Here is a 288,358-nt window from a genome sequence, read left to right on the forward strand (position 1 = left end):
CGGGTCGACCGCCGGGACGGCTGTCCTCGAGAGGGGGTACTGTAGCAATCGCCAATGCCGGCGTAGCAGGGAGAAAAAGACTCCGTGTTGAGCGTCCTTTAAGGAAATACTACATGTCCCAGAAGGCCATGCGGCTCTGGAGATCGGGAAAATGGGAGGACTCTATTTAAGCTCCTCCCAGAGAACGGTACGGTGCTTGTCAATTCATTTCCGGGTACTCCATCAAGTCAGATGGTGTGTCCCCGCCGGAGTTAGTGCATCTATGCTCATCGCCGACGAAGAGCCTGCGCGGTCAGAGTTCCTGTGTCCTAGCTTCGCCGACGAAGAGCCAGCGTGGTCAGAGTTCCTGTGTCCTAGCTTCGCCAATGAAGAGCCCGCGTGGTCAGAGTTCCTGTGGGTCCGTTCATACAAGCCGTATCCTGCACCGGTCCAGTTGTTTGACTATCGCAAGTATACCTGTGGAGTGCGGGCCCGCCTCCTACGTTTTCTTTTGTTTCTCTGGTAACCTTTTTGTCTCATATGTGTGGAGTGCACATCCTTTTGGTTTTCATGTACTCTGGGGTTAAGTGGTCTAACTATTAGCAGTTCTAATTGGATTAGAACTTCTCATTTACTTGGAACTATTCTTTTCCACAAGAAGCATTGTGGTCACTACGAGACGTGTACATATAACGCCTCGTACGAGAAGCCCCACAGAACCAACTATTGGCAAACTGAGGTGTGCGGAGAAAGAGAAGTGGAGATAACTTCTCAGAACTTTTGGCAAGACCCCCACAACCTTGTAACGTACATTATCTTGATTCATTCACGGAGCCAGGTGTGGAGAAGTCGGTGAGTCTAGTGGCAGAGGGGAAGGGAGTTCAGGCAATCGCAGCTTGTGGTACTTATCTTCTGCTCTCTGTCTTCTCCTCCCCCTGCAGTATATCAATACCGGTGACTTCGTGGGTAAATCTCGACCAGAGATTAAAGGGAGCATCAAACACCCCATTGCCATTCCACTTCACAGCGCCCTTCGGTACGTGCTCAAATAGTGGTGATAGTTCCATTGTTGGGTATTGTGCTGCAGGGAGTTGAGAGGACTATTGTCTTATCGTCTCTGCTGGCCATCGGAATCAGGTTAGTGGCGCGTGCGTGTTCTTGCGCTGCTTCCAATCCCGACATGCAGGTCCCATTGTGTCGCCCAACTGTTAAGCGCTTTCATAGCTCCGCATGTCGGTGCACCGGCCCGGGGTGGGGAGGAACGGTCCAGTGTTGCGTCACGTATGCAGTTATAATCGCCCCCTAGTATCTGTTATCCTCTCCGTCCTCAGGATCAGCTTGTGGTACAAGTAGGCCACCTCCAGATCTATCCAAGCCCCGAATGCTATAATAGCCGTGGGCTAGAGAAGGATCAGGTGAGGGCAAAAATAATAAACAGGAAGGAAAGGAAGGGGGCTGCTGGGAGGGAGAGCTGTGAAGACAGAAACAAACAAGAAGTTGGTATCTGGGTTCATCAAAGTCTTTTCTAACCACGTTACCCCCACAGTTTACCGTCTTATACCTGTATATAAAAAGCTGACCGCCTGACCTCAGAAGATGCCTCTCTATACTGAAGTGACTTGAATCAGCCCGTAACTGCCTTCCCCTGTAGGAACAAAACTTAACTGTAAATCACACCCCACTACCCTGATAAACAGCAATCTAGAAGAGGGAAGAATGACACTACGTACCCTAATCTTTATCCTTCAGAGCCCTGAAGAGAACGTAGACTAGGTTCCAAGGAAGGCGCCTAAGGAATACAATAACTCCCAGAAAGTAATCAGGAATAGGGTTACGTCACCCCATAACAAAGGAAACAAAGGTTACCTGAATTTCAAGAAGTTTCAGGTGAATTACTCTCTTCGTTGAAGCCAGTAATTTAATGCAGACCCTCTGCAATAGCCGATGCAAGAAGGTTGTCCAACAGAGGGTCTAGGAACTCGAAATAAAGTAGATAATCAACAACTGTTTCCTCCGCAATAGCCGTTGCAAAAAGGCTCGCCAACGGAGGAAACGGGAAGCAGCAATAGCGTGTTACTGCAAGAGCCAGGGCGCAGGTGAACACATCAGCGGAGCCCCGCAGACCAACACCTGAAAGCGCCCTTACTGTCCTCCGCAATAGCCGATGGCCAGGCTCTCCAACGGAGGACAGAACCACAACTCTGAATTGACCCCAAGACCGTCCTCCGCAATAGCCGTTGGCCAGGCTCTCCAACGGAGGACGAGACGATCTACAGAGCGCCGGAATCAACAGCACAGGAAGAACCTCATCGCAATGGTCGACAGGAACGCCAGGAAACACGAACCGGAATATCCGACGCCGACTCCAGGAAGTAGCGTCTATTTATGCTCCGCCTCTCTGCCGCTAAGCCCTCTGGGTAATGTAGTTTCTTCCACTGCGGAGCTCGTTGTTCTTGGAGGCGCGACGAAACCTGACAGTATCCAAGGGACTCCATGCCAGGGTGCCAGTTTCGTCGATAGTTGTGTGAAAAAAAAAACCCTGTTCTGTGTTGGGGGAGTATAAGGAGACCAGAACCACAGGCTGCCCATCCAGTTGGCCATGTACGATTACAAATCTACCCTCCGGGTCAATGTGGGAATGTAATATTGCAAAAGGAGTCCCGGGCCTCACCCACAGCAGTAACCCACGGGCATAGGAGGAGTATTTCGTGACGTAGAGTTGTCCATGCCATCTACCGGGTAGTGTTAGCACTTCCGCATTGTTTAAATGTGTCTCCTGTAAAAGTGCGATGTGGACCTGGTGGCGTTTAAGGTAGGAGTATATTTGATATCTGCGTGATGGCGTGTGCATTTGACCCATGGGACATGATAGGAAAACTGAGTTTAGTATGCCTGAGCTCAGAATATTAGAGTGCATCTTGTGGTGAAGAATTTTTTTGTGTTCTATGTTTGAAAGTGCCACTTTTGAAAGGTGGGTTTTTTCCTGCCTAAGCCTTCCAATGGGCTCTGCTGTTATATGTATTGGCTGACTGGTTTTGGGGGGACAGGGCAGGCTGAGCCCGACCTAGTTTGATCAGAGAGATCTGCAGTTGGAGTATAAGGAGGGGCAACCCTTTGATCTGAGCAGGGCTGTGCCTGGCAAGGTGAATGATGGCTCCGCTTCCCACTGTGTGTCTGGTAGCAGTCCCCCTCTTCCTGAAAGGAAGGATGCAGCCTTGTAAACAAAGTGCTCCAGGACGACACCAAACTGGTTCTGGCTGGGTTCAGGGGTTTCTGACTTTTGAGAGCAAAGACTTATTGGGGTATAAGTATCTGTGTAAAAACCCCTACCCGGTGTGTTACTTCTGGATGTCAAGACGAACCTCTGTCCGTGTAACTAGAGGGAAAGGACTTTGAAACTTTCATCCATCTTGCTGAAGCAACTACCCAAGGGCCTGATTTGAGCTTGCCTCCAGCTGAAGTTTCAGGGACATTAAACTTTACCCATCAGCCGCCTGAATTCCAATTTGAGGGGGATTCTACTCGCAGGTGAGGCCTCTGTTGAGAATTCCAGACCCTCTGGTTCTATTGCGGGGAACGTGGGCTGAAAGTCTTCATTATCACTATTGTGGGCTGCCGCAGCTGAGGAGCTGTTGCCCCTGAGAGCCCACATTTGCCTGTGTAACCAAAGTAATCGTCATCGCTATTGTGGGCCACCGCAGCTGAGGAGCTGTTGCCGCTGAGTGCCTGCATTTGCCGTACGATGAGAATCATCTCTATCGCTATTGTGGGCTGCTGCAGCTGAGGAGCTGTACCACTGAGTGCCCGCATTTGCAGTCAAAGGAGAATCCTCGCTATCGCTATTGTGGGCCGCTGCAGCTGAGGAGCTGTGACGCTGAGTGCCCGCACTAGTCACCACTTCGAGGATCTCGTTATCACCTGCGTGTTCTGCTGGGTGCCCGCCTTTAAGCCCATCCCAGAATTATTGTGAGTCACCCCTCTGACTGCAATAGCTGGGAGCTGTGGCCGCTGTAAGTCTGCCTGTCATCACTGCGGCTTCCTTGTGAGGCTGCAAGCTGTGCCCCTTTAACTTTCAGGTACATTGTGCATCATCTGGTCGCGTGGAGCCCGGTCTCAAACTAAGTTCATTCCACACCCTTTTTTAATGCCTTTATTGCTTTTGCAGTGTATCTGTAATTATGTGCATGGTGGCTCCTAGAGCGCTTTTAGCCTCATGTTCAGTCTATACAAAGATAACTATTTTTCTATAACTACTTGTGATGTTCGTTTGTAGCGTCTTTCCTGCGTTATTGTGTATGGTCATAGATGCTTCACACACTGCCTCTGAGATAGGCCTGTCTGCTCGTGCTACATCACCACAGGGTTGAGCAGGGGTTATCAAAGGGTGTAGCCCCCTTACTCTGACTTAGGAAGAAGGATCTCTATTTGGACCTCGGCGTCAGCCACTGCCAACTAGAGATCCCCATTTTTAAATTTGGCGGTCAGCAGTGAGGATCAGGACTTGCATTTGTGATCCACATACAATAACTAGAGATGCTACTAGTGAGTGAAGGCCTAGGCGCAACCACATACAGTTTGATTTTGTTCTATTGTTGATTGTAATTGCTAGTTATGTCTACAATGGGTAGGCCAATGTCCAATGCTTTGGAGGATCTCATCTTTGAGAAAGAGAGATTAGAAACCTACACTGTATAAACAACGAGATAGGAAGGGAATAACTGGCTACTCTCCTACCCCTGGAATACAATTATTAACAACAACAGAGCGCCTACTATTGTGAGTTTCTAAACGACAATATGCCTTAGTGAGGAAAAACACAGTGATTAAACTAAATTGTGTGGTCAAAAAACAGAAAATGGGAGGAGAAAAAACTATTTTCTAAAAGAACCCTCACTCACCCTAGTGGTGACATGCTTCATCATGGGGTTCATTCACAGGAGGGGCCGACTATCCCCTCCTGTGTGCTTCGACGCCTGCAAGTGCAGCAGAGCGGGTATGTGTAAAAAGACGTGATGTGTGTGATCTGTGACAAAAGGATCGTGTAATAAAAGATCACAGCTGTACCCCAACAAACTTTATTAAAGGGCCAGTTGTTCACATTAAAAACGGTGAAGTCACTTAAGGATTTATATTAGAACCCCAGTGACCTAGTGTGGGTGGTCAACATGTTTCTGCTGTTTATCGCCATCTAGGCTCAGCTTTCATCAGGATCCTAAATATCATGCAAAAAAAACGTCCTATGGGGGTCCACGCACGCTAAGGCGTGCCCACACCTTTAGAACAGAAGAGAAAAGACCTAGAATTAGTACTCTCCTCGCCGCCCCGAAACTTAGGGGTTCGTTTCACTGTGAAACGAACCCCTAGGTTTCGGGCGGTGAGTCGTCCTGCACGAAACGGAGAGGGACGTGAAGAAATGGCCACACTGTAAGTCCATGAAGCTTGCCGAATTCTCGAGCACCAGTGTATCCCGATGAATAGGAGGAACACTGACGGCTGGTAAAACCGTGAGTGTATTGAGGAGAGTACTAATTCTAGGTCTTTTCTCTTCTGTTCTAACGGTGTGGGCACGCCTTAGCGTGCGTGGACCCCCGTAGGACGTTTTTTTTGCATGATATTTATGGTCCTGATGAAAGCTGAGCCTAGATGGCGATAAACAGCAGAAACATGTTGACCACCCACACTAGGTCACTGGGGTTCTAATATAAATCCTTAAGTGACTTCACCATTTTTTTTTCCACAACTGTGTTTATTGACTGATTAGGCATAGCATAGATAAAGTTCTCCACAATCAGGAAGACACTGTCAAATGGCAAACATATATCAAGGTGTACACAAAACCTAATCGCTCAAAACGCCCCCCCTCCCCCTCCCCCTCACCCCTCCTACCACCCAGCGCCCCGACTACCCACCCTTTATCCCACCCTAACCCAATGCACGTGATCACCTTCAACCGCAACACACGAATAGAGTACAGCAATTATCGAGTGCCTTCCTAGGCCCGGAGGTCCCCATCTGCAGGCAGTCCATCATCCAAGTCAATTGGGGGCTCCAAGGTTAACCCCCTATAGTCTGCCCACCGCTTCCAGATCTTGTAATGTTTCCGGGGGCATCCCCTGGCTTCAAACACTGGTAACTCTAACCCCATGAGATAATCCAGGCCCGCTTTCCAGGCGCCCAGTGGAGGAGCACGTTCACTCTTCCACGCCCTCGCCAGATCCTGTTTGGCCACTACCAGACCCAATAACAGAAGGTGGCGCTTGTAGATGTTCCCACCCACATTCTCCAGGACATGCAGCAGACCCAGTCTGGGCGTACGGGGAAGGTCCCACCACAGCACTTCCGACAGACAATTCCACACACCATTCCAGAATCGGGTCAGACCCACACAGGACCACACTGTATGTAATGGTGTACCTCTCTCAGTCCCACGGCGCAGACACTCCGGATTCGCAATGAGGCCAGCCTTCCACAGTCTCTCTCTGGCGTAATAGGCCCTATGTAGGTATTTGAATTGTATGAACCGGAGTCGTACGGCTATGGCAGCCCCACGGGGGGATTCCAGGGCCTCCCTCCAGTCATCCTCATACAATGGACCAATGTCTGTTTCCCAGGAGTCTTTCAGCGGTAGTAGGGAAGAGGAGCAATGGGTGACCAGTGTTTGGTATATTTTGGATACTTTTTTATCCCCCAGATCTCCCATGAAGAGCTTGGCTTCCACTGGGCTAAATTCGGGAAGCTGATCCAAACCAAGCAGACTAGGTGCAAGCGCATGACGGAATTGTAGATATTTAAAGAATTGGGTCTTGGGCATATTAAATTCAGTGCTAAGGTCTTGGAAGGACTTGAGTGTAACCCCGGTAAGAACCTGACCGAGTGATGAAATTCCGATAGAGTCCCAGCCACCAAACCCCGTCAGCGAAGCCAGTGCGGGGAGCTGTCCATTATTCCATAGTGGGGTTTCCGCCGTCAGTCTACCCCACCAGCCCATACGGCGCAATACTTGTCTCCAAATCATGAAGACCACCTGTGTGACCTGCGGCAGTCTCCTCCGTTGCCCAGCCGAGTACAACAGCGTATGTAGCGTGGCGTCTCCCATCAACACGCGTTCTAGTACATATGCAGGGTCACTTCTATCGCCGTACCACCACTCATTCAGAACCAATAGGTGGGAGGCCTGATAGTAGGACAGGAGGTCTGATGTGGCCAGACCACCACAATACGTGGATAAGAAGCAAGTCAGCAGCGCCACCCTGGAGGCACCCCCCGCCCACAGAAAGTCGGCCCAGTACCAAATTCACCTGACGGAACCACTGTGGGTCGATCTTATGCGGATGGCTCTGTAGTTGATACAAGAAGCGCGGGAGGGCGACCATCTTGAAAATCGCAGACCTACCGTAGATATTGAGAGGCATGCGAGACCATGTTTTGATGTCCGATTGGACTCTATCCCACACAGGCAGCACGTTGCGCTCCCATGCGAGAACGGCGGACTCTGACAGGAAGACTCCTAGGTATTTCAGACCCCCGACCGCCACCCGCAAGTCCGATGCCCAGGGGTACACACCTGTCTCCCCGCCCAGCACCCATAGGGTTGACTTGCGCGGGTTGAGAAAGAGTCCTGACACCTCTCCAAATATGCGCATTATTTCCAGTACTCGAGGGCCAGATCGGTTAAGATCAGTCAAAAAGAACAGGACATCGTCCGCATACAGCGCGATTCTATCCGAGAGTCCTGCCCCCCACACAAAGCCACGAAGTTGTGCGTCGATGCGCACCCAAGCGGCCAATGGTTCCATGGCCAGCGCAAAGAGGTAGGGGGACAGGGGGCATCCCTGTCGGGTCCCCCTAGCCACCGAGAATTTCTCTGAAATCGCCCCAGACACACGTACCGATGCGGTGATGTCCGTGTACAACAGCTTGATATAGGAAATAAACACTGGGCCCAAGTTGAGGCGCGGCAAAAGGGCGAACAGGTACGTCCAGCTGAACGAGTCGAACGCCCTGTCGATGTCTGCTAGTAGTAATGCCGCCCGTTCCCGAGTGGCCCCCATAGCGTCTACCGCCGCCTGTGCACGTCTGATGTTGTGTCGTGTCGCCCTATGCGGCATGAAGCCCGCCTGATACGGATGGACCAAGTCTGCGACATATGGGAGAAGGCGGTTTGCCAACGCTTTGGCCAGTAGCTTAGCTTCAAAGTTGAGAAGTGATATGGGGCGATAAGACTCATGTCGGTCAGGGGGCCTACCCGGCTTCTGAAAAACTACAATTTCAGCACGGTGCCAGTCCGCCGGCAAGCTACCCTATTCCCGCGCCGCCTCCAATGCCCGCCTGTAGTGCGGTCACAACTGCAGGTGGAACTTCTTATAAAATTCACAGGGGAATCCACTCGGCCCGGGCGCCTTACCCGTGTTGAGTTGCCCTAGCGCATCCCCTAGCTCCTGCGCTGTCAAGGGGAGGTCCAGGGATTTCCTGGCATCGTCTGAGACTGCACGGGGGGCAGGTCAGCAATGAACTTGTTTATCGCGTCCGGCGGGAGACTGTCTCGGTGAGCATATTGCTCCGCATAGTAGTGGGCGAAGCTCGCCGCCAACGTTGCCGGGTCCGTTATGGCAATTCCCTCACCGTCGGTGAGGCCCGGCAGTGTGATTGGCTGTAAAGTGTTGACATAGCCTATGCAGCATGGTGCAGGACTTATCGCCCCACTGGTATATCCTGCTCCGCGTGGCTAGCCACGCCTGCCTAACCTCGTCCATTAAGACCGAGGCGTAGGATTGCTGTGCTTGCAGGAGCCGTCGTACCGTTACTTCGTCCCCCCCCCCTGACACCGTTGTTCTAGCACCTCCACCTGCACCGCAGCCGCGACGATGACCTCTCGACGGCGGCGACGGGCAGCAGTACACCATGCTATGTCTACGCCCCTCAATGTGGGCTTCATGGCTTCCCAGACCGTCACCCCGTCCGCCCCTTCGACCAGATTCTCCTGCCAGTAGTGGGCAACTGCGCTGCGCATATGTTGTGTATAGTCCACCTGTTGGAGATGCCACGAGGATATCCGCCACCGGAATGGCTGACGTTTCTTGTGCAACTCGATCCGCACCACAACAGGGGAGTGGTCGGACAGTCCCCTAGGCTGAATCGTGACCTGTCTGACCCTATCAAGGAAAGCTCCCGGTACGAACACGCAGTCCAACCGTGAGAAGGAACCATGCACAGCAGACACATATGTATATTCACGCGCCGTGGCATGCAGGTGTCTCCAGGCATCCACCCAGCACAATCCGTCCACCATCGCTCTCAGCCGTCTAGGGGAGGCAGCTGCTACAGTCCCTTGTAGCCTCCTACGTTCTAGGCTCACATCTACAACATCATTCCAGTCACCACCTATCACGGCCAAGGATTCCGGGATCTCAGCCCACAGTTCAAACAGTCTTTCCGCCAGGGACCATTGTAAAGGGGGGGGGGCATACACACTCCCAAACACCACCGGTTCAGTACCAATCATGCCCTTAACAAACACATAACGACCCTGCGGGTCAATCCATTGACGCTCGTGAGTGTAGGACAACCTCCGATGAATCAGAACAGCCACTCCCCTCGAACCCCTGGAGAACCCAGCATGAAATACTTGTTGGTAACCAAATCTCTGCAGGCTAAGCACCTTTGTCTCCATCATGTGCGTCTCTTGCAATAGCATCACATCAGCTGAGTCCCTTTTACCCCATCGCAGGACTGCCCCACGCTTAATTTTGTCCAACATCCCCCTGACATTCCAGCTTAAGACACGTATAGAGTCCCCAGTGAGTTCCTGCCTTGACATATCAGCCATAGTCCAGAGGGAAAAATCTTCGAGGACTCCAGCACCCAGCCCAGGCACTCAACACTATAGACATCAATGCGGTAGAGATCACGTGCACCCCCCTCAAAGCACCCCCCACCCCCCGTCACTCCCTTCCAACACTGCCCCCCCAACTCCCCAACACCCGTTCCCCCCCCCCCCCTCCCCTATACCTCATGGAACACTGAAGTACCTGTCGCGGCATGGGGAGCTTCGGGCCCAAAACAGAGCGCCCAAAGCCAACCATGCCAATGGATCCCAACTATACCCACCAACCAAAAAGACCCTCCCCTCAGGGCCACCCCCTTCCGTGGGGGGAATAGGCAGCCCTACAAGTCAGTACCCCGAACCCCATTTCACCACAGCTTTCTGAGCTCAAGTAGAGTGAGGCACCCAGACACCACCAATACTGTTCCCCATGATCCAAGCCAAAGTCCATGTCGCACAGCACCAGATGCTCGCTGTTCGGCTGATGAAGCAGTCACGTAGGGCCCTCTAGGGAATCCATCAATGGACGAGCGCTAATTGAGGAGAGCTGGACTCCTACAGGGCTTAGTTCTCTTTCCCTGATTGATCGGTGTTGAGTTGCGTCTCATCCGGTAGGCCACTGTGGGATAGGGAGCGTTCTGTGACCGAGATTTCCTGTGTCGTTTACCCCTGGCAGCGGAGTCACCCCTCTCCTGCGACGATCCACGCGACGGTCCAGAGCCCAGGCCCGGTTGGGCGTTCGGCCGGAGTCTGATCGTCTCATCCGTCCACCTGAACACAGCCTCCGGGGTATCAAAGAAGTGGGTTTTCGACTGAAAAATTACTCGAAGGCGGGCTGGATACAGCAATGAATATTGAATCTTCAGTCCACGCAGTTTGGCCTTCGCCGCCAGGAAGGAATGGCGTTGCTGCTGTACCTGTTTGGTATAGTCTGGGAAAATCATAATCTTGTGATTATCGAACAGCAGAGTCTCCTTGGCCCTCGCCTCCCGCAGTATTGCGTCTCTGTCGTGGAAGTTCAGTATTTTGGCTATGACCGGCCGAGGCCGTTCTCCCACGGGAGGCTTCTGCGTCAGGGCCCTGTGCGCTCGCTCCACCACAAAGCAATGCGACAGAGCGTCTGGGGAAGCCAGCTCTCCAGCCACCGTGTCAAGAATCTATCCATGGGCCCCTTCTCACAATCCTCCGGAAAACCCACGAAACGGAGGTTATTTCTGCGCGCCCGCCCTTCGGCATCCTCAACTTGGAGCGCCAGCCCCTTCTGAATCCTGTCCATCTCAGCCACTTTCTGTTTCAATGTGCTCACATCACCCTCCACCCCCGTGATCCTGGTCTCGGCCTCCGTGATGCGAGCAACTGCGTTGCGTAGATCCTGTCGCAGAAATGTCACATCAGCCCCCACCACACCTATTTTGGCGTCTAACATGTCTCTTGACTGGGTGATGGCCGCCATCAAAGCCGCGTTGTCAGGCCCCGTGCCCTGGCCACCTCCGGAGGCACCGGGTCCCCCACTGGGTCCAGTAAATTTGTCGATGGGCCCCTGCTTGGCGGGGCCACTTCCACCCCCGCCTCTGGTCATGACTGGGATGTTTAGGTGGGCGGCTCCGTGCCAGGGGCTCACCACAGTCCAAATCCGATGCCCACTAGAATGGTCTTGGCCTACTGAATCCGAGGCCGGGGGGACCCAAGGGGCACGCTGCCGCGCCACGACCGCCACCACAAAGCTCCTCCAGGATCCAGGCACCCAACCAGCAGAGGCCACAGTCTTCACCCGGGCCGGGACCACGGCAAGGCGCCCAAGACAAGTCCCGAGGCCGCAGGCAGGTCGCCCCAGCACCTCCGAGGGCAGTAGCTCTAGATCCGGTCCCCCGCCCCCAGGGATCGCAAAACTCCAGGCCCCGGTTACCAGGCCCCAAACCGGTCACCACCGTCCTCACTGCCCCGGCCGCCTGCACACAGATCTGGAGGGCAAGGGGGGCACATCAGAGCATCCAAATGTTATGCGCCCAGTTGACACTATTTCGCTGGGCAACTCCGGGGGACAGCCCTAGGGACGCCCGCCCCGGTTTCACAGAAATTTAGGTCCCAGCTCAGTATGGCCGGAGCAGGCCCCGGGGTCCGCCAGTCGTCCCGCCAGCACAGCCAACACCGGAGCACCACTCGGCGGGTCAGAGGCACCGCTCCTCGCCTCAGGACTCAGATCGCCTTTCGCTGGGGGCTGCACTGCGGGGAGGGCCACTCACCCAGGCGGTCGGGCAGATCACGTCTCTCCCGAGGCAGTGCGTGTGCCGATAGTCACACCGGTAGGGCTCTCACCTCCGTCCGCCCAGCCGCCGTCCGCTCCCAGCCTCGATGTGTCTATTCTCCTGGCAACGTGGGGGATCCCACTTGAATCTCCGGCCGGCTGGGCCCGCTGCTGGCCACCGACTCACCGCAGTCCCCTCCGGCACCGGCACTCTCACTGCCGCCGCGAGGCTCCGCCACTCTCCCTCCGGCCGCGCTGCCTGCCACACAGCCACCGAAGCACAGGCCCCGCCGGCGAGCCAGCCGGCCGTTGTTCGGAGCTTCCGGCTTGGGTCTGCCAAAATCGAGGCCCCGGCTCACCACGTTGCATGTAGGCCCGAAGGCGCCTCCGCCGTCAACCCCACCGGCCCGGGACCAGGGAGCCAGATTTTAACTCCGGAGGGTGCACCCTGTCGTCCGCTACCACAGCTGTTGTTGTGTGGCGAATTTCAGGTCCAGGGGTCAGGATAAATGTGCGGATGAATGTCGGGCCGGCGGGAGCTCTAGTAAACCACGTCCGCCATTGTCGCCCTCGTAGCCACGCCCCCCGACTTCACCGTTTTTAATGTGAACAACTGGCCCTTTAATAAAGTTTGTTGGGGTACAGCTGTGATCTTTTATTACACGATCCTTTTGTCACAGATCACACACATCACGTCTTTTTACACATACCCGCTCCGCTGCACTTGCAGGCGTCGAAGCACACAGGAGGGGATAGTCGGCCCCTCCTGTGAATGAACCCCATGATGAAGCATGTCACCACTAGGGTGAGTGAGGGTTCTTTTAGAAAATAGTTTTTTCTCCTCCCATTTTCTGTTTTTTGACCACACAATTTAGTTTAATCACTGTGTTTTTCCTCACTAAGGCATATTGTCATTTAGAAACTCACAATAGTAGGCGCGCTTTTGTTGTTAATAATAGAAACCTACACTGCCAAACAGCTAAAGTTTTTTGTAAGCGATTCACAGCCCCTGTGGCAGGTCTCTCTAGGAAGGAGGAGTATCAGAAGGTCCTTAAGGCCTGGTTAGAAGCGAGAGAGTCCACTAGGAAGGAGGGAGAGAATGCTGGAGGGCAGCAAGATGACAAAGTGGATTTAGTGGTAGGTAAAGCACTTTCCAATCCAGGTACTAGCGTGTCCACAAAGAGTCTGTCTCCAGAAGAGATGGAGGACAGGGAGAGAGATAGGAGGCATAGTTTGGACATGGCCAAATTAGAAGGTCAGAAGGACCTAGAGAGTAAAAAAATGGATATTGAGAATAACAGGTTGGCATTTGAGCTTGAGAAAATTAAACATGAGCATCGTAGAGAATTGAGGGAGTTGGAGGTCATGGCTAAGAGTTTACAAATCTCTCCCTCTGGTGGCAGCATACCTTTAGTACCTACCAAGAGTAGAAAGTTCATACACAAGGATGTCATCAAGGATTTCAATGAGAGTGAGGATACTGGGCAATGGTTTTCCACATATGAGATAGCCATGGTGTCCCACCAGGCCCCTGAGAAGGATTGGGGAGCGGGGTTGTGGGGATGCTTTGTGAGTGATGGAAGGGATACCCTGTTGGATCTGCCTGAAGAGAGCAGGATGGTATATGCCCACATAAAGATGCCTTGGTGACCAGATATGATTTGACCACACAAATGTACAGGCTGAGGTTTAGAACCTACAAGAGATTAGAGGGCACCACTTGGGTCGAATATGTGTCTTTTTTTGGCAGAGCAATGGATCGCTGGGTAAAGGGTAGCAAAGTGGAAACTTTTGAGCAATTGTATGATTTGTTTGCATGGGAGCATTTATCTAGTAACTGCTTTCCAGAGCTACGCCAGCACTTTATTGATAGCAAGCTAACTAACCCTAGGAAGCTTGCTGAGGAGGCGGACCGCTGGGTGAGCACCCTGGTTTGCAAGGGTCCTGTGGGAGACTTCACCAAAGGTCAGAGGGAGTTCCAGAGAGGGTCCCCAAGTAATTCCCAAGGGAACAAAGGAGTGGTGTCCCAGACTCCCCCTGAGATGATGCCAGTGCCCACGACAGGTAGGCCTGTTCAGAGGGGGCCTCTTACTTGTTTTAAGTGTGGTCAAGTGGGTCACCGGTGTGAAAAGTTAGCCTGGCATATGATATCCACTATTCTAGTGGGCACCTTGCACCAGTCTAAACAACCCTTATTGATGGTGGTTGTAAAGTCAACCTTATAAACAAGCTATCCTAGGGGTAGCATGGACCAGCAGTCATAGGCTAAGACTTTAGAGAGCATGTGAAGCAAGCTGTTTTACTAATTATAATTATAATCTCTTGAATACCAAATGAAAGGACACCACACAAGGTATATATCAAATATATATGTATTTATTTCTAACACAACCCATCTACACTCTTTATGAGATCAGAGACTGAAGTACATCACAAGTTACTCAATTAGCATACGGTAAGTTGCACAAATACAGTTATGCCCTAGGGGCATCACAAACCATATACTAAGTAAGTGGTATAAGAACCCCTTCAGAAATAGTGAGTAGGCCTAGGGCCTAGGGAATCGCTGGGGCTACATTAAACAACCAAAGGTTAGGAAGTAGGAGACCCACGGGAGACGCGTGCAGTGTCTAAACACAGTCGTGAGTTACCATTGACTTATAATGGAGAACGAAGAAATTACAAAGTTACTGTTTAAGGACACTTCCAGATGGACTACGGTAAAACCCCTTTAGACTAGGACACTTCGAGAGTCAAGACCCACGGGAGCACCGGAGTACTCGTGTTATCTCACCCAGGGAAGCCGGGTGCATAGGTGTCTTTTCGTGTCGGGTTTCGTCGTCGTTTTCTACGGAGATCTGCAAAGAAGTGTCCGGGTGGATCCAAGGGTGGATCGAAGAAGTGAAGAACCTGAAAGCAGAGGAGACAGAGTCTGGGTCACTAGCTAGTGACCAGGAAGGAACCCGGAAGGAACCAGGCGATGTCGCGATGATCTAGGTGAAGAGGTGAAGCTTGTCTCTGCAGCCACGAGGATCAGGAGGCGTCGGCGACAAACCAGGAGCTGGATTCGAGCTGTCCCATTGAGGGTCTAGTTGACTGCGGTGTCGGTATCTGGACTGGACCCATCAAGCCTTGGCAAATGCAATCCACGCAGGAAGTGAAGATTGGCTTTGAGTCAGACCAGCAAGGTCTGGGGAGCTTCTCCTTTGCAGGGAAGCTGGAGCAAGCCAGGAGCAATCAGGAAAGCAGTTTGGTTTCAAAAGAAAGTCTTCGGAGGGCTAACTAGCCAGTGGGCTAGCAACCAGGAAGATACGTCAAGCTGAAATGTAAGAGCATGCCTCACGCGGTACTCGTAGAGTGTGGAGGGCTAAGCTTTAATGTAAATGGTGCTCCGGTCTAGGGCTTCTCATATCCCAATGCACAACTGTAAGGGTACCTCAGGAGTCGAGCAATTAGAAAAATGCAGGATGTCCAGGGTGTTCAGTCCCACGTCTCTCATGTCTGCCACAGGTCTCAGCTTTGCTGGGGATGTGGGGGGGAGACAGAGAAGTCTGAGAGTCTAGTTCCTGTGTCACTGAGTCTTCGGGTTCCGGCGGGAGTGTCGACAAAGCAGACCGGCAAGTTACTGGTGGTGCCTGTTTGCACAGGGTGGTCATTTCTTGACCACAAGGGAGATGTCTTCAGTCTTCTAGTCAGAACAGAACTTCGAAGGTCCAAGAGTTTCATATCAGAGTTTCGTTCCAGGATAATCTAAAGTATGTGGACCCAGCTCCTATCTTTATACTGATTTCAGGGGCTGGATTACCTGCTAGGTCCCTCCTATGGGTGGACCTGGGAAGGGGGTGGTTACACCCCTTTCCCTTTGTCCAGTTTTGTACCAGAACGGGACTGGAGTGCCCCAGCAACTGGCTTGAACCGGGCTACGCACGGAGCACCTTGTGTGCCCCAGGCAGTGTCTGGAAAAGCATCTTACCATTCAACCCACCCTGCCCCAATACACTACAGGCTGTCTGGGGAGGTGTAGCACCTCCCTCGACAGGAAACCTATTGTCCAGGCCTCCCTTGCTGGAGCTTCCCCCAGCAGCAGGAGGTCAGACTCGTGTCTGTGGCAGCAGCATCCATTTTGTGATGCTGGGGCTCTGTTTAACTTTAACCAGGTAAAGCAGGAACATACATGTCTTTTCCCTCTATAAGGGTGGAACGCTACCCCCGCCACCAGAATTGGTGGGGGGGGGGTAGTATTCCAAAGTGTTTGACAGCTTACACAACATGTTTTGATAAAGCCAAACCAAGGTTAGCATTAACCACGAGGATTATAATGCACTTAAGAGTATATGATATGGCTATATCATAGAACAGCTATAAGGAGATGGTTCCGAAAGCTGCAGAGGGGCTCAGCTCTTGCTAGGACACCCTCTCACATACAATCAAGCACTCTGCCTCCAGGGTTGTCGAGGCCTACCATAGGAGTGACCTATAGGTGCATATGTATCTATATATAAGGTAGATATAGATATACTATATTTAAGTAAGGGGTGATTACACCACCTTGCCCAAGCTGAGTGATAAGCCTGTGGTTTCAGTTTGGATGGCCAGCCAGGGGTGGCATAATACATAGTGCAGCCCCTGGTAGGCCTTGGATGCACCTATGCCCTGGGTACCTATGGTACACTATACAGGGGTTCACAAAGGTGACCCAATACCCAATCAGGTATGTACCTAAAGTACATGGAATCAATTTATAGAGAGAACAGCTGGGCTGCGGGTCTGATTAGCAGGCCCACAGCCACACTAAAGTCGAAAAACCAGAGAATCACAGCAAAAAGTGGGGGTGACCATAGGAAGCAGACCCTACTCTCCTACAACCCCCCCCCCCCCCCAATGCAGGGACATTTCTATTTCTATTTCTATTTAGGGGGTTTTGTAAAGCGCTTGGTGACGCACAACGGCGTGTCCCCGCGCTAAGGAGCAACTCTTATTGGAACCTATAGATGCGGCATACCTTACTGGGCAAATAGTGCAGTTTTAAGTTTGGCTCTGAAAATTGATTCAGATGGCTCTAATCTCAGTGCCAGGGGAAGTTTGTTCCATCTTGAGGCTGCGAGGTACCTAAAAGATCTTCCGCCCATTCGAGCTCTAGACACCTTGGGAACGACCAGGAGTCCAGAGCCAGAGGATCTCAACGAACGGGACGGCTCATAAGTAGTCAGTAGTCCCTGCAGTGGAAGAGGAGATCTCCCATTGATGATCCGATGGCACGTACATAGAGCTTTAAATTCTACCCTGCTTCTGACCGGAAGCCAATGCAAAGATCGGAGGGCCGCGGCCGATGCAGCTCTCCTGGGTAGTTTAAGCACTAAGCGGGCAGCGGCATTCTGTAGGCGGTTGAAGTTCTTCTCCAAAGTCCCTAAATAGAGAAGATTGCCATAGTCCATCTTTGATGTGACTAGTGCATGCACCAGGGTTTGACGGGCTTTCACGGGTAAAAACTTCAAGGTCTTCCTGAGGCTTTTAAGGGTCCCAAAACATGATCCAACCACCTGATTGATCTGGGGGCCAAAGGTGAGGTCAGTGTCAAACCAGATGCCCAGATTCTTTGCTTTCTGGCACGGAGAGGGTGTTGGACCTAGGCAGGATGGCCACCATGCCGACGTCCACGCTGATTGGCAGCCCCCCACGACCAGCACCTCAGTCTTGCCTCCGTTGAGCTTGAGGCAGTTGGCGGACATCCAGGCAGCTAGATCTTGCATGCAAGCTCTGAAGATGTCCGCCGAAAGACTGGGTGCACGCGACAGGGAGATCACCAACTGCGTGTCGTCGGCGTAAGACACCAAGCGGAGGCCGTGACTCTCTACTAGGGTGGCGATAGGAGCGACATAAAGATTGAAGAGTGTTGGACTCAGGGACGAGCCCTGCGGCACCCCCTGGTCCAAAGAAATTCGCTCAGAGTAGTGGTCTCCCTGCCTCACTTGGAAGCCTCGGCCAGTGAGAAATGAATAAATCCATTTCAACGCTGCTCCTCTCACCCCTCCTTTGTTCAGACACTGTAGCAAGATGGAATGTGCTACAGTGTCGAATGCAGCGCTGACATTAAACTAACCTTGACCAGTTGAGTCTTCATGTTCTAGGTGGAAATATCTGGAGAGTCCTTCTGCATTGGCATGGTCAGTCTCAGGTCTATGTTCCACTGTAAAGTCCATCCCCTGTAGGGAAATGGACCACCTAAGCAGTTTGGGATTTACACCCTTCATCTGATTTAGCCACAAGAGGGGTTATGGTCTGTCTGAATCTTGAAGTGAGTACCAAACAAGTATGGCCTCAGCTTCTTCAGTGCCCAAACCACAGCAAAGGCCTCCCTCTCAATAGCTGACCACCGTTTCTCTCTAGTGGTCAGCCTTCTGCTAATAAAAGCTATTGGCTGGTCTTGACCATCTTTATTCAGTTGTGAAAGAACAGCACCCACACCCAATTCAGAAGCATCTGTTTGAACAATGAATTCCTTGGAGTAGTCTGGATTTTGCAGAATAGGTGCAGTGCAAATGGCCTGCTTCAGGTCATCAAATGCCTTCTGACAGCTTACTGTCCACTGAACTTTCTTTGGCATTTTCTTTGAAGTTAAGTCATTGAGAGGTGTCACAATGGACCCATAACTTTTGACAAACTTCCTGTAGTACCCAGTCAGGCCCAAGAAAGCTCTGACCTGTGTCTGGGTGGTGTGAGCAGTCCAGTCCTTTATGGTCTGGATCTAGCTCTCCAATGGTTGAATCAATCAATCAATCAATCAATCATGACACTTGTATAGCGCGCTACTCACCCGGAAGGGCCTCAAGGCGCTTGGGGAAGGGGTCCGCTACTGCTCGAACAGCCAGGTCTTCAGTTGCTTCCTGATGGAGAGGTGGTCCTGGGTCAGCCGGAGGTGGATGGGGAGGGAGTTCCATGTCTTGGCCGCCAGGTGGAAGAAGGATCTGCCTCCGGCGGTGGCTCTTCGGATGCGTGGTACGGAGGCGAGGGCGAGGCTAGCAGACCGTAGCTGGCGGGTGGGTGTGTGGAAGGTCAGGCAGTCGTTGAGGTACTTGGGGCCCAGGTCGTGGAGAGACTTGTGTGCGTGGGTGAGGAGCCTGAACGTGATCCTCTTGTTGACGGGGAGCCAGTGCAGGTCCCTCAGGTGGCCGGAGATGTGGTTGCGTCGGGGGATGTCCAGGATGAGTCGGGCGGAGGCGTTCTGGATGCGTTGGAGTCTTTTCTGTAGCTTGGCTGTGGTTCCGGCGTAGAGGGTGTTTCCGTAGTTCAGTCGGCTGGTGCCGAGGGCCTGGGTGACCGCGTTCCTGGTTTCGGTCGGGATCCATCGGAAGATCTTGCAGAGCATGCGGAGGGTGTGAAAGCATGAAGAGGAGACGGCATTGACGTGTCTGGTCATCGAGAGGGAGGAGTCCAGGATGAATCCCAGGTTGCGTGCGTGGTCTGTAGGCTTGGGGGAGGTGCCCAGGGCTGGGGGCCACTAGGAGTCGTCCCAGACGGAGGGTGATGGTCCCAGGATGAGGACTTCCGTCTTGTCTGAGTTCAGTTTCAGGCGGCTGTTCTTCATCCACTCGGCGACGTCTTTCATCCCTTCGTGGAGGCTGGTTCTGGCGGTGTCGGGGTCTCTGGTGAGGGAGAGGATCAGCTGGGTGTTGTCGGCGTAGGAGATGATATTGACGTTGTGTTGGCGTGCGATGGTGGCGAGAGGTCTAATGTAGACGTTGAAGAGGGTGGCAGACAGTGTCGAACGCTGCGGAGAGGTCCAGGAGGATGAGTGCCGCTGTTTCCCCGTTGTCGAGCAGGGCTCGGATGTCATCGGTGGCTGCGATGAGGGCTGTCTCGGTGCTGTGGTTGGCTCTGAAACCGGACCGCGAGGGGTCGAGGGATCCATTCGTCTCGAGGAAGGCGGCAAGTTTTCTGTTGGCGATCTTGTCTATGACTTTGGCAGGAAAAGTGAGGAGTGAGATGGGGCGGAAGTTTTTGAGGTTGGTGGGGTCCGCTGTTGGTTTCTTCAGTAGGGGGCTGAGCTCGTGATGCTTCCAGCTCTCCGGGAAGGTGGCGGTGTCGAAGGAGGTATTGATGACGTCTCGGAGTTGGGGTGCGATGGTGGAGTCGGCCTTGTTGAAGACGTGGTGGGGGCAGGGGTCAGTCGGGGATCCGGAGTGGATGGTGTTTATCGCGTGGGCTGTGTCTTCGGTGGTCACCGTGGTCCAGGTGCGGAGGGTGGCGGTGGGGTGCGTTGGTTCGACGGTTGGGTGCGTGGATGGTGCGCCGAAGCTGTTGTGGATGTCGGCAATCTTGCGGTGGAAGAATGAGGCGAGGGAGTCGCAGAGATCTTGTGAATGGGTGATGTCGATGTTGTCGGTGCTGGGGTTGGAGAACTCCTTGACGATGCTGAAGAGTTCCTTGCTGTCGTGGGCGTTGTTGTCCAGTCGATCCTTTAGTGATTTCTTCTTGGTGGTGCGGATGAGCTAGTGGTGCTTGCGGGTCACGTGTTTGAGGGCGGTCATGTTGTCAGTGGTCCGGTCGCGGAGCCAGGCTTTCTCGAGGGTGCGTCAGGTCATCTTGGAGTCCTTGAGTTCGTCGGTGAACCAGGGGGCCTTCTTGCTTCTGGGTTTGCTGGGAGAATTCTTCAGTGACCTCCACCTACCAGGTGGCCCAGGTATACAACCTTACTCTGCCCTATCTGGCACTTGGTAGCCTTGATAGTTAGGCCTGCCTTCTGCAGGGCCTCCAAATCCTTCTTCAGGTGGATCAGGTGATCTTCCCAAGTGGAGCTAAAGACAGCAATATAATCTAGATAAGCTGCACAGTAGTCTTCCAGACCTGAGAGGACTTGGTTCACCAACCTCTGGAATGTGGCAGGTGCATTTTTCAGACCAAAGGGCATTACCACAAATTGATAATGACCTCCTGGGTTTGAAAATGCTATTTTGGCTTTTGCATCATCAGCTAGTCTGATCTGCCAGTAGCCAGCTGTCAAGTCAAATGTACTCAAAAACTTGGCAGAAGCCAATCTGTCAATGCGCTCATCTGCTCTTGGTATTGGGTGGGCATCTGTCCTAGTGACCGCATTGAGGCCTCTGTAATCCATAGAAAACCTCATCTCTCTCTTACCATATTGGGTGTGAGGTTTAGGCACCAGGACTACTGGACTGGCCCAAGGACTCTCTGAGGGCTCAATGACCCCCTACTCCAACATCTTTTGGACCTTTGTCCTGATACAGTCCCTGGCATGATCAGGTTGCCTGTAGATTTTACTCTTGTCATGCAGACTGTCCCCAGTGTCCACTTCATAAGTGCACCAGGGAGTCTGACTTGGAGTCAGAGAAAACATATGTCTGTAGGACTGTTGAACTTGTCTGCAGTCCTTCTGCTGCTGATCAGTGAGGCTGCCTGCCAAGGCTACATCATCAACTGAACCATCATCAGGGTTCTGAGAAAGCAGGTCTGGGAGAGGGTCACTCTACTCCTCTTGTCCCTCATCCATAGCCATGAGCAAGCCCATGTCTGCCCTGTCAACATATGGTTTCAATCTGTTGACATGAAGCACCATGTGGGGGCTCCTGGGAGTTCCAAGATCAACCAAATAGGTTACCTCGCCCTTCTGTTCAACAATAGTGTGGGGTCCGGACCATTTGTCTTGGAATGAAGCTGGGGCCACTTGCTCCAACACCCACACTTTCTGCCCTGGCTGGTAAACAGTCAGCACAGCCTTTTGGTCATGCCAGGTCTTTTGCAATTCCTGGCTAGCCTCAAGGTTTTTGGATGCCTTTTTCATGTACTCAGCCATCTTGGAGCGGAGACCAAGTACATAGTCCGCAATATCTTGTTTTGGAGCTTTGAGAGGTAACTCCCATCCTTCCTTCACCTCTTACAGGGTGCCCAAACAGAAGTTCAAAAGGGCTGTAGCCAACCTCCTTCTGTGGGACCTCTCTGTAAGCAAATAAAAGGCAGGGCAGTAGGATGTCCCATCTTCGCCTAAGCTTTTCAGGTAAACCCTTAATCATGCCCTTCAAGGTCTTGTTGAATCTCTCCACCAGACCATTGCATTGTGGATGATAGGGTGTGGTGAACTTGTAGTTCACTCCACACTCCTTCCACATAGCAGTCAAATATCCAGACATAAAGTTTGCACCTCTGTCTAAGACAACCTCCTTCGGAAAAACCCACTCTTGAGAAAACTCCCAGGAGGGCTCTTGCCATAAAAAGGTGCTGTTGTGGTCCTTAGGGGAATAGCTTCTGGGTATCTGGTGGCATGATCCACTACCACCAGAATAAACCTGTGCACAGAGGCTGTTTGGGGATCCATTGGACCAAGAATGTCAATCCCAACTCTTTCAAAGGGAACCCCCGCCACAGGTAGTGGTATTAGGGGGCCTTTATGGTCCCACCTGATTTGCCACTGGCTTGCCAGGTGACACAAGAGTGACAAAACTCCTTGGTGTCTTCTGACATGTGGGGCCAGTGAAAGTGAGGAACAAGCCTGTCCCAAGTCTTGTTCTGGCCAAGATGTCCTGCAAGGGGAATATCATGGGCTAATGTAAGAAGGAAGCCCCTGAATGCCATAGGTATGACCAACCTCCTGGAAGCACCAGGCTTGGAGTCTCTAGCCTCTTAATACAGGAGCCCTTCAATACAATACACTCTATGGGTTCCATTAGCATTCCCAGCAGCCTCAGCAGCAGCTTGCTATCTGAGGGGGTTCAAGAGAAGGGCAGTCCAACTGCGCCTGCCTCAGATCTGCCCTTGGAGGTCCCCCTGTCCAGAGAAACTCAACCTGATCAGGCTCAAGCTCTTCTGGGACAGTTCCTTCTTGGGTCTCACAATCAGCTTCCTTGGAAGGCTGATCCTCATTCTGAGGCAAGGGGAAAGGCACTGCCTTAACTCTACTGCTTCTCCTCCTGGTAGGCAACTGGTCCATTATTTCAGGATCCAGGGCCTGTTCAGTGTCGCACTTTTTGGCCTGTGACCTGGTCAGAGCAAGGACATGTGCTGATATACCTAACATCTCTGCATGAGTCCTATACTCCACTTCAGACCAGACTGAAGATTCTAGGTCATTGCCAAGAAAACATTGTACAGGGAGGTCTGATATAACAACAACTCTTTTGAGGCCAGTTACCCCACCCCAGGAGAAATTAACAATTGCCATACTATGGGTGGTAGTGACATTACTTGCATTGGTCACTAGGGAATTGTCACCTAGTATGATCTGTCCAGGGTCCACAAAGTTGGGTGTCACCATTGTGACACTGGCACGTGTGTCCCTGTAGGCCTGAGCCACTTTGTTATTAATTAAAGGAGTCTGTATGTACTTGCCCAAGTTACTGGGGCTCACAGTAGAGGACATAGCCATGTCCACATCACAGACAAGAACAGCTTGAGTTGGTATTCTGACTAGGCCAGAATCCACCTCAGTTCTCAGGGTCAACCCTACTACACCCTTCTGTTGAGAACCACCACTATTAGCTGTACTAGGGGGAACAGTTGCCTTAGGGGCAATGGTGGCTTGAGCTACCTCTTTTTTGGTGCAATCACTGAACCAGCGAGTATTAACCTTACAAAAGTTGCACCGTGGTTTCTTTTGACCTTCTTTCTTTTTGGATTTCTTAGAACCCCCCTCATTAGAAGCTTTTTGGGGACCTGGCGAAGACTTCTGGTCTTTTGCTTTCCCCCCACCCTTTTGGTCTTGCTTCTTCTGATCACCACCTTGGTTCTGTACCTTCTGCTTCACCCTGTTTCTGACCCATTTGTCTGCCTTCTTTCCCAATTCTTGGGGAGAGGTCAGATCAGAGTCAATCAGGTGTTGATGCAATAACTGGTTCTGACAATTATTAAGAATTTTTTCTCTCATAATCAAAATATACAATCCTGTATAGTCATTGACCTTACTGCCCAGTAACCAGCCCTCCAGAGCCTTAGTAGCACAATCTAAAAAGTCAGTCTGGTCCTGAGTCTGTGTCTTCTGGGTGTCTCTGAACAGCAACCTATACTGCTCAGTGGTTAAGCCAAACCCATCTATCAGAGCACTCTTCAGGACAGTGTAGTTGTTAGCATCCTCATCACTAACTGTGAGGAGCTTGTCTCTTCCTTTATCTGAAAAGGAGAGCCATAAGATTGCTGCCCACTGACTCTGGGGTACCTGCTGTACCTTGCAGGCCCTCTCCAAAGCAGTTATCCACTTTTGGATGTCATCCCCATTCTTGTAGGGAGGGACAATCTTATTTAGGTTTTTATGGTAAAAAGACCTTTCCCTATCTCTATGAATATTGCTGCCACCAGTGGGTTCTAACCCACTTAACTTTTTCTCTCTTTCAAGAGCCAGGGTCTCTTTTGCAAGGGCAACTTCTTGCCTCTTGATCCTAAGATTTGCTTCCTTCATCCTAGCTTTGTGCTCTCTCCTCTGAAAGGAAGTCATCCTCCTAGCAGAGGCACTGGACCCTACTGAGGAATCAGAATGACCAGAACCACTGGACAGTGATCTGTTCCTTCTGTTTCCATGGTTAGGACTACTTGGAAGGTTAGAGGGGTGCCTACCATGGCCCTCTCCAGCTCCAGATAGTCCTGTGTTACCCAGGTCAGTTTCATCTACTGCATCCTGGTCATCATCCTCATCAGAGACCACTGGATCTTCTCCAGTTGGAATTTCCTCTGTTGATGGATGGCCCCCCTCTCCACTACCTTGGTTCCCTGGGTGTGATGCATTCTCTACATCATGAGCCACTAAGAGATCTATCAGGTGGTTAAAGGTTGGACTCTGTCCTTGTTTTAACTTTCTGACTGCACACAGGCTTCTAAGGTCATTAAAAGTGAATGAGTCATACTTAGAGGGCACCTTCTGGGTGTCTTCTTGAAGAGGTCCACTAGGGCCTGCTTCCAAGGACATTTTCTAGTGAGGTGTGGTGTGCGCACCTACCTACACTAAATGTTGTCCTACTAGAACCTCTCTAGGAGTTGTAGTCAGGGTGTGCTAAGCCCTTTCCTCTAAAACTGCTAAGTTCAGTAGAACTTAAAGTATTATAAGAACTTGATTTCTATGTACCTACAGGTACCTTAATGTGATCTTTCAAATGATATCTTAAGATTATATGGCAAACCAACAGCAAGCTCTTATCCCATCCGCTGCACACCAATGTGAGAAGTTAGCCTGGCATATGATGTCCACTATTCTAGTGGGCACCTTTCACCAATCTAAACGACCCTTATTGATGGTGGTTGTAAAGTCAACCTTATAGACAAGCTATCCTAGGGGTAGCCTGGACCAGCAGTCATAAGCTAAGACTTCACAGAGCATGTGAAGCAAGCTGTTTTACCAATTATAATCTATTGAATACCAAATGAAAGGACACCACACAAGGTATATATCAAATATATATGTATTTATTTCTAACACAACCCCTCTGCACTCTTTATGAGGTCAGAGATTGAAGTACATCACAAGTTACTCAATTAGCATACGATAAGTTGCACAAATACAGGTATGCCCTAGGGGCCTCACAAACCATATACTAAGTAAGTGAACCCCTTCAGAAATAGTGAATAGGCCTAGGGCCTAGGGAATCGCTGGGGCTACACTAAACATCCAAAGGTTTGGAAGTAGGAGACCCACGGGAGACGCGTGCAGTGTCTAAAAACAGTCATGAGTTACCATTGACTTATAATAGAGAACGAAGAAGTTACAAAGTTACTGTTTAAAGACACTTCCGGATGGACTACGGTAAAACCTCTTTAGACTCGGACACTTCGAGAGTCAAGACCCACGGGAGCACCAGAGTACTCGTGTTACCTCACCCAGGGAAGCCAGGTGCGTAGGTGTCTTTTCGTGTCGGGTTTTGTCGTAGTTTTCTATGTAGGTCTGCAAAGAAGTGCTGCAGGCGACCAGAGGAAAAGTGTCCGGGTGGATCCAAGGGTGAATCTAAGAAGTGACGAACCTGAAAGCAGTGGGGACAGAGTCTGGGTCACTAGCCAGTGACCAGGAAGGAACCAGGCGATGTCGCAATGATCTCAGGTGAAGAGGTGAAGCTTGTCTCTGCAGCCACGAGGACCAGGAGGCGTCAACAATGACCACAAGCCGGATTCAAGCTGTCCCACGGAGGATCTAGTTGACTGCGGTATCGGTATCTGGACTGGACCCAACAAGCTTTGGCAAACGCAATCCACACAGGAAGTAAAGATTGGCTTTGAGTCAGACCAGCAAGGTCTGGGGAGCTTCTCTTTTGCAGGTAAGCAGTAGCAAGCCTGGAGCAACCAGGAAAGCAGTTTGGTTTCAAAAGAAAGTCTTCAGACGGCTAACTAGCCAGTAGGCTAGCAACTGGGAAGATGCATCAAGCTGAAATGCAAGAGCAAGCCCCACGTGGCACTCATGGAGTGTGGAGGGCTGAGCTTCAGTGCAAATGGTGCTCGGTTCTGGGGCTTCTCATACCCCAATGCACAACTGAGAGAGTACCTCGGGAGTTGAGCAGTTAGCAAAATGCAGGTTGTCCAGGGTGTCCAGCTTTGCTGAGGATGTGGGGCAGAGTCAGGGAAGTCTGAGAGTCCAGTTCCTGTATCGCTGAGTCTCTGGGTTCCAGCAGGAGCGTTGACAAAGCAGACCGGCAAGTTACTGGTGATGCCTGTTTGAACAGGGTGGTCACTCTAGACCACAAGGGAGATGTCTTCAGTCTTCTAGTCAGAATAGAACGTCGAAGGTCCAAGAGTTTTGTTTCAGAGTTTCGTTCCAGGATAATCTAAAGTCTGTGGACACAGCTCCTGTCTTAATACCGATTTTAGGGGCTGGATTACCTGCTAGGACCCTCCTATGGGTGGACCTGGGAAGGGGGTGGTTACACCCCCTTCCCTTTGTCCAGTTTCACGCCAGAGTGGGCTGAAGTGCCCCAGAAACTGGTTTGAACCGGGCTATGCATGGAGCACCTTGTGTGCCCTCGGCAGTGTCTGGAAAAGCATCTTTCCATTCAACCCACCCTGCCCCAATACACTACAGGCTGTCTGGGGAGGTGCTAGCACCTCCCTCGACAGGAAACCTATTGTCCAAGGCCTCCCTTGCTGAAGTTTCCCCCAGCAGCAGGAGGTCATACTCGTGTCGGTAGCAGCAGCATTCATTTTGTGATGCTGGGGCCCTATTTAACTTTAACCGGGTAAAGCAGGAACATACATGTCTTTTCCCTCTAGAAGGGTGGAATGCTACCCCCGCCGCCAGAATTGGCGGGGGTAGTATTCCAAAGTGTTTGACACCTTACACAACATGTTTTGATAAAGCCAAACCAAAGTTAGCATTAACCGTGAGGATTATAATGCACTTAAGAGTATATGGTATGGCTATATCATAGAACAGCTATAAGGAGATGGTTCCGAAAGCTGCAGAGGGGCTCAGCTCATGCTAGGGCACCCTCTCACATAAAACCAAGCCCTCTGCCTCCAGAATTGTCGAGGCCTACCATAGGAGTGACTTATAGGTGCATATGTGTCTATATATAAGGTAGATATAGGTATACTATATCTAAGTAAGGGGTGATTACACCACCTTGCCCAAGCTGAGTGATCAGCCTGTGGTGTCAGTTTGGATGGCCAGCTAGGGGTGGCATAATACATGCTGCAGCCCCTGGTAGGCCTTGGATGCACCTATGGCCTGGGTACCTATGGTACACTATACAGGGGCTCACAAAGGTGACCCAATACCCAATTAGGTATGTACCTAAAGTACATGGTATCAATTTATAGAGAGAACAGCTGGGCTGTGAGTCTGATTAGCAGGCCCACAGCCACACTAAAGTCGAAAAACCAGAGAATCACAGCAAAAAGTTGGGGTGACCATAGGAAGAAGACCCTACTCTCCGACAACCGGTATTACAATCCACAGTGTCCCCAGAGGGACTCCAATGCATTACCCTGCGTGCCCCCAGCCACATTGCTAGTGTAGCCCTGGGAAGGGAGGGGAGGAGATGGTGCCCAAGGTGGGTGGGATCCCATAGAATTGACCTTTGTCTCACTAGGAGACTTTGGGAAGGTCCCTAACCCCATGCTGCCTCAGAACACTAAGAAGTACAGGCAGTGGGTGACCATCAATGGCCATAGGGTGGAGGCTCTGAGGGACACAGGAGCTTGTGTGACTACTGTCAGCTCCCGGTTGGTGTCCAAAGGGCAGGTTGTCCCCCATGCATTCTGCCCAGTAGTGTCAGCAGACAACTCTGAGAGCCAGTGTAAGGTAGCTCAAGTTCCCTTTGAGTGGGGGGATCTCAGGAACTCTTCAAGTAGCTGTGAGGCCAGCCATCCCAGTAGACTGTCTGTCTGGGCAATGATTTAGAGAACTCCCCGTGGCCTACGGTGGAGAAGAAATCTCACTTGGAAATGTTGGGTCTGCCTGAGTGGGCGTGCGCAACCACTAGGTCCATGGCAGCCAGTAGGGATGTTCAGGAGGACCTGGAGCCTGAAAGTATGGCCCAGGCTCCTGCCTTAAAGAAAAGGGGCAAGGGGCACGGGAACCCGGCTCCATGGTTCCCATGGTCCAGGAGGGAGCAGACCTTGAGGGGGATGCCCTGGGGCCTACAGGATAACAAGTAGCCAAAGTGGGGGACCTGCCTGAGCTGACCCATTGGCAGCAGGAAAGAGGGCCCACCAGGGAGGCATTTTGTGAACAGCAGAGAACGTGCCCTTCTCTTGAGAGGCTGCGGCGGGTGATCAGTCAGAATCACATCTGATCTATTGGGAGAATGGCCTCCTTTACAGCGAGCCAAAGGTTGCTGAGCCTGGGTCAACCCGTGTGCTGGTGGTGCCCCAGTGCTTAGGAGCCTCCCTACTGGGATTGGCTCATGATCGGCCATTGGCCAGACATCTGGGGCAGACCAAGACCTTCGAGAGGTTGGTCACCCGCTTTCATTGGCCCAGATGCGCAGGAGCTCATATGCTCACTGCATGACATGTGAATCTTGCCAGGCAAGTGGGAAGAGTGGGGGGAAGATCAAGGCCCCACTCCAGCCCTTTCCGGTTGTCAGTACCCCATTCGAGCGAGTGGACATTGACATTGTGGGGTGCCTGGACCCCAAGACAGCCATGGGCAACAGGTTCCTCCTGGTCTTGGTGGACCATGCCACCCAGTACCCTGAAGCCATCCCGCTCAGGATGGTGACGGCCCCCGTGGTGGGACGGGACAGGGGAACCAACTTCATTTCCAAATACATGAAGTCTCTGTGGGAGGAGTGTGGGGTAACTTACAAGTATATGACTCCGTACCACCCCGAGGTAATGGGCTGGTTGAGAGATTCAACCGGACTCTTAAGGGCATGATTATGTGCCTAGAGGAGACCATGAGGCGTAAGTGAGACGTCCTCCTGCCATGCCTCCTGTTTGCTTACCGTGAGGTGCCACAGAAGTCCTTAGGGTTCAATCCCTTTGGACTGCTCTATGGTCACCTGGTAAGAGGCCCTCTGAGTCTGGTCAAGGAAAGCTGGGAGCAATCTCCCAGGAAACCTCCCCAGGATGTGTTTAGTAACATGCTGGCCTTCAGGAACCAGACTCGGCGTTTCAGAAAACTTGCTGAGGCAAATCTGGAAGCCAGCCAGGTAGAGATGAAACGCTGGCACGATCAGAATGCCACCCTGATTGAGTTTCAGCCTGGTCAAAAGGTTTGGGTCATGGCCCCAGTGGAGCCCTGTGCGCTCCAGGATAAGTGGACCAGCCCCTTAGAGGAGGTGGAGCGCAAGAGTCCTGTTACCTACATGGTGGACTTGCGATCTCCCTGGAACCCCTTGCGGGTCCTACATGTTACCGCCTGGAGCCCCACTTTGAGAGGTGGACATGCTTCTGGCCACAGATGCTAGAATGGAAGAGGAGAGTGAGCCTCTTCCTGACCTCCTGGGTGCAGAGGAACAGGTTGGGTCAGTGGAGGATGTGGTCCTCTCCACCACACGGACCCCTGAGCAGCAGAGCGACTGTTGCCAACTATTGGGGCAATTCAGTTGTCTGTTCTCCCTAGTGCATGGTGTCACTGATTGGTGCATCCATGACGTAGACACTGGGGACAGTCCTCGTGTTAATCACAAGGCTTACCGAGTGACTGACCGGGTCAGCACATATATTATGGAGGAGGTCTTCATATATTCAATTTAGGGGTGATTGAGTCCTCTAGCAGCCCTTGGTCCAGCCCTGTGGTCCTGGTAGCAAAGGCTGCAGCGCCTGGTGCCACTCCTGAACTTTGGTTCTGCGTGGACTACCGAGGCGTCAATTCAGCCACGAAGACTGACGTGCACCCCATCCCCAGAGCTGATGAGCTCATAGATTGGCTAGGGGCTGCACTGTACCTCAGCACGTTTGATTTAACGTCTGGGTATTGGCAGATCACCTGGACTGATGCAGCAAAAAGGAGATCAACCTTTTTTTTACACCAGATGGGCACTACCAGTTCAGTTCATGCCCTTTGGGATAAAGAATGCCCCTGCCACCTTTCAGAGGCTGGTCAACAGGGTGTTTGTTGGGATGGAAGATTTCAGTGCCGCCTACCTGGATGACATTGCAGTGTTTAGTTCCTCATGGTAGGACGACCTGCGCCACCTCTGGGAAATCTGATGGCACTGCAAAGGGCAGGCCTCACAATCAAGGCAAGTAAATGGCAGATTGGGCAGGATTCTGTGGTGTACTTGGGGCACCAGGTGGGGAGCGGCTAGGTGGCGCCCCTACAGCCCAAGATTTAAACCATCCTGGCTTGGGAGCCCTTGAAGACACAGACACATATGAGAGCCTTTTTAGGTTATTACAGGAGGTTTGTCAATGGGTATGGCCACATTGTTGCTCCCTTGACTTAGCTGACTCCTAGTAGCAGCCAAAGATTGTGAACTGGACTGACACCTGTCAGAAAGCTTTTGATGCCCTGAAGACGGCCATGTGCATAGCCACCTGTACTTCAGGCGCCCAACTTTTCAAAATATTTTGTTGTCCAGACAGACGCTTTCGAGCATGAGGTCAGGGGTGATCTGTCACACATCAATGAGGAGGGCCTAGACCAACCTGTAGCCTTCATTAGTAGGAGGTTACTTCTAGGGGAACAGAGGTGGAGTACAATTGAGCGTGAGGCATTTGCTGTGGTCTGGGCACTGAAGAAGCTGAGACCATACTTGTTTGGGACTCACTTTCGGGTTCAGACGGACCACAGGCACCTCAGATGGTTGATGCAGATGAGGGGAGAGAATCCAAAAATGTTGAGGTGGTCCATTTCCCTACAGGGTATGGACTTTACGGTGGAACACCGCCCTGGTACAGAACACCCCAATGCTGAGGGTCTGTCCATATTTTTCCGCCTTAGCAATGAGAACTCCCAAGTGGGTGGGTAAGCTTAAGTTTATATGATTATTTATCATAGAGACATCAATTACATATGATTCGGTACGCAATATGGACAATTCTTTTTCAATTTTCTTTAAAATGAGCGTGGAGCAATTTCCGGTTGTTCAATATTTTCCAGATAGATACTGGAAGTATAATGCATTTTAATTTTATGTGATTTTGTTATTGAATAACTTAGCATGATGGTACATTCCTATTTTTGTGTTCTTTATGATTTAATCCAGTGAATAAGTGAACAGATAGTCTATGTTATTAGAGATGTATCTATGCATAACATGAACGTCGCAATAGAATTTTTGATAACTGCATTGTTAGACCCCACAGTTTTAAAATCTATGTATTGTAAATATGAATGGTTTTGACATGCGTTTAGTAATTTGAATTCTTTAATTTACAGAACACAGCCCCTGAGGAAGGAACCCCGGTTCCGAAATGCATTGGGCCAGAAACTAACCGTGGTTCAGTAGCAAAATGATGATGTTAGATATTCAATGAGGGAATTTGTATGAGTATAAATAATATGGACAATCATTGGAACACAGTAATTGTATGTTGAAGTATCAGCGTGAATACAAGTTATATGATTATGTTCTGAAAAATAGAAAATTAAGTAAACAGTACAAACAAAATGACGTTGTGGTATAGTTAGATTAAGTATGATTTGAAATTGGAATTGATTTTTGTGTTTGAAACTGTGAACAGTTAGTTCATTATGAACAGTGCACACTTGAGCAGGTTTTTCCTGTTCCGGGTCGTACTGGGTAGTTCTCACCACATTTCAGCTGGAGGGGACGTGTGTTAGACCTGGCACCATTGGCGTGGGTCTCCCTTCCATTTTTCGCTTTTGTCTCCTCTGTGTTTGCTGGTGTTAGATGCTCTGGGTGCTGTGCCACTGCCATTCAGTGCTACAGAGCAAATGCACCCTATTGTAAATTGACCTGAGGGACATGATAGGAATACCGAGTTTAGTATGCCTGAGCTCAGAATATTAGAGTGCATCTTGTGGTGAAGATTATTTTTGTGTACTATGTTTGAAAGTGCCACTTTTGAAAGGTGGGTGTTTTCCTGCCTAAGCCTTCCAGTGGGCTCTGCTGTTGTATGTATTGGCTGACTGGTTTTGGGGGGGACAGGGCAGGCTGAGCCTGACCTAGTTTGAACAGAGAGATCTGCAGTTGGAGTATGGGGGGCGACCCTTTGGTCTGAGCAGGGCTGTGCCTGGCAAGGTGAATGATGGCTCCACTTCCCACTGTGTGTCTGGTAGCAGTCCCCCTCTTCCTGAAAAGAAGGATGCAGCCCTGTAAACAAAGTGCTCCAGGACGACACCAAACTGGTTCTGGCTGGGTTCAGAGGTTTCTGACTTTTGAGAGCAAAGACTTATTGGGGTATAAGTATCTGTGCACAAACCCCTACCCGGGGTGTTACTTCTGGATGTCAAGACGAACCTCAGTCCGGGTAACTAGAGGGAAAGGACTTTGAAACTTTCATCCATCTTGCTGAAGCAACTACCCAAGGGCCTGATTTGAGATTGCCTCCTGCTGAAGTTTCAGGGACATTAGACTTTACCCATCAGCCACCTGGATTCCTATTGTGGGCCGCTGCAGCTGAGGAGCTGGCCGCTGTGTGCCCCTATTTGCCGTCCTATGAGAATCATTGCTATCGCTATTGTGGGCCGCTGCAGCTGAGAAGCTGTGCCGCTGACTGCCCGCATTTGCTGTCCAACGAGAATCATCGCTATCGCGGGTCGCTGCAGCTGAGGAGCTGTGCCGCTGAGTGCCCGCATTTGCCGTCCTACGAGAATCATCGCTATCGCTATTGTGGGCCGCTGCAGCTAAGAAGCTGTGCCGCTGAGGGGCCACACTAGTCACCACTTTGAGGATCTTGTTAACATCTTTGTGTGCCGCTGGGTGCCCGCCTTTACGCCATGTCCCAGGATTATCATGAGTGCACGCCGCGGACTGCTATAGCTGGGAGCTGTGGCGAGTCCAACTGTCATTATTGCGGCTTCCTTGTGAGGCTGCATGCCGTACCCCTTTAACTCTCAGGTATATTGTGCATCATTGTGTCGTGTGGACCCCAGCCTCGAACTAAGTTCGTTCCACACCCTTTTTGAGCACCTTTATTGCTCTTTAAGTGAATCTGTAATTATGGGCAATGTGGCTCTTTGAGTGCTTTTAGCCTCTTGTTCAGTCTATATGAAGGTAACTATTTTTCTATAACTACTTGTGGTGTCCGTTTGTAGCTTCTTTCCTGCGTTATTGTGTATGGTGTCATAAATGCTCCACACACTACCTCTGAGATAGGCCTGTCTGCTAGTGCTACGTTACCACAGGGTTGAGATGGTTGAGCAGGGGTTATCAAAGGGTGTAGCCCCCTTACTCTGACTTAGGAAGAAGGATCCCTATTTGGACCTCTGCGCCAGCCGCTGCCAACTAGAGATCTCCATTCCTAACAAGGCCCAAGTACCCATGACAGGCAAGAGCCCAGCCCGGTGCTCGGGGGCCAGCAAAGGAAACCTACCAAACCCACACATTTCCGAAAACTAGACACCCGGGAGATTCCAGGGAAGTATGGTTTGCATGGATCCCTCAACGTTTTCGTACCCAGAATCCCCTGCAAACCACAAATTTAGCTGAAAAAAAATCACTTTTTCCACACTTTCTTGTGTGGGAAAGTTGTGGCATCACTGGGCTGACACACATTTCCTACCACCCAGCGTTCCCCCAGGTCTCCAAATAAAAATGGTGCCTCACTCGTGTGGGAGGCCCAAGTACCCGTGACAGGCAAGGGCTCAAAACGTATTGAGGCAACATCAAAATTGCCTATCAGGAATTTCAGAGATTCCAGCTACAAGAGACTAGATAGGAAACTCTTTTTGACCATTCAGTCGATTGAGTACCCTTTGGGACAGATTTATTTGCAGAAGAGTGAACAGTCAACTACCCAAATGTTTCAGCTGGAGTTCGGACCCTCAGGCCTTGGGGGTTGATCCCTTTCTTCAGAGTTGGCGAGGACTAACACCCAATGCCTTCCCTTATTTTGCCATACGCCCATGACTTATATTACAAGTTTACAGGAACAGGGAGGTAACAGTGATAATAACGCCCCTCTGGAGGTCCCAGGCATGGTTTCAAATCCTGATGGAAATGAGTATAGACCAGGGGTCTCCAACCTTTTGTGTAGTGTGAGCTACTTCTGGTCAGTGAAAATCGTCGTGAGCTACTAAACCCCAAGCAACTCGCGCATTTTTCGAGCGACCTCCCCCGCCCAGATTTATTGACGTTAAGCCTATTTCTTCAGAGCCCATGGGCCCAATACTGTGGCTTCAACACAATAACACTAAAAGAAACAACTTTTTTTCCCTTTTTACCCGTGCACTGCCTTCTGCAGCACAGTGAGACAAAAAGCTAAAGCACAAGCCACAACAGTGACACAACAAAAGCACAAGCGGAGGATGATGCTTGTCGGAATGGGACAGAAAAGAGGCTCTGGCACCAAATTAAAAGCAGCCCCATAAGCCGTGTCTGATGGCTCACTGCACTAAAGCAGCCACTGCAGGGGCCTGTGCTTGACCTCATGGTCACAGGTTTAAATCCCAGCAGGTCCACTCATCCTTTCATCCATTTGAGGTCGATATAATGAATAGCCTTGAGTTGGGTAACAATAAACATCTGTTATTCAGCCCCAGGACACCTTCTGGTAATTGTGTGCTTTGCAACTAGACCTGTTATGGTATTAAATATAGGGCAGGCAAATGAAATAGCTAAAGAAATGTGGCCCACATTTGCAAAATAAGTAAAACTTAGACATGTTGTAGGACGGTGTTTTTCAAAGTATGGAAGACTACTTGGCTATTTGTGCTTGCAGCAGGCAATGTTTGATACTATCAGAAACATTTACAATAAAAAGCAGCCCACCAGCCAATAAAATCGGCACACAAATAGCCAAAAACCCACAGACCAGCATTGGCACAGACTACCAACCAATAAAATTGTCACACAAACAGACCACAAAACAACCATACAAAACATCCTGAGTGGCCACATGACACCATGAAACTGTCAAGGCCCCACTGTGGAGAGGCCAGAGCTGGGAAGCCAGAGCTGCTTGTGTCCCTGAAGAGCACACAGAGGCCAGTGAAAAGGCACATTGTGGTCCAGCCCACCTCTGGTTCAGTCAGCACAGGCTCAGAATGGACCAGCTTGAGAGGTGCTTCCGGTGCCCTCTTCCTGCCCCCTGTCCCCTGTTTCTGCTCTATGTCCTCCCCTGCTCTCACTCCGTGCTTCCAGTACCCCCTGTCTTTCCAGTTCTGTGCCACAGGACCCTGCCTCTGTCCCACTCCCTACTCACTGCATATCCATGGCTAAGGTCCCTGCACCTGTACCTGCCCTGCTTACCACTGTCCTCTATTGCTGCACTCCCCCCTGTCCCTTGTTCTGCCGAACATGTCTGCCATTCTGCCTCTGCTCCCTGTCCCAACCCCTGCACTCTGTCCTGGCTCCCGGACACGCTCTCTGTTACTGCACCTGGCCCATGCTCCCTGCCCCTTCTCTAACCCTACACTGCCCTTACCCTGCCCTTGCTCCTGTCCTGAGCCCTGTTCACCATCTCTGGCTCTCCCTCTCTCTTTCCTTGCCCCCCTCTCTCCCGGTCTACGCCCTAAGTCTGTCTGTGACATCTCGACAATCTTCTCGTCGAATCCTCGGTCTCTCTCCATCCCCACTGTCTCTGCCCAGCCCCTCTCTCTCCTCCTACCCCTACTGTCTCCACCAGGCCCCCTCTCTGTCCTGCCTCTCATAGTATCTCTGCGCCTCCACTGTCTCTCCCGAGCCCCTCTCTTGTCTGCCCCTCACTGTCTCTCTCCACCCCAACTGTCTCTCCCCAGCCCCTCTCTCCCCAGCCCCTCTCTCTCTTGCTCCTCGCGGTCTCTTTCAGTACAGCTGCGCCTCTCTCTCTCTCTCACTCTCTTTCCAGCGTCTCACTGTCTCCTCCTGCCCCTGTCTGTCCTGCCCCTCACCGTATCTCTCCAGCAGGGTCCAACTACGAGGGGTCCGTCCTCCTCTCAGCTGGAGGGTTGGACACTGGGAAGGTTGCCTTTAAGCATGTTGCGATGTAGCGGATAGCACTCATCTCCCAAGCCTGATCGGGGTTCCAGGTTCACCCCTCCCCCTTTGTGTTGGCGGGGGCCTCCACTTATGAGCCCCTCTCCCCCTCATCACACCTCCCGGTATATTTTGACTTCCAGCAGAGCTGGCTCTGGTCCACTGCGGGTAGACAGTCTCTGAGAGGCTCAGCCCCGCACTGACCGCGAGATATCTTCGCGGCCGCCGGGTTTTACTTGGGGGGGTGGGGATAGGCTTGCAAAAGCCCGCGCCGCAGCCCATAGCCGGGGGAGGGGGGGGGAACAATGCCGGTGGAGCACTGGGGGCTGCCCAGGGTCTCTGGGCCTCCGGGTTTGTGCCAAAGCGGCCGCCTGTGCCTCTAGGTCTGATGCATCGCGTCGGTTGGTAGATTTTTTGGCGGCGAGTCCGTGCCCTTTCAGGCATTTTCCCTCGACTTGCACATTGCTTCGGCCCTCGTCACCATTCCCCTAATCCTCCCTCTCGCGAGATTGCAGAAAGGAACGTCATCCTCTTCGGCCCGCCCCACCCCCATTTAAGCGCAAGCCAATTGGACACGGAAATAAGCCTGAACAGCCCAAAATAAAACGAATGGGCTAATAAATTGAGCAGCACTCGGGGAGCTACTCACAGGGTCTCGGCGAGCTACCGGTAGCTCGCGATCGACCGGTTGGAGACCCCTGGTATAGACCTACCTATCCTTATACCAACATTCGAGGAAGTAATCGCAGGTCCTCAGGGAGAATGCCACCCCGTTATACAGCAGGGCCTTCTGACATTGATGGCCTGGAGGATTCCAGGAGACAGTGCAGCTGCCAGGACTTTCGGAGAGTGCTTTTAGACTCATATCAGAGTCATGGGCGCCTGGCACAAGGAAAGCATATAGACTGGTGTAGTGCCTTTGTTTCTTTCTGTATCTTTACTTAGCTTCCTACTTAGCCAGTAGAATGTTTCCATTCTCATGATGTAATGGAATGCTGCTTTACTTTCTTGGTCAGTTAAGAGTCAGGGCTGAGCTGGGGAGATCCTGCTCCTGGTGGGGTTCTTATTACTGACCTACTGAGCTCAATATCTACTCTACTTCTTAACTCCTGTACCATCTACTTTATTAAATTACTTCTACAAGCAACTTCTTAGACTTTGATCATCCTTTCATCACTACACAATTTATGGCGACAATTTGGACGAACTTCAGCCGCCTTCTGAAACTGACCTTTAATTAACAGTCTTCAACAAGATAATGAGCTTTTATTTCTTCATTCAACTGACTTTTGGCAGAAATGGGTTTGTTGGTGCCTTCCACGGAACTACAATCCCCAGTAAGCCATACCAACCAGAAGGGGTGTGCTTTTCACTAAAGAGACGAAGCAACACAATGTCAACCTCAGTTTTATATCCCTTCTTTCCACAGAATGAAAGATTGTGTGTAGAGAAGTGTCTGTTGGAGTATGAAAGAAGAACCATAAGATTAAGAGGAAATGCTGAACAACTGCTAATATCCCATAGGACTCCCCATAGAACAGTTTCTTCTCCCACCTTAGCAAGATGGGTAAAGGATGTTATGAAAGAAGCAGGAATTGATATTTCCATTTTTTATGCACACTCTCTTAGAGGGGCCTCAGCTCAAAAGCTTTTATTCTGGCTGGTGGCCTTCAAGACATCCTTAGAGCTGCAGATTGGTCCAATGAATGCATCTTCAAAAGCTATTTTAAACTGGTAACAAATGCTATTGATAATGTGTTGAACACACTTTAAACTTGCATAATGTTAGCCTCTGTGTCATGACATAAAATGTAGATTTTTCACAGCCTGGTGAGCAGAAAATCTGGATTTTATTAAAGACACGGAGGCTATGATTATCCCTCCACTAAGTACCCAGCCTGGGCAAACAACTAAAGTGGATATTTTTTGTCTTGCAGATTAGATATTTCAAAGAAGTAATGGATGACTACATTAAAGTTTCACAAAAGAATGTTGAAGTTATCTTGTTTGCTGCACAAAGAAGGGAGAAGACTACGTGTGCATGGATTATATGCTTTGTTGGAATGTTTTGAAGGTCTAGAATAGATCACTTCAATTGTTGCTGCTGTGAGCTGCGCAATAAAGGAGATTTGCATAATCTTAGCCTCTGTGTCTTTAATAAAATTCAGATTATCTGCCCATCAGGCTGTAAAAAATCGAAATTGTCCTTAACCTTCCAGTTAGAGAGCACATAGAACTAATTCAATGCTTTAACCGCATCGCTGCAGGCGATATTTTCCTCCTGTGCTGGGCCCCTATGAAAATGGGTGTGGTCGTGACGGAACCATTCCGTCATCAGCACAGCCCAACCGACTGATGACGGAATGGTTCCGTCACAAGCATCGAAGGGGTTAAAAAACCATCACTTGCATATAAATATAAAATATTCTTGATTCACAATTAATAATAAAATGTGCTATATAAACCGAGAACATGACGAACTGACACATTTTGTGTAACTCATGGCAGAATCATCCAGGTGTGAGGTATTCCTACACTTATCCAAAATACCATATTCATGTTTTCATTTTTATGTCTCGCTGAGCCAGCGCATGCGCTACTCGGAGAGACTTTTAGTAGGTGAGTTTTCAAAGTGCTACAGACTAGCCTAGCGTTGCGTTCCCGTGAACATGAACGCGCGCAGCCGCCATCTGTCTCCTCAGTCATGGGTCATTCACACACAACCACAACCACACACATAACCACAACCACACACACAACCATGCACACAACCACACACACAACCACACACACAACCACACACACACAACCACACACACACAACCACACACACAACCACACACACAACCACACCCACAATGATACACACAACCACACACGCAACCAAACACACAACCTCAACCACACACACAAATACAACCACACAAACAAAACCACACACACAACCACACATGCACAACCACACACACACGCATAACCACGCACCCACACAACCACACATCAACACAACCACACACACACAACCACACACACACACCACATACACAACCACACAAAACCAGGCACACACACACAACCACACACACACACAACCACACACACAACCACAAACACACATACAACCACACCCACAACCACACCCACAACCAGAGGCGGATCCTCCATATGGGCGTTTGGGCGCCGCCCCACTGCTTTCTCGCCGTGCGAGAAGGCAGAAACAAATAGTAGAGAACTACCATTTGTTTCTGCCTTCTCGCACGGCGAGAAACCAGAAGTTCGTGCTTTTTTTCAGTGGGAGGGGTTACTCGAGGGCAAGGGGGAGTGGTTTTCCCCACTGTTGTAAATACAGTCTCTTTGGCAGCCTGAGAGGCTGTCCAAACAGACTGTATTAACTATATTCATAACAGCGGGGAAAGCCGCTCCCCCCTGCCCTCGGGTAACCCCTCCCACTCTCCCTGTTCTCTGTATGCTGCAGCATACAGAGAAATCACGTGGTGTTGGGGCAGCCGGCCGAACGAATCACAGCGCCGCTGTGCTGTGGTGGAGCCGGAGGGGAGGGAGGCTGCCTGGCTTCCTGCATGACGAGTCCGATGACGAATTCAAGAACAGGACGGCGGCGGGGGTCGGAGCTAACTTGTAGGCGGGAAGCCGGAAGGTAAGGTAAGTAGTTAAGTTTATTAATTCACTTTGCTGTTAGAGGAAATATGTCTTCCTTTCCATGCTCCCTTTCCCACCGTGTCCCTTTGAGTCAGACCGACATTATCTGTGCCGATACGTTCTTTTCACCGTGTACTTGTCTAGGGAACTGAGATCATCCGTTCACATAATGCGAAATACAACTTTAAGAAATATCGATTTGTATTCTTTATGGTCGTTGTATGAAACATGTGAAGTGAGTCACTTTTCAATCACGACCTAACTAGCCAAGGTTTGGTTTGAGAGCGTCTGCTCAGTAGTACAGAGTCCCTTTGAGCGGGTAATCAGCCATTAAAATGCACACAGCTCAGCTGTTTCACGAGCTTTTACTCTGAGAAGTCCAACCATGTTCTCTCAACGGTAATTACGTTAACAAAACACATCAGCGACTTCTTGTTTGGAGCATTTTAGGATCAAAAGGTCAAGGTGTTTAGACTAATTTGCATTTACGGTTCACCTAAGGGAAGTGGAAGGCTGATGAAAATGTGATGCGAATTTGAAGATACAAAGGCAAAAAGAGACTACAAGATACAAAGGCAGGAGACTGGTGAAAGACAGCATGCAACAACACTGCTTTCTATAAGTTTAATGCTAATGGACGAACACGGAAAGTGTATTTTTACAGAGCTGAAATGTAACTAGATATGAGCATGCAGGCAATGAAGAAGGCAGGCATGGTTAAATAGCCTCAAGGCTAGTATGTTAGTAATGCAGCGCAAAATACATTCTTCAATTAGAATTCGTTCTACCTGATGTTAAAAGTCAGTATTAAATGCATGTTGCACTGGCTGTAATAGCTCCTGTAGCAATGGTAATTTAGTTCAAGCAATAGCCCAAAGTGGAGTTAAATTAACAAGGCGATTTTACAACTTAAATGTTGTATGCCTTTGTGTTTGTGCTGCACTCTACAGTTCCTGTGTTTGCGGCACTCCTATCTCTTTTTCCGGCCGCGGTCCTCAGGGATGACCAGTGGGAACAGATACTGTCATCACGCCCCGCCACTTTCAAATGCCACCAGCCGCCACTGCCCACAACCATACACACAACCATGACCACACACACACAACCACACACACAACCACACATACAACCACACACACAACCACACACACACAACCACACACACACAACCACACACACAACCACACACAGAACCACACACACACAACCACACACACAACTACCCCAAGCACACACAACCACACACACATTCAAACACACACAACCACACACAGAACCTCACACACTATCACAACCACAACCACACCCACCACGATACACACAACCACACACACAACCTCAACCACACACACAAATACAACCGCACAAACAAAACCACACACACAACCACACACGCACAACCACACACACACACACACATAACCACACACCCACACAACCAAACACCCACACACACACACAACCACACACACACAACCACATACACAACCACACGCAACCACACACACACACACAACCACACACACAACCCCAAACACACACACAACCACACACACAACCACACCCACAACCATACACACAACCATGACCACACACACACAACCACACACAACCACAACCACACATACAACCACACACACAACAACACACACACAACCACACACGCACAACCACACACCCACACAACCACACACACACACACAACCACACACACAACCACACACACACACAACCACCCCCAACCACACACAACCACAGCCACACCCACATTCAACCACACACAACCACACACAGAACCACACAGACAACCACACACAGAACCACAACCACACACAAGCACACACACACACAACCACAAGCACACACACACACAACCACAGCCACACGTAACCACCCAACCACACCATCAAACACATACACACCCACAACTACACCCCACCACACCCACAACCACACCCAACCACACACACACAACCAACCACACACAACCACAACCAGACACACAACCACAACCACACGCACACACACCACACAAACACACACACACGCCCCCTGCCACTCTTTGCCTATCAGCCTCCTCTCAGCCTGGTAGCGCGATAACGATCAGTTTCACTTTCACACGATTACTTTCACTTTCACAGTCGCGTTCGCCCGTGAAAATGTTTGCATTTCTAGTTTTATTCAGCATTCACTCTTGTTTCCTAGTGCTTGACAATCCAATCTCTACAATATTTAAGCAGCCTACACGTCTCCTGTCAACCATACCACTTCATGCATTTCCTCCAATCCACATAGATATCAGTGGTACAGACAAAGGTAACCAGGTTTCTTATTCTTCCTTCAAGCAATAACCAGAATGCTAAACTGCATTCGTGCCCCGTTTCGTTTTAACCCCTTCCCCCTTAGCGGAATAGCCGCCGCAGCGCTAAGGGGGTGGGGCGGCCGCGCGGCGGTTCCGTGCTTGTGACGGAACCGCTCCGTCACGGCTCGCGGGTGAGCTGTGCTTGTGACGGAACGGTTCCGACACGAACCCGCCCGCCCAATAAATCATCAGCGCAGGCGCAGAATTCGCGCCGCGCAGGCGCGGGGAGCGGGCAGTGACGGAACCGTTCCATCACAAGCACAGCTCACCCGAGGCTTGTGACGGAACGGTTCCGTCACAAGCGTACAAGGGGTTAAACAGCAAACAGTTATTCTAATCGGTTTGTTTCACAGATGTTGTTTCTTAGGAGAAGGGCAGTGGCACTTGCATAGCACTATACGCTAGTGTGTCCAAAAGAGTTGTTTAAAAAAAATTATGAAAAATTGACTCTTTTAAAAATTCTGATTCCACCAGAATCTGAGTCTTTCACAACACCCTATTTTTTTGGCTGTCAGCTGTGAAAAGGAGACCAATATTGCCCCCATTTTTATTATTCTGTATCCTCGGTACAATACTGGGATGCTTTTTTAACTTGTCTCTAGTTCATTGCGAATCTTACCGTTACTAATTCAAATTGTGTTAGCTTTGGCTTATTTGCAATGCAAACTTTGTCTCAATAAGTTGCTGTAACAAGCTGCAAGTCTGCTACGGAAGCCCATTCCTTTGCTAATTATTTTCCACATAAGTTTGCAAAACCATAACGTGGAGTTTTCAGGATTTTGAATAGTTTCTTGTTTGAAGATGTTACTCTCTCCTGTGCACCCCACTCCTGTACTAAGGTTACGAGTGCCCTGGCATCAGAGGTTCTTGCATCCACCCAAGTCTGGCCTGGCACTGGTGCGTCCCAGCCTGGCACACATCGGGTGATGATCTCCGCACCTCCTTCTAGACCCCAGCTCACTACTGCTTGCAGTCTGTCACTCACCTCCCTGGCACTCACTCTTCACACCTCAGGCCTGGCAGTCTCTCCTCGCACCTGGCACTCACCCTTCTCTCTCTCTGGCACTCAGCATTGACTCTCTGTGACACTCAACTGTCACCTCCCTGACACTCACCCTCGAACCTCCTGGTACTCATACTTGCCCTCCCTGGCACATATCCTTCACCTCCTGACACTCACCCATGTCCCTCCTGGCATTCACTACTCGCCCAATTGGCACTCACCCTTCACCTCCATGGCACTAGCCATTCATCCCCCTGGCCTGGCAGCTAGCCTTCACCCCTTGCACTCACCCTTCCCTCCCTGGCGCTCACCCTTGACCCTCCTGACTCTTACGTCTCACCTCCATGACACTCAACCTTCATCTCCCTGGCACTCACCCTTCATCCCCCTGACCTGGCACTCAACCTTCACCTCCGCGGCACTAGCCCTTCACCACTCTGGCCTGGCAGCTACCCCTCACCCCTGGCACTCATACTTCCCCTTCTCAGCACTCACCCTTTCCCTCTCTGGCACTCACCCTTGACCCTCCTGACTCTTACGTCTCATCTCCCTGGCACTCACTCCTCACCTCTCTGGCTCTCACCCTTCACCCCCATGGCCTGACAGTCACCCTTGTCCCTCCTTGCATTCACTCCTCACCTCCCTGCCACTCACCCTTGACCCTCCTGGCACTAGCCCGGTTTCCACCAAGAACAAAAAATAACAAGCATTGGCATAGCCAATAGGTCCAGCCTTTGGGACATTATAAGTGTTTAGCCACGTTACAGTTGATGTTGTTGCACCAATGATATTGTGATGCATAACAAAATACTTAGAAGGTTCCAAAAGCGAGACCTATTGGCTATACCAATGCTTGTTTTTAAATATTACTAATAATAAATGTCACTTAATTCAGTGATGCACGTTTAAATGTACTTGATGTACTGATAAATTTCGAAAACTATTTTGTTTTAATTTTAAAGTCTTTATATTTTTTCATTACATTTTTGTTGTGTGATTGACTTCTTTTGATGGCTCTGCTCTTGGAGCTACGTGAACCAGAGAGACCCATGGCACAGCTTTCCCCAAAGCTGTCAGATGAGATCCCAAACCAAAATGTGACAGCACAGGAGAGTCGCCAACTCTGACTGACTGTGACGGCATGGTAGTAAAGGCGGAAATGAGGTTGGTAGGCGGAGCCCTGTACCAGACATCGCTGCCCGCGCTGCGGAGCTGCTGGTTCACGTCGTGTTGACGTCACGTGCGTGCGCTCAATCACCGGCGCGGCTCTTGTTCTGGACAAGATGGCCGTCAGTGCAGGTGGGTGTGGGGTCTCTGCGGGGGAAGGGGTGCAGCGCGTACCTGATGGCTTGTGACAAACATTGTGGGGGATGCTAGGGAAGGGTTCCAATAATTGGTGCACCCGTCTTCCCTGAGGCAGCTTATCTGAGATATCCTTACAGGCCGGTGTGGCGGGACCCTCCCTAGAGAAGGCCCTGTACGTTGGAGAGGGGGTGACGTGCGACAAAGGGGTTGTAATCCGCAGCTGGACGCACATGGCAGGTGCTTGTCATTGTCCCCAAGCCCATTGGCCGTTGTTGCCCTTGCCTTTGAAGTGAACGAATGCAATGACTGTTTCTGATATATATATATATATATTTATACGTGTTTGTATTGTTGTCCAGTGCAAGTGCACAGTGCCTTATTCATGTCCTAACCCTTGTCACAGACCACAGTACCTGTTATCGTGGCAGCTGCAGCCATGGCCACTTTAGCAGTGCTCTATCCGTCGACGGTGTTCTGTCAGTGCACCTTGGTGAGCCTCGTTACAGTCGTAATGCATACTTAAAAGTCTCCTTTTGCTTTCTGGACGCGATTGTGACCCATAGTTGCCTCTCTGTCACAAATCATCCTTGTTGCAGCTCCTTGAACTGGCATAGTTTCACATCTGTGCTGTCACGGCTCACTAACGGTGTCATTTTCCTTTCTGCATCAATTTCGCTGCTGGTTCAAGAAGTACCACGACAGAGTTGGCCCCTGTTACCACATTTTAGTAATGCCATTCATTGTCTATATTGAACCTGCTTTCCAATATTCGTCTTTCCGCGTTTCCGTTCTCTGTTGAAGTGTTTACACTTGGTTATGATTAAATAACTCACGACTACACGGTAGATCCATGGGCAGTGTTCCCTCTTATTCTTTTCCTTTTTTTTAAATAAAAAAAACTGCATGTCACTGTGCGGCAGCATAATATTTGAGAGAGCTCTTTTCTCAGCTATGTGCAGAACCAGACCAGTAGTCGGGAGTGTATTTATAAAAAAGGATATACACCCATCCCCCTATTTTTAACAACATTAAAAGAGTTGGTAGATATGGGTCCTTACCAGTTACGTGGTATAACATGAACCAATTTTTAAAGTACACGTATATTTTTTGTTGCTGACTTTTTGTTCTGGTGTTAGACACGTCCTTTTCATTTTAATCAAAATATGTGCAAGTGTATATATAATTTACAAGGACTTTTAGTCATCCCTCTTCATTCATTGGGGTGTTTTACTACCATTCGCATTTTTTTCTCCACCTCACTAAAGCATACAGCAGGGGGCAATTAGTTCATTGGCTCCTTTCTCTGTGGGTGGCAGCATTCTGCAAGAGCAAAATGTTGCCACACATTCAGAACATAGTCCTCTGCAGTTAGGGCTTGGCACTTGTGTGTATTATTTTTTTTATTTATTTTAAAGGTTTTATATAGCGCTGGCTAGACCCGGAGGAATCAGAGCGCTTTACATGAGCATCAGATCATAGTTACAGGTTACATCGTCTCAAAGGTTACACAGTTTTTAGAGCATGGCAACATAGTTACTTGAGAGGTCAAGATAAACAATAAGCACCAATACGTATGGGGAAAAGCAGGCAGGGGGAAAAGAGCTGGGGAGGTGGACAGGTAATGAAGGCGGGAAAGAGGATCATCCTGTGGCTTTTTATAAAAAATTATTAATGATTTTTTTATGGCATCCTCTTGTGCACACATAGCCAGCCATTTTTAATGGCTGTGTAATAACGTTTTATAAAAAATATGAATAAGCAAGCGTTGTCAATGCCAAACAGTATAAAGCTAACATCAGACCTACTAACTTTGCTAGTGCTTGTTTATTATAAATATCACCCCACTGAGTATTTTGGAAGATAGTACATTACACAGAATAGCAGACAGGAATATTTGTTGACAGTAGGTAGAATTTTACAGAGAGTATTGTTCTCTTTGAAATCTCAGATGAAGCATAAAATGTAAAGCCCATTGGAATACTCGTCTCTGGCCAAATAATGTCATTTAAAGACCACTTTACTATGCACTTTCTGGGCTCTTTGAACAGGATGATTTGGGAAACAATATAATTTTACAGTTGGTTTGAGCATTGTCGCATAGTATGTTTGAAAGGAAAGTAACATTTAGCAGGAAACATTGATCATACATTATTAGTATACAAATTTAGCTTAAAAGAGGGTTTGATTGATATACCCTAGGGTAAAAACTTGAAAAAAACGTGTCAGGTTTTGTATTTAAAACTGCATTTAACTGGCTTTTTGAGGTAGTCCTAAACACATGCGTAGTCAGAAATGTGTGCAGGGTCATGATTTCCTTATTCTCTCAACGGTTAGTGCAGCAAAAAGCTGTCTAAGATTAAGCCTAGATCAGACAATAACCCCCATGCAAGTTGGCAGGGTACTAGGTCAACCTATGGGTGTGTGAGAACAGTGCCCAGGAGTTGTTCTGGGTGGGAGCATTGGTTCATTCTCCATTCTTAGAAACGGAAGTTAGCCCGTTGGCAATCCCATACTGATCTGGAAATGATTTTTAGTACAATAGGTAGGTTTGTGATTTCCTCTTCATGCTGGTGTTTTTCTTCCTTGCCCTCTATCCCACCGAACAGTAGATCCCATTTGGCTGAGCAGGCACAGTCATAGCAACTGGCATGGCGAAGAGGCCCCAGCAACATTTGGAAAGGAGAACCACATCTTTTCCCCACATTCATGTGACCAACCCCACATGATTAACTAACAACAAGGGCGACCCTAGACGAAGAACCAGGGGTAACAACACATGATGGTACATCTAGCCAGCTACATATTCCTGTTTGGACGTACTGGCAGACATTCTTCTTCACCACCTTCTCTCTCTTACCTATGTTCCTGCTCTTTCCCCATCTTGCTCCCTCTCTCACTTTCTCTGTGCAAACCTTTCTAACTTGCATGTTGTATGCGTTTTCACAACCCCTTCTCTAATCTTTTCCCATACTCCATACTGAGAGGTTGGAAATTTAGTCTTGACTAGGGCAGAAGTAAAACTTCTTTCAGGCCAGGGGAAAAAGTGGTTGGAGTGAAAGTGAACCTGTAAATTCTCAACAGGTTTACGCATGAGCTTATCTACACATGCATATTTTGCTCGTGCTAAAATACAGCTCTCAAATATTTTCTAAGAATACGATTTCTTGGCATATTTCTGTAAATGATTGTGAATTCATGAAAGCTGTAAATCTGCACCAATGCAAGGACTCATACCATATCTGCACTTTTGTGATTTTCTGCAAGAGTTGGGCCCCTATTAAGTCTGGTGTTAACCAAGACCTTTTGTTTTTATTAAAATTCCATCTCCACCTATTGGCTGACTTCACTCTGAGTGGCAGAATTCTCCTCTTTCCACAATGAGCATATCAGCACATAAAATACTTTCATTCAGTGCCAGGAGATACTGTAGCAATGTGTGCTTTTTGAGACCAAAAATATTTTTACCTATGTTCGTAATAATGGTGCAGACTCACCAGCAACTCTCAGAACAATAACACTTTACAAAAACCATGTCAAGAGAAAATGTGCATTGAAGAAACCAAAAGGCCTGCCTCCCATGTCAGGCTATTGTCTTTGCCAATTCCGGTTTATTTTCATATTTTGTACGTAATCATGTTGAAACTGGTTACACTGCTTTTCCATTAAGAATATTTTTGGGAAATACTAGCATGCATCAACACATTTTACTAAATGATGCTTGTTACGAAATGGTGCAATTTCACAGTAGTTTAGCAAAATGTTTTTTTATCCTAGTTGCATTTTTTGTGTTAATATTTTATTTTGACCGCAAAGAATCCTCACTCTTGCTTTCAAGCTTCTAATATTTGCATCTAATCAGAGAGCCTTCTGGGAGTATTATACGTAGCCTCATATTGTTAAACGTTGCAAACGTGTACAAATATTTGTACCGAAACCACTGTCAGTAAGTAGTGCAGTCCGAGCTTACAACTTTTTCTTAAGGCTCACCCTAATTATAAAGTCTGTGCATTAATGAACAATAAATACAGATTCAGACAGCATTAACCTATGGAAACAAATATTAACCTATCTGCAGACCGTTTCCTTTCTTGATTCATAATGTGGTACAGTAAACTGACAGCCAAAGGGCCTATTTGTCCAAAGGAAAAAAGAAACATGACAACTTGTTTTCCTTGACCCCATACCATATCTACTGGGTGTTGGGATGTAGACATTTAACACCTCAGATTTATTTATGGATTCTTTGTCTAACAAGCGTATTATTTTTCAGGACAAGACTGCACAAGCTGTGAGTTACACACGATGACCCCTCACAAGTCTGTGAAAACACTAAGAAATCCAGAATACTTCCCCCATTTTCCACATATTTTCACATGTTTACTTGGGCAGCCTCCGGCTCTAAATCTGGTTCTCCATCTTCACACACCAGTCCATGGCCGACCTTTTAGTCCTACAATTTGGGCAGGAGACTGTTCTTCCAACATCAGACGATTTCTCTTTTCACCAGGAGCATGGCCAAGACCACCAGTGTTCGCTCACCCCATTTGCTGCCCACATCCTCCATAATCCCCTAGAGCGCAATCCTGGGGGTCAGCATGAGGGCGGTTGGGGAACGCAGAACAGTTACAGTTCAATGGAGTTGCCAGTATGTTGTCACTACGGGACAGGCCCAGACTACGTATAAGTCAGCATCTATTGTGTTGCACTGGAAACAAGTGGGTGAAGGTATGCTACAAGCTTGCCAGAGACTAAGGAGTATGTACTATGTAAGTAGTTTAATTGGAGCAAACACAGCTGTGATGAGATGGTGAGGGTCTGGGGAGCCATTCAGGCGTCTCTCTAGTCGGCCTCGTTCAATATGACCATCCACTCCTCCTATTTGGGTTTACGGGGTGTAAACTTGTCAGGAGCATTAAGGATTAATGACTTGTAAATCTGGGAGGTTTCCCCCCTACCTCAATGGGCCCATCAGAAATTTGGCTACAAGAGTGTTCAATTCTGGAGGGTTATGCAGGTCTGTGGAATGAGCTGTGCGTATGTGCCGGAGATGCAGGTATTTCCGAAAGTGTGTAGTGGAAAGGGAAAAAATGGACTGTAGAGCCTCAAAATACTTCATGTTGTTTCCTGCCAGATGCCCCTAAGATTGATCCCAATCTCATCCCATTTGGTGAACCATTCCAGTTGTGTGGCGAGTTGGAGCCAAGTGCTCCTCTAGAGAGGTGCGAGCTATGTGGTTTTTTTGTCCCAGCCAATCAGTTGTCACCCGTCTCCAGATCTGAAGGAGCACTCGGGTAAGCGCTGGGAGGGTATGAGTTATGGACCCACCGTATAACAGGTGGAGAATTCTGTCTAGTCCCAGAACCGACGGACAGTTCAGCCTCGTATGCCTAGTCTCCTCAGCCCCTGTTCAGCCAGTCATTGATCACTAATAAATGTGATGCTCAGTAATAGTTGGACATCAGCCAGGCCGAGCCTACCATCCTACATCGACTGGCAACATTTATCTAGAGCAGTCAAACAAAACAGAGCGCCCATGCACACTCAAATGATAAAGATAAACATCGTAGTTGTGGTTAACAGTTTCTATGGAGACGAAGGTTAGTGGCAGAGCATCCATAACAAGTATGTAACACAAGTAGTCCAGCGCAGATGTGATGTCTTTTACTGTTCAGGCACGAGAAGGACCAGCCGACACGTGTTTCGTCGTCTATGGCACAATCTGCCTACGACTCTTCAGGGCTGTACCGAACAGGTACAAAACGAAAGGTCGCCTTATCGGTGATACTTCCGACCCGATAGGGCCCAGGACCGGTGACAAAGGACGTCACGTCTGTGTGTAAAGGCTCTTAAGCAGAATCTGAGTAACAATCTGGATCCAAATATCCAAACAAGGCAAAATTGCAAGGCAATCCGATTTTAACTGGTTACAAATTATTATTTCCGTATGGAAGGAGTTGATAAACTGACCGGTGTGTCTGAAGAAGTATCAGTTGCGAGCTGGATAAGCACATCGCCTCGTCCCATTGCAGCTCGCATAACTAGAGCTCTTACCCATAATTTTAGCGTTACTTTAAGCTGTGCGCCACCTTCCGAAAACCCTTGCTCTGTCCCACATCATTTATCGAGAGCAGTACTAGGAGGGTGCCCAGCCCATAGCAAAGATGGAATTATTCGGTCAGATCTCAAAACTACGAGGAGGGGGCCATCAGAGAAAAACTCTGCTGGGCGCAGAGAAAATGAGGACAGGATCTTCATTATAAAGAGGGTGATTCCGCCGAGGATTTGGAGTAGGAGGGCCAACGGTTACTGAAAGATTCCTTTCATGTGCATTACCCAAGACCTCCAGTTAAGGTTCCATGTCAGGCCTGGTTCCAGACATATATAGACTCCCAGACATTTAAAACTAAGCAGTCTCATTGGGATAGATTCTCACCAGGAGTTTACCTCTGCATCTCCGCAAAGGTAACATTAACATCTTGATTCATAGCGCTCTAGGAAGGACTTTGTGCTCACAGCATATTACTGCAACTCTGCTCTGTTTAATTCTTTTTTAATCGTCCCGTTTTTGCCTATTTTGTTTTGGTTCTTAGTTTACCTTTTTCCCCTGCTTTTACCTGAGGCCATCCGCAGACTTGCACGGCTGTCACGCTTACCCCCACTCTAATTGTGAGAACACCGCGTTATCGCGGGTGTCTTGCCCACTGTCTCGTTTGTGGTGGCCATTTTGGGAGGGGGTACACTGCCGGCGGCGCGGTAAGCGCTCTAGTTTGACGCTGGGCGAGCATAAAGACAGGCTCTTCCCAGGTGAGCGCCCTTAACATCTTGATTCATAGCGCTCTAGGAAGGACTTTGTGCGCACAGCATATTACTGCAACTCTGCTCTGTTTAATTCTTTTTTAATCGTCCCGTTTTTGCCTATTTTGTTTTGGTTCTTAGTTTACCTTTTTCCCCTGCTTTTACCTGAGGCCATCCGCAGACTTGCACGGCTGTCACTCTTACCCCCACCCTAATTGTGAGAACACCGCGTTATCGCGGGTCCCTTGCCCACTGTCTCGTTTGTGGTGGCCATTTTGGGAGCGGGTACACTGCCGGCGGCGTGGTCAGCGCTCTAGTTTATTGACGCTGGGCAAACATAAAGCAAGCCATGCTGACGCGCAGCGTCATCGCCGGAACGTCGCCGGAGTCTCGCCAGAGTTAAGCCAGTCTGTGCCCGTCCGGGCCCAGACGGGCATAGGGCGCATTACTCTGCCCAGCTCGACCGGGCTCACGGATCCTACTCGCAGGTACTCCAGTAACACTTTACTTTCGCTACGCGTTCCTAGAGACCCTAGTTGCGGCTACCAATGGGCAGAAGGTGTCCCCTTTAAGAACTGCCCCTTATGTTGTTCCGGTAGTTCGTCAAAAGATCGCATTCAAATTTCTATGGCTCTGCTTAATTGCAGGTCATTGCCCTGTCACGCCACAGAAATTAATTCGTTGATTCTGGACCACAGCTTAGATGCCTTGCTTCTTACTGAAACTTGGCTGACCCCTTGCTCAGGACCTGATATTGTCCAAGCCCTTCCTCCTGGATATCTTATGTTTCATTTAGATAGGCCGGTCGGGAGAGGGGGAGGAGTGGCTATTTTGTACAGAGATAAATGAAAAATTGTCTAGCAGACGCGACAAAGAATTTTCAATTCTATTAAGGACACGGAGGCGAGGATTATGCTTCTCTTCACTTTACTGACATAAACAGCAGCCAATAAAAACTTTAAACTGGCATGACCCCGGAAGGACAACCCCCTCCAACAGTATGCACCAATCACTATCAAGTCCACTGTATAACTGTCCATGTTTATCAATACGACCTCCTCTTTCTTTGCGACACATCATCAGTCCAACAAGACCGGAGGCCAACGTGGCAACCATCGCATCCATCGTCGAGGAAGGCACCTCCCGCACCACGGCACAGAGTTCCAGAGCATAGACTGTTCACCTCATGTCTGCTTGTGCTGATCTCCTGAAACAAGAACATAAGTCGTAATGGCCATTCCAAACTTGGAAATACAACAAGCCAATAACAATCATTCGGGTGGGTACAATAATTCATAAACCATACAACATTGCATGAAAATACAGATCTGCAAGCCCGGGTGGGATAATCCTCGCCTCCGTGTCCTTAATAGAATTGAAAATTCTTTGTCGCGTCTGCTAGACAATTTTTCATTCTATGTCAGTCCACGGAGGCTCAGATTATGCTAGTTTAAAGTTTATCCACCACCACCGAGGCCACATCCACAATAGGCTTATGATAAAACACTTTAAAGGTGGAATCAGAAGACCAATCTGCCGCAGTCATGATATCTTGAAGCCGAGAGCCGGCACCAAAGGATTTCGAGGCCATAGCCCCTCTCACAGAATGAGCCCCAAATTTAGAGGTATCAATACCCGCCAGGCCCAACAACCAGGTAACCCACCTGGCCAGAGTTGCACTGGTGACTGGGCGGAAAGGTTTCTGTAATGAAATCAACAGTTGACCAAAACCAGTTCTAAATTCCCTAGTACAATCCTCATATACCTTCAAACATTTGACCACACATAATTTACTGTGATGAGGAAATGCAGGATATGCAATACATTTTGTATGCGTTTTTGTACGCCTAGAGATCGTAAAAGAAACTCCCGTGGGAGTGAATACTCTACCTGATAAATCCAAGGCCCGAATATCTGACACTCGCCTGCATGAGACCAGGCAGAGGAGAAGTGTAAGTTTAGCTGAGAGCTGTTTGCGAGACAGACCCTCATTAGCCGGCCAGGCCGCCAAAAAACGTAGGACCACTGACACGTCCCAGAGTTCAGTATACCTGGGTTGAGGGGGCTTCACTAAGCGGACTCCCCTGACCACTCTGCACACCAAAGGGTGTTCCCCAACGGGCTTACCGTCAACATGCGGGTGCCCCGCGGAGATCGCCGATCGGAAGTTATTCACCGTTCGATAAGCCAGACCAGACCGCGCCAGTTCCGATAAGAAATTCGCTATGACAGTAATATCGGATCCCATCGGATCCCCCTGCCGTTCGTTACACCAACCAACCCATCGTCTCCAAGCTGACTCATATCGCTTGTGGGTGGAAGGTGCCCATGCCTGAGATAGGAAAAAGAGAGTGTCCTCTGAAACTCCCGGCATTTGCCAACGTCGCCGGAAAGTCTCCACGCCATGAGGGACAACTGATTCTGAAGGACCAGCGGGTGGGGAAGACCCACCGGGTCTGTGAGAAGATCCGGGAACGTCGAAATTTGCACTGGCGCTGCACAGGTGAGGCTCATTGCCACCGGGAACCACGCTTGTGCTTTCCAGCACGGTGAGACCAAGACCAATTCCGCATTCTGCCTCCGAACCTGAGCCAGAACTCTCGGGATCATGATAAAAGGAGGAAACGCATACAGAATGCCCGTCGTCCACGATTGAAGGAAGGCGTCCGAGCTGATCGCCAAGGGATCCGGGCGCCAGCTGTAAAACTGGGGAAGTTGCCTGTTGAGCCGAGAGGCAAAAAGGTCCACCACACACGGACCCCATTTGTGGTTCAATGCCCCGAAGATTCGAGGGTGCAATCTCCAATCGCTCGCATCTCTCAAGTATCGAGAGTTCCAATCCGCCGTCACATTGGCAGACCCCGGAATATATTCCGCCGTCACCGAAATTTGATGGGCCAGGCAATAATGCCAAAAGTCCTTGGCTATCTCCGCTAGGAGACGCGACCTGGTGCCTCCCAGGCGATTTATGTAGCGTACCGCGGACACATTGTCCATGCGGAGGAGAATACAACACGAAACTCCCTGAGGGGACAGAGTGCGGATCGCAAAAGAACCCGCCAGGAGTTCCAGACAGTTGATGTGGAGACTCAACTCCTCGCGGGACCACCGGCCCCCGGTCTCCACCGAGCCGCAACGGGCTCCCCAGCCCCACCGGCTGGCATCCGACTCTATCACCACTTCCGGGGTGGCCGCGAAAATGGCTCTGCCGTTCCACGCATCCATATGCTCTAACCACCAGTGTATCTCCGTACGTGCCTCCGCAGAAAGAGAAATCTGTTGGGCATAGGTCAGTCCCTTGCGCAAATGCAAGGCCTTCAAACGCTGCAGGGCCCTGTAATGCAAAGGACCCGGAAAGATCGCCTGGATCGAAGAAGCCAGAAGCCCTACCAGGCGTGCCAACGTCCTCAAGGAGATTGTCGGAGAGACAAGCGCTCTCCTCAACTCCTTCCTCACCGCCACCCTCTTCTTGAGGGGCAAGAGTAATTGAGCTTTCACCGAGTCCACCTGGAAACCCAGGAACTCCATCACCTGAGAAGGCTGCAAGATCGACTTCTGTATGTTCAGGAGAAAGCCCAAGTCCTGAAGGAGGTGGATCGTCCACGACAGATGGAGCGACACCACCTCCGGTGACTGACCTAAGATCAAGATGTCGTCGAGGTAAATAATGAGGCGAACACCCCGTTCCCTCAACGTCTGCACGATGGGTTTCATCAGCTTGGTGAAACACCATGGGGCGGACGACAGTCCAAAGGGCATGGCGGAAAATTCGAACCACCGATCGCGCCATTGAAACTGCAGGAACCGCCTGTGTGGAGGATAGATGGCCACTGCTAAATAGGCGTCCTTTAAATCCAGACGCACCATCCAATCCTGTTCCAATAGTATATCTCTCAGGAGGTGTATCCCCTCCATTTTGAAGTGTCGATAAACGACCCAGCCATTGAACTCCTTGAGATTCAACACTAGTCGATACCCTTGGTCCTTCTTCGGGACCACAAAGACGGTGCTGACGAAGCCGAGCTCGTGTGGGGAGGATTCCACAATCGCCCCCTTCTGGATCAAGGAGCATATCTCTGCATCGATGAAACTCTGTTCTGCTTGGGAAAAACACAGTGGACCTGGTCTCCGCCGCTGCATCGGGGAGGCATAAAATTCTATGTGGAAACCCTGTACCGTTTGTAACACCCAAGGGTCGTTCGTGAGTTGGCACCACCTGTGGAGAAAAAGTGACAGCCTGCCCCCCACCATATGTTCTGATGGGCATAGAAGTCGTACCTGAGTAGGAGTAGTCTCCTGAGTTCGCCTGTTGTCCACGATAGTCTCCTCTTTGCCCCTTGCCACGACCTCCTCTATCACGGGAGGGGTAGAAGTTGGGACGTCGATTACCTCTGCCTCTCTGCTCTGCTCCACGAGAGGTCTGTGCATAACCTCGGCCGGACCCTCGACCTCTTGGGCGTCCGGCCCTATCAAAAACACCGCCATGGAGAACCCTCTTGATGTTGGACTGGGCCCTGTCTAATGCGGAGAAGGTGGCAACATATTTGCCCATCTCCCTGACAAATTTGTCTCCGAATAGCATACCATTAGCTAGGACACCAGGTTCGGAAGGGGCCATCTCCGCCAGCTGGGAGTCAAGTCTCATAAGAAAAGAGCGCCTCCGCTCTGTAGACACGGCCACATTTGCATTACCTAAAAAGCACATGGCACGCTGTGGCCATTCCAGAACCTCCGACACATTCAGCGGCACATTCCTATCCTTGGCTATCACCGCCGCGTCCAGAATCTTCGTTAGGGGACCGACGACATCCAACATTTTGTCCTGGACACCTCTCCATGCTCTATCCAGCCCCTTCTTTGGATCCTTCGCAAACTTGCGCATAAACGCCGCCATTGTGGGATCTAAATCCGGTGTGTCAGCCACCTTCCCTGTCAAGGATGGCCTGGGGCATTCGGAGCGCAACGTGGCCCTCACTCCATTATCGAAACCCTGACGCAGGTTGTTGCTCACATATTGTGCCACCTCAGGGCACGGTATCCACTCAGTGGACCGAGGGTGCACAATATTGTTTGGATTAAAAAGAAGATTCCTGGGTACCTGACCATCGTCCGCCTTTTGGGTGTGCTTCACCTTCCTAGATCTCTTTCTGGGGGCCACTGATCCCACCTCCGAATCAGATGAATCCGGCGGAGTCGGGGAAGAATCCCCAGACGTGTCATTCGCCATCGAGCCATGGTCCTTCAGGACATTCCTGGCCATTCGGGCCAACACCTGGGCCGAGGACTGAGAAGAGGTACCGCCCATCCCGGCAGACTTGAACTTTCTCTTTCCATAATTTTTAAGGGGCTTAGCAAAAGGCTTAAGAGCCTGGACTAGTGCAGTCTTCACTGACCCTTGGACGTGGGAATCCAGGGCCTCTACCAAATTCTCCTCCAAAAGCTCTTCTTGTGGCTCATAGTCTACATATTCATCATAATCTGCCCACTGGTTATCCTCCTCGGCGTAGTACGCCATAGCTCTGAAGCAGGGAGGTGTGGAGGAGCTTCAAGGGGGGGGAGTAGCCCAGGGGAGCCTCCAACACACACACAAACCCAAACAATCAAAAGCACTACAGGCAATGAGGCTGAATATTAGGTGGAAGGAGACCCCTATTTTGCACACTGTAAGCTCCCCTCGAGCAGAGCTCTAATGCGGATGCGCTCCGTTAAGCGTTCTACTGAGGCCAGGATTGATGCAGTCTGAAAGCGCGATGCGTGAGGAGCCGGTAAAGTGAAAAACGAAAGTCGGCTCCTCGCGCATGCGCAGTGCGTGTGGGGCCGGGCTCGACTGCCTCCTGCGCGCGAGCGTCTCGCGTCTGCCTCCTCCTGCTCCACCGCCCCCTACCGGTACACTGCCGGTCGCGCTACGCGCGGAAAACAGAAAACGCCCGCGCGGGCCGATAAACAATAAAACTCGAAAAAAAGGCAATAAACACAAAGTCACCAAAACACCTCGACCACGAGCGGAGGTCCGCTCAGCACATATCATCACTGACGCGCGCGCCGTCTACAACCACCGCCCTTACACACATTACTCCCAAGAAAGAAGAAAAATAGAAGGGCACTTAACTCGCTGCTGCAGCAGCAAAGAAAGAGGAGGTCGTATTGATAAACATGGACAGTTATACAGTGGACTTGATAGTGATTGGTGCATACTGTTGGAGGGGGTTGTCCTTCCGGGGTCATGCCAGTTTAAAGTTTTTATTGGCTGCTGTTTATGTCAGTAAAGTGAAGAGAAGCATAATCTGAGCCTCCGTGGACTGACATAGAATTTACGTGTAAAGCCTTAGATAGCGGTATTTATAACTGTGAAGGCTGTCAATTCTCGCTACTTATCTCTCCCACCATTTCTATTGCGGGCCTTCTCGTCTATCGGCCTCCTGCAGGGATAGGGAATTTCACTGATTCTTTTCTTGAGTCAGTTATACAATTTAGCCGCCGCGTCTTCCAACTTTATAGTCCTTGGGGACCTCAACCTGCATTTTGAAGATCCGAGCGATGCAGTGGCGAGAAACCTACGAGGCATGTTGGGAGCTCTTGATCTGCAGCTCGTTAACATCGGAGCTACCCACAACAAGGGTCACCAGTTGGATGTGGCTTTCTCTAATTCAGAGAACCTACAGGCCTTGCCGCCCCTGGTGCTTCCTTGGACAGACCATTGCCTAGTCCCCCTTAGGTGGCAGTTGGAGAAGGGGAGAGATCCTGTACCCAGACGGTATACAGTTGAGCGGCTATGGTCTAGGCTGCCAGTGGACAGCTGGGCGGTTGAGTTGGAGAGAACCTGTCCCCCCCCCCCCTGTCTCTGACCCAATTACAGCTGACCAGCACGTGGAAAATTGGCTGACTAGTTCCCTTGATCTAAAAATACCGAAAAAGAAAAGGCCCACCAGGGAAAGAAGAACTGGTTCCGCTCCCTGGTACACTCTGAACTTAGGTGTCTGAGAACAATCTGTAAAAGATTGGAACGGGCATGGAGGAGAGAGTGGAATGAAGAGAGCCGGCAAGATTATAAGGTAGCCATGAGGAAATACAAAGTCGCTTTGAAGGACGCTAAAATTAGCTACTTCAGTGACAGGATTGATAGGGCGAGTAACTCCTCAGGGGAATCCTTTAAAATCTTTAAGGATCTTCTGAAGGCTCCGGTCCCTCCAGTCGTGCATGGTAACCCTAAGGAAAAATGTGAGGAGTTGGCAGACTTCTTTCACTCTAAAATAGAGAAGATCTTGTCCTCTTTGCCGGTGACGTCACAGAATTTGGAGGTGGGTTTTGGCCCAGTAACATGCCCTTTTGAGCTGTCCTCCTTTGGCCCTTTTACGGAGGAAGAGGTTGTAAAAGTCCTGAAAGTGATAAAGAGTGGGTCGCCTAGTGACCCGGTGCCTATGAAATGGCTCAAACAAGTGGCCAACATTCTTTCCATCCCGCTTACGGACCATATCAATCTTTCCCTCTCTCAGGGTACGGTGCCCCAGAGTTGGAAAAAAGCAGTTGTTAAAGCACTGCTGAAAAAACCGGGCTTTGCCCGGGTTCTCCAAATTTGCAGAAAAATTGGTCAATCGCCAGCTCTCGCACCATCTTGAATTCCATCGTTTGTTGGGAGACTCCCAGACTGGCTTTCGCCCTGGTCAGGGGAAGGACACTGCCTTATTGGCAGTGGTGGAGGAAGCAAGGAGCATTCTTGATTCAGGGGGGTCTGTGGCAGTGATCCTCCTGGACTTGAGTGCTGCCTTCGACACCGTTAGTCATCAGGTGCTCCTCCAACGTCTGTCAGAGGTGGGCATTACGGGAATGGCCCTGAAGTGGCTTGAGTCCTTCCTCTCAGACCGTTTTTATCAAGTCTGGGAAGGGGCAGAGCAGTCGACCTCGTTCCCTCTTCAATGTGGAGTCCCCCAGGGCTCATTTTTGAGCCCTACTTTATTTAATGTTTATATGACTCCACTTGAAAGAGTGGTCTCCCCTTCAGGTCTGAAGATCATCAGCTACGCTGATGATACTCAGCTGGTAGTAGGTTTGACCCAGCTGGCGGAACGACCTGATGTTCTTCACGACTGTCTTGCCAATGTACATCGGTGGATGTCCCACTCTGCTTTGAAGCTCAATGGAGAAAAAACTGAGCTGATGTTGCTTGGCAAATCCAGGCCTTCACTCATAGCTAGTTGTTGGCCCCGGTCCTTGGGCGTTCCACCATCTCCTAAGAAGGAGATCAAGAGCTTAGGAGTATGGTTGAAAGAAGATCTGTCCTTCAGGACACACGCCAGGAAGACAGCGGGGATTTGTTTTGGCCTGCTGCGGTCAGCTCGCAAGGTGTTACCGTTGCTCCCTGATTCATCAAGGAAACTTCTGATCCGTGGTCTTATTTTGTCTAGACTCGATTATGGGAACGTGTTGTTCCTCGGTGCCCCGGAGTCGACTTTTAAGACCCTCCAACAGGTTCAGAATGCAGCCGCTAGACTGCTGATGATGGTCCCTAGGAGACAATCAGCTGCTCCGGCCCTGAAAACTCTTCACTGGCTCCCTGTTAAGGAGCGGGTGAAATTCAAATCCTTATGCACTGCACACAAAATCCTGCATGGGAGGGGCCCCTCCATTTTGATTAATATGGAACGTCCATATAAGTCCACACGGGCTCTTCGCTCTGACCAAAAACACCTGCTTCAGTCAGCCAGAGTTAAAAGAGCTCGTTCGGGTGGCCGGCGTTTCTCGGTGCAAGTGGCAGCACTGTGGAACTCCCCTGCCCCTTAAGATACGCTCAGAGCCTAACATCCTGCACTTTAGGAAACTCCTCAAGACCCATCTGTTTCCGGTGTAGTGGCTGAGTTGGAGTCTTTTTCCTTCGCTGTGTCCAGCGCCAGGATGCCCCTGGGTAACTGAGCGCGTTATAAATTTCACAATAATAATAATAATAATAATAATAAAGGTGAATCAATAAAGACTTAGACCAGTTGGTCCGGACCCCCCGAGGCTTACCTATATTCCTTGTATAGGGAAACCTCGGGTGTCTTGGAATGTGGAGTGCGCGGCCCAGAGTCCCAGGGACAGATGAGGCACAATAGAACATCTTCTGCATATAAGGCTATTCTATCTTTCCCTCCACCAGCCCAATGCAATCCCAGAATTTGGCATCACATCTAACTATTCTGGCCATGGGCTTAATCATCAGGGCGAAAAGAAGGGGAGGCAGCAGTCATCCTGGCTTTGTTCTCTCCGGAAAAGAAAGTGGCCTTGATAGTGCTCCGTTATTTAAGAATTCTATTTAAAGAACGGGTTAAAAATGAATCTAAAAATTTTAATTCAAAAGCAGGCTGGTGCAGTTACAATAGGCAAAAATGTATAGTGTTCACATAACTCTTAAAACTTTCCTGCTTCCTGTCTCTACCTATCTTTCTTTCTCTTCTTTTTGGGATCGCCATATCGCTCTTCATTCGTTTTGCGTTCACTTTCCTCAATTTCCTATCTTACCCTTTGGCTCAACATTCTGGCTGGCTCACTTTTTCTCCCTTATTGTTTGCATTTCACTCTTCAGTTGTCTATATCTCTATCCTAATTTTAGTTTTGTCTTCCTGTCTGGCTTTTCCCTTTCCTATAAAGTATTCACTATTTAGACTATCTACTATTTGAGCCAGCTTTGCAGAAAAGGGACATAAACCCAGTGCAAAGTGTTGGACTTTGTTTGTATCACAAAAGTGATGGAGCCTTCACGTAAAGTGTAGTGTTGGGATTTATGTTGCATCTTCTTTGGAAACTTGCTTAATGTAACGCAAAGTGGAGCTGTGCATTACCTTTCTTTAAAGTTGCCTTTCATGGCTGGTACATTGCTTTCCCATGCAGCAACCCACGTTTTTTCCTGTAAATTACTGTCTGGTAATGTATGTCGATTTGGATTTGCACCAGAGCATTATGCCTCCTCGAGGCTGGCGTAACTGTGGAGCAACCTTAAGAAGTCTCCACATTTTTCCAACTTTGCATGGGTGGTGCATTGTACACCGCACTAGAAAGTGGGACGTGTAGTAAGGCACAGTTTTTGAACTAAGTTTTCACTTCCAGTCCAAAACCCAGCTAGACTTGACAGAATGCATCAACCCTTGCACTTTGGTGCAAGGGTGTGTGAGTTTGCGCAAAATGCACCAGCATTGGCTAAGAAAAAAAGCGTTACATATCTTAGTAGATATGGTGCTGTTTTTCTCTTATCCTTTGATGCAACACAGAAATAAACTTTGGTTGTTGCACTGCATTGGTCCCAAACTTTGTAAATCTGCCCATTTGGGTTCATCTCCATCTCAGGCCTTGCCATTTTGTATAGAGTGCCAGGGGTGAAATGCATGTGTGCAGTCATTACAGCAGGTGGATCCTTAATGTTGTGAGATCCTGCTTTCTTTTTTTACTACTGCCTCGTTTCCTACTGCCTTCAAAATGTATGTGTGTGTGTATGTATGTATTTATGTGTATGTCTGTGTGTGTGTATATATCTATCTATCTATCTATCTATCTAGCAGCCCGTCCCGACGTTGTCCGGGTATGAATTGCTGCCGGCCAGTAGTATATTGTTTTGTAGGATTTCGTTTTGATAACATTTCTTTCTTATCTGTGACAGGCCTGTGAAACGCTCCGATTCACAGTGCACTGCTGATGCACTTAAGAGTGCGCGTTCAGTAGTGTGTGAACTCGAGTTTCCCTACTATTTTTTTTTTTTCCATGCAATATTATATAGCGCTAACTCGACAACATGGCATGAGCACAATTTACATTACAGAAGAACACATTCATTTGTGGTAGGCACAGGGAGACAAAGCGATTTGCCTGGAATCACAGGATGTTGAGCTGATGCTGAGATTCGAACGTAGCTCCCCAGCTCTGAAGTTCGCAATTCTAGAACTTGTGGCGGGAGGTGTGTCTAAAAGTGTATGTCGGTGCTGGCCATCAATGAGAGAGACCTGTGCATTTTTCAAATGGGTGGTGAAAAAAAATGAGTATGTTGCTGGAGATGTGGGCCGCCGTGCCATCAATGTACTTACCAGGGAAGGGTAAACACCTATTATTCCGCAACTTTCTTTCCGCATACCATCACTCCGCATACTTTCATTACGAAAGTACCATGACTCCGCAATGCCATTATAACGCATGGCATTACATTTTTATATGATTTTACCTCGCATACATTTACAACGAAATTCGTTGTAAATGCATGAATGGTAAAAGCATTTTTTAAAAAAGATGTTTGGATAAGGTAAGTATGGGTATAGGGGTATATGTTTTGGGGTACTGAGGTATATGTTTTGGGGTGTTTGGGTATTTTAAGGGTTCAGATATAGTTTTGGGTTATGGGGTACAGGGGTAGTTTTAGGGTTTAGGGATAGGTATGGGTTTTGGGGTATAGGGGTATTTTAAGGGTTCAGGGCTAGTTTTGGGGTATAGGGGTATTTTAAGGGTTCAGGGCTAGGTTTGGGGGTTCAGGGGTATTTTTAGGGTTCAGGGCTAGGTTTGGGGTACAGGAAAATTTTAGGGTTCAGGGGTAGGTTTGGGTTTTGGGGTCCAGGGTTATTTGTAGGGTTCAGGGGTAGGTTTGGGTTTTGGGGTACAGTGGTGTTTTTAGGGTTCAGGGGTAAGTTTGGGTTTTGGGGTACAGGGGTATTTTAAGGGTTCAGGGCTAGGTTTGGGTGTGTTTTAGGGTTCAGGGGTAGGTTTGAGTTTTGGGCTACAGTGGTATTTTTAGGGTTCAGGGATAGGTTTGGGTTTTGGAGTACAGGGGTAGGTTTGGGTTTTGGGGTACAGTGGTATTTTTAGGGTTCAGGCTAGGTTTGGGTTTTGGGGTAAAGGGGTATTTTTAGGGTTTAGGGATAGGTTTGGGTTTTGGGGTACAGGGTATATTTATAGGGTTAAGATCGGTTAGTGTTTAGGGGGGTTGGGGTATTTTAAGGAGTAAGGGTGGGTTATGATTATGGGGTGCAGGGGTATTTAAAGGGAGCAGGGTGCGATTAGCACACAATATGAGACATGGCATGAAGGGTGGAACGTACCACACGCCCCCAGCGTTTGTCACGCCCACAGCACAACGCAGACACGCCCACAAGGGACTACTTTGCTGGCACGGTTCTTTTACCTTTTAAATGTATATGGTGGGCGTCTGCATAGCCTATGTCCTTCTGCTGCAACTGCCCTTTCCAACGCTGTATTGGGTTTTGTGATTGGTGCTGTGGTTCCTGAGATTACCCGCCTCAAAGGTTTGGGCTCTCTCTTTATTATATTAGTACGGATAGATATATATTTTCAGCTGCACATATTGCTGACAAACATGTAAAGCAGAAGTAGTCTGACCCAGGCAGCAGCACAGATTTAATCTGCAAAGACATCCATAGACACCTAAATGCCAAAGAAGCTGACGCACGTCATTTATTTTATTTCTGTCATTCATAAAGTGCCACCTAGCTCAAAGACAACGGGTGCTATTCAGTCAGTTGGAGAAATAATAAAAAAAAAAATAAGAGAAAAACACACAAAATAAAAATCCAAGGGTAATGCCAACAATTGAAGACTCATTCTCGCTTCCCCTTTTGTCTGCACGTGATGTTTTCCAATTGATTTGTGCTATTTTAAGTTGGATAGAAATCTCACCTTCACCACATTCACATTCAAATAATGCTCTGAGTGTGTATCCAGGTGAGAGCAGGTAAAAGGCAGTGTACAGTTTCTGAATGAAAAAGCTGCATTTGATATTCATCACCGGTAGTGTCAATGGTGGCAAGTTGTTATCCACCTCATAAAAACTATGTGGAACATGCACATATTACTGCTATATCACAAATTAAGCACTGGGTGCAATCAACACACAGTAGCCAATTCCCCGACCTCTTTTGATGTGGCTAGGTGGAAAACATCTCCTGTCCCTCAAAACACCACTGTCTCTTCAGCATATTTTGAGAAGGTGTAAAATTATTTTATTTAAAAACATAAAAAGTATGCAGAAGAAGAATATGCTTTTTGAAAGACAAACCGCCCAAAAATGCATCTTTTTTTTCTTTTTCGAAAGAAACTGCTTTCTGGTCAAACTCTTTCTTTCCAAAGCAGCCAGGAACACATACTGTTAATTTTAGAAATTAAAACCGATTTTACCTTGCTAGGCTTTTGAAACTAGCTATGCTACCTTCTGTTCCTGTACTTTATTTCAGTCCTTCTTTTATCACAGTTGAAATATGCGTAAGCTGAGGAAAGATTTACAAGTTTGAACAAACAAAAGCAATTTTAATTTTGTAGATGAGGTGCGCACTCTACAAATTTCTCTGAGCGGCATCAAGAGGAAAGATGGGTGGCAGCCCAAGCATGCAGTCTACAGGGAACTGTGCTCATGGTACCCTCAGTTGTGCCTGCTCACATTCAATATTTGACTATGTAGTTGGACTTGGCAATCGGATCAGTAGGATCAGGCAAGGCTCAATGAAGAAAATGGCAACACAAATAAGCACACAAACCTAGCACTAAGTAGTGAAACAAGTGTTTCCTAGCTCTGTATAGATGTAATAAAAACGTACAGGTACGTAAACATATTAACGTGGTGGTTAGTCACAGTTTGAGAATGACTTGTAGCTTAATGGCGAAGAATTGTAACACTGACGGATGGTAAGAACCGTCAAGGCTTTGGGACATATGGTACATGAAAACCAAACGCCTGTAGATCCCCTTTCACTTTCACTCAGTGGATTTAAGAACACAAGGCGTATCGGAATACCATTCAGTTCTTACTTGTGGCCGTGTTCTACTGCGGTTTGGATCTTTAGAAAACGTAGTTATGCATTTGAGCGCAAAGCTATATTGGCTGTCAAATTATAAGTAGGCTGTAATTTGTTCCTTTTGTTTGACCAGGAGCACAAACCTTTTATCACAACCCTTTTATCTGATTATCTGAACATCAACTGTAGAGTAACTTAGAATCTGATCATCTCAAGGCTAGACTCTGGCAATGCGTTGTATGCTCCAATTTCTTCAGCTACTGGAAAAACCAACAGGTTCCCACGAGAAAGTTGTCAAAAGCTATTTTCTGTAGAATGAGAGGTGAGCATATTCGGTCAGTCCCAAGAAGGTTGTATTTGGCAGGCTGGAGTGAATTTAAATTTCTGTCTGTATTACTTTGTCTGCCTTCACAGGGGACTTAGATTTTCATCCCCAGGTCAATTGCTGCCGCCCTCTCAGAGCACTTTGGTCTCCAAAACTGTAAACTTGTTGATCACCCTTTGGTTAAAGAAAATGCTTTAAGGCATGTTGCTTTTGCAGGTCTTCTGTTTTGCTGAGCCATCCAGAAACATTTTGAAGAAAAGTAGTAGTGCAACATCCATCTCCTCTGGGGTGAAAATCTATAGCATGAACCTCTGTGAGCAAATGTGTTTTTTCTTCCTTGTTTCCCAAGTTAGTTTTCCTGCCCTTTGGAAGGACTCATTCTCTGTGGACTCATCAGTACCGGTGCAGTAGAGAACCTTTGGCCTTATGGCATTTTTTATTGTACTTATTGGTAGCGTTTCCCATTGCAGTGTGCTATATTGGGCAAAGTATAATGTTATTATTACAAAATACTGCATCCCTATATAGATTCTTGGATCTATAGGTGCGTTGCTGCTAGTGAGACTGGATGGCTATTACAAACCTTGCCACATAATTCAGAGTGTTAAATCAATTAAGCCACGTGTGAGATTAACAGCCCGATCTTTTCTTGTGAGTCCACTTCATTCTTAAAGTAAAGAGTTTACAGCGATAGCAATATCTGAAAACCTTCTAGAGCAGCAACCATATCTGTAAAGAGAACTATTTAAGAGGAATGAAAATCTATCATGAACCACTAATATTATTAGTGTTGTAATAGTGACGACATCAGGTAGAATTCTTAGTACAGATTCTGCATCATCAAATACCTTTATCTTGTATTTTTGGCACCGTTCGATTGTTACTAAAGGATAGGTGCAAAAAGGTTATATATATATATATATATATATATATATATATAGGTCTCCAGTTTAGACCATAGTCTCCATTTCCACCTTGTTAAAGGCTACCCTGAATACCACAAAGCTGTAGTATAAGGCAGATTTGCTAGTTCTATTGGACGTAAGAGTAAAGTGACACTGGGAAATGCAATGAGCAGCAAACAAGTGTCCTGGTCTGGAACCTTCTTGATCGTTAGGTATAAGATTGTGTTCATTGACTTGTATTTAAAATCTCTAAAATAATTTTTGGCAATTTTTAACAGAAAAAAAATCCAATAAGGAGATCAAGTGATAAGCCGATTACTTGCTTCCTGTGCTCTTTTTTGGTCTAAACCTACCAGACAGCACAGCTACCTTCTTTGCTCAAGGCAACTTGGGGACATTCAGGTAGATTCCCTTCTGAATGTATTCCTTCCACTGCTTACCATTGGTTTTATGGTTTGTAACTCATTTTCTAGCTTTCTATCTGCTGGCTTTTTGTTTTAACCTGTCCAGCCTTTTCACACTACCTCTCCTTGTATTAGTCCACAAGTGCCCCATTTTGTGAACATTCCTGTAAATCTTGTTCTTATCGTGTCATATTTGCTGTTTATTCAAAGACAGGTCAAATGTCGGGCTCTGTCTTCTGAGGGTTTCTCGGTGTTTCATTTCTTTCTGTGACTTAAAAGTGAGAGGATTTATGGGACAATGTTGCTGGATACTGGGAATAGGAAAGGGCGTTTTTTTCTAGTGCACAGCTTTCAAATCTTTCAGAATATATTCTAAATAGTAAAGCACAAATGAACCAATTTTTTTGTTAATTCTGAAGTATTGGAAATAAATACTTTAACATGATCAAAACAAGTCAACACTCTAGGTGATTCAATTTCCACACATTGTTTGTGCTCTGTATAGTTTTATTGGTGAAACTGTATGTGTACATGTAATGGTCATTTCAATTGAAAATGTGGTGTTTGTAATAAGTGTGCTACATCACCATGCATACCCCACCTCACTCTACTCTGCACCGCTCCACTCTACTTTGCACCACTTCACTCTATGCCACTGCTCTGTGCCACGTCACTCCATGCCACTCTACTCTTCGCCACTGCACTCCTCACTTCTGCCCTCCACACCACGCCACTCTGCAACACTGACCCATGTCTATCCATGCCAATACACTACGCCAATGCACTCTACTCTGTACCACTCCATGCCCCTGCACTCTATGCCAATCCATTGTATGCCACTCTGATCTAACCTGCATTACTGCGCTGATACTGTACTCTACACCACTTTACTCTATGCCATTACATTCTGCGCCAATCTACTCTGTGCCAATGCACTTTATCATGCATCACTCCACGCCAATCCAGTGTATGCCACCATAATCTAATCTGCTTCACTGTACTCTGCCACTGCCCTCTAAACCACTTTATTCTAAGCCATTACATTCTATGCCAGTGTTCTGTATCTTGCATCACTCCACTGCACTTCACTTTACTCTGAAACAATCTACTCTGTGCTGCTGCACTCCACGCCACTGCACTCAACTGTACTCAGCACCACTCTGTGCCACTGCACCTGGTGCCACTATGCGCCACTGCACTCTACTATGCACCACTCTAATCCACACCAGTGCATTCTTTGATGCTGCTAACCTCTATGCTGCTGCGCCATGCAGCACTATGCCAGTGCACTCTAGCCTGCACCACTTTACACCACTGCACTCGACGCCACTGTATTATGCGCCACACCACTCCACTCTTCACCACTCCCCTCTCCACTCGACTATGCAACAATCTAATCTACAATTCTATGCAGCTGCACTGTATGCCACAGCACACTACGCCACTATACTTTGCAACACTATGCCAGACCACACCATACCACGCCACTCTGAGTCACTGCACCCTACTCTACAACACTGCACTCTATGCCACTGCACTCTCCAGCACTTCAATCTATGCCACTGCACTCTACTGCACTAAACTCTTCTCTGCACCATTTGGGGCCACTCTCCTCTGCACCACTCAATGCTGCTGCACTCTACTATGCTAAACTCTAATCTGGGCCACTGCATTCTACAATGCTGTATTGTATGCTGCTGCACTCTACGCCAATATGCTCTGCAGCACTCTACTTCAATGCACTCAGTACTAGTTGACTCTATTCTATGCCACTCCACAATATGTGACTCCATTCTGCCACTTCAATACACAAAACTCTGTGCCACTCCGTTCTACAACACTCTACTCTTCATCATTCCACTCTGACACTCCACTCTCCTCTACGCCACTAACTTTTAGCAATGCTGAACAGCAACCACTCTGATCTACAACATGGCGAAAACACTCTGGCAAAGCCAATAACTCTTGCATAGCAGAGACCTATTTTCTTTACAGGCCTCAAAATCATAAATATTTTACCAGACCTGCAGGTCTAGTGACTCAATATACTCGACCAAATTGTAATGCTCTTGACCCAGTAACTGGTTTCAGATTGTTATTTATTTTATTTTAAAGGTTTTATATAGCGCTGGCTAGACCCGGAGGTATCAGAGCGCTTTACATGAGTATCAGATCATAGTTACAGGTTACATTGTTACAAAGGTTACACAGTTATTAGATCATGGCAACATAGTTACTTTTAAGGTCGAGATAAACAATAAGCACAAATATGTAAGGGGAAAGTTTCAGGGGAGGGGGTAGGAGCTGAGGAAGTAGACAGGTAATGAAGATGGGAAAAAGGAGGGGAGGGTTAAGGACACCGCATGCAAAGAGGAGAGGAAGGGCGACGGGGACACAAACCAGTAGACGAGTCAAAGCAACGTCCAAAGTCCAGTAAGCTGTGATCCCAGGGGAAGTGGTATCACTTACCTATCTCTGTTGCAGGAGGCTCCCTTTACACAGTGGACTCTCAGAGGGGTCTCAGAGACTCCAAGGCCTACATACTGGATCCTTCCCCAAAAAGGGGAGAGGGAGTGCTTTGGCAAGGGGTGCCATACCATACCTCAGCTGTGAGTGGCTACCTTGGCGCATTGGACTCGCTCAGCGGTTCGCTGAGACTCGAGTATAAATATTGGATCTTTTCCCAACAAGCGGAGAAGGAGTGCTTAGTCGAAGGGCACAAAGGGCTAGGCAGACTAGCAGGCAAGGTGAGAGATTCAGGGGAGAGGGGATAGGAGCTAGGGAAAGAGCCAAAGAGAGAAAGAGTACTAAATGGTAACATGTTTAATTAATGAGTCATTATATAGCGCTGGCTAGACTCCAAGGAATCAGAGTGCTTTACATGAGGAACAATAATGTTGTATTTTACATCAGTTAAAAGTTACATAAGTATCAAGAAAAACATTTAGAGAAAATAGGTGACAAGGTGACTGGAACAAAGAAGAGTAAGGGGATAGGGTAAAGGGGTAGGAGGAAGATAGGACATAGAGACGAGGAGAAAATCTGCCCAAGGTCAGGCTGGGTAGGAGACGGGGGGGGGGGGAGGAGGGAGTCCACAACCCAACTCCTCTTTAGCTATATGGTAGCTCCACCAGGCATCAGCCAAATTGCTTGGTCTCCACAGTCTGGGGGAAGTTCCGCAGTTTCCAAGGTTAGGAGATAGATTCAAGGTCTGGTCAATGTCCAATTGTCCCAGGGAAGTGTAACAACGTGGAGGGGACCACTATGGAAGCCATCTTGGTTCAGGCAGGGGACTGTACTGTACACAGGTGGCCATCCTAAGGTCAGGCATCTGGCAGTTAGTCTCAATATCCAGGACAGCGGCCGCCTGAGAATAACAAATCCAGCGTGGGAACAGGCCTCCCAAGGCCCTGTCGGGACAGCAACTCGCCCCCACAAAAGTGCTCCTATCTTGGGGAACTGCTTTGGTTCACCACTGCATGGCCTGGCTTGCGCAGCACTGGGCAGGTCGGACGCTCTCAACGTGTATGCCGGTTCCCATGCTCTCGCTGTTATAGGCTGGATATCTCGCCGCGAAGGCCTCACAATTCGAGCGGACCCAGGTGCGGGAGCCGAGCAGAATCACATCCTTGCGGCCATGATGCTACGTCTGAATGCACTTGCACACACCATCACATGCCCATGTGCGGACAGACGCACACAGACCAGCACACATACAATCACATGCTCCAGAACAAAAGCACCCAAGTCCATGCACACCCTCACAAGCACACACACATAAGCACACATACAGAAACATCAGCGAGCACAAACACAAGCACACATAGAATCACATGTTCTAGTACAAAAACACCCAAGTACATGCACACACCATCACAAGTACAGATGTTCACAAGCACACACAAATGTGAGCACACTCTCATATGCGCACAGACGCACACACACAAGCACATATAAAGAAACATCCAAAAACACAAGCACACAAAATCCCATGCTCTAGTACAAAAACACCCCAGTACATGCACACACAAACACCATCACATGCACAAGCACACACAAATGCGATCACACTCACACATACAGAAACTACCAAAAACACAAGCACACATACAATCACATGCTCCAAAACTAAAATTCCCCAAGGACGTACACACAAGTACATGCCCACACACCCCATCACGCATAGACATGTACAAGCACACACAAATGTTCTCACTCTCATACACGAACAGACGCACACATACAGACCCTACCAAAACCACAAGCACACATACAATCACATGCTCCAGAACAAAAATACCCAAGGACGTACACACAAGTACATGAACACACACACACCATCACTCGTACAGACATGCACAAGAACACACAAATGTGCGCACACACTCATACGCGAACAGAGGGCGCACACAAGCACGCAAACAAACCTCCACAAGCACACATACAATCCCAAAAACACTCCAGTACATTTACACACCATCACACGCACAGACATAAGCACACATACAGAAACATATCCGCACACAAGCACACATAGAATCACATGCTCTAGTGCAAAAACACCCAAGTACATGCCACACCATCACAGGCACAGACATGCACAAGCACACATAAATGTGAATAGTCTTTCATACACGAACAGGCGCGCACACACACACACACACGTGCGTCCGCGCACACCCCCAAATACATGCTCAGACGCACACACAAAAGCACTCACATGACACATTTCTCCAGGACTGCTACAGCATTGATGGCATGCAATGGCAGGTTTGGACAGACTAATGAAAGAAGACTAGTTGTACATGCACTTACTGCGACTGCTGCATCCTCCGCTCCATTATGCAAAGTGATGTCTTTATGGGCGAGCCGTGTCCACATCTGTTATTGCTGGACCCCATGCATCATAGCTGTGGGGCACTGAAGTGGGCTCCGAGGTCTTTGCCCTGCCTTGCACATAAATGTGCCCGCCTGCCACTTTGTTAGGAGCCTACTTGTGCGAGCCAGGCCCTCAAGCACCCTTTGAAAAGTTCCCTCTTTATGGAAACTCCATCGCCGCCTACAGCTTCAGGCAGAAGGGGGTTCCACGTCGTAGGTAGCTTCGGCAATCAGCCGCCGATCCGATGAGCGATCCTTCCTCCCGCAGGACGTTTCTGCTGTGTGACGGTGACAAGTCCTCCGCAGGACTGGTCCTATCAGTGCTCCTCGGGCAGCAGAGCTCTACGCTGGGACATAAATGTTTTTTTTTTAACTTGCCAGTCGCCGTGTAGGGCCGCTTCAGGGCAACTAAGCTCGGCGGCACGGCTACGTCGTCACTTTTGCTGAATACGGGCTCTTCGCGCTCCGGGCGCCTTCTTAGCACTAGGCCACCTGGAACTACTATGGCTCATTTCTCGGCTCAGCAGCTGTTTTGGAGGGCGGTACTCAGTTCTTTAACCGCTCCGGGTGTTCCGATACCAGGATCGCCGCATTTGGTGAGCATTTTGTGTGGCTAAACTCCGCTTCAGATTAGTGTGCGTGGGGCCCACAACAGACTGCTGTCTGCGCTTAGATACTGTACAGAAATGGGCAACCCAATCTACCCTTGAGGGCTCGGGCCAAAGGGAAACGATAGCCGCCATTTTCTTCATTATCACATATGAGAGCACCTTCAAATAGGCGAGTTCAACATGTATGTTGCATAAAAATCTTTTTTTGATTTAATAAACTAACCTTTTGCTCAATATATAGTCACATATAGGATATACATGACCCCTGACTTGCCTCTTAGTTCATTAACAGCATTGTCATCAGAATGGGGGCGGGAATTTTCCTCAAATTATGTTTAAAAACTATTGCTTACAAAAAATACATAACTAAAGCATGAAGTGGTAGCACAGTGCCATTTGCAATCAACACACAAGATTCCTATGGACTTGCAGTTTTACTGATAAAACTATACAGTATACAAGCAATAACGTTTGGAAATAGTTTCTGCAATTATTTGTTTTTTGCACATCACCCAGTAAAGTGTTCGTATTTATTTTGGCCCTATTTAAATTTTTCTTTGCTTCACACATCTGAATTACAAAAACAAATGTGCTTTCGTCATTCCCAATATATTCTGAAATATATATATACTATACATTTACCAGCTATCTAAATGTTGTAAATTAGGGGAAACAACTGACCTCCAACAGCCTTTTTTTCCTCGCAATAATTGCCAGATAGCTCACTTGACAAAATCCTCTCACTGTAGTAAGTGAAAGAGAAGTAAATACATTTTCAGGGATAATATAAGCAGTGATTAGTAAAAAGACAAACTGACGTTTTACCTCTCCTTGGGCAGCAAATGTGTCAATTTAAAAACCAGATTTAAAGGCATCTTTATTGCTCTTTCACTTTCTGAATGAACAGACCACCTGTTACTTTCCAGCTCCAGTTCACTTGCCAAAACGGACCTGAAGGTCTTAAAAATAGCTCGACCTGATAAAATCTGACTCTCCATACTGAGTGGGTGCGTACATTTATTTTTATCCTGTCTTTGTTAATGCTTGTTATACATTAGAACCGAGTGGCTCCTTTGTAAAGAATATAGGTTGCCTACATTAGTAGACAATGATTATTTAATGACCTAACTCGCTACATCTACTGGGTAGTATTTATTTTCAGCCGTAAAGTTGAGACCCTCTCAGAGCTAGTATCCTGACCACTTCAGCCCTTAGCCGCACATTTCCAGAAGGAACAACATCTCCCTCAACGTTGAACTCACTTTGGAGATTTTCATAATGGTCAGAAATAAAATTGCTAAACCACTGTGGAGGGTTGGCATTTGAAGATTCTGTCCGCGCTAGCAACCATTGTCGAGAAACAGCTGCTAAGTTTCTATTGCAGTTAACATTTGTTTTCAAAGAAGTTGTCGGTAGGAAGGACCACTGGAATTTTGTGAACAGCAAGACGAAATTATGCAGCACAGTTATACAAATTGCGAGGCACAGCAAGGCAAATAATGTGGCATGTTATTTGATCAAAGGTAAACTATGCATCCTGTACCATGGCATCATCATTTAGCTGTTATAACGTTTTGCACACTGTAACAAAAATGACGTTGTTCCTGCAAAAGTACTATCATTTTTTTATAACAGTTTTTATTGAACTATAATTTCTTAAAGAAAATAAACATTCAGAACATTATGCTATAAATAGTCATCGCCAACAGTGAAAATGTTGTTTTACTTGGAAGCACAAGAATAAAAGATAATAGATGTGTCCTTTCTACTTCCCAGAGCAAATTTGATTGTGTAACATGTTCTATCTTGTACTCCGCAACAAGGCTTCATGTAGACATGTCTTGTAATTAAAGGTGTGGGGATTTATGTATTTGGGGAATCCTGTTAATGTTCCTAAACTTGTGTTCAGTTTTCGGTTTACTCTGTGCTCACACCATTGAGCCTCTGAGAGTCCCTCTTTTGTTAAATAACAGAATGCAGAACAGTATAATCCATATCTCATCAGAACTCAGTTTAATTTCCCTCAGCAGGCATCATGTTAGAGCTTTACCTAAATGCTTGGTGCCCTCTGGAAGCAACACTGCATTATGATATTCTGATGTAAGCTTGAATGTGTGTGTGAATAGAGAAACAGAACATGTTATTTATAAAGGATGAATTGATCTCTGCAGCCAGCAAATCCAGGTTCACCATGAATGCTTTTATTTCCTGCACCCAGACCAAAGTAAGCAGCCATTATTACATCTCTAGGAGATTTGTGCTGTCTCTGGGCAAATTTGCACCTCCTTACATTTCTAAATTCAATTATGAGAATCTAAAAGATGACAGTTTACAAATCATTTGTAGTGTTTCAGGTGTTGGTTTCAAATTTTATGACCTCACACAGTCCGGATATTGATCTGTAACTGGACACCCTGTGCTCCTGCATATAGGGGTGAGGTATACTTTATGGCTTTCCCGTCAAGAGTCTCAATGTACTTTCTGTGGCTTTCTTAATCCCAAAGTTTGAGTACTCTTGACGTAAGACCAACTGTTATAGCATGTCTACCATAAAAGGGATGTTCCTTATAAGGCAAGGAACTATTGCATTTTTATCACTATTAGCATGCTCACGTGGCCTGAACCCACATACTAGTTCGGATGAATAGCTGCTCACCATTGCATAATCTACTATAACTGAACCGTTCTCATCTCAGTAAAATGTAGACTTCATTGGTTGATCTAGCGTAGAGCAGACATTCAAATATTGCAGAAGGTACTTGTTCAAAACACAAGCTATATCCTACCAGTTTCTGACTTCTGTATGGTTCAGGAACTTTGAGCCTAATTTTGTGGTTAGAAGACCCCTAAATGGATGTAGAAAATGTATATATGCTGTGCAACGACGACTGTCCAGTATTTATATGGTCCGAGAATGAGGCTGCGGACGGCTTGGGTATGTCATATCCGCATGTTATGTTCTAACTTGGAGTCAGCTGGTGATGTGGAATATTGGGAGCACTGACAGGTGGAGCCGGTTGGAGATAAGTCAGGTATGACTTATAGATATGACCTAACATGCTAAATTGCCATTTAATGATGGGTCTCTTATGGCCTTACTTATTTGACATACTTAACAAACTTTTTTATGCCTGCATGCATAAGCTTGTTGTTTTCAGCGTCTAGTTTTTATTCACCCTCACAAAGTTTTGTTCTTTTGAGAATCATCTGACCAAAAATGAGCAGCCATGGCTGCATTTATTAATATTAGCATGACCCCTGATGTGTGCTTTTGGATGATCGCTTTTTGCATAGTGTTTGACATAGAACTATTAATTCCCATCTGCTTGCTTCAGGTTTCTCTCCCAACAGAGATTGTTAAACTGACTAATAAAACCATATGGTCACTATTGTCGTGATGTCTGTCCTGTCGCTCCTGTGTTTCAGGAAAGAAGGCGCCCAATAGTGGATAATAAAAATCCTTATTGTTTGACAAGCTGATGCACCAGGCTTCTCACCTGCTTTTGCTCCTTTGTTTTTTGGGGGGGTAAGCTGCATTTTGAGAAGAAATGTATAAAATGTAATCTGCTAACTGTGTCTATGTGGATCTCCGGTTTGTCAATGTTTGAGTCTGAGGTTCTGTTTTCAATTATGTGGGTCTGGCAAATGAATTTCCACCATTAGGCAATTTTGGGGGTCAGGGAGGTGCTGTTTCTACAGATTTCCAAATAGCTGTTACTTTCTGTAAGGCAATAGCGATCAAGGTATTAAGAAGAAAATACATTCAGAACTGAGATAAGCATTTTAAAAGACATAGGCCTATCTCAGGTCTGAATGTTTTTTTTTTTGATACCTTGATTGCTATTGCCGTACACTTCCTCTGTTAATAGGAAGAGGTACTTTATCAAATCTGTGTGTCTTGGAAATATAAGGAAAAAATTAGACCAGTGAAGAAGGTTTTGGCAGTTGAAGTCCATGGTGCGATTTCCCAGTTGAATATCCAACAGAAACTAGATTCATATTGACCAGCTGGGTGTAGCTTGCCTAGAGACTAAAGTGTACTGGGCATGATGAGGGAAACTATCTGATATATAAACTCAGATTTTTTAGTACTTAGCAGCTCTTTCCAGAATTGTATAACCTGTTGTATTAGGTTCAAATGTTCTGGCTTATTCGGGCCATGATTGGATTACTTTTAAGAATTCTTGTTTGTGGTTTTCTCTCCAACACTGGACGTAATCAGAGTGGTCACCCAAGTAGGAATGTGTTATTTGTGTCATATTGTAGTTGCTGAATACATTAAACTTTGGTGAGTTATCTATTTTGAAGTCGCCCTTAGATTCCAGGCCTCAAAAAATCCTCAAAACGTTATTAGACTTGCAGGTCTAGTGACTTAAATCTACTCGCCCCAATTATACTGCCCTTGACCCATAAACTGGTTTCAAATGATGTGATCCTAGGCAAATATGTACATTCGCTGAGCCGCCGTTTCTTCTTGATCACATATAAGAGCACCGTCAAATGCGTGAGTTCAGCATGCCTGCTGTACAGAAACACTTTTATTTGATTTACTAGATTAAATATTAGCTTCATATATATTACAAATCATATAGGATACACATTACCGCTGACTTGCCTCCTAGTTCATCAACTGCATTGTCGTCAGGGCGGAAATGTTTCTTACATAATGTTTAAAAACTATCACTTTAATAAATACATACCTGAAGCATGAAGTGGTAGCGCACTTATTTGAAATCAGCAGATTTCCCATTCAAATGGCAACAACATTGCCCACTAACGTGGTTTTACTGATAAAACTATAGAGTCCTATGTTTGGAAATTTCTATAAATAATTGCCATTTGCAAATCACCAAGTAAAGTGTCTGAATTGTTTTGCTCCTATTTAAATCTTTGTTTGCATCACACTTCTGAATTACAAAAAAAAGTTATTTTGTAATTCCCGATATTGTTTAAAAGTTGTGCTAGACATTTTAAAGCCTTTTGTTTCACAGTGATTGTCAGACATCTCACTTGACAAAATCCTCAAACTGCAGAATGAGAAAGAAAAGTAAACACAATTTTCCAGGAACAGATGAGCAACAATTAGTAAAAAGACAAACTGACATTTGACCTTTGTCCTTGAACAGACCACAAATGCGTCAAGATAAAAACAAGATTTAAAGGCGTCTTTATTGCTCAGCCACTTTCTGAATGAACAGAACACCTGTTCCTTCCAGCTCAAGCCCACTCACCAGCATTGATGAGAAGTGCTAAAAACAGCTTGACCTGCCATAACAAGTGAATTTTTCTAGGCCTGAGTTATGTTTTGATGATTATTTTAACTAAGGGGACTAATGACATGCTGCATAACTTCTGGAAATTGGACACTGGTGCCCCACTTGAATAGCTGTCTGGATGTTATGCACCGGTGGATGAATTTGTTCCATTGTGCCTTATCAATAGGTCATTGGTATATACATTTGTTGAGCCATTTGCCCTTGAACATTCTGAGTCTGCTATAGGTTTTGATAATTTCATTAGTGGATACCAAAAGGGCACCTTTAGGTTGTTTTCAGATTGTTAGTGGAACTAAATAGAAGTAGTTGCAGTGGTGGTGTCAAAGCTTCAAGTTCGACCCTTGGAGGAAGGAGCTCGACACTTAGTATTGTGCAATGTTGAAAGCCTTATGGCATGTAAGTGGAGTTGAAAGTTGGGTGTTGCCATGCAATGTGTTTATACTTTTCTGGGCAAGCCTCTTGAAGAGGGCTTAGAGTTCACGGAAAGTCGTGAGAGACCGAGGAAGTGGGATATGTTGATTGAATTTGGTGCCTTTTGGTTTTCAATCTCACCCACTAAAACCGATTCAGTGATCTCCATGTTATTTTCTTTCTGACCTCATCTAGTATTTGTGAGGTACTGCTTCCTCCAGAATAATGATGCAATGCCTGATGCTATAAAACAGGGCTCTCTAAAATCATTCCTGGAGGTCCGGATCCATGCCAGATTTTTAAGATAACTACATTTATCTAAATGGGGATATGCAAAAAATCCGACATGGATCTGGCCCTCCTGGGCCGACTTTGGAGAACCCTGCTATAAAAGGTCAAAGTTGCATGATCTCTTGAAACATGGTGATTTATCTTCTTGCTCCTCAAGGTTGGTCTTGTTGATTTCAGTCTCTTTAGTTGATGATCTTCCACATTCTCTTCACTTTAGTTTAACTGACCTGGCGTAATGATGGTTGATTGCAAAGGACCGTTTAGAATGACTATACTTCAGCAAGTGAATAGTTGCCAAAATAGTATCTCACGAATATGGAGCTAAAAGTTAATTAGGTAGCATCGAAGGGGCTGTCTCCCAAGTAATGCACAAGAGGCACTGCTTTAATATCTTTATAGTTAACCTAGCAAAGTTTTCTCTGTCTGGATCAGCATGCAAGTATACACTCATAGTGGTCTTTGATATTCCTTTTCCAAGGATGGAGATGTTTGTGTTGTTGCTGTATAATCCATCCTGATGAAAAGCTATTTCAGAACTTCTAGTGCAAGGTTAAGCTTTGGGCCTCTCTCCTATCTAGATCAGGGAACTTAGTGTCCTATCTCACAGCTATCGAGGCTAATGAAATTTATGGAGCTTCTGCTGCAGGGAGGAGGGAGAGAAGGAGAATTAACCTTCTTCAAGAGTGAAGCTGTTTAAACATGGCATTTATTTCCTGGTGGTGTGCAGGAACTCGGTTTCAAACAAGTATTGGCATAGCCAATAGGTCTGGCTTGCAGATGAGTGCCTGGATTCTTCCATCCTAAACTATTGCTCTTCATTTCCATAATGCACTATCATTTCTCACGCACTTAAACCTGCTTGCCCCTCCACAGTACCATACACAAACTTACAATACATGACAAGTCACCTCTAGTTATGAGATAAACTTATTGCCTTTAATGCTAGCAATGAGGGTTCTGAGTGAATTTGGTTGTGAGCAACTGCTACTTTAAGAGTGGTGTGGGAGTGCTATCAGGGTAAGGAGGCTGCCATCTCTGAGTGGTGTAAAATGCTTCTGGTAGTGTGCATAGTACTGTTGTGAGGGGTGTGAGTATATTTCCAGTAGAGTGACCATTAGTTGGAGAGTGGTGTGTGAATGCTCTGCTTGTGTTTTCATTGAGGCTATGCCTGAAAACATACTGCGTATGTATTTAGCAATAGCAGAATCCTTCCCTTGAAACCATGCTGCAGCAATCATCCCTAAGCAGCATCCTGTTCTCTGCCTGCCCACCTTCACAGTCCGCTTTCCTTAATGAGGCAACACATAGATTAGGGCAGGGGACATTAATGACCCAGGTAGTTCATTTTGAGGATCCTTGCCTAGTTACCACTGCCAAGATGGCCACCTCTATCCACTCTGCCCCAGCAGGTTGTGTACAACTTGTTGTGTTTACCCTTCGCACCAGACACCAGTGTGCAAAGTCCTCCTGTCCCCCATGTACACCTTAGTGCTGGCAGACAGTCCCTCTCAGCTCCACGGCTATTCCTCTAACTTACATGAGCAATTGTGCAACAGTTTCTAGAAGCTGCTCTACCCTGACTGACTGTGGTTCCAGTGCGCAACCCCCCAAATCAGTCCATCTTGCATGTGTGCGCAAACAAAGTGAGCAGGTGCAGCAAAGTGCCCTTCATGTGCAGGGTGTTTATGTGGTACAGGTGCAGCTGGTTCCCCACTACACAGGATCATTGTATTGTACATGTGCTGAAGAACATATACTGGTGCATGCGATGAGGAAAGCCATATGTACACTCTAGCTAAACCAGCAAAGACCCTACCCTCCTCTGCCATCACCTACTACTAATAGCCCAGCAGCACTCAAAACAAATATGATCACTGGTGGAAGAGACATGGAGCACACCAAAGTGTCTAAGCTGTTTTTTTACTGCCACATGCACCACCCACCATTCCACTTTATATGTGACTGAATCCTTGCATTTGGACCCAGTGGCTATCTTGGTAGTAGTGCATCCACACTGTGTCGGGCCGCATTGTTTTGGCACTGCAGCAGTTGGTGCTTGCAGTAGCATAGCTGGGGGCACTGGGAGTTGGACAGTTGGAGGGCTAATTTTTTTGGGGATGTTGCCATTAGCAGAACCTCAATAGCATCTGATCATGACATGACTTTGGCAGCCAGGGAGCCGCTGCTTTTCAGGGTTAGTTTCCATCTTACCAGAGTACCGAATGTTATAACTATGCAGCTTAACTGATCATTTTCTTGGTCAGTCAAAGCAAGACCTTTCTTCATAAGGTTATTTCAGTGTCTCTAATAATTTTATTGGAGTAGTTCTTCTCATCGTTTATGGGAGGGAGCCCCACCAAGAGTCTGTGCAATCTGCATTCTGAAATTCTTTGTAATTTAATTGCCACTCCATGTCTTGAAGGTCTGTCTTAGATTGTCCCTCCTCATTACCCACATACAAAATTCTGAATTTGCCTGCCTTGATCTGGAATCCAGATGGTGCCTCAAATATTTGTAGGACAAGCAACAAACAGTTGTGGCTATCGAAGGTTCCACATGTGTGGTGCTCCCAATCATGAACACCCCATTCCTTCCGATCTTCCGGAAGTAGTGCTTACAAAGGTGCCAAACTGGCATGGGGAAATCCTGTCAATTTTCACTCCGGCCGAGGGTCCCTGTAAAGGAGTTTATAGGCGTTCAATCCAATCTATGAACCTTAGCCCAAAATGAAACCTCCATAGTACAGCTAATAGGTACTCCCATCCTGCTGTGGTATATGCTTTCTCAATAGCCTAGGCTGCAGTTGCATAGTCCTGGGCATTCTTTTTAGATAATCTTGGATGTAGGCCAGCCTTCTTAGTAGTGCTCCTATGTGGAATAAATCCAGGCTAATCGGGATATTAACTAAACCAGGGCTCCAATCAGCCAATTGGCAGTGGCCTTACTTTGTTGTTTTGCATTAACAAATGCCTGTATGATGTACAACTCTGGGGGTTCTTGATCGGTCTTTGGGAGTAGCACTATCAGGGCCTCTGTCATAGATCCTGGGAGTGTGCCTTTTCTAGTGCTTTGATGCTAATCTCCTGGAGCTTGTCTAATATGTTTGTGACTACTTTGTATAATTTTGATGGACTGCTATATAACCCAGGTGTCTTGCATCCGTCGCGGTCCTAAGTGCTCTATCAATCGATCAATCAAGTTGTATTTGTAGAGCGCGACTTGTCACCCGAGAAGTTATCCAGGCGCTAGCTCTAGGTTTCAGTCAAAGTGGCAGGTGTTTAGTCCCTTCCTAAATTCGGTCAGCGAGGGTGCGGTTTGGAGGTAGAGGGTGTTCTAGGCTTTGGCGGCAAGATTGGGGAAGGAGCATCCTCTGGCGCAGCAACATCATATGCGAGGGATCTATGTAAGGGCGAGGTGTACAGAGCCGAGATTCCCGGAGGGTCAGTGAAAATGAAGGCAGTGGTTCATGTAGGTGGGTCCTTGGTCATGAAGGGCTTTGTAGGTGTGGGTCGGGAGCTTGAAATGGCATCTCTTCTGGACCAGGAGCCAGTGGAGGTCTTTCAGGTGTTGGGTGATGTGGGTTCTCTTGGGCAGGTTGAGGATCAGTCTGGGTCCTGCGTTATAGAGTGCCTGGAGTCTTTGCACGAGTTAGGTGGTGGTGCCTGCATAGAGTGCTTTTCCGTTGTCCTGTCAGCTGGTGATAAGGGCCTGTATTAACGTCTTCCGGGTGTTGATGGGGAGCCACTTGAAGATTTTGTTGAACATGTGGAAGCAGGCTGAGGAGACTTCTTTGACTTGAGGTTTCACAGTGTTTGCTGTCAATGATGCTGAGGTTGCGGGCGTAGCCTTAAGTTGTGGCGGTGGGTCTGAGTTGTGACGGCCACCTGGAGTCGTTCCATAGGACATGTGCTTGCTGAAGATCAGGACTTCGGAGTCGAGCTTCAGGCGGGTGCCCTTCATCCAGGCTGAGAAGTTCATCATGAAGTTATGGAAGTTGGTCTTAGGTGATGTGGTGTCGGCTCAGAGCGAGAGGACGAGCTGGATGTCGTCGGTGTAGGAGATGATGTTGATGTTGTGCGATCTAAATGTATCTACAAGTGGAGTCATGTAGATGCAGATGTGGGGTGGGATGAGCCTTCGGGGACGCCACAGAGGTTTGGCTTGTAATATAAGGACGGGAGGCTATCCATCTGAACGCGTAGTCTGTGATACCAATCTGGTATAGGCAATCGATTGAGTGTGTTGTGGAAGACCGTGTCGAAGGTGCGAAGAGGTCATGCAAGATCAGGGTGGCTGATTCTCCTCTGTTGAGTAGGGTGCGGATGTCGTCAGTTGTGGCAATCAGAGCTGTCTTTGTGCTGTGGTTGGCTCTGAAACCTGATTTGGAGGTATAAAGAAGGTTGTTTCTCTCCAGGTGTTCGGTGAGTTGGAGGTTGATGGGCTTCTCTGATGGACATTGGCAGGGAATGGGAGCAGTGAGATAGGAGAGTAGTCCTGGAGTTCGCTGGAGTCTGCCAGTCTGCATAGGTTTTTTTGAGGAGAGGTTTGACTTCTGCATGTTTCCAGGCATCAGGAAAGAAAGGTGGCTTTGATTATTGAGGCGTTGTGAATGGTGGTGAGTTGGCGGCTGATCTTGTCTCTTTCGAGGTTGAAGAGTCTGTAGGGGTAAGGGTCGGTGGGTGTTGACAGTTCCTTTGTCTGTAATGGTGCCTTTAGTTTCTGACCCTCCCTCCAGGAACTGCAGAATTGAGCCCCTCTGTGTGTTTAGTCAATCGAGGCTCATGCATCCTCATCCTCCAAAGCCACATAAACAATTTCAACCGTATGTAAATCATTTTCTCGATGCTTAAAGACCCCTGTGCCTTCTCAGTACTCTTAACTATCAGTGACACGTTGCTGTGCAGGAAAACAAAGAGATTGAACTTAATAAGATTACAGCTGCTGCGTTAAACTGCTGAAGAGAAAAGTTCCCGAAGCCTCCCCTTTGTCTCCTTTAGTGGACCCGCTCCCTTCTTTCCACAAAATTGACATTATTCTGCATTAATATGTTCTTGGATAAATCCAGCAAATCCACTCAGGCCAATCTGATTGAGTATCGTGTGGCAAACATGAGTAATAGAGCAAAATTCAAAACACTGGTAACCAGTAATTTCAATGGGCGCACAGCAAGATCCGGGAAAGTAAAGTATAACAAGTTACAAACAGTGCTCAAAAGGAGTTCAGAAGTTGGTTACCAAACAACCCCACTATTATCCGCCAAAGCAGATAGCCAAAAAAACACAGATGTTCCCGAGCACTTTTACAGTCTCTAAACCCTGATCCTCTGCTTTTTGGCCCCCCATCTTTGGTCCTCCCCCATCTCCCTCTGCCTCCGTTAAAACTCTGGTGGGCATTAAAGTCAGCCAAGACCTCTCTTTGCGCCCCCAAATAAGCTCAACAGTCTCCTCTTGCTTCCTGTCACTGAGAACCATCCGCACAGTCTTGCGTTACTTCTCGGTTGAAGCCCTCAGTCATTGTCCTGGCAATGATTTTATCCTGTCTAGATTACGGCAATGCCCTTTATGTGGGCATCTCTGCTTACGAGCACCGTCGCTTGCAGCTTATCCAGAACCAAGCTGCTCGCCTTATCTACCGACTCCCTAAATCGAGTCACACCACCCCTCTGCTTAAAACTCTCCACTGGCTCCCCATTAGGGAACGCTCGCTCTTCAAAATGGGCTGTCTGATCTTTGTCTCTGGCCGGCATTCATTAGAACTAAGATCAATGCTTATGTTCCAGCTAGAAATCTTCGCTCCTCCTCCCAGTTCCTTCTCCAAGTCCCTCACTTCCGCAAGAAGAAATCTGGTGGTTCCAGGTTCTCGACACTTGCCCCCCTCTTTTGGAATGCACTCCCTCTGGCAATTAGGTCCATTCCCTCCTATCTGGACTTTCGGTCAGCTCTGAAAACCCATCTTTTCTCCTCTGCCTATTCCTCTTAATCCCACACCCCCCTCCTTCCTCAGTTCAGTTCCCTTCTGCAGCGGCAAGAAACCGTTTGGTAGTAGAGCGCTCTACAAAACCCTTCAACTTCCATATACAGTTCCTCTTCCCAAGAATATTGTTCAAGTAGTACAGATCAGTCCATGGTTCCTCCAAACCAATGTTTTATTCCAGAGTTTCATTCGAAAGAAAAAAGCAGCCAACACGTGTTTCGTCGTGCATCAATCTAGCACATTAGACTTCTTCAGGGCTCTTATTTAAATTGTCGGTCACTCAAATTCAACTTAGGCTTTCCAGTCATCAATAGTCTGGATACACCGTTCTCGGGTCCACATATATCTGGTTTCGCTTTTTATAATAATGTTCTCCGTCGGGTAAAATCCCAGTTATTAAATCTCCTTCTAATAGGTACCATATAACCCCAACCAAACGTCCTCCACTGCAGTTTCAAATATCCCTGCTATAGTTCCCTAATACAGCGTAGGTCTTCACGAGTACGTGATCCTCTCTCCTAGCAGTATCGTCGTCTCGATACTGTATCGGCGTTCTACATCGGCGCCTTCTTAGGTTTCTTATTTCAGAGAAAAAGGAAACCTAAGAGAACGGAGAACATTATTATTATGTGTGTTTGTGTGTGTGTGTGTGTGTGTGTGTTACCGCTTCGACAGCGGTCAGGAGTGCTGTTTTGTGTATATATGTGTGTATATATATATATATATATATATATATATATATATATATATATATATATATATATATATATATGTTAATTACCTACTGGCAGTCGCCAGTAGGTATATATAGTTAGGACCAAGTTACCATAGGATATTCCGAACATTCTATTGGGAAGAACTTTGGCGCCGATTGAGGGATCTGCCTGTAATTTTCCTTAAATTTGCCTCGCTGCGCTCCGCTACTTCCCTGAAAGTTTTGGGGGGGATTAGTCAAGCGGGGGCCGAGAAAAAAGGGGGTCCCAAAACGTGTTTTCCCCATGTTGATTTCCATAAGGACATTCTGACAAGGCTACAGCTCGAACGGCTGAACGGAATTACACCAGATGTGGCAAAATGGTAGGGACTGGTATGTAGCAGTGCCTTTTGTATGTTTGGTGTAAATCCCTCCAGTAGTTGTTGAGAAAATTGAATTTGAGCAAATTATATATCTACATGCGCGCACCGTACACCGTACCCTTACGTGCGCGAGCGAGTTTCTGATTGGCTGGCAGTCGACTGTCAACATTCCAAACTGTCCAAACCAGGAAGTGTTGGCCACCATCTTCTTTTTCAGGAGAACTGAGGCACAAGAGAGCCCAAAACAACAGTGGAAAACACGAAAAGGGGGCAGGGTAGAGACCCCCCAACCCTCCAGCCCTTCTCAGGGGGTCCCAAAAGGACCCCCAAGGGCAAAAAAAAAAGCAATTAAAAAAAATCGAGGGGTACGCGCACCATACACGTACCGTGCGCGTACCCCGCGATTGTAACAAAAAGAAAAAACAAAATTGCACTTGGTGGTCCTTCTGGGACCCCCTGAGAAGGGCTAGGGGGTCTCAACCCTGCCCCCTTTTCGCGTTTTCCACTCTTGTTTTGTGCTCTCTTGTGCCTCACTACTCCTGAGAAACGAGATGGCTGCTCAGGTGGTCCCAGAAGGATAATAACCTATATAAACGTTATCCGCTAATAGAATTAGCATTTACAAAACCTTTGAAATTTATTGAAAAAAAATATAGGTTTCACGCCTGATATAGTTAGGAATTAGCATTTAAAAAACCTTGCAAATACTCTAAAAAAAACATAGGTTTCAAGCCTTATATATTTAGGAATTAGCATTTTAAAAACCTTGCAAATTCACTTAAAAAACCATAGGTTTCAGGCCTTATATAGTTGGAATTAGCATTTAAAAAACCATTGAAATTGCTCCTATATAGTTAGTTGTACTGACTATATTTCGCGCACCCGCAATCCACTGCTGATGATGTCACATATTACATCATTCATGACATGGTCAGTGATATCACTGATGACATCACTGATGACATCTCACATGACATCACTGATGACATCTCATTTGACATCACTGATCACATCACTGATGATATCATTCATGTGATAATACGATGCACCTCCTCACACTCTAATATAACCTTTGATACACCCAGTGATAAATAGAGACTACCATTCTTGAAACCATTGACACACCAATACCAGTTACTACATACGCACTCACTGATTCCTAGGTCTACACACACACATTCACTCATTCACCCATAGAATTACTCATACATACAGTCACTCATCAATACAACACTATCATATGCACTCATACACCTATACAGACACTCACACACTGCCACTCATCCATGGAGGAACTCACACACCTAGTCAGTCATGCAAAGAATCAATCACACTTCCATTTCCTCAACTATACAGTTATACACACAACACCTTACTTATTCAAACATATACTAACACATACTTACTCTCTTATATAATTACTGATACAAGTACACAAACCTCCATACAGCCACTCGCACATTCACTGGCTCTCATGTATAGTCATTTATATATGCCAACTCTCACATGCACTGTGTTTTACATATGTACTTACTTGGACATCTAGCACTGAGATATGCATTAACTCACCAACACACCCATGCACACAGTCAATCGCCCATATAGCTGTTTCCACATGCACTCTTGAACTCATACACCTAGTGAATCAACTGCTCACACATCTATGCACAGTCACACAACTCCCAGCCACCCACACACACACACTCAGTCTCCCATTCAAATACTTGGGCAACCAATCATTAACCCATATAACCACTCATCAACAAATGCAGCAGCTTACACAACAACAGACACACTGATGCACACATTCAGACAGTTTAGTCACTAACCCATGCATTTAGTAAGACACATTTAATCACTCACTCATACAGTCAGTCACGCACCTACTAAATCCTTCATCCAGACACTTATACATCCACTCATTCTTCAATATGTAAAACATATTTAAACTTTACAGAAAGACACATGGATGATGTAATCAGTGATGTCATCAGTGATGTCATTTGAGATGTCATCCGTGATGTCACTGACCATGTCATGAATGATGTAATATGTGACATCAGCAGTGGATTGCGGGTGCGCGAAATATAGTTAGTACAACTAACTATATAGGCGCAATTTCAATGGTTTTTTAAATGCTAATTCCTAACTATATAAGGCCTGAAACCTATGGTTTTTTAAGTGAATATATATTACATACTGGCGGTCGCCAGTAGGTAGTTATAGTTCGGATTGGCTACCATAGGAAATTCCGAACAGTCTATTGGGAATAACTTTGGTGCTGATTGAGGGATCTGCCTGTAATTTTCCTTAAAATGGTCTCGCTGCGCTCCGCTCCTTCCCTGAAAGTGTCGGGGGATTCGTGAAGTGGGGGCTGAGAAAAAAGGGGGGTCCCAAAACGTGTTTTCTCCATGTTAATTTGCATAGGACGGTCTGACAAGTCTACAGCCCTAACTGCTGAACGAAATTACGCCAAACTTGGCAAAATTGTAGGGACTGGTACGCAGATGTGCCTTTGCTATGTTTGGTGAAAATTGCTCCAGTGGTTTTTATAAAAAAGGAAGTTCAAAAACACATATATATCTATAGGCGCGCTGCCGGCGCTCTCCGGTGCGCGTACCGGGGAGCGCACCCGGCGCGCTACGGGTGTGCGGAAGCTGATTGGCTGTCGGGTGTCTGTTAACATTCTAAACATTCCGGAGAGTCCGCCAGCTTGTGTCTCGGTAGAATCGAGACACAAGAGGTGAAAAAAGAAAGGGGGATATAATTAAAAGGGGGCAGAGTAGACACCCCCTGACCCCCTAGGTTTTCTGAGGAGGGCCTAGAAGGACCATGAAGGGCTAAAAACCTTTTTTTTTTTTTTTTTTTTTAATTTTCGCATGGTGAGCGCTGGCGGCGCTCCCCGGTACGCTCTCCGGTACGCGGACCCTGAGTGTACCACGGGGAAGGTGCGTCAAAAAAAGTGAAGTACCGGTGGCGTAAAAGTGACGCATGGCCTCATAAATGAGGCCTTCAGTCTTCTACTCATGCGTCATATTAAATATGACGCATTATGTCGCAAGTACTTACAGATACGTCAGTATTTCAGACGTATCTGTAAGCTGGAGTGTGTCACAAAAATGATGCAACTCCAGCAATGCATCCTTTCACATGGGGCCAGGCCCATGTGATAGGGCCTGCATCAGTCTTACGCCTGCTGTGAAACAGGCGCAAGATTTGGACGCAACAGCGTCATAAAAGTGACCCAGTGATATCTCATAGATTTCACTGCGTCACCTCTATGACCCTTTCTTGCGTCATTACGTTCCTTTTGCATACATTACACCTGACGTAGGTATAATGTGGCGCAGGGGTTTACAAAGTGATGCATCTACCTAGATGTGTCACTTTGTAAATATGACTCAATAAGGTGCATTTTTAGCAGCACTGGTGCGTCACAAAAAGTGACGTACCAGTGGCTTAGAAGTGACGCATGGCCTCATAAATGAGGCCTTCAGTCTTCTACTCCTGCGTCATATTAAATATATGACGCATTATGTCGCAAGTACTTACAGATACGTCAGTATTTCAGACGTATCTGTAAGCGCAAAAGTGATGCATTGCTAGAGTGTGTCACAAAAATGATACAACTCCAGCAATGCATCTTTTCTTACCCTTCCACACCCCCGTTCCTTTTCTACATTTTCTTTGAATATCCACATTCCCCATGTTCACTCTCCTTCTCCTTACTTTCCTTCCCCCACATTCACCTTCTTTCAGTCCTCCTACTTCACTTCCTTTCTCCTCTCATAGCTTTCTGTTCTTTCTTACTCATTTTCCTCTCCTTTATCAATGCACTCCACTTCACTTACTCTTTTTCATTTTTTTAAGAATATAGCTCTTTGATGAGAATTGGAGGTAGTTCTAAAAAAGAACTTTTTTTTTTCTTCTTTTTTCTTTTTTTAGAACAAAAACAGGGAATGGAAACTGCTCAACAGGAGCAAAAAAAAATAAAAATTAGGGCTGGGAACGGCAGCGATGGTTCTCCAAAGCTCGAACCATGAGCAGAACACTTTGCTCCCCATAGCAAAGTAGCTGATCACAGTCTATGCATTTAAGGACGCCTTTGTTAAATGCAGGCTGAATGTTCGGAACCAGCTCTTGCGATCTCCCCCTCACCGATGTTGTTGGTCCTCCGGTTGATGTAGAGGCCCCATCACTGGGAACCTCTTGTGCCAGAGCCCTGACACTTTCCCAGGCAAAATTCTGGGGGCGCCTCCTCTCCACATGACGAATCATTGTGGAGTTCCCAAAAGAATATTTTTTAGTGGGGTCACCCCGTGACAGGACTGTGTGACAGATCCTGCACTCCACTTTTGGAGCATTTACTTTCTTCTGGTCCTTCAGAATTGAAAAAAACTTCCAGATGAAATGGTCTTTCACCTTCGGCTGAGGAGGCTCTTCATCGATGAATTCATTGGTGTCATCTTCACTGCTGGATGGTCTGGCAGCCATGATAATCCAAGATATCCAGCAAAGAACCGAGAGCAAAAAGGCAGGTCTTGCAGTCACAAAAGTGAAGGAAATGGGTGGGGATTTCATTCTTTGTAAAAAAAAACTGTTAGCAACCAATGAAAAGTGTTATTTTAAGGTCACATGACTTGACGCGCTTACGCTGCGCGCACCGAAGCGCTTCCGGGGGCATTTACGCGGCGCGAACGTAGGCGCTTCTGGGGGCGCATACGCGGCGTGAACGTATGCGCTTCCGCGGCACGCCTAAGTGACGTTTCGATAGTTTCACGGAAATGCAAATTTTTTTTCATTTCATAAATCAAAAATACTGCTTTTATATGTATGGTACTAAATGTCTTGCGTTATTATTTACTTTTCATTCATTTTTTTTTTTTACACGAACGCAGCAGTAGCGGTCTGGGTGCGCTCTCCGGAGAGCTAACTGGTGCGCGCACCCAGAGAGCCCCAGGAAAAAATTATTAAAATTTTTTTTTTAAATATTATTATACATTTTTTTTTATAATTAATTCTTACACAAAACAGATAATAAAAAAAAATCGTAGGTTACAAACTTGATATAGAAAGGAATTGGCTTTTAAAAAACCTTTGAAATTCAGTGAAAAAACCAGAGGTTTCATAATCGTTATAGTTAGGAATTATCATTTAAAAAAACCATTGAAATTCACTGAAAAAACCATAGGTTTCACACCAGTTATAGTTAGCTGAACAGTTTACTCCTACAAAACCATTGAAATTCCCACGTTCTAGTTAGTTGGACTCACTATAACTCGCGCACCCGCAATCCACTGCTGATGATGTCACATATTACATCATTCATGACATGGTCAGTGACATCACTGATGACATCTCAAATGACATCACTGATGACATCACTGACATCATCCAGTGTCTGTGTGTTTCTGTGAAGTTAAAATACAAGTAAGTTAAAGTTAATAATTTACATATTGAAGAAGGAGTGGATGTATGAGTGTCTGGATGAAGGATTAAGTAGGTGCGTGACTGACTGTATAAGTGAGTGATTAAATGTGCCTTACTGAATGCATTGATTATTGACTAAACTGTTTGAATATGTGCTTCAGTATATCTGTTGCTGTGTAAGCTGCTGCATGTTTTGATCAGTAGCTATATGAGTGGCTATATGGGTTATTGATTTGTTGTTCAAGTATTTGTATGTGAGGGTGAGTGTGTGTGGGGGTGGCTGGGAGGTGTGTGACTCTGTCCATATACGCAACTCCAGCAATGCATCCTTTCACATCCTCATGTGAAAGGGCTTGCGTCAGTCTTACGCCTGCTGTGAGGCAGGCGCAAGATTTTGAAGCAACGGTGTCCTAAAAGTGACGCAGTGAAATCTCATAGATTTCACTGCGTCACTTCTACGACCCTTTCTTGCGTCAATACACCCCCTTTGCATACATTACACCTGGCGCAGGTATAATGTGGCGCAGGGGTTTCCAAAGTGACGCATTTACCTAGATGCATCACTTTGTAAATATGACTCTACAAGGTGCACTTTTTACACCACTGGTGCATCACAAAAACTGACACACCGGTGGCATAAAAGTGACGGATGGCCTCATAAATGATGCCTTCAGTCTTCTACTCCTGCGTAATATTTAATGTATGACGCATTATGTCGCAAGGAGTTACAGATACGTCAGTATTTCTGACATATCTGTAAGCGCAAAAGTGATGCATTGCTGGAGTGTGTCACAAAAGTGTCGCAACTCCAGCAATGCATCCTTTCACATGGGGCTAGCCTTATGTGAAAGAGCTTGCATCAGTCTTGATAACTTAATTGTATTTTAACTTTACAGAAACACACAGACACTGGATGATGTCATCAGTGATGTCATCAGTGATGTCATTTGAGATGTCATTAGTGATGTCACTGACCATGTCATGAATGATGTAATATGTGACATCATCAGCAGTGGATTGCGGGCACGCGAGTTATAGTGAGTCCAACTAACTATAACGTGGGAATTTCAATGGTTTTGTATGAGTAAACTGTTCAGTTAACTAAAACTGGTGTGAAACCTATGGTTTTTTCAGTGAATTTCAATGGTTTTTTAAATGCTTATTCCTAACTATAACGATTGCGAAACCTCTGGTTTTTTCACTGAAATATATATATATATATTATACACACACACACATTTGGAATGATGGAAGAAGGGTGAATAATAATCCGTGCATCACTTGAATTTCTCTGGAGAGAAAACCACATCCTTAAAACCTGTATTGTTAGTAGTCGGTTACCTCTCAAGATTTCTGAGCCGAGTCACAGTAGCCCCCTGTTTCTGATCCACTGCCAGGACTCTGGCTGCCTGGATGTCGTAAAGTGGGAATCTCCCAAGACGATGCAAAACCCATGGTTGACTGAAGGAACATTTTCCAAGCACTACACACAGATCTGAGATCATTAAACCTCATGTTCTTCTTTGTTGGCCCAGCAAGAATTAAGCTCAGATGTGGGTCATGCATTCATCTGTGATGATCCTAGAGACTTGGGAACCTTTGTAAAGAACATGTATGTCTCATTAACCCATTTCCTCTCCAGACTGTCCTTTTACATGTTTCTCACATTATACCCGAAGGCCAATCAATTCCTCCTTCCACAGATAATACTATATGGTCCTTACTGTGTTGTTACGGGTCCTCCTGGTCACAAGCCACATACTTGTAGGTACCTTGTTTTTGCAACACTATGCTCTCTGATAATCTAGATTGGGGTCGTTCTACAGGAGCCCACAAAGTGATACTTTTTGACTTTGTCCTATTTGTATCGTGTGTCTCAGGCTGTTTATACACTACACTTAAGACTTACTAGTTATAATGATTTGTCTTACTGTAATCGTAAGGAGGGGAGATATATTTACCTTTCTTCTTAACCCTTCAGCATTGCTTAGCTTAATTATGGCTATTATGTTTGAAAATGTTTGTAATGGTTGCCCCTCAGATGTCCCCCATATTGTTGGCGGGCATGCTGCTTGTTTCTTAATGTTTAGTGCTCAACTAGTGTTTCAAAATGTTTTGTTACTCGGGCCTTGGTTCTCCTCTTTGGGTTGAATTACTGTTGAGGCCTACATGGATCCCGTTTCTTTATTTTGGGGGTGGTGGTGGTGGGTATAGGGTGGATAAGGGGGATGGGGGGAGGAAGGGGCTTGGGTTTCGTAAACCAGAATTTCTTTGCGTGTAGTATGAAACATGCTTGGATCAACATTAGCGCTTTCCCTCCTGCAATAAACATGAACAGCATATTCAACATGATTACTAAAGTAGCTATTTGCACCCGTGACACTCTTGCACGATGACCATGGTAGATGGCTGATCTCTAAAGTCACTAAAGATGTGTTTTCCTTTTTTTTGTTGCCAACTTATACACCCCAAGGGGAGACGATCCCTCCTTTTGGACCTCTCTGAACAATAAAATCCCTTAACTGCTGAGTGACAGTAATATTATCTTAAAGTAGAGGGGAGGAGGGGGGCTTTAACTTTCCATATGACATTCTACTAGATAATCTCTCGGTGCCTGTAAAGACCCAACCGCTCACAAAGACGTATGGATACACTGTGAGGTCAACGATTTGGTTAATATATGGAGCCTGCACAAACTGAAGGGCAGTGATTTTACCTTTTATTCCCATTCCCACTCACTTTGTTCAGAATTGATTATATACTTGTCAGTAAAAATTTAGTTCATACAGCCTCTCCTCCCACTAGCGCACCAGTCCTCATATCAGGTGCCTTGGGCATTACCCTAACCATCAGCCTCACTATAAAACATACTAAAAGCTGCTCATGGAGAATGAACAATACCCTATTATCGGACCAGGACTCCTGTTCTATATCTCAATTCTTTCACAATGAAACTCTAGATATGGACATTGAGACGATCTGGGATGCGATGAAGGAGACTGTCAGAGGAGAGGTGCTCAGCATTATAGCGACTAAAAATACCATCTAAACACAAGGTTGAACGCTTTAGAGACTCAGATAAAAAATCTGGAGAATGATAGAAAACTAATCCCAGACCCCTCAATTACGGTCAGGATAAAACATTTTAAATATGAGTATAACGAAATCTCGAGTGAACTCGTGTATGGTCCTCTAAAACTAAAACCAAAAACATATTGGAGCACAGCAAGGCTGGTAAACTCCTTGCTTTAACCCTTAAAGATTTTGTTTAAAGAATCCATTAATATCCCAGCCATTAAATATAGGAATGGTGTACTACAGGTTGATGAAATCGTAGGTGCCTTCCAGTCCTTCTATACGGGCCCATATAATCACCCTCTGCAGGACGTAGGGATATTTTAAAGTATTGTAAAGTGTTCCTGGACCCACTTCAGCTTTTCAGGCTAGCGGATAAGGACATAGATTCTCTTATTAAACTGATAAAAGCCAGTTGAAGTTATGAAGGCTGTTAATTCCCTTAAATTAAAAATCAGCATAGGGACAGGATGGGTTTCTTACTTTCTTTTGTCAGTGCTTCCAGTATACTCTGATGCCCCATTAGGCTTATCTGTTTATTACATTCAAATTGTTGGGCGAAATCCATGGGTCAGTTTCAGAAACCCATAGAGTTGTGATACCGAAAGGAGGTAAAGATCCGTTGAGAGATTAAAAACAAACACACATTTAATCCCATATCATTACTCAACGCCGACTAAATTAATTCTAAACTACTAGCTCTTAGTCTGAGGAAAGTACTACCCCCCCCCCCTCTCTTTTATACATCCGTCCGAGACTGGTTTTGGGACGGGAAGATTGGCTGCAGAGAATATTCGAAACTTCTGTCTTGTGATAGAAGCTAAACAGGTTCCTTCTCTATACCATGGCCTTCAAGGCGGAGAAGACCTTTGACTCAGTCTCGTGGATTTCACTTCCTTGGAAAATCTTAATGTAGAGTACCGCTTTATATGGCTATGGCGATCTACCACAAACCCTCATCGCTCATCAAGCTTAAGAATTGTCTAGCAGAGAAATTTATCTTAGCGCATTGTACCCCTCCTTTGTCTACTCTCAGTAAAACTGCTTCTCCATTCGATCAGAGAAACCAATAATTTAAAGGTATTCCCTTTATTAGCGGCCCTCAAAAATGAGCAAGATATGCCAAATATGTCCTAATTTTTTCAGCAGAGTTGGTCTTTGCTGTCCCTGAGGTTCTCAACATCATTTCCAAATATGTCTGTCTCAGGATGCTCCTTTAAACAGAGAAAAACTGAAATATTTCCCTTAAACATGCTTTGCCTACCAATCATAGCTACTCATGCTGACCTAAAATGACAACCCTCTTGACTAAAAAAACAACGCTTTGAATTTGCTGATCTGATCTGATTGAAGGCCCCAGACTATATCTAGAAGATACTTCACTGACTGAGATTAAAAAAATTAAGTGATATGTGTTCTAAGTTCAATGAATGGTGAGGTCGTTCACAAACGGTTAAGATTTTAGCCCAGCAAATTAACTTCAGTATATTCTCAGCTAATCTCTCTATCTCCGATTATACTTCTGTTTATACGCCAATATTGGTGTTTATCTAGAACAATAAGAGAGCAAGGATCTCGATGCAGAAACTCCAGACCAACAACTGAGCCTTCCAAAGTTTGAAAACAAGCTGCCTTTCTGGCCAGACAAACTACTTGGTGGCTAAACCTACATTTCCCTACCCAACCTGCATGGGTGGCCATTGAGATTGGCCTAGTCAGCCCTCTTTCTTTTATTAGTACCCGTACAATCAAACAACTCCAGATTCAATACTGGTGATTAAAAACTCTAGATATGTTTCACCCGTAAAATAAAATGCTAGGAATTTACCTCACTCTGATTCAATAGCGCCTTGAAAATAGATCCTTTCCTAACATTTTGGAGGGAATGGGCTGCTTTTTGTATAATCTACGTTAAAATCTGCAAAGGAATTCCAAGCCTAACACTACACACACTCAACCGGTATGGGAAGACTCCTGCTCTACATAAAATAGTGAACCCATTTCCCCCGCCTCTTGGGAGGGTATCTGGGGCTCCCTCCTGCGTCACAAAATATCTCCCTTAATCCTTCAGTGCAAATATTAGACTGCTCATAAACCTTTCTGGTCTCCTGTACGACTGTATAAACACAGCTTATCAGAATCAGATGTTTGCTGGCATTGTGATTACCCCTCAAGTGAGCTTGATCACCTTCTCTTTTATTGCAAACGTTAACTCAGGATAGAAATTTAGGAGGCCCTTAATATTTTCCTTCAAAATTATTTTTCTTAAGCATATTATTCAAGGAGACATTACGTTATGTAAAATGAACATTCCTCACAGTCTCAATACAATCTAATGAGGGTACAGATTCTACACATGTGGAGGCCTTTATCCCAAACTAACTTTCAATTACATGCCCTCCCTACTAATCAAATGCTTTGAACCTCTCGAGCCTCATGTCCTTATAACTCCTACCCAACTATCCCACCCCACCCGTGGTGATGACTTGGTGGTACGCAGACTGGCCTGTAAGTGTGTTGCATGGCTCTGAAAGTGCTTTACTGGTCCCTGATGCCTATTCAATGGTATCTAGAGTAGTCCCCCAGAGATTGCTTGGAGGTCCTGCATTTGGGCCCAACTTGGCCTAAAACTGCAACAAGTGCATAGCCCTAAACGAGGGTGGGCATACCGCCAGGGGCAGACCCTGTGTAAGGTAAGAGACCAACGGGCCCCATTTTTATTCAACATTTTTGTATTCATCTCTAAAGATATCTGCTAATCTTTCCATGGTGAGTTTAAACCAAAGGCGAGAGTGCCATTGAGACAGCCCTGGGGCTGCTTTCTTTCTCCATGCAGCTGCTAAATCTGTTTTGGCGGCCTCGTGGCATGCCCACATTATAGCCTTGTCTGCTTTCGTTTGGTATTCCAACTCTGGATCTCTAATGCCCAAGAGGACTCCTTTTATGGAAGTCGTGATGGGGTACCCTAACATATCTTTCATATTCGCCAAGATTTCCTCCCAGCAAGTTTTGACCGTGGGGAAGTCCCAGGGGAGGCCTAATCCCCTCCAACACAGGGCGGAGGATTTAGGAAATATCTTTGAGTTTAGTGGGGTTTGGGAACCAATCAAAGAGTGTTTTATAGTGTGCTACTCTCCGGTCTAAGGAGTGATTACTCTTGGCAATATCTGACGATAAAAGTTTCCATTACTTTTCGGAGATGTCCCTCCTGACCATATGTTCCCAGAAGCTAATATAGCGGCCTCGGAGAATGAGGTGTTGATAATAAAAGACCATATAGGAAGGAGATCACCCCCTTCATAGAGCCCACCCTCTGCACAAAGTTTTCTATCTTTGTTGGTTCTTGCGTGACTGCTTCCCTGACCTGTGGATGTAAGGCCCAATGTTTGAGCTGGAGGTAATGAAAGTGTTCGATAGGTGTTATGCGGAAGTCCCTTTGACAGTTCTCAAATGTGAGTATGTCATGACAGCTTCCCTCCCTCAAAGCGTCAAATGGACCCTCTCGTAGTGCTGGGGGAAACTCTGGGTTGAAGTTAATCGGGGTATAGGAAAAGGATACAAAGTCCACCCCATTGCTCTAGTTACCGCGTCCCAGACTTTGAGTGGTTTTGAGGAGGTGTGCTTATATACGCATTTGCGGGCCTATCTTTCTTATGCTTCCAAATCATATTCCAGATTGTTCACGCCTCAAACGCCCTGTCCATGTGTAATCAATGCTTATCTGACTCCCTCATGGACCACTCTACAATGATTCTCAATGAGCAGCTTTGTAGCACATTACTGAAATCCGGGAGAGCCACCCCTCCCTCGCTCTTTGTGCGTCTTAAAGTATGAAAGGAGAGATGTGCCCTACCGTTCTGCCAAATATATCGGGTGATGAATGAGTGAAATCTAGGGAGGAAGTCCCTCTCTAAATCGATTGGCAGTGCCTGGAACAGATATGAACTTGGGTAACACTGTCATTTTTATTGCATGTAAATGCCCTAGCCAGGAAATGTATAGTGGTCTTCAGCGTTTAAGATCCTGTTGAAGTTGGAGGATTAGTGGGGGGTAGTTAGCTCTGTAAAGGCCCTCATGCCACGGTTTGGTCTGAATTCCCAAGTACTGGAGAGCGTGTTTAAGTACACTGAAATGGAGTTTGCCCGATGACCAGATTAACCTCTCCTTCTGGTACCGTGAGATTTCAAATGAACAATTTTGTCAGATTTACCTAGAAACTGGAAACACTCTCAAATTTTCTTAATTTCATTACAAGACCGGAGGCTGACATTATGCATTATCCTTTAATAGCAACTCACACAGCCGCACTACATCACAAAGGATAAAGTTCTAGAGTCATAACAAAGGATGTATCTAGGAGATGATCTGCCTCTTTTAAAAGCGGCTCGCCAGCAGATAAGTCACTACTTTCTTTCTCTCTAATAACTCACATTGTACTATATCTGTTTATGATAATATCTCGTGTTTTGGGGCTAATTTATGCTTGTTTTTACTTCTGGCGCTATCCTCATGCCCTGTTGCTGATTAGATATCAATGTCTTTTCCGTATTAGTCTTGTGCCCTGTTCTTCCCTTCCAGGGTTTCGTGCTACTATTCCGGGGGTGGCGCTAGTCCCCACTCCCGCCCCCCCCCCCCCCCCCTCCGCAGCACTCCCCTCACGGCCCGACACTCGTCCGCCCTGTACCTGCGTTGCCTTCGGCGATCCTCCCTCGCCTCAGCCCTTCGCTTTCTCGGCGATTTTCTCGCCTTTCCGCCTTCGAGGCCGCTTGGAGGAAGGCACCTTAGCAACGCCCGCGTTGCGTGCCTCTCCTCCCAAGCGACTTTCCTTTCCCCGGCGGCTGAGCTCGAGCGCTCCTCGGCAATTTTGCCAGTTGCTCTGCTCCAGCCGCCGGAGGAACTCTCTGCTAGTTGCGCTTCGCCCCCCTATCACCTAAAAAACGACGCCTTGCCATATATAGATTATAAAATATAAATATTAATATTTCTTTAATCAGTCATATAAAAAAAAAAAATAATAATTTTATAAGAATAATTTTTGAGGCAAAAAAAAAAAAAAAGGAGGAGATAGTGGAAAAGGAGAGAGAGAGGGGAAACTTATTACCTTACCTGCTAGTATCCCCTTCTACACCATGTCTGACATGGATTCCGATGACGCCACTGCTAGTTCACCGGCCCCCCCTTGACAACTCCCTCAAAAAATTCCTTCAGCAGGAAATTAAAGCATGTATGATGTCTTCTCTTAAAGAAGTTATGCTCTCCAAAAGACCGTGTGATCCTCAGGATCCTCCCCTACACGGTAAGAGACCCAAAAAGACCAAACATTGCGAAAGCACTGCGGGCCCTAGCGCCTCTCACAGTACAGGAGGTCTTAGCACCTCGCTTTGGATGGGTGGCCATCGCGCCCCACTTGAACCTGATGTCCCTCGGGACACTACCCTGATCGGTGCCCATGGCGGCACAAATGTGTATGGTGTCCCTCGCGACACACTTTGGGATAGTGCTAACGAAAAAAGGAAGAATGTTGGTCTTGACTCCTCCTCATCCTCCTTTGATGATAATGCCTCCAAAGACCTTTCAGACGAATTTGTCTTCGACCTGGATGAGGTCCACCATGACTTTAACTCCCAACCTGACCCGGAACCCTCCTCTAAGAATATTATTCTCAATCCTGTCGGAGAGGAGATGTTCTCTCCCCTGAACATCTCTCACCCCAACAGTTCTAAATGGTTCCCGCAGGATCATGTTTCTAAATTCGTTTCTCGTTGGTTGAGAAACCTTTTAGACAGAAACACCAGGAATACTATGAGGTCTGAATCCCCCAGACCTACCATCGATGAGAGGGTTTGTCAAACCCCCAACCTAGATCCTAGTCTTATCAAATTCTTGTTTAAATTAGGGCGAGACCCCAGAAAAGGATTGGAAAGAGCCCTTAAAGGCTGCCAAGACCGCCTCCTGGACGTCTTGGGACCCCTTGTTAGGATCCTCGATATGGCCGAGCAATCCCACCTCTCCTCCACACCCTTAAATACTGATCTTGTCCGAGGATGGAGCCAGAGGGCCATCGTCCTCCTTGGTAATGCCAACTCGAGCTTAAATATTGAACGAAGAAGGTCCATTTTGAACAAGATTGACCCTAAATTAGGTGATATGGCTGAAAAAGAGCCCTCCCAAAACCCCAGGGGCCTCCTCTTCGGAGAGGACATTATCAAAGAAATTGGCAAATACGTTTCCACCTTCACCGCCCTTGACAGAGCCCAAAGTAACGTGAGGCGGGTGTTCAACAACAACCTTTTTGGCCAGGCCGGTAGAAGGGGTCGCTCTTCCGGCCGAGGCAACCAACGACCCTATTCATCCTTCAGAGGAACAGGCAGGGGCTTCTACCCCCCTAGACAACCCTTCTTTCCCCAGAGAGGAAGAGGCCCGAGAAACCGCGGCTCAAGAGGTCGAGGTACTCCCAACACCTCCAACTCTACAAGTAAGTACTACTCCTTCTTCTACCCCTCCCATAGTAGGGGGCAGGCTAAAACAGTTTTATCATGTTTGGGATTCAATTACCCAAGACCCATGGGTTTTAGAGACCGTCATGGGTTTCAAGATAGATTTCTTACAGATTCCCGTCCAGTCACACTTACCCCGCCCCTTTGTCCTCTCAGAAGATCAAGAAAAGATCGTGGAGGAAGAAATCGCTTCCATGCTCAAAAAGGACGCAATAGTGGAGGTTCCCTGGTCCGATGCCAGATTCATAAGCACACTGTTTCTCGTTCAGAAAAAGGACAAGGGTTGGAGACCCGTAATAAACCTTCGAGAAGTCAACAAATTCCTAGTTTATCGCCATTTCAAAATGGAGGGTATCCACCTCCTGAGGGATCTCCTTCTGGAAGGGGACTGGATGGCCACGTTAGACCTGAAGGACGCTTACTTCACGATTCCCATGTACAAGGAACATCAACCCTTCCTTCAATTTGCTTGGAAGGAACATCTCTACCAGTTCCAAGCTCTTCCCTTCGGCCTCTCTTCTGCCCCTTGGTGCTTTACCAAGATCATGAAGTGTGTCGTTACAATTCTAAGAGAGAGAGGTATCCGCCTCATCATTTACTTGGACGATATTCTTATCATGTCCCAATCCCATTCAGACCTCCTAAGAGATCTAGAAACCTCCATGAACCTGTTAGAGAGCCTAGGGTTCATCATCAACAGAGACAAATCCATCCTCTCTCCCTGCAGAACTATAGAATTCCTCGGCTTCACTCTAGACACCACAAAATGTCTCCTCCTTCTTCCGGCCAAGAAGATTGCCAAGATCCGGAAGGAAATCAGGTCCGTTCTGAAACAAGAGTCTTTAACTCTCCGCGAACTAGCCAGACTTCTTGGGCTCCTTTCTTCTTCCATCCAGGCTATTTTTCCCGGCCCTCTGAACTACCGTGCACTTCAGAGAATAAAGAGGAATGCTCTCAATTCAGGTCTGTGGTATGGGGACCTTGTCTCTCTGGATCCGGATGCGAGAACAGAGCTCTTTTGGTGGCTGGAGAACTTAGACGCCTGGAACGGCAAAGCTATCTTCGGCTCATCCCCGGATTTTGTCCTAGAATCAGACGCCAGTCTTCATGGCTGGGGTGCTCGTTTGGGGGACCAGGACACCGGTGGGGTTTGGACCCTATCGGAATCCTCCCAACACATAAATTTTCTGGAATTAACGGCTGGCTTATACGCTCTTATGAGCTTCAAACACTCCATCCAAGGGAGGTCCGTTGTTCTGAAGATGGACAACGTTTCCGCTGTGGCCTATATCAATCGCCTTGGAGGGACGAGATCTGCGGATCTCTCCAATCTTGCAAGGAGACTTTGGATGTTCTGTCTGGAACACAAAATCTCCCTCAGGGCGGAATATCTTCCCGGGAAATCGAACATTTCAGCAGACTGGAATTCGAGATTCCTTATAGACTTCTCGGACTGGAAACTCGATGTGAACGTCTTCAATTCCCTCTCCCACTTTTGGGGTCCCATGGACGTGGATCTATTCGCCAGCAGGCTTACCTTCCAACTTCCCAACTACTTCAGTTGGATGCCAGACCCGGGCGCTCTTGCTGTGAACGCGTTTCTCCAACCCTGGTCCCACTTCCTGGGTTATGCCTTTCCTCCTTTCGCCATGATTCAGAGAGTCCTTCAGAAGGTCAGATCGGATCAATGCTCCCTGATCCTGATAACTCCCTTTTGGCCGTCCCAAGCCTGGTTCCCGACAGCCCTGGAACTAGCATGCGACATCCCCTTTCTGATCCCAGCCTCTCCAGGCCTGGTCTCAAACGCAGACGGGGAAGATCACCGTCTTATTCTCGAGGGGAATTTGAACCTTCTTGCCTGGAAAGTGTCAGGCAATCTAACGAGCTGTCTGGACTTTCGTCGACAGCTCTCTCTCTTCTCGGAGAATCTTGGGCACCTGGGACACACCTTAGATACAACAGCATTTGGAAGAAATGGTTTCATTGGTGCCTGGAAAGGAGTCTGGATCCCATGGAGACTCCTGTCGTGAATATCGTTAATTTCCTATCGCTCTATTAACTGCTTCAGATCCGCAATCTCCGCTGGTCACGCTCCTATCAACGGTAAATCGGTAGGTAAAAATCCTATCATTTGTAGGGTCCTCAAGAGTATAAGACTAAGGAGACCCCCTAGACCTAAATACCAGACCCTTTGGGATGTCAAGTGCATTTTAGACCTTTTTTGTTCCTGGCCAGATAATTCTTCCCTTAATAGGAAGCTTCTCTCCTTTAAGCTTGCTACACTATTGTGCTTAATTTCCTGTAGGAGGGGTTCTGACATCAGAAGCTTAGACATTTCAAATAGATGTTATGATATGTTTGGTGTCAAGTTCGAATTACTTAGAAGAACCAAAACGATGTCAGATTTTATCTTCTATCCTCGTTTTGACACCTTTCCTAAACTTTGTGTGTTTGCTTGCATGAAAGAATATGACGCTAGGATGTCTCTCCTGCGCCCCAATGGCGCAAATCAACTCTTAGTTTCCTTTGTGAAACCTTTCAAACCTGTTTCTTCCACCTCCATTGCTAGATGGGTTAAGTCTACCATGAAGCTCGCTGGTGTCGACCTCTCTAAGTTTCAAGCACATTCTGTCAGAGGAGCTATGGCCAGTAAGTCCTTCTGGTCAGGTGGTAAGTTGGATGATATTCTAAAAGCTGCTGACTGGTCAAATGCTAATACCTTTGCTCGTCATTATTGTAAGCCTATCGAGCATATGTCTGAGGTGGTCCTTCGGGGCTACGAACATGCATAATGTAGCCTCCGGTCTTGTAATGAAATTGCGATTCTCCTATTAACATGACCAGAGAATCTGGATTTCATTAAAGACACGGAGGCTGACATTATCCCTCCCTCCTCCCTTTCACAACTTGGGTGTCAACTTATTACATCTACATCTTTGATATATTGTATTTGTGCATTGTTTTATGAATTGCTTCAATTGGTTTTAATCTTTGCTATGACCATGTGATGAATTTGCTCTTCAGGCTCTTGGTTCTTACTCATTTCTTTCTTTCAGGCAACTCCGTTTAACCGGCTGGCCTTTAACTTGCCGAAGTTTCTTCCTTGATGTTTCATCTCATGAAGTTGTTTCCCGTTACCGGATCTCTCAGTTCCTTTTGAAGTTCTTCCTGCTGCGATTCTTTTAAAAGAGGCAGATCATCTCCTAGATACATCCTTTGTTATGACTCTAGAACTTTATCCTTTGTGATGTAGTGCGGCTGTGTGAGTTGCTATTAAAGGATAATGCATAATGTCAGCCTCCGTGTCTTTAATGAAATCCAGATTCTCTGGTCATGTTAATAGGAGAATCGCAATTCTGCCTTTAAGGCTGACAGTGAAGGGTCGGGCGGTGATCGTCATCAGCACGTCGTCCGCAAATAATAATTTGTGTTACTCTCCACCGAAGCTTATACCCTGAATATCCGGGGTTGCATGGATCCGTGCCGCAAATGGTTCTATGCTTAAAGCATACAGTAGGGGTGGGAGCGGGCAATCCTGTCTCCTCCCTCTGTCTAGGGGGAACGGGCATGAGCTAGTCTTATTAACCTGCACTCTAGAATGTGGGTATGAGTAGTTGGCCTTAGTCATATCAATAAACGCCCTCCCGAAGCCAAATCATTCGAGCATGCGGACAAGGAACGACCAATTCACCCTGTCAAAAGCCTTTTTGGAATCCTGTCCCACGAGAATCGCCAGGGGTCTTCTGTTAAGTTACCTTTTCTATCAGATGTAGTTTCCTGCGGATATTTTCGTGGGTCTGCCTACCCTTTATGAAGCCATTTTGATCAGGGTGGATTAGCTCTGGCATCAGGTCCTCTAGTCTAGCAGCAAATATTGCGGAGTATAGTTTGGCGTCCAGATTTAAAAGTGCAATGGGCCTGTATTAGGCAGAGTTCTGTGGGTTTTTGCCTACTTTTGGGATTACAAGTATCCTGGTTTCAGCCATTGAGTTTGTTACCGTGGGCCCCTCCGCTATCACGTTAAATAGGGAGGCGAGTTGCTGAGTAATTTCTGATGCATATGTTTTATAAAAGTGAGCCATCTGGTTCTGGGGACTTGTTAGGCTTAAGTGTCGCTATCGGTTTCCCTACCTCCTTGCCCGTGATGGGCAGGTTTAACTGGTCATCCAGGTTGAAGGGACCTGGGGCATCTCGAGTGATAGCAGGTACTGTTTCTGTGCGACTGAGTCTGTGGGTGAGCCTGTATTAAGCTCCTTATAGAACGTCCCAAATATGTTTGCCTTGTCTTTGTCTGAGTATACTACGTTGCCCTCTCTGTCACATATGCCCCCGATGTATTCCTTCTCACTTTTTTCACAAAGCTCTCTGGCTAGGTGGGGTCTCGCCATGTTCCCCTGAACTTAGGAGATCTAGAGGAGCAGGGTGTATTCTGCCCTTTTGGTGTATAGCGCCGTGATTTTCCCTTTCAGGGCGCTTAGTTTACGTTATAGGGCCTGGGTGGGAGTCTTTTTGTGTTCCCTATCTATTTCTTCCACTTTACCCTCTGTTTGTTCAGTGTAGAATTTAGCTAGATACATTTAGCCCGAAGTACTACTTTAAAAGCGTCCCAGTTGTTCAGGGGGGAGGTTGTGTGTGGCTGATTTTGATTGAAAGAATTCTTTGATTGCCGACCGTAGTTCCTCGCTTAATATCTTATCTCTAGTTAAGGAGACAGGGAAGTGCCATCTTGGCGGACCTGGTGGGGTGCTTCCCCAGGATAGGCAGATATGGCTGTGATCTGAGATAGTAATCAGGAGAATGTTTGCCGCCTGGAGAGACCCCAGCAGGTTTTGGCTTATAAATGTGTAGTCCAACCATGAATAAGATTTGTGTACGTGAGAGAAGAAAGGATAATATTTGGTGGTAGGGTAGTGTGTTCTCCACGCATCCTTTAGACCTAACAACTGTATCGTCTGTTTAATCCCTTTGGGGAAGCTGCCTGTGGATGTCCTGTGGGGATGTGTGCTATCTATTTCTGCTTGCCATGTTAGGTTAAAGCCCCCCCAGAAGAACTGTCTGGCCTTCTGCGAATTCACCCATCATGTTTAACAGGAACGCCGGTTGTCCTGTGTTAGGTGCATATGCCGATATAAATGTGCATTGTCTTCCCCCTCAATTTCCCCTTTACCATAATCACCCTGCCTTCCCTGTCTGATTTTACGGCTTCTGGTTGGAATTTTGTAGTGTTGTGGAACATTATTGGTACACCCTTCTGTTTTGTTCCTGCTGAGGATCTTAAATTTGGGAGTAACTTTTGTGGTGGAGCTGTAGCTCCTCAGATCTCTTTAGATGTGTTTCTTTAAGTGCCACTATATCAAAGTGGTGATCTTCCAGATATTTTCAGATTTTCTGTTGTTTGAGTGGCCAGTTTAGACCTCACATTCCACGAATTGAAATCATCCTGTCTCTGGTCCAACCACCCTCCTTGTAATCAGACCTATTAGTGCTCACTCCTTGCCCCCTCAACTTTCCTTCCATGGGGATCTCAAGTAACCCTGCGACTGACTCTGTCTCTAAGGCACAGTACTATTGCATGTCTGCTCCCCCCATATGTCCACCACCTTCCCTATGTGACCCCCCCCCCCAAACATGTAAAACAAATAACTAAGATTAACCTGAGCTGGGCGGCCCTGGGGCCCTGGGGCCCCCAGCCAAAACATCACACAAGGTTGAGGTCAAGTTCGGAGGCGGATTGGGCAAGGCACACAGCCTCTGCTGTCTCTTGTGCAGTTCAAAGGTAGCCTAAGAAAGTATTTCCTGGACAGGGACCAGGTGTAAATGTAGACAGTAAAAGTCTGGTACTGGGTTTTTCCATCACTCTCTTGATTATTATTCGTCCCCCTGCTTCGTCGTAGAATGTGAAGCTCCCTGCCTGTAGAGTCTCCACTGTTTCTTCTCTGGTTGCCGTTGTCTCTCTGTTTGGGATTGTCTCTTTGGGGATCGTACGCTATTGGAATGTCGTGTTTCTTTCAGACTCTTTCCCTCTCGAGGTTCCAAGTCTGTCCTCTGGATTCGGGAGCCCTAATAATCCTACGCCCTCCTCCAGTTCTGTCATGTGACGCATTTTGTTGTTAAATTCGAAAACCAACTCAAAGGGGTACCTCCATCTGTATTTGATGCTGTCCGCTCTGTTTTTTCGTTATGGGCCTAAAATGATGTCTCCGCAGTAGGGTGGATGGTGCTAGGTCTTGATATAGCATGCATTTAAAGCCTTGGAAGGTGATCTAGTCTTTCTTCATGTCTGCTTGCAGGATCGCCCCCGTACTTTGAAGGAGTGAAGCATGACGAGAATGTTGTGTGTGCGTCTTCTTTCTCCAGTCGGTTGGTTCCCAAAGCGCTGTGCCATTTTGATTTTCATCTGGCGTGGCCCAAGAATTTCTGAAAATAGCACTCTGATGAAGGTCTCTAAGTCCGACCCCTCTGCTCTCTCCTCTAGGTCTCTTATTCTAATATTATCTCTTCGTGACCTATTTTCCAAATCTTCATTCTTCAGGAGGGTCATCTGTAATTGCGTTTGGAGATCTTGCAGATTGTCGTGGGTAGCCGTTGGCGTGTTTGTCAAGCTCGTGGGTATAGGCCTCTAACTTTATCACCAATGGAGTCTGCGTCCTGCTGACGCACAAGACGAGCACCACCGGGACCCTTCACTTGAGATCTCTGCAACACAGACGCACCCGCATGTGTCATCCTCCTTCATCGTTTCAGCGTATCTACGACCCATGTACTACCTGTCGACCGGGTTGGAATTATCACCGGTTTCCCGCATTATTCATTAACACCTTGTGCAGCCCTGATGAGTCACAGGTATCACAGGTTTGACAAAACACTGGTGTTGTATAATTTTGAAGAAAAGATTAACGTAAAACGACGTGTTTATTACACGACCGGTGTCGACCTACTTTGCTGTGAACACTTACAGTATCAATACTTTTTATTATACGTGTGCCCAGTACATGCTATAAGGTTTTGTGGACTATTGGGAGTAGTAGAAGTTTGGTTTTAGACGTGTTCAATTTAAATAAATAAAGTAATACATTAGCGTCCTCCTCCATCTTGTATAATGCAGAGCTTTTACAAGATCCTGATTAATAGAATTGGCCTGACCTGAGTGTTTGTTCAATCCAAAAACAAATGTGTGCGGTCTGCATAAATTTAGAAATTGGTATCCAGATCATGAAGGACCATTACTAAGAGCAGCAAGTAGATATTGAACAGTAATGCAGTTAGAATTAAGTCCTGAGGCACGGCCTATTCGAAAATTTTGGGATTCACAAAAAAGGATGATTTTCCCAGTTTGACTTCTTTTGTCGTGGAAGGATTGAATCTATTTTAGTTTTGTGCCTCAGGTACCCATTTCTTTTGGTATAGAATTAAGAATGGTATGGTGAACAGTATTGAAAGCAGTGTAGAATTCAAGAAAGACGAGGGGACCAACCTCCTCCTTTATCCATCGCTCTCCTGAGCTCGGCCGGGGCTGAATCGCGCCTGGTGTAAATCAATATTTCCCCTGTTAGTGTGTTAGCCAGAACCCTGACCAAGTCCTCCAAATCCTTCACTAGGCGGTGGACTGAGTACATTTACATCCCTTAGCTACATTACCGTGTTGCTTGAATACTTCAAAACTATTTGCCTTTTTGCCCCAATCTCTATACTGTTTACCTCTTTCCAAGTTTACCCACGATTGGCTCCATACATCGTGCTCCGTGAGTGCTGAGAGCGCTCTGTGCTACCATTCTGCCTGATACCTGTGTGCTATGGCATTTTAATATTTTAAATCGTATTTGCTCTTTATTTTCTATTGCTTTCACTGTGTTTGCTAAAATAACTTCCTGGAGCACCGGGGACACATTGGGGCTTCCTGCACTTAGAGGGGCTGTGCTCGATTCTTTCCCTGCCCGCCCCGGTCCGACTCGGCAACCAGTGCCGTTGAGCGGAGGGCGGGACAGGAAGAGCCAGTCACCCCACCCCAGCCTCTCGCGCGGGTAGCGCTCTAGTTCTGCAGCAGGCAGGGCATTTAAGGCTGCGAGGAGCAGCGGGCACTTGCGGTAGGGAGGACGGTGGCAGAGTCTCCCCGACCCGCTTGATACATCGTGCTCCGTGAGTGCTGAGAGCGCTCTGCGCTACCATTCTGCCTGATACCTGTGTGCTGTGGCATTTTAATATTTTAAATCGTATTTGCTCTTTATTTTCTATTGCTTTCACCGTGTTTGCTAAAATAACTTCCTGGAGCACCGGGGACACATTGGGGCTTCCTGCACTTAGAGGGGCTGTGCTCGATTCTTTGCCTACCCCGCCCCGGTCCGACTCGGCAACCAGTGCCGTTGAGCGGAGGGCGGGACAGGAAGAGCCAGTCACCCCACCCCAGCCTCTCGCGCGGTTAGCGCTCTAGTTCTGCAGCAGGCAGGGTATTTAAGCCCTCTCGTCGCCCAAGCGTGCAGCGGTTGCGCGCAGGGGAGCGCCTTAGACGAGCCAGAGAGGAGCCCGTCTGTGCCCGTCCGTGACCGAACGGGGCCTGGGGCCATGGCCCCTACATCAGCAGCGCTTAACCGTAACTTTGCAGAGAGAATAAGGTACTCCCCTTACGAACTATGTAATATGTGGCCTACACCCCACATAGGCTGTGTACAGGATTCATGGCCACTCCCTGAAGGCCCGTTCTCGTGCAAAATCTGCAAATTCCAGTCTTACCCTAGTGAACACTTACTGGACAAGGTGTTACCAGAGAGCCATAGAACCAGGTCCCTTATAGGGAACAGTATCCTTTGCAATGTAAGATCTCTGTCGAAATACTACTCGGAGGTTTGGGACTTGATCCATTCTGCCCGCCCTGATTACTGTTTCTGTACTGAGACCTGGCTCAAACCCCATTTGGTCCCAGCGATTACTCTGGGGACCCCTCTGGAATACAAAATAACTAGACTGGACCGCCCTGTTAAGACCGGCGGGGGGGTAGCCATTATTTATAAGGATACCTCCACCGTCACCATCCTGGACCAATGCAGTACCAGTGATATCGAAATCCTGGTCTTCAAAATCAGCTCTTATTTGGAGACCAGTTGGAAGGGGGCATTGGTGTATCGTCCCCCGGGCCCTTGTACAGACGCCTCTACAATCCTTATGGAGACGCTGGCTCCCCATATTAGAATGGGGACTAACTTCCTACTCCTTGGAGACTTTAATATCCATAGTGAACTGGTGGACAACGTAGAAGCCCAAACCTTACTGGCAGATCTAGCAACTTTGGGCTTCAAACAGTGCAATGAGGACCCCACACATCGTGCTGGTCACACTCTCGACTTAATTTTGTCGAATTCACACATGCTGACCTGTCATCCTCCTATACAGGTGGAGTGGACTGACCACTTTGTGATAGGTTTCTCCCTTCCCATTCTGACAGAGGATCGCCCCCAACCTGCCCCTCTCCCTTTATGGCGCAGGCAGTGGCACAAGGTGTCCGTGGAGGCCTTTAGAGACATCTTTGTTCCCCCGGACATTTCCACTTCGGATACCCCGGATATGTCCCTTTCCAAATACAATGCTGCCCTGAATACTGCAGTTAATCTTATTGCCCCTTTAAGAGTCTGTAATCAGCGGTCTAACCGCAGGCAGGAATTCTGGTACTCTGATCTACTGCGTGCAGAAGAGAAAGTATGCAGGAAGTTGGAGAAGACCTGGAGAAACTCCCATACTGTAGCAGATAAATTTCGCTACCACTCTGCCATGAGATCTTATCACAGAAACATCAGAGCTGCTCGTAAAAACCATATTATTTCTCAACTATCTGAGGCAGGCAATGACCCTAAAATACTTTATCAGGTTCTCCGAACCTTCACTAACCCTGTAGCTTGTGAAAGTCCAGAGACGGTGTCCCAACAACTGTGTGATGACACTGCTGGATTCTTCTCGAATAAGATCGACTCTATCTACCAAAAATTTGCTCAATCTACTATTTTGGTCGATACTAGTGATTCCTTTCTAAGCCCTCAGCTCGAGACTGTTGAATCTGGCCCCACTAAACTGTCCTGCATTCCTGAGATCAGTTTGGACGATGTTAATTCACTGATTGGCACCATTAAATCGGGTTGCCCGGCGGACCTCGTTCCTGCCCGAGTGATGCATCTCATAGGGAACACTCTTAGTCCTACTATTCAGATCCTGATTAACCGCTCGTTATCTGAAGGCTTAGTTCCATTGGAGTGGAAAAACGCCCTGGTCAAGCCCATTAGGAAAAACACCTCCGTCCCTTGGTCTGATATGTCCAACTTGAGGCCCATCTCCCTCTTGCCGTTTGTCGGCAAACTGATGGAGAAACATGTCAACCTTCACTTCTCCAGTTTTATTGAGCAGACCGGATGCCTGGACCATTCTCAATCAGGGTTCAGGCCAAAGTATAGTACCGAGACTGCTCTCCTTTCGGTCACGGATACTATACGCATGTCCCTGGACAAGGGTTTGTCTGTGGTGTTGGTGCTGTTGGACTTGTCCGCAGCATTCGACACCATATCACATACCATTCTTCTAAGAAGACTAGAGGAGATCGGCCTGGAAAAATCTGCCCTGGCGTGGTTCACCAGCTTCCTCACAGAACGTACCCAGCAGGTGAACATGGGCACCTTCAGTTCCAATCCTTCCAAAATCACTAGAGGAGTCCCGCAGGGCTCCTGTCTCGGCCCTACGCTATTTAATGTTTGTTGCCTCTTTGGCTAATATTATGAGGTCTTACGGGTTTGTACCCATATCATACGCCGATGACACTCAGTTGTTGTTTACCTTTAAAACCTTCACCCCTGTGGTAAGGCAAGCCTTCTCGAGTGGCATGACGGCGGTCGCCAGTTGGATGGCCAACAACTTTCTCCAGTGTAATGTGGGAAAGTCAGAAGTCATGTTGTTCGGGGAAGCTAAAATCTTGTGGACCCCTGACTGGTGGCCTACTAGCCTGGGAGAGGCCCCCTCCCCTAAACAGGTGGTGAAAAATCTGGGGGTCCGCCTTGACCAAGACCTCACACTTGTACATCACGTCAACATCACGGTGGGGTCTTGCTTTGTATTTGTATTTAGTTTATTTATAGAGCGCTAACAATCATCCTGAGTAGGATATCACGGCGCTGAGGTTGGATGCTGAGAGGTACGATAACCACACTGAGTAATGATTTATTCTGATTTAGGGAAGAGTAGTGTCTTTAATTGTTTCCTAAAAGACAGAAGATCGTCTGTCAGTCTAAGACTGGGAGGTAGTTCATTCCACTTAGTAGCCGCCAGATGCGAGAAGGCCCGCTCTCCCATCCTGACAGTCTTCACCCGGGTGGTGGTAGCTCTTCCTAAAGTACTGGATCGAAGGTTCCTCGGTGGTCTGTGGAATTCAACTTTATTATGTAGAATGGTAGGGCCTGCGTTGTAGAGCACCTTTTGTGTGATACACAGTAATTTAAAATTGGCTCTTTGTCGCATCGGGAGCTAATGAAGCTCTCGTATGCAGCTTTTAGCCGAATCAAGTCTCTTTTTATTACAGACAGCCTTTGCCGCGGCATTTTGCACTATCTGCAGCTTTCATGTCATCAGCCTCCTTCGGAAGGTGTTCCCTCTCCTCCCCGACAGCTCGAGGAAGACCTTGGTTCAGGCTCTCGTGTTGAGTCGCCTGGACTACTGTAAAGGTCTTCTCATAGCGGCCAATGAGGGCGTTTTAAACAAACTTCAAGTAGTACAGAACACCGCAGCACGCCTGGTGACAAATGCCCCTCCCAGAACTCCATCCCGGCCCCTTCTTAAACTGCTCCACTGGTTGCCCATCCGGAAACGGGTGGAATTTAAGACCTGCTGCGTGGTGCACAAAAGTCTGCATAACCTAGGGCCGTCCTACCTAGCTGACAAATTTGTCCATAATCGCCCCTCACGAAACCTGCGCTCTAGTACCCAGCTGTTACTGCAGATTCCCCGATTCAGCAAGACCAGACAGGGAGGACGTGCCCTCTCTGTAATGGGTCCATGACTGTGGAACAACCTTCCCTTCTCCCTTAGGCAGTGTACCAGCCACTCAATCTTCAGGAAGAGTCTTAAGACCACTCTGTTTCAGTACTAGAGCCTACCTCTCCTTCACCCTCCGTCAGCACTGCGCGGAGATACACCTTCGGGTGCGATTCCGGCGCGATACAAACCCATAAATAAATAAATACCAATAGAATATGGGGTGCAGGTGGCAACACGAGGGAATAGATCTCCCCAGGACTCACCTTTTTTAAATTACTTCAGCTGTTCCAGCCTTTGCTTTTCCTATGAGTTAAATATGCACCAGTCGCTAGACTGAATAAGGCATTTAGGTGTCTGCACGTAGACCATCACTACCTGTGGCTTTGCTTCCGTTAGCGTTCTGAAAGAGCCCTAATGTTCCACTCTTCCAAGCAGGGTTTTTATGTCACTGTAGGTAAACCATGTCTATGTTTAAACAGCAGCATTCAAGGTATCCAGTATCTCTATTGTAATTTAGTTACTGTGAGTGCGAACATAAGTCATTTTCAAATGTCATTTATACCCACATGTTGCCTTGTATTGTTAGGTAACATTAGTATAGTAACTCTTAGGAGTTCCCCTTTGTGCCTTGGTAACCTTATCAAGTGTATTGGTATACCTCATTCAATGTATGCCTCTCCATGGGCAACTCTTCCATCATCTATGGGTTAGGCAGAGCCTCTTTTTCTAATCTCCATATCATACAGCTATTTCCAGTCCAAGCCTAACACACTATATCTTTTTTGCACACACTTCTACTAGCAATACAAGTTTTCCATCCTCCCACTCGATACTCCACAATGTTGTATATATATATCAGGTTTTCCCAAAATAAATCCTGGACTTTTCAAGGCCTCCACGTTTAATGTCCAAGTTGGAGTATATGCTTTTTTGCTTCCCCTAGGTAAAGGTTGTTTTCAATGTTGTGCGGTTCAATGATGCACTGTAGCTTGTATGACTTTTCAGTCTTCAAATTCACGGCTATGTAATATGTAATGCGTTCTGCTTTATAAGCCATGTAGTGCTAAAGAAAAGGAATCTACTTTCCATGTAGTGTGTTGCACTTTCTATATATCAGTTAAGCAAGCTCTACCCATAGCCTTTGACAATGTATCAAAAATGTTTGGTCTTGTGAATGTTTTCAGAGTGGCTGTAATGTTTCCTGCAGTGTCCAAGCATTTCTCCTTAAAATTACTCTGTTCTTAAAAAGGAGATAACTTTCTTACCAGATCATCAAAAAAAAATAATCACCTGTGTGGGACATAAATATCCAAAAATCAAACTTGGTGACCTTCAAGCAGCCCCTATATTAGCACATATCTTCCCTCCAGAGTTTACGGTGCTTTGCAGGTTGTGAAAAGCCTCTGCCTAGATTATGAAGCTGGGAAAGTTGCCCTCTCTATTTGTTAGCCAATATAAAACAATTGGGAGCCTGCAAGTGTGTGTCTTGAAGGAGTAAGACTCTTCCTTCTCAAGTACAGGGAGTCTTCAACATACCATTTAGATTTTTTTAAATAAACATTCCAAGTCAACAACTGAGTACAATCTTGCATTCGTCTCCCGATAGATGTACACTTTTGTTCATTTGTACATATGTGATGTTGCCTACAGTCATCAAATCATGGGATATTTATTTAGCACACATATCACTCTAAAGACTCCTGGCACTAGTGGATGACTCTGAAGGTAAGTTTGGTTTGGTGCAGTTAGAGGCCAAACAGCCATGTCTTTAACTTCCTGCGAAAGCAGTTATGGTCATTGATGATGCATAGGTGTGGGGGCAGTTTGTTCCAGAAAGCCGGGGCAAAGAAGGAGAAACATCTCCCTACGTTTGTGGTAGTGCGAATTCCAGGAGATACGAGAAGTGCTTGGTAACTAGATCTGAGAGTTCTGCCGGGTGATACCAGCTTGACTTTTTAATCCAAAAGCCCGGACCGCTTACGTACATATTCTTGTGCGTTAAGCAAAGAATCTTAAAATGTATTTGTTTTCTTACAGGCAGCCAGTGTAAGAGTTTCAGGTTGGTTGACGGGGATCTTGGTGGAAGAGTAAGTGTTAAACTGGCTGGGGTGTTCCTCAGAACCTGCATCCTTGAAAGAAGGTTTTCATTCATGGATGCCAACAGGGCATTACCATAGTCCATGAGATTGATAATCAGTTCCTGGACTAAGGGTTTTCTCGCCTCCGTCGGAATCCATTTAAAAACTTTGCGCAGGTTAAGCATGATGCCAAAGCAGGAGCTAATTGTCTTATTAATCTGTTTTTTCATTTAAATGTATTGTCCATTCGGAAGCCTAGGTTCCGGACCATCTGTGTTGGAGTTGGGCAGGGGCCAAGACTTGAGGGCCACCAGTCATGTGACCAATACTCATGAGCCTTGCCATAGAGCATTATCTCAGTTTTTCCTCCATTTAGTTGCAGATGGTTCGGGCTCATCCACTTATCAATGTGGGACGTGACTTAGTTTCCATCGGGTCTGGGCCAAGAGTGATCAAGATCCGAGAGTCGTCGGCATACAACACAACATCAAAACCATAGGATCTGATCACTTTGGCCAATGGGGTCACAAATAGGTTAAAGAGTGTCGGGCTCAAAGTGGAGCCCTGTGGCACTCCCATCCTGACTGATCTGCTTCACAAGATGGTGTTTCCCACCTGTACTATCGTAGTTCGATAACTTCTGAGCCACTGTAGGGCCTTCCCCCTGACACCAATCTCCCAGAGCTGGCGTTCAAGGATGCTGTGGGAGATGGTGTCAAACGCTGCTGATAGATCTTGCAGGACGTAAACTTCTGTAGGAAAATATCTTTCTTTATTGTTTAACTTCATATTTGTTTTACTTCATAGGAGTAAAAGTTCCTCGTAATTTTCGTTTATTGGAAGAACTTGAAGAAGGCCAGAAAGGAGTAGGTGATGGCACTGTAAGCTGGGGCCTTGAAGATGATGAAGATATGACACTTACAAGGTGGACGGGCATGATTATTGGGCCACCAAGGGTTAGTGACATGACTTTTTCCTAACTTGAGTTTTATTTTGGTAGTTTAACGGTTCATATTGATGCCTTTAATGTAGCTTGTTTTTCTGGTCTGGAAATAGGAATATAAATGCTTTCTAGAATATGTGTAATGTAAATCTGACTGCAAAAAGGATGTGTTTTTGTGTGCCTGGTAATTCAGTAAATATAAAATATGGTTTCTGATAATGCTCTGAATTTTTAGAAATGGGGCCTATGTTTTACTAATGGGACGTGCAGAGGCTTCAAGTCATTCATTCACAGTGTGTGGTAGGATTTAGGCTCTCCCCGGGTCTTTCCATCCTGGGAGTTCAAGTGCAATAAAGCAATCTCACAGGAGGACTTAATGATTCAGTGGAGTTACTAGTATTCCCCACTGACTACATAACAGGCCCCTATACATCAAAGTTCATGCAGTGAATGAGCATGGCATGAGCAGTGTTATGCAGGATTTCTGATGGATACTGCAGATTCCTTACCTGTTTACTATCTCAGATGAGAGACCAGATCCAGAAACGTCTGACATGATGTGCTGGTAGGTGGTGCCAGATCGATCACAATTCTGGAAGTGAGGTTTTAGTGATGCCACTAGAGACAAATATCAACCACCCTAGCGCCCTGTGAGTTCATTTTTTCACATGCCTTTAGACCTGATCCACAAAGGTGGTCACCCCTGACAAAAGTCAGGGTTTAAGGCCTGTCATACCTATGGTAAACAAAAGTCCATCACAGACCCTCATGACTGTAGTGCCTAGGCTCTAGACCTTATCCTCCTTTCTGTGAGCAGTGCTGCAGCAAGCTGTACGTGGGCTGTGGCCATGAAGACTGACTTTCTCAGTCCAGATCAAGGTTACAATCTTGTTGTTCTCCATCATCGAAGTCTTGGAGTGAGAAAAAAAGCTGGAAGAAGAGGACAGAGTCCTCAAGACGTCAATAAAATGAGATGCAAGTCTACTCCGCATACCTCCCTCCTCTAGTATAGTGTTTATCTTCAAAGTCTGAGTTGGTGGATTTCACCTCACACTCTTCCTCTATGCAGTGTGGCACATGTTCCAGCATGCTTCGTGACTCGCCAACCCCATCCCCTGCCCCCAAGCCGTGCCTTTTGGCCTCCTGGAAAGGAGTGGGACCATGACTGGGTGTCCGTTTGTGGGTTCTCCCCTGTACTTCAGCTTTCCACTCTTTCAGTTAGGAACTGTTAAAACACTGGTCTGAGGCATACTGACAGTGAACCCCTTGCCCCTTCTCCTGGTACCGATATTGGCGCTGGCCCTAACACTGCCACCGGCATCTCCATAGCTGTCTCAGCTGAGAGGCTCTTCTGCAGTAAGCACTAGTGTGCCCAGTTAAGATCGATTGTTCAAGAAAAATAGCTAACAACGGTTAAAGAAGAGGAAAATAGGACTGGTGGAGGTGCTTCACATCAAGTTTATGGGCAGAGGATGCAAGAGCTTTGTTGCTCCTACTTTGATCTTCTGCAGATGCCAGGAAGACAACCCCAGATCCACGCTGAAGAAGAGCAGGAGAGATACCATTGCATCTCCTCCCACCCACCCACGAGCAATTCCGCCAACTAAGCGACTTAACCACCCACCCAAGCGGCTTCTCGCCCGACCGAGCAGGGAGCAACGGACTCCCTCACTCTGAGTCCCTAACCTAATGAGGATTCGTTATACTACGACCCTTGTACCAGCGTCCCCCAAAAGGCAATTCAGCCCCTGATACTTTGAACAACCAACTACGTCTGCCCAAGACCGACATAGAGACCGGACAGGCGTCCTTAAAAGAAACAGGCAGTGATCAATACAGTCCTGATGATGATCCCGGTTCACTAGGAGCCTAGGGATCGAAACGTTGACGCTTATAACAGTGTTGCATGATACTAAGTTGTACATTAATCTGTATACACTGCATGTCGGAATTTGCTTAGATTGATTATGATATTGCAAACGACAGTTGGCTCCAAAAAACTCTCTTTTGCCTGTAAGAAATTTTCCTCTTGATTCACGTACCCTTCTTTACTTTACGCTCTTTCTAATGTTTTGGATAGGTACAGGCTTGTGCCCTATCTGAATGTTTATATGTGACCCTCTTAAGGTCAATGTACTTTTTCTATTTTTGAATTAAACTACTCCTCGCCCGGCTGGGTCAGGACGTTGAACTTTAGTGCTCATTGTGGGCTATAAGTTTATTTTTCCAGTTATTGATTGTCCTGAGGACCGTTGTTCTCCTTAAAATAGCAAACTACCCATGGTCCAAAGGTATTTATTGGGTTCCCCTTGTTTACATAAAAAAGCGCAGCTGTGAAGGCCTGGCACCACTGTGCCCTCTCTGTCCCACACAGGGACTCTCTCCTGAAATTGCGCCTAAACGGTGCAGCTGCAGAATTTCAAAACTGGGCCAGGGCCTTCACTGACCCTTAGGCGCAAACTGCGCCACTGCTGGAGCCACACAGGCTCTGTCACCAACCACGTTGGAGCCACACAGGCTCTGAAAACGACAATGGTGCTTTCACTGGCACTAGAACTACACAAGCCCAGGAGGGGACGGGCATCGACAATATGCCCGGAGGTGTCCTGGGAGCCATCTAGGCTCCTTAAACAAATATGGCCTGCGTTGGAGCAACGCGGGGCTCAAAAAGAAAACATGCCCCACTGTTGGAGCTCCTCTCGGGGGACTCAGTAACCTATGCCCCCAAGAGCCCTCTCAGGGCTTCACACACCAATGTGGGCATTTGGAGCCTCAAGCTCCGTTGAACGTTGGGGCGGCCCACTGCCATCTGGGGCCGCCCTACCTCCACTCACCCATGGGCCGCTCTCCGGCACCAACAGCAGCCTGACGGAGCCTCCCCAGCCCTCAAAACTCACCGGGCTGTCTCCTGTGCGGGGCTCCTCCGGACGGCGGCTTCTCTGCTGGGCGGCGGCTTCACCCGGACCCCCCTCCTGTGACCCGGGGCTCCTCCTCACATCACGGGGCTCCCCCAGCTCATGGGAGCCCCGCAACACTTCTTCTTTCCCTCCTCTCGGGTGCCGGCGGCGGGCGCGAGACTCCTCTCTCCCAAAACCGGAAGTCCCGCCCTCCGCCAGGCAAAACATCGCCTGACTTCCTGGTCTGAGGGCCGCCAATGGCAGCGCGGCCCCGGGCAGGGAGGCGGGCGCAGCACCTCCACCACGATCTCCAGGCCAGCGGCGGTGATACACGGGGCAATGCCGGGTGGGCTCCGGTTTCAGATATCGATATAAGTCGAGGTGGGCACTCGATTGAGGGGCATGAAAGTCAGCAACATAGCGGAGTGGGCTCCCGCGCCGCTCCCCACGCAAAATGCGGGCCACTGCACCGGCTGTGCACAAAAGCGCTCCCCAGCGCTAGGACAAACAATAAAGCGCTCTCAAGCGCTTGGGGGAAATAAAGCGCTCCAAAGCACTAGAAAACAGGCAGATCGCTCCCAGGCGCTCAGGGGGAAGCACAGCGCTTCCAGGCGCTAGAAATACAACTCAAGCGCCCTCCACAGGAAAATGCAGCTTCTCCATGCTGCAAAGGTCCCAGAGATTCCCAGGGGGCAAAGCCAAGTCCCCCCCATCAGCCCAGCAAGGCAGAGGGGTCCCCCAGGAGTCCAGGAAAGTCCATCAGAGGTCCAGGGGCTGGGCAGGGCCCAGGGATTCCCCTGAGCCCAAGCAGCAGCACGCCCCTGGCAGATTAAAGTCAGAAAACAAGAACATTTTGGAAGGGGACACAGCCCCTTCTTATACACAGAAAAGCCTTTGAAGTCTTTGTGTAGGCAGTGTGAGAACCAGCTAGAACTGGTTATAGGGAAGTCCTGTCAGTATCAGGGACAGAGGTGACAGTCGCCCAGCGGGGGGTGGAGCCAGCATTGTGGTTTGGCAGGCACAGCCCTTCACTATCAGGTGCACAGCCCTTCACTATCAGGTGCCATCTCCTCCCACTTCCCTGGCAGCAGATGCTGCCTTTCATCCATGGGCTGACTCAGACAACCTCCTGGGCTCTCCAGCCCCTGTCACCCTCAAACCAGATAGTCAATCCACAAGCAGGCCCAGGCTCTCCTGACCCAGGCTCACCAGCCAATCACACGCCAGACACAAATTACACAAATATGCCAACTTCTAAAAGTGGCGCTTCTAGACTAGGCACAATCATGCTGCATATACCATTTTGCAGCATTCAGTCTCACGAGTTCTCTCATACCAAACTCGCCCCTGCACTCCCCACACATCAGGAACTACCATGGGCATACATATTCCCCATTCATTCCTATGGGAGGGCAGGTCACTCACCACACATACACAGAGAGCTCAAGCACTTTACACTCTACCACAGTGAAAAAGTGCGCAGAGGCCTAAAATCACCAACACCAGGTCACAGAAACAGGCTAGGAAAAAGCAAAAAGTCTCGGGGTGAACCTGCCTAAAGGGCCGGGTCCAACACAACCCCCTTCCAGCCAAAACGCAGGGTAGACCAATCACTCCACTGATGGGCTTCCTTGCTTTGGGCGACAAAACACGGACACGGACATGGACCCGCACAGCAGGGACACCTTCCGGTTCTACGCCACTCTGAACCCACCTGGTTACCTCCAAACAATAACTCTCTGACACAACTAGGATACCACACTGGTACTTCCTAGTCATCCACGGCCAAGACCAGGCCATAGGCCATCCAAATCACAGGTCCTAACCAATCCACAGAGCGGGGGGTAGTAACCCCTGGCACACAATAGCCATTCTCCACTCTCTCTCTCAGTGTAGCTACAACTACCACTGATCCAACAACCTAGGGTCCACACCCCAAGGCTGACCAGAGGTCATGGGCAAGAATGCCCCACCCTACCTCTACTTTTGGGTTTCCGCACCCTCACAGAGAAGCACTCACCAGAACACAATTCTCCTACCAGCTCAGGACCTCACTCCATCACTGGTCTACCACCTGGAAACTATTTCACTTCTGAGGTACAAAGCACACAGCACAGTTCCTCTTCAAGCAGGTGGGGGGACACAGCACACAGCAAAGTCCCCTTTCCTCTACCTTAGTGGAAACAACAAACTGCAGGTGATCCCCAGAACACACAGCAAGGCCAGCCCCCTCAGTCTCTTCAGCTGATCCACTTTGGCAGAGATTCCTCTTGACCTAGAAGTTTCCTAATCTCCCAACCTAAGATCTAAACCCTCAGGTTGCACCGGGGTCAGAAGTAAGGACACCGTCCCTCTGCACCCCCTTCCAGTTCCATGACTACAGGCCCAGTATGTCTCAGGCTAGACAGAGCACACGCCAGCGGCGTATCAGCGACACACTCTCCTCCAGTACTCCTTCCAGGTCAGGCAGCAACCCCAACCTGGCTTTCCCCCCTCCTCGGTGAACGACTTCCAGAGGCCCCACAAATGGTCAAGCACTCTAGACGGTCAAATGCTCAGCGAGCCAGGACTTCTGCACCCTCCACTTATTAGCGGTGCTGCCCAACACCATGACCGCCGGAGTTCTGGTTATAGACACTCCCCGTCCTCTAGACACAGGAAGATCCTCCTCAAATGGCCTGTATGTACAGCCTAGGCCCCTGACCTGGCGCTCCCTTAGGGAACCCTCCAGGCCCTGAGATAGGGTTTCGGGCCAACGTGGGACACACCGTCCCACACTCACTCCGCCTCCACTGAGACAGGGCGAGAGCCCCTACACCCCTACCATCCTACTGGGACCTAGCTGGGTTACACATGAACCTCTTCCCCTTCACAGGATCATCAGATACACAAGCCACTCCTTTTAGATTCTATCCCTAATGCCTCTGCAAGACATCTAGCACACCACCAGACATCCACCTTCTTGTCCAGTGCCTCTGCAGGACCTCCTGCACACCACCAGAGTTACACCTCATGTGCAAGCTCCTTAAAAAAAACTCCCAACTCCTCCAGTTCAAGACACCACTCATCCACACACTCCCCCTCCAGACTGGTGAGACAGTTCCTCACTGCCTCTGACTCACAACCTGTACCCCTCTTACTGAGCACCAGGCACCATACTCTGGGAACTGGGAATGGGACTTCACGCACTGAACACATTTAAGCTGCCACCACTGGATCCTACCATACTGGGGAATCCAGACACACACGCACTACACTCAGGGGATAACCACCCTCCTGAGCTAGTCATTTCTCCTCCACACTCCCTCTCTTCCATCTACCCACACAAGAACAGGAACAGGGATGGGCACTGGACCCAGCAAGGGATTTCTAATCTATGGGAACCTCCCCCTCTACTGGCGTCCCGCCCTGTCACTTTCTCTCATCTGCCACTAAACAGAAAGCGCAGGAACACCCTCTGAAAATGACACTCTTGAGGAAAACAAAATCATAAACAATAATCCCAAACATGTGACTATCTAAAGAATGCAGAGTTTTGTAATGTAGCCAGTTGTCGCTGTGGCACTGCGCAAACACAAGTCCAAATCCGCACCGCTTACCAACAATGTTAGAACTGGGGGTCTTTAATTGGCAGAGGTAAGTACCTTAGACCAAGTAGGGACCCTTGCTTCTAGTCAGGGTTAAGTGCATTATTATACACATTGCCTTGGGGATAAGCCTGACTGCTCGCGCCAAGCTACCTAGAGGGAGAGCGGAGGTTATCTACTGTGTGTATTCCTTCACCTTGACTAGAAGCAAGGGTCCCTACTTGGTCTAAGGTACTTACCTCTGCCAATTAGAGACCCCCAGTTATAACAGTCTGTTGGTCACTTTTCTCTGTTTTTTGTGTATTGACCATATAATGCACTTAATGGCCACTCTGTATATGGTATTTTGATCTAATTTCTTGGGGCCATATGTATCCAGCCTTTTTTAATTCGCAAAGGCCGAAATTCGCTGAATTTCGGCCTTTGCGAATCGCAAAAGGCTAATTAGCACAAATTGAAATGTATCATACAATCGCATCTTAAGGAATCGCAAATACTTGCGATTCCTTAATTTACCATAGCATTTAAGGAATCGCAATTTTGTGATTCCTTAAATGCTGTGTATGAAGCATTTTACTGAATTCAGTGGTAAACGCAATTTACCACCAACTTCCAGTTGGTGTTAAATTGCGATTTCTTTTTAAAATACACTAATTTGTATTTTTGATTGTGGCATGTGACGCACATACATGCCCATGCTGGGAAATCCCCAGGTCCGAACGGATTCCCAGCGGAAATTTTATAGGAAAGGGGCAGACCTCCTGGCGGTGCATCTCTTAGCACTGTTCCGAAACGCAGCACAGGATGGCCATGATTATCCCCATCCATAAACCGGGGAAACCCCCTGAGGATTGCGCATCCTATCGCCCAATCTCACTCCTCAACATAGAGGTTAATCTCCTTGCGACCCTCTTAGCCCTCCGTCAAGGCCAGGTAATCTCTGGCCTGGTGCATCACGACCAGAAGGGTTTCCTACCAGACTGGGCGACCAGACAGAACTTACGGAGGACCCACAATTGGCTTATGGAGGTGCAGGACTGAGCCGATCCCCGCATGTTCCTCTCCCTAGATGCTGAAAAAGCGGTTGACACTGTACATTGGCCCTTTTGGAAGGCTGCTCTAGTCAAGTTTGGCATTGGACCCAAGTTGCGAAAAGGTTTTGGACCCCTCTCTGCGGACCCCCGAGCTCGGGTTAAAGTGAATGGGCTGTTGTCGGATGCATCCCAATCAGACGGGGAACCTAGCAGGGATGCCCATTGTTCCCCCTACTATTAATCTCACAATCAAAATAGTGGCGTGCGAGATCCGACAGAAAAGGGAGTTACGGGGGTTTCAAATTACACCAACTGACACGGGAGAACAAAAAATCTTGCTATATGCGGACGATATCTTGTTATATGTTACCCGATCAGAAGACACAGTCTCCGCCCTGTTTGAGCTTCTGGGCAAATTTGGGTCCTTCTCGGGGTATGCTATAAACTGACATAAATCGGTCATATATAGCCCAAGAGCCAGGGAGGAGTGGCTTCCCCTTCCTGGGGCCCTCCAGGTAGCGAAGACTTGTTTTACTAATCTGGGGATCTATCTAACCACAGATGAAAACCTCTTGTATCAAAATAATATCCAGCGGATCATGAAGAATTTTGTAGCTAGTGCGCTGAGGTGGAAAGCATTCCCCCTCACGATCCTTGGCAGTGCTGCGATGTTCAGAATGATCACCCTGCCCCGCTTTCTATATGCCCTCCAAAATGAGTACTTGGAATTGGTGGTAGCGAACCGGGACGTGGCCCGCACGTGGGTGGGGGGCGCTGCTACCTTCCCATTTAGGAGAATGGAGGAGGGGGGATGGACATGTATATGGCGGCAGAGAGGGTTACATACAAAGCGATTGGATGGAGGGTTGGGAGCCGACTAGCATAATACAGTTCTCTTCCAGGGGATCCTCATCAATAGTCATAAGCACTAGAATATTCCCACCCATGTGTGGGACCCCGGAAACACATTCAAACACATTCATATATGTGAAAACTATCTATCTATCTATCTATCTATCTATCTATCTATCTATCTATCTATCTATCTATCTATCTATCTCTTCCCTTGTATACTATAAACAAGACATAAAAAATCAGGGGAAAAAACAAAAAGCAAAGTATGTTTGAGACCTGTTTTAATGCTTAGCACTTAGCATAATCCTGCAAAGCGGACTGAAAGCATTGACAGCTCACAGGCTGCATTGTTGAAACATAGCATTGAAAAGCTAACCCTTAGCCACATAGGAATAAACTAGCAACGTGCCTTTAAGGCATGACCCCTAGCTTCCCATCATGCCTCAGGGGTGACAGTTAGGTCAGTTGTTCTTTCCGGCTCCTTCAGTCAGGACCCTGGTTACACAGCTCTGCTTTTTCTGACTTTTAGTCAGAAATAATCTCCCAATTGTTTGGAAAATTTCTTCTTCCTTCGATGTCTCACATCTTTAGAAGTAAGGTGTTGTCTATTTTTGACAGATTTTGGCAATTTTTCCACTCAGAAATGCCATCTCTTTTTGACCCCTGCCCTTCTTGTGGAAAAAAGAAGCCCAGGTCACTCTAATGCAGTCTGTATACTTTGTCTTCCTAAGGATCATGCTCCCAAGACTTGCCAACATTGCCAGTCTTTGTTTAAAAGAACTTTGAAAGGCAGAGAAAGAATCCGGCTCAATGGGCTGGCTGAAAGGGATAGAACATCTTCCAGAGGCAGGTCACCGGTGAGAAAGAGTTCTAAGAAGGCCAGAAGCAAGAATCCACTCGGCTCTTCTTCAGCGTCTGGCTCAGAGCTGAAAAAACTTCCACCGGTAGGACATACGTCCATGAAAAGACCATCGGCAGCCGGCTCGCCGTCGAAAGAATGCCGAACGTCGAAACATTCAGGTGAGTCACTTCATTCGCCGTCGTCAACCCGGCGACGATCGGCGTCAAGGAATCGTGATCCCCCCCTCCCATCGTCAACCCGGCGACTATCGGTGTCGAGGAGAAGGAGCCCTCCGCCGTCGTCAACCCGGCGACAATCTGCGTCGAGGAACAGAAGCCCACCGCCGTAGTCAACCCGGCGACGATCGGCATAGAAGTACAGCAGCCCTCTGCCGTCGTCTGCTCGACGAACGGCATCGAGGCACAAAGGCACTTCAACGTCGTCAGCAAGGCGATCGACTTCAAAGAATAGAGAATCTGCGTCGCTGACTCAGAATCAACCGACATCGAGACCAGACCCTCTAGCAGTCGGCCGAAGGTCGACGCCGAGAAGGAGATCACATTCGGCATCGAGGGGAGCTCTGTCTGAGCAGGTCATACGCTCGACGTCAAGACCTGCGTCAGTGAGGTCTGGAGAAGGCTCTGTAGTGATGGTGACTGAGTCAGCGCCGTGACATTCGTCCTATCACTCCTCGAGGCATCAGTCATCAGAGCACATTCAGATAAGTCTCAACGAAGGTCCCCTTCGCAGCGTAGGGGTGCTTCCCCTTCTGTTCATTTATCTCCGAGATGGCTTCTTCCAGTCCATTACTGGAGTAAAAATCCTACGGGAACACAAAGGCGAGAGGAAGAGTACAGCAGTCCGCTCCACAAGTCGCCTCTACTAAGATTGGTGCAAGAGGTGGATAAGTCTCCCATCGTCCAAACGTAGGGACCGTGCAGGCAAGTCGCAGGAGCGCATACTTTCTGGTTCTCAACCCAAGAAAAGAAGATCCCCCTACATCAGTGGTCTTCAAACTTTTTGATGTTGAGACCCCCTTGTCAAACCTTTTTTGACGTAAGGATCCCCTCTGACAACATTTTCTAGAAACTGGTTCTCCTCATCATCGACATCTATCGACAACCATAACGGCCCCTGTTAGACCTGGCATCCATTGGCACCTTTCCCGTGTTTGTTTCCTTTCTGACCTTCTTATGAAATACGGCGCATTCCAGTCCTTTTCCCTTCACAAGTTGCTGCCTAGCACCAACGTAGCAGGATTGTTTTTGTATGGGAAGAGGCACCTTCCTTCACCAAAACAATCCTGAGGTGCGTTTTCCTATTTCTATGTGAGCTGCAGAATGCAGCACACATGGAAAGATGAAAAAAATGAGGAGAAATAAAAATATTTCTCCTTGTTACGCTTCTGCTGGAGAGGCATCAGATTTTTGGAACTGCGTGATTTTGTAAATGGGTGGCAGCATCAAAATCCATGGGCTTTGCATGGGAACCCCACGCAAAGCCCATGGAACACCTCTTTGATCAGACCCCCCAGGATATTGCGGAATAGATTTGAAAATTTTTGTGGCACAAAAAGTTTAATTTTATGGCATTCTTGCGCCACTTTCTTTTACTTGTAATCATTCCTTTCCAGCCTTAAATCATTGAAACTGTTTTAGCAGAGCATTCCAAGTGTGTGAGAGTGTTTGTTCGCCTTATTCTCCTTTGTGGTAACATTCTGGATCATAGGTTAAGCCAAGCACAATAGCCCAGGGATGCTAGTCCTCCTGTTTTCTGTGGCACTGTGCTGACTTGGGGCTAGCGGTTCCATCCCCAAAGTGAAAGAGGTGGCCTGTGTCTGCAGACTCCTCGGAGGGAAGCCTGGCTTCGGACCTGGGTGACTGAGGGTGTAAGTGGTACAGATGGAAAGGACCCTTGTCTTGGGAATGAAGGGCTGGCCTATAGACGACTGGAACATGCAGAGTACATCTAAATGCCCCTCAGAGGGCAGACTGGCATCGGGTGAGTGATTGAATGTAGAAGTGGGACAGATGGAAGGGACCTTTGACTTGGGAATTAAGGACCTATCAATGTCTGGTGCGTGCAGAGCATGTCTACAGACTCCTTGGAGGGCAGCCTGGCTAAGGGCATGGGCTGTTGATGGTGGCAGTAGGGGGGAAGGTGTTACTGTCACTGGAAGGGAAGGGCCCCTGACTTGTAATTGCATTGATATAGTGCTTACTACCATGACAATGTGTCAAGGTGCTGTTCAGTGAGTACACGCTATTAGGGAACCCAAAAAGGATTAGTGGTGAAATAGTATAGGGAAATATTAAATACATTTGAGCTGTGGACGTGAGAGTCTGTTAATTGGATTGAAAAGGATAGTGGAGGAATAGAAGAGGTAAGGGTCTAAAAGTGTGTCTTTGGAGATCATAATATTAGGAGGTTTGGGATGAGTAAAGAAGAGATGGAGGGGCAAGAGTCTAGAAGTGGATTAGGGGGAAAGATGCGGTATTGCATGAGTCTAGGAGGGATACATGAGGGAAGGGTGTAGAAAGGCTTGTATTTATGGAATTATGTGTATAGCAGAAAAATAAAATGAAATTAAAAATAAGCTCAGCACAACACAGTACCAGGAGAGCTTGAAATACATTAGTTTTATTTTGGTGAAAGATACAGGCACGCTCCTAACAACTTTTACCCATATAACTCATTTAGCAAATGTGCCATCCTTAACTGGTCGTATTTTGCTTCTACAAACTCCTGCAACAAGAGCAAATTTTCGGCAAATAAGCATCATGCCCCTAAATAATACATGCAAAAATAACAGTTGATGGACAGAATGCAGAACAATGTCATACATTCACCCCAGTACAGAGATCTGGGCCTAAATCCATTGTTTTGTTGCACTCCACACCACCCCAGTTCAGACATGGCCATATGCAAATCAGTCTTGACCCTGTGCCTCATGGGAACAGTCCAGCCCGAACTGCCAAGCCATGTCTTTCCTGGACCGGAATCAAGCATCCTAGGACCGGTTTCTGGCTATCAGCCGTCTTCAGCCAGGATAGCTTGACTCCAGTGGTGTGGAGAGCATGGGACTCACGTCTGAGCATACCCATCCCACTCGGGGTGACAAATGCAAAAATAATAACAGTTGATGGACAGAATGCAGAACAATGTCATACATTCACCCCAGTACAGAGATCTGGGCCTAAATCCATCGTTATGTTGCACTCCACACCACCCCAGTTCAGACATGGCCATATTCAAATCAGCCTTGACCCTGTGCCTCATGGGAACAGTTATTTATAGGTAACAAGGACCCCCTGAATATATGGATATGGTAATTCCTAGGTCAGGGATAAACAACACATGAAATGTAACAACCTAGGCAATTCAGTACTTAGTGCTCATAAATTTAGTGACAAAGGAGAGAAAATTACTATAAAGCATAAAATCAGTGACTTTGGTTTTATTAACATAAAAGATAAAAAACACTAATAAAAAGTTGATTCTCAAGTATAATTAATCAACTACAGAAATAGTCAAATCAGCATTACATAATATCACAATACAGTTAAAAATTACAGTTAAAAAAGTAGAAGAAGAAAAAAGATAAAGTGGCATAAAGTGTTTCTCGACGCGCGTTTCGGCGACCAGCGCCTTCTTCTGGAGTAGCCACGAAATATCTGATAACAAAAAATGTTAAAAGTGACAAAGGCAAATTATTTTGACAATTTATTAGTTAATTGAAACATTTTACTAAATTAGAAAGTCATAAAATAAGACACTAATTGTAATCAACAATATTTCAACAGACCTCTCCTAATGTCACTTAATTTACATGTAGCATATGATTCTCACAAGCAGATTGTTATGACACTCGACATACTTATTTCATTGCTCATTATAGTTCGTAACATATTTAATGTATACTCATGTGGGGTTTGGACCGACTAATTCAGACACAGTATAAAATGGGTATTGGTAAACTCGCTTATTTTGTTTGCTGTTGATGAACTTCCTTTTATGTATATATTATGCTTTAAAGACAAATTCTGTACAATGATGACTTGTATATATTTATCACTATCTGATATACTTGCTGCTCTAGCAGATTATCAAAGATGAAAGTTGAGGATGTGGTCTTTGAGGCAAAGGTGATTTAACTAAAAGAAGGGGATAACGCAGTTTTAAATATGATGAGTTTCGTTCTTTATGGATATTTCTCACATGAATCAACATGGTTAGACTAGATTAATTACATAAAAAGGATTTTCAGGGAACTTACAATTCCGAATATTCTAGGTATACTTCGATTTAGTTGAAATTTTAACAATATAAATTCTTATAGGAGAAGCCTTTTCAATGAAGGGTACTGACATGACCATATGCAAATCAGCCTTGACCCTGTGCCTCATGGGAACAGTCCAGCCCGAACTACCAAGCCATGTCTTTCCTGAACTGGAATCAAGCATCCTAGGACCGGTTTCTGGCTATCAGCCGTCTTCAGCCAAGATAGCTTGACTCCAGTGGTGTGGAGAACATGGGACTCACGTCTGAGCATACCCATCCCACTCGGCTCCTTACTTAAATCACAGAACACAACTCTCCCTCTTCTGCCCCAAAATCTCCCACCTAAATGTGTACCCATCCATCCTTCAGTCTCACAGACTCTTCTCTAGTCGACCTACAGGTCTTAGCTAAAATGACTCGTAAAGTTACTAACAAATTTTAGTGCTAGCTTTAGGTCTGCCCATATCAACCAATTGAAACTCAGTTGTATTATCGACCTTGGAAGGATGAAAGAGTGAGTTGTAACAGCTCACAGTAGAATCTTGCCACATACAGACCTGTTTTTCCTGTACTGGCTGAACCTGCGACCTGCTCAGCCCCAATATACACATCAGATGTCAAGAGCAAGGTCAGGCTGCCTCGATCTTAGAGGACGCAGTTCCGACTATACTCTGTTTTAAACATTTACAGGGACGTTTGTGCCGCCTTTGAAGACATGTTTTGCGTGCAGAAGAGAAGCTTTCTTGGATGCGTGGTTTGAATTGTTGGTTTGATGCATTTGCTTTAGCTATGCTGGCTTTGCTGTATTTTTAACCGCTATTATGGTATGTCAGGAGAGAGATGGAAGCCCCAAAGTGTAGAAATACTGACAGATTCCTAGAGCACGAGGATCTCATTGAAACTGGAATGAGTGGAGTTACAAGCTATTCTCGCTTTGCACAGAAAGGAGATCAGCCTGCCTTTCATTCAGGCAAGCAGCTGATAACTGTCTCAATTAGCGATCCCAGCTGTCTTTTTGCAGGGACAAGTAAAGCTGGGGAATCTGCGACCCACTTCCTAGAACTCCACAACCCACATGGGGGTCGCGCCCCACAGTTTGAAGAAGTCTGCCCTACATGGTCTTTCACCTCTACTCGTTATTCTCTGAGGGACTACTCTCCCACTCTTTCGGATAGCCCTCAATCAAGGGTATCTTTCGGATAGCCCTCAATCAAGGGTATCTCCAATTGAGGACATCAATACCTATCATGATGTTCTTCAGAGGGGAGCACAGAAGCTGAACATCGAAATGACGACTCCTCAAGTCGCTACAACAGTTATTTTTGAGACACTCCATCAGAGATCAGCGTCTCGACCTTTGCTCCCTCTAGTTTCTGGTCTTTTGGAACTGGTGATGGACATTTTTCTTAATCTTCAATTAGGGCTACGTCGGCGAGAATCCAAGAGCAATATAAGCTGGCAGAGAAAGACCCTCCTTTCTTGAAATCAGATCCGCCTACGGACTCTGTGATCATTGCAGCGGCAAGGAAAACGCATGCAGTTACTGCATCTTCATCGGCCCCACCGGACAAGGAAAGTAGATCCAAAGATTCCTGGGGCTGGAAAGTTTGCAGATCGGCAGCATCTTCGCTGAAGGTTTTTAGCTCAGCAGATTTATTAGGCAGCTATGACAGGGCCTTATGGGACTCCTTGGGCTGTTTCACGTTAAAGCTTCCGAAAGAGGACCAAAGAGACTTTGAGGAAGTTATCAAAGAAGGATCCTTGGTAGCAAACCAGGTGATAAGCACAGCAGCTGATGGTGCTACGTTGTTGGCACATTCCTATGCACATGGGATTTGTGCTAGAAGATCTGCCTGGTTGAGGTTAACGGCACATAAACCAGATGCACGACAGTGGATCCTTAATCTACCCTTCTCTGGCTCCTCTCTGTTTGGCTCCCACACTGATGAGGAGATGGCGAGGATGAAGTCTGAGTTAGACACCCTCAAGGCTGTGGGATTGGAAAAGAAAAGAAAGAGTTCAAGCGGCGATACAGGCACAACCAGTGCAAGGGCTACCAACAGAGGGTTCAAACCCCTCAGTGGTCTCAAAACAAGAACCAAGGCAAGTCGCAGTTCCAAGGCCAAAAATCAAACCGGGGTAGAGTAGGTCATCAGCAACAATCCTCCAACACTGCCAGATCAGCAGGGAAGCAATGAACACGAGCTTCCTCTAGCACTGGTGCCTGCTCCAGTGGGAGGAAGTGTTTCATATCTGAAAGAGTGGTGCAATATAACAAAAGATCGGTGGTTGCTCCGTATACTGCACAATGGATATGCGCTACGTTTTCGTGTGCCTCCAAAGGACATTCCTCCAAAAAGATCTCGTTCTCACCAGCTAAGGTTGCTTCGTCAGGAAGTGTCTACCCTCTGCAAAAAAAGGCCATAGAAGAGGTACCTCCTGCTCAGCTAGGGAAGGCAGTATATTCCAGGTACTTCCTTGTGCCGAAAAGAGATCAGGAGCACGAATCAGACCTATCCTGGACCTTTGATTACTGAACAAAAGTCATCTTGAAGGAGAAGGTTTGCATGTTGGCGCTTTATCAAATATGTCCACATCTACAAAAAGAAGATTGGATGTGTGTTTGATGGATCTCCAAGATGCGTACTTCCACACACCTATCGTTCCACGTCATCGCAAGTACCTATGATTCGTAATCAGCAACAAACATTACCAGTTCAAGGTCTTGCCCTTCGGGCTGAAATCTGCTCCCAGTGGTGGCGACAGCTCTGCATCGAAAGGGTCTATTTGTTTACCAGTACTTAGACGATTTGCTATTAAAAGGGCCATACCCTCAAGTAGTAAGGAAAGACTTTCGAGTTTGAGCCTGCTCCGCCGGTTGGGCTTTCATGTGAACATGGAAAATCAGTTCACCGGCCTACTCAGACTATCCATTATTTGGGCTCCACTCTGAATTCAAACCTAGGAAGAGCGTTTCCTTCGGAGGAGAGACTTCCTTACTTACTTTACTTGGCCAAGTCAGGTTTGAAGTACTCATCGATCAGGGTGCACTTGGCGGCCATCACGGCCTACAGAAGGTCCCCACACGAGCCTTCCTTTTTTAAACTCCAGTTGGTCAGGAATTTCCTACAGGGTTTGAATATGGTGAATCCCCCTATTCGACCTCCTTCTCCTCCTTGGGAGTTGAATGTAGTCCTTTCCAGATTGATGCCGCCGCCCACCCCCTCTCTCTTTGAGCCCATTCATAAAGCCACTCTTCAACACTTAACATGGAAAGCTGCTTTGCTAGCGACAATAACATCAGCGCGCAGAGTAATTGAGACCCAAGCGCTATGTGCCAAGGAACCATATACTGTGTTTCACCACAACAGGGTGGTATTGAGAACTCAACCTTTTTTACCAAAGGTTGTGTCTGATTTTTATGTTAACCAAGCGATTTCTCTCCCTTCCTTCTTTCCCAATCCTTCCACTCCTGCGGAAAGGTCACTCCACTCCTTAGACCTTAAAAGAGTGCTCCAGTTCTATTACGAGTGAATGAAGGCCATAAGGAAATCAGACAAATTGTTTTTAAATTATGGTGCCATGAGGACAGGCTTTCCAGCTTCCAAACGGTCCATTTCAAGATGGATAGTGTCCTGCATTACATTGGCATACCAGTTGGCAAACAAAACCCTATTGTCTCTTGAGCGCATTCCACTAGAGGGAAAGCAGCTACAGTGGCTTTCTTGCATGACGTGCCAATGGCGGAGATTTGCACGGCAGCAACCTGGAGATCCATACATACTTTCACGAGGCATTACTGTCTCGATTCCAACTCCGACTCTAGAGCTGATACCCAAATAGGCCAAGCCTCCTTAAGGAATCTGTTCAGATAATAAGATATCTGTGTTTCTAGGTTTGTTTATCTAAGCTTGATTAGTAGTTCCTTTTCCTTTTACCCGCAGGTGGTAGGGATGAGGCTCGCTATTCTATTGCTTATGACTATTGATGAGGATCCTCTGGAAGAGAAGGATTAGTTACTTACCTGTAATCCTAGTTCTCTACCAGGGGTATCCTCATCAGTAATCCTAGTTCTCTACCAGGGGTATCCTCATCAAAGTCATAAGAAACCCACCCCCCTCCACGAGCAAAGAACCCTTCAAATGTCAATTCTTTGTGTCCTGGCCATTGAGTCACTGCAAAGCACAACTGACCTAACTTGTCACCTCTGAGGCATGATGGGAAGCTAGGGGTCATGGCTGCCTTAAAGGCACTGTGCCAGTTTATTTCTATATGGCTAAGGGTTAGCTTTTCAGCTTTTCTATGCTAGGTTTCTACAATGCAGCATGTGACTGTCAATGCTTTCAGTCCTTTTTGCAGGATTATGGTAAGTGCTAAGCATGAAAACAGGTTTCAAACATACTTTGCTGTTTGTTTTTCCCCTGATTTTTTTAATGTCTTGTTTATAGTATACAAGGGAAGTCCTTACAGCATTATTCAGCTCTTAGTGTATGGGAGGCTGCATTTACTTTTTTTTTATTTTTTAAACCATTTTTATTAGCATTTTTTTCATAACTAAACATTAGTCATTTCAGTAGTAAAGCCCACATTTTCCCCCCTACTCCCGCCTCCCCCCGTGTCATTACCCAATTTGATGCAGGTAGTTTCCGAATGAAAAAGACCACAAGGTTAACACTCCACAGTATCATCAACAGTCTAATTGTCATACAATCCCTCTGTATCCCACTATGTGCCTCCCGCCTTGCCCCATTACAGCCCCACATCCAAGCCGTGGTAATTTCTCCATTTCCCCCAGACTTTGCGAAACTTCCTATGGCATCCCGGTGCTTTATATGTGACTCTCTCAGCCGCCATATATGTCTAGTCCTCTCCTCCACTCTTCTAGGGATGGTACCTCCGGTGCCCCCCAGTGTTTCGCTATGTCCCTCTTGGCCACTACCAAAGCCAGCACCAAAAAGGCCATCAGGGGACGTGTCAAATCTACATCATTCGTCATGCCTAGTAGGGCCAGCTTAGGGTCAATTTGAATTTGGCTCTCCAAGACAGCATTTAGTTCCGTAAAAACGTCTGACCAGTATCCCTGTATTTTAGTGCATGACCATAAAACATGGAAGAAGTCCCACCTGGTGTCCTGGCATCTTAAGCACCTTGCCTCACCTACCCTCCCCATTTTCTAGAGCCGCACCCTATCAAAATAAGTTCTATGTAATACATTAAATTGGATGAGACGGAGTCGGGATTTAAGGGCCACCTCTCTAGGATGTGTTAACACTAGTTCCGTTTCCCTCTGCTGCCGAAGCTTGGCCAAATCACCTAACATGTTGTTCTTGAGGGTTTTATACGTTAGAGAGAGACCGCCTTCTGCTGAATGTGCTCCTGCAGGAGCCTGCCTTCGAGTGGGGCAAAGTCTACCAGCTCTGCGGTGTTGATATTTTGAGCCCCCCAGGCATATTTGAGTCTGGTGTACTTGTATCTCTGTGACAGTCACTCCAGGAAACCACCTCCGAACCAACAGGGTCGGCGAAGCAGGAGACACACCACAGCATTCAGGTGAATAAATTTATTTTTCCAGATTTTTTCCGCTAGCAACCAAACATGACGCGTTTCGGGCTATACAGCCCTTGTTCACATGCAAGGCATAAGTGCAAATAACAGTGCTTATAAAGTGTTTAAAGTGCTCCGCCTACCACCCTGTTTCCCAGTGGGTCATGTGATCCCTATCACAATGGAAAACAGACTATCTCACAAAAATATAAATATATGTATCTTATACTTTCGCTATGAATATTTAAAATTCCTGCATGAATGCGCATTGTGTAAAAAGGTCTAAAAACAGTGTTAGTTTCCTTTTAAAATTGATATACACAAGAAAATTTATATTCTTTGGACAATTGTCCTACTGAGGAAATTATAACTGGATAAATCCAGATAACATATATTCATAGCTGAAGTTAAGACCAATAAAACAAATTATAATGAGATAGTAGCCATTAATGAGGTAGCCAATATACATATAGTTATTACAAAGGAATCGACCTTTGACCATGTAGTCATTGGCATGGCTGAGCCGTTAAAACTAACAACCACAAACATGCTAGGACAAACCATGCCTAGTGTGCAAAGGAGGCTAAAGATAAAGTGCATACTGTATGTTCATCAAGATTATAAATATCAAGTTCATGGAATTTCGTACAAAAAGCACTAAGACCCGAAAAAACATTATTATTACCCATGATAAAATCAGGAACTATTCTATGTTTTTTATCTAAAAAGTGCATTTCTAAAACCATGAATTTCATCAAAACCATATCTAAAAGAACATGTCAGAATGTATTATAAACATTAAATAGTGATAAAAATGTGATAAAAGTGAAGAGAAGAAATATAGACCCTAGATGTAAAAATGGGTATGGCACAATATAAGAAAAATCATGATACAAAACACATAAATATGCAAATAATTCATCGTATTATACATATAAAGTGCTATAAAAAATGAGTGTCATTTAAACCATGGAAGACAACAGGGAACCTGACTGTCTATCTACAGTAGCCAAATCAAAAAGAGAGTCATACTCAAAGTATCCGCCCTGTGTAGTATATTGTATTCTACTTAGCAACAGGGAACCTGACTACTCGTGAACACTGGGCAGATTATCCGACATAGAGAGAATACCAGCTCAATACCAAACGGCAGATATCACGAGGAGGAACAGGTCTAACTATACAATTAAATAGAGTTCGTACTGTTCTACAGAAAGTTGTAAAAATCCTCAGTATTATTGAGGCCATTGGGCCACTTACTGTCGAACTCAAGTATAAAGCGTGTTTCGAGCTGTCGTAATAACAGCTCTCTGTTACCTCCTCTGCGTAAGGGCAATACTGATCCTATTACAAAGTATCTCAAACAATTGAGATCTTTGTTGTGTTTAGCCGCAAAATGGAGTGCTACAGGATACGCTGTATCCGTATGCAGTATGGCCCTTAAATGCTGTAGAATCCTGACGTGCACCTGGGCTGTAGTACTACCGATGTAATGTAGTCCACAGGTGCACGTCAGAACATAGACTGCAAATTCCGTTTTGCAGTCATAACTGCCTTTGATAGGGATGTCACTGGAGCAAAATGGGGTGCGATAGTGTGTTTTATTCTCCCCAAATTTACAAGCTCTACAGTGCGAGCATTTCCGAAATCCTGGTTTGGCCTTCAACCCAATGTCCTTCTGTTTTAATTCAGGACTGGAGATATCTAGAGAGCTACCCATGTTCCTTGCTCTACGAAAAGTCACCACTGGTCTAACTGGTAAGGTAGGGCTCAGAATATTGTCAGTAAGGATGACAGGCCAGTTTTTTGGGATTATTCTTTTAATGGCCTGTTGATCACTGCTATAGGCAGTGATGAACCTAGGACATGTGTGGGTAGTGATGTCAGACCTCACGGAAATGTCAACATTGTCGGAATCAGATGTCAAGAATAAACTCTCTCTACTTCTCAACCTTGCTTTAGCCAAAGCTTGGTTGAAAATGTGATTGGAATAGCCACGTTCCAAAAATCTACCTCTGAGATCAGTGATACACTTTTCAAATTCTGATGTGGAGCTACAGATTCGTTTGACTCTCAAGATTTCACCAAGAGGGATGCTGTAAATAGTATGCTTCGGATGGAGGCTAGAAGCATGTAACAGGGTGTTACATGATGTAGGTTTACGATGTAATGTGGAAATGAGTTTGTTTTGTTCCACATAGACCTGAACATCAAGGAATTCTATTTGGCGGGCACTGATATGTGAAGTAAAATGGAGGTTTAACACATTGTCATTGATCTCATTAATGAACAACTGAGCTTCCTCTTCACTTCCCTGCCATAAAATAAAGATATCGTCAATATATATCAAATATATGATGATCTTCTCTCTCACCCAAATTGCGTGTGCTGTACCCAGGACCTGTTCCTCCCACCAGCCCACGTGCAAGCACTCGTAGCTGGGGGAGAAACAGGAACCCATTGCCACGCCTCGTAATTGTCTCCATATATCTTTCCCAAAGGCGAAAAAATTATTATTAAGACACCAGTGCATAAGTTCTAAAATGACTTTGTTTTGTTCATAAAAGTCCGCAGACCGAGTGTCTAAAAAATATTTAGTAGCCCTTAGTCCCTCTACATGACCAATACTCGTGTAGAGGGATTCCACATCCAAAGTGATGAGCAACATGTCCTCCTGCCATTCCAAGTCTTTGATTTTCATCAAGAAATCGCCTGTGTCACGCACATAGCTGGGTAATTTCTTGACTAAGTCTTGCAAAAAGTAATCAACATAGCGACTAACATTTTCTCCTGCACTGTTGATCGCCGAGATAATAGGTCTTCCAGGGATGGGCGAGACATTCTTATGTATTTTCGGGATTAGATAAAAGACAGGGAGGACGGGGAACTCTTTGTGCATGAATTTATACTCCTCACCTGAAATCAATCCCTCTCGCCGAAATCTATTAAGCATTTTTCCCAACACAGTCTTAGCGTTCAAATATTCTTTCTTGTTTGTTTTACTATAACAAGTGGTGGTATTCAATTGTCGCAACGCTTCAATCACATAGTCATTTTTATCCCAGATTACCAAATTGCCGCCCTTATCCGCTGTTTTTACAACAATATTTGGGTTACTGGATAATTTTTTCATAAGCGCTATGTACTTGGCTTGTTGTTGGTAATATTTGCATTTGTTCCTTTTGCAAGACTTTGTATATAACAACTTGATGTAGTTGGTAATATATTCGTGGAACGTGTCGATACCATCTTTAACCATTAAAGGTACAAATTTTGATTTGTTTTTAAAGGGCGTAATGCCTGCACCTTTCTGGTTGATGTTAATCTTAGCCAATCTAGTTTGGGTGTTGCTCTCAGACTCAGAGATAAATAGTTAAATATATATATATAACTCCCTCCAGTATTCAGGACGCACATGAACATCCTTTCCAGCTGCCCAGATGAAGAGGCTTGCTGCCTCAAAACGCGTCGGCAATCTACTTGTATCCGGAAAGAAGCGTTGGTTTGCCTCGTAATAAATCCGTTGGATGAAACAGCTGCGTGTGCGTCCTGACTACTGGAGTGAGTTTGGTGAAAAATATGTAGCAGGGAGATCCCATCCTCGCAGGACAGCAACATCCTTGGACACTAAGGAGGCTGCGAGGCGAAACTGTGTTTGTGCCCGCTGTGCAGTGTGGCTGTTTCAAGGCATAAGAATACCAACCTTCATTCAGGACCCCTACGAAGGGAACTTAATATGCTGCAATATGGAGACCATGGACCCCACTTAGGGTGAATGTTGCAGGGAATGGACTACCGATCCCAGCATGCCGTGTTTTGCGCTGAAACGAGGCGGGGACTATATAGCGGCATGCAGGTAATTCCATGAACATCCTTTCCAGCTGCCCAGATGAAGAGGCTTGCTGCCTCGAAACGCGTCGGCAATCTACTTGTATCCAGAAAGAAGCGTTGGTTTGCCTCGTAATAAATCCGTTTGATTAAACAGCTGCGTGTGCGTCCTGAATACTGGAGGGAGTTTGGTGATATATATATATATATATATATATATATATATCTATATCTATCACTGCAGGAGACCCAAATGGAGAGATGCCACACGGAGGTAAGTTTCAGCTCGTTTCATTTCAAAATGGACCGCCTGCCAGCAGGAAGCTTCAAGGAACAGCATGCTTCACTCATCGGACGCCAGACGCGTTTCAGGGTTCTACCTTTCTTCAGTGGTGTGTTTGGGCATAATAACTGGAAGCGCTGCAAAACGTGCACTCTTAAAGTTTCATCACCTGACCCCAGTGGGCGTCGCCAGCCCGTGGCTTTCTGGGTGATGTAGTGCACTTTGATAAACCCCAAGTGGGTGCATATATATTCACATATGATTGTTTCCGGGGTCCCGCGCATGGGCGGGAATATTCCAGTGCTTATGACTTTGATGAGGATACCCCTGGAAGAGAACTAGGATTACAGGTAAGTAACTAATCCTTTTTGGACCTAACCGGGCTCTGGATGAGGGGGCCACTGGGTCTATGTCTCCGACTCTCGGGGAAGACCAGAATGATGGGGAGGATTCTGCTAGATCCGAGTCCAGCAAGAAGACCATATGTCTCTCTGGTTCATGGAATGAGGGGGTTGAGGTATCTTTTGATATGGGCAATATGGGGGTGTTCTGATGTTGTAGTGACTAAATGTGACACGCTAGCTGTTTTGTATTGGTTAAAAATGCAAATAAAAATATTTAAACGAAATAAAATAAATTAGTGTAATAGGTCCTTATGTTCAGTTTATGATTCTCATTTTTTCACTTAAGTATTGGTTAAAAATGCAGCAAAAGGAGACCCGCAGCGGTTGGGTATGAAACTTAAATTAATCTAAAGTTGTTCCAAGTAACTTCATTCATATACAGAGTAAATACGTGGTATATGAACTTTTGGGGGATACCTTGTGTTTGAAATAAAGAGAATGAAATTGGACCGAGATGCTACTCTGTACTTCCTGGTTCTCAAGAAGGACTGCTGTCTTTAGCCAATCCTAAACGTCAGGATCTTTTTTTTTAAGGTTAATGTTTGATATGCTGTCCCTTGCTCAGGCCCTGGAGTAGGAGACTGGGTGGTGTCCTTCAGCGCGAGGGACGTGTAGTTCCACATAATGATACTGAGGGTGCACAGGAGGTACCGAAGTTTCATTACAGGTTCCATTCACTACTAGTTTCGAGTCGTCCTGTTTGGACTGACATTAGCACCTCTTCTTCATGAACATGATGACCGTGATCACGTCCCATCCCAGGAGCTTGGGGACCCTAGTGTTCCTGTAACGCAACAACTGTTTGCTGGAAGCCGTATCGCCGCTGTTGGTGTTGCACAATTTGCTGGCCACCATATCCCTGCTATACAGCGTGGTTTATTTTACAAATGTGCCCAAGTCTCAGCTGGAGACTGTTGATAGAGGCAGTGCTGACATGACAATGCTTCCAGCCTTCTTCTTCCCCAAAGGGTCAGAGGTATTCAGGATATGATTCTGATGTTTGTGGAGGGAGCTCTGTTTCCAGCCCTGAAGGTTCTAGGCCTGCTTGAATGCTTCCTGCATTCTTCTGGTGTCACACACATGCACTGGCACGTGAGGTCTCTCCAGTGCTCCCTCTGCAGGCATTTTGCCAGCACAAAAAACTATCTGTTGGACACCATTGTGATCTCCTGGGACATTTTAACTGTTCTGACTTGGAGGTCAGTGGAAGAGGACCTTTTTCAAGGGTTTTCCTGGTGCCCTCCACCAACTGTGACCACAGATGCATTCACCCACGAGTAGGGTGCTCATCTGGGGGAGCGGGAAGTGTGTGATCTCCAGAGGAGGAGGTTACACATCAACCTGCTCAAACTGAGGGTGATTCAGCTGGTGCTCATTGCCTTCCTTCCTACCTTCCTTCCATGTCTGTGTGTCCAAATATTGATGGACAATACAACTGCAATGTAGTATATCAACAAACCAGGATAAAAAGAGACTTCCATTCTGTCAAAGCACGGAAGCTCCAGGCAGCGGTGCACCATCATGGGAGTTTGGCCGGGTCTCTGAACACCAAGGCTATCTGCATGAGTCTCCGTGAACTTGCCAGCCCAGAGTAGCACATCAAAAAATGTTTGTCTTTAGGGGCAACCCTCAGTTAGGGCTTTTTCTCACAGAGCAGCAATACCCCTATTGCCCACATTTCTGGCCCTCCAGTACCTGTCGGAGGGAGAAATGGGAAAAGTTTTGGTTGAGGTGGAATTTTCTCATCAAGAATTTCCTCCTTGATTCATTGTATTCTGAGGAAAATATACCAGGACCAAGCGGAGTTCTTCTTCGTTACACTGGGCTAACCAAGTATCGTGTCTTATGCAGGCCTCTTGACCTGGTGGACTCCCTCAGTTGGGGGGGGGGGGCAGGTTTCGCACCCCAACTTCCAGAGTCTCCAACTTCATGCCTAGAGATTGAGGTGGGATGTCTAAGCTTGTTTAATTGCCACTGGAGGTGGTAGATGTGATCCGATCTGCTCATTGTCCCTCTGCCAAGTCACGCCTATTTTGGGAGGTGAAAAGGATGTGGCATGGCATGCTGAGCAGAATATGTACCCTTTGAAGGCGTATCTTTTTTTTAAATTTTTTTTTTATCGAGAGAGAACCAGGGCATTTTAAAATCACATGGCGTCTACATTGAGCACTGCGTATCGAAACAAATGTCAGCGACACTACACCCATTTCGAATACATGTTGCATTGTAGTTGTTACTGTTGGCATATTGCTTAACCCCATCTCACCACCTCCCTCCTCACTCTGACATGTCGTCCATTTCCTGCGTGGGCGGGTCACAGATAGAGCCCCTGAATTTGTTCCATGCTCCCCATACCTTCTCCCATTACCGGGGGCATCCTCGGTAAGTGTATACCACCCTTTGCGCCATCATAGCCTCGTCCATATCTTTGCACCAGTCCCTGAGTGTCGGCGACTCCTTAGCCCCACATTTCCTGTCAGCATTACGATTGGCAAACATCATCCCCAACTTTACCCAATCTTGAGCTGGGTGGGAAAGATCATTTGGTTCCCACGGATTTAGGAGACAACGCCTCGGTTCCGGTACAAGTGACACCTCCGCAACCTGTGACATTGTTCGCATCACTTGGGCCCAGTAAGTTGCAATTTGGGGGCACTGCCATATGGTGTGATAAAAGGTCCCCTCCACCCCGCATTGTCTTAAGCAAAACTGATGTGCGGCCCTCCCTATTGTATAGAGGGTCACTCTGGTGTCGTATGTACTGTGAAGTATCCTTAGCTGCACTAAACGAAGTCGTGATGGTATGACTACTTCCCGTGGGGACGACAATGCTGTTTGCCAATCTGCATCATCGATATCTCCCAAGTCAGTGGACCATTTGTGTCTGAGTGTCAGCATCTGGTCAGGCATGTTGTTGATTAGCTTGATGTAGGTGAAGGAGGTAACCTATTTGGGCATGTGTTCAGTCAGCAGCGTGTCATCTAAGGGGGTGGCCTCTGGGATGTCGGTAACTGTCATGAGAACATAGTGTAATGAGTGCCTAATTTGCATGTATCAAAACTGCTCAGTGGGTGCTAGCTCATATTGGATCCTAAGCTGTTCAAACGGAACCATTTCACCCCTTTTCCAAAGATCCCCCACAGTGGAAACTCCTATCCGGTCCCAAGCCTGGAATCCCTTACTGTTTTTAAGCCGTCCAAGCTGCTGTGCGGACCAGAGCGGTGTCATCTGGGTTATAACACCCTTACATTTTAGTCTTACCTGCGCTGCATACCATATGTGGACTGTGTGTGCCGTTGTTCCAATGAGGGAGGATGATCTACTCTTATCGTATAGTACATACATGATTCCTGCTTCTCCCAGCCCCTGTCACTCCGCCTGGAATGCTGTCTCTGTCTGAGGTATATGTATCTATTGATTAAGTATTTTTAACTGGGCTGTCCAATAGTACAACTGCATATCTGGAAGAGCTATTCTGCTGTCGTACTAGCCCCTTACCAATTTTCCCTGTGCTATACGTGCTGGTTTGTGTCCCCAGAGCAGATTGGAAACAGCCGTCTCCATCATTTTTAAATATTTTAGTGGCACAACAAATGGAGTGTTCTCCAAAACATAGAAATCGGGGAGTGACATAATTTTAAAAAGGGCTACCTTGCCCAGCAAGGTCAGCAGCAGGCTATGCCAGTGCGTCACGTCTCCGCTAAATCATTCCCAGCGGGCATTACATTTTTCTGGAGAAACTCCTCTGACTTGGGTGTTACATAAATGCCCAAATATTTAAAGGTATCTTCCGCGATTTTGACTAGTTGATAGTATAGCCTGACACCTGGCCGAAGATTACACAGATGTTTAAAAGCACCAAAATAGAGCGCCTAGGGGAGGTCAGGTATAATAACACATCATCCACATATAAGGAGATGCGGTCTTCCCAGGTCACTGTCCATTTAAGTCCCCGAATCATTGAGTCCCATCGAATCCATGCTGCCAAGGGCTCCAGCACCAAGGCATATAACAACTGGGACAGTGGACAGCCTTGGCGCGTGCCACGTGGGAGTGGAATGTTCGTTAGCCACGACATGTGCCAGGGGACGCAAGTACAACAATTGCTCCCATGTGCAGAATTTTGGGCTCAAGCCCAGATGTCTGAGGACCGCAAATAAGTAAGACCATTCCACCAATTCGACATGCCAATGTCGAATGCAATGCGCGCATCGAGGGAAAGAATAACTGCAGGTATTTGGATGTACGGTATGCATGCCATTACCGCATGTAGTCTTGTGAGGTTAAGTGCTGTATTCCTGTTGGGCATAAACCCGGACTGATCCAGGTGAATTAAGGTCACAAGGTGCGGGGTTAGGTGTACTGCCAGAAGCTTGGCGAGGATCTTAGGGGCCGGTATAAGGAGCAGTCTTCGGGGGGTTTACCAGGCTTCGGAATCATTACTATGGTGGCCATTCGTTGATTTCGTGGTAGCTCCCCTGCCCTCAAACTTTCAAGAAACATTTTCAGAAGATGCGGGCAGTTTGATCAGATGTCCTTTTATAAAGCTCAATGGGTATACAATTAGGCCCCACCGCCTTTCCTGCAGGGAATTGATGGCCGCCTGCAGCTCATCAACCGTGGGGTCAGCCTCCAGTAGGAGGGCTGTCTCCGCCAATAATGTAGGCATTTATATATCCTTGAAGTAGGTCTGAGCCTCATCTGTCGTCCTGTGTGAGCATGAGGTATACACTTGCTCAAAATACCCGGCCAGTGTATTTACTATATCCTGCAGAGCCGTCACTGTAGAACCCGATGGAGTATGCAGCTGCGCTATCGTCCTCTGTACCCTTTCCTTCCTATCCAGCCACGCGAAACGTTTACCTGCTTTATCCCCTACTTCATATATCTTGTGACGGGTAGCATGCAGCCGTGCTCTAACCGCTTCACGCTGATGTTCCCTAAGTTCGTACTGTTTAAGGCGTAAGGCCTGTGATGTCACTGGGGAGGGATTTTCAGCATGCTGATCAGTAGCCTGGGCGAGGTCGTATTCCATGGTATCCAACTCTTCCTGCGCTGCACTCTTATGACCTGTTATAGATGCAATAGCCTGCCCTGCACTACCGTTTTGTATGCTTCTCACAGAGTACTGGTGGATTGCACCAATGGCACATTCTCTTGGAAGTAATGCTGTGTGACTGCAGTGATGTCTTTCCGTATCTTGGGGACATGTAAATATCCAGGGTAGATGGGGTAGATGCGCCGTCTTACCTTAGAATGTGTTGTATAAGTCGGGGAGATGGGTGAATAGTCAGAAATGCCTGGAGGACGAATTTCAATGTCTGTCAAAGTGGGAAGGCTGTCAGAGGAAATTAGGAAGTAGTCTATGTGGGAGAGGCTATTATGTACCCCTGACTGGAAAGTGTGGTATCGTGGGGCGGGGTGTCTATACCTCCATGCTTCTGTGAGGCCCAGGGCGTCTATGAATCCCCATGCGGGAGCTACCCGTTACGTCTACCCTGGGAGGGTATCGGTCCATGGTTTCATCCACCACTGAATTAAAATCACCCCTCATGAGCAGCTCCCCCTCCGGAAGACCCAGTATAAATGCGCTAAGCGCCGGGAAGGCCACGGCCTGGAGGGCTTGGGGAATGTACACTGATACTATGTTAAAGCGCCTCCCCTCCCACTGACATACAATGGCTGCAAATCAACCCTGATCATCTGTCCGAGTTTGGTGTATGATCATTGGGAATTGTTTACGCACCAAAATGCCCACACCCCTGGAGCCCGACGAGAACTCGGAGTGCACAACCATTTAAAATCCCCAACGATCCATGGCCTTACATGCCGAGCCCACCAAATGTGTCTCCTGCAACAGGGCCACTGCTGGCACACATCGCCTTAAATATTGCAACACCAGGCCCCTTTTTATCTTATCTCCCAGCCCATGCACATTCCATGTGATCAATGACAAGGGAGCTATTGGGGACTTTGTAATGTCAAGCGAACCAACCTCTGAGTGTGTTGCCATTGTTCTCTATGCCATAGATAGCGTAGTACTTCAAACCATCATCAATGCAGTATGCTCATAAAGCTGCAGCAATTATACATTATGTTGCTCTCGCCCTTTTGAAAGAAACATCAAACCATAAAACAACTCTCAGCAACTACCCCCTCCTGCCCCCTCCCTGCTCGACTGATTCATATTTACCCGCCACCCCAACAAAGCAGAGTGTTTATTACCCTTTCCCAGTTCTAAACGACGGGGGTAAGAGAGAACGACCTCTGCCCCCCAGAGCCCCCCTCCCCAGAATCCTTATAAACCTGTTGCCCCTTCTTTGTTTGTTTTTTGTCCACAAAACCAGAAAAACCAGCAGTTGCAAGGGCACAGTAGTACCATCATGGTGGGCCACACCACCCTTTTACACCAAAAAGTACCTGTTTAGGAGCAGAGTAAAGTATAAGTGCTATAGTCGTCTCTGCTGGGAACATCTCAAAGGCACCATGAATGCAAGTACCCTTAGAAAGTAGTGCAGTGGCAATACCGTGGCACTTCATGCCTGTTTGCCACTCAGCGGTATGCGCTGTGTCAATTCTTTGTGTTCAGTCTTGCTCCATTGTCATATGGTGGTCTCCGCGCTGTGCTACACGATCTCCTGTGCATCCTGTCCGTGTGGCCTTGCGCCAGCCGTCCGGCCAGTCTTGCATCTCTTCAGCTGTCGAAAAGAACCACGCCTTACCTTCGACTTCAACTTGCAATTTGGCGGGGAACATCTTAGAGTACTTAATTTCCCATTCCCGGAGAGTCTATTTGACACCGAGACTTTTTGACTACCCTATTTGCATCCGCCCTCTCTCTATCATCCTTACTCGCCCTTCCTTCTCGTCACTTCCCCTCAAACACCCCCCCCCTACTTCTCCCCCTCCCTCTCCCTTCCTTTCCAACCTAACTGATCACTAACCTCCCTATCCTGACTCTGCAATTTCCGGCTCTTTTTTTCAATTTGTGCCTTAACATATTTTTGATTATCACTTCTTCCACATTACTTCCCATACTTATCGTTTTTGTAATCTGTTAGGCGGAGACTTATATGTTTTATATTTATATATATATATATATATATATATATATATATATATATATATATATATATATATATATATATATATATATATATATATATACAGGGCTCGACAAATCATAAAAAAAGCTCTAGACCTGCAGGTCTAGTAAACTACAAAATCTCCTCGCCCTAACTTAAATGAACTTGACCTCAAACTCTGAAAACTGAGCAAATGTGACAAGTTAACAAGATTTAAAAGCATTTTTATTGCTCATTTACTTCGTGAGCAATAAAGATGCCTTTAAATCTTGCTATCTTGTCACATTTCCTCTGCTTTCAGAGACAGAGGTCAAGTGTCAAGTTTGTATTCCTACTCGCCAGAAAGGGCGAGTAGGACCTAAAAATAGCTCGTCCTTAATCAATCTCACTCGCAAATGCGAGCGGTCGAGTGAATTTGTCGAGCCCTGATATATATATATATATATATATATATATATATATATATATATATATATATATATATATATATATATACACACACGTTGATCCTTTGTATATTCCCTGTCTTATTGACCCTCTTGTCTCAAAAATGTAAAGCGCTCTGATACCCCTGGGTACAGCCAGCGCTATATAAAACCTCTAAAATAAATAAATCCTCTGGGTTGTATCGTGACTGTTGCAGTGTAGTCCGGAAAAGTTGTAATAGTAGCATTGTCTATTTGGATCGGAGGAGCTTTACTTGCGGCTGCAGGATCGCATCCCTGTCTCTGAAATATAAATATGGGCTAGAATGGGCTGCGGTGGGGCCCCTGGCTTCGGTCTCCCTCCAGGGACCCGGTGCGCTCTCTCAATGGAGAAGAAATGGACAATCCCCGTGGCTGAAGGCGAGTCGTGACCAGAAGGCCTACCTTTCTTAAGTCTTCCGATTTGCTCTCTTGCTGGCCCACCATGGCTGCGTGGTGGGCTCGGTCAAGGGGTGTCTGGTGGCCTTCCTCTGCCTCTAAGACTAGCCATCGTTCTCCAAGTCAACAATAGCGATGTCACCATGACCTTCCTTCCAGCATCTTAATGGAGCCTGTGACACCTTCCAGTACAGAAAAGCTCTGTCAGAAGTTTCTGGATCCAATCTGGCACCTGGGATACTGAGCAGGTGACGACTCAACAGACGAAGAATTAGCAGGTAGACCGAATATCCACCAGAAAGATCGTTACTGAAAAACGTTTTCTTTCCTCCCTTCCCTGAAAAGGGTTAGAGATAAAATCCTGTTTACTTTCCTGATGGTTTCTTCAGGACCCATCCATATCTTCCTAAACCACATGGGTGGATGACAGAGTAGATGAGCTAGAAAGTAATATTAAAGCAAGTGACATGCAATGTTACTTTAGTGTTTGTGGAGGGGGGAACTACAGGAAGCTGCAACGCACTTGTGGTGCTGCGCCAGCCCTAATTTAGCAAGCACATCTATTCTGCGAACTGTAACATATGTGCAGTTAAAATGCATGCACTTAATTGTGATGTACAAAATTTGTGTGCCAGTATGTCGGCCCCATTGTTTTGGTTGACTAGTTAAGGCTCTTGTAGTTCTTGTATTTTTCCTGTTTGGTTGTTTGTTGAACTGGGCCAGAAGAATCACAAGCACTGGCAGAGTATTTGATGTGGTGAAGTGGAATGCAGTATTTTTGTTGCATCTTTAGTAATGGGCTGTCCTTTTGTCATATTCCTCTTCACAAAGGTATCCTTTGGACAACACTGTGTAACCTACCATATATAATACCTAACCAGAGTCTCCAACGTTATCACTCAATCACATTCATTTCATTCAAAATAGGAGAATGTATCTGTATACCCAAGGCTACTGTTATGTACAAGACTAATAACAGAGGATTAAAAATATTTTATAATTATACAAGAAGGTAGTAATGTTCCGAACTTAGGAAAGGACCGCACATCAATCAGGGGAACAAATATCAACAGGTCAAGTAAATGGCGTGATAAGTAAGCAATGGCTGTAAGTACAGCGGGGTGCTAGGTGGGCTGTAGGCACTTACTACCCAAAAGTGCCGTAAGCAGATTGAAAGCACAATCTGCTGGAAAATTCACCAGAAAATCAGCTAATGCAGCGCACCCATAGACCATGTAATAGGTCCTAAACGCAAGCCAATTTTCAAGGACCAATATCGCTAAGTAAGACAATTCCCAAGAGTCCTTATACAATACAAAGTATCCAGAGGTTCCAAAGGATGTGATGAACCATCCACAAAGCTTCACTGTATGATGTTGTTTTTATTATTCCTCCAACACATACTCAAAATTGATAACAGCCAACACGTGTTTCGTCTGTACCTAGTAAGTGCAATGACTTTCTCAAGGCTAGTGATCGGTTTTGAATAATGTGAAAAATCCAATAGATATGACCGATGAACTATAAAGTCAATGAAGAATCTCCAAAATGTAAGGACTAAACTCAGGTTAATCCTCACTGCCGAAAAAGTGTAGATGCAGTGAGTAAGTTCCACACTAAGGTACGTTCTCCAATGTCCGTGTTTCAATATAAAAAACCTTCCGGAAACATGTTAATGAACACCTGTTAGGTGAGTAATGTTTCCAATATGCGTTGTTCGGAAGTCCAGAGAAAACAATCAATTAAGCTGTGAGAGGCTTACAACGAACCGCCTGAAGCGATAACGTTCCTAATAGCAACAAGGGTCACGCAATAGTAGGCAAACACACCGTGGAATGTAACGACCGTATGTCAAAGCAGACTCAACATGGTCCCCGTGCATGATAACGCTAGAGTTATGCCTACTATTGCGTGACCTCTTGTTGCAAGTAGGAACGTTATTGCTTCAGGAAGTTTTGCAAAGTGCTTCCTTTATTTTCAACATCTTCTCTGAAGGTATACTGTACTGTAATTCACAAGCTAATCCCGAAACAGTACCCCCGCCTTACTCCAGTATTGGAACTTTCATAGATTCCCATGCTTGTATCATTCCCAGTCATCGGAATGGGAGTCCCTGGTATACATAAAATAGCCATAGAAACCATTACTAAAAAAGAACCTAGGCCTAGGCCCAGGCCCATTCCTGTTCTGTACCTATCCACCTCTTTTTGTAAAAGAGACCAAAAAATGAACAACCAATCAGATTAGCCTCACCCCTTGGAACTCTCCTGAGAGAAGCTCAGAACCTCGGATTTTCTACCGCACTTTGTGCAAGGGAGTCTCTACTGAGCTCTGCTCAGTTTTTTCATAGAACTTTGATTCTACAACCTTTTCAACAGCTTTTTCTTCTACAACTTCCTCAGGATGTCGGATAAAGAGAAAAAGGCCCTCTTTAAAGCTTGTGCTACATGTGCCAAGAACAGATTATATATTGAAGACAAGCATAAAGATTGTATTTACTGTCTGTACCCAGACCACAAGGCTGCAGACTGTAAGATATGCCTCACCTTCTCTACCAAAACTCTGCGTGATCGTGAAGGGCGTCTTTTGACCTGGCTCCTGACGCTAAAGTCAAGAAAGGAGCCAGTGTCCAGTGACAGCGATGAAACCTCTTCTGCGACCTCTTCCAGAAGGTCTGTGAAAAGGGGTTGATCTTCTCCTTCGCCTTGAGAAACGCCCTGGTAAGGCCTTGAACAAGACCTCTGATAGGTGTAAAGGGCTTAGTCCTGTCGAATCTCCTCACCAAGGTGTAAAGGAGAGGGAAGGACTATCAAATGGAGCAAGTCTTGAGAGGAAATCCATTTATTTTCCTCCATCTTCTCCTGCGGCTTCAAAGACCTTCAGAAAACCATCTTTGTTGACTTCTGAGTTAAAATCATCTTAAACGTCCCACTCGTCGACGACGCCGTCAACGGTTTCCGTCTACGAAAACACTGAAGGTTTAGTCTTCTTCATCCTTCACCCTGTCGACGGACTCGTTGCCGGTGGTTTCCTCATCGCCAGTATTGGCACAGGGATCTCTGTCGACGAGTTCGATGCCGGTGGTATTGGTATCATTAACAATGGTGTTGACTATGACCACGTCGCCGAGGATGTTGACGACGAGTGTGACAGCGCCAACAACGTCGACAACATGATGACCGCTGCTACGACAACTGTGATTTCTTCGACAACTATTCTTTCTTCGTCGACGACGGTCCCGATTTTGCTTAAAAAATGGCAAATCACACCAGAAATGACTTCGCCAAGATGGGTGACTCCTTTACCTCCCGCACTTCTCCTCGAAGAAGAGGAATCTGATGAGGAGGAGGGACTTCTTGGTTATTCTGATAGCCCTTCTCAGCTACACATCAAATGCCAAGACACAAATTCTGAAGGGGAGTATGAAGATTTTGAGCAGTATGGTCCTCCCTCTCAATATCAACAAGACTACCATCAAGAGATGGTCCAAATGCCCTCCTCCTTACTGACAGATTTACAAGCTATGCTCTTGGATTACAGGAAAAGATTTGCAACACAGCCTTCTGTTCCGGTAGGAGTACCGATGTACTACTGCTCCTCCCGTTCGTCCTGTGGCCCCACAATTACCACAGTCTCAGCCAATGCTGGAAGCGCAGGATGTTCCACCTGTTGCGCCTACCATCCAGGATGACACCTCTGACGACGACCAAGGCAACGTCACAATTCCGGATGCAGAGGCGGAGTGGGATGACTGTTAATCCAGATCCAGCTTCTCCTACTCAAGCGCCTGTTGATTCCCTCTCTGTTGATATAGGGGGTTTCCTTAACTTAATGGAGAGAGCCACTGAACAGTTCGACTTGCCCATGACCAAAATGGGATCAGAGTGTTTCCTTTATGACTTTAAAGAGCCTTATAAGAAATCGGTCCGTTTAATTCCTATTGTGGGTCATGCTTGAGATGAAGGCTTAAAGGTAATGCAAAATCCAGCCCCGGTCATTCTAGTTCTACCTGGCCCGGAGAAAAAATATAAGGCTCTGGAGGATAGCCCAGCCTGTTTGACCGGCCAGCCTAAACCGGACTCAGTCATCTTGCAGGCTGCACAGAGGAAATCTAGAAATCCTTCAGCTCCCCTTACCACTCCTCCAGATAAAGAGGGTAGGTATTTGAACAATGTGGGTAAAAGATTTTCATTTATGTCTAGCCTGCTGGTCAGAGCTGCTAATTTGTTGGCTATACTTGGACGATACGATCGAGATAGGGGGATAGCTTGCACCACATCTGGCGATCAGTTGCCGGAAGATGGAAAGAAAGAAGCTAAACGGTTTCTCCAGGAGGGCGAAATAACATTGGAGGAAATTATTGATTGTGCAAGAGATATTGCAATAACTGCTTTTCAATCCTTGGCTGGAGCGGCTGTCCTTCGAAGACCGGGATGGTTGCAGGCTACTTGGCTCCGCCTGGAAGTCCAGAATAAAGTCTTGGATCTGCCTTTTGATGGGGAAGCGCTTTTGGAAAACATGTAGATGATGCGCTCCAGGATATTAGAAAGGATACAAAAACAGCAAAATCCTTAGAGACTCTGCAGTACCGCAAGTTCCCATTCCTAGGAGCGAGGGGAAGAGGTAACTCTACATACAGAGGAGCTTATCAACAGCAACGTTACTCTGCGTATGGCGCCCAATCACAATCCTACAAGCTGAACTATACTCAGAGGCAGAGTCTGTCTTCTACTACTTTCTCTCGCTCCAACAACAGAGGAAGACAAGGTCGCTAGGGCAGATACAACTCCAAGCGCCAATAGCGGCTTGCTGGCTTTGACCACTGCCCCTCTCCTTCTGTATCATCAATGGGAGGCAGAGTTTCATACTACCTCCAGAACTGGCAGCAAATAACATCAGACCGTTGGGTATTAAACATCATTCATTACAGCCATACCCTGGAATTTTGTCCAACCACCACCATCCAAGCCCACTCGCACCAAGGAACAGAAACTTCTCATCCAGGGGATACTCATCAATAGTCATAATCTATGAATAATCCCCGCCCATGTGCGGGATCCTGGAGCATATAGAAAATTCATATAAATATATATGTATAAATATGTGAAACATATAATTGCAGCCTAAAAAACATTTTCTAACTGGCAAAAGTGCCGCAAAATTACAAAAATTAGTATACATACAGTAGTACCCTTCCAAACCCTAAGGAAGAAAGAGCAGAAAACATTTGTATACAACAATGCTTAATTGCCATAGGAAAACCTGTAATTGCAGGCATTTGCCAGTAGGCTGCAGTAGAGTATAAAGCAAACAGAGAAAACTGACACCTTGCCTTTAAGGCATTAGAGTAGGGGTACCGTGCCTTTAAGACCTGAAGGCAACCCCCTGCTCCCATGGTGCACCACAGGTGACAGTTGGGTCAGTTCTTTTTTCCAGCTCCTTCTGTGAGGATCCTGGAGCTTGAGCTCTTCAGTTTTCAACTGAAATTGGTTTTTTGAGAGAGTTTTCTCAAATTATTCGACATTTTTTGAATAAATAAGGCTTCTGATTTATTTTTCTGTGGTAACCCATAGGAATTTCCTGTCAGAATGCCTGCTCTTTTTAGGAAATGTCCTTCTTGTGACAAAAAGATGGCTCTGAATGATCCACACTCTGTGTGTATTGTGTGTCTTCCATCTTCACACATTCCTGACCAGTGCCATCATTGTAGAAAATTTAAAAGTCGGACTCTTCGCGACAGGGAGAGGATTCGACTTCATGCCATGCAGGAGATGGACAAGAGTCACCAGGTGGGTGCTTCCTCAGCCCCTAGATCGTCTCCTACAAGCAAGCATGCCCAGAAACGGCGTCATTCCACCTCTCAAGTCTCCAGAAAGAGGAATGAAGGTCGAAGATCTCCGTCGACGTCGAGGACGCCGTCGAAAAGGCCCAGATCATCTTCACGACGTCGAAAATCTCCGCCGCAGTCAAGTAAGTCGGCGTCTAGGCACCATGCTTCGGGCTTGAAGTCCATGGCTGCTGCTACTTCTAAGTATCCGTCGACGTCGAGGCTTCCGTCGACGTCGAGACACTCTCCGCCACCCAGGGAGGGATCGGCGTCCAGAGTTAGGACGGCATCTAGGTCGCTGCTGGCATGCGGGCCGCCGTCGAGAGGGACTGTCAGATCCCATCCTTCGACGTCAAGGAGGTCGATGCCGAGGCGACGTCAGGAAAGGTCGCCGTCGACGCGACGTCGAGGAAGGTCATCGTCGAGACGACGTCGAGCAACGTCGTCGACTCGACGTCATGAAGTACCTCAATCTGATCGACGTCGAGGAAGATCGACGTCGAGGTCTCCGGATCGACGTCAGGGAAGATCGACGTCGAGGTCTCCAGATCGACGTCGAGGCTCTCAGTCGGCCTCTTCACGGCGTGATTCAAGACACCGCTCAACGCCGTTAGTCACCCAGACTTCTTCGACGTTGAGGATTTCGCCGTCGAGGGATAAAGTGACTGCAGAGGTGGAGTCACCGGGTTCAAAGACTTCAGGAGGAAAATCGTCATCTCCTGGCTTGAACATTGTGCAGGTTTCTCCAGAATCTACGCCCAAATCAGGGGGCAGCTTGATTTCTCATCCTCTAGGGGCTGTATCTGGACAGAGTAGTCCGGGCTCGGACTACTCCCGTACATATTCACCTTCTAAGGCGAAGACTCCAGCTAGACCAGCTCGACCTCCTCGGAGCCCCAGGAGGTCACCCAGACCGAGATCGCGAGTCAGATCATGTTCTCCAGTGCGGTCAAAGACACCTGCCAGATCCAAATCTCCAGTCAGGCCAAGACCAAGATCCAAATCTCCAGTCAGGCCAAGACCAAGATCCAAATCTCCAGTCAGGCCAAGACCAAGATCCAAATCTCCAGTCAGGCCAAGACCAAGGTCTCCATCAAGACATCGGTCTAGATCTAGGGACAGTCACAACAGGGATCGTGACAGGTCCCATAGGAGGCGGCGTACTAGGTCTTCCACAAGGTCGTCATCAACTAGGTCTTCTTACCGAGATTATTCTCCGACCTATTCCTCTACGCCACCTTCCCGAGTCTCTCCGATTGATGACCTCGCGACTTTCTCAGATGTATTAGTCAGAGGAGCAACAAAGCTTAATATCACGCTGACCACTCCAGTGGTTCCCACTTCCGTGATCTTTGATACCCTCCGTCATCGTACAGCGCCCAGACCTCTACTTCCCCTGGTCCCTGGCCTCCTAGAACCAGCTATGGCTACATTCCTCACACCAGCAGTGGTGGGATCTGTTCCATCTCGAATAGCCAAAAAGTATAAGGCCCCTGCAGAGGATCCCTTGTTCCTCAGATCGGATCCTCCTGCGGATTCTATCATTGTGGCGGCTGCCATGAAGTCCCATGCAGGCTCTACGTCTTCCTCAGTACCACCTGAAAAAGATAGCAAGCTTATGGACTCTTTTGGAAGGAAGGTATGCAACACCTCTTCTTCCTTTATGAAGGTGGCGAGTGCCTCTGCCTTACTTGGAAGGTACGACAGGTCTCTTTGGGACTCCATGACTCGTTTTACAGACAAGCTCCCCAAGGAAGATCACCAAGATTTTCTGGAGACTTTGCAGGAGGGAGGCCTGGTAGCCAATCAAGTTATTAGCGCCGCAGTTGATGCCTCAGATCTTGCAGCTCATGGCTACTCAAGTGGCATTTGTTCCCGTCGTTCAGCCTGGCTCCGCCTGACAGGGCTCAAACCAGATGCCCAGAAGAAGATTTTGAATTTGCCCTTCAATGGGAAATCTGTTTGGTCCACACGCGGACGACAAAATGTCCAAAATGAAAGCTGAAATGGACACCGTCAAAGCTGTGGGATTGGAAAAGCGCAAGGAGTTCAAGAAACGCTTTCGCCAAGGTGACCGGAAGGCCTTCCAACAGAGGGTTCAAACCTCTCAGTGGCAGACCCAGTCGCAACAGAAGACGCAGTTCCAGCAGCGTCGTCCTGGCAGAGGAAGAGGTGGCAATACCAGACAGCAGTTCAACTCAAAACAACCTCCTAAGCCCTGAGCCATTGCTTCCTCCAAGTCTGTTCACCACTCCGGTGGGAGGGAGTGTTTCTCATCATCTGACAGAGTGGCAATCCATTACAAAAGACAGATGGGTGCTGAGTATTGTGCAGCATGGTTACTTGCTGAAGTTCAAATCCCCTCCTCCTCAGCTGTTTCCCCAGTTTCAACATCTTCCACGTTACAAAACTCAATTGCTACAAGACGAAGTCTCCGTCCTTCTAGAGAAAATGGCCATAGAAGAGGTTCCCTTGATTCACAGAAATCAAGGAGTGTACTCACGATATTTCCTGGTTCAAAAACGAGGATCTGTCAAAGAATACAGACCCATCCTAGACCTTCGAAGGTTAAACAAGTTCATACGAAAAGAAAAGTTCTGTATGCTTGCCCTGCACCAGATCTTCCCACACCTACACCAGGGGGACTGGATGTGTGCCATCGACTTGCAGGACGCCTACTTCCACATACCAGTGTCCATCAAACATCAGAAGTTTCTAAGATTTCAGATCGGACGTCGTCACTACCAATATCGAGTACTGCCGTTTGGCCTGAAATCTGCACCTCGGACATTCTCAAAATGCATGGCCGTGGTGGCTGCTTTTCTCCGCAAAAGAAAGATCTTCGTCTATCCTTATCTAGACGATTGGTTGTTGAAGAGCTCCACTCCGTCTCTGCTTCAGAACCATCTCTCGTTCTGCCTCAGACTGATGAAGTCGTTGGGTCTTCACGTCAATCTGAAGTAATCAGTTCTCAACCCCTCCCAGCGGATCCACTACCTGGGTGCTTCTCTGGACTCACTTCAGGCAAGCGTGTGTCCTTCGGAAGAGAGGTTGTCATCTATGCTCCTGAAGGCTCGCCTTCTTCTGGACAATCAGGCCCCAACAGCCAGACAAGTGTCCTCTCTGCTGGGATCGATGACATCATGCATTTACATTGTGCCCAATGCTCGCCTTCACATGAGACCTCTGCAACAAGCCCTCGAGGATCAGTGGTCTCAAAGATCGGATCAGTGGGAAGACAGAGTCCTGCTTCCTCAAGGAGCCAGAGACTCGATCAGATGGTGGTTGAAACAATCCAATCTTCTACGAGGAGTTCCGTTTCATCGTCCTCCTCCATCTCAGTCAATTGTCACGGATGCCTCCCTCCAAGGCTGGGGTGTTCACATGGACCAACTCCAAGTTCAAGGCCTTTGGTCCGAGATAGAGCAAGGCTACCATATAAACTTCCTGGAGCTGCGAGCAGTCCATCTTGCTCTCAAGTTTCTTTATCCTGCCCTGCGCACCAAACACCTCCAGATTCAGACGGACAACACAACAACGATGTTCTATCTGAACAAGCAGGGAGGCACAAGGTCAAGAGTCTTGTCTCTGGAAGCACAAGCCATCTGGCACTGGCTCCTAGCAAGAGGCCTGTCCGTCGTGGCAGTTCATCTACCAGGAATTCAAAACGTCCAAGCAGACTGCCTCAGCAGAATCTTTGTCGAAGCGCACGATTGGGTGCTCAACGAGGAAGTGGCTCAAGAAGTTTTTCGGTGTTGGGGCGTACCAGACGTAAACCTGTTCGCAGACGCGGACAACGCAAAATGCCCCGTCTTCGCGTCCAGGTTCCCCTAACAGGGATCACTGGGGAATGGCCTTTTGATCAGCTGGTCTCAAACGTTACTCTACGCCTTTCCCCCCCTGCCTCTGATCCCGGCAGTGATCCAGAAGTTCTACAGGACCAACACCAGAATGATCCTGATAGCACCAGAGTGGCCACGCCAGTGGTGGTACCCCGATCTCCTTCAGATGTCGGAGGTTCCTCACCGGCGCCTACCATGCCGTCCAGACTTGCTGACCAAAGACCAGGGGAGGGTGTTGCACCCCAACCTTCCATCCCTTCGCTTGACAGCATGGCTCCTGAGGTCATCCAGTATGGACATCTAGACCTTCCAGCAGACTGCATGACTATTCTTAAAGAATCGAAGCGACCCTCCACTAGGAAGTCTTACGCTTTTAAGTGGAAGAGGTTTTTCATATGGTGTCGTGAACATTCTCTTGACCCGGTACATGGCCAAGAGCAGGTGATTCTTCCATACCTTTTGCATTTAGCAAGATCAGGCTTGAAATATCCCTCCATCAGGGTTCATTTAGCTGCCATCACAGCATATAGGAAGTCTCCCAATCAGACATCTTTCTTCCTTATGCCTGCAGTTAAGGATTTCCTAGAAGGCCTGAAAAAAGTCTTCCCACCGGTGAGGTCTCCCTCTCCTCCCTGGGAGCTGAATATTGTACTGACTAAGCTGATGAGTGCTCCTTTCGTGCCTATCCATAAGGCCTCTTTGCAGCACTTGACCTGGAAAGCTGCTTTTTTAGTGGCGATTACCTCTGCCCGTAGGGTCAGCGAAATCCAGGCCTTGTGTTGCAAGGAACCTTACACGGTTTTTCATGCCAATAGGGTGGTTTTAAGAACACACCCAAGTTTCCTGCCTAAGGTGGTTTCAGACTTTCATATCAACCAGTCTATTACCTTACCTACCTTTTTTCCTAATCCTTCCACTCCCCCGGAGAGGTCATTACACTCCCTTGATCTCCGGAGGGTCCTGAGGTTTTACTTGTCAAAAACCCTGCCTCTGAGAAAGTCTGACCGGCTTTTTGTTAACTATGGCAGTACTAATACTGGTCTGTCAGCTTCCAAACGGTCAATTTCTCGCTGGATTGTCTCCTGTATAGCTTTTGCTTACCAACTAGCTAACAAAACCTTGCAGGGTAGACCACATGCACATTCTACCAGAGGGAAAGCTTCCACTACAGCTCTCCTTCGTAATGTTCCTATCTCTGAAATTTGTAAAGCGGCAATTTGGCGGTCTGTCCATACCTTTACCCGCCATTATTGCCTTGACTCAGATACTCAGGCCGATGCCAGAGTAGGGCAGGCCTCTTTAAGGAACTTGTTTGCTTAAGATGTATTGTCAATATATGTCTTAGCTTTTCTGTGAAGTTTTTACACTTCTTGCTCGTCCGCGAGACTTTGGGTATGAGCTTGCTAATCTATTCATAGATTATGACTATTGATGAGTATCCCCTGGATGAGAAGGATTAGTTACTTACCTGTAATCCTAGTTCTCATCCAGGGGTATACTCATCAAAGTCATAAGCTCCCGCCCACCTCCCCGGACGAGCAAAGTTACTAAGTTATGAGATGTTTTATTATGGATCTCCTCAGGTGTTATTCACCTCCAAAAAGAACTGACCCAATTGTCACCTGTGGTGCACCATGGGAGCAGGGGGTTGCCTTCAGGTCTTAAAGGCACGGTACCCCTACTCTAATGCCTTAAAGGCAAGGTGTCAGTTTTCTCTGTTTGCTTTATACTCTACTGCAGCCTACTGGCAAATGCCTGCAATTACAGGTTTTCCTATGGCAATAAAGCATTGTTGTATACAAATGTTTTCTGCTCTTTCTTCCTTAGGGTTTGGAAGGGTACTACTGTATGTATACTAATTTATGTAATTTTGCTGCACTTTTGCCAGTTAGAAAATGTTTTTTAGGCTGCAATTATATGTTTCACATATTTATACATATATATTTATATGTATTTTCTATATGCTCCGGGATCCCGCACATGGGCGGGGATTATTCATAGATTATGACTTTGATGAGTATACCCCTGGATGAGAACTAGGATTACAGGTAAGTAACTAATCCATATCCGTCTGCTACAGTTAGAAGTTCCACAAATGCTCCTCAAAGTAGCTATAGAACCGGACCCTATCTCTCAAAGGGGAAAGGGTTTTACTCCTCATTCTTCCTGATCTGGAAGACGTTAGAAAAGTGGCGCCCTATTCTAGATCTGAGGGAGCTCAACACTTATCTGACCAAACAAACCTTTCGGATGGATTCTCTACAAGACATCCTTCGACTTCTCAACTCAGGGGATTTCATGGCCACTCTGGATCTAGAAGATGCTTATTTTCAAGTACCCATTCACTCAGCTCACAGGAAGTTTATTCGCTTCACAGTAGCCAAGAGCCATTTTCAATTCAGGGTTCTTCCCTTTTGACTACGTTCTGCTCCACGGATCTTCACAAAGGTTTTCGCTCCGGTAGCAGCCTTTTTGCAAAAACAAAAGCTCAGGTCTTCCCGTACCTGGTTGACTTTGCTAAAAGCTCCTACCAAACCGGCAGCACAAGAATCAGTAATAGCATGTACACGCCAGTTTGCCAATCTCGGCCTAACACTCAACGAGCAGAAGTCTTCTCTCCATCGGTCATGGACAGTCAGATTTCTGGGAGCCATTCTAAACACGTCTGTAAACAAGGCTTTCCCACGCTTGGAGAGGCAAGAGAAGCTAATCTCCATGGCTTCCCGATTGTTAAAAAGATCACTTTCAGTTCACCTCTACAAGTCTCTGCTGGGTTCCACCTCCTCATGCATACCCCTGATTCCTCACTGCAGATTGCGAAGGCGTCCACTCCAGGAAGAGTTAGACTTGCAGTGGTGCCACTAAGTCGACGGATCCTTTGCCGACCAGATCTGTTACCGAGGCCATGAGAGGTGCTGCACCAAAGAAACATTTCTCAGGGTCTCTCCTTCAGGCTAGCCCTGGCTCCACACATCATAATTACGGACTCCTCTCTCGAAGGCTGGGGAGCGGTGTTACAAGACCTTAGTGTTAGGGGACGGTGGCAGCCTCCGCATCGTTTATTGCATATCAATCTGCTGAAGCTCAGGGCGATCCGCCTAGCCTTGGAAGCCTTTCTTCCACGAATACAACAGTCTACAGTCCTTAGTCGTATGGACAACACGACGGCTATGCATTATAAACAAAGGAGAAGACACCAGATCTCGACTGTTGTCGGAGGAAGCCCAATCAATCTGGGAGTGGGCAATTCAACATCTTCCAGGCGTCCTCAACAAGGTGACAGACACGCTCAGCAGACTGAAGTCGGTCAGCCACGAGTGGGAACTGGACAACTTCACTCTACAGAACGTTTTTCGCATATGGGGCACACCTTCCATGCCGCTCCGGAGAACAAAAAAACGCAAGCAGAATTCAACCCCCCCCCCCCCCCAAAATTCCTCTGATCCCCAGACTTCTTAGGAAGCTCAAGGAAGAACCGTGCAGGATGATTCTGATCGCTCCTGTGTGGCCCAGACAGTTTTGGTTCACAGAACTTCACCTTCTCTCCCTGGACCTTCCTATTCCTTTGCAGCGGATTCCTTCGCTGCTGACAATGTCTCAGGGCCAAGTCTGGCATCCGGATCCACAGTCTCTTCAGCTCTCTGCATGGCTCCTGAGCAGCGAGAATTGTTTGGTCTGCATCTCTCAGCAGAATGTAAAGAGGTGCTGTCTCAGGCAAGAGCCCCAAGTAATAATAGGACTTACAGATTGAAGTGGAAGCGCTCCTGTACTTGGTGCCAGCATATTGGTCTCCATCCTTTCAAATCGGAACCGCATGAAGTCCTTCCATACATTCTATCACTAGCAAAAGCGGGACAGGCTCACTCTTCTATCAAGGTGCATCTGGCGGCAATTTCTTGCTTTAGACGCACGCCTTCAGGCCCTTCCCTCTGGTCGGCAAGGATCATTAAACAGTTTCTCAAGGAACTTTTCAGAGTTTTCCCTCCAGTCAAACCTCCTCCTCCTCTATGGCATCTGAACTCGGTTCTCGCCCAGCTTATGAAGCCTCCTTTCGAAGCTATTCACAAAGAAGAGTTGAAATTCCTCTCCTGGAAGGTAGCGCTTCTTCTGGCTTTGACTTCTGCGAGACGTGTGGGAGAAATGCAGGCTCTCACCATTCAAGAACCCTTTCTACGGTTCAAAAAAGGAACAGTTATTGTACGTACTAATCCAAGACTCATTCCTAAAGTTCCTTCGGACTTTCATTTGAATGAACTGGTAATTCTAAAGACTTTTTTCCCTCAACTGACTACTCCCGCAGAGAAAGCACTTCACTCTCTGGACATTCAGAGGTGCTTTTCTACCTTCAACGAACTAAAGACTTTAGAAAGTTTTCTCAAATGTTTGTGTCCTTTGGTAACCCTCGTAAGGGTTTTCCCCTCTCCAAGCAAGGGATTGCTCGTTGGATTACAAATGCTATTCAGTATTGTCACAGAGCAGCGGGAAAACCCCTGGAAGGTCGGGTCAGTGCTCATTCCGCGAGGGCGTTTTGTTCTTCTACAGCTGGTGTTCCTATCCAGGAAATCTGCTGTGCAGCAACCTGGAGCAGTACACATACGTTCACAAGGCATTACTCCCTGGAGTCTGTGACGAAGAGTGACACATCAGTCGGCCAAGCAGTCCTGAGGAACATCTTCCAGTAGTGGTGAGCTTTCCCTTTCATCCCTCCTTCCATGTTACTGTTTTATCGGCTTTGGCACATTTTGGAACCTCATGTATTTGTTTTCTGAAGCTTCGAAATATGTTATTGAACATTGAAAATGGCTGTAATATATTCACTATGCCTTTGTTCCTAATTTGATATTGCTCATGGTTCCACAAAATGTGCAGATGACTGCTAGCTATTCTGATACAAGCATGGAAATCTATGAAAGTTCCAATACTGGAGTAAGAAAACAAGTGACTTAGCTGTAACTTTGGTTCTCCAGTATTGGAAGCTTTCATAGATTCCCATGCGACTCGCCTGCCTCCCCTGGGAAAGCTCAGCCTCTTCTATCTATCGTGGTTTGGAAAGACAATGGCTACCAAAATCTGAGGTTCTGAGCTTCTCTCAGGAGGGTTCTAAGGGGTGAGGCTAATCTGATTAATTGGTTCATTTTTTGGGGGGGGGGGTTCTTTTACAAAAGAAGGTGGATAGGTCGTAGTACAGGAATGCGCCTAGGCCTAAGTTCTGTTTTAGTAATGGTTTCTATGACTATTTTATGTATACCGGGGACTCCCATTCCAACGACGGGGAAGGATACAAGCATGGGAATCTATGAAAGCTTCCAATACTGGAGAACCAAAGTTACAGGTAAGTAACTTGTTTTCTTCCTTCTAGTCTGTCTGCAAGGCATTGTCAATATTAACTATCTATCCATGCCACTCTGAATACCACTTTGTGTAATGTAAATGTGCAGTGGCACTTACAAAAGCTTAAGGGAAAATCTTACTCCTCTTAGACACATCGCTGCAGCTTGTGCTGCTGATTAATTTAATTTTACAATACTTCATTGACTAATCTCACAGATGTGCTTGTGCCTCCAAAACGGTGTGGCAAAGAAATTATGTTACAGAGATAGTTACCAGATCAAATGCAACCTGAGGGTAGCTACAGCAAAGGGGCATAAATGAATGCCGGATAATGTTGGGATTGCTCTAAAAAACTAAGAGGGCAAAATAGATCTGCTGTTGAAACTCCATTTGACTGTGAAGGTAAATGAAGCGGAATATAGCATGAAATATCTATCTCGCTTTATGAAAGAAAAAAGTTAATGTGTCAAGAGGAAAGTGTTGCAGTGAATGCCAGATTAAAGACGTTATTCAAAATAAAGTTGCTGAGATAAGGAAGGTTATTAAATCTATGGATTCTCAGGCTCAGGAAAAAACTTTTAACATGCTCCAGTCCTAGAAATTGAGAGCATCTCTTTTGTGGTAAAACACGTAACTCTTACAAAGGTAGGCAAGCATACTAAGAGCCTCTATACTGCATAGTGTTTAGGGAGACCCATGCCCAACCACCTTTGTTTGTTTCAGTTTTCATGTCGACTTCTGTCATTACATCTTTACAAACGGTAAGGTGCAATATTGTCTTAAATAGTCTCTGATCACACCACTGTTAAAGCAAACAAAGCTGAATCCTGCAAACAGCTGCTGGTGCCCAGTTCCTGGCGAGAGTGATGGAAAAGCTGGTTACATCTGGCTTTTTTGAAGTGTACCTGTTTCTAAGGGGCATGCAGTCAGGCTTCAGTCTTCGGTAAAGTAATTGCCATATAATACATTAAGTTGCACTTTGAGGTGTTGTACCGAGGGAAGGAAGCACTTCTGTTTGTGGTAGGCCTGGCCATTGCCTTCAATACAGTAGCCCGACCATCACATCCTTCAAAGCGATGATCTACTTCTCTTCCTAATTTAAAAGACTATCGTCAGACCCCATTCCGGGGCCATGAGGCTACTGGGCTTCAAATGTGGGAGTTGGTTTTGTTTACCTCTAATATTCCAGGGTTCGTCATACTACAATTCTGCAAACTAAGCCAAGTACCGTACTTTCACCACTTGACTCTTAGGGGCAGTGATGGCAAGGAGTTAGTCGTGTGGATGCTCAAGCTCCACTCTCAAAAATGCACATTAGTGTAAAAAGTGATAATTCACCACATCTATTTCCTTGCAAGATGAAAAGTAATTTAATGCATATCGGAATGAAATACTACACAAAACCTGAACAAGATGGAGCTTAAGGTTGCATTTAAATATCATGTCCACCAAACTGACAGACCACCCACATCAATTAGTCGGGCAGATTGTAAGTATTCCAGTAACTGCACCCCCATTGACTCAGTTAATGCAATACATCCTCCGACAACCTTTCTGAGCAAGTGCGTCTGAGAAAGGACTCTACATCGTCCGTCCTATTTAGAGTGGAAAACGTAAAGGCTTTTTTTCCCCTTTACATCACCGCTGGGCAAACCTTGTTTTAAGAACAGGGTTAAAAAATAGACCCGCACACCTTGGGACATAAATCCCAGGTCATGGGAAACCATTATATTTTTCAAAAAGATCCAGCTTTGGGGTTTGTTTTTGAAAAACAAAAAAACTTTGCAAAATTTGACAGACGGCCATCATCTGACAGTACAGTCCATCAAATTATTCCTACATTGATGGGAACCACCATGATGGCAGTTCTTGTCAATATAAAGAGTTGTGCACAAGACAGATATACAAATAATTTGGCGGTTGGAGGTCCCTTGGAATGGCAGAGATATTGTTAACCGCCATTCCACATGAGATAACTCCACCCACCAAAGTCTAAATCAGGCCCTTAGTGTCCTGGGTGCTTGTGTGAGCCATTTCCTGCTATTTTTTTCTTTTTCTTTTTCCCTTGCTCAATGTCAAGATGATTAGGCTCTGCTGCAGATTACTACTGTAGTCTGTCAATCGGCAAAGTCTTTCTCACAGTTTTGTTTGTCTCACCAAGCAATGTTGTTCAGGTTGGCACACCTTTGCTGCCAACTGCCTTTTCATCTTCTGGCATGCTCACCAAATTCTGAGAGAGCATAAACTGTCCGTTCTTGTCTGGGTCTCCGTGGGTGATCATTACTGAGGTAAGGCAGGCGCTCCATGGCTTCTGCTAATTGTTTCTGTTCCTCACTATCAGCAATGGCTATGGTGGGGCTGACACTGCCTTTATAAGCAGGGGGTCACAGATCGGCTCAGTCCCACTTTGGTTGATCGGATCGATCCGGGATGGTTTGGCCATGCCATGCCCTGACCTGGTCAGGTGTGGTTGGATGGATGGCAAAGCCCAGAACACGTCTCCGTCTCTGGCTAATGCAACTCTGGTCGCGCCACTATTCCTTCTTGGAGCACAGCATCTCGGGTCATACAATAGCTTCTTTTCTGGTAGAGCAGCTCAAGTCTCACTGCTGAGGATCACACTTCTGAATGGGCTGTGGTGATCTTGGGCATGCTGCATGGTTCCTTCAAGGAATTGCAGTGGGAGAAGCTGCTGCCTGCCAACACTAGGACACACTGATGTCTCCACAGTCTCTCTCTGCTTCTGGTAGACCTTACCATGCTGAAGTTGTGCTGCCCCTCGCTCCTGCTGGACAGGTATACCTTTTGCAGGGTTGGAATGTTTCTACCCTCTCTCAGCAGGCAGACTGGCTTCTAGGCACTTCGGGACAGTTTAACAGCTTTTATAGCAAGGGGTAAATTCTGGTGATGTCCTGTCACCTGGAAGCTTGCTGTTAGGCAAACATCCGCTTTAGTTGCACAGCAGTCCTCATCACTGCGTTACACACTTGTTTCCTTGTTCATAGACTACTTCTAGCTGGAACCACAAATGGGTCAATGGGGACCATTTTTATGCAGTAAGAGCAGACCAAATGTGTGGGTACACTATCTGCACTTTCAGACCTAGCGTGAGGTCATTCTTTTTCGGGTGTCCTTTCCAGACTCCTAGTTTGCCTAGAGTTGTGCTTTGCACACCAGAGTTACCCTCTGCCTTAGAGGCACAAAGGTGTGAGGTTTCTGCATCGGTCTGTCATCGGCCAAACTAAAGAATGTGATTAGGCAAAGGCAAAACATTGGGTCTCGCACAACGGTGCCTCTTTACCTACCACCTAGTTCTTTAATCACAACCCAAACCCCTCATCTCTAAAATGGCTGTGCTTCACAAGGTTAATCAGCAGCTTCCTGCTCCGCAAAGGGACTCATTTAATGTTTAAATTAGTTTTCTCTCCTCACTTCGGTGTTGAGGGTTCCTCTTTCATGCTTCAGGAATGTCTGAAATCCACTGTTTGGAAATCAATCACCACCTCCATGTTTTGTAGCAAGTCAATCTTCGGGTATCCATTATACACCCTGCAGTCCTCCATTACTCTGTCTCACTCATTTTCCATGTACCCAAATGGGCCACACACACTTGGGATGTTAGCCCTAGGATCTGGTTAAGTGCATGGAAGTGGAACTTGAGTCACCAGTCTCTACTCCAATGACACACATACAGTTCTGATCACAACTGTGGATTTTCAAAACGCGGTGCACTGCCATCACTGCTCTGCCCTAAACCCATGACAGGCACAGTAGTGCATTGTTGCTTCAGTGGTTGTGAATTGATTCCTCAATTCAGGTATTTATGAAAGCCAAAACATTCAGGGTCGTTGTTGATTCCCAACCAAACCTAAAAAGAAATGTATGTATTGAGAGTAATCAGTAGACTTCCACTGAATTAGCATGCACTTCTACTCCGTCAGAAACATTTTTGGCTGTCTGTCACATCCTGAATCAAGTTTAAAGCTTTCATCAGTTTCCAAAATAATAGGTAATGACTGCCTGAATATTGGAAACTTCAATTTCATAGGTATGCTCTGCAACAACCCCTGAGAATTCACATTAAACATGTCTTAACTGTACTATGTTTTGAAAGAAGTAGATTGGAGGATCGCCTCCTGCACGTGGTGGGCGCTGCATTGGAGATCACAAGAATTTGATTCCCACGGTCTCTAAATCATCAAAAGTCGAGACCATCCCAGACCGATAGTGTTGCTGATTTGCAGCTGAAAACACCTAGATCTGTTTTGGCTTAGACGCTTTTAAACGGGTCATTGGATTGGACTTGCTGTTATTTATTTTTACTTTTTTTTTTTTTGAAAAACTTTATTGTGCAAAACAGAAGAATTACAAGTATGGGCCTACAACCCGGAGGCCGGCCGCTAGTGATCATGAATAAAAAGGCAGTTAGTGGAACAGCAGCAGGTCACGGGTATGTCCAACAAAATCACAGGATACACAATCGGCAACAAGGACGCATGCAGGATACGCTATTTTTTTTAATTTTATGAAAGGAACAATAAAAAAACCAAAGAAACAAACAACTCAAGGCGCGAAGCATCATAAATGAAGTCGAGCTCCGACTCTGGGGACCTACCATAATGGATAGGGAATCAGGAGGACATTGAAGAACCAATGGGGGGGGGGAAAGCAGTGGGAATATCGGGACATTCAATCAAGGAATGTAGTATCGAGGAACCTCAGAGGTCAGGGTACAGGGAAACATCAGGGATATCCGGGAAGGGGGGAGTGCAGATGTCTCCTCGGTATGCATTCCATTGGCCCCAAATTTTACTCCACGCCCTAGGCTTGCCCCTAGCCAAATATACCGTCTTCTCCCTGAACATGCACCAGTCCATGTTCTCCTTCCACTTCGACACGGTGGGAGGCCGTTGGGATCCCCAGAGCTGTGCGATGTCCTTTTTGGCGATCATGTTCCCAAGAGCCGCCCACCGGGTCTGGGCAACGTTGTAATAATTCGGCTCCCACACATTCAACAAACATCTCCGAGCCTCAGGCAACAGAGCGACCCCAGTGACGCACTCCATCACAGCATGCACACGGCGCCAATACGTAGCGACCTCATGGCACTCCCAGAGGATGTGAAGAAAGGTGGCACTCATTCCACAGCCTCGCCTACACAACCCATCCGACGAAAAACCCATGGCAACCAAACGAGGACCAGTTACATACACGCGGTGAAAATTTTTAAGCTGAATAAGGCGGAGACGGGCCGGAATGGCAACCTCTTTAGGGGAGGATAGTGCAGAATGCCAGTCTTCGTCGTCCAATTCCAACCCGTCTCTAGCCCAGGTCTCCCTGAGGCGCACAAGGAGATCTGCCCAATTGTTCAACTTTTTATAGATCAAGGAAATCGTACTATCGGGCAGATGACCATCAAGTATACGATCCTCAAGTGGGGAAGATTCAGGGACCACAGTACCGGCCGGGAAGACCGACAGTAGAGCATGACGCACCTGTGCGTATCTGAAGAACTCACGCTCACTCAATTCATATTCACTCCGAAGCTCCGCAAATGTTTTCACTGCACCCTTCACCCAAAGATCACCCACTCTGCTAAGTCCAATCATATCCCAATTCTCAAAACCTTTCGTCTTCCAGAGGCACCCCAACCGTTCCGAAGCAAACAAAGGGGTCGCCTGTGTCAATCGATCATTCCATCCCAGAGCCACATTCGCATCGTTCCACACACGCACTGCAATTTTAGTGGGTCCCGAAAGGTTCCTCCCCGCCGTCCGAGAGTAGAGTGCTCTGTTAAAGTCGCCACCGGGCAACAAGTATTTGTCCATAGCGTAGGCAGGATTCGGCCCGGGAGCGTATGTAGCATGGTTAATTACGGACAACTGGGAAGCCCAATAGTACCTCCTGATGTCCGGGAGAGCAATACCCCCATCGTACCAGGGGAGGGTCAGTTTCGAGAGAGCAATGCGCGCTCGGCTGTCCCAAACAAGTCTCCTCTGGAGTCCCTCAACCTCCCGAAAGTAGCGCGCAGGAATGATATCAAAGGAGTTCTGGAGTGCATAGAGGAATCGGGGTAGGGACATCATTTTGAACAGCGCCGCTCGACCAAGTGGAGACAGCGGCAATCTGCGCCAACGATCCACGTCGAGCTTCAAGCGCCGCAAAGGAGGAAGAGGACTATGTTCGTAACGGGCAGCCGAGTCCAACGATATATAAACCCCTAAATATTTAAAGGCAGAGTGGGAGACCTGAATGGGAAACCTGGTCGGTAGGGGAGGAAGACCACCAGGGATAATATATACGCAGGACTTAGACCAGTTGATAAACAACCCGGAGTTTATGCCAAAGGAAGTTAGGACATCAAAGAGGACGTTAAGGGACTTACGGGGGGAGGTAAGGTACAGAAGAATATCATCTGCGTATAACGACACCCGGTCTTCAAAGTCATGGGTCTAACGAATGCCCTTTATCGAGGGTTCCCATCGAAGCCAGGCAGCAAGCGGTTCCAGGGCGAGGGCAAAGAGCAGGGGGGGACAGTGGACACCCCTGTCTAGTACCCCTCCCAAGAGCAAAAGGCTGGGAGACTCTACCGTTAACAACCACCCGGGCCAGAGGGTCCGTATACCATAGCCTCACCCAACTAATGAATCCCGCACCGAACCCAAACTTCTCAAGTGTGGCCCAAAGATACGGCCATTCTATTGTATCAAAGGCCATCGTGGCGTCTAATGAAGCCAAAATGGCCCGTTCAGACAGAAGCTCCGCCCTTGCAAGAACGCCATGAAGGCGACGCAGGTTTAGAGCCGTGTTCCGGTGCGGGATAAAGCCGGATTGATCCGGATGGACCAGCTCACAAATAACAGTGAGGAGACGGTTGGCAAGAACCTTCGCGAGGATTTTAGGCTCTGCGTTTAGTAGAGAGATAGGTCGGTACGAGGCACAGCGGTCACGAGGTTTGCCCTCTTTGGGAATCACCACTATGGTGGCAAGCGCTGATCAACGGGAAGGTAGCCAAGGTCACGCGCCTCCGCGAACATGTCACGGAGGTACGGTGCGACCCTGTCCGGACGAAGTTTATATAATTCGATGGGCAGGCCATTTGGCCCCATGGCTTTACCGGAACGGAGGGAACGAATGGCCGTTGCTATCTCATCGACTGACAACGATACCTCCATACTCTCCCGGTCCTCTTCCGACAGACAGGGTAGCATGATATCCCTCAGCAAAAACCGAGAGTCATCCTCGTCCCTGTCGGACACCGGGGAGTAGACCACACGAAAATAGTCAGCAAAACATTCCACTATCTCACCAGGGTCAGTCACCTCCACACCATCGGAATTATGAATAATAGGGACCACACGATTCGCTCTCTCCTTCTTATCAAGCCAGGCAATCAGCTTACCCGCCTTGTCACCAACGTCCTACACTCTACCTTGTTGTTCTCTGTACATTGACCTGGCAGCCTCTGTCACAAGGGATTTGTAATCAAACTGTTTCAAGCTAAGGGCGTGGAGTCTATCCCGGGTGACACCCGTATCCAGGTTGTCTTCTAGGCCCAATATTTCGGCCTCAAGACTCTCGACCTCCCCGTCCCTCACTTTCTTGGTCTCTGCTATTAACGATAGGGCGTGTCCGCGAATAACAGCTTTAAAAGCCTCCCATAAGGACGCCGAGGATGAGACAGACCCCTCATTCTCAAGGAAATAGTGATCAAGTGACTTAGTGAGGCTGGCGCGAGTCTTAGGGTTACGCAGGTGCCAAGGGTTGATAGGGGCAACCCGTCCCACAGTATGTAAACCCACGTCAAAAAGAAGCAAAACAGGAGAGTGATCTGAGATACCCCTGGCCAAATGGCTGATTTCCCAAATGTATGAGGACTGGACAGCGGGCATTAGAAAGTAGTCTAGCCTGGAGAGACTCCAGTGGGCACCAGAGTGAAAGGTATAGTGACGTAGAGTCGGATGCATCAGCCTCCAGGCATCCACCAGACCAAAGGTGTCCAGGAACCCGCCCAACCACGATTGAGACACGGGAAGGTCTCTGGGGGGGGTGACGATCCATGTCGCCGGAAAGTACCGAATTGAAATCCCCACCCACAAGGAGGAGACCATCATGGAGCCCCAGCAGCAACCGACCACATCAGAAAAAGTTGAGGCCTGGAGGCCCGGGGAAACATAAACAGAAACCAAAGAAAAAGTCTTACCCTCCCAGCTACCAGTGAGGGCGATATAGCGGCCCCTGTCATCGGGAGTAACGCAATCGATCTCAAGAGGGAGGGAAGAGCGGATCAAAATACCCACGCCCCTAGAACCAGTGGTAAATCCAGAATGTGCTACCAGTCTGTAACCCCATCTATTCATCGCATTACACACATTGCCAACTAGGTGCGTCTCCTGCAGGAGTACCACATCAGGGGACAGACGTCGTAAATATTGCAGAACACCCCGTTTTATACGATCACCCAAACCATTGACATTCCTCGATATAATCTTCAGCCCACTTCCCCCCATTCCCAGACATGTTACATGGGGATCCCCATGAAGAGCAGGACATCAGGACCAGAGAAGGAATCAATACGCCGCCTTGAGCAAGGAAAACACAAACAGAAACACCCGCCAACTGGAACCCGTTTAAACATCCCCCTCCCTGCACCCCTGCAAAAGAACCAGAAACCACCCCAAAATGCAGTGTGCCTGTCGCCCTAACAACCCCATTCTACAGAAAGACCCCGGAGGAGGAAAGAGGCCCGTTCCCACCCACCACCCAAATGTGGACTACTACAAGGCAACAGAGATAGAAAGATAGTACTCAGCTGAGCAAAGTCCAATGTTCAGAGATCAAGGACCGAAGAGTCACTTATGAGTAGGCTCACCACCCTCGGCACCACCAGGGTGCTCCGTACGATCGTCTCGCCCCGGCAGGGAATCCAACCAGACGCTCACACTGTCTGGTCGATCAAAAAAGTAGGTCCGTTCCTGATATTCCATACGAAGCCTGGTAGGGAAAAGCATGGCGTACTTGAGGCCCAGGTCCCGGAGACGTCGCTTCACTCCCAGAAAACCCATCCGTTGTTGTTGCACAAGTTGCGTAAAGTTCGGGAAAAAGTTAATCGAGGAGTTCTCAAATTTCACTAGGCCATGCACTCTCGTTATTTTTACTTTTTAAACCTATGTCAATAGGTCAGCCCAGATATCCATAAAGCAAGCTAAACTCTGAGCAGGGGTAGTGTTTAATGCACACAAGTAGATGTCTTCTTGTTTTGCATAAGTTTGCCCAAAAAGTTGTACTAAACACAGTACATCTTGCTACTCAACTTTGTAAACCACTGGTCTTTCTTGAAAACAGCTTGCAAGTTATAAGGCCAGCGCACACAGTTAATAATGGTTAGACAAATTGACAAATAATGGCATAAATTCTTCCTTCGGTGATCTCTATTTTTTTTGGTCCTCTATGGTGGTACTTCAATGTTTGTTTGATAGTACAGAGCTGATGTGTGTTGTCTTAAACGTCAGGAGTTTTCCAAGGCTTTAATCATAATGGATGTATAACATATTCAAAATAGTATATACATTTCAGTTTATCTAAAACATAACCTTTCCACATGTAGAAAAAGTTTTATTGTAACTACAACAGAAATATGTCTAGCAACAGTACTAGGCTTGCCACAAAAGACAGACTGCTATGATACCAACAACAGTAAATTAGATTCTTCTTTCACTTGGAATCATCAAAGAATGCAAATAGCGCCACCATTTTGCAGGAAATTAGCCTTCCCCGGAAAATTAAAGTTGAACAAGGGCCTAGTGAGATAATGGCACAACAGAGGAGAGCCTTTGTAGGTGTCTTCATGCTGCAAATCGTAATACTTTTTTTTTAAGCTTTATTTTTCATTTTAACCCCTTGGCCGCGATTTTGTGGCAGTGCGGCACTTCCGCAAAATGGGCGGGGCCGCGTCGGCTGTTGGCCGACAGCAGCACCCAAGGGGTTAAACAAGAACACCCAATTGGCATCATTACAGTGTATGTATACAGATCGACGATCTCATTATCGGCAGCAAATCGTAATAATTGGTACAAAGTGGAAAAAGTCCATGCCAAGGAAAACATTGTAACCGCACAAAGGGTCCTTTACTTAAATGTAAGTCTCCATTTAGTTGGTTTTGTCTTGCTACCTTCTTCTAATCCTTGTAGGGGTTACCATTGAGGTCTTGTGTGTGTATTATGATTCACTTGTAAGAACACCATGAGTGAATTCTTGACATTTTCCATGTGTGCTGCATCACTTAGTTGGTGCTCTTCCAAACCATATGTCTAGCTATTTCTTGATCGCTGGCATGTTTTGAAGGGAAAGAGAAGTCTTGAGGGTCGTTGTCAGTTTTCCCGGGAATAGCAATAGCAGGGATTAGACTATTTGTGTGTAGGAGTGAAGATGGGCAGGAGTGATGGTTGTGTTAGTGTAGTGAAAGTGAGAGAGAGAGAAGGCTCCTCCTGGGCATTTTAGCATCCATATTGGACTGCTTGGCCCTGTCCTCCACTGTGCTGATTTTTGGATTCTGTAATTCTCTACCTAGAAAGATTTTTAGGCGATGGGTTATTGTCAGGTGGGGTAGCTGGGTGCGGAAGATTCTGAATGTAGGTCCTTCATTCTGCCCTATGGTCTATCCACACTATTCCGGTATTTGTAGTATTATCTGACAGGTTGTGATTCTCGGGTAGGGATTCCTCCAGTTGCTTGGGGAATGCACATGGGCTGGAAAGGCTGCTAAGTGTACATGGAACTTTTTGGAAATATGGAATGGAGTGTAGCATCTCGATGGGGTGCAGAACGCCTGTGGGTGGTGTTAAGGGACATTGGAATGGTAGCAGATTAGAGTGTTGGCACTGTGCCCTTCTAGAGTCTAAGATGGTTTTTAGTTGCATGGCAGTTCCCTTGGCTTATTTTGTGAAATGCTACAAAGTTGTGAGGTAACCAGTGATCAGTTGACCCTCCTGGCCAATGGAACGCTTTGTAATGCAACCAGATATTGCTGAAGTGGAGAAGGAAAGTTATATTGCAGGTTCTGTCATGAGGTGGTTTTTGGTAGTAAGCCCAAGAAGTGCTTCTAATTTGCTTTAAAACTTAAATCACATACACATTATCATAACCTGTCTCTACAGTACCTATTTCATTTCATTTGAGAACACCACACCGCAGTTGTTTCAGCATACAGAAACACAACTCTACTTGTTGAGTGTCCATAACAATAAGTTCTGGTTTACCATAAAACATAGCTCCTAGTAATATTCATTCATTCATTCAAAGAAACTTTATTTTGGTCAATATGACCTAAAAAGTATAACCCAAAACAGACATTTACATAAGAGATAAAGCTACATCATGCTGTTACATCATACTATTAGTCATACTTAATAAAAAGGCTAAAACCAATTAAAATGCAATTAAAATGAAAATTGTACACCTATTCTCATAGTGGAATTAGTTTGAATACTTTGAGATTTGGGATACGGCAAGGCTTACTCAATCAGTTTCGGTAAGTGCATGTGCAATGTGTAGATAAATTAGCTAAAAGAGAAACAACAAGTATAAAAACTTTACAATTAAAATAAAATTATGCTATACATGAAATGATTTACAATAGGGGAATCGCTTATACTAGATATGTACATCATCAAAGGGCATCCAATGGGACCTAGTAATATTGACTCCACCATGGTCTAGTCATCACACCCTCTGCCATCCAGCATGGTCTCAGAAACAGGAGGATAGTGTATCCCAAGATGAGGTAGTTATTAGATCTCAGCGAAGAAACGATTACGTTTTCCACCATGCCCAGCAGCAGCACACTTTCTGAGGTCTAGTCTTCATCATTAGTTACAGAAACCCTCTCTTGGGTTAGTTGGTGGAGGTAAACATTATCTGCTCTTCCGATGCGTTATTGAAACACAAAATGGATAATAGAGCCACAAAAGCAAGCGCTTGATCATAATCTGTCATAGACTTTAACATCTTCCTACTCTCCCCATACTTTGCCTCCTTGTTCATTTTCCCCTGACTCCTCCTTCCTTTATCCTCCGGCATCATCTTCCACATCCTCTTGATCCTCATCCTCCTCCGTCCTCTTGTCTGCATTCTTCCAGCGTTTTTCCTAATTTGAAGGGACTTATTTTCTCGTACCACTAGCAATAGAGCTCCCCCATTTTAAAAAAAGGTTCATATCTAGGAAATCTGTGGTGCAGCCCAATAAGCACAACCATCTAGTTACTAGTTGGCATCCACTGCAGCTAAGCAGTGTGTAAACTGTATCCGTAAAACCTTCTCGTCTTATTTCACCTTCCATCTCCTTATATGAGAAAATAAAAGTTGCCTTATACAGTGGGGTGAGGAAAAAGAAATCCACAGTTTTTTGTACGCCAGTTTGTCTCTATGCTTCCCCATAGTTTCAAAACCTAACCTCCACCCAAAGCTTGTCTGCAGGTTAAGGATTTTAAGTTAATTTGCACCATGGCACATATATTCGAAGAAAGGGTTGCATAGAGCAGCGTAGCAGTTATGTAGAGAAAAGTGGCCGGGTATACATGGGATAGATCACCCCACAATTCAGGTTTCCTCAGGACTTAATGAGCTTCAGAACTACCAGTTTATGGGGATGAGCCTATCTGGCTGGGGTACAAGAGCTATTTGGTAGTTGCATCTTTCTTTCTTTCCTTGGTGTCAATGCTTCTGTTGTTAAAAGAGAATGTTGCACTTCATTACAAGTTTTTGTGGCATGCAGATTACAGGTAATAGAAACATTGTTCCGCTGCACTGGCAAGAGTGTTTCGACAGAACATGGCAGTTATCTTGAATTCTGTAGCAGATTTAGACAGCCACATTGTATAATTTCGTACTTGAAAAACCTGAACACATTTTGTCATTATGTATTTAAACTTGTTAACGTGTAACTTGCTAATTCACTTTAAACTTTATTTAACCCTTTATCTTCAGTTGATGTATTAATGTGAAGGCCTTTTTACTCTTTCAGTTTTTAATTTCTTTATAATTCATAGAGGCTACTGATGTGTGCTGAAATAAAATGTATTTTAAACTGAAACCGAGCAACCGCTAACAAAACTATTTTGATTGTCCAGACGAATTATGAAAACCGAATATACAGCCTGAAAATAGAATGTGGACCTAAATATCCAGAGGCACCGCCAACAGTTCGATTTGTAACAAAAATGAACATGAACGGAATAAACAATTCAAATGGAATGGTAAGGGACAAAAGCTTAATTTAAATAGTAGTACCTTTTATTGAGAGATTTGATTTGACATCAAGTATATTCAGGTATAGCATGACAGTCAATTTATTGGTTTCATAACATTGACCATACAAGACATTCCAAGTATAAAAAAACACCTTAACTGAAGTAAGAAATTTCCCTGATCCCAGATTAACATTAGTAACTCAAAATGCTGATTGCTCTATGCACCTGACAAGCTGCTCATCCCTGTCGTGGCAATTTTTCAAGGCTTAAATTGTACCACAGTGCACGCAGTCAGAGTATGTTTGGTCTAGTCTGCTTGAATGGTAAGACAATAGTCTACCCATATGCCCAAAACACATATTTAAAGCAGCACCTATCAAAAATAAATATTTTAACATCGCTTTTTGTAAAACCTTTATTGTATTTTTTAACTCTGAATATACTTAAAATAAAAATCATAAATACTATATACTAGTTATATTTCAGATTGAATTAACTTGTATTTGTTGAACTGTGTGCTAATTTAGTTGATGAAATAATTGAAAAAGGCATTATTATTTTACTGTGAAACGGAAAAGAGGGGATATTCACTCAGTGGCCGAATATGTAACTATAAACCTAGACCTAACTTCTGGTTGGCCTACTTAACCAAATTCTGTGATCCTAAACAAATAACTTTAGTGGGCCTCATTTTGAATGTTAAGACTGCGAGAACCTTGAAGTAATTTAGCATTGGCTATATATACAGTGCCCATGACAAAATTACATCCATTGGTTCACCAATAGCTGCATCTTCGGTGCATTTGGAGACAGAAATTTCTAAATGTTTCAAAGTTGATGTTTAAATGTTGTTCCTCAATTAATGTTTTTAGAAATGGGGTGTCTAGTTGTCAATGGTTTGCACCCTGTCCAAGTAGGAGATGTAGGAGACCCTCACCCTAGTCAGGATAAGGGAGTGTCACAGTAAAAAAAACACCTGCTCAACCCCTTGGTAGCTTGGCATGAGCAGTCGGGCTTATCCAAGAGGCAATGTGTAAATCATTTGTACCCACACACACAGTTACACACTACAAAAGGAGTCCACACCATTTGGCACCAGTTGGCAAGTCAGGACTCCCAGCAGAAGAGCCCATGCAAAGTGAAGTCTATGATGGCTCTGAGACGACTTAACCGTGGGCAAGCACACACAAGCCCTTGGAGAACCTTGGAAGCAGGAGGTAGAAAGCTAAGTCCAGTCCTTTTACTCCCAGGACAGAAGGAACAGGCCAGCACAGCCAAGCAACAAGCAGAGTGGCAGCCCCTCCTGCAGCATCCAGCTCTTTTTCCTGGCAGAATGTCCTCAGTCCTGAAGTGTTCTGATTTTGGGGTGTCCAATAATTATGCCCCTTTCTGCCTTTGAAGTAGGCATACTTCAAAGGAAAGTATTTGCGTGCACAAGACTGTGCCTTTCCCTGTCCTGGTGGAAGCAGCTTTGTGTGAGGACAGGGACAGCCCTGTTCAGGTGTCCGTGACAACTCCTCCCACCACTCTACCACATGAAGGCACATCAGCCTGGTGATGGCCCATTAGGATATGCAAGGCACACCTTAGCTCCCTTTGTGTGACTGTCTAGAGTGAATGCGCAAAAGCCCAACTGTCAGCCAACCCTGACGTGTATTGTACAGACAGGCAATTCACAGAATGGTTAAGCAAGAAAATATATACTTTCTAAAAGTGGCATTTTCATCCACACAATTCATAAAACAAACTATACCAAAAGATATGTATTTAAATTGTGGTTTCAGAGACGCCAAACTCCAAATCCCTCTCTGCTCCCAATGGGAAATTACACATGAAAGATATTTCAAAGCAATACCCATGTTACCCTATGGGAGAGATAGTCCATGCAATAGTGAAAAATGAAATTAGCATCATTTCACTATTAGGACATGTAAAACCCAGGAGTACGTGTCCTACCTTGTAAATATACTGCACCCTTTCCATGGGGCTGCCGTGGGCCTGCCTTAGAGGTGACTTGCATGTAAAAGAGAAGGATTGGGCCTGGCAAGTGGGTGAGGGTGCCAGGTCGAACTGGCCGCTTAAAACTGCGCACACAGACCCTGCAGTGGCAGGCCTGAGACATGTTTGCAGGGTGGGTGACAGAATCAGTGCTGCAGGCCCACTAGTAGCATTTCATTTACAATCAATCAATCAATGCAAACTTTATTTCGTCAATTGCTGCCATAAAAGCACAATTTCATAAATAACAACACACAATAAAATATACTGTTGAAGTTAAAAACAATGACGGTTAGGAACAGGGTGGTAATAAATTTTTCTTAAAAATCTTAAGGATTCAACGGGCAATAAGACAGATAATAGTTTAAGGGAACAGATCTCATCTTAAGGGGAGAATACATCATGTGGGCCATTGCATTTAAAAAATATAAATAGGTAAGCTAAAAGACATAATAAAAAAACATAAATAAAAGACAGGCGTTGATTAATCACAATTAAAATATGGAAGGGGAACATTAAAATAGGGAGAATAGTTACCTTATACAGCCTTAGCTTTTCACTATACATCTACGCTTACACCACATTGCCAAAAGAAACTTTGTTATAGCAGCAACAAAAACTGGGTGTGTATCATACTTAAGTAGCCTGAGGACATCTCTAAAATTCCTGATTCCAAAATTCCTACAGAGTTGTAGAACCCACTTTGATCTTGCAGCCTTGTAGGCAGGGCAAAAAAATGATCACGTGGGCCTCTGTTTCTTCGGACTCATTGCAACCGGGGCATAATAGTTTTTTAGCTCCATACCAATGATTAGAAAATGCATAAAGTGGGAGCGTCCCGTTTCGAAATTGGAGGAACAGTTTCTTTGCTAGGGATGGTTGGATAAGGTCTAAGGCCGGCTCCATTTTATACAGTGACTTTGCATCCAGAAAACTTAAAGTTAAGCTTGATGTCTGTGTCACCCTATGGATGGACATAAGATTGAATTCTTTGATAGCAGGGTTTAGCGACTGTTTGGATGTGGCAGAACATGACTCCTCAGGTGAAGACCACATATTGCTCCTTCCGATTTGACGGAAGGTCTTCAGAATATAGGATAACCAAGGGATTTTCCCTGCCCCTAAAGTGAACATTACTGCTTTTAATTCCTCTCTATAGTTGGCCAGCTCGGGGATGCTCCATAGCCGTCGCCAATAAAGTAATGGAAGAGAGGCAATCACTTTGGCAATGGGGAGAATACCTAGGTCCATCCGTAAAGGGATTAGAGTGGTGCTGTTAGGAAGAGCCCATAGTGATCTTAAAAAATAATTCTCGGTTGTGCTCAATGCTTTAGTCTGTGAGTGGCCCCAAAGTTCCGCACCATACAAGGAAGCACCCCTTGCTTGAACTTTATAGATTTCTACAGGGGGAGCGATGACCTTTACTGCACAATTCCTGTGTATTTTTAGATTCCCCCCACTAACCTGGGTGAGTTTTAAATTTGCCTTGGAGATCTTTGGGCCCCAATCCATAGTATTGTTTAGAGTAAGCCCCAGATAGTCAAAAACAGGTACTCTCTCAAGGGCAATTGAATCCATTTTGGGGTATGGGCAGTTTGTGCTATCTGCATGGAAGACCATATACTTAGTTTTCTTTAAGTACACCTCAAGGTGCCTTTTCTTACAAAAAGACCTAAATGTCTCTAGGATACCCTAAGAGATTAGCAATTAGCCCATTTAGAAAAAGGGATAAGAGTGTTGGAGCAAAGATGCAACCTTGTCTTACGCCCTTCTCTGAGGGGATCAGAGCTGAAAGTTCCCCTCTATTCCCATACCTAATTTTGATTTACATGCCCTGTGCACACCTGGTGCACTTTACTAGGGACTTACTAGTAAATCAAATATGCCAAACGTGGAGACACCAACTACCAATAAAATTTAGACAGAGCATATGCACTTAAGCAGTGGTAAGGTGCCCAGAGGACTAAAACCAACAAAACAGGTCAGACAAAATAGTAGGAAGAAGGCAAACAATTTGGGGATAGCCCTACAAAAGGGACCAAGTCCAACAGATGTCAATGCAATGACATTTGAATTCTTATGTTTTACTTTGGCACATTAGATTATAATATTTTTTTAAATCTAATTAAGTGTGTTTTTATTGTATTTGTAAATGATCTTTGTTGCACCATTTGCATGCCAAGTCTGTCGAAAGTTTGTGTTTTGGCGCTTTGAGTCAAGCTTGATCGCTTTGCTTTACTCTCCCTGTAAGTTTGTTGGCTTTATCATCTCTGCTTGAGACAAGTCAATGCTATGGGCTGCCTCTGGAATACTTTTGACAGGTGCAACTCCTTGCTCCCGGCATATGTCTGGAAGAGTACAGATAGATATCCAACATGAACAAGGAAGCTGCAAAGCTGCAATTCTAAAACATCCTGGGACCTCCTCCAACCTGCCTCCAGACCATGAATTCTATTCGGTCCATCTACAGTTGTGATTGAATTGCTCTGCTGTTAAACCAGACACCTAGGAGAAATTAGTCCACTTTTACTTCATGAGAAGCACATGGTTGGTTCCTCAACTGATCCTCCCACAGTACAGAACATTCTGACAGATACTTGTAACGGCAGATCTACACCTATTGAATTTCCTTTAGCCACAGAATGGTTTTGGAAACTTTGAAACAATTCTCATTTGTCGACAGGTGGTGTCATGAGTCTCCGCAACGGGTCAATCGGTTCTGGATATGATGTTGAGACGAATTTAAGAGCACCACCTTCACGGACTAACGGCTATTCTTTTTAGTGCTTGCCAATGAGATCTTGAGCTTTTCATCTTGTCATTATGACAGATTTCCCTCAGATTTTTCACAATAGTGTGCATTATGCACCCAAAAACAGGGTTCAAGTCATAGAAGTCCTGTAACCAACAGATGTTGGTTACTGAGGCTCTTGATGAATGTCTCTGGTGTCTTGGCAATAAACACAAGATGATGATGGATGGAATGCTTGAATTAATGTCATCCACTGGTAATAGCTCAGGCTGCATCCCAATCCATTGGTTTTTGCCCACCAGTTTGGAATCGGCGTATGCAAATCAGACTAGACCCTGCACCTTGTGGGAACAGTCCACTCCGAACTTCCAGACCAGGTCCTCCCTGAACCAAAACACAAGCAACCCAAGACCGGTTTCACCCTTATTAGGGCTCTTCAGCCAGGCATAGCTTGGTTCCAGTGGCACAGGGAGCCCGGTACCTAGGTTCTAGGCACAGCCAGCAGACTTAAGGCGTCAAATGCAAAAAAAAACCCCCAAGGTTATAGATGAAATGCTTGAAATAATCTTAGCCGCTGGCAATCGCTCGGCTCTGCATCTCAATCAATTGTTCTTCGACCACCATGCCACCTCACATTGCACCGGTTCATTTGCATATCAGTCTTGACCCTGCTCCTCATTAGTACAGTCCAGGCCGAAATGCCAGGCCAGGTTCTTCCTGAACCGAAACACAACCAATACAGGTCTGGTTTCGCCCTAATTAGGGCTCTTCAACAAGGTATATGTTTTTTCCAGTGGCCCGTGAGCCTTGTACTCGCGTCTGTGCATACAAATCACACTTAGGGCATCAAAGGCAAAAACAAGGTGATTGGTGGAATGCTTAAATTTAAGTTGTGTGACTGCAGTAAGAAAATTAATGAAAAGGCCATCTGAAATTATGAAACCAAGTTAGCAGTCAACAAACTCAGTAAGTCAAAGAAGCAATCCATTCAGAATCCTGAGAGTGGACCAGTTCTGTTCCCAATCTCTCCCACGCACAGCCTACATCTAAGTTGCATGGCTCGAGTAAGTCTAAGTAGTTGCACAAGAAACACCAAGATGAAGCACAGCTCATTGGAGTCGCTTCACCAACCAGCCACCTCCAGCCCGTGGAGCATTTCGTCCTCTTCCTGAATGGATAGTTATGTTCCAACGGATAGCTGATGGCCTGTGAGAAGATCTTTGATGCCTTGCCTGATCCCTCTGGGGCATGCTTCGGAGCAGATTTCACTAGTGCAGCCCAGGCAACATGCCTGGTACTGCTCCCTGTGCCTCGACCCACATCACCGAGTCATATCTGCCCACCCACCCCGTCTCCTTCCCACTGCTGGCTGTCCCAGAAAACTTAAACCCTGCAAGGCCTCATTTTGGATCGATCAGATGCAGCAAAATACTCTATTCAGTCTTGTCTGGACACTACTGACTGTGTGGGTAGGGCAGCCTGAACCAGCATGCTGCTCGGGCACCATGCCTGAATTTGCTATGCAGTCTTTTCCTCCTATGTCCAGCAATCTTTAATCGAAATGCCCTCCAGTGGCCCTTAGCTGTTCGAATCAGAGGCTGAAAACATTTCAAACAGAGCGAGGCCGCCACCAGTCCCCCCCCCCCCCCCCCCCCATGCTCACTTTTGCCCAAGCTAGGTATACTTTGGATCCAGGAGATTAGGTGGGTAGCATTGGATCTGCAGAACGCATACTTTCCAATCCCCGTCCTGGTGAACCACCCACGTTATCTGCGGTTTCAGGTAGGCCACCAGCACTTTAAGTTCTCTGTGCTCCTTTTGGCCTGACCAGTGTGCTGCATGTGTTCACAAAGGTGATGGTGGTGGTTGCAGCTCATCTCAGTAGGTCAGGGATACAGATTTTTCAATACCTAGATTACTGGCTCATGAAGGCGGGCTCCCCCAAGCAGTCTTAAAACCACCTGCAGATGACTGGATGTCTGTTGACATACTTTGGTTTTCCATCAACATGCCAAAGTCACACCTGACTCCTTCACAGAGGCTCCCTTTCTTTGAAGCCATCCTGGATTGTGTGCTTTTCAGAGCTATTCATTCACCTCAACGAGTCCAAGACATTCCAGGTTATGATTCCGATGTTTCAGCCTTTAGCATGGATCTCAGTGAGGACGAGACTGAGGGGTCTTCCTGGCCTCCTTCATCTTGTTTGTGGACCATGCGAAGTGGCGCTTGCTGGCTCTGCGGTGGGATCTGAAGTATCGGTGTGCTCAGCACCAAGACGGCTTCTCAGCCTGTACTTGTGTCAAGGAGACAGCAAAAGGCCTGCAGTTGTGGCTATTAAGGCAGCGGCAGTCCCCTGTCCCTACCTCATCCAGAGCGATCAGTAATATTTGTATCGTTGGTGGGTTCGGGAGTTTAATCTGGGAGTGGTGTAGATCAGAACGCTCTTCTCTAACAGAGGCTAGGCTCCACATCAGTTTGTAGAAGTGGTGAGCAATTCACTTGGAACTGAAGGCATTCCTCCTGAATATCAAGGGGGAACATGTACAAGTACTCAGACGATGATCGCAATGTGGTACTGCAACAAACAGAGCCATCTGGGGTCGTGGGCTCTGTTCCAGTAGTCTATGGAAATGATTGTACGCTCAGGAAATATCCCCAATTACTCTGTTCCTGGCAGTATTTAAAAAAAAACAGGTTTGATGAACCCAGCTGATGTTGCCTTCCGGATCACGAATGGTAGTTGCACTTTGAGGTGGCATAGAGCATCTTCCAGCAATGGAGATAACCTAGGCTAGATCTATTTGCCACCACAGAGAACATGCAGTGTCAATGTTTTTGCGTGTTGGAGTTTCAAAGGCAGTCCTCCTTTGGAGACACCTTCTGCCAAGACTGGAGGTCGGGACTCCTGTATGCCTTTCTATCCCTTCCTCTCCTCCCCCCTAGTGTCGAAGAACATCCAGAGAGATTCAGCCCAAGTTATCCTAGTGGGACTGGACTGAAGGAGGAGAGTGGCACCTTATCTTCTGGCCATTTGCACATGTCCTCCGATCCTGCTGCCTCTTCAGGAAGACTTCTGTTGCAGCAGCAGGGCAGGTTGCTAAACCAGAACCTGCATAATGTGCACTTTAACGCGCGGAGATTGAGCGGCAACAGTTAATGGCTTTCAATCTTCCTGATCTGTGTCATTCTTGGCTCTAGGTGACCATTCACAAAGTCTGTTTATGTTGCATGTTGTGAGAAGTTTCTTGCATTGTGTTTTATGACACATACTTAACCCCTGAATGTGCCCGGTTATCCGATGTTCCATTGTTTTGCCTTGCATTAGCCAAGCAAGGTCTTTCTATGGCATTGGTTAAAGTTTATTTCATCCCTTTCGGCCTCCATACATTTGCTTTAGTAGCCTTCTCTTCTCATGCCACCTGTTGTGATGTGTTTTTATGTCGAGTTATACTCGAACCTATTACTGCTGAACTAAAGTCTCTCAAACCAGCCGGATTTCCGACAATGCGTGTTAATTGTTCATCCGTGACTTCTCGAGCGCGCGCTTGGCCCGTTCCGTCCCACTCGCTGGCATCCCGCCCCCCCCACCAGGCTCCCGCTTCTCCAGCGCGCCGAGAGCTTCACTTCAATGGGATCCGCTCTCCGGCCCCCTGCTTCACACTTCAAAGGAATGCACCCCCGCAATGCTGAAAGCATTTCCCTGCCGCTTTTCTTTTTTTTATTATAACGCATTACTCCCCGTTTAAGTCTATAGTGTCCCTCCAATTTGTAACGAAAAAACAACTTAATTGTTGACAATTAAAATAAATATTTACCGCAACCAACTTGTTTTTATTTACTTTCAGGGCGTCAGCTGAGCAGATAATTTTTCATTTCGCATCCGCTTTTCATTTGATTTTGCGCCTGCTTTTAAGTATCCTGCGTGTCTTTTGCGTACTTGAAATGTGTCTATTCACTGTCATTCGCTCGGGGTAACATCCCAACCCAACGTTTTTTTGCTAATCATGCAACCTCCGTTTCTACCCAGCCATATGCACATCAGTCTTGACTCTTCCGGTGTGAGGGATTATCACCACCCTGACCAACCGATTTTAAGGTCCCATTGGAGAATTGCACCCATTTGTATTGTGAAGTGTAAATAACACAATTAAAAGGTTACTAGATAGTGAGGGTTGCATTGGTATTTAGTACTTCCCTCACTATGTATGTTGTAGGCAAATGACAGTGGGGCTGGCATACGGTGCTCCTGAAGTGTGGTCATGATAATGTCACCATTTTAGACAGCCAGTATGTTCTAATATGCAGTAAGGATGATACCGCTGTTTTAAACAGTGCGGATGTTCTAATTCGCGGTCTTAAAGACCTGTTTTTTTATTTACTTTCTGGGCATCAGCTGAGCAGATAACCGGGCAGGCGGCAGTCTGACTGATCTGTGCCAGGGCTTTATTTTTGGATGCGTATGTGCGCATGGGCCTCTGGGAATAGAGGAGCTGCTCGTAAATGAAATTTCTACATTGCTTTTTTTTTCCTCTGGATGGGATGTGGGAGGCGCAGGCTTGTGGCGATTAAAATATATGCTTACCATATACTTTGTAATAAGAAATGCCCTAGTTCGCGTTGTAAGTGATCCAGGTTTTTATATTAATCATTTAATCAACCATTGAACTGGCTATATGTCTTTCATTACCAGAGCTCCCAAAGAGAGAGATGGCCTTCTGCAGGAAATAAGTTATAACCCCAGCATCACTCAGCGCCAACCCAGCATCACTCAGCGCCACCCCAGCATCACTCAGCGCCACCCCAGCATCACTCAGCGCCACCCCAGCATCACTCAGCGCCACCCCAGCATCACTCTGCATCACATGCGGCCTCCACAGCATCACTCGTGGCCTCCACAGCATCACTCGCGGCCTCCACAGCATCACTCGCGGCCTCCACAGCATCACTCGCGGCCTCCACAGCATCACTCGCGGCCTCCACAGCATCACTCGCGGCCTCCACAGCATCACTCGGGGCCTCACCACAGCATCACTCACGGCCTCACCACAGCATCACTCACGGCCTCACCACAGCATCACTCACGGCCTCACCACAGCATCACTCACGGCCTCACCACAGCATCACTCACGGCCTCACCACAGCATCACTCACGGCCTCACCACAGCATCACTCACGGCCTCAGCACAGCATCACTATGCGCTGCCACAGCATCACTATGCGCTGCCACAGCATCACTATGCGCTGCCACAGCATCACTGAACGCCACAGCATCACTGAACACCACAGCACCACTCTGTGCAACCATTCAACAACAACTGGTTCAAATATGTTCTCTCAATGTTTCAAGCTTTATTGTAAATGTCACAAAAAGATGTTAATATTTCACTTCTGTTCTTGGATTTTCGTCACAATAAAATACACTGAACATAATCTTCACGAAAGTTATTTACAAAAGTTTAAGCTATTGCCATTAAAAATTACAATCACTTTTATTTAAGTATTAATTATTTAAAAAATTAAGCCATTGTTATTTGTAATATCAATACATCTAAGTCACGAAAATACAAAACATGTTGCATTACAAATGCTATAGGTGTAACATTTGCGAAAGTTATAACTATTGGCATTGTAAATGACAAAGCTATTAATTTAGCTATTTTCAAAACCAACACATAAATAAAAAAGTCATGTTCGAGGCATGTGGGCTGCTGAATTCATATCTGCATAGATCGCCGCCTAGTGTTGGGTCCGGATGATTGCACATTGTTGTCCTGGAAGAGTCTTCGAAGTATCACGAGATAGGTGGCTCCTCCCCTGGACTACAGTGCGCATGGGCATCCTCTCCATCCCCAGATTGTTTTTTTCCGCCATTGGGTTCGGATGTCCTTTCTCGACTCCAGTTCGGAAACTTTGTTATAACTCTTTACTAAGGCCAAAAGGCCTTCGGGGCGTCGGTATTGTCTCGTTCGGTGCCTGTTTTTTCTCCAGTTCTTCGAACCGGACGTCGAAGGCAGTTTTTCACTTTCGACACCAAAGGCCCAAACTACGACAACGATGGATCGGAGCCTGTTCAAACGATGCCCCGCCTGCAATTCGAAATACCCTCACATTGATGTGCACCCAGTGTGTAATAAATGTTTATCCCCGGAGCACGACAAGGCCAGCTGTATGGCCTGCTCGAAGTTCCGCTCCAAGAAGACGCTTCGAGTTCGACGCGCAGCAAGACAGCGCAGAAGTCGGCACCTGAGCCGGTCGACATCTTCGAGGCCGGTGACGAAGAAGGCGCCGACGAAGAAGATCCTGACGAGCAGTCCGACCCAGCGTCGCAGCATGACTCTAACTTCGATGTGGACGAACAAGATGAGGAATACGTCCATGAAGAAGACGTCGTCGAGGTAGGGGACGACTATGAGGCCATCAGGGCCGTCGATGACGACTCCAGTGATGAGCCAGGCCCAACCGCAGTAGCGGGGCCTACTAATGACAATACGCTCCCTACGGCTCAGGTCGAGGCATCGCCGAAAGGCCTTAGCCAAGATCTTACTCCACATTCTATAGCCCCGCGTCCAGGCCAGGCTAAGAATACTTCAAAGGAGCCATCGGTCGATCTTTCAAAATCGAAACCTAAACCTACAGAGCCAAAACCAAAACTACTAAAAGTGGTTGTCGCATCGACGTCAGTCAAGTCGAAGACTGTCGGTGACCCTTCGGCGTCGAAAGGGGGCGTCGCCTCGAAGACTGGGGCGCCGAAGCCAAGCTCTACAGTCAAGCACGTCACCTCGACGCAGTCTGCGTCGACGTCGGCGCTCATGCATGGCGACAAGGCCAAAGGCCTCCAGACCAAAAAGGCTGTCGAGCCGAAGATTTCAGCGCTCAAACCACTACTGGGCAAACATCTCGAGTCGAAGACAAAAGCCGACCCGAAGCAGCAGATTGCATCGACGCCCAAGGCCGTGCATGCTACGCACCATGAGCTCGAGTCGACGCAAGGAAGCAAGCATACTTGTGAGTCGCCGAAGCAGCTCGGATCGAACACTACGGCAGGCTCGAAGAAGGTCAGCCCGTCCACAGGCCACCCTCCGATTAAATACGGTCTGCCACCGACGGCTCGAGCCAAGCATCTCGAGCACCACAAAGGCACCGACCCATCCAAGACAGTGTCCGCGCCTTCAAAGTACACCCCTGAGGGGGTTGTGTTCCAAGAACCCTCGTACGACAACCAGTCGAAACTCTTCATCGACTCGGATTCGGGCAGGCTTACCATCCATAAACGGAAAATCGCACCTGAACATCCCTTGGAGGCGTATAAAATCCCTCTTAAATGGAAAAAAGACTCTGCCACCTCACCAGTTCTCTTTGAACACGTTGAGAGCTATTCACAACAAATGGCATATTCTCCAGCACAAAACGAGGAAGACATGGGTGATGAATACGGTCAGGCGGCCTTCACTTATCAGGCTGACACTGATCAGGAAGAACCTCAGCAATGGACTGATGCTGTAGACCCTGATGATCCACAAGCTGTACCGGACACTCAGTCCTACAATGTCAAAACCTCGCCTACTGAAGACACGGCAGCGTTTAACGCTTTGATAGAAAGGGCAGCCCTCAACCATGACGTGGAAATGCACGCAGATCCTGTTGAAGAAGATTTCTTATTTGATACTTTCTCCACCTCTGAAAGATCAACAAAGACATTGCCTATGCTAAAGGGAGTCCTCAAGCATGCTGCGGACATTTTCAAAGAGCCCACAAAAGCAAGGGTTATAAACCCTAGGATTGAAAAAAAATATAGGCCTGCTCCAGTGGAACCCACCTACATCAAAGGCCAGCTCCCATTGGACTCGCTCGTAGTGGCCAATGCTCGCAAGAGGGCAACCTCGCAAACTAGTGGTGACGCTCCTCCTCCGGACAAAGAATCAAAGATCTTGGAGGCGTCAGGAAAGCGAGTGGCAGCACAGGCTGCAAATATTTGGAGGATTTTAAATACACAGGCCCTATTGGCTAGATACGATGGGGCTCACTACGACGCGCTAGAACAGTTGTTGCGACACCTGCCTGATGTTTACAAAGAGGGAGCAGAAATGATCATACAGGAGGGGAAGTTAATTTCTAATGCATGTATGTATGTATGTATGTATTGGCATTTATATAGCGCACTACTTACCCGTAGGGTCCCAAGGCGCTTCGACCGCTGCGAAACCCTTCCTGGCTTTCCTGAGAGATGGTCCCTTAATGGGTATCTCCAGGGTGAGGCCAGGCATCCCCGGCGGTCTGGTGGGGCCGTTAGTGAAGATGAGGCAAGCTAATGCCCAGAGTTGCCAAGTGTGATCGCTGATCAGAGTGGGCACCGAGGCGAGAGAATTATCGAGTCCGCTGACCCTGGTCCAGAAACCTGCCGCGCCCGGAATCGAACCCTGGTCCCGGGCCGTCCTCTGCTCTCGGGTCTGCCGCCTCTAACCAGTGAGCCACACTACTTCATCCATCAAATGCGCACTGGATGCGGCAGACACGGCAGCTAGGGCCATTAACACTAGTGTAATGTTGAGACGTCACGCATGGCTCTGCATCTTTGGGTTTAAACCCGAGATTCAAACAACTTTGCTCTACCAGCCAGTTAACCCAGACTTCCTTTTTGGTCCCGAGGTAGACACGACCCTCGAAAAAATTAAAAAGGACACTGAGACCGCAAAATCCATGGGGGCTCTGCAGTCAGAGCAGTTTCGGGGCAGTTCCTTTCGTCGCTCCGGTAATAGGGGAGCCTCTAGAGGACAGGCATTACAGCAAGCCCAGTACAGCAAAGGGAGCATGCAAACCACCTATACAAAGAAAATCAGGGGTGGATATCGTGGGATCCGCGCCAAGGGCAGAGGACGTGGTAATAACAATGCCAGATCCTCCGCTCCCAACAAACAGTGACGCCGTGTCACTGCCCCCGACCATTTAACACCTGTCGGGGGAAGACTCCAGCAGTTCCTGCCAGTCTGGGAAGGCATTACCACGGACAGGTGGGTGAGACAACTTATCCAATACGGCTATTGTCTAGAGCTGACCTCCACCCCCGCAACCTACCCCCAAGGCACCGTCCTATGTCCGCAGAGCACATGCACTTATTGCAGCAAGAAGTACTCTCCATGCTGCAAAAAGAGGCAATAGAGCTCGTGCCTGCAGAAGAACGAGGTACAGGAGTGTACTCTCTGTACTTCTTAATCCCAAAAAAGGACTGTTCCCTGCAGCCCATTCTAGACCTCAGAGCCCTCAACCAATACATACTGTCAGAACACTTTCATATGTTAACTTTACAGCAGGTCCTGCCAATGCTCGGTCAGGGCGACTTCCTAGCAACCCTGGACCTCAAGGATGCATATTTCCACATTCCCATTCACCCAAGTTACAAGAAATATCTCAGGTTCACCATCAACAATCAGCATTACCAATTCAAGGTCCTGCCTTTCGGGGTCACCACTGCCCCCAGAGTGTTCACCAAATGCTTAGCGACTGTGGCTGCGCACCTTCGGAGACAACACATTCATGTATATCCCTGCCTGGACGACTGGCTTGTTCAAGCAAAGTCAGCCCAGCAGTGTGCCAGCCACATGTCACGTACAATTCACCTCCTTCACAGTCTAGGGTTCTCACTAAACTACACAAAGTCGCACCTTCAGCCCGCCCATGTGCAACAGTACCTAGGGGCGACATTGAACACTCTGACGGCAACAGCGCAGCCAAATTCTGCCAGAGTCAACAGCATGCAGCTGCTCATTCAGAAGTTCAGGCCTCCACAATCGCTCCCAGCTCAGGTATTCATGCAGCTGATCGGTATGATGGCCTCCTGCATATTCATAGTCCCGCACGCGAGGCTGCACATGCGTCCCCTTCAAGAATGCTTAGCACGACAGTGGAACCAGGCTCATGGGCATCTAAAACACCTAGTGTTGGTAACCGGTCATGCATACAACTCTCTGCATTGGTGGAATCCACAAAACCTTTGCAGGGGACGACCGTTCCAAGAGCCTGTCCCACAGATAGTGCTGACGACTGACGCATCTCTCCAGGGTTGGGGAGCGCATGTCCTCCATTACACTGTGCAAGGACTATGCACGGCGCAGCAGCAAAAGATGCATATCAATCTTTTGGAGCTGATGGCAATCTTCATGTCACTGAAAGCGTTCAAGTTGCACCTGTGCAACAAGGTCGTATTGATCCGGACGGACAACATGACTGCCATGTATTACATCCAGAAACAGGGAGGCACACACTCCCCGCAGTTGTCTCACCTAGCCCAGAGCATGTGGAAGTGGGTCATTCAAAGAAACATCTTCCTCATGGCGGAACATCTCCCGGGCAAAGACAACCAGATGGCGGACCTGCTCAGCAGGCACAGTCATCAGATGCACGAGTGGGAGATTCACCCCTCAGTGCTCCAACCATATTTCCAGCAGTGGGGTCAGCCAGAGATCGACCTCTGCGCCACAAAGGAGAACGCAAAATGCCAAAGCTTCGCCGCCAGGTTCCCACACCCGCAGTCTCCGGGCATTGCGATATGGATGAACTGGTCAGGCAGATTTGCGTACGCTTTTCCCCCAGCCCCACTCATACCGCTGGTGGCGCGCAAACTGCGGCAGCACTCCATGACGCTCATCCTGGTTGCTCCAACGTGGACAGGACAGGCTTGGTACACCACGTTCCTGGAACTTTCAGTGGTGCCTCACCAATGGCTGCGCCTCACGCCCAGCCTCCACACTCAGAGCCATGGAGACATTCAGCACCCAGATCCACAACAGTTGAGCCTAGCGATTTGGCTCCTGAGGTCATAGTTTGGCTACCTCAACTTGCCCCCTGAGTGTATGAACATCATCAAGGAGGCAAGGCGACCTACAACTAGGGCGTGCTATGCAGCCAAATGGAAACGTTTTGTCATCTATTGTTCCAACAATGACATTAATCTGCTAGATGCGTCCACGCAAAACATCATATGTTACTTGCTGCATCTATATCGATGCAATCTAGCGTATAGTTCCATTAGGATACATTTGGCTGCCATGGCCGCTTATCTTCAAAACAGACAGCATCTTTCCCTTTTCAAAGTGCCTGCCATTAAAGCCTTCTTGGAAGGCCTTAAAAGAGTAATCCCTCCCAGACACCTTCCTTCGCCTGTCTGGAATATAAACATCGTTCTCACTAGGCTCATGGGGCCCCCCTTTGAGCCTCTTCATTCTTGTGAGATACAGTTTCTTACATGGAAAGTGGCTTTTCTGATAGCCATCACATCGCTACGAATAGTCAGTGAGCTTCAAGCCCTGACAATTCAAGAGCCCTTCCTACAAATTCATGCTAGTAGGGTAGTGCTGCGCACCAACCCCAAGTTCATGCCTAAGGTGATCTCGCAGTTCCACATTAATCAGACCATAGAACTGCCAGTTTTCTTTCCAAACCCAGATTCAGTGGCATTCAGTGGCAGACAGAGCACTGCACACCTTAGATGTTAAAAGAGCTCTCCTGTATTACATCAACGGGACAAAAGACTTTAGAAAGACTAAACAACTGTTTGTTGCCTTCTCTCCACAACACAAAGGCAACCCTATTTCCAAATCCGGTATAGCCAGATGGATTGTTAAATGCATACAAATTCGTTATCAAAAGGCTAAACGCACTTTAACAGTTCCCCCCAGAGCGCATTCCACACGCAAGCTAGGGGCATCCATGGCTTTCCTAGGTAACATTCCTCTAGAGGATATATGTAGAGCAGCCACATGGACCACCATACATACATTTACCAAACACTACTGCGTAGATGTACACTCCAAACAGCAACCTGCTGTAGGACAGGCTGTTCTCAGAACTCTTTCAGACTGCTGCAGCTGGCACGGGCAACCGCCGCTAAGGAGGTAACTGCTATTTATTCTATGCACAGATATGAATTCAGCAGCCCACATGCCTCGGACGGAAAATGCTACTTACCAGTATGCATCTGTTCTTGGCATGTAGGGCTGCTGACATTCATATCGCCCGCCCTCCTCCCCGGTGCCTGTCGCAGCTGTAGCACTCAGAATCATTTTCAGGCATGGTCAACACTTTGTTTTACACTCCATCTCTGCCACAATGGCGAAAAACAATCTGGGGATGGAGAGGATGCCCATGCGCACTGTAGTCCAGGGGAGGAGCCACCTCTCTCGTGATACTTCGAAGACTCTTCCAGGACAACAATGTGCAATCATCCGGACCCAACACTAGGCGGCGATCTATGCACAGATATGAATGTCAGCAGCCCTACATGCCAAGAACAGATGCATACTGGTAAGTAGCATATTCCTTACAAGACCAATAGCTCAAACTTTCCTAATGCGAGACCTATTGCATTGCAAATGCTTGTTTTTTAAGGGGCTTGTCCATATGTTCCCACCGACACGATTTGCAATGCTACAGTGAAACCTTAATTTAGTCATCGCATACTAAATATGTGCCACTTCACCCATTTTGAATCCGCGCACAGTATCTTGTCTTTCTGGTCCTGTCAGAACAACATTCCTCATCGCCATACCTTCGACCAAGCACTGGAGGGAACTTTAGGCCTGGTTTGTGGTCCCTCTGTCTACATCCTTTTCCGCAAGAGAAACTGGGTCTCCAGACACAAGTAGGTTTTCTGCCGGCAGTAGTAACACCCTTCCATGTAGGCCAATCTATTGCCTTGTCACCTTTTCATGCTGCTCCTCCACCCTTTGAGGAGGAGTGGCTCCACTGTTTTGATCCAAAGAGGGCACATAGGGGCAGATTTACAAATATTTGGTGCAACGCAGCAAGAGAGCTTGTAGCCCTGCGTCAAATGGAGAGGGTAGAAATGCGCTATATCTCAAGATATGGCTCATTCCTGCTCTCATTCTGCGCTCGTGCAGTTGTGGCTACCAAAAGCCTGTGCTCAGTGGTGCAAAGGGTGTCTGCTTTACAGCCAGTATTGTTTTTGTGCAGCGATGGACAGCTTCCTGCATAAAAACAATCCTGCTGCAGAATACAGCACATATAAAAAACCAAGGAGAAACACATTTCTCCTCGTTATACCTCCCTTGGGAAGGCGTACCATTTTGACGCATTCCCAGGTTTACTAGTGTCGGTAAATCTTGAAAGGCTCCAAAAACCATGGGTGAATGCGTTGTAGCACCCATGCTCCATCCATGGAACACCTTACCAGGGAAGATTAATGCAAGGCAGTGACTTCTGCTGCCTTGCGTTACTCCAGATTTTCTATCCCATGCAGAGCCACGCAAGGTGTCTTTGCATGGCATAGTAAATATCACCTAAAGGCTTGCATTGTCCTTGGCTCACCTTGTGTGAGACAATGGCAATGAAAGCCCTTGATAATTCTGGCTCTGAGTTTTTATATTGATCGGACTAGAGACCATTGCCTAGACTATCAACTCTGTGTGGGCTTCTTTGGAGCGAAGAAAGGCAAAACCGTACCAAAACCTACAATGTCCAGGTAGATTGTTCTCTGTATGAAGATCCGCTTTGGGCTAGCCAAGAAGCAACCTCCAGAAGTCTTGTGTGCTCATTCCACCAGAGCAAAGACTGCTACTACTGTGCTGGCATACGGTGTGCCAGTCATGGATGTTTGCCAGACTGCTATTTGGGTGTCCCTCCACACTTTCACCAAGCACTACTGCCTGGATAGCCATGTTCGGTGGGACTGGCACTTTGCCTGATCTGTTCTGCAGGATTTGCTGATTCGAACCAATCCACAGATCAGCCCCCAGAGGAGGTGTACTGTTTCTGGTTTCTATTCACAAGGTGAGGAATCTGGGGTTAGAAGTCTCTCTCAGAAAAACAAGTTACTTACCTTTGCTAACGCCTTTTCTGGTAGGCACTCTAACTGCAGATTCCTCACAATCCCTCCCCGTTATTTGTAATGGTCTCCAATAATCTGTTAATGGTATCCCCAAAACCTAACTGCCATATTCTAATTTATGTGGCTCCGTTTGTAACCGTTGACGGTGATCAGAAAGAAACAGACGTCAGCATGCACAGGTGTGGTGCTCTTATTCTTGGTCCACGGTCCTATCTGGAATCGGTAGAGCCGCACAACTCTACCTGTTGACATGCGATGAAATTGCTTGAAAGTTTTTTTTGTCCAGTTTAGCACCGGGGAAAATTCACAAGGTGAGGAATCCGCAGTTAGTTTCTACCAGAAAAGGCATTTCTGAAGTAACAGCGCCAGGGTACCCGTAGGGTGATATTGCCCTCTATAAGTGACGATAACCATAACAACAATAACATGTTAATAATGGTCACAACCAAATTTCTGAATGCCAATCAAGCATCACCGGTGCAGCCTCCTCCTCCTCCTTTCTAGCTAGGTTTCATTGCCAATCAATCATTTAGTATTCAACCCTCAGCTTGTGACTCCTCTTCCTCAGGAAATGCGCAGTCAAAGACGAAACTCTTCGGAGGGAGGAACAGGCTTGCTTTCTGGCTTTTACTAAGGTCCCTATGATTTCCTTCACAGAATGCTAGCCGCGTTCTTCAGAACCATCTGCGGTGACTCACTACACTTTATTGTGGGTAATGGGAGGCGTTCTCTGTTATCACCACTGGACTTTGGTCTTGCATAATCCGGTGCATCATCTCTTTCTGAAGTGATGCTTGGATATGCATATAGCAGTGGTTCTTAACCTTTTGATACCTGTGGATCACCACTTAATCATTACTCGAATTCAGAGACCCCCACTGAATCATTACTTGAATCTGACTCCCACCAAGTCATTTCGGGAAGATTGAGACTCCAGCATTTGTAATGTCTACGATTTGAACCAGAAAACAATATTAAAAATTCCAGGAATGGGTATACATCAGACAAATACACAAATGTGGAAATATTTTATTAAATTTAAAAACAAATCGAAACGACAAAATTGTAATTTTAAAAGCAAGGTTGGAGCTTTTTCAAAATTAGGTTTTTGATTTTAAAAGATGAAGCAGTATACCTACTCCGTATAGCAATGTTTTTTGCACCTAATGCAGGATTTATTTTTGACAGCTATTCAATTTTAACCACCCATACTATTTCGTTTCACTGTACTTACTCTGCTTCCACAGATCAAACTGAGACACCGCCTTCAAATTCCTACACATTTAGAGAATGTTTTAAAGTGTTTTAATTTCGTCTCTTTATCGAAGTATGCTTTATCAATATGCAAATATTATTTAGTTTTCTAAAGCGTTGCCGACCCCTAGGGGTCCGTAGATCACGGGTGAAGAACAACCTCTGTTGCTACTATAACCTTTTTCACTCTGGGCAGCTCCAACTCCTTTGGCATCCAAACAAAATGAGTGAGCAAAGGATTAGTGTAGAGAAATGCTTGTATGGCCCCATGGTGGTGAACTAGTATGGGGTCCTGGGCAATTTCCCACAATGCCTATGCCTATCTCCGACTCTGCCTTCAAAGGAGGCCTAGTGCAGTGAATCACTGCAACAAAGATAACGCTGTTTCCAACAATCATTGTTTTACTACCAAACATGTTCACATTCTCCAGCATTATTTTGGCATAAGGTGTTGTTGGCAAGAATATTGACTCAAATAAGTTTTTCCTCAAAAACACTATGCAGTTCCACCATCTAAAGTATTTTCAGTTTTTTACTGTATATCAATGAGTACATGCTATGTTGTTTACTTTCCATGGACATTTAACCCCTTTCCTACCCCAGTGCTTAGTGCGTTTTTATGTACTGGCACTCCGTGCTTAAGCCTTCATAACCATCTTTCCACCAAAGGTAGCAACGTCAAATTGGAGTCTTTATTTGCTCATATGTCATGGATTCTAGAGGTATCCATGGCTCGCGTTTTCCTTAGAGGGACCTGAGGAAAAGAAACAAAATATGGCATTTAAAAAAATGAGGAGACCGCACTGCACAAGAAAGTGTACGTTTTTTTCTAAAGAAATTACATCAACTAAAGGCTTGCTGTACTAAGATAACCATCTCCCCAGCTTTCAGGAACAGGCTTTTGGGGAAAAAGACATCGGTATTTTGCTTTTCTCAACTTGGTCTATTTTTTATGATTACGATCATTTTGCAGTTTGGGGATGAAAACAGTTTTAAAACCCACCTCTCAAAAGTAGACACAATTCTATATTTGGCGAGGTGTCAATGTAGATCGCTCATGGTTTTTCTGAAGAAACTAATTTAGGAAATACTGATAGCCAAAAATTAGTTGTAAAAATAGCAGTTGGTGACTATTTTATGGTTGAAGCAACATTTAGTTTTATTTGGGCTGTTCAAAAATATGCGATACCCTGATCCAATAACCGAGCTGTAGATTATAATATTTAATTGTGTATCGACCATGGAGCAATTTGCTTGGTAAAACTAATGAAAAATGCTTCTGACGAAAGCTTAGCCATTTTTTAAATGGACATCAAATACTGATTTTGCAGATAGTGGTTATTTGTACTATTCTGAATATGGGGTTACTCAAACTGCAGTGTGATTCAGAAAAGAGTTTGCAAAATGTATTTTCTTGGACATTCGATTACATCTGGAATCCAAAAATTGTGAGAAATGCAATTGATAATAATAAATGTGCTACTATTCTTTGTTACCAAACTTCTCCCTATTAAAATCGGTACCCAACTTGTGTGGATACCTCTATCACGTGGAGACATCAAATTTTAGACTTGAAAACTGACCCATTTTGGTAAGCTGAGTAGCTGCAGTATTTAGACCCGAGCTAGACCGTAACCAGGGAAATCTATTAAAGCCATGACACGAATGGGAGGAGAGGGTGATGTGACTTGTGTGGATCCCGCTACTTTTTCTTACTGCTTGATAGTAAATCGGGATGTTTTTAGCAGGTCTTTTTGACCTGTACTTCAGACAGCGTGGGCATGTCTAGATTTAAAAAGTGGGCTACTTGTGTTGGAGCTAACTGCCTAAAAAGTACTTCCACAAAGTCTAAAGGCTTTAGGATTCAAAACCTGGCAGATGTCCAGTTTGCACTTCTATGTAGTTTGACAATAATTTGCTTAATATACTACAGATGAAACGTCCACAATTTTCTAACAAAGTGGCCCACAAGTATGACCAACCATTACCTATTTACTGGAGACAGTAAAGATATGGTGGCTCAGTTCTAATTTGGTGAGAACTAAAAGTATTGGGTTATGGTACTACTTTGTGCGAGTACTATTGAATGGTCCATGGAAGGGGTATGTATGCATGCACAGTCATTTAAAGGTGCATACTAACTATTAATCTGACTGCTCTATTCCAGTAAAGCTTCTCAAGAACTTCAATTTTGTGTGGTACAAAGTGAAGGAAGTTGGAAAAAACACAGCTGGTGAGATGGTAACTGTGGACAGTGATAAAGACTCTCCTGCCTCTTTCCTTTCCTAATGCAAACTCTGCATCTGCAATATGGATTACTTGTTTTCTCCGTGGCAGGAGTGCTGTTGGCAAGCTTCCTGTCTCTCAGCCCTTTAATGTCCTCCACATCAGATGAAACTGAAGCAAGTGCTTCTACCGCAGTAAGACAATCAATATTTGCCAACAAACTCAATTTTCCATGGCTGTCTCTTATAGACAAAATACATATTTCCAAATAGATAAACTAGGTGCAAAGTTGTACACCATGTGCGAGTTTTATGACTCTCTTTATAAGGTTGAAGTACCTGGTCATGTTTATCCACTGCGCTAATGTACTTTATGTAATCAAGTATACTGCTCAGCTTGTGTACTTCTACCACCTAACCCCAAACCATGACCTGAGAAGTGTGCTCTTTGTGAATTGTACTGAGCACATGTATTTGCTGCGCTGCCCTGGCATTTTTTAAGCTTCTCATAAAAAAGCTCCTCCCGGATTTCTTTTTGGTGATTGAAATGGTTCCACGAGCAGCAGTGCCAGCATTGTTCAGCTCAGTGTACAATGGGAATCAGGTACGTCATTTCTATAAAGGTTATAAAACCTTTATGAAGGAGCAATTTTGCAAGCTACCGTACCATCTCCTCACTAGCTCTGAACATGGAAGGGCAACCAGCAAGATTTATACAGGTGTCCTTCCCAGTATAAATCCGAGCTGTATTCATAACCAATAGAGCTCTTGCCAACATGTCCAACTTGATGCCACCATAATGAGCTCTATAGCTTGGCCTGTACTAACTGGGGTTATCTAGGGTCAATCGGGCCCCTACGAGGGCACGACCACCCCCCCCCCCCCGGAATGTAAAATACAATGGCCATTTTGGTTTTGGTCCTGCCTACCCATGGACTTTCTGACACCCACAGACAGCAGTCTTGACAGGAGGGACATCACTGGAAAGGGCACAGTCTTCTGAGCGCCCCCTTGCAATAGCTGACCATCAGGGGGCATAATTACATTTTGGTAGTGGGGGCAACAAGTCAATTCACTTCAGCCATTGGTGTGTTACTGTCATTCACATTTTGCTTTCACCCACCACAGCTGATAGTATGGCACAATAGGTTGGCCCACTTCAGCCATTGGTCTCTGTTATTGTCATTTACATTATGCTTCCACTCACCACAGCATATAGAATGGAGCTAACTACTTCAGCGACTGATTTATTATTGTGTTGGTGACATTTTGCTTCTGTCCACCACAGAATATAGGATGGAAAGTTGGATCAGCCTACTTCAACCACTGTTCTGTTATTGTGCCACTCACATTTTGCTTCTGCTCATCACAGCATGGGGCAGTGGGTCAGCCCACTTTGGCCATTGACTACCTTAACTGTCAGTGACCACAACCACATTCTATTCTTTCATAGGGAATAGGCCTTTTTTTTGTAGCAACTATTTTTATTGAAATAAATTAAGTACTGAACAATAACAGTGAAATACACCAATCTGCGAGTCCAGCATGGACCCATATTGAGATACAAGTGTTGATTGTGATACATGCACCAATAACAAACAATCCTAATATATAAGAAAAGGAGAAAAGAAAAGTATGAAAATAAGATGATCGGGAAAGTAAAGAGAAGAAGGGAGAGAGGAAGGAAGGACAGAAAGAAAAGGGAGGGAAGACAGAACTACAAAGTTTGGATGAAAAGGCCTGTCAGCCGAAGCCCAAGTATAGTAATGCGGTGGAGGGAAGAGGTGCAATGATGGTAATAAGGAAGAATCAAGACAAGATTCAATGCAAATTGGGGAAGGGGGGCATCCTAGAGAAAAGGGGACCATGTGACCAGAAAAATAATCTGCTCTTTCCATTAAATTGTAAATGACCTTTTTGTAGGAAGCAGTTTTATACATCTCTGCGAGCCTTTCCTCGTGCTACAGCAATTTTGGAGAACACCAGTGTCGCAGAATACAGATCTTGGCAGCTGTCAGGGCAGTGACGAGCAAACAACGGGCATGGCTGGTCAGCTCAGAAAGATCTGCGAAGTCATGGACTAGTATTAGAGGATCCGGAAGTGGCAAGGGCAAATCCATAAATTACCGGAGTGTAGACTCCACTGCTGTCCAGAATGGGCAAATGGCAAAACAGTCCATTAAGATATGAACAATATCACAGGGTACGTGATCGCATTGCCAGCATGCCGAGTGAGGGAGCTACCTGAAGCTGTGCTAGTGTCCAGTGTCAGCCCAGAACGATCTTAAAAAGACTGAGCTTCATCCCTGCCTCCTGCACTCCAAGATACAAGGCCTCCAAAAGTCCTGCTCAATCTTCGCCATCATAGTCAAACTGCAAGCGAGCCTGCCAGGTTGTTTTGAGGCTAGCCAATTGTGGCTGGAAGTAGAAGTTCCGGGTTGGGGACACAGTTTGCTCAGCAGGCAATTACATAGTTGTGTATAGCGCCACTGTTGAGTATGCAACAGGACAAATTCGTCTGTAGCATCTCAAAAAACTTGAGTTCGCTGCCGGAGATCAGGTGTGTAGGAGTCAAGATCCCAGCACTGCACCAGGTGCTTAGATTAAGCCGGGCTCTCCTATGCGGATACCAGTATTGTTCTAGAGGAGAGCTGTGCATGCACTGACGAGAGCTTGTGAGTTCGCACACAGGCGGCGTACATGGCTTTCAGCATGGGGTTGGAAGACCTGGCTGCCGTGAGGCCAGGAAGATAGGGGGCCTGTAGTCCAAAAGAGTCTTACTGGAGTCTACGTTTGATCGCGACCCATACCCGGGGGTCTTGGACCCGGGGGTGCGTGTACGCCATTTGTGCCAAATGTAGTGCTAGACAATGCTTCACAGAAGGCAAGCCCAGTTCCCCTGCTGATCAATGAGAGGTAAGATTATGAATTGCCAGGCGAGGTCTCGCTGAACCCCAGATGAAGGCATTAACCCCTACGCTGCTAGGCCTTTTTCCCCCTCTGTGCTAAGTCTTCTTTTTGGGCTGTTTAGGGTAGTTCGCGCTTAGGTCCCTGTAACTTTTTGTACACATAAGGTATCCTCGTCAAATTTGTGTTATTTTCTTCCAACATCCAGAGGATTCTAAAGGTACCCAGGGTTTGTAGATTTCCTTGGACGAGACCGAGAAATTAGCCAAAATACAGCTAAATGTTGTTTTTTTGGGGGGAAAATGGGGGGAAAAGTACTGCAGAAGAAAGCTCTGTCCTCCCCCTCCACCCACCCCCGCAAAATGGTTTCAACAAAGGGTTTGTGGTGCTAAAATCACCATCTTCCCAGCTTTCAAGAACAGGCTTGTCAGAAAACCAACATTTTCTACCTAGTTTTGGCATTTTACTGGGAAATGGGCTATTTGTCGTGCTTTTAACCTCCTTCCAGTTAGTGGTAGAAATGGGTGTGAAATCAATAATGGATTCTGGAAAGGTATACATGTAGTAAAGTAGACTAAATTCTGAATTCAGCAAGGGGTCATTTGACTGTAGATCCTTCAGGTTTTCCTATAGAAACTTAACAGTTGAAATAAAATACATGTTGAAATTGAGTTGCAAAAAACAGCCATTTGTGCCTGCGTTTTCACCTGTAGCTTCTAAGTAAGGCACATTTTTTTAAAGCAATATTGCGTTACGTCTGCTGGACCCATCTGGTTTTAGGGATATATATAGGACTTGTAGGTTCAACAAGACCCCTTGCAATGGTTTTTCACTGTGTACCGGGTATATAGTAATTCATTAGGTAAAATGTAAATAATGAAAAATAGATATAAAGGTCACCTATATATTTCCAAAATGGAAACATAATATAGAATTTAGAAGCAGTAGTTTGCGCATATCAGAAATTGTGGGTAATCTCTGCGACTGATACTTCCACCATTGTGAAGTATTGAGGTGGGGAAGGGGGGGATTTGTTAATGGGTCTTGTTAAAGTTTGTAATGCACAGGCTGGTACACACCTGCCCGTAACCCTGTCTGTAATTGGTTTACCGGAGACCCTGCCAGTCCCATGGGGCAGCTTCGCATTATAACATGGAGTGTCCACAGTGTTTTAGACTAGGTTAAACGTTGGGCTGTTCTCCGGCAGGCCAAAATACTGCAAGCTGACGTTCTTCTCTTGCAGGATACACACCTTCTTGGGTCCAGGGTCCTGTGTTTGGGTTCACACGCGTTCCATTCCGGTTTTGTAAGGGGATTATGAGCTGATGTCATTCTCATCCATAACGGCCCCCCCCCTTCAGTCCCTCAAGACACAGTAGATATGTCTTTATGGCTGGTACAATTTATGGGGAGTCCCTAGTCGTCGGAAGTATTTATGCCATCCCCGCCGCCTGGGCAGTCATTCGTTGACCACATCATAGGCCTTTGAGGAGAATTGCCGGATGGCTTGGCTATAATTGGCGGCGAATGAAATGCCTTAATGTCTCGGTAGAGAAACAGATGGCGGGCGGATGGGTATGGTGTGGATATACTAGAGTCCAGGTTGCAGTCATTGGTGGGGGGCTGTGGGATGGACAGATACATGGCGGGCTTATCATCCTGTGGAAGTGGGGTATACTATTACTCTATGGTTCATGGCTCCTTCTCCCGTCTAAATCATCTGCTCGTGCCTGCTGGTCTCATACTTAGAGTATCAGGGGTAGACATACTGCAGAGAGGACTGTGGGGTAATTCCCCAGTGGCATTGTGGCTTCACATGGGTCCGCTGCATCCCCCCTTCAGGTGATGATTGTCACCCTGGCACTTGAGAAACCTGCTATATAAGGCGCACATGCACCGTGCCGTAGTGGAGTACCTTTCCCTCCACTTTGAGTCTGCCTCCGCCAAAATTGTTTTGTGGAAAGCAATGAAACCCACCCGTAAAGGCACGGATATCCGCTTCTGCACTGCCGAGCGTAGATCCCAGGAACTGTTCCAGTTGGAGGCGCAGCTGCTCGTTCTCGAAGAGCATAACCGTGACGTGGGGGAGGTGAGTGGCACAGAAACAGCTGGACTTGGCCTAACAAATTTATCAGTGGGAGCTCTTGGAGGAAGCAAAGTGTGCCAGGCGGGCTTGCCAAAATTGTATATATTAATGGGGTGACAAATCCAGTAAAATGTTACATAGGCTCTACCAAGCGCCCCTGCCGATTACTCTGGTCCCAACCTCTAACGATAAATACGGTGGTCTGCTGTCTGGTCTTGACGCGGTGGCTTGAAGTTTTGCAGGGTACTATGAAGCTCTTTGTGCCAAAAGCGAGGTCGTGAGAGGTTGTGACAGCGCCCAAATTGATGACTTCATAGCTGCCCTACCCCTTAAATCCCTTTCTGTATCTGCCAGGGAGCAGCTGGATGAGCCATTCACAGTAGAGGAATTGACTAAGGCCCTGGCAGAGTTACGTCCTGGGAAAGCCCCTTTTCCCAGTCGGTTCTCTTGTGAATTCTTTAGAGCTTATAGGCTGCAAGTTGGGTCGCACTTGCTGCAGGCATTTCAGGCTGCGCTCAAGGAGTTGCATATGCCCCCAGACAGGCGACACGCTGAGATTGTTGTGTTTCCGAAGCCCATTCTTCTTATCGCCCAATATCTCTTGGAAACATTGAGGTCAAACTCCTTGTTAATGCCCTAGCAAATAGATTGATCGCACATATGCCGGATCTGGTACACCCAGATCAAGCAGGGTTATGCCTCATCACGTCACTCATTATAATATACGGCATGCACATAAAGACATGGCCCTTGCAGATTGTTTGGGCCAACCTGAGGCGCTTTTATTGGTGGACATCAATCAAACTTGACGACTAAGTTGGAAATATCCGACGCTCCTCCAGCGCCTCAACCTGGGGCCACATTCCTGTCATATGTCCGGTTAAGGAGAAAATAGATGGCGGATCTTTAATGCCGACGTCAAAGAGCAACCACTGCTTACATTACCTGAAGTTTTGGCCAATGAGTTTAGCACCACTTTTTAATAATTCCCAGCTGCTTTTTGAAACTGTGTCCTGTTCTTTCCCTCTCGGCCTTGAATCCCGGTCACCATTTTGGCTGGCTCTACTGTTTTCTTCTGCAGTGTTGCATAGGATGAAGTATATTCCTCTGATGACCTAGTCAAAGGAAAACTGGGTAGTCAATGAGATTCAATTACATTGAGCCTGATGAGCAGGTTAAGAGTTATTTAAGGACTCCACAGACATGACCATTCTCTGCATTTTCATCATTCTCAGTGTTTTTCAGCAGACCTCAAAAGCAGCTGTCTTCCTTGCATTAACATAGATGCACACTAAATTTCACCTAAATTTGGTAATTTCTTGCTCAGTGTTTTCCTGTGTCTTAACCGCACTTGCAGTTCTCCATACTTTGGTTGCAAAGAGGACCCTGAAATATAACATTGAAAGGACAGTCTTTAATCTTGCATGGGTTGTGATTTACATCATTTACTTACTATGCAGTTAATGGGTTGCTGACCAGAGAAGATGGGTGAACCTTTTACTTTGGGAATAGTTGCCACATTAGCTCTGTTCAGAAAAGGTTCCTTTAAAAAGATATGTTAATGCAGCTACCTGGATAGCAGGTCATATGCTTTCTGCATGCTATTTGCATGGATCCTGGCACTTCAGATGCTCCGGTATGACAAGCAACCTTGTAGAACCTCTTCAGAATTTGAAGTCCATCCTTATCCAGTGAAATATAATGCTTACTTGCAACTCTTTTTTCCCATGTAACAATAGATTGAATATGCAGCACTCCCCCTCTACTTTTGTTTATGGTCTGGACTTTGCCTGGCCTCCAAAAAGGATTCTGAACTTCCATTGGGAAGCATTTTTATTATCCCTCTTTGTAACTGGCTGTGCACACTTATATCGCCACAAAAGGGTTAGCCTTTAGAATCCTTCAGGGAAGTGAAGTCTAGTACATTCAGTTAAGGAACGTTCACTTCTGTTTCGTCCCAGCCTGGGACTTCTTCAGGGCTGTTTAAATATAAACATATACACATACATTTGTAAAAGACATCCACCACAATACAAAGCATTATGACAAAAAACACAAGAGACAAGTCTATTAACAATGTATACAGATTGCTCTAAAGTTTCTTTAAGTACTTTTTGTACCCAATGAATGTAGTACATCAGTAAACAAATTCAGGAGCTACACATTGTAGATGTTGAGTGCCAAAAAGGTCTAATCATAGTACATTCCGAAAATCTGTAAAATGAAAATATCAAGGTCTCATTTTAACCTCAGTCATACTTTTAGAAAAGTATATATACTGGAAAAGGTAAGCAAGAGAATAAGAAAGGGATAAGAAGGGAGACAGATTCACATGTAAACGGTGGTCAAGAAGTCTGAAGCTGACTTTTATCTCCCCAATGAAGTAATACAAAGGAGAGAACTAGGGCAGGTCCTATTCTGTTTTAGTAAAAGGATAGATTCCTGAATTTAATATGCTAAGCTAATCCTCATCAGCCCATTCCACATTAACTTAAAGCGGCCAGTCACCGCACATATAGGATCAAACACCATAATCCATCTGGAGTGTACCTACCGATTTAGAAGTAATTCGTAGTATTTCTGTGAATGACATGAACTAGAATGAGTGTGCGCTATAACACGGCCTAGAGTCATCCATGTAAATCTATGAAGATGAAAGTATAAACATCCAACATCAGATTTACTCGTAGATCTAGGGAATGCTAGTAGTACTATAGTACATTCTCCCAATATTGTACCCTTACATGTCAACATGAAGATCCGGTGTTCTCTAAAAAAGAATTTACAAAAGATGGTACTAGTAGAAGATTTTGTTCTGCACAAGTAAATGTTCGTGTGACTTCTCGTGGGAACTGTAGCAATGTAGGTCCCAACCTATAAGAAATATCACAATCATATATATGAGGCTTTAGCCAGTATAAATAGTGAATTATAATACAAATAATAACCCAACGCTCCTTACATCGCAAAACGAAAAATCAATAGGCGTGTAAAAATGGACTACCGGGTTGATCCAGTGAAACTTAAACTTTGTTCTTTCATTTTGAATCAGAGCCACCATACGTGGTCCCTACCTCCTTCATACTCCTGGGGCTCCGGTCATAAACTCACTGGATCAACCCAGTAGTCTATTGAGGAAGACTTCTTGTTTGACACCTTCCTTACATCAGAAAAAAGTGTCAAAACACTTCCCATGTTAAAGGGAGTTCTGAAACATGCACCTGACATATTTAAGGATACAGCCAGGGCACGGGTAATCAACCCCAGAAAAGAAAAAAAGTATAGGGCAGCTCCTACAGACCCTACTTACATCAAAGGACAGTTACCACTTGATTCCCTGGTAGTGGCCAACGCACGTAGAAGAGCCAACTCCCAAACTACTGGGGAGGCACCTCCCCCAGACAAGGAGTCAAAAATACTAGAGGCATCAGGGAAAAGAGTAGCAGCACAAACCTCCAATTCATGGAGGATCGCTAATACACAAGCCCTACTGGCTCGTTACGACAGGGCACATTACGACCAGCTAGAGACCCTAATGCAACACCTACCTGAGCCTTTCAAAGCACAAGCCCAAGATCTCATACAGGAAGGAAAATTCATAACAAACGCCTCCATCAAATACGCGCTTGACGCAGCAGACACTGCATCTAGGTCAATCAACACTAGCGTTCTACTCCGCAGACATGCATGGCTGCGCATTTCTGGCTTTAAAAATGAGGTTCAGTCCACTATCCTTAACCAACCTGTTAATCAGGATTTTCTATTTGGCCCTGCTGTCAACACCATTTTAGATAAAATGAAAAAGGGCACAGACTGCAAAATCAATGGGGGCATTGCAATTTCAGCAACATAGGGGCTCCTTTCATCGCTCCTCGTACAGGGCAAATAAACGAGGACATACCTCACAAACAACGGCCTCATATAAAGGTAACACACAAAGTTCCTTTACCAAAAACACTACCAGAGGAGGCTACAGAGGTAACAATACCAAGGGAAGAGGACGTGGAGGCAATAACACCAAAGCCTCCACTGCCTCAAAACAGTGACTCTATTACACGACCTCCAGACCACTTAACACTGGTCGGAGGCAGACTCCAACAGTTCCTACCTGTCTGCAACGCAATTACCACAGACAGGTGGGCGAGATAAATTATTCAGTCTGGCTACTGCCTAGAACTGACTTCTACACCACCCAACATACCACCCAGCCATCGTCCAATGTCCAGAGAACACATCACCCCGTTACAACAAGAGGTGAACGACATGCTAGAAAAGGGGGCCATAGAGCAAGTCCCTTTCCAACAGCAAGGGACAGGAGTATCCTCCCTATATTTCCTTATACCCAAGAAGGACGGCTCTCTCAGACCCATATTGGACCTCAGACCCCTAAATCAATACATACTGTCAGAGCACTTTCATATGATAACATTACAACAAGTGCTCCCGTTGCTACAACACTGGACCTCAAAGATGCGTATTTCCACATACCCATCCATCCAGCCCACAGAAAATACCTCAGGTTCACAATAGAAGGTCAACACTACCAATTCAAGGTTTTGCCCTTCGGGGTTACACGGCTCCAAGAGTGTTTACAAAATGCTTAGCGACAGTGGCAGCACATCCAAGGATGTTTACAAAAAAACAAGGGAACACAAAAGGTATGCCATAGGGACCTTGGGCAGTATCATATTATGCAAGACAGTGGTCCCTACATGTGGACAAAATAGTGTACAGAACCAATAATCATACACCTGATAAGTGTGATGTCTTTTGTCGCCCCGGACAAGGAATTTATTTTAGCATTCTAGTTGATAAGACAAGCAGTATCAACAATTTATTAACAAGTGGGCACAGCTGTGACCCACAACATTCAAGACAAAACAACCAAAAGAATGGCCAAAAAGGGCAAAGCAAAAATCTGTCTGTGTACTTGTAGTCAGTGTTACAGACACAAATTCTTATAACCACACCATTGCATTTCACAATATTTCAATGTTCTATTTCATAAGGGTTTTTTTGGTCTACGACGTTTCGATGCCTTAGTTACATGAGCGGCATCATCATCAGGACAAGAGATTTCATCATTGTTGTCCTATACTTTCATTATTTACACTATGCCTTTTATCGCATTACTTTACATTTAATGATTACATGGGAGAAAAGGAGGGAAGAAAAAGAGATATACATGAAGTTAGGCATGTGGGTTCAAGAGCGATCATCCTCATCTATTGCAATGGAAACTGAGTGAAGGGGTGTATTTCAAGAGTGCCAGAGAGGGCTAGTACATTATAAGAAAACAGCGCATTGGAGAACTGTGTGTCCGTGACCATGAGGGCAGGCTAGATCAAAAGGGCTCAGTGCCTGTTACGATCTGGACGTGAAAGTTGAGATGTGGCTAGGTGGTCAGGACCGTCTGAGCGTAAAAAACGGAGTGAAAATAGGTCGAAATTACCCATGAATTGGCTCTGGAGCCCGCGTAAACAATTGTGCTGGTGCTATTTTCAGGGGCACGGGTGTAGTGAAGGGCACGGCGTCGGTGGGTCTAAAAATTGCAATGTAGCGATTGCATACACCAGGTGGTCACGGCGCCAGTGGGTAGAAGAAATACAAAGTGAGAAATTGCATACAACATGCACGAGTGAAAAACGGCGGCTTTCATTTAATAAAAATCAACCTACGCGCACAATAATGGGCGGTCGGCGGGTCTTGGGGTAGTTCGAAATGATTAGATGATATATCTGGAAGGAATGGATACAAATTATGTTAAAATAGCCAAAGGGCGACCCTGGTGCAGACCGGCAAAATGGAGTACCGCACATAATTACCGGTGTAGCCGGGTCAAGCTTAAATGTGGTCTGGACCCGGCTCACAGCATAATAGCTCAATCTAAGGGAAAGTAGGGTGGAATCGGTTAGCAGGCATCGACCGAGCTGGTCTTTGGGGTTAAAGTAAAAGAATCCGCGAGGGGCGGTAACTTACATGCAGAGGCCAGTAGCGCTGTGGCGGGTATGGTGGTCTGATGGTTGCTGAGAGCGTGCTGGTTCGGGCAGTATAACAAACCACGAGGGCTGCAGACAGCGTGGGGGGGACTAAGAGATAAAGATCGAGTGACAATAGCGCGCAACCTAGGCGGCCATCTTAAGGTGGTGAAAAAAGGTGGGATAGAGCAGGTGAGGTACTGAGTGCAGGGTGTTAAAAACGGCGCAGGTGCAGGGTGTAGATAACGGCGCAGGTGGGTACAAAGAATAACATTTTCAAGTTATCATATACACAGGATTTACAGTAAGGAGCTCCAATCTTCAAGGCGGTTCAAGCCATTTCTGATGCTGTTAGTTTTCACAATCCATTCTTCTTTATTGAGCAGTTGAGAAATGTCCGCTCCCCTAGAAAGGGGTTTGATGGTGGTTACCACAGTCCATAGTAGGTCTTTTTCACTATGGCCTTTTTCTGAGAAATGTTCCACAAGTGGCGCATTGGCTGTCCTACACCTTATCCTGCTTCGGTGTTGACCAATTCTTAGTTTCACTTTTTGGCTTGTTTTACCTATGTAGATGAGCATGCAAGGACATAAAATAGCATATACCAAATTTGCAGAATTACAGTTAGAAAAATACTTCCGGTCAAATTTAATAGTTCCATATTCAAAAGTTTTGCCTTCAATTGTAGAGTCACAACAAACAGTTTCCACATTTTGTATGGCCTAAGAGTGGGGGTAGACCCCATGCATCATTTATTGAGGTTTTAAGGGGTTACTGTGGCAAGGAAGCTCTCACTAGGTGGTCCTTTATATTCTTGGCCCTTTTAAAAGCGAACATAGGGCGATCCAACGTCAATTGTCCTGCGTTGAGAACTGGCCAGTGTTTTAGCACGCTTTTTCTGACTGCATTTGAAACAGGAGAAAATGTGGTCACACAAATTAACCTATCTTGTTCTTTCTTTGGTTTAGGTTCCAAAAGGGCATCTCTTGGGCAATACAAGGCCCTTTTGAGGGAGCGACGCACCAATTTGCGTGGATAACCTCGGTTTCTGAGCGTTTTTGCTTCAGTGAAATAAGCCTCTTTGAAATAGCAATTGCGCCTGATGCGTAGAAACTGGGAGAAGGGGAGTGAGTCACGTAAGGCCCTGGGGTGGTGACTACTGTATTCCAACAGAGTGTTGCGCTCTGTTGGTTTGCAATGTAAAGAGGTAGTTAGACGGCCTTCGGTGTGTCTTATTTCTAAATCCAGAAATAGAATACTGTACTAGTGGACAGAGTGTATTTGAGTCCACCACTGTTCTTGTTCAACCAGTGTTGGACCAGTAAAAGGTTGTCGGAGGATTCAGTCCATAGTACAAAAATGTCATCTATATAGCGTTTCCACAAGGCAATGCCATTGTGGAAAGGGTTTGATGTATTCAAGGTGTTATTGATCTCCAAAGGGTCCATGTACAGAATAGCCAGGTTAGGGGCAAAAAATGGCTCCCATGGAAGTCCCCCTGACCTGGCCGTAGAACTGTTCTTCGAAAAGAAAAAAGGTTTTCGTAAGGCAAATTTCGAGTAACTGCAGGATGAACATGGATGGAACATTGTGTGGGCGTGTCCTTGATTCAAGTACCTTTTCAATGACACGGAGAGATACGTATTGTGGGATGTTGGTGTACAATGATTCCACATCCAGCGTGCACATGGTGCTGGATGTGGCATCAAATGGATGTTCCTCTATCATGTTAATCCTGTTCATGCTGTCCTTGATATAACAAAGGGTCTCGGGTACAAAGGGCTTGATGAAATAGTCTATGTAATGGCCCAGTGGTTCCAAAACAGAGCCGCAACCAGAGACTATGGGGCAGCCGGTGGGGGATGGACGGTTTTTATGGATTTTGGGGAGGCAATAGATGAGGGGGATGCGGGGAGATTTAGTATTGAGGAAATCAAACTCTTTTTTTGGACAAAAAACCTGAATCAAGTCCATCTGTGGTAACTTTAGTGATCATTTCCTGAATCTCTGCTGTGGGATTCCGAGGTAGTTTGCAATAGTGCTCGGTGTTATTAAGTTGACGTAGTATCTCCTGTTTATATAGGTCGATATCTTGGATCACTATGCCACCTCCTTTGTCCGCGGGTTTTATTATGAGAGACTGGTTGTTTTTGAGGGAGGAGATTGCATGTTTTTCCTCGAGCGTGATGTTATAGGGTATGAAAGACCTTTTGCTCTCCAGGTGGCTTAAATCTTTGAGGACCAATTTCTCAAAGGTGGGTATCTCCGGAGGGATCATACCGGCAGTGGGGGAGAATTTGGAAGGGGGTTGGAAGGGGGTGTTGCCATGGGTGGAGGGGGAGGGGTTGAGAGTAAAGAAGCTGTGTAGGCGGATTTCCTGAAGAATCTCAAGAGTTCTATTTGTACGTCTTGAAAATTGGGGCGTACTGTGGGGACAAATGAAAGTCTTCTGCTTAGGAGTGAGACTTCGTTACTGGACAGGGTATGCATGGTAAGGTTGAAGATTGGGAGGAGGCCACTTTGTTCAAGCGAGGTTTCAGTCATATTGTGGTTGGGTGTAGCTACCAGCGATAGTGCTGGCGGCGTGTAAACCGTTCGCCTGGAGGGTTCTGTAGTTTCTTCCATGTCTGGGGTTGCTTCCCTCTGCCCCTCAGTTGGCCCCGGCCTCCTTCTAAAAAAGGACGAGTAGAATGACCTGGACTGTCACTTTGGTCTGACTGTCCTGAAGAGTCAGCTGAGCTATCTGAGAAACCAACAAACTGTTGCCTTCTATTAAACCTACCCCAAGGTCTTTTATTTTGAGGACCGTTATATGGGCGGTTTGTATAGTAATCTTTGGACAAATAGGGGTACGTTCTTTCCTGATTGAAATTCTTTGTCTTTACATACTTTAATTGTTTTTTTGTTGAGTTCAAATTTGTGAAAGTCTTCGATACTTTTACTTATTTGGTCCACAAGTTTACTAGTTTCTGAGCTGGTGTTATTGTTTTTAATTAGTTTTTCGAGATCTGTTATCTCTGTATTTAGTTTTTGAAGCTCTTCCGTGGCGATGTCAATTCCGAGCACCATCCAGAGCCGGGAGCATGTTGTGCTAATCTAGCTGAAACCGTTCAAGTATTTCGGGTTACTGGTGAAAACCCCTGGAACATTGCGTACTTGTAGGCCCAATGGGATTATGTTCGATTTCAAATAGTCTGTTAGTAATCTGATCATTAACAGTAGTCGTACCTCCTTTTTCTTTAGTTTTTCTAGGTCATCAGCTAGTGATGTTCTTAACCCAGACGGTGTTTCTGTCAAATCAGAAAGAAGAGAAGGACCTCCTAAGATTTTGTTAATGTATTCTAAGTTATACAATGGAGGGTGAGGATCTGACATGCCTGGAGGGGGGTATCAAGAGGGAAATCGTAAAGAATGGGAAAATACAAAGGTGGACAGCACCCCCTTAAAACAACAATAAATGATGCATGGGGTCTTCCCCCACTCTTAGGCCATACAAAATGTGGAAACTGTGTTTGTTGCGACTCTACAATTGAAGGCAAAACTTTTGAATATGGAACTATTAAATTTGACCTGAAGTATTTTTCTAACTAATTCGGCAAATTTGGTATATGCTGTTTTATGTCCTTGCATGCTCATCTACATAGGTCAAACAAGCCAAAAAGAGAAACTAAGAATTGGCCAACACCGAAGCAGGATATGGTGTAAGACATCCAATGCGCCACTTGTGGAACATTTCTCAGAAAAAGGCCATAGTGAAAAAGACCTACTATGGACTGTGGTAACCACCATCAAACCCCCTCCTAGCGGAGCGGACATTTCTCAACTGCTCAATAAAGAAGAACTTCATTGGATTGTGAAAACTAACAGCATCAGAAATGGCTTGAACCGCCTTGAAGATTGGACCTCCTTACTGTAAATCCTGTGTATATAATAACTTGAAAATGTTATTCTTTGTACCCACCTGCGCCGTTATCTACACCCTGCACCTGCACCGTTTTCAACACCCTGCACTCAGTACCTCACCTGCACTACCCCACCTTTTTTCACCCCCTTAAGATGGCCGCCTCGGTTGCGCGCTATTGTCACTCGATCTTTATCCCTTAGTCCCCCCACGCTGTCTGTTATACTGCCCGAACCAGCACGCTCTCAGCAACCATCAGACCATCATACCCGCCACAGCGCTACTGGCCTCTGCATGTAAGTTACCGCCCCTTGCGGATTCTTTTACTTTAACCCAAAAGACCAGCTCGGTCGATGCCTGCTAACCAATTCCACCCCACTTTCCCTTAGATGGAGCTATTATGCTCTGAACCGGGTCCAGACGACATTTAAGCTGGATGCGGCTACACCGGTAATCATGTGCGGTACTCCGTTTTGCCGGTCTGCACCAGGGTCGCCCTTTGGCTATTTTAACTTAATTTTTATCCATTCCTTCCAGATATATCCTCTAATCATTTCGAACTACCCCAAGACCCGCTGACCCACCCATTATTGTGTGCGTAGGTTGATTATTATTAAATGAATGCCGCCGTTTTTCACTCGTGCACGTTGTATGCAATTCCTCACTTTGTATTTCTTCTACCCACTGGCGCAGTGACCACCTGGTGTATGCAATCGCTACATTGCAATTTTTAGACCCACCGGCGCCGTGCCCTTCACTACACCCGTGCCCCTGAAAATAGCACCAGCACAATTGTTTACGCGGGCTCCAGAGCTAATTCACTGGTAATTTCGACCCATTTTCACTCCGTTTTTACGCTCAGACGGTCCTGACCACCTAGCCACATCTCAACTTTCACGTCCAGATCGTAACAGGCCCTGCGCCCTTTTGATCTAGTCTGCCCTCATGGTCACGGACACACAGTTCTCCAATGCGCCGTTTTCTTATAATGTATTAGCCCTCACTGGCACTCTTGAAATACACCCCTTCACTCAGTTTCCATTGCAAGAGTTGAGGATGATAGCTCTTGAACCCACATGCCTAACTTCATGTATATCTCTTTTTCTTCCCTCCTTTTCTCCCATGTAATCATTAAATGTAAAGTAATGCGATAAAAGGCATAGTGTAAATAATGAAAGTATAAGACCACAATGATGAAATCTCTTGTCCTGGTGATGATGCCCCTCATGTAACTAAGGCATCGAAACGTCATCGACCAAAAAACCCCTTATGCAATATAACATTGAAATATTGTGAAATGCAATGATGTGGTTATAAGAATTTGCATCTGTAACACTGACTACAAGTACACAGACAGATTTTTGCTTTTCCCTTTTTGGCCTTTCTTTTCGTTGTTTTGTCTTGAATGTTGTGGGTCACGGCTGTGCCCACTTGTTATTAAATTGTTCATACTGCTTGTCTTATCAACTAGAATGCTAAAATAAATTCCTTGTCCGGCTGGACAAAAGACATAACACTTATCAGGTTTATGATTATTGGTTCTGTACACTATTTTGTCCACAAGTAGGGACCACTGTCTTGCATAATAGCACATCTAAGGAGGCAGCACGATCATGTGTACCCTTACCTGGACGATTGGCTAATACAAGCAAAATCATACCAACAATGTGCTGCACACACGTCTCAGACAATCTAGCTGCTACACAGCTTAGGATTCTCAATCAACTACACAAAATCACATCTGCAACCATCCCACATACAGCAGTACCTGGGAGCCACCATAAACACCTCAGTGGCAAAGGCATATCCAAACTCAGCAAGGATAGCCAGTATGCTGACACTCATTTGCAAATTCCTGCCTAAACACTCTTTGCCAGCTCAAGTCTTCGTGCAACTCATAGGCATGATGGCCTCCTGCATATTCATTATCCCCCATGCCAGACTTCAGATGCGCCCATTGCAGGAATGCCTAGCACGGCAATGGAACCAGGCTCAAGGACAACTAAAAGACCTAGTGTTGGTAGACAGTCTCACTCACAACTCTCTGCAGTGGTGGAACCCACAAAACCTTTCCAAGGGGCGACTGTTCCAAGAGCTGGTTCCACAACTAGTACTAACAGCGGACGCATCACTGACAGGCTGGGGAGCCCATCTCCTTCAATACACAGTACAGGGGCTCTGGACAAACAAACAGAGAAGGCTGCATATCAACCAACTAGAGTTGCTAGCGATATTCCTAGCCCTAAAAGCATTTCAGAAATACTTGTACAGCAAGACGGTGTTGATCCGGACGGACAACATGACCGCGATCTACTATATCCAGAAACAGGGAGGAACGCACTCTCCACAGCTGTCCCATCTGGCACAAAGCATCTGGAAGTGGGCGATTCCAAAAAAACATTTTTCCCCTAGCAGAACACCTTCCAGGGAAGAACAATCCAGTTGCCGACCTGCTCAGCAGGCACAGCCAGCAATTACACGAATGGGAGATTCACCCCCAGGTCCTTCAGCCATTCTTCGAGGAGTGGGGTCACCCAGAAATGACCTGTTCCCCACAAAAGAAAACTCGAAATGCCAATACTTTGCCGCCTGGTTCCCATATCCATTGTCACAGGGCAATGCGATATGGATGAACTGGTCAGGCAGATTTGCGTACGCTTTTCCCCCAGCACCACTGATCCCGCTGGTGGCATGCAAACAGCGGCAACACTCCCTCACACTAATCCTAGTTGCTCCCACATGGGCGAGACAACCATGGTACACGACGTTCCTGGAACTCTCAGTAGTTCCCCATCAAAGACTGCACCTTGCACCTCATCTTCTAACTCAGAACCATGGAAAAATGAGACACCCAGATCCCAATCAAATGAACCTAGCGATCTGGTTCCTGAGGTCTTAGAGTTTGGATACCTTAACTTGCCCCCAGATTGCATGAATATAATTAGGGAGGCAAGAAAACCAACCACACGAGCGTGCTATGCGGCTAAATGGAAAAGATTTGTTATTTACTGCACCAAAAACCAAATCAACCCCTTAGATGCTTCAATACAAAACATAATATGTTACCTGCTGCACCTACAAAGATGTAACTTAGCATACTCGTCAATACGGCTACACCTCGCTGCCATAGCAGCATACCTTCAAAACAGTCAACACCTTTCACTGTTTAGAATACGAGCAATGAAAGCCTTCATGGAGGGTTTAAAAAGGGTGATTCCTCCTAGGCACCCCACCTTCCCCAGTCTGGAATCTCAATATAGTGCTTACCAGACTCATGGGCCCTCCTTTCGAACCTTTACATTCATGCAAACTACAATTCCTAACGTGGAAAGTTGCATTCTTGGTAGCCATCACCTCACTCAGAAGAGTGAGTGAATTACAAGCGCTTACAATTCAAGAACCTTTCATGCAGGAACATGCCAACAGGGTGATTCTTAGAACAAACCCTAAATTCATGCCTAAGGTTGTATCCAATTTCCATATCAACCAATCAATAGAACTGCCAGTGTTCTTTCAAAATCCAGTCAGTAGCTGAGAGAGCCCTGCACACACTAGACGTAAAGAGAGCTCTACTTTAAGAAGTGGACAGAACTAAATCCTTCAGGAAAACAAAGCAACTGTTTGTTGCCTTTGCACCACAACACAAAGGGAATCCAATTTCAAGATCAGGAATAGCCAGATGGATAGTTAAATGCATTCAGATATGCTATCGAAAGGCAAAACGCACTTTAACCGTCCCCCCAAGAAGATGCCCATGCGCACTGTAGTCCAGCGGAGGAGTCCCCTATCTCGTGATACTTCGAAGACTCTTCCAAGACAACAAGTGCAATCATCCGGACCCAACACTAGGCAGCGATCTATGCACAAGATATGAATGTCAGCAGTCCTACATGCTAAGAACAGATGTAAACTGGTAAGTAGCATATTCCTTTTTATTTCAAAAACTTAGGCATCAGACTGAGCAACACCCCTCTCCCCCCCCCCCCCCCCCCACCCCCAACCAAACAATCCCAAAGAGATAAAGGGAAATTACCTCCAATCGGAAAGTCCAATCGACCCCAGGGAGTTATTCTTAATAGTGAAAAGGGGAGAAGGGGTGGGGGCAGCTGTAGTGGGATCCCTGCTTGATCGCTGCAGGAGGGTGATCCCCAAGCAGGATTACACCACTATACACTAGGGATTACACTTGGAGGGGGGAGGCAACCCCTGGGAATGGGTTAGTGCTTCCCTGAGGCAAAAAAATCTTTCTACCTTCACTCTGGCAGATAAGAGGCCATTACCTCCAATTTGTCACTGGGAGTGTCTGAAAGCCTACCCCAGGGAGTTGTTTTTGAAAGGGGGAGTGGCTTCCCTGGCAATGAGCTAGTGCTCCCCTCCTCCCCCAATCGCAAGTCTTTCATCCACATCCAGGGGAGGCATAAAGGAGGTCTTTACCTCCAATCTGCTGCCGGGGGGGAAGGGGGACCCCAGTGAATTATTTTTATCCAGTATTGGGGTATCTTTCATAGATTCACATGCTTAGAATCAACCCTGCTGACGAGGTGGTAGTCTCGCGGTATAATAAAACCTACACATAATAGTCAATCAATCAATCAATCAGTGACACTTATAGAGCGCGCTACATACCCGTAGGGTCTCAAGGCGCTGGGGGAGGGAGGGTGCCGCTACTGCTCGAACAGCCAGGTCTTCAGCTTCTTCCTGAAGGAGAGGTGGTCTTGGGTCAGGCGCAGGTCGGCCGGGAGGGAGTTCCAGGTCTTGGCGGCCAGGTAGGAGAAGGACCTTCCTCCTGTAGTCGCTCTTCGGATGCGGGGGACGGCGGCGAGGGCGTGGTTGGCTGATCGGAGGTGGCGTTTGGGAGCGTAGAAGTTGATGCGGCTGTTGAGGTAGCTCGGGCCTTGGTCATGTAGGGCTTTGTGTGCGTGGGTGAGGAGGCGGAAGGTGATTCTTTTGTTGACTGGGAGCCAGTGAAGGTCTCTCAGATGTCCGGAGATGTGGCTGGTTCGTGGGATGTCGAGGATGAGTCTGGCTGAGGCGTTCTGGATCCGCTGGAGTCTCTTCTGGAGCTTGGCGGTGGTACCGGCGTAGAGGGCGTTGCCGTAGTCCAGTCGGCTGGTGACGAGGGCCTGGGTGGCGGTCTTCCTGGTCTCGGTGGGGATCCACCAGAAGATCTTCCGTAGCATGCGTAGGATGTTGAAGCACGCCGAGGAGACGTTGTTGACTTGCCTGGTCATGGAGAGGGAGGAGTCCAGGATGAAGCCCAGGTTGCGTGCATGGTCTGTCGGTTTGGGTGCGGTGCCCAGGGCGGGAGGCCACCAGGAGTCGTCCCAGGCGGAGGGTGAAGAGCCCAGGATGAGGACCTCCGTCTTGTCAGAGTTCAGTTTCAGGCGGCTGGTCGTCATCCACTCGGCTACCTCTTTCATCCCTTCGTGTAGGTTGGCTCTGGCGGTGGCGGGGTCGTTGGTCAGGGAGAGGATCAGCTGGGTGTCGTCGGCGTAGGAGATTATGCTGAGGTTGTGTTGGCGTGCGATGGCCGCAAGGGGGCTCATGTAGACGTTGAAGAGGGTGGGGCTCAGAGAGGATCCTTGAGGGACGCCGCAGATGACTTCGGAGGCCTCTGACTTGTACGGTGGTAGGCGGACTCTCTGAGTTCTTCCGTCGAGGAAGGAGATGATCCATTCCAGCGCCTTGTCCTGGATTCCGACGTTGCTGAGGCGCTGTACTAGGGTGTGGTGGCAGACAGTGTCGAATGCCGCGGAGAGGTCTAGGAGGATGAGGGCCGCTGTTTCTCCGTTGTCCATCAGGGCTCGGATGTCATCGGTGGCGGCGATGAGGGCGGTCTCGGTGCTGTGATTGGCTCGGAAGCCGGACTGTGAAGGGTCGAGGGATCCATTCGTCTCGAGGAAGGCGGCCATCTGCTTGTTGACGGTCTTCTCGATGACTTTGGCTGGAAACGGGAGGAGCGAGATGGGGCGGTAGTTCTTGAGTTCGGTGGAGTCCGCTGTTGGTTTTTTGAGTAGAGCGCTGAGTTTGGCGTGCTTCCAGCTCTCAGGGAAGGTGGCGGTGTTGAAGGATGTGTTGATGATGTCTCGCAGGTGGGGTGCGATGACAGCGTCGGCCTTGTTGAAGACGTGGTGAGGGCAGGGGTCGGTTGGTGATCCGGAGTGGATGGAGTTCATCGTGCGGATGGTGTCTTCGGTGCTGATCGGGGTCCAGGCGTGGAGGGTGGTGGTGGTGGGGGGTGGTTGTTCGGTCATGGTGTGCGTTGGTTGGTTGTTGAAGCTGTTGTGTATGTCCGCGATCTTGTTGTGGAAGTATGAAGCAAGGGAGTTGCAGAGGTCTTGCGATGGGGTGATGTTGTTGTTTCCTGCGCTGGGGTTGGATAGCTCTTTCACGATGTTGAAGAGTTCCTTGCTGTTGTGTGCGTTGTTGTCCAGCCGGTCCTTGAATGCAGTTTTCTTGGCGGCGCGGATCAGCTGGTGGTGCTTCCGAGTGGCCTGCTTGAGGGTGGTCCTGTTGTCCGGTGTAGGTTCCCTTCTCCAGACTTTCTCGAGGGCTCGGCAGTTCTTCTTGGAGCTCTTGAGTTCGTCGGTGAACCACGGGGCTTTCTTGCTGCCGGGTCTGCTGGGCGGGGTCCTCAGCGGGGCGAGCTCGTCCGCGCAGTTGCTGATCCACTTCGTGAGGTTGTCGGCGGCCTGGCTGGGGTTCGCTGAGCTGGCAGGAGGGTGCTGGCTCAGGGAGGTGGCGAGCTGGTCTGCTGTGATCTTGTTCCAGCTTCTGCGGGCGGCCTGTTGCTGGTGGTGGTGGGTCGTCGTTCTCTTGAAGGTGAAGTGGACGCAGCTGTGGTCCGTCCATTGAAGCTCTGTGGCGTGGCTGAAGTTGATGTCTGTGCTGGAGGAGAAGACTGCGTCGAGTGTGTGTCCGGCGAGGTGGGTGGGGGTGGACACCAGCTGCTTGAGTCCAAGATTGGCGAGGTTGTCGAGCAGGGTGCTGGTGTTGCGGTCGTTGTTGTTCTCCAGATGGAAGTTGAGGTCTCCCAGGAGGATGTAGTCAGCGGAGGGGAGGGCATGCGGGCTGACGAAGTCGGCGATGTCCTCGCTGAATGGGGTGCGTGGTCCCGGGGTCGGTAGATCAGGGTGCCTCTGAGGGTGGTGTTCGGGTTGGTGTGGATCTGGAAGTGCAGGTGTTCGGCGCTGGTCAGGGTGTTGTCGGTGCTGGTCGTGAGACGGATGGTGTTCCTGTGGATGATGGCGATGCCTCCTCCCATCTGGTTGGCGTTGCGGTCCCTCCGGACGATCTTGTAGCCCTCTGGGATGGCGATGTCGGGAGCTGAAGAGGCGTTCATTCAGGTCTCCGTGAGGAAGGCAACGTCAGGGGCTGTGGCGTCTAGGAGGTTCCAGAGTTCGATGGCGTGTCTGTGGACGGAGCGGGTGTTGAGCAGGGTGCACTTGAGGTGGGTGCTGCTGGTGTTTGACTTGGCGGGTGCTGGTGCGAGGCAGGTCCGGATGCAGGAGAATTTGCAGGCGTGGCAGCTGAAAGGTCCGTGGGTGCGTCGTGGTGGCATTCTGGAAGTCGGCCGGTGTTGAGTGCGATGAACGTGGCGGCGGAGTACGTCAGGCGGGTAGGTCGGGGTCTTCGTGGGCCAGGGGTCCTGGCGCTGGGCGCGGTCCGGTCGCGGCCGGGCGCAGACGGGCTTACCTTTGGCGCGCCTGCTGCGCGTGACCGCTGCGCGTTCGCACGGTCGCCATTTAAGGCGAAGTGCGCGGGTGGGCGGAGCAGCTGGGAGGCGGGAGGGAACAGAAGAGAAAAGGGGCGGGGCAAATGGCGGTGGCGGGAAGCGGGGAGGGAGAGCGGAGGGCGGCGAGGTAGGCGGGCAAACAGGAAGGAAACTGAAACACGGCACAGGGACTACACCAAATGAAACAGGCACAAATGGAGGGCAAAACAAATGGCAAAAACAGCAAGGAAAGCGATGTCACGGCACAAGAAAACACAAGCACAAATGGAGGGCAAAACAAATGGCAAAAACAGCAAGGAAAACGATGTCACGGCACAAGAAAACACAAGCACAAATGGAGAAATCATTATACAATAGGCTACTATGGACAGCAAAGTCACTACATTACCCTATCATAGAAGAATTAGACCTAGTTACTCACAAATTTCAATCAAAGGTGAAGAAAAAACTGAGCAGAGCTCAGGGAAGACTCCCTGTCACACGACGTGCAGTAGAAAATCTAAGGGTTTGCCTCTCTGTGGAAGGTTCTAAGAGGGTGGTGCAGCATGATTGGCTGGGTTCCAAATTTGGTTCTTTTTACAAAAGGACTAAGATCGGCTAATGTAGTGACTTTGCTGTCCATAGTAGCCTATTGTATAATGTTTTTAGGTCTCGCGCCTAGCGCTGCACTGCGCAGCAGTGCTTCGCGCAGCGCGAGCCATTTTGTAATCGAAAAATGGGGTTTCAGCAGTCACCTAGGACTCGCTCGTGCGTGTGCTTTTCCCGAGCTTTTCCGTTTGTGGGCAGCTATTGGCCTCTGCGTGAGTCTTTTAATGAAAAACTGCACGCAATAGGCCACAGGTAGCCAAAAGTCTGTTGTTGGTACTTTATCCTTTTGGTATTGGGTCCCTCTCTCTTTTATTAGAGATATGACACAATCCCCACAGGGGATGTCCCACCCGCTGCTCATTTTGATTTCTTCTAAATAGGCTCACGGTGTATTAGAAATTGGGTCCGCCACATGCCTCTCTGTTTTTCGCTCAAATAAATTATTTTCACGAAGAAAAGGGTGCAGTAACACAGGCTGTCCCTAGATGTCCCTGGTTCTGCACCCTTTCCTTCGTGAAAGAAATTTCTTTGCCTACTGCTGGCATACTCTGAAATGGAGGGTCAATTCTGCCTCACGCTATCCCGTGCACAAGCTGCTGCTGCCCTCCTCCTGTTGCCCAATGGCTGCGCTTGTGTTTGCACTGGTTCCTGTCTGCAGACACACTAATGCACAAAGGCAGGCAGGCTCGCTCGTAACGCTTGCCAATTCCGCCTCACGCTTCCCAGCTTCCCACTGCCCTGCTAAACGCATTCACGGTTCTTTTTCAGCGTACTTTCGGTGCACTTCTAAATAGGAGTGGGAAAAACATTCACATTTCAGGCCATTTACTGTTACCAATTAATTTGGCAGCATTTCCTTTCAATTTACCCAATTTACACATAGCTCATCTGGAAGGGCTCTTTCTCCGCCTGGGAGAAGAGGCAGAATTAATCACTTACAAGGAAGACGACACAGTGCTGCCCGAAGACGTGCTCGTGTTTACAGACTGCAGCCACAACGGAAACGAAAATTAACATGCAATCACTGGCTTCCTCTTAACGACCATGCATTAGAATTAACATGTGAAAAATGTCACATAGTTTTCCTAATAAATGGTCGGCGGAGAGGAAGCCAGTGGCTGCATGTTAATTTTCGTTTCTGTTTTTGCTGCATTCTGTAGCTAGTCAATATGTTACAATACCAATTAAGTTAATTGATATTGTAACAGATTTACTAGTTTGCAACTTGTCTGGTTTAGTGGTGAGCAGGGTGTGATGAGCCGAAGTCCACCTCAAGCACTTTAGTTTGTTCACTGAAAACGGCCGGGCATGCTTGGTTACTGCAATTTTAGCTTATGCAACGCTGTTTTGGTGTAGCACACCGTTGACTGTGGCATTGCCTCTTGGTACTCTTAAATGGCGCAGTGTGCGGACGTGTGCCCGCCTCCTGTTGCCAATGGCTGCGCTCGTGTTTGCACTGGTTCCTGTCTGCAGGCACACTAATGCACAAAGGCAGGCAGGCTCGCTCGTAACGCTTGCCAATTCTGCCTCCCGGGGGTTAGGTGGACGGAAGAGGCATAATTATGAATGAACATAAGGGGCGGTGAAGTATTAAATCCGGGTTTGTATGCGGAGGGTGCGCCGCCTTCCAGTACTAGTTCTCATTTATTTGTTGGGGCATCTGAGCAGGGTGCCCTCTGAACGCTGTTTTGCTGCTGCTGCTCACGCAAGAGGCGATTTATAGCACCAAGTGGTTCTACGTGACTGGCCCGGCACAGGCATCTGGTCACACTGGGTCTGGGGGAGCAGCATTCCTGCCCTGTGCTACAGTGGGTACTTATCAGGGGACCAGCTGCAGATATCCGTGGTGTGGGGGTCACGTAACAAGGGAGGGGCACAGGCCAACGGCCGGACTGGAAGCCCAAAGCAGCCGTGGCCCGTAGCACATTGTCAGGCCAGTCCCATTCGGTGCACATAGAGTGCAGCGTGCAAGTCTGACCACACACACACATCCAAACACAACAACAAACAAACACACAACCACACACACACAACCACACACAGAAACAAACACATAGACACCCACACGCACCCACACACAACCACACACAACCACACACACACAACCACACACACACAACCACACACACAACCACACACACACAACCACCCAAACACAACCACAACCACACACACCCACACACACCCACACACACCCAAACACACCCACCCACACACCCACCCACACACCCACCCACACACACAACCACACACACAACCACACACACAACCACACACACAACCACACACACAACCACACACACAACCACACACACAACCACACACACAACCACACACACAACCACACACACAACCACACACACAACCACACACAACCACACACATAACCACACACATAACCACACACAACCACACACACAATCACACACACAACACCACACACAACCACATACAGAAATCCAAACACAATCACACACACTAAACCACAATCACACAAAACCACAATCACACAAAACAACAACCACACACACAACCACACACACACAATACACTGTCAGTGCACACTTTCACCGAGCACAGACACCATCAGTCAGTACACACTTTCACCAGGCACAAACACAACCAGCTTTTCAGTGCACGCTTTCACTGGGCACACACACCAGCCGTCAGTGCCACTTTCGCCAAGCACAAACCACCAGCCGCCAGTGCACACTTCCACCAGGCACACACACCACCAGCCGGCAATGCCAATAGTTCCAACTTAATTAATGCGAGACCTATTGCATTGTAAATGCTTGTTTATGACTATTATGTATATGCTCTATTATACCGCGGGACTCCCACCTCGTTGGCGGAGATGATTCTAAGCATGTAAATCTATGAAAGATACCAATACTGGATAACTGAAGTTACAGGTAAGTAACTCGTTTTCTTACATAACAAAGGGTGAATGCAGCACACAGAGCCTATCCCACCCTTCTCAAACCTCCTAATTCCCACCCATTGGGACAGAAAGACTATTACCTTTCCTGGCGTGGGGATATGGAGCAATGCCGGGGTACGTTGCCCCACCTCTCGACTGTTGTTTACTTTGTCTGTACCGTTTTACCTCTACCCGTGACCACACACTGGTACTTCAGCCTCTGCCTGTTGAACCAAATTATGTGGTAAGGTTGACTAAATTTTTGAGCTAGAAAAAAAAAACGTGAGGCACATTTTGTGGTGGTATTATGTCATTATTTGGTAATTTCTACTCATTTCAACATGGTCTGGGAAAATGTTTTATCTCATTGGCTCTACCTAAACACCGAAATACAGCAATAAACACCTGAAAGGAGACTAGTCCAATCTTTGCAAAGGACCTTCTATTGCACAGCAATACATGTCACTGCGTTTTTAGTAACTTCTGATAAATTAGAGGTAGAAACACTTTTTTATTATTATCTACACTTTATGCAGTTGACGATTGTGGCCAATGTGACAAGCTTGTTTGTGGAGAAAACACGGCAGAAGCAAAAGCTCATAATTCCAGTGGCTCACCCTATTACATAGTGAACTCTACCCTATTACCTCAACCAATACCCTAATACCTCTACTCCTGTGTATAACACTTTTACCAATACCATTGTTAATCTAAGGAGTGCTGCTACCCATGTCTGTTCCCTAGTACCTCTACCCATGGCTATACACAAGCCCTGCTAATAGCATTTCTACCCAATATTTTTGTTTCTTTTCACCTACCTATAACCTAAAGGTTTCTACCCATGTCTGTATCCAAGCTCTGCCCATGTCAGGACCTTTTTCTTACTATTACCTTTACCCCCATTATATTTACAATCACCTATTTGCCATTAACTCTACCTTGCTTATGCCACAATACCCTTAACCATCCCTTTTTTTAAACTTTTTTTTAACATGAGGTCATTATAATAAACAGAAATTAACAATAATTACTATGTAATATGTAATAATAATACAATCTCTTAGTATCCAAAAGCAAGGGAGAAGATAACACAGAAAAATAATAATAATACAAAATAATATAGAATAAAGCCGACACAGCTAATTTAATTTCCGCCAGTGAAATATCACTAATTAGTTTGTCTAATTGTTCATTCTCAATATGATTCAGAGGGGTGGTCTGCAGATATGTATAAATATCATCAGATAATGGTTGATTCCCTGGAATATGCAAGTCCCTATAATATTTAGCAAATTGTTCAAGTATCTGCTGAGAATTTTTGTAAATCATATTATTAAGTCCTTTAATGACCTTGATTAGAGTTTTTGCCTTTTCGTCTGCTACTTTATATGCTAATATTTTCCCTATTTTATCGCCTCCCTCATATTGAGTTAAATGATATTTGTTCAATTTAATAATGCTTTTTTTTCCAAGTGTGTTGTTTAAAGCAGATTTCAGATCAACTCAAGTATATCCCAGAGCTCTGCCTCTGACGAACGCTGTAAGAGTTCTTCAGCCAGCTGTTTTTCTACTTGAAGTATATTAGCAATAGTATTATCTGTCTCTTTTTTACGTTCCATATACTGTCTCAATATAAAGTATGAAGCCCCTAATACTTTATTATATTTAGCCTGTCTCTTTTCTGTCCATGGGATTCCACTGTGACTCACATGATGTCACCACTAGAATGTTTGGTGACATCATAGAGTGTTGGGGGCTTGCCCTGTTCTCGACTGCCAGTTGGCACCAGGCAGGCTGAGTGACAAGGAGGTCACTCCTGGTGGGTCTTCGCTATGTCTTTTGTATTTCCATCTTTATGACTTGACCTGCAACTTGACTTGAATAAAGTAACCTGATAATACACCAGGCTCAAGGACATCTATTTACAACATACTTGCTTTGCAAGTGTCCCAAACCACAATGTGTGAAGCTGAACCAATATTAATTTCCAAGAATTCCTTCAAATGTGTCTTAAGTTTTACCATGAAATTCAAGTCTGAAAGTAAGCTTCTAGGGAATGAAAACGGTCGGGTCTCTGCTTATCTGTCTTGATTTTAAAAGCAAGAATGATTGGGTTGTAGTCGGATGTGACCCTGGGGCAAATCTCCATATAGGTTGACTCCAAAATTCTATCCGACACCCAGGTCATATCTGTGCATGAACAAAGTTTATGCGCAGCTGATTAAAAAGTATATCCAGCAACATCCAGATATAACACCCGCCAAGCGTCTGTTATATCGTGTATTCTTCCTAATTCTCTAACTGCAGCTCGTGTTTTGCGCATCCTCTGAAATGCGCCTCGTCTAGTAGTGTCAATATCATAACTCATAATGCAATTAAAATCGCCCATTATTACCCGTTCTCCCTCCCAACCCAACAGTTCCATATTAACCCTATCAATAGCAGTAGGGTCATCCCTATTAGATCCATACAGGACACAAAGTATATATTTGATGTTTTCAACCTTTATCTGAGTTATAGCCCATCTGCCATTTTTATCTGAAGATGTCCTACTACTCACCCCCTTAAATTGCTTATGTTTCAAAATTACAACCCCTCGAATTGGAGTATTTAACTCTGAACTAACCACTATATCATAACCTAACTGACCTAGCAAGTTCCTATCTTTATAAGAGATAAGAGTTTCCGAAAGTAAAGCAAAATATGGATTATACATTCTCAAGTGTAAAATTAAGAATGTTAGCCCTGGCGGCCCCAGGGAGGTAAAACTCCGGTCCGATTAATTTCCAAAACGAAGAAAAAAATTTGCCCACATTTTAAAAATAAATAAATTCAACAAAAATATAAAAACAAAAAGTGACAAGCGTTGCAAGACAATGGCACAAGGAAACAAGAATAAGCGGTGGGGGGAAAAAAACATCCCTATACCTTTTTTCCCCCACCGCTTATTCTTCCCCCTGTACAAATAGCTCTACCTAAATCCAAATACCTCTACTCCTGCATATACCCAAATAAATCTATCCATATCTCTACCCATTCCTTTACACTAGTACCGCTGCCCAAGCCTGTACCCATTTCCTCTTTTACTTCTGCCCAGTTTTTTCCTTACCTGTTTTCTTGTGCCATTGTCTAGCAACGCTTGTCACTTTTTGTTTTTATATTTTTGTTGAATTTTTTTTATTTTAATGTGGGTAACATTTTTTCCTCATTTTGGAAATTAATCGGAGTTTCACCTGTCTGGGGCAGCCAGGGCTAATATTTTTAATTTTACACTTTCTAAGAAAAGAGAAAATAAACATGTTTGCAACTAATTCGAGATTATAGTCGTGGCTTTTAAACCCCTTCACTCTCCAAAAATGTATTGCTTCGAGTCAAGCCTTAGAATCTCTGAAGTGCATGGAATCTTTCTTTCTTGGGCCTAGCGTTAGTCCCTTTGCACTCAGATAAGCTTGTCAATTTTTGATTTGTTTGGCGATCGTGTTCCACAGGTTTCTATTTTACCAGTATCCTAATATATTCATTCATTCTAAGTCCTACCAGAAGAGGGCTGTGTAATGGCTGGACATTGGAAAGGGGGGTAAATGCGATTCTCCAAATAACATACAGAGAGAATTTTGATTTCATTAAAGACAGCGGAGGCTAACATTGTACAATATCTTTTATTGCTGCCCCAACACATGCAGCCCTTTAAAGAACATGTTTTACTTCACAAGTAGCTGGGAGCATGGTACTGTCTGCAAGAACCCAAGTGTATAACATCCGTGTTAATATCTTATGTACCATGTTGCACACCAAACATTCACTTTTTATTTTTATTTGTTTATTTTAATAGGTGGATTCCCGATGCATACCAGTTTTAGCGAAGTGGCAAAATTCTTATAGCATTAAAGTTGTACTTCAAGAGCTGCGGCGTATAATGATGGCCAAAGAAAACATGAAGCTTCCACAACCTCCGGAAGGACAATGTTACAGCAATTAATTGTAGCTGATTTTCAAACTTCTGTCTTTAAACAACAACCTTCTACTCATATTGATGTCATCATTAAAGTTCACATTGCAGAGCACCCGCATATTTATAGGAATTTCGGTTAACGGTCATGAGTGTGTGGCCTTCACATTGTAAAAATATCCCACTGGTATACCGAAATGCATATGTCCCTTCTGTTTTTCAGGCACAAATTGGAGACCAAGTGAAGCAGTTATTTTTCTTTATAACCAAGGAACTTAGTCTTTTTTTTATCATGGGCCTGGAGTAGCTTAAAGTTGGATTCCTGGTTTTAAAAGAAGAATGCATGACATGGAAGCCCGATTACTGGAGATAAAGCTGCTCTCAAAATTTTAAAAGAGTTCAAACGGCATGCTTTATTCATCTTACTTAGCAAATGAGCGGCAGTTAAAATGTTCATTGTTTAATGTAGCAGGTACAGTGACTACTGTTGCTCATATTGTTGAATATTGTTTGCCGAGGCGTGGGTAGCGACTACTAGTAATGTCACAAAATTTGGTCAGGTCTGGATTGTTTTGATGACTAGTATTTATGAACTGGGGAAGGGGAGGTGTTTTTTTTGTTGTCTATTTTGTTTTGGTTAACAGCTCCTGTGTGTTACTTGTAACAGACAATGGCAAACATTTGTTTACAGTCTTTGTTCTAATAAACCATGCATTTAAGTTTTAGTGAAGCGAAAAATAAAAATAGGTGTATGGCTATATGATTCTGAGATTAAAGCTAGTCTTAAAATGTAAATAAAATGTGGAAAGCGTCCTCCACAGGTGTGCTATTTATGTCATGATGTATTTCCCGTACTCAAATTCCTTTAGGTATTTATGTGTGTGGTACACCTACCACATCTAACGAGATATGTTTCATAAACCTATTTTTGTGATAACCTACAGTTTGCACAATATTGGAAGCTAATGTCTAATTATTCTTACTTTAATGGACCACAGTGGCATCAGCGTTTAAATTCTACAAGTTTCTTACCAGGCCAGAGTATGGAGTTCCCTTGGCCGCCTCATAATCCATTCACTGAGGAATCCCTGTTCCCTAGGAGATAATACTAGTTATCTGTAGTTATAACAGTTTTCATTTGAGTTATTCGGCTTTGAAGGTGGTATGTTGTAAGTCGCAGCGTGGGTTCTACTAGCACATACGGCACAGTGATAATTTGCCACACAGTTTTATCAACAGTGGAATTAACGGCCTTTAGCGCTTGAGTATGCCATTCTGTGCAGATTGCGGGGCTGATTCAGGTGTGCGTTTTGGGAATATTTATTTCTGTGACCATTTAACTATTTACATACATACACACACACACCACTAAGTCAACATTGGACTCACTGCATTTTATGAATCGCCAGATTAAAGATTGTGAATTACAAATAAATATCACAATTAAAATTCCAGGTAATTTTGAAATACATCTGCAAATACTTAATCACTTTAGCAGAGCTGTAATTGGAACAATCGCATTCAGGTCTGCCCATCATAGTTTGCCAAAGTTTGGATAAAAACTGCCACAATTCTCGTCCTGAGCCTCTGAAATTGTTTAATCACTGATGTCACATGGGCTTCTATTTTGTATCAAAGTGAGAGTTTCCGTCTGATGCTTCAGAGCATTGTTATTGAGCATATCAGACAATCTGAGTGATTGGTGCACGTGCTTCTTAACCACGTCTACACCCTTTTTATGTTTCTTTCATGAAAGTTCTGTTGGTATTTCAAATACAGTTAACTAATAAATTATATCAACTGGCAGTACATGTGTAACGTATTTCAACAAAAGCAGAACAGTAACACGTGGATCTTCAGCCGACAGGCTTTTAACATGGTGTCTTTGAGCAATTACTATCATAACCTTTTTAATTAGCTGGCTGTTTATATTTGCCTTCTTTTTCCCTTATGTATTAACACTAGTGGTGTGCGAAATTTGTATAATTAGTTTTTGTGTAATTACGCTCATTTTGGGGGCAAAATTGTGTCATGCGGAATGCAAATATGGCATATCTTTATTTTAGCATGAAATGAGTCCTCGTGTCCGGTTTATATATGAGGATGCATTTTGTGCATAAAAATAATAGGGCCAAAATCACACGGATTGTGAATTCTGGTCATTTGCATTGTTCCCACACTTTGTGCTATAATTATGCTGTGAAATTTATAAAAACAAGCGTTAGCAAAGCCATTAGGCCTCCCGTTTTGGACCTATTGGATTTGGCAACGCAGTTTGTTGGCAAAATACTGCACAACACTGGCAAAAACAAAACCAGCATTAGGAATGCATTAGGGCTCGGGTTTGTTTGAGTTAGAGATAATGGCATTGTAAATGGCAATGTGTTTTAGGCATGTGTTTTGGAGTGGAAGCATGTGGTGTGTGTTGGAGATATGTGTGTTGGATTGGAATGTTATCATTGGTGGCATGCTGCACTTTAACGCATTATCTTTAAAAGGTAAAGTGCAGCATAGTGCGATAGGTACAACATAATTGGTGGATGCGTTATCAATTGGTGTGTGCATTGATGGGTGGTGGATGTGTGTGCCTGTAGGAATTGTGCAGTGATGGCTGTTGGTGTGTGTGTTTGGTGGAAGCGTGTAGTGGTGGCTTGAGGTGTGTATGACTGGTGGTAGCGTGCAGTAAGAGCTGTTACTGAGTGTGGCTGTCAAGCGTACAGAGATGGATGGTAATGCGTGTGGTTGGTGAAAGGGTGCACTGACAGCTGTTGATGATTGTGCCAATTGAAAGAGTGGCTGGTGCACTGTCAGCTGTTGGTGTGTGTGTGTTTGGTGAAAGTTGCACTAACATTGTTTGTTGTGTGTGTGGGTGTTTAGCGGCACTGATGCATGGTCGTGTTTGTTTTTAGTGAAAGCGTACATTTATGTTTGTTGGTGTTTGTGCCTGGTAAAAGCATTCATTGACGGCTGGGGGTGTGTTGTTTTGTGTGTGGTGGTGAGTGAGTGGTGGTGAGTGAGTGGTGGTGAGTCTGTGGTGGTGAGTCTGTGGTGGTGAGTCTGTGGTGGTGAGTCTGTGGTGGTGAGTCTGTGGGGGTGAGTGTGTGGGGGTGAGTGTGTGGGGGTGAGTGTGTGGGGGTGAGTGTGTTGTGGTGAGTGGTGACGAGTGTGTGGTGTTGAGAGAGTGAGGTGTGTGTGGTTTGTGTGTGTGGTGTATGTGTGTGTGTGGTGTATGTGTGTGTGGTGTTTTCTGCACACTCACACACCGCCCCTACACATTCACACACTGCTCACCTGCACACTCCCAATGTCACCCTGCATAGTCACACTGTTTATCCTGCACACTCATTCTGCACACTCACACAATATGCACCCTCACACACTGTCTCTGCAGTCACTCTGCACTCACTGTCACTTTACACTCACTCTGCACTCAGAACTCTGCACTCACTGCACTCAACTGCACGCAACTGGACTCAAAAGCACACAGCACTCAAAAGCACACAGCACTCAAAAGCACACAGCTCTCAAAAGCACACAGCACTCAACAGCACTCTGCACTCAACAGCACTCTGCACTCCACAGCACTCTGCACTCCACAGCACTCTGCACTCCACAGCACTCTGCACTCCACAGCACTCTGCACTCCACAGCACTCTGGGCCACACTGCACTCTGGGCCACACTGCACTCTGGGCCACACTGCACTCTGGGCCACACTGCACTCTGGGCCACACTGCACTCTGGGCCACACTGCACTCTGGGCCACACTGCACTCTGGGCCACACTGCACTCTGGGCCACACTGCACTCTGGGCCACACTGCACTCTGGGCCACACTGCACTCTGGGCCACACTGCACTCTGGGCCACACTGCACTCTGGGCCACACTGCACTCTGGACCACACTGCACTCTGGACCACTCTGGACCACACTGCACTCTGGACCACACTGCACTCTGGACCACACTGCACTCTGGACCACACTGCACTCTGGACCACACTGCACTCTGGACCACACTGCACTCTGGACCACACTGCACTCTGGACCACACTGCACTCTGGACCACTCTGGACCACACTGCACTCTGGACCACACTGCACTCTACACTCTGGACCACACTGCACTCTACACTCTGGACCACACTGCACTCTACACTCTGGACCACACTGCACTCTACACTCTGGACCACACAGCACTCTACACTCAACTGCACTCTACACCACACAGCACTGTGTGTGTGAACAGTGCCTGTGTGTGTGAGAAGTGCCTGTGTATCCCAGCACCTAAAATCAACCTACTTGTCAAGAGGCCCAAGGTTAGACACACAAGCACAACTGTTGCAACCCGGCTGCTCTGACCCTCCATGCAGAAACACATTCCTGCTCTCGGAGGTTTGGTTTTGTTGCTGAACAAGACATGAGCCCCTTTGATGAGGAGAATGCGGCAAAATGTGGGACTGTTCGTAAGTGACGTAGGCGCAGTGCCGGTGTGTGTGAGCAGCCTGTATGTAGTACCTGTCTGTGTGAACAGTGTCTGTGTGTGTGAGCAGTGTCTGTGTGTGTGAGCAGTGTCTGTGTGTGTGTGAGCAGTGTCTGTGTGTGTGAGCAGTGTCTGTGTGTGTGAGCAGTGTCTGTGTGTGTGAGCAGTGTCTGTGTGTGTGAGCAGTGTCTGTGTGTGAGCAGTGTCTGTGTGAGCACTGTCTGTGTGTGATAAGTGCCTGTGTGTGTGAGAAGTGCCTGTGTGTGTGAGAAGTGCCTGTGTGTGTGAGAAGTGCCTGTGTGTGTGAGAAGTGCCTGTGTGTGTGAGAAGTGCCTGTGTGTGTGAGAAGGGCCTGTGTGTGTGAGAAGTGCCTGTGTGTGTGAGAAGTGCCTGTGTGTGTGAGAAGTGCCTGTGTGTGTGAGAAGTGCCTGTGTGTGTGAGAGAAGTGCCTGTGTGTGTGAGAGAAGTGCCTGTGTGTGAGAGAAGTGCCTGTGTGTGTGAGAGAAGTGCCTGTGTGTGTGAGAGAAGTGCCTGTGTGTGAGAAGTGCCTGTGTGTGAGAAGTGCCTGTGTGTGAGAAGTGCCTGTGTGTGAGAAGTGCCTGTGTGTGAGAAGTGCCTGTGTGTGAGAAGTGCCTGTGTGTGAACAGTGCGCCTGTGTGTGAACAGTGCGCCTGTGTGTGTATGTACTGCCTGTGTGTGCGCGCAGTGTCTGTGTCTGTGTGAGCAGTGTCTGTGTGTGTGTGAGCAGTGTCTGTGTGTGTGTGAGCAGTGTCTGTGAGCAGTGTCTGTGTGTGTGTGAGCAGTGTCTGTGTGTGTGTGAGCAGTGTCTGTGTGTGAGCAGTGTCTGTGTGTGAGAGCAGTGTCTGTGTGTGAGAGCAGTGTCTGTGTGTGAGAGCAGTGTCTGTGTGTGAGAGCAGTGTCTGTGTGTGAGAGCAGTGCCGGTGTGTGTGAGCAGCCTGTGTGTGTATGTAGTGCCTGTTGTGTGAACATTGTCTGTGTGTGAGAGCAGTGTCTGTGTGAGAGAGCAGTGTCTGTGTGTGAGAGCAGTGTCTGTGTGTGAGAGCAGTGTCTGTGTGGGAGAGCAGTGTCTGTGTGGGAGAGCAGTGTCTGTGTGGGAGAGCAGTGTCTGTGTGGGAGAGCAGTGTCTGTGTGGGAGAGCAGTGTCTGTGTGGGAGAGCAGTGTCTGTGTGGGAGAGCAGTGTCTGTGTGGGAGAGCAGTGTCTGTGTGGGAGAGCAGTGTCTGTGTGGGAGAGCAGTGTCTGTGTGTAAGAGCAGTGTCTGTGTGTGAGAGCAGTGTCTGTGTGTGAGAGCAGTGTCTGTGTGTGTGAGCAGCCTGTGTGTGTATGTAGTGCCTGTTGTGTGAACAGTGTCTGTGTGTGTGAACAGTGTCTGTGTGTGTGAACAGTGTCTGTGTGTGTGAACAGTGTCTGTGTGTGTGTGAACAGTGTCTGTGTGTGTGAAGTGTCTGTGTGTGTGAAGTGTCTGTGTGTGTGAGCAGTGTCTGTGTGTGTGAGCAGTGTCTGTGTGTGTGAGCAGTGTCTGTGTGTGAGCAGTGTCTGTGTGTGAGCAGTGTCTGTGTGTGAGCAGTGTCTGTGTGTGAACAGTGCCTGTGTGTGAACAGTGCCTGTGTGTGAACAGTGCCTGTGTGTGAACAGTGCCTGTGTGTGTGAACAGTGCCTGTGTGTGAACAGTGCCTGTGTGTGAACAGTGCCTGTGTGTGTGAACAGTGCCTGTGTGTGTGAGAAGTGCCTGTGTGTGTGAGAAGTGCCTGTGTGCGAGAGAAGTGCCTGTGTGCGAGAGAAGTGCCTGTGTGCGAGAGAAGTGCCTGTGTGCGAGAGAAGTGCCTGTGTGTGTCAACAGTGTCTGTGTGTGAGCAGTGCCTGTGTATCCCTGCACCTAAAATCAACCTACTTGTCATGAGGCCCAAGGTTAGACACACAAGCACAACTGTTGCAACCCGGCTGCTCTGACCCTCCATGCAGAAACACATTCCTGCTCTCGGAGGTTTGGTTTTGTTGCTGAACAAGACATGAGCCCCTTTGAGATGAGGAGAATGCGGCAAAATGTGTGACTGTTCGTAAGCCAGTGAAAAGAATTCAGTTTCGTACCTGGACGTTACTGTCTCCAATACAAACGCACTTACATACTTTGTGGGGTAATAAATACTGTGTGTCTCATTGTCGGCGCACGGCCAAGCCAGCTCTTCAAAGGCCAACACTTACACATGAAAGGATGCAGACGAAAGCGCCCAACAAACTCACTGTAGACTGGTGAAAGCGCCCCAAACTTCTGGGTTCAATTACCGCGCCACCCTGACAGCTCGTAATTAACAATTTATTGCACTCCCCTGCGCGTAACCGCACAGAATATGCAGGAAGTGCACAAACTGAAATCCATATGGCCTATTGCGTGAAGGCTACTAGAAACAGCACTGCGAGGACCAATTAGCATGCAGATGCCAAAATAAACTACGGAAAAATCTCGCGCAGTGAGGAATTTTTACTTCACTATTCTGAGCCCCGTAACAAGACGGCTCGGCGCTCCGCCCCACTTCTGACGAAGTGGTGACTTAGGCCGAGCCCTAAAAAGGCTCAATGACTCGACCACTGTTGCTGGTTGCAGTATTCTGTTGGCACATGCATGCATCACCTCCAAGGCTGTGCACAGCTGCGTTTGGAAAATAAGTACATCATCAAAAAAGAAAACCAAAGAAGGTCATTAAAGGAAAAAAAAGTTGAAAACATGTTATGGTTCTGGCTCACATGCAGTGTTCCGTTTTCTTAGTATTAAGTACCACGCAGACAAGTAATTGTACCCTTGCCAAACAAAAGTCTATCTTTTAGGTAAGTATTTTGTTTTTATGGCATACTTTGTATGTTATAAAAAAAAAGTTACTTTAGGGTTTAGGGATTGGTAGAGGTAAAAGGGAGATATGGCTGATTTTAGGGTTCAAGAATGGGTAGATGTAAAGGTGGATAAGGGTGATTTTACTGTAGTAGCATTTGTGGATTGAGGGGCCGGACACACTTTAGCTTTGGGTAAGGTTTTATTTTGGATAGGGTCTTTTTCGTGCGGGTCACTGCTGGATCCACAGAGATGGGCTTTTCTTCTTCCTCGGACTCCACTGTGCCTGGTTCCCGGTGATTCCTCTCAGGGGAGTGGCAAAGGGAAAAGAGAGAAAGAGGAGGCCGTCAGGACTCTAGGTCTCGTACAGGGGATGCCCGGGGAAACCAAGAAGTGAAGGACACCGCTGCTCATGACTTTATGCACTCCGTCTAGGTGCTAAGGTGTACGTGGTGAGGATAGAGTGTTGGGGAAAGGTAGGGGTTGACGAGGATAGAATCGGGAAGGGGTATTTACACTATTAACAATTATACACAATGGTCGATGCCAGCCGCAGCAGCCTTAGGGAGGAGAGACTACCCGCCTCCCAACCTAGCCCGAAATGCGCTCCCGTACCTGCTTCAGCCACACTCCTCCCTCTGGAGTGTGGCACGGGGCTTCGTGGGGACGTTGGCCTCCTGGCTCGCCTTCCGTCTTCTCCTTCTCGTTCCGTCCTCTGCTTTTGTTTCTCGAAATTCTCCACCGCGCTCCTACTCCGTCTTCCGAGGTGTCGTCACACGCCGCCTCCTTCTCTTCTGGGCTTTTCTCCAATTGTGCGAAGCCGATGTCGCAGGTGGGCGTGTCCTCGTCCTCTGTATAAGCCCAGTTAAAGGAGTCTTCCTCGTTGTTGCTCGTATCGTCCAGGAGTGGCCAGGAAGACCAGTCGCCCGGAGGGGAAGGTTGTTCAACGGCCCCACCATTCTTGCTTTGGGGTCTATGTGTCCACCCTCCGTGTTACTCCTCCCCCCCCCCTGGCTTCTCCCGCTCGGGGAGAAAGGTGTCCGGGACAGAAAGTCTGCGTTGCCATTGCTCACCCCTTTTCGGTGTTTGATCACGAAGAAGAAGGGTTATAAAAATAAAAACCACCTGAGAACGCAGGGGTTCTGAGACTTATTCTTTTGCATCCATTGCAGGGGGGAGTGTTCAGTGTATAACACAAAGGACCGTCCTTCTAGGTAGTATTTTAATTTCTCAATAGCCCATCTAATAGCTAAACCTTCCCTCTCTACAGTGGGATAGTTGCTCTCTCGAGGGTGCAGTTTCCGGCTGATGAACAATATGAGATGTTCCATCCCATCATCGCCTTCTTGGAATAAGACTGCTCCAATACCTATATTGGAGGCATCAGTAGCAAGCGTGAAGGGCTTTTCAAAGTTGGGGGGGTATCAATACTGGGCTTGTTGTGGCGTTCACCTTTTCTTCCTGGGGGGCTATAACCCCCTCACCCAACATAAACCCCAGGTATTTTACTTTAGGGAAGGCTGCTCTGGACTTCTTTGCGTTCACATGTAACCCCGCGGCCTGCAGGGCCTTGAGAATTTTGTGAATGTGTTCTAAGTGTTGTTCCCACGTCTTACTGAACACAACGATGTCGTCGAGGTACACCGAACAGAATTCTCTAATGGACTCCAGGACCTCGTTCATCAATCGTTGGAAGGTTGCTGGAGCACCATGGAGGCCAAAAGGAAGCACATTAAACTCAAATAGACCCTCGTCCGTGATAAAAGCTGTTTTACATCTATCCTGTTCCCTCAGGGGAACCTGCCAATAGCCTTTTGTTAGGTCTAAAGTAGTTATAAAGCGTGCTTCTCCTATCCTTTCAATTAATTCATCCACCCTCGGTATGGGGTAACCATCAAATGATGAAATGGCGTTGAGGGCTTTAAAATCCATACAAAATCTCGTGGAGCCGTCTGGCTTTGGCACCATCACAATGGGTGATGACCAGTTGCTCCGGGAGGGTCTAATCACTCCTAGTCTGAGCATTTCATGCACTTCTCGTTTGATGTCTTGCCTCCGCGAGGCCGGTATTTTGTAAGCCTTCTGTTTTACGACTTTTCCCTCTTCAGTGTCAATCCTATGCTCGGTTATGTAAGTGCGTCCGGGGAGGTCGGAGAATGTCTCCGAAAACGGTCTCAGGACTTTTATAAATTCCTCTCTTTCCTTTCCACTCAACTCGTGGTTTATAGGCAATTGGTCTATGTAGATGTGTCTGTTGTAACCGTTAGGCCAAAGTGGGTTGTCTTAGGGGGTGGGCCTATCCATTTTTAGGTCTCGTGAAGAAACGCGCGAAACGCTTTCTCGCCAGAGAAATATAGTCGGCATCTCAGCTGTCTCAGAACAACGAAGGGAGACGAGACCTGGCCTCGCGCAGCGTTTCCCCATAGGATAACATTGTGCGCGCGGCCAGGTCTCGTCTCCACAGCATGGGATGGCAGACCGGATCGCGACGAGCGCCTCTCTGGAATGCAGAGGGAGTCAGCAGAGGGACACGCGGCGCTGTTCACGAGGCGCGCGGCGCTGATAAACAGGCTGGCTTACATCAGTTCTCGTAGTCACGAGGTATGCAACATTTTTCAGTATATGCTGCTTCCATGGTGATGTGTTCAGCAAGCTCTAATAGAGGATGTTGTTTAGAACATGGTTGATATGAGGCTGTATTACTCTTGGTTGTAGGTGAAGGCATGAAACAGAACTGCTTGCTCATGGGCTGTTGATTTGCTGTTTTCTTTGTCTGGCCTCCTTTGCTTTCTTCACAGATGTCTGGTAAATTTTAACTCGAATGTTTTGATTATCAACACTTGTGCAGCATCCCTTCTGGCATTAATGTTGAGACTGTTTCGAAGACGCGTATTGTGTCTCATTCGAAACTCATTAGCATATGATGACGGATGCCATGTGTTTCGAAGTATCTCAAAACAAATATTTAAGTTTAAACGTCTAACTGTACGCTGCTTTCAACAGCGGTCTATGAGATGCCTCATGTTCATTTCTTTGAAATTGTAGTCTGTTGAAGATGTTTGTAGCTTTCCACTGAAGCAATGTTCGAAATGATGCCCCCATTAACGTGTTTTGAAAGGGAAAAGTGTATGATGTATCCTTTTTATTGAGGAAATACTGATGTAGTAGTATTTTTAATAGCTAAAGAATTGTGCTCATTTTACCGACCTCGGAAGGATGTACATCTTAGTGCTGCTAGCAGGCGCAGTGCCTCGAGGCTTCAGTGAACAGTAAGGTGAGCCTCTTCCTTTTCAGGAAGCGCACAAGCAGCAGAGAGGCTGCCGGGGTGATGACGTGTGCTGTGTCCTGGTTGTGTAGCGCCGCCGCACACAGCGCCTCTGCTCGCTGCTAGCAGGCGCTACACAGACCCGCGTGTGGACACCAGGAACTGATCCCCAACAGGTACTGGTGCGTGTGTGCACGTGTCTGTGTGTGTCTGTCTGTGCCTTTGTTAGTGTGTATGCGTATTGTGTGTGTGTGTCTCTGTGTGTGTGCATGTGTCAGTGTGTGTATCCATGTGTGTGCGCTCGAGGGTGTTTGTCTTTATACTTAATACAGCGTGGACCAGTGTAAAAACGCAAGCATAAGTGCGCACTCGTGAAGTTATTGCAACTGAAAACCGTACTGCTTTTACAAAAGTACTGCAGATCCTGCGTGGGTGACTCTGAATACGTGTGTGTGTCTACACACATGTAAGTAACATGAATTGCATGTAGTTTTAAAGCGCACCTTTTGCAAAGTAGCTGTTCTTCTTTTTATTATAAAGAATTGTGCTAATTTTATCGACCTCGGAAGGATGAACATCTTAGTGCTGGCGCAGTGTCTCGAGGCTTCAGTGAACAGTAAGGTGAGCCTCCCCCTTTGGGAGCGCACAAGCAGCAGGGGTGTCATTTGTCTGCAGCACACTGGCCCCTGGAGAGCAGGCCTGATGTCTCAAGGCGGTAACAAAAGGAGCACTCAGGCGGTGTTTACTTGGAGAGAACGGGGCAGGTGCATTGTTGGAAGGAAGAAAGCACACTCCCAACACAATGGCCATTTGTATACTACACTATGCAGAGAAAGGGCTGTGTCAACACACTATGCACGGTATATATGGGCAAACCCTCGTGTGCACCAGTGAGGAACGTGCAGGACCCGCGTGGAAACACCACCAGCTGATCCCCAACAGGTACTGGTGCGTGTGTGCAGGTGTCTGTGTGTGCCTGTCTGTGTGCCTTTGTCAGTGTGTATGCGTATTGTGTGCTTGTCTCTGTTAGTGTGTGTGCGTGTGTATCCATGTGTGTGCGCTCGAGGGTGTGTGCCTTTATACTTAATACAGCGTGGACCAGGGTAAAAACGCAAGCATAAGGGCGCACTCGTGAAGTTATTGCGACTCAAAACCGTACTGCTTTAAAGAAACTACTGCAGATCCCGCGTGGGCGACTCTGAATACGTGTGTGTGTCTACACACAAGTAAGTAACATGATTGCATGTATTTTTAAAGGGCACCTTCACACAAAGTAGCTGTTTTTTTCTTATAGATAAAGAATTGTGCTCATTTTATTGACCTTGTTTATCTAGTCTACCTTAAGCTGTAGGAGGAAACATCTAAGATCCTTCAGGACCAACCTCAGTATCCCCTAAAAAAAAAGGACACTTTCTCAGGTGTTATTGTATTGTAACTGCATTTATAGAGTGCTTACTACCCCTGATGACGCGCCAAAGTGCTTTTTCGGCACGTAGCACGCTACTCCGTCACCCAAAAAGGATTAGTGGTGAATTAGTATAGAGAAATGTGAAAGTGATTTGAGTGATGGATATGTTGGGTCAGTTATTTGGATTGAGAAGAATAGTGAAAGGGTAGAAGAGGTAAAAAGGTTTGTCTTTATATAGCGCTTGTTTCAGTATGTTTATGTGGTAGCATTGTTGTCGGGTAGGTGTCATTTGTAGTCTATAGGTTGTGTTTCCCAGTGCCTCTACTATGGGATAGGGTCCCATCCATTCGCTCTTAAACTTCTGAGTAGAAGAGGGGAGAAGTACTAAAGCCCAATCCCCTTTTTCTAACTTTCTCCACTTTTTCCCCTTGTCATAGAAACGTTTTTGTTTCTGTTGACTCTTGTCTAGATTGGAGTATGCTAGGTCTCTTAGTTTTCCTAGTTTAGATTTCAACTACTGAGTATACTCTAGTATGGTTCTTTGTTCCTCTGCTTCTTCCTGCTCCCAGGCATCTTTTGTTATTTCCAATAAGGAACGCGGCTGTCTGCCGTACAACATTTCAAATGCAGAACTGCCAAGACTGCTTTACACTTGTGCCCTCAACACATAAAAAGCTAAAGGCAGCAGTTTGTCCCCGTCTTTGCTCTTGACTGTCAACATCTTCTTCAGGGTGGCTTTTAAGGTTCGGTTATACCTTTTGACGAGACAGTTTGTCTGTGGATGATACGCTGAAGTGCGGATATGATGTACGTCTAGCAATTTACACACTTCCTTCATCATGCGTGATACAGAAGGTGTCCCCTGATCTGTTAAGATCTCACGTGGGAAACCCACTCTGGAAAACAACTCTAGGAGTTTCTCGGCCACGTTCTTTGTTGTAGGCGAGCGTAGCGCGAAAGCCTCAGGAAACCGTGTGCTATAGTCTACCACGACTAGGGCGTATGTGTTTACCTTAGACGTACGTGGGACCTATCCGGTCCATACCAACCCTTTCAAAAGGGTTACCTATGATGGGCAATGGCTTTAGTGGGACAGTGGGTGGTTTATACATGGTTTTTTTTTTTTTTTTACATACCTCACATTGTTTGCAGTACAACTCAGCTTCCTTATATATCCCTGGCCAGTAGAAATGTTTGGTTATGTGTTGTCGTTTTTTCTGCGCCTGAATGTCCTGCAGTCAAGTGTGTGTGTGCATAAAAAAGGATTTGTTCTCTAAAGACGTTTGGAACTACTAGTTGTGAATGGTCATTGGGTTTTCCCTCTCTGTATGGAAGGTCGTTTTTAATCATGAACCTAGGATAAGTAGGGGTAGGGGCAGTTTGCGCTACTTGGGCCGTTTCCCATGCGTTGAGGAGTGTGGAATTATTACATTGTGCGAACTTAAAACTTCTGTCCAATATCCAGAGTTCAGCTGTCAATAGGGAATTTCTGGTGCGTTTATTACCCCCTCCCTCGCTAAGTTCTGATCTGAAGAGGGACAGGAAATTCGGTTTGTCGACCCCTAATATCAGGTCCTTCGGGAGCGTCTCAACCACCCCAACTTTTACCCGGCGCAGGTTTCTACCTACTGAATGAATAGTGATGTGGGCTAGTGGGTAGGGCTTTACATCCCTGTGTACTCACCTTATATTAACTATGGCGCTAGGGAGTATCTGGGAGGGTGACACGAACCTTCTTTGGATTACCGACTGTCTACACCCGGAGTCCAACAATGCCTTGATCTCTTTTCCATTGACCTGTATACGTACATAGAAGTAGGGCCCCATCTCTGCTGTGTACATCACTGCCTTGGGGACATACCCCACCTCCATTGGTTCCTCCGGTGGTTTTCTTCGGGGTCACAGACGAGCGATGTGTCCCCACTCACCACATTCAAAGCATTGCGGTCCTCTAAAAGAAGGAATGTGGGGGGGCATGGCCAAGATGGCGGAGTGAGAAGACGCTTTCTCCCGGAGCGCCCGACCCAGCCCAGGCCCTGAGCCTTCTGTATAACTTGTTCTCCCCCCCCATCGGCGTAAAACCGAGTAGGGACGGTGTGGGAACAGTTTGGGCTGTGTCAGAGCCGAAATCCAGCCTTGGAGTGGTCGTAATCCGGCCCGGGGCACTGAGCGACGCAGAGACCGGACGCAAAGAGAAATGGCGTCCCAGCCGAGGCTGACCAGAGCTCTATCCCCGAAGCACGCAGAAGTCGACGGTGGTGCAGCAGACGGCAGTGGGTGCTACGCCTGGGTGCCGCGACAGGTCCTGTGGGCCAGAGAGGGGCCTGCTGCCCGCGGAGACGACACGCCCCTGGCTGCCGATCCCTACGGAAATTGAGGCCGCGGCTGCGGCCTAGCTGATCGGAGGCCTGCGAGCCGGAAGGGCGGGGTCGCTGGACGCATAGGCGGCAAAGGAGTCGCAGCGACGAGGATAGGACCCGAGACCCTCACGTTGCAGCGGAGGAGTCAGCTTCTGGCCGGCTGGTGACTGACCCTGGGCCGGGCGGAAAGACGCCCATGGCTGGAACCTTCGCCGAAGGGGGTGCGATAGCTTGCAGGGGCACACACAGACACCATATTGGCTTTCGGTGGTGGTGAAGAAACAGACGGCGGAGCGTGGTGCCCTTGAGAGTTCCGACGTGGATGGTCGGCTTACCGTGATCAACTGTTGCAGCCGCCGAAGGACAAGCCAGGCCAGAGGAACCGGTTTGCGCAGGCCGTGGTCGACTCCCGACCCCTGATTGTAGCGTGGCCGGGAGCGGATAGCGGCGCCCGGCCATTGAAGTCGCCCCTTGGACGCGGGGGTCCCAAAGGTGCATCCCGCGGCATAGGACAGAGTCATCCTGGCGAGGCGAGTGGAGCCGCTGCCCAGGTGTCAGCCCGACGCGGTGCCCGTACTTGGCAGGGCAGCCTTGAGGACAAGATGGCGAGTCAGAAAGGCAATAAACGGAACGACCGCATGCTCCCCGAGATGCTTGGCAGGTCTCAGACCAGGGGTGAAAGGAGCCAACCGTCCCCGAACGCAGCGAGTAGCTCCAATGCAACAGGCGGCGCGAACCCCCGGTCACTCGGACCTTTTTGGAGTCGCTTTTTGGCACGCTGAGAGACGACTTTCAGACGCTGAAGGAGGTGGCCGGGGAGGTCCGCGAGATCCGGAGATAAGTCAACGGTCTTGGCGAGAGAGTGGTCACGGTGGAAAGTTCCACACAGAGACAAGACGAGGAGATCACGCAGCTGCAATAGGAGGTACTGCGTTTGAGGGACCAACAGATGGACCTTCAGGCCCACAACGAAGACCTGGAGAACCGCTCTCGGCGGAATAACATCAGGGTCCGGGGTGTGCCATCCACGGAGGAGGGGAGGGATGTGGCGGCATACCTGAGGGAGCTCTTCAGGGATATCTTGGGCGAAGCGGCAGACTTTCCGGTATGGATTGATAGGGCTCATCGAGTGGGGCCTCATAGACGCGCTTCAGCCCCACCACCGGACATCTTGGCATTTCTCCCTGACTTTCCGCTGAAAGAACGGATCATGGCGGAGGCCCGGAACAAACCCTCGTTGACGTTTAGAGGACACCCCGTGGCCTTGTATCAAGATTTGTCAGTAATCACTCTCCAGAAACGGAAAGCGTTTAAAATCGCAACAGACTTCTTGAAACAGCATGAAACGCCTTACTCCTGGGGTCATCCTTTCCGACTTATTTTCCGTTGGAACGGTGTACTACATCAACTGAGGTCTCTACAGGACACGTGTGAGGTGCTGGGGATCACTGAGGAAGAAGAGGCCTCCACCACACCTTGCAGGAGACGCACCACCGGGGATGGCTGGCACAGGGTCTCGAGGCGCAGAACATCAGCGGCATCCCAACGTCCGAGTTCGCCTACCATCAGGGCTGAAATGGCGAGTGCCATCCAGGAAGCCTCCAGAGACATAGTGGTGCACGACGGCGTCGCACTAACAGCGTAAAACTGCTCCGGGGGGAGAACGACTTTGCATTTCTGTTTCTGGCAGCTTAGAGCCATGAGGGGTTGGGGGGGGGGGCAGAGGGGGGAAGGGTGTGGCTGGACGTCCACTACGATAAGTTACCACGGACTTGTCCGGACAGGACAGGGCTGGGACAATTTCTTGGAAGAAGTTGGGGGTTTGGGGGGGGATGGGAGGGAGGGGAGTTGGGGTGCCGAATGGGGGGGTGGGAGGAGGGGGAGTTGGGGGACGAGGGGGTCGGGAGTTGGGGAGGGGAGGGGAGGGTACAGTCCGTTCAGTGTTCTTGAGCTTTCCACGATGGCCCGATGGGAGTCACGGGCAGTTGAGGCCCACAGGCCCCCCCAACACACAGGATTCACTGCATGGTTCATTCTGTCTTGACTCTGGATGGCAACCCTTAAGGTAGTGACCCTTAATGTTAAGGGACTTAATAACCCTGTCAAAAGAAGAGCAGTTCTGTCCTTGCTAGAGAACACACAGGCTGACATTTGTCTTCTACAGGAGACTCACTTGGTTGCGCGAGACTGCCATAGATTAAGATCCCGTACATTTCCCACGCAGTTCTTTTCCTCGTCCAGCACCAAGACGGTGGGGGTGGCGATCTTAGTGTCGAACTCTTTTAGAGGGGAGGTCCTCCACAAGTTTGCGGAACAAAAGGGGAGACTATTAGCGCACAGATTCAAATTAGGGGCTCTGACATTTACCATTGGTTCGATTTACTGTCCGAATGAACATCCGGATAGCTTCTTTCAGTCAGCATTAGTGGACATAACTGCATCCCCGGACAGGCACATTATTTTGGGTGGGGATTTAAATATGGTAGCAGACTCAGCTATAGACAGATCGGCACAGCGCTCACCACAGACAGGGGAAATGTCACAAGCAGTTAAATCCCAACTGGGGGACCTGGATCTTCATGACCTTTGGCGCCACCTACATCCCACGGATCGAGATTACACCTTTCACTCTCACGCGCACAAAACCTACGCGAGGCTGGATCACCTCATAGTTGCCGGCCCGGTCCGTGATTTAGCTACGACATCGGATGTGGGGGTCTTGTCTTTATCGGGTTACGCACCTTTCTCGGGGAGCTTTTCTCTGCCGGCTGACCGGGCTCCCCGGGGGGTCTGGCACCTCAGAGACGCTCTGTTACACAAGAAAACTGTCGTGCAAAAGGTTACGGAGGTGATCAGGGACTTCCAAACGCATAATGATAACGCAGATACCTCGGTGGCGACGCAGTGGGCCGCACTTAAAGCAGTGGTCAGAGGGGAATTTATCGCGATTTCCTCGGCGGAGAACAAGGAACGGAGGTAAAAGCGGGACGAGCTCACCCAAAAAGTTAGGGAATTGGAAGAGGTGCACCGCCGTACGGGGGCCCCCCAGGATTTGGAAACAGCTGAAGGCAGCGAGAAAGCTCCTGTCATCCCTGGACATGGACAGGGCAGAATACGCAGCACTCTGACTGAAACACGCATACTACACGGGGGGGACAGATGTGGCCGCCTTTTGGCGAATAAACTCAGGGTGGCCAATGAACGTCATCGGGTGAAGGAGATTGCGACGGGAAATGACGCTCTGGTCACGGGGGATGATCAGATAGCTGAGGCCTTCCGCTGATTCTATGCGGACCTATACACCGGGGAGAGTCTGCGGGAGCAGGAGTCGGAGGACTACCTGGACTCAATAACACTCCCATCCCTGGAACCATCTCAAACGGAGTATCTCGAGAGGGAGATACCGGTCGAGGAAGTGATTGCTGCCATCTCCAGGCTTAAACATGGGAAGGCCCCCGGCCCGGATGGCTACACAGCTCTCTTCTATAGGACGTTCAGTGTCACGTTGGCCCCTATACTAGCTAAATTGTTTAACTCCTTCTCCGAACCGGGGGCGATCCCTCCGGATCTCCTACAGGCCTCGATCTCGGTTATCCCTAAACCAGGGAAGGACCGGACCCAATGCAGCTCGTACCGCCCGATTTCCCTTTTGAACGTGGAATTGAAACTGTACACGGGTATTCTGGCGGCGCGCTTAGCGCTTCACTTACCGGGCCTGGTGGAGCCGGACCAGGCTGGATTTGTCCCTGGGAGGCAGACGGTGGACAACACCAAGAGGGTGGTGCATGTTTTGGAGAAGGCCTCCCGAATTCCTGGAGAGAGAATACTCCTTTCGGTGGATGCTGAGAAGGCGTTTGACCGAGTGAACTGGCCCTATTTGGAACGGGTTATGACGAGGATGGGCATAGGTGAGAAATATCGCACCCTGGTTTTTAACTGTTACCGGTTCCCGTCGGCGGTGGTGCGGGTGAATGACTGCGGCTCTCGGAGGTTTGGCATTGAACGCGGCCCCAGACAGGGCTGCCCCCTGTCCCCACTCCTTTTTGCTATATATATGGAGCCACTCGCTCAGAGGCTCCGGTAGAATCCGGACGCCACTGGAGTGAAGATGGGGGGATATGTTCATACGGTCAGCCTCTATGCGGACGATGTGATTCTGACCTTGGAGGAGCCGAGGCGTGCACTGCCTGCGTGTATCGGCGAATTGGAGGCTTTCTCACGGGTGGCGGGATTCAAAATGAATATGGGCAAATCGACAGCACTGGACATCTCCCTGACTCCTGCAACACGGCAGGAGTTGCAGGGCCTCTTTCCCATGCATTGGTCGGCTCACCAGGTCCAGCACTTGAGTATCCTGTTGGCACCTATGTTGCAGGCTATGGTGACAGCCAAATATACAGCTTTGACTGGAAAGATTAAAGAGGAACTGGGGAGGTGGAGCAAAGGCCTGATATTGTGGCTCGGGAGAGTGGCAGCGGTTAAAATGACGGTCCTCCCTCAGATACTATATCTATTTCGGGCCCTGCCGCTGCAACCGCCTAAGGGCTGGTTTCAGCAGACACAATCGATCCTATCCCGTTTTATTTGGCAAGGCCGCAAGCCACGGAGGAGGAGAGTTCTCTCCATGTTGGCACCGGAATCTGGGGGGCTGGGAGTCCCAGACTTACGCAAGTATTTTCAAGTGGCGCAGCTTCGATATCTGGATTAATGGAGCCGATGGGAGTCGGACAAGCATTGGTTATTCCAAGATCAGGCGGTAGCGGTCCGCCCTTTACAAGAGGTGCCCTTTTTGCGTAGGGCTCACCGCCCTCCGAATCTCTACGCGTCTTTTGTAACGCGGGTCCCGCTGAAGGTGTGGGACACTACTAGCACTGCACATGAGCTTACCACGTTCCCCTCCCCGTTTACACCTATTGCGGACAATCCGGATTTCACACCAGGGGTTACCCAGAGGGCTTTCGCACATTGGTGGGCTGCTGGTTGTAGGCCACTTTTCCATGTGTACGGGCCGGACGGAGTTCTCCCTTTTCAGACGCTTAAGGAAGAGTATGGTTTAGCTGAGACAGATAGGATGCGCTACTGGAAGGTGCGACACTGGGCTTTGCAACCACAGGTGCGTGAGCTGGCAGATAGGAAACTATTGCCGTACGAGAGGTGGCTAGTGACGCGGTCTTCGGACGCTAAGCTCATCACAGATCTTTATAAACTATTACAGCCTCCCCCCTCACACTTTCATAATCCAGGTAGGGAACGCTGGAATAGAGACCTGGGAAGAACGTTGAGCCATAAAGAGTGGGACCAGATTTCATACCGCGCACAACACTCCGCATACCATGTAGGGCTTACTGAAACTTTCACTAAGGTATCTACGTACTGGTACTACACCCCGGAGCGGTTACACAAGATGGATAGACATATTGATAATACTTGCTGGCGAGAATGTGGGCACCTGGGCACATTGACACATGTCCTGTGGGAGTGCCCGGTGTTGAGCCTTTATTGGAAGGAGGTGCTAGATGAGATTGACACTCGATTGGAGATAGAGTTGCCCCGCTTCCCAGCATATGTCCTGTTGGGCTTGCCCAATGGGCTGATGTATCCATTGAAATCTCGTAGGGGCAGACAAATTGCAATAGCACTGGGCTCCGCCGTTCAGAACATTCTAATACATTGGCGGACCACCACAGTTCCATCTATCACGGGCTGGTTACATAGGCTGTGGCATGTCCTGGGCATGTAAAAACTATCACTGATGATGGCCGGGGAGGTAGAGCAATTTGGGGAGTTGTGGCAGCCCTTCCATGCATTACTGGCCACTGAATTTAGGGAGCTGACCTGTCCGAGGTACTTGAGGCTCTTGAGATTGACACCACCGCTAGACTTCACTGCTCAATAATCACGGGTTAGATAGAGTTTGGAGATAGTGAGGGGGGGCTGAGCTCAGTAGGTTTAGCTAGACAGGACACTGGACGGGGGTACTGGGAGGGGGATGGGGGGGAACTGTTTCTTTAAAAGGGGAAGGGCACGGACACTTTATTTCTACCTCAGGGTGTTATCTACTGTAATGTTGATGGACGAGGAGCCCACGCAGCCTCTACTGCACTTGCTGGACACGTAGCATTTTCTTGAAGATGGGCTCCTGGGACTGCAGCACAATGTCATTGCTTGAATGTCTTTCTTTTTGTTCTGTATACCCTTTCAATAAAATACTTTAAACATAAAAGAAGTAATGTCCATACGAAACGTCTTTGCCTTTTAACAGGTCTGGCCCGGTTTTCTATTTCTCTGTCTTCAATATCGAGCTTGGTTTGGCGGTTTTGTCGTTCTCCCATAGAAAGGTACGGGGTTGAGCCCGTGAGTAGTTGGCAGCCATTTCAATGGCTTGAGCGGCAGTAAGTCCCGAGTGCTCTTTTAGCCATCTTTGGGTTCCATATGGAAGGGCCTCCATGAATTGCTCCAGATATATGCTAGTCATGATTTCTTCTTCATTTCTTTGTTCTGGTCGTAACCATTTGTCTGCAGCCATCTTTAGACGTAAGTAGAGCGTCTTAGGGTTTTCTCCCGGGACCCCTTTTTCCTTACGAAAACGCACCCGGTAGGCCTCAGCGTCTAGCCCCAGGTGATCTAGAATAACTTCATTTATGGTCGGATAAGGGGGTATTTCCTGCATGATTAGCAACCTGATAGGCTGCTTGAGCCTCCCCTGTCAACAATGGCGCCAAGAAGAAGGGCCATTTTTCCTCGGGCCATCCACAGGCGCGAGCGGCCCTCTCAAAGTTAGTTAGGAATGCATCCGGATCCTCTCCCTGTACATAGTTCTGTAACGATACCCCTGCTGGGTGGGGCATGGATGTTCTCCTTTCAATTGAGGAGCCAGAGCCAGGGGTTTGCACGGCCGTTTGTAGTCCCTCGATTTGGGCACTGATCGCATTCTTAAAGAGTTTTCGATCTGCCTCTGCTGTGGTTATTTGTCTTTCTATGGCCCACTCTAGTTTTTCTTGTCCTTTGATAAGGTGGTCGATTACTTGTTCCATCAGAGGCGGCTGACGGGAAGTGGCGGATCCCACTTCTGACACCAGTTGTAGCGTGGGTGGATTGAGGGGCCGGACACTCTTTAGCTTTGGGTAAGGTTTTATTTTGGATAGGGTCTTTCTTGTGCGGGCAGACAGTCTTTTCTTCGCAAACTCTGCTGGATCCACAGAGATGGGCTTTTCTTCTTCTTCTTCCTCGGACTCCACTGTGCCTGGTTCCCGGTGATTCCTCTCAGGGGAGAGGCAAAGGGAAAAGAGAGAAAGAGGAGGCCGTGAGGACTCTAGGTCTCGTAAAGGGGGTCCCCGGGGAAACCAGGAAGTGAAGGACACCGCTGCTCGTGACTTTATACACTTCGTCAAGGTGCTAAGGTGTACGTGGTGAGGATAGGGTGTTGGGGAAAGGTAGGGGTTGACGAGGATAGAAGCGTGAAGGGGTATTTACACTATTAATAATTATACACAATGGTCGATGCCAGTCTTAGGAAGGAGAGACTACCCGCCTCCCAACTGAGCCTGAAATGCGCTCCCGTACCTGCTTCAGCCACACTCCTCCCTCGGGAGTGTGGCACGGGGCTTTGTGGGGACTTTGGCCTCCTGGCTCGCCTTCCGTCTTCTCCTTCTTGTTCCGTCCTCGGCTTTCGTTTCTCGGAATTCTCCACCGCACTCCTACTCCGAGGTGTCGTCACACGCCACCACCTTCTCTTCCGTGCTTTTCTCCAATCGTGCAAAGCCGATGTCACGGGTGGGCGTGTCCTCGTCCTCCGTATACGCCCAGTTAAAGGCGCCTTCCTCGTTGTTGCTCGTATCGTCCAGGAGTGGCCAGGAAGACCAGTCGCCCTGAGGGGAAGGAGGGGAAGATTGTTCAACGGACTACCATTCTTCCTTTGGGGTCCATGTGTCCACCCTCTGACCCTCCGTGTTACAAGTGTTCAAGGTGGGAAGGGGTAAAGGGAGGTAAGGTTGAATTTAGGATTTGGGGTGGCTAGAGGTACAGGAAGAGAACAGTGAATTTAGGTTTGGGATGGGTAGAGGTAAAGCGGTATGAGGTATGGGTTATGGGTTCAGTGGGTAGAGGTGAAGGGGAATAAGAATGACTTTAGGGTTTGTGGGTGGGGTTAGAGGTAAAGGGAGGTAGAGGTGGATTTAGACTTTGGGGTGGGTGGAGCGAAGAGTTAATTTAGGGTTTGGGGCAGGTAGAGGTAAAGGGAGGTAAGGGCGCATTTATTCAGAGACTGGTAGTGGCAAAGGGAGGTAATGGTGAGTTTATTCAGGGATGGGTAGTGGGAAAGGAAGGTAAGGGTGAAATAAACCTTTTGAAAACGTGATGTTTGGTAAATAAAACATCCTCTAAAATTATAAAAGTGGTAACCAACAAATAAGTAAATGTATGCAGAGGACAATTGGTATGAAGAATCACAGGATGCTAGTGGCCTGAACACCTCACCAGACATAATTTATCCCACCCCACGTCTTGCCACAGATTAGAGTGCTTTTTTTTTTTTTTTTCTTTTGCTTTCGTCATTTGAAGGTGAAGGGCTGCGAATTCCTTGACCTGCAGCTCCCTACCATGGAAGTAAAGACCAACGCCTTCACAGAGGTTCTTCAGCTTGCCAGACACCTACTGAATCTCTCGTGCCTTTCAAGAAGCCCCCACAGTCACTCTTGGGCACTTTAGTAAAGTCATGTTCTGGGCTCCCAGTCAATAGGCAGGTTGTTCGTCACCACAAATCGGTGCTGGGCAACCCTAACTTGTTGACAATACAGAATGCCTGAGAGATTTGTGGTACAGGCGTCCACCAGCAAGTAAATCCTAACAGCTTTCCTATGATGCTTTCCTGACCTCTAATCCAAAGGCATGGGGGGCCTTAATCAAGCACGTTTTCTTTTGCCAGCCTTGCCTTATGTTCCGTCAATGCTAGCTGCTTCCTTGGTCACCACAGCAATGCATTTTGTGCCATAATAGGCCAAATCCTGTCAACAGCTCCAAATAACATAGAGATGTCATTAGCCTAAATCATCTATAATGGCCATGATCCAGTGAAATTTGTTATTCGGGCTGACCTGGACATGACTGACTGCTTGGGCAATCTGCACAAGTGTGGTGTTTCTGCACCGTGCCTGGATGAGGTTTACAGGCTTCTCGGGGGAGGGGGGGGGGCGGCGCTCATGCATTCTTCAAAGACAACCCATTGGATGGCTTTTGCCTCTTCACTAAGACATCAGACTTTCGTGGAACGATTTAAATTATGTTCTGCCACATCGCGTTCCTTGGGTTATCCTAACCCTACCAGGCACTTTCACCAACTGTACAGTCCCTTTTGGGGGCTACACCATGTATTTTTAATGTCGCCTGAGCCAAACCCTGCGGTGGTATATAACATTTCTCAACCCTTTTCTGGTGGAAACTACTGCTCCCAAAGACAACACTCAGGGCATTAGGGACAACTTGCAGCTTCGTTACTCCACCCCTCTTAACAGCTACAAAACTACTTTAGTTTGTCCTTTTCAACACACCCACCCTTTTGAAGGCAAGATCTGACATTTCCTTTTAAGATGGGAAAAATCACTTCGGACACATGGGTCCTCCAAATTGTCCAGTGGATCTACGCCCTCTAGTGTGTTTCTACCCTGCCACACCTTGCTATTCCATTAGGGCTGCTGATGGAGGAACACGTTTGTTTTGCAGCAGTAAGGGCAGGCCCTTTTTTGCCAAAGGGGGCCCATGGAGAGGGGTCTCGGAAACAGGAACTGGGTTTTTACTCCTGCTACTTCTTTGTGACATAGAAAGATCAAGGCCTTCCTTCTCTTTTAGGTCTCAGTGAGCCTGGCATTGAAACTACTGGGACTATTGGCCTCCTGAATCCTGCTAGTTAAACATGCCAGAAGTCCCAGTGGGTACATCACCAGGGGAAACTATCTGATTCTATCCAGGGTTCAGAGATGACTGAAAAATATCTTCAGGGGTGGCTGCTAGACTGGGATTGGGTCAGTGGTAGTCTTCTCGTTTTACCCTACCCAGAACTGACAGTAGTGACAAATGCATCACTGCTGGGCTGGAGAGGTGGAGAGCAGAGTACTCTGGTCTATGGCGGAAACTCGACTCTCCATACCCTTTGTTGGAGTTATGGGCAATCTGCTTGGCATTAAAAGTCTTTCTACCAACTATCAAAGAGTAGTTCAGGTGCTTACAGACACCACCACCATGTGGTTCTGCAACGAGCAGGGCGGAGTGGGTCTATGGTCGGGAGAGACTACGTCTAGAGGAAGCTGACTCGCTAGGGAATTTCTCTGGTCGTAAACCGCCTGACAGGATCTCTAAACATTAAAACGAGCTCCGTTTGATTTTCCAACTGAGGGTGATGTTATTCTGGCAACCAGGCGCTCATCTACGAAATCTGTGAACACAAGGTGCTTGGACAAGTTTGTGGCTTTGGGCAGCACCCACCAGATTAACCCTCTACAAGCTTAACTGTCTGTAGGGTTATTGGTATGTCGTTGGCCTAGCAAGGACTTGTTTTGGCAATGGTTAAAGGCTATTTGTCTGCTCTTTTACTGTTGCTAGGTAAACCTTTTGTTAAAATCACCTGGTATGATGAAGTTCCTCAAAGGTTTGCAGTGCTGGCTCCCACCAAAGCCCTTTGAAACACCACAGAGGGACTTAAATAGGGTCTATGCATTCCTCATATGCATCTCTTTTGAGCCGATGCACAGTTGTGCATTGCGTCTTTTAACTTTAACTGTTGTCTTAATTGCCATAACATCAGTTCAATGTAGGAGTGAGTTTCAGGCAGTCTGAAGTCCACCTTTTTTTCCTGGCAAACTAGTTTTGAGGATGCGGCATTGTCCCTGTCTACAGTGGTAACGCTCATTAATATCAGACACACTATCACCCTTTCAACGTTCTCTGCCTGCCTCACCCCTCAAAAGGGCAGGAGAGTCCGCATTGCTTGGAACCCAAGAGAGCCCTCAGTTTTTATACTGAACCTACCAGGGACGAATGACAATTAGCTCGGAGCGAATTTCTTGGGGGCAAAGAAGGGCAAGGTAGTGCGGAAAAGAACTAGTTCTCTGCATTAAAACATGCTATGCTTTAGCTAAAAAGCAGCCCGAAGGGTTAAGGGTTTAATCTACTTGATTCTGTTGCGTAGGCATCTGTGCATACAGTCATGAAACACTACTGTCTAGACAGTCCGGTCCATAGATGTAGGCATTTTGTCGTTTCTCCTACAGGACATTTTAGTCTAAGCCATTCCGCAGATCCACCATCGAGAGAGTTGTGGCTTTGGTATCTATTCACAAGTTGAGGAATTTGGATTAGAAGTATTAATCAGAAGAAAAAGTTACTTCTCTTTGGTGACGCTCATTCGGATGGAAATTCCATCTAACTGCAGGTTCCTCACAGCCCTCCCATCTCCCCATTCTGTAGGATGGTCTTTTTTGTGTGCAGATCTCAAGATTTTAGTGTGCAATCCGAGCTAATTGGACGATAGGCTTTGTGCCTGAAAAACCTTTGAAAGCAACTGACAGCATGCCTGGGATGCACTTGCCTGCAGTCCCACCTGTCACTTTCGGAATGTAACGATAACCCCACTTACCGGCGCGCCTACTGCTTTTGCTTTAGAGTACTGCATTTGAGTTTCTGAATCCAGTCTGATACCCGGGAGAATAGTCACACAGTGAGGTCTCTGAGGTTAGAGAGAGTATCTACCAAAAAGAGCGTTCCTGAAGGTAAGCAACTTTTTTCTTCTGCCTGTCTGGTACCCATGACATGGAGACCAATGAACATTGCTTTGGTTGAAATTGTAAATGGGGTTTTCCTTGTACTGCAGATAAACCCAGATGCATCCAAGCTGTACACTACTGCTCAGAAATCAAGAAAAAGGAATAACTTAACCTCTGGTGAAGGGGTTGGAGGATCTCATCCTTACTCGTTACTGCTTGAACTCCCTCAGATACTAAAGTGAGTGGCCACTATGTTGCCTCAACCATCTTCTCTTTAATGTAGATGTTTTCTTTGTGCTGATTCTTTCACCCACAAGAACACCTTTAAAGTCAAGACCATTGTCAATATCTCCTGCTACATCAAATATGATGGTTTAGGTCGTGTTGTGTGATGAAAAACGCAATACACTGAAATCCACAGAGGAAGCGCTGCCGTCTACCAGCAATGCTGTAAGCTCCTCTGTAGTGTTGGACTCCCTTGCTCTCGGTGTACCTATGTCCTTTTGCTTTGAAGAATCCAGTAACCTATGACCCCTAGTCATGCTGCTGACATAAGAATTTTGTAGAGCAACGTGATTCTGATGGAAACCTCTAACTGAATATTTCTCACCTTAGAATATTCCCCAGGCAACCAATAGATCGGGAGATATTTTTGAAGCAGTTGAAATGACAGACAGGAGTTGCATATAAGCGGCACCCCTGTGTTCTGAGGTTCGTTTCTATCTTTCCCTGACATCTTATGCAGATATGAAGCTCCACTCTCATATTTCGCCGCTCTTTCAAACTTTTGTTAGTGTACTGAGGAATGATGTGAATGAATGAATGAAGGATGACTTGTAATGCGCAGACTTAAAGTCAAGGGTATCAAGGCGCAGCAAATATGTCCGCACAGAAAATAACCGTATTCAAGCTATGCCATGATTACTAGAAGCAGATGTCTGTTGTGTATCCACACAAGATTTGTCTTTGGTACAGGGGCTCAGGATATGAATCGTAGTTATGTGGTAAATGTGGCTTCATGATCCCAAAGCCACCAAGTAGGCAGATCTGTATGTCCCAGAGCACAAAAAGAAGTTGTGGTCTTTGCGTAGGTCTTGTCTCTTGCTCTGAGTCATGGGTCTGGACTCTGTCCTGGTCACTGGGTCACTTCTGCAACTGACGCCGTTATCGTAAAGACTCCCTTATGCCGTGATAGAATATCTTTTAACCGATATATGGAAAGGTCGCTACTCATTTTTAAGAATTCCGGACTGGATGCACCCGCTACAAGAGAAAATATACAGAGCGGAGGACGCGAATATCGTCGCAGGAATACCATTACGACGCTAATAGATATTGGAAAGACAGAATTTTGGATGACCTAGGATTCTAAGTATCTTGACCACCTCTTGGTTTCGCCAATCTACAGACCATAGATATAAAACCGCCCTGACTAAGTCCTTATTCTGTAAAAGTAGGACAAAACACGTGTTGACAAGGCAAAGACAATGAACAAAATATGATGAAAATATGGAAGAATAGTACTGAGTGACTGAAAGAAAAAGAAGAAATAAAGAAGACTTATTGGAAAATATTTGCACTGTTTTTCACTGTTATTGTATCTAAGAGTATTGTTTTGAGGATTGATTCTTATATAATTTCCTAGTATTGCTCAGGAGGAGAATCTTTTTGTAATTGTTTAAATAGACAAACTTTGTTTGTCTAAAGTTACAACTGTAGGGAAGAGTTGTATCTCACCTTTAGAGCATAGACTAGAGTACCTCACGAATTTCCCGATACTATATACACTATTTTGCGCAAAATCCCCTCTTGCCCTTTGTAAATTAATCACTTCTGCAACTGTTCCACTTCCTGCTCAGTCTTTTGATAAGTCCAAATGCAAGACTAAAAACTAAGCAGGACTTTGCTTCATTCTGCCACTCCTATGCCAGTTAGAAGGTGCTAGGGGGATCAATATGTAAGTCACACTCCGACCGTTGAGGTCACCAGGCACAGCAAATTCTTCAGATGGTCCCGACATGCCCCCAGTTTTTCTGGCCGACATTGACATCACAGCAGATCACGGCTTTTAAAGAGGCCACTTTGCAAAATGTCTATGTACTTTGGGCTCCAGGAAACAACTGGGGTCTCTAATCGGGTTACTTCTGGCAGGTCCCTCACCTGCACTGCCTGTGCCCTTGGGACCTGCTACTGGTCCTGTATGGAAGCTGGTATAGATTTCTAGTCTGCCCACATGAGACGCACGGTTTCCTGACAATGGAAGATGTCCCAGTCCTGAGGCCCATGTTGGACCCTGAACCAAAGTCTGTCCAAACTCAACCGATGTTGCACTATGAAATTGCAAAAGCACCACTGGTTGTCATCCAGCCGGACTCCAACGCTGTCTATACTGCGTTGCAGCTACAGTAGAGGTTCCATTTTATTTCTGGTTCCGACCCTTTCCCAGAGGATTGGGAACCTCTGGGGTGTTTATGATGATGATAGGATAGCTTGCTACACCCTTATTTTACTGATGATGCCTTATACTTGGATTTACAAAATGCTAGTGGGCTGACTTGCCACATGGCCCCCCAAAGGAGAAGAGTGACTCATTTGCAGTGGTGATTCCGATAGCAGCTTAGGTGCGAGAGTTACAGCTGCCCTCAATGGGGACTACAATAAATGTTTTAACTGAAATTCTGCAGCCTGGCCCTGCAACGTCAGAGCCTATGCTTACGTTTAGTGATACCCTCATTGACACTGATGACTACATGGTCAAACAAGTATATTTGCCCTCCTGTGTAAAGCAGTTTTCCAGACAACATAGATAAGCGCCTAGTGAGCTGGATTTTTCCGCAAAGTACCCCGCTCCTGGGATCCTTATTGTCCAGGTCTCAATCAGTATAGTGAATCCTAATTTATTTCTCACCACTCCTCTGGGTAGAGAATCTAAAAGCCAGTCTGGCTCTGCTGTCTCTAAACTGAGTCTATCTGTTGGACTGAAACACCCCTGGTCTTTGGGACGGCAAGCGAGAGCTTGCTGGCAGTCCCGAAAGATCCTAGGACCTCTTTGGCCCAGACAATACATGATGGGCAAGACACTGTCAGATATATTATCCCGCAGGTTTGGATACCACAGACTGCCCAGGCAGGGTGGTTGGTATCTATGTGGTTCTTTCTCTACATTCCTGGAGGAGATCCAATTCTTTCAGGTGGCATAATCGATCCTTAAAGTTGAACTTAAAGTCCCAGAAAGCTCAGCTTGAGAGCCGCCTTTCTGGTAGCATCCATATCTCGGAGGTAACAGCTCAAGATCTGCAGGGGTTGCTGACTGACCACAAACCGCAGCAGACCACTGTCCCGAAGTTGCCAGTGGTGACAGAGAGCCACAACTGGGTTGCGTGAGTCCGTTGGTCATGGAAATCAGAGGACTCTGGTCTTCAGTTGATGTCCACTCCATATCAGTCTCCTGGACCTGCGAGTCATTGGTCTGTCGCAGCAACAGGGCAGGATCACTCATCCAAATCTATACAACGTAAACCTCCAGGCAAGAAGAGTGAGCAGTGGAAATTAACTGCTTTTGATTTGCTATCTTACGTGGTGGATGCCATACTTGTTGCTATGTGTGCTTCAGCGAATTCAATTTTTGCCATGCGCTGGGACTAATTTGTGTTCCAGTATGGTAACCTGAATGCATACCCCTCAAAGGCAAAGCTGTGGATGTCCTTTTATTCGTTTTATTTTTAGTCCTGCAAGACCTTGCAGTAGGCACTGTAAAAAGTTACCAGACCAGCCATCCTTGTTCAGACCACCTGTTGTGATGAGATTCAGTAAAGGTTTGACTGATTTTGTAAAGCCAAATTGGAACCTTAACTTGCATAGCTGCTTGCTGCATCGCCTGACCTTGAAGACGCTCTTCCTCATTGTGATTAACAGCTCATCTTACGAGGGAATTGAAAGCACTACGCGCAAGCCCCCTTCTCCATCTCCCCCCTCCCCGATAGGTTGGTGCTTAGGACTTGGTATCCTTAAAACTTGAGACTCCATTCCATGTTGGGTAACTCCTCACTCCACTACCCCTTGAAAGAGGAGAGGCTCCATCATTTGGATCCTAACGGTGCTTTCTGCGTTTACGTCGATTGTACAAGCAACTTTTTGAGGGGTTCTCTGAAGAAAAGAAAGGTAAGGCTCTCCAGAAGAGGCCCTTGTCATGGATAGTCATCTGCATTAGATCTGCTATACACTGAACAAGAAGCAATCCCCAAGGTCTGAGAGCCCATTCTACCAGGGATAAGGCAGCTACCACTGCTTTGGTTTAAGTTGTGCCTGTTATTGACATCTGCCAGGCTGTGAAGTGGGTTTTCACAAAGCACTACTGCCTTGACAGCCAGGTACACTGGGGTGAACACTTTGCCCACTGAGTTCTGCAAAACTTTTGTTCTGAGGACATTCCACAGACCTTTCACCTTGAATAGGTACTGCTTTGGCATTTGCTATAAGGTGAGAAATCTGTGGTTAGCAGTATCCTTCAGAAGATCAAGCTACACTCTATGGTGGATATTCTAACTGCAGATTCCTCACTGCCCTTCCACATTCCCATTTTGTGCAGTGGCCTCCTTTTGCAGTTAAAAAGGTTCCAAGTTAGTACTCAGCACATTGTATGCACAATTGTCGATGCGCCATCTCTGATAGTGTGGAAATGTAAAAGGCGAGACTGGCGTCAGTGTGCAAGGGTGGTGCTTATATGTGTCTGTTTCATCACTCCTGGTCTGGTGTGGAGCCAATGGGGAGCTGCTCTTCATAGCACAGCAATGAAAGACCTCTGAATCCAGTCTGGCACCTGGGGAATATACTAAGGGGAGGAATCTGCAGTTAGAGTATCCACCAGAAGGACTGTTAAGCAACTTGCTCATTTAGAGCATTGGAAATTATATCCTCTGTGATTGAGGATGATACTAAAACGTTCTGGGCCTTAATTTTGAGAGGTAGTAGCCCTACATCCAGTGTCAACACTGTATTGACGAACGGAGCATATTCTACATGTATTTCAATATTGTTAACGTCTTTGCACAATCACTGTAGATTTTAATTCCACTGACTTGTTACATCTCTCAAGGCCCGTCTCAGAGTCCTCGTCTAGCAAAGAAGCAACATTATTCTGGTCCTTGTCAGCAAACATCCAGCGCCCACTATGCTGTGAGTCAATGAGGCGTGCTAAAAGCCCCTCCTCTTGCAAAGAGGCAGTAGGATACTGGTCAAGAGTCCTTGTTAGCACACATCCAACGCTGTGGGTCATGAGGTGCGCATTGGCCCCTTCACTAGTAAAGAGGCAACAGGATTTTGATCACAGGAGTCCTCGTCAGCACACATCCATCACAATAATAAACTCAGTGTTCCAGCAGTAAAACCTTGCAGGAACCTCTGCGAGGGGTGGCACCTGTGGTAGGGGTAAAATGCGCATGTGTTTGGGTGTTGCGGGGGGGGGGGGGGATAATGAGACTGAGATGCAGATAGAATATTTTTGCAGTTTATTTCTCAATGTGGTGCCACTTTGTTAAATTGGTGGAGTGGCAACAAACTTGAATGCTACATTTAGCCTTTTCCTCCATCACTGCAACCCTGTAAGACATGACTAAGAAGAGTCAAATATACCAGGAGTGCCACAGTGACAAACTGCAGTTGACCCACTCAGTTCAAGCATTGCATAAGCTAACAGCATGGCACACTTTCAAACAGACACTGGTGGTGTTTGAGCAACATATCAACAGAGTGAACCTGATCCACTCGGATGTATGTCATTACATCACATGCCAATACCACGCGTGCCATTACAACGCGGGTATTACTACGCGATGTAATGACATGCCATTACTTCGTATACTTTTATCAGGACTATGGTTTTACCACGCATGTCATTACAACGCAAAGACATGCGTGGTAAAGCTATAGTCTTGGTAAAAGTTTGCAAGGTAAGTGACTCTACTCTACCGAACCCTAAACACTAATATAGTACCCCTACACTACCCTCCCTCACCCCAGTCCAATCCCTACAATAACACTACACTACCCTGCACGACCCCCGACACTACCCTAAACACTACACAACCACTACAACACTATCATAAACCCAAAAACACTACACTAACCCTACACTACCCTAACCCCTAAAACACTACACTACAATACTATCCTAAAACCCTACACTACACAAGCACTACAACACTACCCTAAAACACTACACTACACAAACACTACAACACTACCCTAAACCACTACACTGCAACACTACCCTAAACCCTAAAACACTACACAAACACTACAACACTACCCTAAACCTTAAAATACTACACTACAACACTACCCTAAAACACCACAACACTACCCTAAACCCTAAAACACTACACTACAACACTGCCCTAAAACACTACACTACGCAAACGCTACAGCACTACACTGCAACACTACCCTAAAACACTACACTACAACACTACCCTAAACCCTAAAACATTACACTACAACACTACCCTAAACCACTATACTACAACACTACCCTAAAACACTACACAACACTACACTAAACCCTAAAACACTACACTGCAACACTACCCTAAAACACTACACTACAACACTACCCTAAAACCTATAACACTACACTGCAACACAACCCTAAAAGACAACACTACCCTAAACCACCCACACTACTTCCACCCCTACACTACCCTAAGCACAATCACCCTTACCTCTCTTTCCTTGGGGTTCCTCTCTTTCCATGGGACGCCGTCTCTGCTCCTGGTCCTGCTTCCTGCTTCACGGCGGTGCACGTCCTTGTGAGGAAACTGAAAAGCCCCAGTTTCCTCACAACGAGGTGGATCGGCATTACATCGCATGCGTTGTAACAGCGCATGCGATGTAATGGTACCCGTAGTAATGGAATGGGCGATGAACATTATCCAAGTGGTCAACAAAGCCAAAGCTAACCTCAAACGCTGGCAAACCCTGCCACTCAACCCACTCGGGGGGGATAGCGCTGTTCAAAATTATGATGGTCCCGCACTTCTGGTACATCATTCAGAACACCACTTTTCATTTTTCATGCAGCTGGTTTGAGGAACTGGATGGAATGACCACGAGGTTTCTATGGAGTGGAACGAGGCCTCGGATTGCTCTTGCATGTTGCAGGATCCCACCATTTGATGGAGGTATGGGTATGACCGATCTCCACCTATACTACTTGGCCACTCGGCTTCTCGTAATACACAACTGGTTTACCAAGGGATGGTTGGACCCTGCATACATGATTGAACTCAGAAACATGGATTTCCCCTAAATACTAGCATACCTATACGGGTGTCCAATACCCATTGGGATCCAGCCAATAACTAGGGCAGTCCTGATGGCGTTGCGCACAGCTCTGAGACATACGCAATGGGACAAACGACTGACGCAGCACACACCGCTCTGGCACAGTACATGGCTGGGGGGAAGGGACAGCACTTTCAGGGTTCATTCAATGGGATCACATAGTGTGGTGGTGAGCCTCAGCAAGGCCTACCAGTGCAAGGGATTTGCCCTTCTCTGCACAGAGTCCTCCAACCAATAGGAAGAAGTTGGCACAGAAACTGGAATAGAAAAGACAGAGTTTATTAAACCTCATGAGGTGGAATTACATTCACACAGCACCCTTCGGTAATGTATGAAGTAGCACACAGAATGGAAGGACCTTGATCCATTCATACCCACACAGTGGCTCAAATGAAGGGGGTACAAGTACAAAATGCTGGTTATAGGTACATATAAGGTCATACAGAAAGTGTACAGGCAACAAGTGGGAGGAGCTAACAGTTTGCTAATTCTGGTGGGCACATCCTGGCAGTTACAGACTACAGCAGCTGCAAGCTCAACTGAGCATGTGCGAAGGTGGAGTATGCTAAATATATCTTGTCTCTAGGCCGATTTCAAGAGCAGTTAACAGAAAGGTAGGACAGAGCACATGGCGAGCACATGCCAAACAAAATGGCTGACAAATACAAAATGGATTCCACAAAACGGACAAGATAGTCTCTAAATACAGGATGTCTTCTGCTAATGCTTAACCTATTTGCTGCCAAATTACAACAGACGACCCTTTCAGCATTAGCTGAAGACATTCATTTATCTGGGGTAATCTAGATACGTATCCTGTACATTGATGCTCATCAGCTCAGTTATTTCTTTATTTAACATTTGTTTCTGCTTTTATTTATGCAATATTTCTTTTGGCAGGTGTACAAGCAGTGATACACATGGAGCAAAGCATAGGACCACATTGTATACAAGTACAGCATGTAAATAATATACATAAAATAGTCAGTAATTTCCAGCCCCAAGTAGCAAATAGTGTCCAGAACCAGGTCGAAAAAGTCCATGTACCAGTCTCTGGGTGAATCTCTGCAGCAATCTTATGCAGTTTTGATATTGCGTTGTATACTGAAGGTGAGTGGTCTGGTATGAACACGCAACAGCTGCTACCGATGATGCGACATGCACCACCTTGATCAGCCAAATTCACATCAAGCACCTTTCTGTTTTGGAGTGCTACAATCCTTGCAATTTGCAGTTCCTCTGTAATGTTCCCAAGTGCCTTTGCTGTCTTATTGGTAATGGCTTCCACAACACAAGTTAATCTCCTTATTTTCCTACTGTTTAATGCAGCACCCCAAAGAAAAACAAATCCAAATTAAAATCGACATATTGTTGCAGAGTGGTATCAGTCTGATCAACATCATCTGTACTTATTGTTCTTTTGTATCTGTTCTTGGAGATATCATTATATATTTTCAAGTCCTGGTGATACGATGGAGGGGCCAAGAACACAGGGGGTAACAAGAATGATACATAACATACCCCAGACCATCCAATGGGGAGTTGATCCCTTATTACCTCATACAAAGTAAGTATTATGCGAGGCTGTAAAAGTGCTGTTGTTGGCACCTTCAATGGTTAGAATTACAGTACATTCACTCCTCCCCACTGGAATTCTCCCATCACTACTAATACATACATCTGCGTTGGCTCTTGTCACAGAAATTACAAAAGGTCCATTGTTCTTGGTATTTCTCATATTCATGAAGACATATGGGGTCGAAATATTGTCATGTTTATACTCTTCCCATTCCCATTTACTTCCTTTAGCTTGCGGATAACCTTCTTTATCTTGATAGCATACTTTATTCAGACGAAAGTTAATCCCACCTACTGAAGGTTTTCCAGAAGCAAACAAAAGTGCATACCAAGCTTGACATGAACCATTATGGGAAAACGGCAGAGGAATAAAAGGTGTTCCTCCCTTTTTCTGGTGAGCAGGTATACCACACACCCAACAGTTGGTGGTATTCGTGGCATTATGAGTATGATGCAGCATCTGGATGAATGTATTATTTAGGTAGGTTTGTCGATGCTTCTGCTCATGGTAGGGAAGCGTGAAGTTGTGGTGTTCCATTGGTACTGTAGTAGTGGCAACAAAAAGCTGTTGAGCAGGAGCCACTTTCTCAACAAACCAGGTTATTATTGCCATAACCACCAGGGCAACAACAAACCCTACAGCACAAATTATTATTTTTTTATGCATTTTAGCAACAGCGATAATTGATCTTTCTACAAACTCATTGAAACAATTGTTGGAGCTCTTATCCTTGGGCAGCCGCTGATTTCTTCACCACGGGCCAAGACCGGTGTCACTACACTACGCAGGACTGATCCCCCCCCCCCACCCTTGCCACATCGGCTCTCCGTTTCACTAACCCAGGGCGGTAGCTCAACCAGTCTTTTTCGGCAAATCAGATTCTTTCCTTGGTCTCAGCTGATATCGGGATTCTCCAGCGATCAAGTGGTCAACCTCAGCAGCTCACTACTATCCCACACGGGGTCTCCCTAGATAATTTACCCCTCCAACCCATGTAGGTTGTCGTCTTATCACAGTCCTTGAGAAAAGCATTCATCAGTCCAGCAGAGGGGACTTGAAGGGTCTATGGTAAATGCAACGTATCTGAGCTTTCCCTTAAATCATATCTCTCTCTGACCTTGTTGCTGGGTCGCCCCTGGATGTGTGACTCCATTTATTCACTGCCTGTAGATGGGAGGCCCAGTAGTATGGCCTGAGGTCTGGTAGTGCAGTGCCGCTATTGTGTACTGACCTGTGTACGGTTCAAGTGCAATGCAGGGATTGCCACTTTCCCTTAAAAGGGAGCGCAAAGTCCCCTCCACCTTGTAGAAGAATGCCTCTTCTTCAACAGCCAGGGGGGATTTTTGAGCACGTTTAAGAATTTGGGCAATGTGAGCATCTTAAAGAGGGTGGTCCTGCCCATAATCGAAAAAGGCAAGCGTCTTCAGCAGTCAACATCTCTGAATCTCTGGTAGACCATGTCCAGGCTACGCTTCAGAAAAAAGGACAGGGCTCCATTTGATATTTATCCCAGAGTATCGTTAACGCTCTGTTGAGACGATGACCTCTGGGGGAATCACAGCTGTAGGGAACCAGCAACCCGTCTTGTACAGGATGGATGTGTGCCAGTTAATTTTGTAGCCCGTGTATTGTTCGAAGGTGCACAACACCAAGAAAACCACAGGCAATTAGGTTTGCAGCCCCGCAAAGTACACTAGTATATCATCTGCGTAAAGAGACTTTGTCCAGCTCATTTGTTTCTTCTGTGAAATCTACTAAGTCCTTCCTGAGTCTCAGCCAGCTCTCCAATGGCTACAAATACAGGGTGAACAGCAGGCGCAACAGAGCAACCCTGCCACTTTTCTCGCCCCAGCTGGTATTGCCTGGAGAATACAGTTTACTTCCACCCTTGTCGTTGGGCAGCAGTAAAGCAGCTGCACCCAGCCACCGTATCTCAGGCCAAATCCCACTTTATTTAGAACCTGGAAAATGTATTTCTACCTGATGGAATCAATGGCCTTCTCCACATTCAATGTGAACTGGGCTAAGAGTTCCTGTCTGTTAAGGAGGTAGTCTAACCAGTTATGGAGTCCTCTCAGATTTTGTCAGGTAGCCATACCTGGCATAAAGCTCATCTGTATCTTGTGTACCAGGGTCAGGATGACTTTCACAAGGTGGCACACCAATATTTTTGAGAGGATCTTAATCTACATGTTTAGGAGGAAGATTGTTCTATAAAAAGCACACTGAGTGGGTTGCTTCCCTTGTTTGTATATGACTATAATAGTTGTTGACAAAGGTCTGACGGGAGTTCACCTAATTGTAGCACCTTCTCCAGCATAGCAAATATATGGGCTCCTACCACCATCGGTGTACGATTGTAGAACTCTACTGGTATACCGTTGGGCCAGGAGCTTTCCCCAATTGTATTAGGTACACCGCATCTGTCAGTTCCTCAAATGAGACGTCCAGTTCCAGGCAGGTCCTGTCTTCCTCCCTTAGGCATGTGAGGGGCAGCTTGTCCAGGAAGGTCCAACGACTTCTTACTACATAAGTCTTGATAGTACTGGACAAATCTTTCCTCTATCATGCCATCTGTGACGATGCAAGTCCCATCTGGCGCCTCCATCTCTACCACTACTCACCGCCTCTATTCTACTGAGCCACTTCAAGAGGCGAACCGCCTTGTCCCCCTACTTTGTAGAGTTTCCATTGTATTACCAGGAAGAGCTGTTTTGCCGAGGCATGTGTAAGGGCATGGTATTCTATGAAGAGGGCTTCCTAGAGATTCAGCGTCACTTGAGCCTTACTGCTCTTGTAGGCCTCTTTTACATCATGAATCTCGTTTTCAAGTGCTATAGCATGAAGAGTGCTGAACCAAAGCACTGTTTTATATATTTACCCAAAATTAGCCCAGACGAGACCACCATACTCACGTGTCCATAGAAGTAGTGGTAGGATTCTCTATAGAGCTCTGCTTCCACCTCACTATCTTGAAGATCACAGCTGGTTAATCTGCAGTAGTTCTGTTCTCCCTCTGCCCCCGTCTCAGAAGCGTGGAACTCAACATGACCTGGAGTGGTGCTTAGTCTGAGATCCTCAGGGTAAATATTTCGCTTCGATGGTGGCTGGGCATTCTGCAGATGGTATCAGGATGTAGTCAACGCAGGAAAAGGACTTGTGGGCCCTGGAGAAGGAATCATTTCTAGTCAAAGGATGTATGCCTCTCCACAGGTCGAGAAGCCCCAGGGCAGATGTAAATTTTGACAAAGGGGACAGCGTGCATGTATGTTGCAGTCTCCAAACTAACCTTTAGAGTGCTGTGTCTATGACAGCATTGAAGTTTCCCCTATGATATGTCTCCTGAAGCAGCACCAAGACTGGTGTGTGCCTCCTAACACATTGTGTGACCAGACCACCCTCTCTCCCCCGCTTTCCTACTCCTCCCCCAGATCTTGTTCAACAGGCAAATAATGTTCCAGGATGATAGCTTAAGTCGGTTTGTATCTTCTAATGTAAGTCATGCCAAGGTTTGTCATGGGTCTCGGGATTCTCAGTCTGCTGAGAAGAAGGGCTGGATCCCATGACAGATAAGGCTCCCCTCAGCATCTGTTATTTTTTGCTCCCTATGCCTCACCTCTGGAGTGTGGCTTCATACCCGGTGGCACCGGGATCTTGCTAGGCATTCCTTTCCAGGTGTCACTAAGCATGTACCTACAGTTGTGTCAACAATAAAAGACAATTAACTTTCCAAACCGCAGGGCCTGTGATGTAGCTCTCCCACCCCACACTTCTAGAATGGATGTTCCAGTCACCAAGGAACTCAAAACCCTACAACATTGTTCAAAAACCCAGGGTTGACCCCCCCTACATTGGTAATAGTCACAGTGCAGCCCCCAACAATGTGCCATGGCTCCTCCATCTTGGTCTCCGCCTCTGGGTCTGCATCCGCTCTGGTTCTCCGATCTCCACCTGTGCTGCCCCTCCAATCCAGGTTGTTCAGTGGGAGAACACAGTGAGAAGGGGAGTCCATTCCCCCAGGCCTTGGAGTCTCCCGGCCTCCCTCATATCACAGTGAGGCCAACCCTTTGGCCTCTGGGCGGTCCTCTTCTGAAAGGGAGGAGTCCCTGTTCCTGTCTAGTCTGTTAGTCACTGATTGTGCTCATCTGTGCTTTCTTGTCTTCTTGGTTCGCTGTGGCAGGGCCACCCTCCAGGAGATCATTTCTGGATCGATGTTCAGCAGTTTTGTTCTTGAGGAGGTTTTTTTTCCCCACTCATCTCACTTCACCTTCAAGGGTGTACCGCTACAGAGGCCCAGGTCCACTCTCTGCCGGTTTCGCTGGTGGGTTCACCACATCGCAACCCACTTCACTCCCCTTGCTGGCCATCACCTCATTTGTCTCTCTGCCTGCTGTAGTCTAGCTGACCTCACCTCACCCCTCATGGAAGGGTGCGATCAGCCTTGGACTCCCTTGGGGTTCCACTGTTGCAGTACTTCGGAGCTGGTAATGCATTTCGTGCAATAACTCCACTCCACGTTATTTGAAGCGTAAAAGGCCATTTTATTAGGACAAGGTTGCCACAGGTAAATTTCAACAAAACATAAATGCAACTATATAACTTCTATCATATACATAACTCATTCTCCCCATCCATCCTCAAACCGTCTCACCTGTATCTCTCCTCCCATTTCACTCTGCAACCTCCTCCATACCCACATGCTCACCTTCACTTGCCCTCCAAAACATCCTCTCCTGAATTTTTTCTGTTGCTCATTGCAGGCCTGCGCCCTGCCATCAGTCACCTGTGTACTTTCCCCCACCCAAAGTTGCCTCCGCCTGTATGTGACTCACCACCCCTTCAAAGTCTTGCTACCCTAGTGCCCTGCAACCTGTCCTAAACTGGCAAACTTAAGCCCTACCCACACCCTTCTCCTAAAACCTGTAGAGTGGGTGGGTGGAATAACTTTTCCCTACCCTACCTGGTGGGCCTAGGTGTCAGGAAGAGGCCGGAACCTCCTCTCCTGGCACTTTTATAGCCCACCCCATAACCCGGCCCCAACTCCCTCCTTTGAATTCCCCTCCCACCTTGTCCTTCCGGCCTGTGTGAAGTGCCCCAGGGGAAAACTGGTCTGCGACCCTTGCTTCCCCCGAAACCCGGTATCGCACAATAACTACACTCCCGCTGTTTTTTGAAGCGTTTAAAGGCCATTTTATTAGGACAAAGTTGCCACAGTTCAATTTTAACAACAAACCATAAATGCAACTCTATAACTTTTATCATAACCATAAGTCATTCTCCTCATCCATCCTCTAACTGTCTCACCTGTTTTGCTCCTCCCCTTTCACTCTGCACCCTCCTTCATACCCCCATTCTCCCCTTCACTTGCCCTCCAAAACATCCTCTCCTGAATTTCATCTGTTGCTCATTGCATCCTGCGCCCACCATCAGTCACCTGTGTATCCCCACCCCGCGGGGGGCTCCGCCCGTATGTGACCACCACCCCTCCAAAGTCTCGCCAACCAGGGAACTCCGTAGGGTGGTTACTTGCCCCATTCAAACAGATTCTGTGTACCTTTCGCACCCCTCGTATTCCCTGCAACACCAGATGGACTTGTTCCATAATTCGCTAATCACATTCCGCAGTTCCATCATATAATATACATTCCCCATCAGCGACAGGTGCATCCCATCATCCCAGAACAGAACTGGCTCCTCCAACCTGAGCCCCACATGGGCAATCACAGTTATATCTCTTGCCTGGCAGAAAATCCTCATAGCCCTATTCAATTTCCTGCGTGCTTTCTCAATGGCTGCATGCTTAACAGCCCCCTCCACACTCTACGAGGCCCCAACTCAGTCCATAGTAAGCACGTTCCGGCAAAATTCCTCTTTATCGCCTCCAAGTCCCCCTGCTTGTTTTGCAGCAGTGTCAGTCTTGAAATTGCACTAGGTCGTTCTCTCCTAGGTGTAAAACGAGCATATCTGGGCAGCCCCTCTGAGGTAACATCTTTGTCAACCATGTCAGTGAAACCCCCCAACGCTTTTGCCCTTTTCCCCACAAAAAACTTCATGGTGGCTACTCCTCAAACCCAGAATAAGTCCATACACCTGCTGGTCTGCATACTTGGCTGCCCAGTGTACGAAAGAGTGTCCCACAATTCAGGTAACCGTCTTGATTCCTGGTCCTGTCACTGAATGAATGAATGAATGGATGAACATTTATAGAGTGCGTGGTTACCCGGGGGCATACCAGTGCTGTGGCGACATTTATGCTGTGAGGAAATCAAGGAAAGAGAAAGGTTTTCAATAGTTTTCTGAACTTGAGCTAATCAGATTCAGAGCGTATGTGGAGGGGAGGATTGGAACAAAGCCTGGCTGCATTATATGTAAACAGTCGGCCTCCACTACATGATCGTTTAGTCTTGGAAACTAAGATTAAACCTTTATCAGTACTAAGGGCTCTGTTGGGAAAATAGGGTTGGATCCAGGGAAGAATCAGAAGTGAGCCCTTTCCAGAGTATACCTTATGTGTAATGTAGAAGCCTTGAATTGAATTCTTCCTGATCAGGGAGTCAAGGCAGGGTGGTGAGAGCGTTTTTCGCTGAGAAGTGTCTGGGAATATTTAGCAACATGCGAGCTGCACAGTTCTGTAACGTTTGAAGTCTTTTGATGGTGGCCTGAGGGGCTCCCAGGTACACAGCATTAGCATAGTTCAGTCGTGATAGAATAAGAGCTTGCACTAGCAGCCGTCTGGCGGCAAAAAGGTAACAGGGGGAGTATCCTTCTGATCATTCTTAGAAGGCCATAGCAGCTGGCTGCGACTTTGCGTGATTGTTCCTTGAAATCCAGGTTACAGCCAAGCCAAACCCCTTGTCTGGATTCACTTGCCTCCTGTAAAACACCAACTCTCTTGGTTGCCTTCTCTGGTACCCCTTCCTCTGGCAGCTGATAAGATGCTGCATAGATTTCTAATACAACCGATGTAAGCCTTTCGGTTCAGTAAAGCAGAAAACCATTAACAACATTTCCGGGCTTCTTTTCTCCTGCAACGCGTTTCGGGGCTCCTGCCCCTTCCTCTGGCAGCTGATAAGATGCAAAAAGAACGATGGATTTAGGCCCAGATCTCTGTACTGGGGTAAATGTATAACATTGTTCTGCATTCTGATGACGGCTGATAGCCAGAAACCGGTCCCAGGATGCTTGATTCCGGTCCAGGGAAGACATGGCTTGGCAGTTCGGGCTGGACTGTTCCCATGAGGCACAGGGTCAAGGCTGATTTGCATATGGCCATGTCTGAACTGGGGTGGTGTGGAGTGCAAAAAAACGATGGATTTAGGACCAGATCTCTGTACTGGGGTGAATGTATAACATTGTTCTGCATTCTCTCCATCAACTGTTATTTTTGAATTTGTCACCCGAGTGAGACGGGTATGCTCAGACGTGAGTCCCGTGCACACCACTGGAGTCAAGCTATCCTGGCTGATGACGGCTGATAGCCAGAAACCGGTCCTAGGATGCTTGATTCCGGTCCAGGGAAGACATGGATTAGCAGTTCGGGCTGGACTGTTCCCATGAGGCACAGTGTCAAGGCTGATTTGCATATGGCCATGTCTGAACTGGGGTGGTGTGGAGTGCAAAAAAACGATGGATTTAGGCCCAGATCTCTGTACTGGGGTGAATGTATAACATTGTTCTGCATTCTGTCCATCAACTGTTGTTTTTGCAGCTGATAAAATGAGGCATAGATTTCCACCTCTGCATGCATCTTTTTATATGTCTGCCTATTAGTGGGCTCACACTGACTTGTGTTAGTGTTTCTGTTGCATGCTGGAATATATAGTTTTCGTTGGAGGTTTCATTGTTCAACATAGTGGGCCCCATGCCACATCATTTAAACAGCTCTTCAAATATTAAATTCCCTATAGTAGGCCCCTTTCATGTTGGCTGGTCAATATTTTCTATATCAGCTGTGCTGACCACGGTGTCAGCAAAGTTCCATTCCAGCGCAGCCTTTCATTTCTGAAACTGTGCAACCTTCCACTGCAGAAAAGCCGTGTGTATAATTGTATTGTCCAATTGCTCAAAGCTTTGAAGGGAGCACTCACAAATGATGTGAGCCTTTCGGTTCAGTAAAGCAGAAACCAGCAACAACATTTCCGGGTGCTCCCTGCGGATTCACGCTGGGATCATGGGTTCCCGTGTTTTATTTTTATGAGACCCTGCGGTGGGCTAGGTCCCAGGGGCATTTCTTAAAAAATAATAGCGGGGGCTCGCTGGTGCTGCGGGGGCCTGCTGGGGTCCGCGCAGTCTCTGGGCTTCACTCTTGTTGGGAGGGGGGTTGCGTGGCCCCACTCTTGGAGCCCTCCATCTGCTTTGGCGTCGTTTGACGATTCTTTACAAAATTTTCCCAAAAGTTTCTCTTTTTCGATCAGCTCCTATCTTGCAAGTTTAGGATTGATTGGTTGGTAGGGGGGCTGATGAAAAAAGGGGGGTGTCAAAACGTGTTTTGTCAATGCATTTTCTATAAGAAACTTCAGATAAGGCTACAGGTGAAATTACTCCACATTTTGAAAGGGAGAAAGGTCTTGGTCCAGAAAGTGCGGTTTTGTAGAAATGGTCTGAATCCGTTCAGTAGTTTTTGAGAAATAAAGGGAAAAAATTATATATAAATCTGGTCAGTGCTTAACTCCCGAGCACAAGTTTCCCTCAGATTGCTGCTAACTCTTCAAACCAGGAAGTGTCCTCTGATTGGCTGCAGGGACTGTTAGCCGCCATCTTGTGCCTCGCATCAAGTGAAACTATAAAAGAAAGGTTCCGGGGGCATATTTAACATAGCGGAGCTCTGTGTAATGATGATTTGGACGCAGTGAAGGTTTAAGATTTATTAACAATAAAGGAGAAACAGATGAGCGCCAGGACACCAGTAGGAAGATAACCCTTTGACGCTCCCTGTGCCCAACATCACCACTTTGCTGTACCCTAAACATCCAGTCTCTATGTACGTACTTGTACAAAGACCAAGACAAAGTTACATAACTAAAGTTTTCCCTCACTATCAAAGGTAAGATGGTTGCATACGCTGTCCAGAGCACTATGTACTGTGGTAGGGCCTCGGGCAGCATGTTGTATACATAATGAACACACGGACACAGATAGAACTGGGTACGGGCACGCGCGCTCGACTCCTTTTTATTACCAGGGTCACATGTCTAGTGTCGTCTGTGGTGGATGCATGTGGGGTTATTGTAAGCCAACCCTCCGGGAATGGTTGGTGCTGGCAACAAGTACAACAGTAATCATGGATCAGACACAGAGATTCAATCATAAAGGGTCAATGATTTATGCTGCACTATGGTACGGGTACCAGATATGAAATCATACAGAAAATAGTCTATCATAAAGGGTTCCTGACTTGTGATACACTGAGGTAGGACAGCAGAAGTGAAGTTAAACATAAAATATTGTGTCCGAAAGGGTGCATGAGTTGTGCTGCACTGGGATAAGGGCATCAGAAGCATTTAGCGTCTGCGCAGTCAGCGATGATGCGTGGTGCACCCGAACCACAGAATTGCAACTTGATGTGAATTGTGAGCCCTACTATCACTAGTGTACATCGAAGGCAGTAGTCAGCACCGACATCGAGGAATGTTTATAGTCACTTCCTCTTGACAAAGTTTGAGGACATAAAGTACAATTCTGTCTAATAAATAAATCATGTTTTAATTTAAATTGTGAGCTCTGCTGACCGCAGTGTACGTGTATGGAACAAAAGATGAAACATTTATGGGATACACGGAGGAAATCTTGGTACAGTTGTAAAGTACGGTATTCTGAAGCTAGAATCTGAACTGGTCATTCATCATATCCATCCTCCTTTTCCAGTAGGGAACAGCTGTGGAAAACAACGAGTTCCAAACTTGTTTCCCACACACTCATAGGAGTTTGTTTTGCTTTTTTCAACTAGAACAATTCAACAGTATGTCCTATCAGTTATTTTGAATGTAGAGGATGTATAGTATAATGGTCGGACATTTCTTCTTTTCTTGAATTGTCCACTTGAAAAAAGTATTTCATCTTCTAAAGTCATTTCTTCTCCTTCTACATTTACAATTTTATAGTAAATATTGTTTTGCACCAGAAATAATGCAGCCTTTTGGACTTTCCTAACATCTACTAACTGTTGCCATATTTTCCGACTCTTTGTCGGTACGCCATTAACAAGAATGACTACAGGTTCAGTATCTCTTTTTTCATTAACAGTTTCAAAATATTTCTTAAAATCTAAAGGTAAATACACAACTCTTCCTTTTAAAGCTCTTTATAGATCTGTTGAAGGCAGCTTACCTGTTTTAGGCTGCATACGAATTATAGCCTGAAAAGGGTGCCCAGATTGTATAAGGATGGTCTTATATGTATTTAAATCTGTATGTTTAGGAGGTATAGCAACTAATTCTAAGTCATTATTGACAGCTGTAGCTGGCACTTTGTTTTGTTCTAATTTATTGTAACAATATTTACTAATAATTTTATACAGCACGTAACTTAAAACGAACTTCCACAAACAGATAAGCAGCAAATTCTTTCTATTTATCATTGTTATTGTTTTCATTTTTAAAAACACATTTGCATTCCTAGTTTGAATTTTATAATAAGTACGTTGAGAACAAATACAAACATAGTTGGGATTTTGAGCATAAACTACTTTAAACTTTGTTATTTCTTTTTCAAACTTCACATCAGTATTATCTTCCATCTCTTCTTCAACACATACAATTATCAAGCTGTTATTTTTTGTACACTTCTCCTGACTAGCAAAGAAACGTAACTCTATATTATCACAAACTTATGGTGCACTGAGTTAGTAGTACCTTTGGCACTGAGCGTGTACGTACCTTGCGATGATGCGTGGTCCAAGGGGCCGTACTCGGACCAATGTCTTTTGTCTATTGAATTCTACCTTAATAAGGCCACGTGGCGATGACTTATGGCGCACTGAGTTAGTAGTACCTTTGACACTGAGCGTGTACGTACCCTGCGATGATGGGTGGTCCAGGGGCTGCACTCGGAGCAATGTCTTGTGTCTATTGAATTCTAACTTAATAAGGCCATGTGGCGATGACTTGAGTAAGTGGCACTTGAAGCACTCAGCGTGTGTGCACCCTGCGATGACGCATGGTCCGAGAGGGCCACACTGGGAGCAATGTATCTTGTGTACTGGACTGTGTCATCTATAATCGGTACTCCATCTGAATTGTGATGCCTGCTGTCCGCAATGTAGATCGCAGGCAGTAGTCTGTAGAGACATAAGTCTGTGGTGCTGTGCCGATGGGTTCGCAAGGGGCCTGTGTCAAAGAGACCCGCGGTCATGGCGGGAGCTACGTGGCAGGGTGAGGGCCGCCGCTCTGGCAGACTCGTTGGTCTTCACATGAAAAAAGTGAACCACGCCCAGAGCCCCAGCTTATTTATTCATACTCCTGTGGCGTACATTTGACCAGTCCACTGCGCTTCCGCTTCCAGGGGAGGACAACACAGGTACATGTCCGAGATCTTCCCCACTGCCTGAGGTAACATTGTTGTGTCTTTTGTGCACAACACTACAAGCAACAGCAGTATATGTACACATGGGAGAGGTTTGTGATCTGCATAGTAAGGTCTGTCCAGCATATCACCGCTACACTTGGTATTGTGTGCATTATTATTATTGATGGATGAGTTGCGTCCTTCACACATATTTGCTTGCCATATCTGCCAACATTCAAGTATTGCGTGGCTGAGGGATCATGCCGTTTTTGGAAGGTCTGGTGTCCTGTTCTGCGCTGCCTCAGTGGTAGTAGGGAGGGGGGTGGTCTGGGGGGACGTCCTGAGGGTGGTGGCAGTGGGTGTTATGGCCTTCATGGGTGTTTGAGCTGCGTGATCAGTAACTCTATGACATATGTTGCGCTTTAGATGTGATCCTGGCCTGCGATCCCTTTCACATTGTAGGTAGTAATCCTGGTTTACAGTAGTAAAATGCAGATGTTAGATTCCTACTGCAAACATAGCTTATTCCCTGTTTTTGGATCGCACCCCAGATTTGGGTGCTCATTGAAAATATCGGGAACTGGTACTTTTGTGTTAATTTTTGCACAGGGACGTCTACTCTGTATATTATTACCATTAGTTGTTGTTCTCATTTGTGACAAATTTTTTTGTGTGGAAGCTATTGCTGGAAAACTGGGGATATTGGCTGTTTTCACTAGGTTGACAATGAAGTGATAATTTAAAATCACTGAAAAAACTATAGGTTTAAAGAAGAAAACAATTAGAAATTAGCATTTAAAAAAGCTTTGAAATTCACTGAAAAAACCATAGGTTTCAGGGACGTTATAGTTACAAATTAGCATTTAAGAAACCTTTGCAATTCACTGAAAAAACCATAGGTTTCAGGGACGTATAGTTACAAATTAGCATTTAAGAAACCCTTGAAGGAGGAGGACCTTGGGCGCGCCCAAAATGGCCGTGTAAGTTAAAGGCTCCCGAGCCCCCGCCGCCCCGAGCGAATCCTGTACTTTCTCCTGAAACCGGACCGCAGGCATCAGTCACGGAAACGAAGCGGGGCTAGACGCTGCGATCAGTGCCGCGATCGGCGGCCGCCAGCCAGATTGCGGAGGCCCGGAAGACTGCGGCCTATTCCTCCTGAAAGCCGGGGCATCGAGTGGAAGGATAGACCACGGCTGAAGTGCGACAACATCGGGACCGAAACCGGAAGTTTCCGGCTCGGCCCCATCGCAGCCCTTCCTTTCTCTCCTTGCTGGCTGGGCGCCCCCCACCCCCCTATGCACTGCCCCCCACAGACTGTACTGGACCCGCTGGGGAGGTGTGCCTACACCGTGAGGGTGTGATATTTGGCGCTGCTTATGAATAGTGCCTCAGCCCCATGTCCATGGTGAGGTGACCTGCCTGGAGTGTTTTGGCTGGGCAGGGGGGCAGAACTGCTTACTGAGGGCCCTGTGCTGTACCTTGGAGAGTCATATACGGTCGGTGGTGGCCCCCACAGCTGGAGGTGATACAGGAGTAGAGGGGCATGAAGTGGTGGTCTCCTGGTGCGTGAAACAAGTATACTTTCCAACTCTGTGAGCTAAGGTGGTTTATTGGAAGGTTGTAGTAGTGTGCGTCTATTTTGTTGCCTGGCTGCTGGACTTGATATGGAGGATCGGCGCGGTTTGGTGACGACTGCTGCTGCATCGGGAATTCCTGTCCCCCTGGAAAGCGCGGCTGTGTAGCTGGAGGTGGGTTAGATTTAATTAATGAGATCGGCTGTGTGCTCACCCAAGCAGTGCTACCAGTGAGTTGGCGCTTCAGTTGTGGGCCCTCTACTGCGACTGGCCTTGGTATCCACTTGATTACAAAATGGCAACCAAAACTGACATGGAAAAACAGCAAGTCAAGACGACCAGGGGAGATAGATACGTTCAGGCCAACAAACTGGACCGTTACACGCAACCCAGGGGGTCGCCTACCGGAGCTGGAAAATCACAAGACGGGAGTGCTGAGGCGATATCCTCTGCGGTGGAGCCTACGCCGCAGGTTGTGATGGCCGTGATCGACAGGGTGAAAACCTCCCTGGGTCAAAAGATGGAGTCCCTGGACCATAAGCTTGATACAGTCACGATAGAGGTTAATTTAATCCTTGTGGATCTCAGCAAAACTGGGGAAATGTAAAATCGCTGGACATCAAAACCTCCAGTCTTACGGATGATGTGGCTTTGTTGCAACAGGAAGTTCGTGAACTTAAAGCATCTAGTGAAGTCACAAGTCGCAAGTTGGACGAATATGAAGGTAGAGCTCGTAGAAATAACGTGCGCATTATCGGTGTGCCTGAAAAAGCAGAGGGTCGGGCCGGAGGCCTGGGGAAATTCTTTACAGTGGAAAGAGCGCACAGGATACCGGGAGGGAGACCGCGACCTGGAGCGCCGCCCCGACCAATGATTGCACGGGTGCTTAACTTTAGGAACCGAGACGCTATCCTCCAGGCCTCTAGGAATGGGGGACCACTTCAGTATGAAAACTCCACCCTCAGTTTTTTACCAGACTTTACGCAGGTGGTACAGAAGCAAAGGCAAACCTCATGAGTGAGAAAAGTCAGTGAAAGAGGACTGAAATATGCCATCATGTATCCTGCGAAGCTGAGAGTCGAATATGATGGCAAGGCACTCTTCTTTGACAATCCTGAAATTGCCTCGGACTGGTTGGAAACACTTTCTTCTCAAGAGGAGCGGAGGCGGCGGAGTGGGGAAGAGGATGAAGGAGCACAGGAGCAAGAATAAAGACTGCCATTGTTGCAGGTGGGATTAGACTGGGGCGGGGGGTGTATCCTGGCTAGCAGTTATTCGCAGATAAGTTGGGTGTAGTACTGGTTCCACGGGTTCGGAGGTAATCTTGGGGTTAGGCCGGGAATCGGAGGGTCGTATTCCTCCTCCAATTTCCTTTTCGATAGTTCAGTAGTTAGATTATGGGGCGACAGGCACACTGCGAGTTGGGGGCGGAGGTACATAGTGAGCAGGGGTGAAGGGAGGGGGTGGTGAGTGGGGTTTGTTTGGGGGGGAATTTGTTGTTTTCTTTTTGTATTGTTTATTGTGGTTTTTCAAGGCATTGAATTGGAAAGTGCTTAGTGGTTGGGGGTGATCGCTCCATCTGTGTTTTTGATGATGGGGGATAGGGAACTAAAGGTATTGAGTTAGAATGTCAATGGGTTGGGTGATAAAATTAAGCGTAGTGTGGTTCTTCAGTATGTTAAACGGTATGCTCCTGATGTGGTTTTGCTACAGGAAACCCACTTGGTCGGTAATACATGTAAAGCGATGCATAGAAAGGGTTACAGATTAGTGGCGCATGCAGGTTTTACTACTGGTATCCTAACTCATAAAGCGCTCCAATTGGTGATCGATTCTGTTTTTGAGGATGATAGGGGCAGATATGTTGGTGTGACGGGTCGCTGGGAGGGGCATGTTTTGTCATTGTTGTCTGTGTATGTGCCTCCTGAAAGGCAAGCTCTAACTTTTGCTGATTTGGTAAAGGCTCTGCTAGATCTCCCGAGTGGACTGTTAATCTTGAGGGGTGACTTTAACACTGTCGTCTATGGAGCTCTTGATAGACATCCCCCGAGGGATGTGGGACGCGCTCATTGCTGGTTACCTGACTTTCTTGAGACCATGGGTTTGGCCGATGGCTGGAGATTGCTCCATCCGGATCAGAAACAGTATACCTTTCACTCTGGGGCTCATGCTAGCATGTCTAGACTGGATTATTGTCTTGTCCCTGCTGTTTATGCGTCTTATGGGTTGGAAGCGACGCAACTCGCTAGGAGGGGAAATCCGATCACTCCCCGCTTTGGTTCAGTTTCGGTGTGGCCTTTCTTTCTGAAGGTAGAGTGTCCCCCATAAATCCCTGGCACTTCCGTAGTCCCAAAATTTGAGGAGACATGCTTAAGGCATTAGACCACTATTTCCTTGAAAACGAGGGGTCAGTGCCCTCGTCCGTTACGCTTTGGGAGGCTTTCAAGACTGTACTTTGGGGTCAGGCTCTTGCGCTGATAGCAGGAGCTAAGAAAGACCGGAATAATGGAATCGTTGAGGTAGAGGCTGAAATTATGGGCCTAGAGGGGGAGCTGGAACGGGAGGTGACTCGTGCTAAGCAGCATGTCCTTAGTCTCAAACAGCATGAATATAGGGCGCTGGTTACGAACAGCGCTAAAGATCTGAGTAGAGAGCAGCAGGGTCCGCTGTATGACGTCGGGGATAAAGCTGGGAAGCTTATTGCTTGGCTGGACAAGAAGGATAGGGCAGATCGGTTGTCCCGGAGCTTGTGACAGAGGACGGGCTCCATCTCACTGATCCCCAGGCTATAGTAGATAGCTTTGCTCAGTATTTTCACATGGTGTACACTTCGGTCTCGGACCTCCCGGAGGAGGATTCCCAATTGATGCTGCGGGACTTGCAGCTCCTGTGTCTGTCTAGGGAAGACCGGGTCTTTATGGATAGTGACCTCACTACGGATGAGGTGGCCCAGGCGGTACACTCTTTAAACTCCGGCAAGGCGTTGGGGCCAAATGGGATCCCAATTGAGCTTTACAAACTTCGACCCGATAGGATTGCTCCCTTCCTGTGGTGCATGTTCATTGAGGCCCGGGAGAGGGGGATACTGCCCTATGATCATAGGGTAGCCTCTATAGTGGGTATTCATACGGAGGGTAAACCAAAATCCTGTTGTGCTTCCTATAGGCCTATTTCGTTATTAAGTGCGGATCCCATTGAAAAAAGTATGATATGTTTCCTGTCGGTAGCGTAACACTCTGATGTGATTATTGTTTTACAATGTGGAATGTAACTGCACCCTTTTGTGTACTGGCACTGTGAGTTCTTTTGTTCTGGTGTTGTGTATTTGAACAAAGGAGGGACTAGAGAAGGACAATATTTAACGGGGTCCAGTGTACAAGTCCACCAACTAGTAACACAAGAAAGGGCACAGAGTTCCCCGGGAAGAGTGAAAGAAAAGAAGTGCGTGTACTAGACAGAAGGGGGAATCCCCTTGTTGGAACTAAAACCCTCACACACCCAGATAACTAGGTGTCATGCTTCATCATATGGGTTCTGCTCCTCGTCAGACTGGCGCTGCAATATCTGACCGGCTCCCAAAACCGGGGCTCTTTATCAGAGATCTTTTGTTCCGGCCATATGGTGCATGCGTGTGAGAGGGCGGGGAGGTGTGGTCGTGACATGAAAAGGTGAAATTAAAAAAGGTGGGTCAGTCCACAATCTAATTTATTCACGTGGTTGACTCCCTTGATTAAAAGGTGGGAGGGGAGATAAATGCCCTGAAACTATCCGAGCATGTTAACTACTACCCTCTGGTTAGGTCGACATGTTTCTTGCCGTGATGGCAATTCCTCAGGACCTCTGTAAATAGTACCACACAGTGAAAAGATTATTAAAACTTGCAATATGGTATACAACCTTCTGTGGTCAGTTATACCGGAACGCAGGCCGATTGGTCCTGCTGAAGTATTGCGACCCCAGAGAAATCCCTAAGGTACCCCGCAGTCTGCTCCCGTGGGACCGGCTGTCAAGGTATGGTACCTTCGGCGGCGCACGGTCCTAGCCGTTGGAACCTACCCCAAGTACAGCATCCGATCTGGGCGCAGAGCAGCTGGTGATAAATGCGGAACCCAAGATCCTTGCTAAGATCCTATCTACTAGATTGATTAAGGTAATCAGTGGATTGATACACCCCGATCAATCGGGTTTTATCCCCCATAGGAATACGGCCCTCAATCTGCGTTGGTTGCATGGGGTGCTTGCCAGGGTTCACACCCTGATGGAACCCACTGTAATAGCATCGCTCGATGCAACAATGGCCTTTGATACGATAGAATGGCCTTACCTGTGGGCTGTCCTTGCTAAATTTGGCTTTGGCTCTGATTTCATCCGCTGGGTCCGCTTGTTATATACTGAACCCCTTGCCCAAGTAATCGTGAATAATCGGGTCTCGTTGCCATTTAGTCTTGGACGGGGAACCCGGCAAGGTTGCCCCCTTTCTCCCCTTCTGTTTTTACTGGCTATGGAACCGTTGGCCGCCTGGATCGGCTGGGAGCCCTTCGTTCGGGGTCTACGGTGGTCGCCACAGTGGTAGGATAGGATCTCTTTGTATGCAGACAATATATTACTTTATTTGTCCTCCCCTAGGAGATCCCCTGGTGCGGTTTGCGACGTGTTGTCCTCCTTCGGAAGGAACTCGGGCTCTCTATAAATTGGGGTAAATCGCTGTTATTCGTTCTTAGTGGGGACGCCCTGCTTCTCCCGCGAAACTGCCCGATCCAAATAGCTACGGATGGGTTTAAGTATTTGGGGATATTTATCTCCTTGGACCCCGCGATCCGATATGCTAGGAATCTACTCCCCCCCCTGGTCCGATTGCGCAGCGATGTAGCCGGCTGGAAGAGACTTCCTCTCTCCCTGCTTGGGCGGGCGACTCTCTTTAAAATGATGTCTTTTCCCAGCTTTCTTTATGCTCTACAAAATACGTTAGACGTTGTGCCAGTGAGTTACTTTCAAGAGTTTGAGGGATTACAACGTAGTCTGTTGGGGGATGGTAGACCCCGGATAGCATTGGCTAACCTGACGCTTCCGTGGTATGACGGCGGGATTGCACTCCCTGATATCAGGCAATATTATTGGGCCTCACAACTAGCAGCCATTAACCTTTGTACTTATGGATCCCCTCCTGACCCTGGATATGCAATGGATAGATGGCTTCTCCCTGGGGGCTCCTATAGTCGTGCACTGTATGCCAGGTTGGTGGGGAGTGGTCTGACAGGACCGACTAGGCATGCAGTGCGGATTTGGCGTGACGCTACCAGCTCTTTGGGATGGAGGAACCGCTTGACGCAAGCTACCCCGCTTTTTGACTCCGAAAAGTTGGGCAAGCTTTGGAATACAAAGGGCTTTGACAAGTGGGATCTGATTGGGATCTCTACTATCGGTGCGGTATTGGTTAAGGGGAGGATTAAGATGTTTGAGGAATTGCAAACTGAATATAGATTGGGGAAAACGGAGAACTTTCGTTATGCGCAGGTCAAGCATGCATTGATGGCGGTACTGCCGGCGGAGGCGGATCTCCCCGAGGCGTCTCCTCTTGAAGACAAAATTTGGATGGCCACCTGCCTGAGAAGACCATTTCCCTGATTTATAAAAAATTGATTAACCATAGGGCAGATCTCCTGATCGAGCTAAGGGACAAATGGTCGAACGATGGTATTGAACTAGATGATGAGGACTGGCAAGCTGCGGTCTCCTCACCGAAGGTGGTCATAATCCCAGCGCGCCTGCGCCTTGTCCAGCTGAAAATATTGCATAGGGTTTATGTCACAGGGCCCCGCCTGGTTCGGATGGGACTATCGGAGACTGGTCTGTGTAGACGAGGTTGCGGCTCTGTGGGTACTTTCCTTCACATTATTTGGGAGCGTATTGGAGTGGGATACACAATGTCATGCGAGAGGTTCTGGGAGTCGCTGTGTTGCCAGAAGCACGAAGATGCCTCCTGAATATTTGGGAACCTATGGATCTAAATGTGGTGCAGACCAAATGGGTAACTTTAGGTAATATGATTGCGAAACGGATTATAGTACAGAGGTGGGGGGCAGAGTGTGTGCCGACAGTTGAAGAATGGATGGAGAACATGGATTGGTGTATGTTCTGAGAAAAAACTGTTTATGTGGCAAGGGGCCACCCCGTAAGTGGACACCTGTGTGGGGTCTGTGGAATCGTTATAGTAGGGACATTTGTGTGCCACCTGTAGATGCGCCCAGTGATATCCCTGCCTCGCCATGATTGTTTATGATTATGTACCATGTTTCCCGCTTTTCCCCACCCTCTCCTTTTGTTGGATTGTGAGCGATATGCGAGACTGTCTCCCCCATGTAATGTTATTATTTATTTATTGTTTTGATGCCTTGTGTCATTAAAAAGAAATGTAAAATAAAAAAAACCTTTGAAATTCACTGAAAAAACCATAGGTTTCAAGGACGTTATAGATAGTTGGACATTTCTCTAATACAAAACCAAAAAAATTCCGCTGTTATAGTTAGTTGAGCTAACTATAACTTGCGCCCCTGCAATGCACTGCTGATGATGTCACATATTACATCATTCATGACATGGGCAGTGACATCACTGATAACATCATCCACGTGACAATCTGATGCACCCCCTTACACTCCTATATAATCTTTGATACGCCCCCTGTAAAATACAGACTACCATTTTCAAAGCCAACAACACTAATAATAGTTACTACAAACGTACTCCCCAATTCCTAGGTCTACAGACACATGCACTCATTCATCCATACAAACATTCATACATGTAGTTACTGATCAATACAACACTATCATGTGCACTCATACACCTATACAGACACTCACATACCACCACTCATCCTAGTCAGTCATGTACTCATCCTAGTCAGTCATGCAAAGAATCAATCACAGTTCCATTTACTTACCTACACAGTTATACACACACCACCTCATTTATTCATACAGATATTAACGCATAGTTACCCTCTTATATAATCACTAAGACAAGTATACACTCATCCATACAGCTACTCCCACAATCACTTACTCTCACATACACTGCCTTTTACTTTTGTAGTTACTTGGACACCTAGCACTGAGACATCCATTCACTCACCTACACATCCATACACACACTCACTCACCCATAGAACTGTTTCCACATGCACTCTTATAGTCATACACCTACTCAATGAACCACTCACAAATCTATGCACACCCCCCACCCAACCACACACACACTCAGTCTCCCATACAATTAGTCAGGCAACTATTCAATAGTCCATATAGACACCAGTGGAGCTACTGACCAACTGATGCAACAGGTTATACAACAACAGACAGAGTGATAATGAAATTCACACAGTTTAGTCATTAACCCATGTATTCAGTAAGACACATTTAATCACTCACTTAAACAGTGAGTCACACACCCACTAAATCCTCCATCCAAACATGTATACATCCACTCATTCTTCAATACAGCTTGGTATTTCTATAATACATATTTAAATTTTAAAGAAAAACACATTTACTAGATGATGCCATTTGAGATGTCATCAGTGATGTCACTGACCATGTCATGAATGATGTAATATGTGATGTCATCAGCAGTGCATTGCGGGGGCGCGAGCTATAGTTAGCTTAACTAACTAAAACAGCGGAATTTCTATGGTTTTGTAGGAGGGAAATGTCCAAAACTAACTATAATGTCCCTGAAACCTATGTTTTTTTCAGTGAATTTTCAAGGTTTTTTAAATGCTAATTTGTAACTATAACGTCCCTGAAACCTATGAGTTTTTCAGTGAATATATATATAGCCAACTTAATGATGTGGCATGCTACAAGCGTAGTAATATTCAAATCATGAAGGCATCTTGGGTAGCCTATTATGGCAAACTATTGGCATGGAAAAGCAGTGGTCTGATTAGTAATGATGAATATTTGTTTTTATATAATGAATATCCAGCTGTACCATCGATTTACTTTCTTCCTAAAGTGCACAAGAGTATAACAAAACCACCTGGTAGGCCCATTATATCGGGCATAGGCAGTCTTATGGAGAACACCTCTAAGTATGTCGATTTTTTCTTACAAGAATGGGTGCTCAATCTGCCATCTTATGTCAGAGACACTTCTGATTTTTTAAGAAAAATCAATGGCATCACTTGGTCTGATGATCTTATTCTAATCACCATGGATGTTACATCCCTTTATACGTCTATCGGTCACAAAGATGGAATTAGAGCGATTGAATATTACCTCAATCGCAGACCGGCATGTTTCACTCTCCATAATAAAATGCTCGTAGAAATGGTTAGAGTATGTTTAGAACATAACTACTTTTGTTTTGACAACACCATTTTCCAGCAAATAAGGGGAGTAGCTATGGGGGCCTGCTTCTCCCCCAGCTATGCCTGCCTGCATATGGGCTGGTGGGAGGAGCAGGTCTTGAAAAGGGAATACGAAAATACTTTGAAAACACATGTCCCTTTATGGCTGAGGTATATTGACGACCTCTTCATTCTATGGAAAGGGTCGGAGGTAAAAGCTAGGGAGTTTATACAACTGTTAAATGACAATCTTTTGAATTTGCAATTCACTGCAAATATGAGTAAAACCTCTGTAGTCTTTCTAGATGTGGAAGTGTATATCAATAATAACAACCTATGCACTAGACTCCATCGTAAGCCTACAGCTGGAAACTCTGTTCTCCACGCCTCTAGCCATCACCCCCAGCACTTGATCAACAGCATCCCCTACGGGGAGATGCTGCGGATCAAACGCATCTGTAGTGACAACAAGGAATGTAAACTGGCTCAGGAAAGTTGCAAGGAAAGGTTCCTTCAAAGGGGATATAAACCGGGAATGATTGATAAGGCTATTCGAAAAACTGAAACTTTAATTCGTGATAACATCCTAGCCCCCAAAATTCCTGCTATGGCCGATGACCCTAACAGTAAACTACGAGTCATCATTACTTACAACAAACAGCAAATGTCCATTAGAAAGATTCTCAGGAAACACTGGGATTTACTGTTGAAGGATCCTGTCATAGGCAATGATTTGCTTAAAGACAACCCCACTCCTTTGATAACTTTTCGTAAAGCCAGATCTATGGGGAACTGTTTAAATAAATGCAATCCTGAAATCAGACCTCCTTCCAATTGGCTGTCCAAGCAAAAAGGTTTTTTCAAATGTCTCCTATGTAAAGCCTGTAAACATGCTAAGAATGTAAAAGAATACAGTGTTCCATTCTTGCCTGACCCTGTTAATATCAAGCGACGCATAACTTGTAAAAGTGAATATGTCGTATATGTGTTGGAATGCCCTTGCGCATTACGCTATGTGGGCAGTACCAAATTACCGGTACACATGAGAATCCTGCAACATCTCAGGGCAATCAATAATAAGGATCAGGCTTATCCTGTAGCACGTCATTTTCAAGCTATGCATGAGAGTGACAATACTTTGCTTCAATATTTTGCTGTTGATTGCATACCTCCTTCACGTAAGGGAGGTAACAGGGACAGTGCTTTGAGAGTACTAGAAACCAGATATATTTTGGAATTCAATTCCAAGGTCCCAAATGGCCTTAATACCACGGAGGACTTATATACCTGTATATAAATTGTAATATTACTACTCTCCTGAATATTAATGTGGTTTACAGGTCTTGAGATTACTTTGTGAATAACTTTACTGTATAACTTTAAAATAATTTTTGCATGTCATCGTGTCTCAGAATCTCTCAAGTCGCCCCTTTTTTATATGTCTCTTGCTAGTTTACATCTGGGCGCTATATAACATATTTGGGTATTCACTCAATTTTAATCACTTGTACACATTACATGGTATCTCTGTTATTTGTACAGGGTCCTATATGTTTAGTTATTATTCTTTTCACTGTTGCACTTGTTATCACTTTATTAATTTTTTCGCCTGGACATTTTAAGGCGGCTGATAACATCGATCCTTTTATATCTGAGGACCCTGTTGCCCATTTGAAGTGCTTGCCCACTTGGGCTATATTAACAAGAACAGCATATCTCTAGACTGCTTTTAAATTGAATGGATACACATTTATAATTATGGAGGATCCCCTTATATCATTGGGGAATCGTCTTTTAATATATCTCTATTTTATTTAAATATGTATATTTATATATTTTTATATACAGGATTTTGTATTGAGATGTATTTATATATATTTTTGTACCAATGTATAGGTGTATATTTATGAAATTATTTGTAAATATTATCTATTTTAATTGTACATAATATCAACATGAAATGTACATCGGTATCCTACTAGCGGTCTTGTTTATATTCACATTAACGCACAGTCTGTTTTTCAGTTCTATTGTGCTAATGTTACAGCTGTTTTTAATTATCAACTGCTTGTCACTTTAAATGAGGCATGGGTCCATGAGTAACGCGTCATGTGATCAAGGTCCAGGTCGGACCGAAACGCGTCATGGCGGCATACTGATGCAGGCGAAACTTTTCTTTAAATAAACTTGAAGAAAGCACGAAATACTGGGTCCGCGCTTGTCTATCTGAGTCCTGTTGTGGAGTGGATTCCTAAGATAGAGTACTGGAATATATATATATATATATATATATATATATATATATATATATTCCACAAGCAAACGTCCCTGATGCAGGAGGAGCAGCCAGTCAGCTGGTGCAGGCGACGAGTCAAGGACAAGACTCGTGATTCATTGTCAAGCAATTGAAGAAAACACCGCACTCTTCTCGGATTTGATTAAGCAATTTATTCCAGCTCAGAAAAACTCCCTTCACCTACGCGTTTCGAACAGTAAATGTTCCTGATCACGGTTCCTGATCACGGTGATCAGTGTCTCGGGTTCTAGTGCCCAGCAAGGGAGCATCAAGGCGTTAGGTGATGATCTACAGTCCCCATTATCAGTTCATTTGGGGCTCTGCGGCCCATCCCCATATCCTAAAAACGCAAAGGGGGCATCACCTCCCCTGATATACCAGCTTCTCATCTATTCTGAATGTTTTTGCTATTTTGCTACTGCATATCCCAGGTTGATCATTCTTTTAGTACATGGGGGGTGTCAGCGAACTATTTAAGGTGCTCATTTCGTCATCCATAATGTTCGAACTTTGCCCATGATTAAGTGCAGGGTATGCACGAAACGCGTTGGGCGTTTTCATTTTGATGACCTGTGCTGCTGCCCAGCTGCTACCTTTCCGAATAAAGCGCTAAGACTTACCCTCTTGTATGTGGCTTCTTCGAGGGGACACCCTTTTTGAATTTTGATATAACGGCCATCTGCCATGAAGGGAACCCTGCTGCAATTCAAGCGGACCGATACTGACGTCTGGAGACGTACAGTATAAACACGGACGAGAGGGGTGCAGAGAAAGGATTATCAGGCAGCTAGTTTTTATCAAGACATGCCATCGACCCACTTGGGAGTAAACTGTTTAAATTTGAGACATTTGGGAAGATGCCTCACTGTAGGAAGATTGACAAGGCACTACGAAGACCGACAGGCAGCAGTGCTGCCCCGCCCACTGGGGCGTGTCAGAGAACTATTTCAGGTGCTCATTTCATCATCCCTAATGTTCGAACATTTCCCATGATTAAGTGCAGGGTGTGCACGAAACGCGATGGGCGTTTTCATTTTGATGACCTGTGCTGCTGCCCAGCTGCTACCTTTCCGAATAAAGCGCTAAGACTTACCCTCTTGTATGTGGCTTCTTCGAGGGGACACCCTTTTTGAATTTCGTATAACGGCCAGTCCTGCCGTGAAGGGAGCCCTGCTGCAATTCAAGCGGACCGATACTGACGTCTGGAGACGTACAGTATAAACACGGACGAGAGAGGCGCAGAGAAAGGATTATCAGGCAGCTGGTTTTTATCAAGACATGCCATCGACCCACTTGGGAGTAAACTGTTTAAATTTGAGACATTTGGGAATATGCCTCACTGTAGGAAGATTGACAAGGCACTACGAAGACCGACAGGCAGCAGTGCTGCCCCGCCCACTGGGGCTTGTCAGCGAACTATTTCAGGTGCTCATTTCGTCATCCCTAATGTTCGAACTTTGTCCATGATTAAGTGCAGGGTGTGCACGAAACACGTTGGGCGTTTTCATTTTGATGACCTGTGCTGATGCCCAGCTGATACCTTTCCGAATAAAGCGCTAAGACTTGCCCTCTTGTATGTGGCTTCTTCGAGGGGACACCCTTTTTGAATTTTGATATAACGGCCAGTCCTGCCGTGATGGGAGCCCTGCGGCAATTCAAGCGGACCGATACTGATGTCTGGAGACGTACAGTATGAACACGGAAGAGAGAGGCGCAGAGAAAGGATTATCAGGCAGCTGGTTTTTATCAAGACATGCCATCGACCCACTTGGGAGTAAGCTGTTTAAATTTGAGACATTTGGGAAGACGCCTCACTGTAGGAAGATTGACAAGGCACTACGAAGACCGGCAGGCAGCAGTGCTGCCCGGCCCACTGGGGCGTGTCAGCGAACTATTTCAGGTGCTCATTTCATCATCCCTAATGTTCGAACTTTGCCCATGATTAAGTGCAGGGTGTGCACGAAACGCGTTGGGCGTTTTCATTTTGATGACCTGTGCTGATGCCCAGCTGCTACCTTTCCGAATAAAGCGCTAAGACTTACCCTCTTGTATGGGGCTTCTTCGAGGGGACACCCTTTTCGAATTTTTATATATATATATATATATATATATATTAAAACACAAGAGAGTTGCCCCCTAGGTGAAAGCCACACGACACCAGGTAAGTTG

General features: G+C 46.8%; 2 protein-coding genes across 3 annotated transcripts; one reads left to right on the plus strand and one right to left on the minus strand.

The window, feature by feature from the left end:
- The first annotated feature begins 44,744 nt into the window (after positions 1 to 44,744).
- Positions 44,745 to 229,246, plus strand: UBE2V2 (ubiquitin conjugating enzyme E2 V2). Of its 2 annotated transcripts, none has more exons than XM_086965732.1 (4): positions 44,745 to 44,820; positions 115,420 to 115,568; positions 175,185 to 175,310; positions 227,324 to 229,246. In XM_086965732.1, the coding sequence occupies exons 1-4, from the start codon at positions 44,805 to 44,807 to the stop codon at positions 227,468 to 227,470; spliced, it is 438 nt and encodes a 145-aa protein (XP_086821858.1). In that variant the 5' UTR covers positions 44,745 to 44,804; the 3' UTR covers positions 227,471 to 229,246. The 2 variants fall into 2 exon arrangements, with proteins under 2 accessions (XP_086821858.1, XP_086821859.1); XM_086965733.1 differs by having other exon boundaries at positions 44,817 to 45,063.
- Positions 46,109 to 56,848, minus strand: LOC147724138 (uncharacterized). The gene is made up of 2 exons (XM_086966606.1): positions 55,012 to 56,848; positions 46,109 to 46,146 (listed from the first exon to the last, which is right to left on the minus strand). Exons 1-2 carry the CDS (start codon positions 56,846 to 56,848, stop codon positions 46,109 to 46,111), a joined length of 1,875 nt encoding a protein of 624 aa, XP_086822732.1.
- Positions 229,247 to 288,358: the final 59,112 nt, after the last annotated feature.

Source organism: Lissotriton vulgaris, chromosome 4_1 (assembly GCF_964263255.1).
Source record: "Lissotriton vulgaris chromosome 4_1, aLisVul1.2, whole genome shotgun sequence".
Classification (NCBI taxonomy): domain Eukaryota; kingdom Metazoa; phylum Chordata; class Amphibia; order Caudata; family Salamandridae; genus Lissotriton; species Lissotriton vulgaris.

Coding starts and splice junctions, on each gene's coding strand:
- UBE2V2 (XM_086965732.1), top strand. Junction 115,569..175,184: donor TGATTATTGGGCCACCAAGG/GTTAGTGACATG, acceptor TTGATTGTCCAG/ACGAATTATGAAAACCGAAT. Junction 175,311..227,323: donor TAAACAATTCAAATGGAATG/GTAAGGGACAAA, acceptor TTATTTTAATAG/GTGGATTCCCGATGCATACC.
- LOC147724138 (XM_086966606.1), bottom strand. CDS start 56,848: ATGGCGAATGACACGTCTGGGGATTCTTCCCCGACTCCGCCGGATTCA. Junction 46,147..55,011: donor TGAGGACGTTGGCACGCCTG/GTAGGGCTTCTG, acceptor TTGCTCTTGCAG/AATGCTGCCACCCACAGAGA.